The sequence below is a fragment of the Nyctibius grandis genome, chromosome 8, assembly GCF_013368605.1.
Source record: "Nyctibius grandis isolate bNycGra1 chromosome 8, bNycGra1.pri, whole genome shotgun sequence".
Classification (NCBI taxonomy): domain Eukaryota; kingdom Metazoa; phylum Chordata; class Aves; order Nyctibiiformes; family Nyctibiidae; genus Nyctibius; species Nyctibius grandis.
The window spans coordinates 37,351,359-37,595,965 of record NC_090665.1 but is presented as its reverse complement, the minus strand read 5'-3'; the positions used below and the strand labels follow the sequence as shown (position 1 = coordinate 37,595,965).

The window sequence follows — 244,607 nt, the reverse complement described above, 5'->3', positions numbered from 1 at the left end:
TCAATAACCTTAATTGAGTTGAGACTCTTTAATGGATAGCTCTGCCACTGCTTTCCCCTTTGCTGGCGCTGCCCTCACCTCCCACCAAAAACTTCTCGCTGTGGCTGGTCTCCGCCGAGGCGGTGCTGCCACTGGGCTCTCCCAAACTGCTGGGAATTGCTGGGGCTTGCAGCGGGCCACGGGGCTGCGGAGGGCTTCTGCCACGGTCACAGAGGAGCCGGAGCACACAGGGCTCCCCAGGTGCGGGCAGGTAGGTGACAGCCCCCAGAAACAGGCTGAGCACAAGGGGCTGCAAAATGTCCACGGCTCATGGGGCCACCTCTGCCAGCCACGGCCCAGCCCCGGGGCAGCCATGGGCTAGACAGGACACACACCCCGTGCAGCCTGCGAGCCGTGCCCAGCGGTGCAGAGAGCGCAGGGGACAGGGACCGGTGACACGGGGCTGGTCAGGGGCACCGCAGAGGTCAGACTCCCACACACGGGAGCCACAGCTCTGCAGAAGTGGAGATGAGCATTTTATGGTAAAATATGCAGAGCGTGGGACAAAAGAGAAAGCGTTCCTTGCATAATGAGACACTGCCAGAGACGAGCTCCCCGGGAAACCAATTAACGCGGCGCTTTGTGTGTGTCAGGCCAACACCTGGCACAACACCTTTCCCAGGAAGGACGCCAGCTGCCCCGTACGACGGCCCCTGTCCCACTGCCCCTGGGACGAGGACAGCAACCCCTCCTGTGTCACAGGCAGCGTGGGGCCGGCTCTGCCTGCTGGGGCGCGGTGTGGGGCCGCTGACCCACGTGGCCCCCGTGGCCCCACGCACGGGCACAGCTGTGGGAGTGCACTGGGGCCATCACCCTGCCGCATGTCCCAGGGCACGGTGCTGGGGAGCCGGAGCCGGGAGCTGCCGGGGGGAGGCTGTGCTCCTGCACTGCCCCGGCTCATGGGGGCCCGCTCACACCCGGGCCCCCCCGACAGCACACCACGGCGGGGGCGGTGCTGCCCGCAGCCCCCGCTGCCCACGCGGGACGCGGCAGCCGGGCTCCCTCGGCACCTCCCGCACCGCCTCGGCCCCGCCCCTGCCCCGCGTGGCCCCGCCCCCCGCCCGCCATGTCGCTGCGGTTCTCCGCCAACCTCTCCTGGCTCTTCCCGCAGCTCCCGGCGCTGCCGCCGCGGCTGGAGGCGGCGGCGGCCGCCGGGTTCCGGGCGGCGGAGGCGGCCTGGCCGGCGGGCTGCCCGGCCCAGGCGCTGCGGGCCGCGGCGGAGCGGGCGGGGGTGCAGATCGTCCTCCTCAACACCCCTCCCGGTACTGCCGCGTCCCCCGGGGTGTGTGGGTGGGGGGCGCGGGGGTGCCCGGTGCCGCTGACCGCCCTGCCGCTCTCTCCTAGGGGACCAGGAGGCGGGCGAGATGGGGCTGGCGGCCGTGCCCGGGCGCCAGGCTACCTTCCGCCAGGGCCTGGCGGCGGCGGTGCAGTACGCCAAGGCCGTGGGCTGCCCCAGGTAGGTGCGAGGCCGGACCCCCGCCCCTGCGGCGCCTCGGCTGCCCCCGGCCCCAGCGCGCTCCTCCTCCGCAGCCCTCCCGCCGCGCAGGGCTCGCCCTACCCCTGGGCCTCCCTCCCGCTGGGTCTCTCCCTGCTTGGCTGTGTTGGGCGGGAGCCAGTTGGTTGCAGCCCCCTGCGTGCAGGGCCGCGGCCTTAACGTGCTCGCTGGGAGCTGACCCGGAGCTGGCGGGCGCTCTCATCCAACCCTGCTGTTATCTGTGCCAGCTCTTGTCCTCACCTCCGCACAACAATCCCCGTGATAATCCTCCCTTTTTCCTCCCCAGTTACACCAGTAGTTTCCCTCGGGACACCACAACAGTTGCTTAATTGAAGGCCACACTGATGACAGCGCAGCAGAGATGCTGTAAGGGAGGCAATGAGCCTGGCAAAACCCCCTTCAGAAAAACAACATGGCCCTTTCATTCCAGTTACTTTGCATCATTGTTTCCCTTAGAAACACAGTCCCAAGCCCTGTGGAGGGCATAGGCCAGGGGCTGCCCAGACCCATTTGCGCTCTCTGCTAACAGGCAGATGGAAAAGGTTTTCGTTTCCACTGTACGCCTTCCCCAAACGGTCGCTGAAGAGCCTTGCTCTCGCCTGGCCATTGAGCTCTGCACACAACCTGGTGTCGCCCAGCACTGGCCCCCATCCCCTCCCTGCTCTAAGCCTGCTGTGCCTTCTGCATGGGAGATGCCTCCTCTTACCTCCTTCTGTGTCTGCTCCCCCAGCCTGGTCCCATTTTCCATAGCAGAGGAAGGTGTAGTAGATGCAACCAGCTGCTTGGAGACTGGAGCTGCTGCCTGTGGCTGATCTCTCTTGTCTGTAGGATCCACCTGATGGCTGGGCGGGTGCCCCTGGGTGCAGACCGGGTAGCAGTGGCAGGTGAGATGGAAACAACCTTCACTGAGAATCTTAGATACGCCGCTGACCTCCTGGCCCAGGTAAGTGGAGAACAGGTTCGGCTCCGTGGGTGCAGCTTTTCGGTACAGAGGACGGAGAATCCCCCACCAGCCTGGCAGAGGGAGGGAGTGCTCGTGGCTGCAGAAGTGACAGGATGCTCCTCAGGGTGACAATACTGTGTTACAGGAAGACATGATCGGACTGGTGGAGCCTATTAACAACCGCATCACTGACCCTCGCTACTTTCTGAACACCCCGCACCAAGGTAAGGCAGACACCTCTCCCCAAAGTCTCCTTCAAGGGTGGAGATGGATCCCCAGAGTCCAAAAGGCAGGAGGTTGCCTCACCTGCAGGGAGATGCTGAGGGAGCACAGCTGATGAACGGGAGTCTCAGAGTTTCACCATGAAGTTTCCAGCCTCGGGGTGATGCTCTCTCATTTCTTGCACCCTTAGCTGTTGCCATCCTGGAGAAGGTGGGACGGCCCAACCTGAAGCTGCAGCTGGTGAGTCAGCACTGAAGATCTCTAGAGTCCTCCCTCCACCAGGGAACCTTGCACAGGCCCACAGGGGAGTCCCAGGGGCTGTGGGCTTGTTATCCCCTCCTGGGGACGTGGGGAGGGACAGGGACTGTAGCACAGCTGTCCTCGGCCACTCACTGCTGAACAGCTGCACCATCTGCCTCCTCTCTCTCCCACAGGACCTCTTTCACTGCCAGATCATGGATGGGAATTTGTCACGCAACCTGGAGACATACTTCCCACTCATCGGTAACGCCCTGCACCCAGACCAGCTGCTCTGTGGCTATAGGGCAGGAGTGGCTTTGAGATGGGGCCCTACTGCCGAGCATCTCCCATTCCCTTCCTAGGTCATATCCAGATTGCACAGGTGCCAGGGCGGCACGAGCCTGACAGCCCTGGGGAGTTGAACTTCCCCTACATCTTCGAGCTCCTGGAGTCCCTTGGCTACACTGGCTATGTGGGGTGTGAGTATGCTCCAAAAGGTGAGTGGGCCTGTGGGCCATGGGTGGTTCGAGCCCCACTGGCAGGTCCCAGCATGGACCAGTTGGCTGGGGATGGTGCAAAGGCAGGCATGTCCTGGGGGGTGGCAGGCAGTAGGGATCAGGGTCCCTACCTGGGGATGAGAGCCCTGCCCAGACAGCAGCTCCTCCAGCTTGCCTGGGGGTGCCAGCAGGAGACGTCTGTCGCTGCAGGAGACACTCTCGAAGGTCTGGGCTGGCTGCGCTCGTACTGGGAGAGCCGAGGCCTGCAGCATGGTGGGACCAGCAAGGCAGCAGAATAAAACAAGGAAAACACTGGAATAAAAGTCAAAGCAATGGCTTAAAAGAGGAGCATGTCTGTCTTCTCTGTGACTTGGGGCAAAGTTAGGAGAATCTATGTCCTATCGCCCTTCTCCAGGCCCTGCTGGGCCAGCCCAAGAAGTTGGACCCTCATTTACTCAAGCACCATCTGCAGCATGTCATATTTGGGGATGACTTAGGCATCACCATAGGTGACTTGAGGTACACAGGAGCACCTTCACCTCCAGTCGTCAGGGGTGTCCACGGAGAGGTTTCCAGACCCCTGCTGAGGGGAGCATTGGGAAGGGCATGAGTTTTCCCAGTCCAGCCCCAGCTGGTGCCTGGAGGTGTGGGAAGAGGGCTCTGGGCTTCCGCATCCTGCAGTTCTCGAGGCTGCTGCCAGTGCCCAGCACTGAGCCTGCAGCAGGTGGGGAAAGTGAAGCAAGCAGCGCCCTCGCAGGCTGCCCGAACCAAGGTGACAGGCTGGGGGCTCCCTGCCCATGGACACTCAGGGCTGCCTGCCCTGCTGCCCCTGCTCCAGAGCCAGTACGCGACTCCAGTGCAAACCCAGCCAGCCCCACAGGCAGGGTTGCCTCTGCGTCCCCTGTGGGAGGCTTTCCATGTCCTAGCCTGTGGCATGTGAGTGGGGATCTGGTTCAGTTTATTTCACAGATATATCAATGGCTTTAATGTACATCTCCATAAAACCTTCCCCTGGTCCAGTTCACCCTTCCTGTCCCATTCTGTGCTCTCCTGATGAAAGCAAAGGGCCAGAAGCAGGCAGCCTCACTGCCCAGAGCCCTGAAGTCCAGGAGTCTTTCTACCTAAAGCCAGAGCGCTGTGCAGTGGTGCCCTGCGCAGAAGACGTGCTGTGTGTGCTCCTCGTGCCTTCCCGGCAGGCAGAACTCACCTGCAGATGCCAAAGCTGTGTCCCTGAGAGCTGCTCTGCTTCAGCAAAACCACAGCAGGCAAGCTCCTGCCCTTGCAGTTCGGTTCAAGGCCATTCAGTATCAAAGCCACTGACAACAGCGCACCGAGGACCGCACCAGCCAGCCAGCAAATGACGGAGGTGCCCATCCCCAGGCTCCTCAGTTCGGTCGCCATGGGTGCCATTAGCAGCGCTGTCTGCAGTGCCAGAGCACAGGTCTCCCTCAGAGGCCTGTTCTTCCCCATCGTCAGCCATGGCACAGCCGTGCCGAGAGGTCCGGTACGTGTATCGCTCCAGGACGTGGGTGCCAGTGCTAGAGCAGGCCTGTCCAGAGATTGAAGCAGGCAGTGTTGATAACCGACTCCAGGTGGTGGTACGTGGACACAAGCTGTGGCAAAGGGCTCTCGCTGTTCTGGGGCTGCACTGGGAACGGCTCCCGGAAAACCACGGTGAGGCTCTGCTGAGAAGAAGGAGCAGGTCAGGGGACAGGACTCAGACAAGCACTATGCAGTCCTTAGCCCAGGTGCACGGGCACTTGCTTGGCCATGTCAGGCAGATACTGGGAGAAGTCCCAAAATGCCACCAGCACTAAGCTAGGCACTCCTGTGACAGAGCTTGTTTGAGCCTCCTCCTAATTTTCCTGGTGGAAATCAGGTGCAAGGGCTTGCCCACTCTCTCTGTCCCAGCCCCCACTCATCTGCAGATATACCAACCCCAGCAGCAGCCTCAGGAGAGGAGGGGATCCTACTGCCTCCACAGTAATAGGGGCTTCCAGGGAAATTAGAGGGAAATTTCTTCTTCTAAGGCAAAGAGTAGGAGTGCAACAAATGGGAAGGGGAGGAGATTAAATGTAATAACTGCAATCCTAAAAATAAATGCTGGCTGCTCCATTCTTATTAGTGACTGTACCGACAAGGCAGGGCAAGGGCAGAGGGGAGCAGAGAACAAGGTTCAGAAGAGAAGGTTGCAGGAATTGGAGCAGAAGAAAAATATGAGCGACTCAGTGCACCGAGATCAGCGTCATGGAGGCAAGACACGGGGACTGCGTGTTCTCCAGAGCTGAAACACAGCACATCTAGTAGCCAGGGTCTCCTCACAAACTTGTAACGCCAAGAGAAGAGCTGTGTAACTGCAAAACAGCAAATGCACCATCATTTAAGAGGGCAGAGAAAGTGATTTGTGAGCATAACTCCGGCAGTGGGCAAGGCTTTAGAGCAGGCTTGGAGAGGAAGAACCATGAGGAAAATGCAGCTCTGTGTTACCAAAGTGATGTGCTAACGCTAGAGTTCTCTTTGATAAGGTAACATTTATAGACAAAGGAATCATGGTATATCTTATCTGAGCTTCAGGAAGGATTTTATGTAGTGCCACATGGGAAATTTAGGTAAGCTGAAAAGATAGGAATTAATGCAAAAATTATAAGGTGAAGATGGTAGTGCTGAAAGGGGAAGTAGGCTGGAGAGAGGTTACAAATGGAGTTCCTCCAGGACAGGTTTTGGGACTCATGTTGCCTAGTACTTTAATGAGTCTGGCACAAAGATGAGGAGCACGCTGATAAAATTTCAGGCACTAATATTAAAGAGGATTGGGATAATGCAAAAAAAGCCCTAGAGAATTTTGAGAGGCCACAGAAATGGGATGAACGCTAAGCATGAAATACAAGGCGAGGAACACAAAGGATTTCTGTTATAAGATGGGAATCAGTGGGAGAGGTGGTGGAGAGTCTGGCTGTATCATATCAATGACCACAAGGTGACACTATGACCAGTAAGACATGACCACGAAAAGCCAAATACCACCCTAGGCTGTACCAAAAGCATGAGGCAGGGATGGAAAAGCCTTAGTGCAACTGCAGAAGGCTCTGCTGAGACTCCTCAGGAATACTGGGTGTAGTGCTGGACATGCCCTGAAGGGCTCTGAATGACACTGAAGCCATTGCAGAAGGGAAGGCACACTTAAGGGCTCAGCTTGCTTAACACAGCAACACGGAATTAGCAAAAATTCCACCTTCAGATGTGAAGGTGAATCTGGGGGACTGGGGAGGAAGCGGATACCTGCACAATGAAGAGCAGTTTCAGCTCTGAGCTACCACTGGCATGAAGAGGATAGAAGTGGCCACAAAAGCTCCAGCACAAAATGGGAAGGGCTCTTCACTATCAGGGGGCAGGAGGCACTGAGCAGCCTTCCAGCAGGCACCACCTCTTCTGTCTCCCCTACCTGCTTTTAAGATGGAGTGTGATTTATTTACAAAGGGATCAGTTATGCTGCAGCCTCTGCAGAAGCCTCACTGTGGACCGAAGCAGCTTGTACATCCCCTGCTCTCACACGGAGCTTCATTCCCCGTGACCCATCCTGCACCCTGCCTGGAAGCACAGCTGAAAGCAGAGTATATTCGCCCTCAAGTCTGATGAAGGCCAAGGCCCCCGCGGATTTGCTGGAACCCTCACAGTGCAGGTCCCCTTCCTTTCTGCCCAAGTAGGAGCAGCCCGCAGCACTGGTGACCCCTCCCAGCGTGCTCTGGCTTTGGACTGAATACAGAAGGGCTCTAGCCTGGACAGAGAGACAGCTGAGAGCGTGATCCAAAAGCAACCCTGCGAAGGAAAAGGGGATCAAGTGCTCACTGTTTTCCAATACAAGAACAAAGAAGCATCACATGAAAAGAGCAGAAGGAGGTTCAAAAACAAGCCAAGGAACGTAGCTCTTCACCTACATTGCAACTGCATCATGGAGCAGCAAGTCAGTGGAAAACAGGGATGCCACGAATTAACCAAAGGAAATAAAGCTGCAGAGTGCTATTAAGGAAATGCAAAGGCCACCTCTAGCTCAGGATCGGCCTGGGCCACAGTTTATCAGTCATTGGGACAGTAATTGGGCAAGGTGTTAACAAGCTTCTTGACTTGCTCTTATTCTCCCCATGGGCACCTGCCCTTGGCAACTCCTGGATCAATCTAGACAGACTCCCTGACTGAGCCAATATAGCTGCTCTGGTGTTCCCAAGTTCTTACCGTCTTTCCTGAATGGGAATCGAGAAACACAAGAACAAAGCAATCCGTGAACTTCTGGTTGAGCACAACCTGTCAAGAGAGCCACAGCACACATTGCAAAGGAGACAGCACAAACCCCAGGACAGGGGTACGAACACCACCCACCCAGGGATGTGCAGACATGCAGGACAGGTGGCATGATAGAGCTGTGAAGGTGCAAGTCTGCCTGGCTCACGGGTGACACTGCCAACCATGGGGTTATAGACGGCATGAGGCTCTTCTGTGCGTGAAAGGTGTCCTGCCTGCCTGGGGGCAGACAGACACTGCTGTACCACAGGAGCACGTGCCTCACGCTGCACCAGTAGCAGAGTGGAGAGCAACATCATGACAGTGCCCACATTGTCCTGACAGCACATGCCAGGCTCACACTGTGAGAAGCCACAGCAGGCAGGGGCCCTGGACAAGGGAGAGAGGCTGCAGGTGGGCGACAGGCTGTGTCTTACCAGATACTGGGTGCCGGTTTCAGCATTGTGGAAGTGCCGACAGCTCTGGGGAAAGCGGCTCAACAGCACTTTGATGAGGCTCTGGTACCAGGAGACTGTCATGGTGAGGAAACATCCCTGTGGGCAAGGAAAAGGGCTGATTTTCAGTCTCCCTCTAGCCATGGCACTAACAACCATAAAGCTACAGTAGCCTTCAGACCCCAGATCATTTGCATCTATCACAGCCCACTGAGGCACACTGATCCAGAGCTATCCACTCTCCATAAATGGGTCCATGCAGCCTCCCCCTTCCCCTGCCAGCTAGGAGCTATGTTCCTGCCTCTGTCTTCCCACCAAGCAGGAAGAGATGTGCCCTGCAGGCCCTTCACCCACTCCCCCACTCCCTCCCCAGAGCAGAACAGTGGCTGCTGTGCACCATCACTCCATCCCTGCTGCTCACCAGCTGGGGGTCGACATCAGCAATGGATTTCCCATGCACGGCATCGAGCAGCTCCTCCAGCTCCACCAGCGAGAGCTTGCCCAGCTTCAGCTTGTCAGAAGCCAAAGGCTCCAGGAGGAAGAGGCGCTTCCAGAGGTTGTCCCTGCGGCAGTGGCACTTGGCCAGCTGCACCATGCTGCTGAGCTGCTTCTGGGCTGAGGCCACCTCAGATGCCAGCAAGGGGAAGAGCGGCGAGGTGTAGAAGAGCCCAGGCCCCAGTTTGACTTGCGTGCCCCCTGCGTAGAACTCGCTGCCATCCTCCACGTCCTGCCACAGCTCCCGCTCTGCCGGCTGCTGCCGCCCCAGGCTTGTCTCCGGCTCCGCTGCCTCCCACGCCGCCCGGCCCACCACAGGCTCCAGCACTTCCCGCTGCAAGCGCGGCAGCTTCTTGAAGCGTCGCATATCTGCCGTGAGCCGGGGGAAGAGCTCCCGCTGGCTAGTCATGATGACGTAGAAACGCAAGCTGAAAGCAAGGAGACACTTGTAACCCGGGGAAGGGCTGCTCCCTTCTCAGCTGGGCTGCAAATGAATCATGGGCCTCTCTGTCCCTGCCAGTAAGGGTGCTCCTCTGCCCAGACAAGGACAGACACCACATTGCCCAGTTCCCTGCGAGTATCCTACCCAGACAGCACCAAACCTGCCTGTGGTGTCCCAGAGAGAATCAGTCCCTCCCAGAGCCCTCCTCCCCAGCCAGAAAGCATTGGTGTCACGTCTCTGGGTCCCCAGTGCTCACCGGAGCATGCGTCTCTCTGCCTCACTCTGCTCCTCAAACGGTGCTGCACTGTGACACACCAGGAGGGACACATCGAAGTCATCATGATGACGCAGACCTTCAGAGTCCTTGTAGGAGCCCGAGCTGGGAGCAAAAGCGCATCAGTATGAAGGGGACCTCACTTTGTTCCCCCAGAGCTCTTGGTCACAACAGAACTATTGGGCATGGGGAACTGACACAGCAGGACTCCTCAGAAGTGCTCTGGGAAATGTCAAATGCACATGCACACATGCACAGCACCCCCCTTGGCCGTCTCAGAAAAGCTGGGCAGAACTGCCACCTGGCACCGTGTAGAACAGTCAGCTTTGCTGGCACCTCGGGGCAGTGTCCCCAGGACTGGGGGTGCCCACCAATCTCTGGCAGCTCCAGGAACTTGCAGCAGATGCACTCACCTGTTCCAAATAGAGACCAGTGCATATTCGTTCTGCTCTGTGCCTGGTGTCCCCTTCTTGTTGTCACTGCCTGTGGCTGGGCGGGCCATGCGCAAGGGTTTCATGTGGTAGGTGTTGGCGTGGTCAGCGATGTAGTTGTACAGCTGGTGCGCAGTGATCATGTTGGTGGGCAGGGCCAGCACACCTAGTGGAGAAGGATGCATTGCTATCACAGGAGCCACTCAGGGCCTCTTACCTCGTGTCCTACAAACTACTCTGGGGGAGAGAGCTCTAGAGCAACCCGCCTCCCTTCCACCACAGGGCAGCAAGGACCTCCTCTGAGCTGGGCCCCTCATGTCACCCTCTCCCTGTCATCTCCCTGGATACTCCCAGGGTCAGGTTCATTTGTAAAGCACTTGGGAAACTTTTGGCAAGTCACGGCCTGGTGATCGACCCCAGGCTGCTCACATGTTGAGCCACTCACCTTGGAAAACATGGTTGCGGCCAAATTTGGGGATGTCAGGGTGGTGGGCAATGAAATCCTCCAGGAAGCTGGTGAGATGGTAGCCCTGGCGGAGGGTCATGTGGGAACCCAGCAGATACTGGTGAACTATACGCAAGTGGAAGTCGTAGCTGAATGAATGCACGTGCATGAGGTCCCGCACCTTGTCACACTCCTCCGTGAAGAGCATAGAGAGCTGCAGAGGGACAGGGAGTCAAGGCAGGAATATCACCAGGCACATCACACCCTATTGCAAGGCCCTGCTGATAGCAAGGCATGGCAGAGCCAGTGCAGCCACCCCTGCCCCGACACTAGAGCAGGATGGAGCTGAGAAGCCATGTGCACAGTGCAAATAGCAGACCTGCAGGCCTGGCCCCAAGTGATCCAGCTTGGCGACTCCTTCCACACTTGACCCCACTCCTGGTCTCCAGTAGCAGCACGGACTGATCAGCACTGCTTTTGGCATAATGTGCATCCCCTCCTTGAGCTGAAAGCCACGTGGCTGTGAAGGACACAGCCTCCTTCCCACTGAGTGCTGCTCTGCACTGCCTAGTCCCTGAGCAGGTACAAGACACACCAGGGCTAGAGCCCCAGAAGTTCTCGATCTACAGGCAAAGACTGACTCCCTGAATGTCCCTTGGGAGCAGGATGCAGCGCAGGGGCCTGTGGGGAGCAGCTGGACCCAGAGATGGGCAACACCAGAGCTGCTAACGCCCTGTGCTCAGTAACTAACAGGGACCCAGGCTGGCTGCTGGGAAGCCAGATCCAGGGGTGGCTGGTGTGTCACAGCTGTGCCCAAAGGGAGGGCCCCTCCAGCATATGGCCATCACCTCTGCCCAGCATGCCAGTCCTTCACCAGGGCAGCACCAGCCTTCACACACACACCCCTGACCATGCCCCCAGCACAACTGCAGCTACTGTGCCACAGGATCGCGTTGGTGAAGGCACCAGCATTGCCCTCACGCCAGAAGCCCACAGTTTTAATGTCTTTTGGCTCTCTGACCCCTTTGGGCAGTTGACCTACACCATAATCCCTTGGTTTAAGAAGGGGCAAAGAGGGAAAACCAGCAGGCAGGAGGCATTGCCACGAGAACAGGCTGCCCTCACTCTCTGCACCACCCGCATTGCTGCTGCCATGAGCCAGAGGGCAACCCACACAGCCAGGACCAGCCCGGAGAGGAGCCTATAGCTCTGCCCCAGGAAAGGCACGGCAAAGAGCAAGAAGCACAAGGCGCTGCCCCCGTGCCAGCACCCGGGGCCCACCCTATCCTCCTCCCAAGCTGGGCTGCCCACTGTGGTACGTACTGCTACAGAAGGCACTGGCAGAGGAGGCAAGAGGCAGCTCCCACTGCTGGGCGCTGGGGCAAGAAGGGTGGAAGCAAAGCCAGTGGGAGGTTCAGCCCTGCACTGGCAGGTCCTGCCATGCCCAGCATGGCAGTGGGAGGAGAGGACGTACCGCAGACTCAGAGACGGAGCTGGGTCCCATGCAGCTCTTGCTGCGAGCTCTGGCTGTAAGAGTGCCCTGATGGAGAGAGATGCACAGCCAGTGGGAAGAGGGACAAGGCACTGCCCAGCCCCGTTCCTGCATCCAGCCTGTCCTGCACAGGCCCAGGGTGGGACAAAGGGAGAGAAGGGGCAGAGGAGCCCAACTGCCCCACCTGGAGGAACTCTGGGCTAGTTCCAGCATGTGGGAAGGCTGGCCAGGCCCCTGCAGCAAGCCCAATGCCTCCAGCCCACTGCTCCCAGGACCATCCCCTCCCACTGCAAAACCAGGCAGAGTCTTTTCCCAGGTCAGCCTGGATGTTCCCTGCAATGCCAGCTGCAGCCTGGTAACCCTGCCCTGTGCACATGCAGGCTTCCCAGGAAAGGCTCAGCAAACCCTCAGGCGAGGCCCTGGCTGCTCTAAGCTTAGGAGAACCACTCAGCATATATAAGACACAGCCTTGCTACAGAGCCACCTTGGAAAGGACAGTATGGTCATGCATGCCTCCTGCCTCAGACAAGCTGGGGCTGGCCAGCCTCTAGACAGCCACCCTGAGGACAGGCAGGAGACACCCTGACACACCAAAAGAGAGGGGAGCAGGCAACCCCATGGTGCTGTAGAGCAAGGCGCAAAAGTATTAAGAACCAGGGTTTATGGTGCAGAAAGTGATCTCCTCTGGCAACAGGTGGCCATCCACGTTCACAGATCCCTGTTCCCATTCCACTTCCCTTTTGTTCCAAGGGAAGGAGAGAGCTTCTGGCTTTCCTGTTCCTCCCCAGCCTGCTCCATCTTGCTCCCCAAGCTAGGACAAGAGTCATCCTCTTGCCAAACCCCCCCCCCTCCTTTCTCTGTACTCCAGATCTGCTCAAGCAGCAGGCTGTGGAGGGCACGTGGCTGCAAAAGGCTCTGTGCGGTTCTGCTTTCCCAGGAGGAGAGAGCAGAGCTCTCCAGAACTTGCTGCATCTGAAATGCCCCGTCCCAGAGATCGCTGCCTCCCCTGAAGCAGCCCCTGACCCTGAGGAGCACTGGCTGTGCCTGCAAAGCCGTTACCTGGGAGTTCACAGACTGGCCCATGGGGATCCGTGAGCACTCCAACGCGTACTGCTTCACACAGAAGTAATAGCCCTGGAGGAGAGAGCACATGAGCACAGCACAGGCCTTGAGCCTCTCCAGGGAAGGAGAACAGCCCCCATGCTTCACCCTCTGGGCTGGGACTCATACTCTCTTGCTCCATGTTTTGTCTCCCCTCCTGTCTGAACCAAGCTGGCCCAGCCAACACATAGCTGAGCACAGAGTACCCTACCTGGTGCTGAGCCCTTGCATCTGTTATTAGCCCCCCCTTCAGGCAACTCGTATTGCTCTGAGCCCTGCAGAACCATCCCCAGCTGACTGACAGTCCTGCAGGACCACGGAAGAGGCAGGACAAGAAGGAAGAAACACATCCTTGCTGCACTCCTCCTCATCACTCACTTTATCACCTCTGAAGACTGTCCCCGAGCCCCCAGAGATCATACTTTGTTTCTTGTTCTTTCTTACCTGGAAGGCCAACTCCATTAGCACAATCCCACCCGGAAGAGCTCTCTGGAGATGATAGGTGGCAACAGCAGGGGTTATGCTCTGGGAAGGCAAGGACAAAGTTGGAGAGGCTCTCTGGCACAGGAGAGCAGCCCACACACCAGAGTGCAAGGCTGCCATGAGGCCCTGTGGCAGAGCTGGAAATAGAGGAACCTCATCAATGAAGTACCCTCACTGGAGGGAGGAGAGCAGACATGCCAGAGCTGACTGATAAGAATTCTAACAAACGTAATAAAGAGCCTTCAAGAGAGCACACCAGGCACACCACTTCCTTCACCTCCTGCTTACTCAGGACAGGGTGTCTCTAGAGTTCGAGGACACTATGAGCTGAGGGGTGATGCTGCTCACAAAACCTCGCTCCCACCTCTCCCTGATGAGCACTCTCCAGACCATCACATCTGCTTGACACAGCAGCTATCAGAGGCATCCACTTTGGACTCAGAGCTTAGCTGCCAGCAAATTCACTTGCCCCCTGTTAGGTTGCTCCAGTGGACTGCTCTCTTCTCGTTTTAACTGCAAGGTGTTGTCTTGCCCACAATCCTGTAGCAACGTCACCCAAAGGTAGGTGCCAGGAAAGTGTCAGAAAAGGGTGAGCAAATGCTATGTGCTTCCACCAGCCCTGAGTGATTTCATGAGCCACAGACAGTTTCTGCCTATCCAGCAACTCAGATGGATTCCTCTTCCAGGTACTTACCTATTCTCTCTTGTAAGCTCTTGTGGTCACAAAACGCATGTCAGCTCTTAGTGTTCACAAAACCTTTTGATAAAGACCACTGTTACCTGCCACACAAAGAAACACTCCCTTTTGCTTTGAAACTGGGTCCCAGTACTTTCATTCGATGGTGTCTAGGTGTTGTATCAAATAAGACAGCAAGGAGTCAATCCCTTTCCAGGCTACCTGAGGTTTGGTAGAGCTCTGTCCTGTCCCTCTCTAGTTGCCACTTCTTTAGAAATGAAGAGCCTCACCCTGCTCAGCCTGCTCTTGCAGTACAGCCTTCCGGGTTTATCTTCTCTGATCTCTTCAACTTCAGCATTCATCTCACTTTAAATAAAGATCCTTCTGCCCCATAACTGCCCTTCACCATAGATGCTGAGGCTTCTCTGACAGGTAAACCTCCAGAATCACACCCAAAGGCAACTGTCCTGGCCCCAGGTCACCCTGTTCCTCTCCTAAGCCCCCTCCAAGTTGTTGCTGTCCTTTTGAGACTTGCCCTGGTTTCACCCAGTCCCAGGAAGGGGCTACAGGAAGACATGCAAGAGGGCAAGGAGGTCTCAACTGACCCAACATCCCAAAGATGGTGCTGGTCTAGACAGACTCTTTTTTTGGCATCGGTGCTTTCTCTGCCCTCTCACATCTTTTCTGTCCAAAATCGATTCAAAAGCCAACCAGAACTGCCCCACTGCCTGACTTCCATCCCAGTTCCACCCCTCTAACAGACATGCACTCACCTTTGGACTCCCCTCTGCTTTTGGCTTTGTGTAGGAAAAGGACCCTCTCCCCTCCACACCCATTGCTGCCAGAGCTCGGATCCGGCTTGCGCTACTGGAAATGACAGCAGAGAGTGCCTTGAGCAGAGGAGCCAACATCTCCTGTTGTGTCAAACGAGGGCATAGCTCAGTGTGCCGGCCCTCCTCCAACAACAGGGTTCCTAGAACGTCACTGACCTGCGAGTGGTGGGTGAGGGTGGCCGCACCTGGACCAGAATGAAGCCCATGCTCTGCAGGTACTGGATGTATTGCTGCAAGAAGGCATTGCACATATCCTGCAGCCAGGGCTCCTCCTTCACCTTGCAGGGCAGCGCTTCCGCCGAGTCACAGCTCTGGCTGCGGTCCCTCCCTGAAGCTGTAGAGTCATTTGAGCGGTGGCGCTTCTAGAAGAGAAAATAATTTCCTAAGGAGACCTGCTGTGTCTGGCCCCAGCAGGTGACACTCGCTGGGACACCACCAGCTGCTCTGGTTGAGGGGAAGGCAGATCTACCTCTGCCAGAGAGTACTAACAGCTGGCTCCTCAAATACTGTCCTAGTGCATGTGCCGAAACACAAGATCCAAATTTTACCCAGCCATGGACTGACCTAACAGCACTTCAACAGACTGCAGGAAAAGGTGCCCTGGCAGAAGGGACTAACTCACATCTCCCCCCACAGAACGGCTTCCACAAAGTTTTAGTGGCTCACAACTGGTTCGTGCAAGGCTCAACAGAGCTTCAGCTCCTACTGCCACGTTAAGAGTCCAATCCCCTTACGAACCCTGCTGACTTCTCAGGATTTACTAGTAGTTCAGCAGCACTGAACAGGAACAGTGTTTCGTTTTAACCATTTTCAGTTCTTCTTTTGGTGTCTTGAATACTCCTTGTCTTTGTGCTGTGAGAGACTGAGGTTTCTTTTCCTGATCTCTCTGCTTCAAGCCTGCAGCTCTTTTACATATTTCTATCTGCCCTTTCATTCACCTACCCAGGGGCAGTTTCTTTACCTGGGGTCTCTCTGGCTACTCTCTGACCTTCTTCTAAGTCTCTCTAGTTCAGTGCCTTTGCCACAACATGCTTGGTCTCACACTTACTGTCCAGATGAAGATATTAATACACTAGTATTTTAGAAATGTATTGGAATATTACCCATAATACTAACACACCTTTCTGATGTACTCTTAAACAGTTTGCCTTTTGTATGCAACTGTTCACGAATTGAAGAAATCCACTGAGCTGCCTGCTCCATACAGGCTTTGCAGTTACTGTACAATACAGGAGGGGTTCAAATTTCTCTCCACACTGTGCTCTGTTTTACTGGGAACCAGGTCGCAGCTCCCACAATACCTCTTATTTCACAGGCTGCTCAGGTCCCTCTTGAGTTCCTCGCAGTCTCGTTCTGTTCTGACCAATCTGAACAGCCACACAGCATTGCAAAGCTTGGCACCTCATGTACTGCGATAAATGATCTGGAGCTACAGAACCCAATACACAACCTTGAAACCCCTGCTGCCAGGCTCTTCAAATTGAATAACCAATTTTCATTTTGCTCTGTTCCAAAACCAAAGTGAAGTTTTCATTCTGTGATGATACTTTTCCTTTCTCTTGTGAGTGCTCAATTTCTGTAGCAACGTCTGTTTAAAGACCCTGTCAGAATCCCTTTGACATTTAGATAAATTACAACAGCCTGTTCTTCCCTTCTGACACACATACAGAACGTGAACAGCCGGTGCAGGATCTGCACTGGTTAGAGTCTGTCAGGTTGCAGCCTGCTCAGGATTCAGCTGGTTTGCTTGCCATTGTTCCAGCTATTTTCTGGGTCCAGGCAAGGTTTACCAGGTCTGGCTGCTGAATGAATGAAGTTTTGCTTCCTCAAGAGATCAGTACCAGACAGCACTCTCTGATGGCTTTGCTAGACTCAGCTCTGAATTCCCTGGGTAGAAAACAGAAATCAGTCTTCCCCAGGGATGGTGTGGCTGCAGGAGAAAGGCTTTGAGGACCCAAGGATTTTCTCAGTCTCCATCTCACAGGGTGCAAATTCATGCCGTAATGCAGGGGTGAGCTCAGAGCAGCCCTGCCTTGGGAAAAGACTGCAAAGCCATCCTTTGCCTCGGTGCACAAAGCCCAACCCCACTGGCGCTTGCTGACACTCACCTTCCCCTCTACCTTGCCCTGCTGGTCAGTCTGGATCTGCTGTCGGAAGGCCGGGTCAAAGAGCAAGGGGGTAGCACAGTAGTGAACCAGGCGTGAGGACTGCTTCAGGGTCTCCAGGTCTGCCAGCTACACAGCACAAGAGGAACACGGTTACAGCACACAACCCTCGTCAAGCCTGGGAACAAGCTGTCGCAACACTGTGCTGCTGCTCAAGTGAGGATCAAAGCCTAGAGGGAACCCCCCATCTTGACGACCGTTCTAGTGCCGGGCAGCGAGGCCCCATTCCCAAGTCTGGTGCTAGAGCCCAGCAACCCCAGAAGTTCAAGCGGAGAGCACTGCTCCACTGCCAAACACCATCCCCAACATACACCCTGCCCTGAGTTCCAGTGCTCCCCTTTGCCATAGGCAAGCTGGTGCTCCCAGTGCGCTGTCAGAAGGCCCAGCCTGCCGCCCGCCTGGGCTGCACTCACACTGATAGGCATGTTGGACTGCGCCGACCTCTGCTGCCAGGTAACAAAGAGATTCTCAATCTTCATCTGCTTCTCCAGTTCTGGAGGAAAGACAGCAGCCACATGAGTACCAAGCCACAGCCCCAAGTATTGCCACTACCCTTTACTCCCACCCTACTCAGGCCATAACCCATCCCCTCACACCACCCCAGCAGGAGCAGCTGAAAACTGTCCCCTCTGCCAGAACACTTGTTCTGCTCTTTCTGAGCTCCTTTTCCAGGGGCGAGATGATTAGGCAGGCTCCTGTGACATCAAGCCCCTTCTTTACCTTTCCTCTCCATGCTCTTGATTTCCAGGAACTGGGCCCCGTGCCGAGACACAGGGTCAAAAGGTCCCAACTCAGGCCCATGGGGTATGCGCTTGATGGTGGTAACATCCCGCAGAGCTTCATCAAAGGGCACCACATCAGGATGGAAGTGCAGAGACGGTAGGCTGCGGGCAGAGCTGCTCAGCCGGCCTTGTTCCTTGCTAGCTGGGGGGCTGGAGCTCCGGATCAGTGCATCCACCTCCAAAGTGGAGTTCAGGAAAGGATTTGGCTCCTAAGCAAGCAGACACAGACATGAAAGCCCCCTTACTGCCAGCCTTGGAGAAAGGACCCACAAGAACAGAGTAAACCCAATTTTGTCCATCTGCAGACATATCTGTTAGCCTTTTCCATCACCAGTCCTGAGCAGTGCAGGCGTTGGCCCAGCATGGCCCTAATGTGCAGTGGGAAGCCCATTCCCCAGCCTCCTCCACCCTAAATAATCTAGTCACAGATAAGTGCTGCCAACAGCAGAACCTGCTTCCCTTTCCACTTCTGGCTGTCTCCAAGAGCAGACAGCAACAGCCTGGCTGGACACGGCCACAGCTGGATATGTGAGCACCTGGGGATGCCTTGCCAACTGGCACACAAAAGCACAGAAGTGTCTGCAACCTTTGTCAGACCCTCGAGGCACCAAGGCTCCACCTGAAGGGAAAAGGACTGCCCTGCCTGGCAGGGTGCCCTACCTGCTTGCTGTCCTCGTGCCATGGTGTGTCCATGAAGCAGTGGTGGTGGAAGAGTCCCAGCTTCTGGCTGAGCAGGCAGTGCACAATGTGGGACCGGGCATTCTGCCACTGCAGCAGGCGAATCAGCGAGCAGTTCAGGTTGGCTCCCAGGTCTGGGGACCAGTTGTAGGTGTAGAGCGTCAGCTGGAGAGAGAGGAGGAGGAAGAAGGCTGAGGGCCCTGTTCAGAGAGGGCCTGCATGGTGACACACGCTGCCCCAGGTGCTCTGGGGGGGTACTTGCTGCAGCTCCAGCCAGTTTCAAATGGCAGGGTTGGGACAGGGAGAGTGGCAACAGCTCATTCACAGCCCCCCGGGTTAACAGCCACAGCAGTGGTGGTGGTACTTGCACTGGCAGCACAAGTGCCCAGCCTGATGTGGACCTTGTTGTGGGGAGGGAAAGGGCAATTATAGACCACAGTGGGGCAGCTGAAGTCAGAGACAGCAAGGGCGGCTGCCCGCCAGTGCTCCCCACATTGCTGCAGGGAACACCCAGCTCTGCTTGCGGTACGAGCAGAGGTGCCCTGCACAGCTGCCTTGGAGGGCCCCTGCCTAGGGAAGGTTGGTGGCCTGCAGAGGCACTCTTCCTAGCCTCTTTCTAGCCCTCGCCAGCTTGACTTTCAGAACACAACATCACACAGGCATCATTGCTACCTTTTTGTCAATGATCTCCATGAAGAGGAACCTTTGCCGAGGTGCCAGGTCTCGTCTGACAAGGTTTGGGTCAGAGCCTCTCTCTGCCGAGCTGAATTCCATAGCCTCGAAGCGCTGGAGCCCTTTGTGAGCTGGGAGAAACCAGAGTTATGACCCTCAGACCAGTTCATCCCACTCTTACATCCCACACACCATTAAGGTGGCACAACAGGATGTTGTGCCACAGTACTGCTCAGCTCGTCTTGAAATAAGCAGTTGTAAGCAAATTTGAGAATAAGGCCTCAGGAGCTGAAAACAGACAATCCACTGGCCACCTCTGGGCACAAGCAGTCTGTCACAGCAAAGAGAGGAACCCTGCTCATACATGTCCCACCCCAAGAGCCCCCAGCTCACAGCCCTGCAGACCCTGGCCGGGCACTCACCCTGTTCTGTGCTGCAACGCCACTGCTGGAAGTTACGGCCCAGCAGGATGAAGTGTCTGACGGCTGCAGGGCGAGTGCTGGCACTCTGGCCAGGCTTATAGGGCAGGAAGGCGGTGCCCCGATGGTAGCTGCAAAGAAGAGCACCAGAGGTGGCTGACAAGCAGAGCCAAGGGAGTAGAAGCTGGTACAGCTGATCAGCATTTGCTGGTGCCAAACAGCTCCCTACAAATTGCCTAACTCACCAGATCTGCTCAAACACCTTGACAGTGGTATCACTTGCCAGGGCAGTGACCAGGCTCACCACTTCCACCAGGATGGAGGACAGGAGGAAACGGGACACAATCTCCGCTGAGCACTGCTGCACTGATGGGCACCCTGCATGGAAGAAGTACTGTAGGACAAGGTACCAAGCTGCCCCAGAGCCAAGCATTGCCCACCTGGGCAGCAGAGAGGGCTAAGGGAGCCTGGTTGCAGGTCTGCTGCCCAGAGCAGGCCAAGGTCCTGCCTTGCCAGGGACTGAGGCAGGCAGAGCTGGGGAACCTTATATGGAGGAGGAGAAGACAAATGCTGAAATAACCCCTGCTTTCAGGCTCTGGCCTAAAGCGGGACCTGGACCAAACTCCCTGCATGCCCTGAGCACGGCACTTTATTCCCCCACTTATTCCTTGTTCGCTGGCTTACTCCTCGTCAGAGGAGGAGGACAGCTCCTCCTTGCCAGCAAGAGGTGTGAGAGGATGTACACTGAAGTGAGAGGTATCCAGAAAGCAGCAACAGGGCAGCCCAATCCCACCATATGAAGGGCATCCCTCCTCCTCTCCCTCGCTGCAAGAATGGGCATCTCCCATGCAGCTTCGCAGCCCCAAAGCATGTTGCAGAGGCTCAGATCCTCCCTCCCTGCTACATCTGGGACCTCCTTCACTATCACAAGCCCTGGATTTGGGAGCATGGTAGACACAACCACAGGCCTTAGCCGGTTTGTTCAGGTGCACAGAGATACATGACCAGTCCTGCCACAGCTTTGTATTGCTGATGCTAGCCCTGAGATCAACGGGACCCTGGTGAGGTCTGGGGAGAGACAGGGTGTGTTACTAGGTAGAGACCAGCAAGGAATGAAGATGGACAGCTTAGTGCCATATAATGACTTGTCCTCGGAGCTCTGGGGAGAAAGGCCCATCCCCACCCCATCTGGAGGAGCTGGGACCTCAGATACATACCCAGGTGGTTCATGAATGCCATCCACTGCTGGCAGGTTTGATTGAACAGTGGGTTCATGGTACCTACATCCCCTTCTTCCAACTGGCAGGCTCGGCGCCTGGGAAGAGGAAAGGGAAGCACAGTTATACCATATCAAAGTGAACAGCAATGAAGGGACAAAGGTGCAATGGTCTCTCCCTACCCAGCTTCAGAGCAGAGCCCAGGGAGCCCCCTTTTTGGGTTGTTACAGCCCTTGAGCTTGGTCCCTCTAGGTCAGTAGCCATAGGGGTGTCAGGTGTTGTGCAAAGCCCCACAATGCAGGGAAGGGATCTCTGGCAGGGGGAGCCAGCAGTGCTCCCAGCAGCACTCCAGCAATAAGGATCGAGGCTTTGTGTGTGGAAGGCAGCTCCCCTAACTGGCTGCGTAAGGGAGAAACTGCAAGGAAAGGGGATGTGGTCCAGAGTGTTAAGATACAGACAGGGCCAGCAGAGTGGCAGGCTGCGGAGCACTGTACAGCCGATGGAGGAGAACAACACCCCGGCTGCCTGGCCTGTAGGCTGTGCTTGCCTCTGTGCCTGTTCCAGTTCAGCTGTGGCTGTGGCCCGATCCTGGCTCAGATGCTGCTTGACGCTCTCAGTCTTGTGCCGCCGTCTTGTACGAGCCTCTTCTGGTCTCTCCAGCACAATGTCGTCAGTAGTCTTGGGGCTGCCCAGCTCTGAGGACTCTGCCTTGCTCTAGGGAGAAGGGGGTGAGTTAAGGCTGTGCACATGCATAGCCCAGCTAGCACCCTGATCTCAAAGCCCCTGCTACCAGCCCGGCCTCCTGGACCCCAGCCAGATCCCTTCTCTCCATTCCTCCTGGCCTGACACACCATGAGGACTTACAGGCCCTGCTCCCCACTGGTCCCTCACAACATTACCAGCATGTCCCAGAAGCTGCGGCGTCCCAGCTTGCTCGTGGGTGTCACTGGCTCCCCAGAGCTCGATGAAGGGGCAGAAGTGAAGTGCAAGGGTGGAGGACAGCTCCTGACAGCCCCACCAGTGGCCAGGGCCAAGCCCTTGGTCTCCGACATGGTCCTCCTTAGGCCTCCTGTAGAGACAGAGCACATCAGACTCTCCAGAGCCTCTCGCTGAGACACTGCTGGTGTCCCCACTGTGGCTGGCCAGAGCCTGGCTAGAGAGAAGGGAGAGAGCCCTCAGCAACATCCAGCAAAGTAGATTCCATCTTGGGGAGCAGACAGACCTTTAAATATATCTTCCAACCCCAATTTCTATAATGCTTCTTCCCTAAGACATCACACAGCACAACTTGCAGAGGGGAGAGCAGCTTCCTTCCTCCCTCCCAGCCCCCTCAGCCCCAGTTCCCCCGGCACAGCCAAGCTCCCACAGGCCAGGCAGACGGAGCGAGGCTGGCTGGGGCCTCGGGGTGGCCGTCCCGGCCAGGCTCTCACCCGTAGAGCTCAGCTCCTCCAGGTCTGCAGCACCCAGCAGGCCAGCGGCTTCCACGCAGAGCGGGGCCGGCAGCACGAGGAACTCCATGACGGCATCGCAGAGAGCGTGGCGCAGGGCCCCGCGCAGCTTCTCCGACAGCTGCAGCAGGCTGATGTTGCCCTTCTCCCAGATATCCAGGCGCACCAGCACGCGGGGCTCTGCGGGGAACGGGCAGTCCTGCACGGCTCTGCAGCCCCACGTTCGCCAGCCCTCCTGGGTGACTCAGGGTATGCGGAGGCAGCAGGGAATTGGCAGCCTGCGGCCTGTTTCACTCCCTACCTGAAGGCAGGGTGCCGGCCTCCGGCTCGTGCCTGCTGACCGCAGTGAGGCTTTCGAAGTCGGTGTCCTGCAGCAGGCCCACGACAGGTGAGGAGGAAGGCAGCTTCAGAGGGTCAGGCCTCTCTCCGTGGGGCAGCGAGGTGGGGCTGCCGTGCTCATCCACGAACGTCAGTGCAATGCATGCGATTCCTGCAGGGGAGAGCCCGAGACAGCCTCCGTCAGCCCAGCACTGGGTGCACCCCTACAAGCCCTGCCTACAGCCTGCCGCCCCGCAGCTGCGACCGTCGTGTCACCACTTGTGCTGCACAGTGCCATGGGGCAGGCAGGGCCACAGGAGGGGATGCAGCCAGGGGAGCAGAGGCTAGCTGTGCCTGTGGGGAGCCAGGGTAAGCAGCATGGTGTTTGGCACAAGGTGTCACCAGCACCCCAAGAATCTCTCTCCTGCAGCGTCACAGCAGCTTTTGCCTTGTCCTGCAGGAGCTCCCTGGGTTGTCCAGCCCCATATGCAAGGGGAAAGTATCTCCATTTGCCCCAGGAGGGCCTTTATGCAGAGAGATCCAGGATGGGGCTAACCATCCCCATCCTCTTAAGGGACAGAGTACAGAGCCCAGATACTCTCCAGCATCCCTCCCCATGCTATGAAGGACCTCGAGTCCCTGCAGAGGAAGGCTTATATGTAACACCTTGTTGCAGATTACACTCACGGCCCCCTCCCCACTGTGCAAGAGCTGATCTTGAGGCCTTCTCCACACACTCCTACCAGCAAGGTGGGGGACAAAGCAGGCTGACATGTAGTATTAGCCTGGAGTTGCTGCACAGTAAAATTCAGGCCCTGCCTGTAGCCTTCCTACACTGAGCCCTACGCACGCACAACAGGACAGTTCAGAGACGCAGAGCAGCAGTGTGGTGCTTGCTCCACAGCCCACGTGGTGCATGCCCGGAGCCACGCAGAAGGAGAAGCCCTGATACAGGCCAGTGGAAACAGGAGCTCACTGGCCATGGCCCAGCTTGCTGGCCAGGGCACCAGGGAAGCAGCAGCAGGGATGCAGCTGTGAGGTCCAAACCCCATGCTGTAACTCCAGATGCTCCCACCTCCTTTCAAAGCTCCCTGCCCAACTAAGCCAGCACTCAGGGACTGGATGGCAAAGCTGCCCCAACGCTGCCAGAGGGTGATGTGTCCAGATGCAAACCACCTCAGCCCTACAGCATTGCTGAGCCGATACTCTGTCCTTCTCCATCCCAGCAAGGATGGGAGTGACACCAGACTCCGCTGCCACAGAGCAACCACACTGCACCCGAGTGGATCCACAGCACTGCGTGGAGGATGGCTGCCCTCCGTGTACTGAGACAAATACAGCCCCAGCAGACTGTGCCCAGGTCTAAGAAGCAGCACAACCACCTGGTCTCTATCATTCCTAATGAAGCATAAGCTCTGCAGCAACCTTTCCTCCAAGACATGCCAGATGGAAGGGAGAGGGCACTGGATGGACAGAGCTGCTTCCGAAGGAGAGAGGTGGGCATTGAAGTCAGAAGGCAGCTCACTTGCCCTCACACGGAGGAAAGGAAACTTTACACTTATGAGCATCCCTCAACTCGAAGAAAAGTACAGGAGCTGCCTTATCTCAGACGTGTTCTGCAGCAGGCTCTGACATGTCTTTTCCCCAGACAGGCACAGGAACAACCCTTCATCTAGCAAACAATGAAGTTTGTAATTTCCTAAATATCAAAGGCAGAGGGGACCAGGACTTCACCCAGAACAGCAAATCTGCCCCATATGACAGTGAGTATGAGCTCTCCCAAGCAGACTTTCTCTCTTTAAACAGTAAAGGGCACAAACTCCTTATCTGTCTGGCTTGACAGTCAGCCCCGGACCCACCAGAATGACAGCAGATGTTAATGCAGGTAATTGCAAACTAAGATGTAGTTATTCCCCTCTTCTCCTGGATAAACTCCCACACCAAGCCCCTTCAGCCTCCCCCTCTCTGGCAGGTTTCCCCATCACATCCATTTCTGTAGCTCCACTCTGCTTCAGTCCGTCTCAGGTGAGGACGTGAGAACTACCAAGCACAATGTCCCACATCCTCCTTGTGCTGGGACACGTGCTCTAGAGAGGGAGCACTCACAGCAGTGCTTTCAAGCAGGCCAGGTCAGTGGCTGCAGGAGTAGACTCCTTGTTTGCACATGCTCCCCAAGACAGAGCTGTTTTGCCAAGCAAGTGCCAAGCACCCTGCAGATGGATCAGTCCCTCAGGGTGGAGATGATGGCTGCCCCTGCCCCACCAGCAGAAAGGCTAGCCTCCCCGCCACAGGAAACACGGCTTCCAGTCTTGTTACAGGAGCATAGAGAAGCTGAAATGTAACCACTAAATCACATGTAAGAAACAGGTAAGAAACTCAAGACCTGAGCTCTGGGTCTATCAGAAGAGGTAAGTTAGCAAGAGCTGCCAAGGACCTTACTGCCTGGTGCACTGGAGTTTGGGTACATACTCATCCATCACATCCCATGGAGAGGTGGGGTGCTAGGGAGCTGTTACATCCCATCCGCGAGGGACTCTGAGCCCCTTCTCTGACTCAGGCTCACTGAAATACAAAGCACATGCCTAGTGATGCCTGGCCACTCTGGCCCCTCGGTATGCAAGGGCACAGCCACTGGGACAGTGATGATGCCACACCCTGGCGTATGAAACCACGGCTGAAACATCATGACCCATCTTCCTCAGGGAGGAGATGCCTGTTTAGACCTGTGGGGAGAAAAGGGTGAAGGATTTTTGGAGTTCACTGCTTGCATGCTAAGAGGGCAGCACACGGACCCTCAGCAGCTGGGGACTGCACAGCTGGCCATCCTCAGGGCAGCAGCTTCCGTTTGCTCATTTATCCAGCCAGCAAGGAAGAGGAGGCTCAGCTAAATGGACACACATACACAAACACACAGAGGAGTCAGAGCTGAAGCCACAACACGAGGAAAACATGAACAGCAGGGACCAGAGGGGCCAGGGAGCTGCACAGGAAAGGGAACCAGAGTAATACTTGGAGCCACAGGTGCTACCTTGGAAGTGGGATAGCGGAAAGAGGTGCTGCACAAGGTCCGACATGGTACCTACATAACAGAAGAACATTCAGACGGTGCACGAGGGGCGCAAGATACATGATGGCCAGGTAACAGACCACATGGCCTGGACAAAACATATGACAGCCTGCTGCACGATGGACCCTATCCAATCCCTCCTCCAGCAGCCCAGAGAAAAGAGCAAGGATGTTGCCCCCCAAAGCCCGTGCTCAGTTACACGCAGCATTCAGCCACCCCTTCATGGCAAGGCTCCAGCAACAGTTGTCTCTGCTCCCCGCTCCAGCCCCACTGAGCCTCTGCACCCCACACTTACTGAGGTCTCGCTGTGTCTTGCCCCCGCAGCTACTGCAACCTAGAGCTGCTTCCTACAGCAACAGACCAAGCTTAGCAAGTTGCTCTGTGGGAGGCCTTGGCTTGCTCCACCACACATGCAAGGGTGTGCAGTCCCCCAAGCACACATCCTGCCCACCTCCCAGCCATCAGAGGAACATGCTGCCCCGACACTGGCCCTCCTCAGTCACTCAGAGCTCTGCCATGTGGGAAACGGCTCTCCAACACGCAGTCCTGTACCCTGTTTCAGAAATGAGTTGAGCACGGTACCTTTTCCACCAGTGCCTTGGCCGCCTGGCTTGTTGTACAGATAGAGGTCCTGGTCAGGGGTGCTCCCACTGTGATTGAAGTAGTGCTAAGGAGAGCAAGGAAGAACAGTGACAGAGACTAGAGAACTTGCCATAACTGGAAGCAGAGGCCCATGTGTGTGCAGAGCTCATCTCCAGACTTGTAGCAAGCAATCCAGACCTACTTAAAATACTTGCCAGCACAGCCTTGGCCACTGTTGGGCAGAAGAACCCTCCTACAGCTCTGTGCAGGGTTATATGGCACTACACATCTGGCCTCACCTATCCTTGCTAGGGCCATGCTGAGGGGGTGGGTAGCTGCTCCCAAACTTTTACTAACCCTGATGTTTCGGTCCTTACATCTGAAGGAGCCATGCAAGAAGCCAAGCTCAGCTTTGCAAGGGGGTGTTTTCCCATGCTCCTGGGAGCAGACTGTGGGCATAAGCTTTACGGCTGCTGCTTTTCGCACAGCAAGTGACCACTCCTATCAAAGCAAGGCCTGTCCAAGTTTATACCGGGCCAAACAGGAACTGCTCATAGTCCTGTGAAACTCCTCCAGGCTTCAGCATTCAGTGTCAGCTCCTCTCTGACACTACATGAGCTGGGAACATAACGGCTGAGCTGCCCCAACAAACGCACTCAGCAGCAGGTAGAAGCTGGGCAGACTGCTGTCCCAACTCACAGCCCTCCTCACCTTGAAGTGGTGCTCCACGTTGCTGTCTGTGTACTTTGGGGTGTGCAGGAAGATGAGCAGGTTCTGGCGCAGATAGTAGGCCACCGCATGCAGCCAAGGCAGGGCTGAGGGTGGCAGTGCAAACTGCAGGACCTCTGTGGGTGGCGTCCCAGGGGGCTGGATAAACTGCAGAGAGAAGGCTTTAAAACTCAGCTGAGACTAACAGGATGCCCTGGGGCTCTGATACTGATCCAAATTATGCCAGCTGGCTATGTGAAGGGAGAGTATGGTGGGCAGAACCCAGGTCCATAGACACCACCCTGAGACAGATGTGGGCAGATGTTCCAGGGGTATTCACAGGGAGGCCCTGCAATGCTGCAAACCCCAGCAAAGGGGATCTCCCACCTACCCTGGCATGCACACAGGGATGCAGCAAACTGCCCTGGCCTTCCAAGCCCTGAGGTAGGAGAGGCTGAGACAGTTCAAAAAGTACGAAAGTGTTATGGGGTCTGGGACGAGCAGAGCAGATATCCAGTGAGGTACCTCCACATCTGCTGGGGTCAGCTTGCAGTTCCGCACCAGCATCACAGTGATGATATCCAGGGTGGCCTCATCCAGGCGTCTGCGCAGCACTTTCACCAGCTCATCTGTGATCTCAGGCCCTGACAAGTAAGCAGAGGAACAAGCAGCTTTTTCACCCCAACCAGTAAGAATGACCACAGGCATCCCTCCCTGTCTGTTCAGGATGTACCACCCTCAGAGTCACTCCCCACAGGGAACATGTCTTTCTCCACCATCAATTTCTTCAGGCATCTTTTTCTACCCATTCGTGATCACAAGAGACTGCTGGTACAGCAGGCAAAGACAAATACACTCCTGCATAGGGAAAGTTGGCATAAGCCACCTGGTCTGCAGGAGGTTTCATTGTGGACCATGGATTCTTTCCTCACATTCCCATCCAGACAGAATGGAGAGCAGCTCTGGGCTAAGGAAAAGCAGCTTGCTCAGGAGGGAGATATCTTCTCTGCTCTTCAAGCAAAGAGGGCAGGGACTGCAGCTCTATTGCTCTGCTTTGCATCAGCACAGTCCATCTGCTGCCAGGTGCTGAAACACTTACCTGCTGGGGCAACACCATGGACCATCAGCTGGATGTGCCTGTCTACCTGTCCCACAGGGCGGGCAGAGTCCACGCTACGGCATGAGGCTGCGTCCAGAGAGGAACGAGAACCCTAGAGAAGCAAAAATAGCCACACAGAAACAGTTTCTATGTGATCTAGATCCATCATTGTCTCAGCTGTCAGCAAGGTCAGGCAGAACCCACTCACTGCTGCCCCACTCCACACATCTACAACATAAGTTTTATCCTGCATAAAATCCAGGTTGCTGGAACTACTGAGCTCTCTCCACTCCCGTGACCAAGAGCACCAACATCCACTCTCAGAGTGCGGCACTCACCGTTAGATCCTCAGTGTAAATGGGCTCCTGGCTGCGTGTCAGTGCCAGTGAGCGAGACGCTGCACTAAGGATGCTCTCTGCTTCCCACACCTTCCCACTGTAGGTGGTTTCAGTCAGTCTGCATACAGAAGAAAGACATGTCAGCCTCCGTTCCCAAGGACAACTGCATCATACCTCCAAAGAAGATCCACATCTTCCTTGCTCTCCCCCGTGCACTTTCTGGCCATTAGTCCTTACAATATGGAGCTTGTGGAAAAATTGCTCTCTGTCTCCCTCAAAAAAATCATCCTTTTCCCTCCCATGTGAAGGCTCAGCACAGGGAGAGCAGGAGGGGCCTGGCTTGATGTGACTCTGACTCATCAGAAATCGGGTATTTGCTGCTTGGGTCACAATAGGGTCCCTGAGGCTGGGCAGACAGTTTCTGCTCCAAGGAGCTCTCAGTCTGGTGTAATGCATGTAGCAGGGCAGGGTCAGGCCAAAAAGTCACGCTGGCTTCTTACCGGAGATAGAAAACAGATTTAGTGGCACGTTCCTGGTAGACAAACATATTCTTCCTGTTCACCACAGAGAAGGCGTTGAGCACCGAGCGAAGCGCCTGGATAGCTGTGGGCAACGTGGGATGTTAGCTATCCCACACACCCTCCTCTGGTGTGCCAATCCAGCCAGAAGCCAGATTCTTGACACGCAAAATGAGGGGGAACCTGGGCTGTACAAACCTCGTGAGACTCCCATGTTGGGGCCCATCTTGAGGCGCGAATGCACATGGATGAGTGTGCTCCACACAACATCACAAGCAAAGTGCCCTGGCATGAACTGCATGGTGGCAGCCAGGTAGTCCCGGGGCTGGTAGCTCTCCTCTACAGAGTAATCTACAAAGAACATAGGACATAGCAGGGGCCATAATGTGGAACTCGCCATCTTTTTAGTCACCCATGGGCAGGCAGTGGCACTGTCACTGAGGCATGGCCAAGGGCATATTCATACCATCTGTGGGCACGACACGCTGCCTGTATGAGGTATAGGGCGTTTCACTCTTCCAGATGTCCTCCTCACTTTCTGCCACCAGTAATGAGTTGCATATGTGGCTGTCATGCAGGTCCTGCAGCAGCAAGCGCTGCAAAGGATGAGAAAAGATTGGTTCTGTTGCTTGCACAGCCCATAGAGGAAAGCATGGAGAAGGGCTTAGGGCCAGACTGAGTCCCTTTTCCTTTGACTCCCAAGCTGAGACTCCACCAGCTGAAGTGGCTCCCCAGGCCCTCCTCTGAGCTAGGCCCAGCTCATCTAAGTCATCTCATGACTTGCAGCTCTGCCCCCATCCTCTGCAGATTTGTTACCTGATTGACAACCCTGCAGATTTCACTGATCTTCTTCACCACCACCTGGTTGAGACTCTGGCACTCCCCTGGCTGCTCCTCTTCTGTCTCTGCTGATGCTGCCTTCTCCACGCTCAGGCTGCTTTACAGGGAAGGGGAGAGAGGGGTCAGCAGAGCACCTGAACAGTGCCTGTCCCTGTGTGCTGGGAGCAGGAACACAGCAGTGGGGAAGGGTGGCTGCTTTCCCCTTATGGAGCACCCATCCAGTCCTGCAGCTCCCCACCCACATGGCGCAGGAAGGAGATCCTGTCCAGAGATGAGGGAGTGGCAATAAGGTCCTGGTACAGAGAAGCCATGGCCAGACAGCAGGACCCTCCTTACCGTGTGTGGTAATAGACCTCCACTCGATCCTGCTGGATTTTTATGATGAGCCAGAAATCCGGCATGAGGGGACACCTGGGTTCCTGGTCGCTCATTAGTGCCTCCTCATACTCCGAGTCACTGCTTCCGCCATCATAACCTGCAACGTATCCTTGCTTCAGTCCCAGGCTACCTGCCAAGCCAGCCTCCTCCCCGGGCACAGCAGGCTCTAGGAGATCAGAACCATTCACAAGCCCTGTGTCCTCAGAGCTCACCCCAGCCCAGGCTCACAGTCCCCCATACCCTCACACTACCGTGTCACTGCCAGCGTCTGCCTGCACACTGTCAGTCACCCCTGCCCCAGCAGACTCACCCAGGTGGTCAGAGTCCATGCTGCCCTGGCTCGACACGAGGCTCTGCACGCGGCTGGGACGCTGCTTGCTGGAGCCTGCAAAGAGAAGAAGGGTTTGATGAGTAGAGCACTTGCTAAGCCCCTTCACACGACCTGTCTGCTGAAGAAACATTACACCACTAGACAATCAGGCAGTGTTAGCCACGGGGAGGCAGTGCTGGGGAACGGGATTCTTGCAGCCATTACTGAAGTCACCAGGAACTTCATGTCATTAGGGATATTAGTGTGGCAGCACAGCCTAGTACCCTGAGTACCGTTAAGCAGTGAATTGCCAGCACCCTGGCAAGGAAGAGACCAACAGTGCAACACCACCAGTTCTGGTGTTTAGGGACTGGAACAGGAGTAGCAGTCATGTTTCACACACTACCGCCAAAATAGGGCCCTTCCCTTAAAAGTCCCTGAGGCTGAGGTACATCCTGCCCACATTCACAGCCCCTACCTTCCCTGCCCTGTGTTAGGGAGTCAGCCAGGCTTGCTGCAGATGGTGTCACCAACGGTGATTTCTCACTGTTGCCCTTTTCAGAGGATGAGGATGGCAGTGACTGTATGGTTGTCTCTAGAGCTGCCTCCTCCAGGGAGTCATGGCCAGGTGCTCTGCTCTGCTCAGGGCTCAGCGCTTCTCCTGGGACCTGCACGCAAGCCAAGGTTGCAAAAATGACCAGAAAAACAGGTGCTGAAAAAAGTCCGGTCATACTTCTGCATCCTTCTACCTTCTGTTACCAGGGTGTCCCACACCTTCCCACCAACAGACCACCCCAGTATCTCTCACCTCATCCTGTGCGTGGCTGTCTCCACGTACGGAGTTTCCTGTGTCTGGTACAACGCGTGTCTCACTCTCTGGCCACCCCCAGAGACCCTGGGCTTCTTCCAGGAGGACACAGCTTGCACGGTGTAGCTCAGAGCCCTCTGCCTCTGCTTCACTGCTCCCCTCCCGGCCTGCCTGGCCAAGGGCTGTCCTGGTGCTCCCTCCAGCTGGCTGCTGCAAGCAGGGTGTCCCCAAAGGGTTTGGAGCTGCCCGTCTGGAGTGCAGGCGGCTGATGGAGATGTAGTGGTAGTCACTGCCTTCTGCATTGAGCACGTAGCCTGGCAGAGACATTCTTCTGAACTCCTGCAATGCAGAGAAGAATAAGCATCCCGCTAGCTAAGTGTATGATGCTGCCTCAGGGCTTTCTGTTTACCTCCTTGAACTTCTCCAGAGAGTGCTCAGGTCCAAAGACAAACTGGAGCAGCACCACCTCGCTGTGGCAGCTGGGCCGTCCCTTGGAGTTATAGATGTGGGTGGCCACTCGGTGCAGGATGGAGGTGCTGATGACCTGCGAGTGGCGCAGCGCAGACACAATCTCATCATCCAGGAGCCAGCGAATCTGAGCAGAGCAAGGACACAGAGCAAGACCTAGGTGACCAGCACTTGCACAGCTGCCCCAATTCTGATCCAAATCCCAACAGGATGAGGGCAGCCCCTCTTATCACCTACATCCCCTCATCTCCTTCTGAATGTACCTAAGAAAAGGTCTTTGGAAGAGAGGTCTGTCTGTCCCACCTGAATTGCAGCAAGAATTTTGTCAGGGTAATCCCACACTTACCACAGAATCACAGAATGTTAGGGATTGGAAGGGACCTCGAAAGATCATCTAGTCCAATCCCCCTGCCGGAGCAGGATTACCTAGACCATATCACACAGGAACGCGTCCAGGCGGGTTTTGAATGTCTCCAGAGAAGGAGACTCCACAACCTCTCTGGGCAGCCTGTTCCAGTGTTCAGTTACCCTCACTGTAAAGAAGTTTTTCCTCATATTTATGTGGAACCTCCTGTGTTCCAGCTTGCACCCATTGCCCCTTGTCCTGTCAAGGGATGTCACTGAGAAGAGCCTGGCTCCATCCTCATGACACTTGCCCTTCACATATTTATAAACATTAATGAGGTCACCCCTCAGTCTCCTCTTCTCCAAGCTAAAGAGACCCAGCTCCCTCAGCCTCTCCTCAGAAGGGAGATGTTTCACTTAGTGGCTCTGCGCTGGACTCTCTCTAGCAGTTTCCTCTCCTTCTTGAACTGAGGGGCCCAGAACTGGACACAATATTCCAGATGCAGCCTCACCAGGGCAGAGTAGAGGGGGAGGAGAACCTCTCTCGACCTGCTAACCACACCCCTTCTAATACACCCCAGGATGCCATTGGCCTTCTTGGCCACAAGGGCACACTGCTGGCTCATGGTCATCCTGCTGTCCACTAGGACCCCCAGGTCCCTTTCCCCTACGCTGCTCTCCAACAGCTCTGCCCCCAACTTGTACTCATACGTGGGGTTGTTCTTGCCCAGATGCAGGACTCTACACTTGCCCTTGTTATATTTCATTAAATTTCTCCCCGCCCAACTCTCCAGCCTGTCCAGGTCCCTCTGAATGGCTGCGCAGCCTTCCGGTGCGTCAGCCACTCCTCCCAGTTTTGTGTCATCAGCGAACTTGCTGACAGTGCACTCTATTCCCTCATCCAAGTCATTAATGAATATATGGAATAGTACTGGTCCCAGTACCGACCCTTGAGGGCCTCCACTAGATACAGGCCTCCAACTGTACTCTGTCCCATTGACCACCACTCTCTGGCTTCTTTCCTTCAGCCAGTTCACAATCCACCTCACTACCCGATCATCCAGACCACACTTCCTCAGTTTAGCTGCAAGGATGCTGTGGGAGACTGCGTCAAACGCTTTACTGAAATCGAGATAGACCACATCCACAGCTTTACCATCATCTATCCACCGGGTTATGTCCTCATAAAAGGCTATCAAATTGGTTAAGCATGACTTCCCCTTGGTGAAGCCATGTTGACTGCCCCTAATGATCCTCCTATCCTCGATGTGCCTAGAGACAGCACCAAAGACAAGTTGCTCCATTTTGGGGAGCACAAGGGATTGTGCTTTTGGGGAGCACAAGGCCTGCGTGATACCAGCAAGGCCTGAAAGTCACTTCAGTTGACAGAGGCTGCAGCTTGGAGCAGGCTAGGAAGCACAGTTGTGCGCTGTGGCCACTTTGCTCCAGCTGGAAGCAAGAGGAGGCAAGGCTGGCTCACCTCATTCATTGTGGCTTCAATAGCCTGCCTGTGCACTCCAGGGAGGTTGGAAAGTGCAGGGTGCCTAGGAGAGATGAGAAGAAGAATCAACCAGTCATTCTCATTCATGCAGCCACCACAGTGTGGCTCCTAGGCAGCAAAAGAAGCCCATGAGGGGCTTGCTACATCTGCAGCGCCGTACCTCTCATCTCCTGTGGACGGAAGCCGTTCCAAGTTGTGCATGATATCTTCATCTGAGCGGAAAGAGGATGGCTGCCCTGGAGAGCGTGTGAAGGACACGCTGCTCTCTGAGGTGCATCTGCCACAAGAGAGAGAGCAGGCTGAGCATCAGCTTTTGAGCCAGAGAGGATAAACAGATATAGGTGCCAGAAAGGGAAAAGGGATCTCTAGAGAAGATGAGCCCATCTTGGGAAAAATCTTAGTTTTCTTAGGGCTGTGGGAGGCTCTGTGAGAAGGAGAATCCTGAGTCTCGGCACATGGAGAGGAGCTGAGACTGGCTGGCTGGGAAGGGCAGGCAGAGGGTGGGTGAGTGACTGGGCCTCTTTCCACCTACCTGTTGTGGAGAATATCTGCGTTCGCAACTTCTATCTCCAGGGGCAACGTCAGCACAAAGATGTCCAGGGTCACACAGAGGTCCCCCAAATCAATGGTGTTCACGCCCTGGCAGCTTTCCAGGCAGCCCAAAACTTCCCCTGAGGAGAGATCACAGATGAAGGAAACCAAGCAAGAAACAGCTCTGCTTACACACATACACAGCCTCGTGGCAAGTACAGAGACTGCAAAAGGCGACTGTCCCACATGCCTGGACAGGCTCAAGAAGGCCACCATCCTCCATGATCCTTTCATCCTTCCATGACCAATCCCACAGCAAGTGGGAGACCTGATAAAAAAGCCCTTGTCTGATGCTGGGAGACCCCTGGGGGCTCTGTACAGGGAGGGCTGGTCCAGAGGGACTATTGTTTAGGATACAGCATGTTTGTTTCAGGGGCTGCTCTCCCAGCAGGGACCTGACAGAAGCCCTACTGCCCGCTGACTTCACAACAAGGCTTGCTCTTACCTAGACAAGTCGGCAGGGACTGCACGGGCATGGAGCTGTGCTGGCTACGCAGCTTCACTGAGCAGGTGAGGTGTACAAAGAGCGGGGGCATCTCTTGCTCCAGGAACTCCTGTTCATTGAGTGAGTCCCCTCCCAGCACACTGAAGGAGTCATCATCCTGGTTCACCGTGTTGGAGTCAGAGAGGGAGTCTGTATCTAGGAACTCATGCTCCAGCTTCTCACGGTACTCCACCTCCAGCTCCGGGTCGCTCTCTGTGGCAATGCAGCACCCAGACACAGTTCCTGTTGACACAGGTTCCCTGTTATCAAACCAGGCCCACATCCCCAGAGACCCCACCAGACAGAGTCAAGCTCTGAAAGGCATCACCACAGTGAGACTAAAGATACTTTCTTCTCCAGGACAGAGCAAGCAAATGTTACCTTCTTCAGCTGCCAGTTCTGCCTCTGATCCCTCCATGTCCTCACTGCCTTTCCTGTCTGCCTGATCCCGAGATGCCTCTTCCTGAGATGGAGAGAGGAAGGGCAGCTACTAGAACCATGCCAGGCAGTGAAGCAGGCCATTGATGGGCCCCCCAGGGGCTCAGTCTACCCATAGGTCTGCCAGCCCCAAATCCAGATCTGACACTAAGCAAAGCTACTTCCCTCCTCAAGGACTAGGTGCCTGCCAGGGCAGCACCATGCCTACCTCTTTCTTGGCTGATGGTGGACAATAGAAGAAATAGTGAGGATTTGATGGCACCGGCTTGAAATGTAAACTTCCAATTTCCAGGAATTTTTCCTAAAAGAGAAATCCCAAATGTGAAGCAAACATTCCACTCTACCCTCCTGCAGGAGCCAAGCCGAGCTCCCACACTCCTCACCTGGATAATTTTATGCAAGTCAGGGTGCGCCTGGCAGGGCTGTCCGATGTCCAGCAGCGAAAGGGGAAACTCTGAACAGCAGCTCGTGCCCATACTGCTCTTTGGCTCCTCTGCGGGGCTAGCAATGTTATGGGAGTCCTGCTCGCTGTAGTCCTCCATTTCCGCACTGACAAGATTGTGCACAGGTCAGACAGGCAAATCGAGAAACAGGAATAGTTGTATGTATTACCTACCCTGCAAGCTCCCCACACCTCATCTGTGTAAACAGGACATGACTTGCACAGCCCTCACCCCTACAGCCCCAGAAACCCTCCTGCCACCCACTAACCCAGATAAGCGCTCAGGCTGTCTGAAGCCAGGGCAGAGACAGTTTAACCATGCTGATCCCGTGGCCAGGTACTCTACACCACGCTACACACCCTCCCTGGGAAATAGAGACACGTGGCTGAGTACAGGGACAGGCACCTCATAGCAAATACCACCATGCCAGCACCCCTTGAGTCTTAGCACCACAGAGCACAGCGCAAAGCTCAGGCCCATGCTTACTCAGCAGCTCCATGACAGAATCAGTTCCTAAAACTCAGAAAAAGCAATCTGGGGAGTGGGATATCATTTGGTCAAAGTACTCCCCAGGTATTCGAATTAGTAATACAGATGGCAGATCTGAGTGCAGTGTGTCACAAGCTGTACATCCTTTAGTAATGTTTATACAATCTGCATTGGGATAGGTGATTTGTAAAATCTTATAAACAAAAAAAAAGTTCCCACAGTTTTTCTCTGGGAAAGTGGCACTTGAAGAAGTCATCTGACTTCCCAAACGCTGAGTGTTCTTCAAAACCACAGCCTCATCTCGATGACTTACAATATAGAAGAAATAAGATTGGGGATTCTCAATAAATGTTAGTGAATTCACATAAAGGAACTAAGGATAGTCAAGTGCAAACAGAAGACAAAGGACCTAAAGAGAGTGTTTCTTCAATAGACACTACGGCACAGTAGAGTGCTTTTTCCCCTCCTTAAGTTTCCAGAGGCAATACAAACCTCTAAGGCAATACAACACCCTAAGGAATAGCAGGACAGAAGTTTAGCATCAAGCATATTCCAATTCTGCCTTGATATTTCTCTTGTGAATTTTTTTCCAGAGTTTTAATTAAAAAAAAATGATGTTATATTCATTAGAAAAAGATAACAAACCTGTCATTTTCACCAGAGTCAACAGAAAACTCAAGTGAGTCAAGCAGCAGGAGATGCATAATTTCTCCAGAAACAACAAGTCTGAGAGTTACTTGCAGACAAACTGCCCTCCAGCTCAGGCCAGATGGGACAGTGATGAGCTAAGACTACAAGAAAAAGCAAAAGGATGGATGTCACCAGAGATTATAAAAAGAGAAGGTCCTGGTGGACACCATACCAGGTAAGTATCCCACTGGAAATACCTGTCCTTACATGTGGCTCTGTTCGACCCTGCCCTACAACATCCCTTCTAGCAGGCAGTAGAAGATGCTTGAAGAAAGATCTGTCCTGGCCCAATGCTAAGAAAAGAAGCAAGACCAAGGTGGGCCCATACCTTGATTCAGAGACCAAAACACCCCGTTCCCTAGAGCTCTGCTCCTCTTCCTGCTCTATGCTGCCCACTTGGAAGCTGGCTGTCTTGGAGTGCATACGGAAATGTTGGTGGCTCTCTCGGAATGAGCGGACATGACTGCACACTGTCAGCAGGAAGTTGGTGATATCAATCTCTTGGAGCAGCTCCTCACAGTAGTCCATGGCTGTAAGAAGATCCTGGGAGCTGATGTTGTGTGACTGCTGAAGGCTCTTGAACAGCCCTACAGATCAAACACAGTGCTTGAGTGCCCCACTGCAAGGATGCAAGGCCCCAGAGTCAGGCAATAGCCACATACAGATTTTCACCAAGTCCCAACAGAGTTGCAGTCAGCACAGGTGCTCGGAGACAAGGCTCAGCCAGGATGCCTAATGCTACATGTCAGCCTGGGCTTGTGTCATGCCAGAGTGGCCTAGGGACCTCTCCACCCTGAAGGTGAGAAGGAAGAGTCAAAGAAGGGATCACCCTCCACAGCACTGCACAGGTCCCAGAACAGCCTATGCAAGGCCCTAGGGAACGCACAGAGGCATCTTCAAATCCCTCCTGGTGGGAAATCAGTCCCACAGCTCCTCCCTTTCCTCAGTGTAAAATCACAAGAAAAATGAGACATTGCTTTCTTAAAATAAGATGCAGGGTCCAGCCCCAACCCTGTCTCAGCTCCCATCATGCCGCTCCTCACCTTTCACATAGCACTGGTGGGAATGCTCCTGCAGCAGCGTGCAGTAACTCACCAACTCCTTATGCTTGTGGTCTAGCCAAGCAGCAGTAGGAGGACGTTCCAGAGACTGGGACCTGCAAAAGAGGAGCCACAGCCTTCAGCACCAGTGAAGCACGTTTTAGACTACAAATAGCTCTGGCACCAGTAAGGCAAGGCCCCAGGGCATGCCCAGGCCATGGCTGCTATAAGGTAGAGAGGTCAAGCCAAGAGAATAAGGCAGGGCTAGAGCCAGCCTCTTGTCAAGGAAGCTCCTCTGTTTCCTGTCTAGGAATCAAGTATGGTTGGTATTACCTGAAAAAGATGTCCCGGGGAGGACGGTGTGCCCGTGGGCTGACAAGCTGCTCTCTTAACAGCTCCAAAGAGCAGCTGTAGACGTAAATGGGGCAGCGAAATCGGCGGCACTCGCCTAGCTCAGATTGTGAGTTCTGGCGACAGAAGGAGATATGTACATCTCTCCGCGAGGGGCCACCCTGTTCCCCAGGGTCACGGCTCACTTCTGCAAAAGAAACAGTCTTGAGATAAAGGCCTTATATGGGTTCTTTGTTCCTGGTCTGAGAGGTCACAGCCCTCACAGCAGCACCCACAGGTTTTATAAGCTTCTCACCGCTCAAACCTCAGGGACATTCTCCTCACCCAGCACCCAACCACTCAGCCCAGTGCTTTGGCCACACTGATCCCCTTCTTGGGCAGCCATGACTGTTCACCACCACTACCACCACCACCTTCTGCAGCAGCACAACCCTCCATCCTGCAGGCCTGGCTGACTGCATCAGGGGCTGCGCAATCAAATTCCATATACCTCTAGACCTGTGCCCTTCTCCCTAAGACAATGTGCTGCTGGTAGTGCCAGTCTGGATCACGACACAACAGTCACTGACTTTCTGGTGCAGCCCAGTACTGCCATTCCTAGCTTCTATCTACCTGCAACCTCCTTGCCCACATGGAGCCAGCCTTGGGCCATGGGCACTCGGCTCACATGACACTCCTTCACCTGCTCCTGGACATCATGAAAGCTGGCAGAGGCTTCACTGTGCCCCTTGTCCTGACTCTGACTCTGCTGACTGCCAGGAAGGAGCTCCCAGGCTGTAGCAGCCTGCTATTTCTCCTACCTCAATCTGCTCAACAGTGTGCTTGGGAATAGCAAGGATACTAATACTTCAGCAAGGGGCTGTCCCAAGGGAGGTACCGTGGGCTGGTGTTATGCTGAGGGTAGGTAATGGCACCGCAGCATCCCCTTCTTCAGCCTCAGCCCTGACTCGCTCTGCACAGACAGGTCCCAGGGTACTCTCTCCAGATCGACTCTCATCTTTTGGAGGTTTGTCCAACCCACAGACCATCAGCTTCTGTACATCTGGAAGAAAACAAAATAAAATCACCCTCTGTCCAGTGAGAACAGTTTAACCCCTCCATCTACACTCCCAAGAGGGCAGATGTCCCTGCTACCTCTTTGTGTGTGGGAGCAGCTCCACAGAGTCCTTCCAGTTGAGCCTAGCAGCCTTCACGAGCAGCTCAGTGGAAGCCAGACCAGTGCCAATGCCCAGAAGCAGGGACTCTCCCAGACCATCCCATTAGCAGTCTCCTTACTCCATTCATTAACAACCCTACTGGGAAAATGGTTCAATGGTTGCAGCCAGCAAATGACTCAAAGCCACATCCCTTGCCTGAAAACACTATGTGGGCAGCACCATGTCCAAGGCGAGAAGAGCAAGACATTCAGCACTTTGCACTACTCTATTCCTGGCCATTTGGTGCAAAAAGACTGGGTCTAGACTCCGCTGTTCAATTTTCTCTCCATCCTACCAGAGCTGATTCTGCTTTTGCTGTATTCCTGAGGAGGCACTCGGGACTGCTGCCTCCTCTTGCTCCTCACAACAGGCAGCCTCACCTGAGAAGGTGGCTGGCAGGAAGGTCAGGAACACATGCTGCGGGTTGACCAGCTTGGCATAACATCGCCATTGTGGGGGAAAGGGCCCCGTTGGGTCACTCTGGGTCACGTCATCCTCAGGTAGTTCTGTGTTGCCGACGCTCTGATGAAAGAGCAGAAGCTGGATAAGCTCATAACACATGGCACAGGCCTACCTTGAGGCAGGCAGCAACCACACAGAGCAAGTTCCTCCATGACTGCTGCTCAGCACAGCACTGAAATCACCCTGGCTGGCCCCCGCACCATTCTCAGAGCAGCCTGGCTCCAGGAAACACAGCACACACAGTCAGGAGATGCTCAGCCAGCTTTGCTGGGGCCGGCTCTGACCTCCAGGCAGTGATTGCCTGTGGTTTCTGAGCAATCTGCCACACAGCATCAGGGCTGCTCTAACAGCCTAGGCCCATGGTCACTGCAACTATTCACACACCTACCAGATTCCTGCTTGACTTCAGCCACAGGCTACAGCTTAAACTGCTGCCAAGCGTGGGGAAAACACCAGCTTTTCAACCTGTTCTCAACCTTCTACTAACTCTCCTGCTCTTCAACAGCTGCTGCTTTGCCTTCAGAGGGGGCTCAGGAGAAGGACAGCAGCATGGCAGTACCTGCAGAGTACTTGTGGAGCCAGTCGTATCCCTGGTGCCACTGCTGCCAACAAGATGACAGGATGCAGAAGCATCCTGCTGCTCCAGGGTCGCAGAGGCTTTCAGGGTTTCTTCTGAAATGGAGCACAGAGAAACCAACCTGAGAAACACCAGCCGAGGAAAATATCTGAAAACAAGGCTCCTGAAACACTCCAGCTCCTGCTGTCACTGCTGCCACACTCCTGGCCCTTACCTCTGATCACAGGGAGTGTGAAGGGGGGTTGATGGCCATCACGATCCCGTTGCAGAACCTGCTCCATGAAAGCCATGTGATCAGCATCAGCCATGGGGATCTCCCGATCACTGAGGTCATGCTGCAGGCAGCCATGGAAGAGGTTTAGTAGCATTTCATTGGGCACAAACGAAGAGTCCTTGGTCACCTCCTCATTCTCTGCTCCAAAACAGAACCATGGCAGCTTCAGAGACAGCATCTCCACAGCCACCACCTGCCCAGGCCCCCAGGAGACAGTCCTTTGCAAAGTGACACTTCCACACAGCCAGGAGTTTTCCCCAGCACCTCTTCAAGGCTGACTTGGAGGGTGTTGAGGAAGCCCTGAAGTTCCAGTATCATTAGCTACCCTGCACTGACTCATTCTGCTACTGTAACTGTTCTGGAGATGTTTGGGGCTAAAGACAAGAAACCACCACCACAGAGCAAGAGCCTAGGTTTAATGTTTTCAAAAGCAACTCTTCTGAAACAACCATCCCAAGAAAGACAGCAATATATCTGGACAGCCCTGGGGCTGCTGAGATGTGAAGAACAGCACTGAGCTCCTGAAAGAGGCATGGCAGCTCTCACATGCCTGCTGCCCAGGGAGACAAGTACACAGAGCAGGGTGCCCATAGCCATGGAGGAAGGACAAGAGGAGGCAGGTGGTGAAGAGGCACCTACCTTTTGTCAGCATTAGGAAGAACATTTCAACCTGCTGGCATCTGGGCAACAGCTTCATGAGGTTGAACTGGAATGGGATCTCATGCACTTGAAAACCAGCGCCCATGTCTGGATCTGCAACAAGAATTGGGACTGTAATATACCTGTGGGCACCACATAGCCCTGCCTCCCAGGCCACCTCTGCATGCATGGTGCCAGCCCTAAACACAGTGCAGGTAGCACAAGTGAAAGTACACAGCAACACTGCCCCAAGTCCCTCTGCTTTGGAGGGCAGAGGGAAACAAAGAACGAACATGGGGAAAGGACAAAGCCTGCTGGAGGTTGCAGCAGGTTGTGAGCTACCTACAGAGAGGTACCTTGCTGTAAGAGTCCCCCAGGCTTATTGCCACCTTCATAACAAGGAGGGATGGGGAGCCACCACGAGGCCTTACACAGCTCAGGCCTAGAGCTACTAGGGGACAAAAATCGAACATCAGTGTTGCAGGTAACACTGCTGGAGAGCAGTAACCACACTGGGAGCCAGAGGCAGCCTGAATTACCAGTGTAGTCAGGGACAAGGACCCCTCCTGCTCTTGGAAGAGATCTCCCATCTGGCAGGCTCTGCACATCCCTGCAGGCATGTCCTGTCCTATTCCTCAGGAAGAAGTCTCTGCCCTCCAGGCCTTGAGCTTTCCTGGTCCTCTCCCCCTCCCAGAGGGCCAGTGATTTGATCCAGTAGGGTTCCCTCAGGTCCTGCCCTCAGCCTCTGGGATGATCCTGGCTCCCTCAAACCCACCCAATATCTGCTGTGTTATTCACTGTAAGGCAAGCAAAGAGAAGATCTAGGATGGGGTGAACTAGTGACAAGAAAGCAAAAATAGTGAGGTTCTGGAACAGACTGCCTGACAAGGGTGAAGCCCCCACATACTCCTGGAGTTCTCAAAGAACTATTAATCACATCAGATCAGTTACACAACCCTATCCTGAAGGAAGAGGGCAGACCAGACCTCCTAAGGTCCCCTTTCCTATCTTTGTGGGCTAATGGAGCATTCACAGAGTGCCCAGAGATGAACAGGACCACCAGAAAGCAAGTGTCCCATAAACTGCTCTGGAAACTGTGTCTTGCAACTGAGAACAGAGGAGCTCTTCCTTCACATCATTCACAACTTCTGTACAACCATCTGTCCAGGCATACTCTGCCCATCGCTGTATAGGTGAGCTCATCTTCCATCTGCTCCAGAAGTCAGCCCCTCTCACAGAATTACAGAGTGGTTGAGGTTGGAAAAGACCTCTACAAGTCCAACCCCCCTGCTCAAGCAGGGTCACCTAGTCACCTCTCCAGTCTGGGCAGAAAGCTTCAATGCTTGTTTGGCCTTCCGAGGATGAAGCCATTTCTCTGGCAGCTTAGCACAAGCGCAACAACATGACCTACAGCTGTCAAAGTCTAGAAAGTCATTGTCAAAATACCTGTTCCACCTTCCAGAAACTTCTAACGCGCCCTGAGACATTCAGGGCCTAGCTGCTTCTTGCTCCATCAAACCTGCTAAGACATATATGTCAGACTCACCTTCAGTGGCTTTGGTGTCTGAAGGAGGGCAGATCCACTCCTTGTTCTGGCACAACTGGCTGATGTACTCGAAGGTCACCATGGTGGCAATGCATGCAAGGTCCCTGGGATAGAGCTGTAACAAGCAGTCAAGGCTCAGCTGTATGCAGCAGAATTATTACCCCCAAACACAGGAGAAAACAGTCTAAAAGCAAGGAGAGGAAGCACCCATAATCCTGTCCCCTTGACTTGCCACGTTCTCACTCATTGCTCCCTCCTTCTCCACCAGCCCTTTAGCCTCTTTTTGCCTTCTTCAGCAGGTGCACTGGCAGTACTGCCTGCGATCCCTGCTCTGGTCCAGCTTCCTCCCCTCCAACGGAATGGCTCTTGACAAAGTAATTTGTATTTTCCCACCTATCCCAGAGCAGCATTACATCCACTGCCTTGCAATCCAGAAACCTTTTCTGTCCAGCAGCCCAGTTCCTCTTTTAGAAATCTCAGGCCCTTTTGTTAACAGCATTCCCATCTCTTCTGGCCCTCAATAATTCACCTGCAGTGTTGCAGTGCACTTGCAATAAACCCTTCTCCCTCCACAAAAGAGCCCATGCCCTTAACCCTTCAGGGACTCACCGCTTTAGGTATTTTCTGGTAGGGCAAGCCACGAAGGTGCTTCCAATTCTCCGCAGTACTGTGGACATGGCCGCTCTGTGGCTCTACCCAGCACTCAGTGACCAGGTTCAGTTCTGTGTCCACCTCAATGGCCTCCACCTCCGTATCATTGTCATCATCTGTGGAAAAGCTGGAGGAAAGACATATGGCAAAGTCTGTGAGATAGCACAGAGCCAGCAGCCCACTGCAGCTTCTCTCAGAGTTGTGAGAGCAGCCACACAAACCCCAGCTCTGCAGGCAAAGCCCCAGCTAACTGGTGATCAATCCATGACAGCTAGTTGTCTCTACTAGATGACGGACTCCCATCTTCCCACACTGCCCACAAAGGGCAAGTCTGGAGCCATGACTCTGCTGCCAGCCCTCCCTGGGAGCAGGGCAACAGCCTCACCTGTCCTTGGTGGAGGTGGAGTGGGGCGGGAAGAGGATGTATTGGACAACACAGGTGTGCTTCTCCCTGCCGCTGCTGCTCTCACTTGAGCCGTCAATCTGGAGGGAAGACACTGTGTGAGCCTGGCCAGCAGCAACAGCCCACACCTACTCAGTGCCCCCCTGCACAACACAGCCCCATTTCCCAGCTACACTAGCAGTGGTGGAGAGAGGGAACATGTTCCCAGCCCCAAGAACTCCTCCAGCACAGCATGCCCCTACCAGCAAAGCATCTCTCTAACTGCAGATGAAGACAGAAAAATGCCCAACCCACAAGCTGCTTTACTTCAGGGGAGGAGGTACGTCTCCCTGTACATGCCAAGGGTGTGCGCTAGAAGCGGATGGGAAATCCCTTCACAGGAAGGTGAATCCACCTGAGAAGAAGCAACGAAGGATTGTATCCACACTGCAGCACCCAGGCTCACCTGTATGGGCAGCTCCAGCACCATGTTGATAATTCCATCCCCACTGGATGCAAAGTGGAAACCCTCTGACAGACGAACCCTGGCAACAAAGAAGCAGTCAGACATGGAGGACTTCTCTAGCCATGCTGCAAGTCTTAAATACAAGAATGACTGTACCCTTCACCTTTCACCTTTACCCATAACACCTTTCTTTCCCAAGACAGTGAGCTACACACAGAGAATGGAGAGATGTGACACTTTGCACAGGACAGCCTGTGTGAAGATCAGCATACTCCAGACACAATAACACCTCTTGCCCTTTTGTATATTTTCCAGGACTCTCCTTTTCCTCAACTGCAGCTGCAGAACTGGGTAAAGCACTGGCACAAGTAGGTCTAGAAGCTGTGTACAGGACCAAAACCCTCTGCACAGCAGGTTCAACTGTTACCTATAACAAGGCCTCAGATCTACCCTGCTTCTCTGCATCTCCAGGACTAGCTGGAGAAAGCACCCCTATTCAGGTGGGCAACTTACTCTGTGAGTGTGGAAAGGAGCTGGGCTACAGCAGTGATGGGCACAGACGGTGCCAGCCCCGACTGGACACTCCAGATCCAGCGCTGGTGATAGAAGTAGCGGGATAGCGAGGCCAGGGTGGAAGAGGCAGTACGATTGGCCACCATAGTGAGGGGGCCAGACACCGGGGGATGCTCCAGGTTGAGAATGAAGGGGGCTCGATAGTCAGAAGGCAGCTTCTCATACCTAGGAGAGGGCAGAAGTGAGGCTCATTGAGGTGCTCAGGGCCAGAACTGTCTGGATTCACAGCCGCCTTGCTGGGCTCAGGACAGAGCCCTCCAGCAGCAGAACATGGCTAGCCCAGCACAGGATCCTGCTGAGACAGCAGTAACTAAATTTACTTCTGCATATTAGTAAGGAGTAACAAATCTGCCTGTCCAGCAAGGCCCCTGCTGCAAGTCACAGCCCTCCCAGACTACAGCTGCCATTGCCAGCCATGCAACTCAAACCCATCCCAACAAGCACCAGCTTCCCAGCATTCTCATCCTGCAACTGGCAGAATCATCCACAGACCCTCCTCTCTCCTACTTCCCAAGGCAAGGAGGCTGTGCTGATGGCCTGGATCTCCATCACTACCTGATAAGTAGCTTCTCCAATGGTTTGTGCAGCACGACGAGGCAGGGTCTGTCTGAGAGGGCTGACTGGGCCCCAGCCACAGGTGGAGACTTGGAGGGAGAACTACTGCCAAACATTTTCCTCTTTGCTTTTGGAGTTGCCTCCTTGCTCTGGACCCTGTGGGGAAAGCGCAGCTGCAAGATTCGGTCCCGTAACTCCTCCACTATCTGTCATGGCAAAAGTAAAAGGCAAACGTGACCACCTTTGTCTGGAGACATAAGCTACTCAAAATAAGCTTCCAGTACAAGAGCCTGACTAAATTGAATAGAACATGCCTCGCGTATACAGATGAGCAGGAGTTAAAGGCCATTTTACTTCTGAGGCGCCAGCAAGACCAAGATCAAGATGACACAAGGCTCTTAGGTCCACATTTTAACAACTACAAATATTTTTGAAAGCAAAAGAAAGGTCCAAAAAAACCCAAAGACGATTGCAAGGCTGAAGAAATTGCCTTCCATAACTCCGATAAAAAACTAATTAATTGCATGCCAGCACCTCCACAGAAGCAGTCTGAGTACCCACCCTCATTTCTCCCCTCCTCATCTCCTCAGCAGCCTACAGTAAATGTAAACTAGTACATATAAGACAGAGCTAGACTGTTCCCACAGCTGATGTATTCCCTCACTATCACGTTCATGTGTCAGACTTTTATGGTAAAAGGTGTCAAGAGCTTAGTTATTTTTTAGGTTAATTTTTCCAAGGTACTTTCAAAACGACTTCCTGATTACTCTTTTTATCTTTTAGCAGTTCTGAATGTGCTTCTACCCACACCAGCATCTGATCCTCACACTGCCCCAGTATTTTCTTTGAAATTTCCATGGTTAAGTTTCTTTTCATGATCTTTGTTCAACTTGTTTTAATTTCCACTACCATTGTAGGCAAATAGGAGAACAGCAGCTCTCCATCTCCCTCCTCACACTAATTATTTCAGGAACATTCCCCATCATTATTATGTCTTTTTCAAGGAAAGGAGTGTCCCCAAACCCAAATGTTAAGCAGAGCTCTTTTCTGCACTACGATGACTCTTAGGTCCCCTTTGTGGATTCATCCTGGTAACAGAATCACTGATGGTGTTTAAGCTCCCAGATCCACGGTGCACTATTTTGCAGCTATCAATACTGGCTTCCAGACACCGTTGTGCTGCTTAGGTGTCCACAAAGCACATACGTTGAAAGGGCAAAGAAAACCAAATAGCACTGTGCCACCTGCAGATTTTCCCAGCTCACTGCCTGCTCCCTGTGTGCAGAGGAGATCCCTACCCTTTGACTAGTAAAAACCACAAATAGTTTCTGCTTTGATGAGAACAAAGCACTTTTTCAATTTCCTTGCCCTCTTCCCTAAGAGAGTTTCTGTTTTATGACACCCCATTCCTACTCCAGTTCTAGAGTTATGCCCTATATGGAGTCTCACCAAAAGCCTTCTGAAAGCCAGACTGTACCAGGTGCTTTCCTTCCCTTAAACACTGGAAATTTGAATAGTTCAACACAAAAAACCCTTCCCCTTAAATGTCAGGCTAAGCTCTACTGCCACCCCCCACACTGAGTAGCTAATTAGCCCTATGTCAGGGGGGAAAAAAAAGAAAAAGATTATGCATGACACAATTTATGATCTACATACAGCTCCTGCTGCAATGATCTGGAACTTGCCCAGAGCTGCAGGGTACGGTGCCTGTCTCACATCTTCATCAGACACGTATTAAGTTACACCCGGCAGAGGAAACTCCTTCATAAAACCTGCCACTTGGCATTACCAGCCCATGTGTTGGCCCAGCAACCAGTGCCCAAAGCTTGGATCCCCTAAAGAAATGAAAGGGCAGATCCTCCAGAGTGCCAGAGCATTTAGTATTATCTGGGTTTATTATCTCAGGAAGAGATGGTCCTTCCCATGTTTCTCAGCTTCTACTCAGGCTAATCTAACACTAAAGCTACGTGACACAAATGATCAAGGTTTAATGATAAACCTCTTGTTTACAACAAAAGGTTCACACAGCTCAGTAGCAGGACATCTTTCTCATATATACTGTTTTACCTAGGAACACTTAGACTTGCCTCAACCATTAGAGCTGGAGAAACAGTCCACACAGTAACCCCACTTTCTGCATCTGACTAGGGCAGCCCATTTTTTTTGATACAAAGAGGTTATTAAAAGTCTGTCTGGCAGACTCGCATCTCTTTAAAACATTTTCTAGGTATTACATTTTTTTCTCTCCCTGTACTGCTCATGTGGGGCATCATTCGCATTTTAACTCTAACTCCTCCTTGCCCAACTGATACAATATACATATGCAATTCACCACCTACTGAAGCAGATAGCCTAGGGAACATGCAGTACATCCATCACCAAGGTCTCCACAGATGAGTCAGACAAGTATCTGCTGTTCCTGACAGACAGTATCGACTGTGTTTTGGCCACAAGGATAGACTAGATAACCTTGGAGTCATTTCAAGCCCCACAGTTGAATTACGCAGTAGGAAAAACATTCATGTGGCCAGCTGTTCTATTGATCTTCTAGTCTTTGGGTTTAGACCTTTCATACACTTAACACAGAAAGCTTTGTCCAAACTGTCCCTTTCTGTTACAGTAAATTCACACCCATCTAAGCCTTAACATAGTAGTTAGTTATTAGATACCTGCCCACAGTGTCACCTGTGATCTACCCACCGCTTCCACATCCAGAACCTCTTGCTCTGCTCCCACCCCAGGAAGCAGCCAGCCAGCTCTCACCTTGTTCCTGGCCTGTGCAGGCGTGCCAATGGGGAACCCCAGCCGGAGAACCATGCAGGGAGCTTTGGAGATAATCCGCACCACATAAAACGAGGAAGGCGTGGGATCCTCAGCGCTAGGGAAGAGGGATTAAGACAGGGCTGAAATAGCACAGATCTTGCTGCTCTGTCACATCAGACCAAGTGGAGTCTTGCTCCACAGAGCTCAACAGCCCACACAACTTGGCAGCAACATACGTTAGTTCTAGTGTGCAAAGACCCCCCCAGCTGGCTTCCCTCTCCCTCTGGGCTGCGCCTGGAATGCAGCTGCAGCAGTTCAGAATATGCAGGGTTTCATACCCTGTTGTCTTGCTCTTATCCTCTCCTCTAGACATCTGCTTCTGGCCCATCACAGTGTACTAGTCTAACTGGATCTTTGGTCTGGCCATATGCCTGATTCCCCACACAGGACTGCTTCAGAGCCACTCACCTGTGTATCAGTTTGACATAGGAGTAGCCCTCCACCAGCACAAAGCTGCTCCAGTCCCGCAACAAGGAGGTGAGCGCCGAGTGGGAGATGCGGCATTGGATGGTGCTGTAGCGGCCATTGTTGCCCGGCGTGTGCAGGTGCTTGGGCACAGGCCTGCAGGGTGTGGCAGAAAGTTGTTTTAGAACTGCAGTTTCTCATCTTCCTCCAATGCCCAGAGAGACTTTGCTACATCCATTCCAACCCATCCTCTGACTGGTACATCACCCTTATTCCTCCACAGCAGCCAATGCCAAAGTACCTCCCCTACCTGTGCCTGTTGGCAAAAGCCACACTCCCTGAGCACACAGGAGCCTGCTCTCCACCATGCAGAGAGCACACTCTTGTATCGTTTCTATTTCCCTCCATGCAATATATGGCTATTATTCACACAACTCTGCAACTAGGACCAGCCTCAGGAAAGCAATGCTTTTGGGGAAGATGTTTTTCAGCAGCAAACACGTGGGATAGCTCCAACTGGATGGTCCACACCCCCTGCAATCAGGAAATCCAAACCCAAAAGGGACTTGAGAAACAATTTATGCTCCTGAGAACAGCCCTCCTCTTGACAAACACGACTTCCAAACCCACAGTCCCTCTCAGATAAATGAACTTTCACCATCCACCAGGTCATACTAGCCAGGTCCCTCCCTTGGCCACAGGCACCCACAAGACAGCTGCAACTCTGCAACTGGACTGAACTGGACGCCCTGCTTTCCCAGGTTGGCTCACTGTGCATGTAAGCTCAGCCCTGCCAGTTACGTACGTGTCATGCTCCAGAAGGAGGACTATACGATGCATGTGCAGCCACCTCTGCCAGAAGTTGGCATCCATGGAAAGGATAGGCTTCCAGTAGGAGGCAAACTGGGAATGGCTCGAGTCAGACCCACTGTGCTGCAGGGATAGCACCTGAGAAAACAACACGGCAATACTCAGCAAGAAACTGCCTAGTTCCCCCCAGACAGAGCAGGAATTTCTCCAGCGGCTGAGCTGTGTGGGCCTAGAAGGCTAGCCACATCCCTGGCTTTCAGTAACTGCCTCTCAGAAGCATAACTAAGAGTGTTCACACTGAAACAGGCAGTACAACGTAAGCAGAAATAAACTGGGTTCCTGAAATGTCAAGTTAATTAGGAATTTAACTACTTAGCAGGAAAAGATGGCATATGTAATAGTGTGCTTTCTGATTGAGAGGGGGATATATGGCTTGTGTCAGCAGAGCAATTAAACACTGAGATAACTCATCTGAGAGTGCTCATGCAAATAGGGTATCAGCAATGGGTGGCATTGGGCAACTCTAACATGTTTGTATGGTAACACTGCGATTGCACCAACTATAGCAACCCTGCTGACACAGAGAAAGTGGTGGCTAGGCATACGATGGGATGCTTCAGATATACTGTGGGATACACAACCCTGCATAGTGAAAATCTACTAGGCAAACCTAAAGAAGCAAAGGGCTTAAGCAATAAAATCAAAGGGATAGTTCTCTTAAATTAAAGCTCCCCTAGCTTTGATACCTGCTAGTCATCTTCCATCAATGCCAAGGACACTGCTAGCAGGGAACAGATAATATGCTAGCACTTCTGCTCGGTGAGCTTCAATGGGTTTGAATTTTGCACTGGAAACTATTAGCTCATATTTTGTTTAGCTTCTGCTGTGCAGGTGACAACTACCTCTCTTGTACCTTCCACATGAGTGCTCAGAACAATGAGCCTATTAAACAACTACTACTCAGCACATCCTGTATCTTCACCTGACGGTTCTGAGCTGCATCCCCAGGGCGCAAGACTGCCAGCAGCAGCTCCACACATATGAGGTATCCACTGAAAAAGCATGGCAAAAATAAGTGTGTCAGCCTCCTCATTGGTCTCACACATCACATCACTACAGGAGAAGGCTCCACAGCACACTTAGGAGCCTTGCTGTGGGGCTTAGAGGTGTAGCTGCAGCAATAAAGACATAGGATGATCTCTCAGAGGGGAAAAAGTATGGGGTGGGATGTTCACAGGCACTGCATTGCACCTGAACTCTTTTACTGAGCAGGACAAAGAGCAAGATATGAAGCTTGAGAGTTACAGAAGATCTTGATTGCCTGTTGGGACTCAGCATATCCTGGTGCAAGACAGAACAGGCAGCAGGGACAACCTATCCCACGTTAAACGGGAGAGAGAGGGAACGTACCGGAGTGGTGGAGCCTGGGGGGATGTAGAAGAGGGGCACCCCGTTCTTGGTGCTCTCAGGAATGGTGAAGTGTTCTGGGACTGTGTCAAAAGACTGCAGATGAACCAACATCTGATCTGTCTGGTTGATGCTGAAAGAGAAGGGAAGTTAGAGAAGAGGCAGTTAGCCACAAAAGCCCACACTCTCTCCCTTGCTGTGCCAGTCAGCCCAGTGCCTGCACATACAGCACTCCCTACGTATTGGGAACCCATCTACACCAACATAGCTTTCTAGGGCAACACTGGGATTCAATGCCTGATTGCAGACAGCATGTTAAGGGAGTTCAAGGGTAACAGCCTAATGTATAAGGAGGATGACCAGAGTTGGGAATGAGGTGCTAAAAAAGGAACCTGCTGAATAGCAGGGAGTAATGGTCACCCTGGCCATGAAATGGTTATAATCCACAGGCCCTTCAGGCCTAGAGACATGAGGTGTTGCTCCTAGTGTGACCATGCAGCAGAGCTGCAAGGCTGTGCTGTAAGAACACACCACCTCCATGGGATGGCAGTCAGTTAAAGTCTGCATCACAGGATCAGGACTCAGGGGCAGCAATGCCATCGCTATGAAGCAGTGTTACAGAACAGGTAACAGGCCAGTTCGAGTCTTTTCCTTGGCTAGATGGCAAGCTTGTCGCCAGTCATGCCTCTCCCTCAGAGCACATTCCTTTGGGACCCTGGGTTGGGATGGGACCCTGGGTTGGGATGGCCACCTGCATAACCCATGCCCCAGCATGCCAAGGAAGGAATTTCTTGGTTATATCGGACACTGGGAACTGCTGGGCATGGTCCAGCTCACCTCTGCAAGGTGTTCCAGAAGCGCCGGATGACTGTAGTGCGGTACAGACTGGTGATAGGCTTCCTCATGGTGCAACTGATGTCATGCAAGATGTCATAGCTTCCCTCCATCGTCACCTCTACCCATGTGCTGCGCTTTGATGGGTCCAGGGGCCAGGGTGTCACAGCTAAGTACTCTATCCTCATGTTATGCTTCCAAAGCAGCACTAGTTTCACCTCTAGCTGAGACCCACCTGCATGACAGCAGAGGAAAAAGTTCAAGTGATTGTTTGGTACACATCTGAGCTTTATCTCTGACCAGGGACTCCCGAGTACTATGAGATTGTTTGATCGCTATGAAGAGGACCAAGTAATCTAACTGTTTGCTCTAGCTGAAGTCATTCTCTCTCCTCCCCAATAGAGGGAGGCTTTGCTTACACAGTAGCATTTGGTGAATAGTTCTTTAAATGTATGTATAGTATCTATGCTAGACAAGGCAACTGAAACTCGGAGGAGGTGCTGACATTTACAATGGGCTCTCCTCTTCATGGCCTCATCTTTGTTTCCAAGAAAACTGCTGCTTTGTGAAGACGAGCAGAGCCTTTAAGCTATAAAGTTTTCTCATCTGCACTCTGCAGAGTTAATCTATCCCATTGCAGACACATGGACATTTGGACATTGGCCCAGATCATAAACAACCTGGAAGGTGAGACTCAATTCTTGAATTAAAACTCCATGTTCTTCTGGCACAGACACTATTTCATGCAATCTAGAACTTCAAGCATCAAAAGCTTCTCACCATGTTTACGCTCTTCTCCTCCCAAAGTTAAGAAGTTAAGAATGAATATTCACCCATTCTTCAAACTGTACATTTTTACCTTTTTCTTTGAGCGGGCCATTGCATCTCCAGCAAGATTAACACAAACACCTGAGAGCAAGCCCCACCGAGCCAGAAGAGCAGAAAGCTGTCACACTCCTGCTGACTGTGCATGTGTATTTGTACCGAAACAACCCAGGGAAACACATGATGTTCTGTAACAGTGCCACGCTGCTGTTTCAACTGCTCAATCATCTCTTCTGATGTCCAGCCTGCTCTATAGTTTGCCGGACTTGCAGCATTTGTGAGACAAGTGATTGGATGTGCTGGAAACCGTCCGAACAGGTCACCAGCCTGGATCCTATGTTTCCTGCAGAGTTGCATTTGCTGCTGTCACAGGCACATCATGCCATCCCCTTCACAGGCTGATTACACTCCTATTTAAAGCCATCTTGCTTTTTGCTCCCATGGTCCCTGCTAGGAAGCTCCCTCAGAGTACTCTTCCCCTGTCAATGTGTCAAAGAAACCTTCCAGAGTACATGCCACATTCATGCTCAGTTGTTCTTTTGATTAAATTATTTTTATTCTGAGCAGCTTCATTTCCATAACATTGACAAGGAATTAGCACTAGGGGAAGGAATCCTTACCCAGTTTCAGCTGTTACTCTGCAGGTCAAACCAAGTCATGATCATCAGCCTACAGCAGAATATCCATTCCCCTGAACAGTCCCAGACCTTCCTGCACCTCAAGAATTCACCTTTCCTGAAAAAAGACCATCAAAGGTGTATACTATATTTCACCTGTATTTCATCTGAGAGATTACTAGGATTTTATTTAAGGTCACTAATATTTTCCGCAATGGGTGCTTCACGTTACTATAAATGTATTTGCCAGGGTTGTACCATCTCTTGTTTCTTTATGAAGATTGTCTACTTTATCAGAGAGGCTAAACAAGAATTTATAAATTTGTCTCTTTCCATTTCATACTGTCACCTCACTCTTAATGCTTTAGTGCTCATCCACTGCTTTCTGCACACTATTTTGGTTCTCATAACAAAACCTTTCTACTTCATCAACAGCAAACATGATAAGTAAATTCCTACATTTTTTGCCTAGATCATTAATGAAAATATTTCCTACTTCCACCTGTGTTTCCATTAGTCACCCTGGCTTCACTCCTATGATCCAACACAAGCAAAACTAGAAACACAGGCAAAATATTTGCTTAGTTTGAAGTCATACCTAGATGAATCTTTAGCTTGTTCTTACTGCAAAGCAATCTATTTCTGGTTCTTGACTTTATAGCTAATGAAAGTTTTTGCTGCTTTAATTTCTTTCATGAAGTTCAGCTCTGGTTTTTAGAAAACTCGCTTTGTCTTCCCAGTTCCTGACACTGAGAACAGCCATTCTCACTGGCCAGCTCATGCCCAGCCGTTTTTTGGTGCTGGACTGATTCACAGAGGAAGATGAGATTTTTGAAAAATGTCCTCCAGACTCTCCTCTACACACAGCAACACAAAATGGTCAGTGAGAATTTTTTTTTGTTACAGAGGGCAATCCTCTGACACTGTCGCAGAAAGAAACAGGAGAGGAGCTGAGCTCCATTACACACTGTGGCCCCACAGCTTCTCAGACACAGCTTCTCTCCCTTCTGTGCCTTCCAATCCTCCTCCTTTTGCAAGCACTTCTGCATTCCTAACTAACCATAGTAGCCTTCTAAATACCTAAAATCAAACAGTGAGGGTAACCAGAGCACTTATAAATATCACAAACAACCTCTCCAGGCAACTCTGAGCACAAAGCTAGCTATTTATTGTATTTTGCCTTTGGCACAGTGAAGCAGAAAAGTGACAGTGTCAAAGTACACAACTGCACTCTTTCCTCTTGCTTCACAGCCAGCTGGCTCCTTAACAGCCTTTAGTTTGCAAGTTTTGGCAAAAGCTTTTGGCAATCCAGGTTAATTAACTGTTCTCTGTTATACACTTCTCTATAGAATAGCCCAGAGAGCCCTGATTAGCCAAACATGCTTCTCCTTAGCAGATGCAGTGCTGAATGTCTAAATGTCTTTATCTTTTGTAAATTCTACTTTAAGATGCTAGTTCAACAATTTTTCTGATCACAGCCAGCAACTCCCCAGAGCATTTAGCCTTTCCAAAGTATAAGTAACATTATCTGCTACTATTCTGAATGCTGGCATAGAAATACACACTGTAATTTTGTTAGCTCAGACATTTTATTTTTAAATTCCTTCTAAAAAAAACTTCATCAAAATACACAGAAAGTATTTCTGGCTCAGGGAGCCCCTGAGCTGCAAAGAGCTAGAGAGTGCTCAAAGGGAAGAAAAAAGGAAAGGAGAATGGAGATATTGTGTAGGTTCACCCTATTACTCTCCCTGTGCACCTGCCCATAGCTATTCACCACAGAAGTTAACTCTGATCCAGTGTAGCTGCTCTTCTGCTCTTGTAAAAATGGAAGACCAATCCATTTAGCATTCCAAGGGCTAAAAGGCAGCAGGAAGATACCTAGAGGAAAGTGCAGGGAGCACGGTGAACATGTGGTGATATTTCTGATACATTCCTCTGGAGTCCAGGAATTTGTCGCTTTACGATATACTGAGCCAGAGGTTGTAGCTACACCTTTGTGCAAAAAGGTACAATGTGAACTTGTCTGATTGCTTTTTGAATGATGCACACCTGCTACCTCTTCCAGCATTTCTATATAGGACTTGAGAGTCACAAAGCGCACTTCTCCATTGCTGCCAGATTAAAGAAAGGCTCTTTCTCCAGCACTGCCCAAGCTATAAGTGAACTGGTGCACAGAAGGATAAAAGACACAATACTGAGCGCAGCTTGGACAAGAACTGACTTGTCAGACTGCTTCATAGACATTCCTAGACAAGAAGAGTGCAATGGACCTAATCTGCCTGGATTTAAGGGAAGTCTCATGCCACACCTACAGAGGGTTAGTGAAAGCAATCTGCAGATATTACTAGGAGAGCTGTCTCAATGGGAAACCTTAGCAGATTCTTACTTTTAATAGAAAACTCCTGAAACAAGAAATTAGGGATATTCCTGGAAGACCAACTTTAGAAATTATCCCACCTAATATGATTGTTAGCAACCCTCCCTGTCACAGCTTAAAGCTGGCTGATTTAGATCCATTCAGTTTGTAAGAAGCATCAAGCCAAAAGAACTGCAATTCCCAGTCAACACACAGGACCAGTGAGCTGAACTGAGTGAGATGAACTCAAGAGTACTATTATGTGAAGAATAGCACATTTAGGGACTACTAAACAAACACACATGAATAAAACACCCCTAAGGACTCATCAGCTGGAAGCAAAGGTGCGTGAAAGTCGCAGGGATTTCTGTGCTAACAATGCAATGCAATCATGGAGAAAGCTCATGTGATTCCTGGTCTATCAGATATGGTATTGCACTTCAGAAGCACGGAAGTATTAGTGTTACTGAACAAGGCACCGATAAAACCACATTTACAACACTCTTATCAACTGCTTCAAGAAATATGAGACCAAACTGTGGAAAGCGAACAACTGAGGGGAAAAAAAAAAAAAGTGCTATTAAGGTGAACAAACAGAACAGAAAGCCTGCCCTTACAAAAGGAGGCTGAAACACTGGATTGCTTAACCTGCCAAAAGGAAGGTTACAAGGAGAAAGGCATTGTACTTAAACACGTTTGTGCAATGCCAGAGAGGAGGATAAACTTAATTAAGGATAATAGAGTCACACAAGTCTAATTTGGTCTGAGTGAGTTTAGAAAGGAAGCTAGAGAAACAGCAATGAAGCTCTGGGACAATCTTCCAAGCAGAGCAGTGACATAAGATATTTACATGGTTTTAAGGAATACACAGTAAATTCCTACAAAACATCATATGGCAAGTTCAGAATGATTTGGGAGTTATATCACAGGCTTTGATTTTCTGATATAAAACATATTCTGTGTATTAATATCCCCGAAAGAATAGTGAAGACACTGGATCACCACGTGTTGTACACGTTTACGCTGTGTTTTAAGAATCCCATCCTCCAGGCTTTCTGCCGGTCATTGCAACGGTCAAGAATAACATTTTTCTCTTGCTTGCAATTCATAACTTGCATTTGGATTTTTTCATCTCCCCTTCAGTTAAAGCACTACCACTAGTCAGAGCTGGAGATGGAAAGTTAGGTAGGGTTTACTGGCAGTCCTTGGGATACTCAAACCCCTCAAGGTCCCTACTCAGCAGCTAGTTCTCACACTCCAGGTGCCATAATCTCTAGCGAGTCAGATGAGAGAACAGGACCACTGGACGGTTTTATGTTCTTCTAGTATTGGTCATGGTCCTGACTGATCTGGCATTTTCACCTAACAATATCCTTCTTTCCCCCAATTTCTTCCTTTGGAAGACTGCAGTTTGGAGGCATTAAATCTGTTGCACCAAAGGGCTCAACTTTGTTTTAGTATTTTGGAGTGCATCTAGCAAATGACTAGAAAGGGATTAAAAAAGGAAAAATATAAAGGAAATCCCAGAAAACTCTGCAAAACCTTAAGTTCTGTCACTACTTTCCCTGCAATTGTGGGGACTCACAGTCTGTCTGTCCCTCCCCAGGCACATACAGCCACAGAGGATGAGGCTGGCAAGTGCACAACAATACTGGACAGTCCCGCATCAGGCGACTATTAACGAAAACAAACTTAGAGTTTGGAGAAAATAGCTCCTTCCTCCATAATACCAGCCACTCTGGTGAGATGGCAGACCCTGCACTTTCCTCTAAACAGTTGAGAAGAGAGTCCTATCTGAGTCTCCATCTCCCAACGCAGCCCAGTCACCTTTCGTGATGTTGACCTCACGGATGCTGTAGCCCTCGCGCAGCCGGACTGAGACAATGCTCACGAGGTCAGCATGCACCTCCTTCTCAGTGTGCTTCTTCCTTCTCATCGCCAGAGCAGGGTTGCTGCTTGCGGACACCAGGTGCTCATTGAACAGTCTGTGCTGGGACACTGCAAATGGCAGAAATGGTGTTTGTGAGGGAGCAACTCTCCTGCTCCTCATCCTACAGCAACAGCCCTCCCAAAGTGCTTTGCAAAAGCCGGCAGGAACACTCACTGGCCTGAAGAACAGTACATCCTTCAGGCACCACTTACACCCACTCCTGATTCTGCAACGCAGCAAACAGGTCTGCTAGCGTGGCCAAGAGGCCTAGGAGAGGTGCAGCGTAGGGTGCCAGGCCCTGCTTCCTCTGGGGCAGCCTCTGTGACAAGGCACACATTGGAGTTACACATTTAGCCTAGAGAGGCAGAAACTGCACAGCTGTTGCAGCAGTCGCACAGCAAGCTTTTGGGCTTTACCCCCTTCCCTGGAAAACCTTGAATTCCCAGGTGCTTTCTAAAAGGTATCAGAATGTGGAAGCCTTCAGTTTGAACCACTAACACCTGATCTTTTTAAGATTCAACATTTCCAAGCCCCAGGCCAGCTCTTTTCAAACTTGTCACTGTATGCAGCTTCTGCTGCCAAGTTACAGAAAGCACAGATGGCACTAGCATATCACCAGGGCATGAAAGGGTGTTTCCATGTTTTACTGGTAACTAACCTCTCCTGGCATACTCTGTCACTAACATTCACAAAATAAGAACAACCAAGAGCAGCATTTGGGATGGTTCTCAAGGGTCTAGTTTTTCAATCCAAACTGCCATCTGCAAGCCCGATTAGAGCAAGCTCTCCAGAATATTGCCATCTGCAAGCTAGCCAGTGTGCAGGGAAGGTCAGACAAGGGCTTCTCACCCCCTCCAAGTTCCCACACAGTGGGCCTATCTGCAGTTTGCTGTGTGAAGCCCACAGAAAGGGGAATGGTGCAAAATGGGACATTAGTTTTCCCCAATCCAGCCAACTCCTGGAACCAGGAGAGGAGTCACAGATGAGGCGGCAGGCCCAATAGTGCCCAGAACCTACAGGAGGCATGGACCAGAGGGGACAAGGCAGAGTATCAGCATAACCAAGCCTGGGGGAGTCACCCCAAGAGAGGTGCTGTAAGACATCCATCTGCTGGAAGGAGGACATGCACGCTCCTCACCGCAGTAGTATTCTGGATTCAGGGACTCCCCAGTACGAAGAAAGGAGTAGAGCAGAAATGCCTTGTGATACACATTCAGATCCAGGCTCAGGGGATCCAGCTCTGGGCATGTGGAGAGGTAAGCACCAAAAGTGGCCATGGCGATGAATTTCATCAGTTCCACATTGGGAACGTGGCCAAAGCTGCAATCGTAGGAGTAGACACCGCCCACCTATGGGATGGATAAAGAAGATACCTGAGGCAATCCACCTTCCTCCCTCTGGCAGGCAGCAGCCCCCACACTCCCTGCTAATGGCAGACATACCTGTACAAAGGAGCAGGCCACTGTGCCACTGCGGAGCTGGTTGAGTAAAGTCTCGCACACAGCCACATCAGGGACACTAGTCACGCCATCCGTAATTATTATTATACCTGTAAACAAGGCAGTATCTTAGTGCATCTTCCATCTCAACCAGCTACCACTCCCCCAGCATATCCAGCAGAGATAAAATTTAGGCAGGGCAAAAGTAGAAAGGAAAATCCTGAGGTTGGTTTAGAGCTTCCAAGGTGTTCTGAAGCTGGCAAACTTCCCAACTAGGCACAGCGAAGCACTCAGGCAGGGCACAGCTGTGCACACCCTGGCTTGTCCAGAGCAACAGTCACAGCTGTGTGTCCTCACAAACTCCCTAACACTGACAAGTGGCACGGTGTTGTTCTCCCCATTCCCACCACCACAATTTGCCCACGGAGTGCAGAGTAAAAGCTGCTGTTGAAATTTCATCCCTAACAGAAGGGTCCACACACCAGCCCTTACAAAATTAATCTTAGCCTAAGGCAGGAGGAACACAACCCTTTGCAAACAACTGGGCAAACCTTAACCCAGAAAATGAAGCCAACCTGCACTGGAGTTGGAGGGCAGCAGCTGCAGAGCCAGGATCCCCTGCCGGACCATGCTGACGAGGCCAACATCGGCAGTGACAACAGACACGCTGGGCTTCCTCCCAGATGACTCCTGCACGTCACCAGGGCTCTCTTGGCTCAGGGGTGACAAATCCACCTGGAAAAGTAAAAAAAAAACCCACAAGGCCCCATGGGGCAGACTTCAGCCTAGCTGTAGTGCTCACTCTCCCAAACAGCCTTCAGTCTAGCAGCCGCATGGTACCACAGCCCCGGAGCACGTCAGCAGACTCCACTTCTAGCTTTAATTTCCAGGTGCTCTCAAAGTCCTGGTCACTTGGGCCCCTTAGAACAGCTAGGGAAGGCTGATCGGGGGTGCACGAAGGGGACAAAATGCTCAGAACTTTATTAGAAGCCAATTTCTCATAGAAGTGGAAAGATGAGACACTTTGGGGTCACTAAAGCTTCTCTGCAGGGCAAACTAGCACCCAGTTAAAGAGAGAGTAAATACCTCTTTTTTCCTTGCCATTTAGTAGAAGCTGCAGCTATTCAGCATCTACTCCAGTAAAGTCCAGATATGCTGGAGAGGCAGAGACAGCTATGTCTCACTTCTGAAGCATTGCAGCAGAGGGGGTAAGGAGCCTCATAAGGACAAAGTCTAGTGTCTATACATTTAACTCTGCTCAAACAGCACTCGTTATGCAGCGCTGATATAAGCAAATGCAGGTAAGCTTCTCCTGCATCTTCTATGAAAAATATCCCCCAGGCAAAGCCTGAAATTTGTATAATTACGCTGGTGAGGATCCTACTGCGTTCATAGTCCCCTCATCTCCAGAAGGCTCTGGCAGTTCAACCCTGTAATAAACTATTGCTTCATTTTTACTGCTAATACAGAGAATGGGCGAGACCCTCCCCTGCAAAGCTACAGATGATTGGAGCTGGGAAAAGAAAATTAGAACTAACTAAACTTCTGTTCTGCACAAATGGGAGCAGTCTGTCGCTGTGAGCAAAAAACCTGACTATCCATCACTTTAATTTGCCAGATGCCTTAAATTCAGACACTTGTTGACAATGACACAGCTAACACAACTTCAAAAGTAAAAAATGTTTCAGCCCCTGCCCTTCCCCAGGGGCCTCTCACCTCCACCCCACAGCCTGGGGCAGGACTCGCCAGTCCCTCTGGCCTGCAAGCGCGTCTCTTTCCCCTATTTGCATGAAATAAGTTATAGGGTAGTTTACCACGATAGAAATACTTCAGCAAGCAGGAATGCATACAAAGCACTGCAAAAACACCAGCTGGACACACTGGTAAAGGTATTTACTTCATGCAATCTTCTTTTGGTTCAAGGACTGACAATCTTAGCATTCAAAGATATAAATTTCAGCTAGAATATGAGATTCAAAGCACTTCAGATATGCAACTGCAACAGGTCACCAGTAGCTTCTTCCTCATCTGATTTTGAGGCTTTTTTTCTTTTTTTGCCCAAACTCTAATAACTAACGCTAAATAAGGACTAAATAACCTCAGCCAGGCCAATAATGCCTTTGACTGCAAGAAGGGTGTCTGTTGATATGACTGTGACTGCCACGCGAACATGGCAGTATCACAATGTCACCTTCACATTCTTCATTTCCAAGATCAGGAGAAATGATCTTAACGAGAAATCCATAGACATTCTGAATCCCTACAGAGTCTCACTTTTAATTTCATCCTAAGCTGTATTTCATAGTGCTATCATTAACTTGCTGATACCTATATCTGCGGCTACTAAACAGCATCTGCCACAGATTTCAAGGAGTGTTAGAAATAGCACTTGCTGTTCATTCAGTTTCATGGTCAGTTTTCATGGTGACGAGATAGTATTTTCATCCAAGAAATGTAACGAGGGTCACGGGCATATTCACAGCTATTTATAGATTAATGAGACGAGCATAATCACCTCTCCCACCATCTTCTTCAGAGAGAAACCACGTCCTACGCTTTGTCCCATGATGTACAAGAAGTCAGGCTGCTTTATTGCACAATAATCTTGGGGAAGGTAACCATTCTCATCAGCCCTTCTAAACTGGTTCTGCTTTCCTCAGTGTTCACATCTCATTACTGGATCCCACAAAGTTATCTTACAAACTCCTTAGCCATTCCTTCTCCAGACCTACGCTGCTTTTTCTCTTGCCACCCCACCCCATAGGTGCCTCAGAGTGCAAATCTCCAGGGAGCCAACAGACCCCAACCACCTCTGCCCTCCTTACCTGCGGTTTGGGTTCATACTGTTGCTGGAGCATCTCTGCCACTTTGTTCTCAAAGGCACATAGCTGTGTGTAAACTTGGTGCAGAAAGGCCTCTCGCTTCGTCTCATCCAGCTGACAGCCCTGGAATAGTACCTGGCCCAAGGACACATATGTCAGTCATCAAGTTAAGGTTTTATAGTACCAGCCCCCAAAATGGTACACAGGAACACAGTTCTGCACGTTGAAGTTCAGATATGTCCCTGACAAAGTAGAGGTACAGTACAGGCCTCTTCTCACTAGTCCTGCTCAGAGACAACTGCCTGGGAGCAGCAGTGTCTTGTGGCATCTGCAGTGCGCTCTGCAGCAGACAGTCACATCACTCTTTGGGAAATCATAGAATCATAGAATGGTTTGGGTTGGAACGGACCTTAAAGATCTCCTTCTTGGGCAAGAAATTTCTACTTCATTTGCCTTCTTCCAGGATAGGTAGTTGTCAGGAGAAAGCAATGTGGGATCCTTGTTAGAAGCCATTAACTCTGGTCTGATGTTTCTACGGAAGACCTGTTTGTTCTAATCTAACTCACCTATAGACTGATCCGATTATCTTCCAGTAAGTAGCTGGATAAAGGAAGAGCAAATTGAAATAAAGAAAAGAAAAAAATTAGACTGGACATTACAGAAGAGGCTGAGTGATGTGACTGAGCACGCCTGTCACCACAGAAACTCCCCAAGCTGACAGGCATGACACTTGTGTTTACAGATGCCACCACTGTACAGGCAATCGCTGCCCACAACCAGGAGGCAAAAAAGATACAACTTGTAGACAAAGAGCTCAACAGACGGCTGGGCGCTGCATGTTATCCACATTCTCTCAACCTCAGATGGGCAAGACCTCATAATGATGCAGGAAAAGTAAATTATTACAATATAGACAGGCTTTCCTGGATGAGCGATACACATATATGCCTTTTCCTCTATGAAAGGAACATAAAGCTTATCCAGTTGTACCCAGAGATTACAGTTCCTGGCCTCATACAATAAACAAGTCTTTAGAGAGATCCAAAGAAGAAAAATGTAGCAACTTCAGAGTGCTCAGTTTAGTGAAAATAGGGGAGATACTGAGGCAAAGCATGATGGTGTCTGCAGGATAGCTGGACAAGATGACACACAAACCATCACTGGTAAATGAAGAAAGTCCTGCTATGCTTACTTTGGTAGGACCTAAGAATGGACCAAAGCAAAGGCCACACTCTTCAAGCACTGTGCAGATCGTTAAAGGCTGTAGCCTCACAGAAGGCTTGGGCAGAGGTGGGCCGGGGAGAGAGAGGGAGGGAACAAGCACACACTAACAGGCTCCTCCTGTTACCACCCTCTTTCCCTGGTATTAGCAAAGGGATGAAATACACCACCAGAAATATGAAAATAATGTGAAAATACTGTGAGGTGGAAGGGATCAGGGATAATCTTCAAAACCACACAGGCACCATAAACCCGACTCCAATTTATTAAACAGACCTGTCCTGGCTCAAGTAAAATCTCATTGATAATCTCAATACCGGGGCCGGCTGCTCTCTCCAGCAAGGAGAAACATATTCATACCAGCGCAAAAAGAGAGCAATGTTTGTAGCAAGAGGCAATTATCTTTGAATAAATCACTGCTACACAGTTGGAGCACGCAGACAAGCTTTTGGGCACACCAGCTCTTCCTGAATGCTTCAAGCTAATTATAACGGGCCAAAAAGAATTAGTCAACAGAAATGTAAAAAAACACAACAAAACAACAACAAGCAGCACACATTTGACATGAGGGAAATATTCCCTGTGGCCCAATTCTTGAGACTGTGCCTGTGGGCGGCATGCTCTGCTGGGCCCTGTTCCCCAGGAGAAACCTCTGCTTCCTGCCCAGAAAGGAGAAGTGGCTCACATACACTTCCCCACCGCACCAGGCAGCACATGTTAATGAGGCAAGTCTGCAGCATCACAGATAACACAGCCCAGCTACCACATGCCACTGCTTTCCTCTGTGTTCACAGGAAGCCCAGACAGCGAGCTGCTCACGCGCTGAGCTGTGCCAAGGGAGAGGCTGAACTTTACCTGATGGGACTGCAGGCCAATGATGGAGGAATATGCCTGGATGGTGACAAAGATCTCTGGCTGGTAGATAATATCCGAACCAGGGATACGAAAGGGTTTTAACAATCCCACCAAGCATCGGGAAAGGGCGTGAAACACTTCATCAAAAATTATCTCCCCTGTTGAGTCATCCTACAGAAACAGAGAAAGGAACAGCTTTTTCATCTTCTAGGACTTTTAATCTCATTGCTGGTGGCCCCACCACACAGAGCCAACATCAAACATGGCAGCTTGATTAAAATGACAGCTTCCCAAAAATGAAAGTCACACATTGAGCGTTCAGCAGAGAAACAGCATCTGCCATTAAGCTGCCTAGCAAGCACTGCATGCCTCCCTCCTGGGAAAAACAAGACTTCTGCAAAAGTTAAGACTAACACAGAGGAATAAGCCCAGAACACCCCAAGTGCAGAACACCCCAAAGAGGCAGTTTCTGCACTTACCACAATCCCCGTGGAAGGGCTCAGATCGAGTTCAATCACAAATCGGTACTGGCGGGCCAGGAAGGTGACCCGCGTAGAGGGCACGAGGAGATATGGCCTGGGCTGGACAGGCTCGTCGGGCTGCCACCCGTTAGGCAAGATGCTGAGAACGTCAAGTTCGTTTTCTGACTTTACCTACAAGAACAAGTAAATAGTACCTGAGAGAACGCCAAGCCAAAAGAAGAATCAGAGAAAGGAACGGGGTTAAAATCTTCTGCAGGGTCAAGATGCTCACGAGTGGCACAGAGCCAGCTTGCCACATCAGGCCGTGGTGACACCATCCAGCCCGCAGCCCCGGGCACCAACTCACCAGCTCCGGCTCGGGCACAGCCCAGATGACCTGATGGAGTCGGCTGAGGACCCAGGCAAGGCGCACGTTGCGGGAGATGCGATAGTCTTTCTTCATCAGGAGGAAGACGTGCCCTGCCTCCTCCAGCTGCGGCGGGAGCACAGCGGCCCGGGTCACCCCACGGCTCGGGGGGCACCCCGGGAAGGCACCTCGGGAGGGCAGCCCAGGAGAACACCCCACGAGGACACCCCGGGAGAGTCGCCCTGCCAGCAACCCCGTCGCCGCTCACCCCCGGCCGCTTCAGCCCCGCACCCCTCGCCTCCCCTCACAGGCCAGGCCAGCCCCGCTGCTCCCCACCGCGACCCTGTCCCCCGCTCTGCGGCGGCCCCTCACCTCGCTCCTGGCCCCGGCTCGCCGACTCCCCCCTCCCCAGCCCAGCCCTACCTCACCCCCGCCCCGCTCCCACCTCCGAGTCGGGCCTCTCGGCGGCCGCCATGTCCGGCGCGGCCCCGCCCCGCGCCCTCTGACCTCCGCCCCTCGCGGCTGACCCGGAAGCGCCGCTCTCCCGTGGCAACGGAGCGGTGCCGCCATGCAGGTGAGGGGCGCCGGGCCGCGCTGGGCCGGGGCTGAGCGCGGCTGCGGCCCGTCCGAGGCCCGTCCGAGGGCAGCGGGGCGCGGGCCGGATCGGGGACGGGGCGGGGCGGGGCGGGGCGAGGAGGCGCGGAGCTGCAGGCCCGCCCGGGCCGCTGCCGGGGCCTTGCTGCGGGCGGGCGGCCAGCGCGGCCTGCGGGAACCACGGGGCTCGGCCTGAGGCGGCGCCCAGCGTTGCCGCCGCCTTCGGCCCGGCCCTGGCGGGGGCTGTGGCCGCCGAGCGGCGATTCCCCCGCCGGCTGCGGCGGTGATTGCTGCCCGTCCTCGGCCCCTCTGCTCCCCAAGGGCCAAACCCACCCTGGGCTGAAGCAGCCTGGGTGGGAGACCGAGCTGGCCATCGGGCCGCTGGTGCGATGCTTTCCTGGGCAACAGCCTCCTCTTGCTACACGGCTGCAGGGTGAGTGCGTGGGGAGCTCTGAGTGCACCTTTCCCACTCGGCCCTTGCTGCAGCCAGAGTCGTAAGACCGAAGGTCCACCGGCCCAGCAGCCTGGCTTTGCCACTAGCCAAGAAGCCAATGCCCAAAAGAAGTTGTGAGAGCAAAATAAGCTGCTGGTGTCATTCTGTGTAAACTATTGCTAGTGCATCCTTTGTGTTTAATAGCCTTGAATGAATTTTCATTGATAGAAGGAGGATCTAGTTACTTTTTGAAGCGCTGTGAATTTTTGGCATCTGTAATGTCCAATGGAAAAGAGTTGCAGAGGTTAATGACAGGTTAACGAGCTGTAAAGATCCACCTCTTTTGGCTTGTTTGAAACCGCTACCTGGTGGCTTCATGCAAGTCTCCTGGTTGTCCTCCCAGAAAAGAAAGTGAAAATGGCTTGTCCTGTAATTCCTCCTCTGTTGGGTTTGTTATATTGTCTCCTCATTTCAGCCACTTTCACATGCTGGTCTCTTTTCTGTTTTTAACTGCTGCATCTATGGAACTGATCAATATTCTTGATCATCCTTGTTGCCTTTATTTGTACAAATTCCTACTATATCCCTTTTCAGTTGGCGAGACAAGATTGACACATAATATTCGAGATGCATTTATACAATGACATAATGATGCTTAGTTTTCTGTTGCTTTCCTAATAAATCCTATTATTGCTTTTACTTCCTTGGCTTCTTCTTGAACCTTGGGCAGATGTTTTCATGGTTTACCCTCAGATAATCCCAAGATCTTGTTTCTGACTGATAATGTTATTGGCTCAGAGAATGTCATTGTGTACGGAAAGTCAGGATTGTTGGGGGGTTTTTTCCCTTTGTTTTGCCATGTGCGTTGCTTTACATTTACCTGCTCTGCGTTTCACCTTTACCCCTCAGTTTCTCCGTATCAGGCGGTCCTTCAGCAACCCCTCCCATAAGCCCTACCTTTACTATCTCAGGGCAATTTAGCATAGCTAACAAACTCCTTAAAGCACCGCTTGAATATAGCACGTGCCTGCGAAAGGCACAGCATTCCTTGGGAACACTGGTCAGTCTTATTGCATGCGTGCTTTGCAGTGCTCACGTCTGCTTCCACCTCTTAATGGCTTTGGAGAGAGCCTGCGAAAGGAGGCTTGGAGTATGCTGCTGCCACAAGGGCAATGCATGTGCAATAGGATTTCATTCACCGTCTTGAGGGCTGCTTGGATAAGCACAGGCAACAGGCCAGGTGAAATGTGAGTGCATATGCCTGGCCCCCCTGCAGTAAAACACTGGCTACCAGCCCAACTTGTAATACAGGCATTAGTTCTTCTTGCACAAACACAGTGCACATGAACAGTTGTAGGCTCATTTCTTAATTGCACAGGAACTGACTAGTCCCATCACAAGATGGAGGAGAATGGGTTTATCTCGACGTGGAACACCCAGCAATCTGCTCCGTGAATCCTCTCCGTGGACTGGGGATCAAATTTTAACAAAGATGACTCAGCTGTTTCTTCTAAGGTGGTCAAGTGAGGTGAAGTCTGAAAAAAAAGCCTTTATAGTCTTGTCAGACTTGTCAGACTATAAATAAAATAGAATAATTTTGTGTTCTCATGAACATGGAAGATACCTGATAATCTCGCCAGTGAAGGTCACACTGGTCCAGTGTATTTAAGCAGAACAACAACAAACCCAATAGCAAGCATGCCAACAGCCTGAGTCACTCTGTCTGCTTTCCCAGTCGGCATTCCCTCTCTATTATTTTATTGCTTTGTCCCACCCTCCTCATCGTTTATTATTGTACGGTTCTCGACTTACATGAGCAGTTCATTAGGGCTGACACTTTAATTACATTTTGCACAATACTATAGTATGAATAAGTTAGAATAGATAAGATTCTAGAGGGTTTTTGCAAGAGGCAAGAATATGCCTTGGTGTCTTTGGGAACAGATCCCCTGTCCTGACACTTTGTCACCATCCTCCCTCACCCAGGGATCTCAATGGAAAAGATTATTTAAACAACATAATCCAGAGCAAAAGGCAGGAAGGGATGTGTGCGTGTGTCGGTGTGTGCGGTCTCTGTCATGGCAGGGCCTCCTGCAGCCGACAAGGCACAAGTAGAATAGGAGCTGCCAGTTTCTTTAGCAGCTGGAAGCAGCACTTGGGCAGGAAGAAAGTAAAGAGTGAGGTGAAGGGCAGAAACTGGAGTCTTTAGGCCATGAATGTGATACTCATTGTGCAAAGGGCTGTTTTGGATGAAGACATCACTGTGCCCACGTCTGCTGTCAGAAGAGGTTAAGGGAATGCTAGTCTACTTTGAGTTGGGTTAGCTTAAATGGCTCACAAAGATGGCGTGAGCTAACTTTGATGACTTTGCCTGATGTGGTAAAAAGCAGATGTAAGTGATAATGTCTTCACTACACTCCTCCAGATCTTAAAGAGGACAGCTAGCCAAGGGTTTGTCTCAGGCACAAGTCTCTTGTCTAAGTGTTCTGACCCAAGGGGAAGAGGTCAGTGTGAAACTATAGGATATTTATCTCCAGAGTCTCTGCTTCCCCTGAAAAGGAGGCTCTCTGTAGGAGCGATTGGACTATGGATGCATGTGTGTGGAAGGTGTTAAGCTTTGTCCTCATCCCATGTCTTTCCTGCCTTTTCTTAGAGAGAGGAGAAGCAGCTGGAGCTGACCCTGGAGGCACTCATCAGTCAGGTGGCTGACCTGAAGAACTCCTTGGTCAGTTTTATCTACAAGCTGGAGAACGAGTATGACCGACTCACATGGTAAGGTGTCTCACAGAGCTGGGGACACTGTCAATCGCTGCTGAAGCTGTTCCAGGCTCGGCTCAAAGGACCACAAAGTATAATTAAAAACCATTAGCCTATTGTTGGTACGTTTAAATTTGCTTATCACATTTCTGCTGGAGGAACCACTACGCATCTTCCACCAGAAAACCAGTTGAAATCCATTGGTTTCATGCTTTATAGTAATGGGGTCATGCTAATACCTTTTAATCTAGATGCTTTATGGGAACTTGTGTAGTTACTTGCATCTGCAGTGACTGGAAGCTTCTCAGACAAAATATCTTAGAGACCCACATACATGATGGTTCTATCTGTATTTCTTGAGCTTTCTGGCTTTTTCTGGCTCTGGTATAAACTGAGCTCTTGTGTTTTGCTGGTTCTGCATGTTTTACCAGATAGTTTGAGAGACTTGCAAGGTGGCATTCTCTTCCTGATGGAGCATAAAGATGTTATATCTACAGCTTAATAAACTATGTAGTATCTTAGACAGTGTCTACCACTGCAGCAAAGCTTCATGGGCAGTTAGTGTTTATAGTTAATGTTGCAGAAGGCAGGAGAGGTGATGAATCGCCCAGAGAGAGCAAGCTGCAGGGGACCTCCTTGACAAGATTAACAGTTATTTTGCTTCATTATTCCTTAGTCTGGATGCTGAGCTATAAATATTGTCTCTCCTGGCTGCACTGCTTAGGAGTGGAATTTTTTCTCAGACCTTGCTCTAGAATTGCACTGGGAGAGTTAGTGATAAGGCAGGCATTGCTTCTGTGTATGTTACTGAAATCCCAAACAACTGCCACTTCCAATAGTACTGCGTGTAATGTCCCTGAGCTATTTGCAGCATTGTGTGTAGGGACTGGAATTTGTCCACGCCTGCACATTCAGCCCTAGGTTTTACTGCTTACTGTCTGGAGTAGATGATTGGTTTGAGGAGTAATGGTGTTATTTCCTCCCTTCCCAGCCATTTGAGTGAAGAAGAGATAAAGGCCATCTGTGGCATTCGTTTCCATGTTCTGTCCTCTTTATTTGCTTTCCCAGGCCTTCAGTTCTGGACAGCTTTGCATTGCTCTCAGGGCAGCTGAACACCCTGAATAAAGTGTTAAAGCATGAGAAGACCCCACTATTGCGAAACCAGGTTATCATACCCCTAGTGCTGTCTCCAGACCGCGATGAGGAGATCATGGTAAGAAACTTCCCTCTGAGTGTTGGCCCTGGCGTATCAGAAAGTGGTTGTGTATCTGCTCCAGCTTGCCATTCCTTTGTGCTTGGCATTCCTCAGCTCTGAGTGTAGAGAAAGAAGAGGTGATGAGTAGTTCTTCCTGGGAGCTGCTTTGCTGGGAGGCTTTCACTACAAACACTTCCACTGGATACACTTTACAGGAGTGTTCTTGTTCATAAAAATGTTATTTTCATGATGTTGGGGCTGAAAGAGATAGTATCTTGTTGTGTAACTGGGGGGTCTCCTTGCAAGCTCCTGTTTTTCTCTGCTGTAGCTGTACTGTTTCTGTCAGACATCTGCATCTAGACATCTGCATCTAGACTTGCACTGTCATCTGACCAACATGGGGTGTGTTACAGAACCTCTGGCGTGTGCTGGCAATGTTTATTCTCTGTTTGAGTGAGAAAACATTTCAGCTGATCATGGCCATGCTGGTGGCATTGCACTGCAGACCCCGGTGGGTTGCTCTGACTAAACAGAGGGACTAAACCGGCACAGTGCAAATCCCTAGACAAATTGTTGAAACTTCCTAATGCTCCCTAGATCGAGGTTCCCCTACAGCATGCTACTACCCTTGTTCCAGCACCATCATCTGTGCTCTGGTCTTGAGCTGTCTGAGTGCTGGGCTGGAGGAGGAGGCTCTGAGTGTGTCTTGTCCAACTGTTGCAGCGGCAAACAGAGGGGCGTGTGCCGGTTTTCAGCCATGAGGTAGTGCCTGACCATCTTCGAACTAAGCCTGACCCTGAAGTGGAGGAGCAGGAGAAGCAGCTGATCACAGATGCAGCTCGAATTAGCCCTGATGTGGCACAGGTAGGTGAAGAAGTTTGATACTTCTGTCTCTTAGTCCTCGGGCACAAGATGCCTTTTAACTCTTGCTTCCTTCACCCGTCCACCTGACAGTTTTCTTTTGTGCTGTGTCCTTTTCTGCCTGAGATTTCTCCCACTGACTCTAGCTGAGGTTTGGGTTCCTCCACAGTTTCACAAAGCAAGGGTATCCATCCCACTGGCTGTTCACAGGAGGTGCCATCAGACCAGTCAGAGAAAGGCGAAGGCTATGCCATCCCCATAACCCCCTCCTGCATGCCTTAGCACTGAGCCCTCTAAGCTCTGCTACCAAAGTGCTTATGTTTGGTTACGCAGACCCTGGGAAGAAAAAGCTTGTTCATTTACTTTGCTGACTTGTACTGAGTTGGAGGTATCCTGGAATTTTCTGATGGTTTTCATTTTTCAGAAACAGATCCAAAGTCTGAACAAAATGTGCTCAAATCTGCTGGAGAAAATCAGTAAGGAGGAGCGTGAATCTGAAAGTGGAGGTATGTCACTGAGGTGGAAGTGGGGTACAGGGTCCAAGCAGCAGGCTTGAGAGAGTAGTGGCAAAATAGGTAAATCACAGAGCCTGAAGCATGGGAAATGCAGATCAGCATAGACGAAAACATTCCAGAAGATGCAAGATTGGCTCTCCTGGAGCCTCCTAATTTGAAACGAGGTCCTGTGGGTGTGATGTGTCCTGCTTGTGTGACCTGTGCATGGCTGGAGGGTCATTCCGACCCTTTGCCATACCCCCTGTGAGGAGGTGGTAAGTATTTACCAAGAAAACATCCCAATCAACTTGGATTAATAAAAATGGCTGTGAAAATGCAGTGGCAATGAATGGGAAATCCCTTAGCTATGTTCTGAATGAGTCCACAGCATGTTTGTTGTCAGGCTCTTGTGTAATGTCCTCTAGATGATGGCTGCTTCAGACTCATGGTCAGCCTGTTCCGGTTCTGACTCTGATGCTGGACATCCTTATTTTATCAGTCTTTGCTATCAGCTGTCCACTATTCCTGGGAGTGCTAGGCACAACTCTCAAAGGTAGTAGTGTTTTTTTTTTTCCTCAGCTTTTGACACACATATAATGTAAGCAAGGACCCAAGCACAGGTTCTGGCTGGTTTCTGGGATTAATAGTATAACTGGGCAGGTGTATGGTAGAAAAACTTGCAGACACCATGCTGCTCATGAGCCTCCAAAAGAGGATGTTGCCATTGTTTATCTAAAACACAGTACTTGTTACGTGCAGGACAGGAGGATTCAGCATGGAAGAGCCTTTAGTGGGAACATTCTTATGGGCATGGAGGAGTTGGCTCCATCTGTTCTCCTTCCCTGAGCAGCGTATGCCCTGCTCTCAGTGGAGAACCTCTTGGATCACGACTGTCTCTGGATTTTGCAGCTTCTTTGACCCTGCTGAGGCTCTTAGGTCAGCTTTCTAGAAGCTGATCTCTGCTACATGCACCAAAATATCAGACAAGTAAACTCAGGATCAGCTATGCTACTTTTTAGACTTGATTGCTAAAATGCTTCGAAATCACTTCTTTTTCTACAGGTTTACGACAGAACAAGCAGACTTTCAACCCTGCAGATACCAATGCGCTGGTAGCAGCTGTGGCCTTTGGCAAAGGATTGTCAAATCGGCGACCCCCTGGCTCTGGAGGATCTGTCCAGTCAGGCCAACCAGGAGCTGGTGCCATCATTGCAGGTGCTTCAGGCATGCAGCAGGTCCCAATGTCAGGTGCACCAGCTCAGCAGCAGCCAATGCTAGCAGGAGTGCAGATGGCACAGGCAGGACAGCCAGGTAAATAAGTTGCATATCTGAGAGTGATTGAAGTGCAGAGAGCAAGAAAGACAGATGCAGACGTAGAGATCCTTCCCCAGTCACCTTTTAGACACAACTGAGTAAGAGGTTCCTTTCTGGCTTTAATAACACGAATCGGGTTGTAACAGTGGAGTAATACCTGTTCAGAGGTTGAAACGGATCCCAGCCACCCAGCTTCAGCTTCTTAACTCACACTGCAATACCATTTTAATAACAGACTTAGTGAACATAGGAATCCATATGGAGGGAGGTCACAACGTAGTTTTGCAGGGATCTGTGCTGGGGGTTTTGCTGTCAAATTTAAGTTGTGGCCAGGCAATAAAGTGGAAAAGTTTGATGATAATGAGTTATTTAAGATAAGAAAAAAACAAAGGCTGTCTGTAAAGAGTCACAGAAAGATTTCACATACCAATCTAATCTAATCTAATATTATTATTCACTTAATAATAGTAGATTACATTTGTATTAATTAGAAAGTGAAACACACAGGCATAGCAATTTGACTTTACATGTGTAGCACCTGGACTCTAATCTAGTTACTTGTATTTGGGAAGTAGATATATGATATAATAGTTCTGCAAAGACATTAATTGGATGTTCAGTTCGGGCAAAAATGCAAACCAAATGTAGGAATTACTAGAAAGGGAACAGAGAAACAAGGATATCAGTAGGCCGTTCTATAAATCAATTGGGCACCCACACCTTCAATATTATATGCAGTTCAGATCTCTTCCCTGCTACTGCGGATAGCTTTGGGGTAGAGAGAAGACAGTATAGAAGCCTATAAAATCCCAAATTGTACACAGCAGGTGAATGGGGAATGATTGTTCACTGTTTCCCATGATACAGAAAGATCAGTGAAAGTGCACCAATGAAAAATATCAGCTTGTAGATTCAAAACAAAAGGGAGATACTTTTCTGAATACTAAATAATTACACTGTAGAGCACATTGACAAGTGTGTGATAGGTACATAAAGTTAATGTGAGATGGAAAAGTAAGTAAATAGGCAAATTTCTGGATGAAAAATCAGTCAACAGCTAACCCTGAAGACACCATCTCTGACTCCCAGGTCCCTGAGCCACACTGTGTTGGAAGCTGAGGGGGTATTCTGCAGAGGTATCACTGCAGGCTTGCCCTGTATTCCTCCTTAAATGTCCTCTGCTGTCAGAAATGGGTTTGGCCTGGGGGACCTGCAGGCCTAACCCTGTACTGTATTTCTTATGTTCACATTAATTGAGATTTTGGATGTCAGATATGCTAATTGGTGTTTTCTTGCCTGTATAATGACTGTTGTTCAGAAATGAACTTGAGCAACAATATTAATCCTAAGTTAATTATCTGTTTATGTAAGAGTGAGAAAGTAATTTCCACTGTGATTTGGAAACAAAGGCAGCCCCTGTGATTTCTGGTGGCATACCCACAAACACTGTCTGCAGGGTGGGAAGACAGTTGCTGCTGTACATCAAGCAGAGTGCGCTGGTGACAAGAGCACTTGTCCAGCCTGTGTCACCAGGAAGTTCCCTTTTGATAAAAGCAGCTATACTGGGTTTCACCAAAGGTCAGTCACGCTATCCTGCTTTTGATAGTGCCTATAGCCAAGGCTGAAAGAATACAAGAACACAGATATATCCTGAGAGCAGTTGTTGTTTAGGGATTTTAAGCCAGAGTTTGGTTTGAGACCAGTGGGTATAACAGCTATCAATTTCCACAGTTCCTTTTTGAATTACAATTTAGACTTCTACAACACCTATGGCAATATGTCCCACAGCTTTATCACAGTTTGCTTAACAAAATTCCTTTTTATGTTTAAGTCTTTTGCCTGATAATTTTATCGCATGTTTCCTTTTTACCTGTCTTGTGAGAAACTGAATTCCTCAGTTACTTTCTACTTACTAGTTTTCATTTTTTGGAAGTCTGTCATGCTCTCTTCCCTTTGTCCGTCTTTTTTTTTTTCCCCAGCTAATGAGTCCTATTCTGTTTATCTGTCCTTGTGTGAAAATTATAATGTATCTTGGACTATCCTTGTCACTCTTACCTGCACCTTTTCTGTTTGTTTTCAAGACTGGAAACACCAGAACCACTCACAGTATTCCAGATGTGGGTGAACCATACAGTCCTGTTCACTCTTCCTTTTGCAGTAATGTCTAACAGTATTTGTCTGCCAGTTGTTAGCACTGAAGTGGTATCAGATTGCCTGCCAATTCATTGCAGGCAGTTACCTGCTGTGGATATGTTTGAGCAAATTTAATAATCTTTATTCTTTTAGCCATTTGCTTGTCAAATCTTTTCTTGTCCTGCTGCACTACAGTTTTAATTTTCAGAAGCTGTCCTTTTTTTCTGTTCTAATTTGAACACACATTCCACTTTCTGAAGGAGTGTTCTTTCATTATCCATCTGTGCTGCTCTTTAATCACTGTCCTTTTGTTTATTTTTCTGATCATCTTAGTTTTGTCTAGCACTGTACACTTATTGTGAGCTGCTAGTACGATGTCTTTGAACACACTCCCATGCGTGATTGGTATCAGCAAAGAGTAATAATGCCTGAGGTGGATGTGGTTAAGAGAAATTAAGAGATCTGCGAGAGGCTTTAAATGTATGCTGTGACTATAAATAATGCTGCATGGAAGGGAATACAGGCTCTTGTGTTTGCCTCTGAAATGGAAGTGGAGATCAGTCTGGGTACTTCTGTGAGTGCTGCTGCCAGCAACTTCTATGCAGCTGAAGAGGTCCCACACGCCTGTAGGAGCCTTCTGACAAAGAGAAAGACTTGTTTAAAATGGAACAAGAATAGAATTTGAGGGGATAGCAGGGGGACACAGGAATTGTCAAGGAGATTACTCAACAGAGAAAGATTGAGTGTGCTAGGTCAGAAGCTGGAAGATGCTGTAGCAGATAAGCCTAGTGTGGTACCTGGAGTGGAACAGGAAAAGCCCAGACAAGGTTGTTGTGAGTCTTGCATCCTCCTGAGCAAATGTCCTCTCATACAACTGATTTTACACTGCTTTTTCTTTTTTCTCTCTCCAGGAAAAATGCCAAGTGGCATAAAAACAAATATCAAATCTGCCTCAATGCATCCATACCAGAGATGAGCTGAGATGAATCAGACCCAGGGAACAGCAGTTTCCAGCATTGCTCCTGCTGCAACCACCACATATGGATTCCTTCTAGGACTGCCAAGTCCCTTCAGATACCCACACACCATATCCAGGGAGCTAGGGGTTATGAGGCCCTTCCCTGGGTTTTATTTAGTGCTGGGTGGCTTGTTTGGAGCTGCTAGTGGCCATGTCTCCTGGACAGAAGTACTTCTCTGTTCAGTCAGAGCAGAGGACTTTGCTTCTGATATTAATCCCATCTCCTTTAGGTCTGTCCTGGAAGACACCTACTCTTTCCTAATAGAGTACCTGAAGAGCTGCATGGAGCACTCTGCTCCTTGTTTCTGCTTGTTCGCTCGGGATGTTCTTTCTTTACTCCCTCAATAAAGACATTGTTCTGCACACTGTGAGACACTGGTGTCCATCTCTCAGGCCATAAGGACTCATTTCCCTTTGGGTAAGGCTACAGAGCAGCTCCCATCTAAAATAAACATGAAATGTTAGAGGCTGAGTGCTGGAGCTGCAGGCTTATGCGTAAAGAGCTGTTAAAAAGTGAGTCAGCAGGGTACAAACATAAGCGGTAAACATCTTGCTCATTGTAAACGCATTATGATTATTCCCCAGAAAGCAACACACTGGGAAAGACTATTACAAGGCCCACAGCAAGAAGGCAGCAGTTCAGGAACAGAGGCACAGAGCTTTTGTATTCTGATGCTGCTGCAAATCCCAGCTGGATCCGATTTCCCTTCCATAGTTCTCTGCTTCTGTGTTTCCTACAAAGTTTCTTAGCTACTTCTGGATTAATACATCACTTCAGAGAGATATTTCAATCTGCTTAGGACCATGGCACCTCTGAATTGGCCAGGGTCTGAGATCCGGCCCATTTCTCTTTGGAGCTGGGCATTGTGAAGCCATCGCTGTTCTACTTTCTGCCCTTGAGCTGTAACATGCAATCTGCCTAATGAAAGATTCCTCTGAGAATAAAGGATTGGGGAACGCATGCCCACAGACCACATCAGTACATATAGCACTATGCTAAAGACAACCGTCGTGCCTCTTGCTGCTCTTGCCTGGACTTCCCTTTGACTTGTGGTGAAAGCCAGCAGTGTATGTTACTCAATAGTATCTGTCAGCAATCTTATGGGTGAGGAAATCCCCACTCAGCAGATAGAGCCTGCAGCTGCTCCTGTGCTGCTTGCCTCTGAGCTAATCGGATCCAGCTTAATTGTGGAGGCTGTGGGCCATTCTCCCAAAACAAAACCTTCCACAAAGCTGGGACTAGGGCAGTTATTGACCCACTTTGATGTGCGGGCCCTTGAAAAGCACTGAGCTGGGAAGTAGAAAGTTGAGATAGAAGCACAAGCAGCTTATATGAGAAGCAAAGCCGCTCCACTATGAGTGAGCCCAGTGATGTGTCTGCAATGGCACCAGCCCAGCCGGACTGATGGGATTGCTTTTTGCTCCTAATGAACATGGAGCTCTCGGCTCTCTTGGGAGCCGCTGACTGTGGTGGGGAGCTGGTGTGAAGGCAGGGGCACGCTGCTGGCTCCAGCGTGAGCGTTTTGTGCGATGCCTGGAGCCTGATGGCAGGGGAGTGGGAGCCTGCAGGGCTATACCCTGTGATGGGCTGAGTACTGCCAGGATTGCTGTTCCCTGCTCTATCTCGTGTCTCTGCTTTGGTCGGGAAGGAAGGCAAAAAACTGTCAGAGGAATGTGTGTCAGATCCCTGGCACTCGTCATCCATGGAGCCTCAGCTCTAGGACACTGCTTCTCTTCGTGCTCCCAGACTGGCTTCCTTACAAAGCTAAAATGTCTCAGCACAGGAGTGCCAGGGCCAGCAGCTCGCCGGGGCAACTCGGGCAGCCTGGGACATGGGCAGAGCATGGCTGCCTGCTACTCACGCTAACCTGGCTTTCCCGAACATGCCTCTGGTGGGGCAGGCCAGACCTTTCACACACTTGGACGGGAGGAAGGGAAATACAGGCAGGGTTTTTTTCCGTAGATTATAGCACCAGGGAGGCTGACTAGGCTCGCCAGCGTAACTTCCTGCATGACACAGGCTGCTCTGAATTAGCTCTTGTGTAAATTAGAGCACTGTTAGGAAAACAGTTGATCTTCAACTGACACATCTCTGCTACGGTGGCTGGTAGGTTGTTTTAAAGGTTAATTTTCTTATTGCACCTTATATTGAGGCTGCATTTCTTTAATTCCCTTCAAGTCGCTGGATCTCTTCAGCCAGGGAGTGTGCCCCTGAGCTTTGAGTCCCAGAGAGAGGAGACGGATATTATGATCAAGCTTTCCTGATCCTTTTTTACGATAAACTGAACTGATGAAAGTCCCTTTTGCTTTAAGGCATATTTTCCATTTTCCACTTCTTGGCTCATGTCCAAATCTTCTTATGCATCCGCGTCCTTTGGGACACTGGACTAGGACACGCTATTCTAATTGTGGGAATGGGAATTTCAAATGCAGAGTGACTTTAACCTCTTATCCAGTCGCTGCTAGTGCTTGAATGTTTAAACAGGGAACTGGAACAGGCCTTTTACCCGTAAAGTCACAGTGGAAATTCACGGTCCACTGCTTGTCACCATGGCCTGCAAGTCCAACAGGGATTCACCATTCCTGCTGCACTGTGTCAGAATAAAAGCACAGCCCTGCTGGGTCAGGGCAAAGGCTTGGTCTGTGCCCTGCTGCGGCAGGGGCCCAGCAGCCGCTCAGGGAAGAGCGCTCTCCCCGCAAGCACAGGATGTGCTGCCACGCTGAGCCCTCAGGGTTTTTTCCCCTACCTTGTCCAATCACTTTTTGAACTCGTCTCTTCCTAGTAGGACAATTTCGGCAAGGAGGAGGCTCAGCCCTGGGGTGGCAGGTGCTGCCAGGCTGTCTGGGCCCCAGCTAGGGCACAGGATTGTGATGGAGAGCACAGGCACTGGTTTGTTCCGGCCCCCCAAGGTCCTCCTCGGTACCAGTTGGGCTCTAGTGCAGAGGATGGACACCTTTCGTTGCATGGCACCACTGCCCCAGGGATCCCAAGGGCTCCAGATCGCTGACGTGCCCCCGGCTCCCGGGACAGCACGCGTTACCCATCATGACTTCGGTTCCTTCAAGGTCATTGGCTTTACACTATTGAACACTCCTGCTAGAAACACATCCTCGGTGCCAATTCCCTGGGGAGCATCTCCTCTGCTGCCTCGCACTTGGCCAGGTCGCCGGCACTTTCATTCCTTGATCGCACACACCGCTGTACCGGCCAGCTCGCTCTCTGATAGTTAATAATATAGAGTGCTGCAGGAATTATCATGTTAGTTTGACAGGTTTACTGTCTGTAATCCCTGGTAATTGGTATTTGTATTTCCCTGCTTTAAGTCTTTACCAATACAATTACATAGATGCAGTCATTATTTTACATGGGGTGGCTGTTGAATAGACACACCTGTTTACAAGGCCATCCTGTTTACTTTTTTAAAATGCTGGCATAACATCACCTTGCTTGTTCTCTGGAGATTCTCCAGGCTTCCTTGTCTTACTGAATGTCAGCATTAATCGTTTGGATTTTTAAAAACAGATTTTTTTTTTTTTTTAATTTTGAGATGCAGGATACCTGGACTGCTGAGTTTTTAACATTTGCCTTATGCAACTGTTGTTTAACATCTTCCTGAGTTACTTTTAGAGTGGAAAGCGTTTCACTCTCGTGACACGAATGCTTCATCTGGCTTCCTCCCAAACGCGGGAGCGAGATATTTATTGCCTTTCCTTCCTGCCCAGCTATCCACAGTCCCACCGTTCCCAGCCCGTATCGCACATCCATTTGTGCTGGGTGGTACCCACAGCCTGTCCTGCTGCTGCCCTGGGCCAGCTCGCCTCTGGAAGCTCGGCATGGTGCCACCACTTCCCTGTATCTCTCTGCATCCACTGATCAGCACAACTAACATCTGCTGTGTGTGTGTTCTCTTGTCCTGTCCCCAAGCAGAGATGTACACACAGGTGTCTTCTTTTCTTTAAAAAAGAAAACATAACACTTTGTTTGTTTTTTTAACCTACAGATCTTTTCAGTAGGTGTCATTAAGCCTTTATGGTGGAAGTAAAGTACATAAGGTATGAGGGGAGGTGTGACCAAAAAGATCAGTGGCATAGCTGAGGGAGGGGAACCTCTGCAGTTCTCCACTCTCTGTACCACAGCTAAGGCTGGAAGGCAGGGTCTCAGCGTGGGCTGGGGGGCTGGTTTCCATCCTGCTGCTAGGATGGAACCTTTCTGACAGAAACATCTGGGACCAAAGGAGAAGTCTTCCGGTGGTTGGGCTGAGGGAGCCTGAGCATTTTTTTATGCTAAGAAGCAACATAATGGGGTGTGTGCTGCCAAAATGTGCAAAGCCAAGTTTTGCATCTGCATTGCTCCCAAGGCAGCTTCACCTGCATCTCACAGAGGAGGGTCAAACACATGGAAGCAGCAGCAAAATGTGCATCTGAACCGGCCACTGAAAAGCTCGGAAACTGCCTGAAAGTCAAAAGCACAAACAGAGGGAAAATGGCCGAGTGGTGGAAGCAGCAACCCCAAGCTGGCTCTTGGCTTTCCCCTGGGCTCCCCCCACGAGCTTGGTGGTCCCAGGAGAGCCAGATGATGTCTACATGACAGCTGGTGCCCACAAATGAATATACAGGCACTTTGGAAAAATCCCATGGAGCTCCTCCTTTCAAACAAGTGCAATAAATCTTCATCTGCCTTTGAAGTAAAATGTCACCACTTTGTACCTCACATAGATGCTGTGGTAGGACATGCTTGAGAGAGGGGATGTTTGGATGTATTGTAATATATGCCATAAAAGTAGTTCAGGCTGATGTGACTCCACAGTTTGTTTATTGTCCTTATGATACTGTAGCTCCCGGTCCATGAACATTGCCTTGGTGGAAACCTGCACTTAGAAATTAATGTCAACCCGCAATTTGCTCAGGGGTAACTCTGTACATGAAGGAGTGCGTAAGAGTAATGCAAAGTGTGCTGGCTGGCCCCTCTGAAGGAGAAGCTTTTGTCTTTTTTTTTTGGTGTGTGTTTTTTAAAGAAAGGAAATTACTGCATGTATTTTTCTGACTGAGATGCATATTTTCCAAAGTCAGACGATCAAGAGCTGTGGTTCCTGCAGCAGCTATCTTGTCACTGCTGCTCAGATTCTGTCACTGATTTACTGGCTTGCTGCAAAGCTTCTCCCTTTGCTACCGTCATGTCCAAGCAGTTTCTGCACCGAATTAGCAGTGGTGCTAAGGCCCCACGGTGCTTCATGGTGTGGCAGCTCCTTTCGTCTGAGTGAAGAGTATACCCCAGGGTACTTTTGCATTTTTTTTTCACTGAGTGTTTGCTGGCCATGCTTGGGGCCAAAGGGGCATCGTTGCTGTCTGTGGGTGTTATTTTGAAGCTGCAGCATTTCCCAGGACGTTTCTTCTGAACCCAGACCTCCCCCTGCTATGCCTATTGCTAGGAGGCCTTGGTGGGATGTGTCTGTTGCCCACCCTGGCACGCAGCACGGAGGTGTTCTGTTCCTGTGGAAACTGGGCTTTGAAGCCTGCGGTGGATATTTATGTGAGTTTATTTTCAGTACTGATGTGCTACCGAAGTCAGGGTCCTGCTGTGTGGGATGGGAGAGATGGCTCTTGTCTCCTGCTCTGCTGCAGCAGCGTGGCGTAACTTCAAAGCACTGCCTAAAGAGCTAATGGCAGTAGGTAATACAGGACCAGCTTGTATCCCCCATGAGAAATGCATTCTGCGTAAGTGGGGCTGAGAAGACATAATTTTGGCTGTCTTGTTTTTGTGTATTTAGGTTCCCATGGGCATCACAGTGATAGACTCAGCCACAGTCATCACCATCATCGTAGCGCAGCCTGTTTTGCTCCAGCCAGCTGAACAACGCACCAGGTTATGACTCAGTTGTGTGGGGCTCCTGGGCAACATACATCATGTGCAGCCCCACGCTGCAGAGCTCCGGGTTGGGCAGGGAGTGGGGCAGGGGGAGCGAGGCAGCAGACCTGCAGCCCGTGCTTCTTCGGAAGCCCCAGCGCAGCTGCCAGGCCAGGAATGACTCACGAACTGGCTCTGTGGGTGCGCCCACCGTCACGCTTAACTGTTTGTGTTCACTCACACAGGGAATGAAAAAAAATAGGAATTAACAGGAATGCTCCAACCCATGATTTAAGCACACAGCTCTCTCTGCTTTGCCTCTTCGTGCCCTGTGCTTCCTGCTGTGTCTTCCCGGAGCTCGAGTGCAAGGTGCTCGTCCCCATACAGTGCAGGCACAAGGGCATCCAAGGAGGCTTGTGATATTCACCATCAACACTTTTTTGGAGAAGTGAGTATTTGCAGAAAGGAGGCCACTATGTTCTCTGCCCACTATCTCGGAGCAGTTTACTGCATATCTCCATTTCCCTCCTGGTTATATCTGTTCTTTCAAGGAAGGACGGTTGCTCCACTGCTGCTCGTCCGTGCCCCTCGGACCTGCCAGGCAGGCATGGGAGCCCACAGGTTCTCTTACCCCTCAATTTCCTTTTCCTGCCTACCCACCATGGGTTCTGGGATGCACTGTGCTGCTGACTGCACCAGTGGAGAACCTCGGAAGCACAGAAGATGCCAGACGGGCCAGGGAGGACAGCAGGCGCTGGGGAGCAGGCAGCGTCCCCCACCAGCCTGCAGCTCGGACAGGCAGGCAAAGCCCAGCCCTGGCTGGAGCTAAAACACCGCCTCATTTCACAGCAAAACAATCCCTCTTTGTGTGGCCTGTTCTCCCAGAACAATCCTCCACTCTGACAATGTCCTTTCTGTGGCTTAGTCCCCGCGACGAGCAGCGTGCTCCGCCTGATGCCTGGCAGCTTGCACCAGCGCCTGCCCACAGCCCTGCCACCCCACAGCTGAGACGCAGCACCTGGGACCCCCAGCCTGGGCAGCCTCTGCTTGGGACTCTGTGGTCTCTTCAGGTCCAGGCAAAGTCTTCTCAGGAATGTCTCCAGCAAACCCTGAGGCATGTAGGAGGTGTTTTTCTTCTGGCTTTGTTTGCCACAAGAAGATGCACAGCGTCGCTGCACCACACGTTAAGAGGGCAGCCCTGGGACGAAGTTGTGGAGCGTGGCATGTAGGAGTCACCAAATCTGACTGTAATCCCAACTGCCTGCTGGGAGTGGAGAAGTCACCCGGCTTTGCCAAGCTGCTCTCTCAGGCTCCAAGGAGTCTGGGGCAGGTTGCTGGAGCCAATCCTCTCCTGTGGGCTCTAAATCACAGAGATAAAATGAAATGGCTTCAGATGGAAAGGGAGATTCTGGGGATGAGCAGCATCAGGGCTTTCCTATCACCTGCAGTTTCTCTCTTCAGGAGCATGTGCCCATGAGACAGCCTTGAAAGCTCCCTGAGAAGGGGCAGTTTTCAGGTTCCTACCGTAGACAGAGCTCACAGAGCTGTCATAGTCTTCTGCCACGGTCTTCTGCCACGGCACGCTGCATGTGGATAGTCACAAATGCTTGCACTGGTGACCAAGGACTCCTGTTGTGCTGTATGTGTTGAAGCCCCCAAACCTCCTGACCCTTTCCAGCCTCCCACCAGCCCATTCTGGGCCTTGAGTTGGTCCTGCTGTGCCTGCTGCCATGCAGAGGCACTGAAAAAGGGGCTTCATCAGGCTTTTAGTCTCCTTGGGCGCCTTGCTCTGGCCATTGCTTTGCTGCCTGTTCCCCACCCAGGATTTGTGCGGATTTGGAACACTGTTATTCCGTAAGGTTATCCTGTAGGCCAGAGGAAAAAATGGGGATGCTTTAGCAGGTCCAGAGTGGGCTGTGAGACTTCTGACATGTCTGTGGAGGACCTTGGGGTGTCAGGCATTACTGGGGTGATGTTCCCAGCCTGCGGAGGTGAGTGTCAGGGCTCACACCAGAGAGGCTGCTGGCTTTTATGCAGCTGACAAAGAATTCTCGTCCCAGCAGGAAACCGCAGTCACGCGTGCTGCCCACCCCAGCTGGCAGGCAAAGTCCAGAAATCAAACACACCAGGGTGAAAGTCTGCCATCAGAGCATCTGTGCTCCAGCGCACCACCACTGCGCCTGCAAGCTTCTGCCTTCCCTTTTATCTCATGGTATGCCTTTTTCCAGGTGATGTTTTAAAGTAAAACTACAGCATCATGTTACAGCAGGGATTTCAGCTGGGTCATTTCGTGCCTGCTGGCTACAGAAATGTTGTGAGTTGTTTCCTGGTAGCTTGAGGGGCTTCTAGGGACTTTGGAGTCCAGGATTGAAGGTATTTCCTTGTCTTCTGGCTGAAGGAGAAGACGGCAACACTGACAGTGATGGGGTAACTGGCCTTTACTGCCAGGATGATTTAATCAGCATAAATAACAGACAAAAGTTTGCACAAGATGAGTCACTTGATGTTGATATCAGCCGTGGAAGGAGGAAGCACATCAGCCTGAGCTTAGCAAAGCATGCGCGCTCGAGCATGGTCTATCTGCCCATCTCCATTTGTTGAAATCCTGAGCCAACATTATGGAATTTAGTGGTCCTTCTGGCTCTGAGTAGTGTCATACATCTCCACTTTTAGTGGACATGAAAGCCTTGCTTTATTCTCTCAGTATAGACAGATGTGGTGTAGGCACATTTCTTGGAAGTTTTGGGGCTGCCAGCATAATCAGCTTGTCATTTTTTGTCATGGAGTCACAGAGAACGTGTGCAGCAATGACGTGTGGTTGACAGTGCTTTAGTGTCCCACCTCAGGCGAAAGGGAGAAGGGTTAAACAACATTAGAGAGCCAATTTACATTCAGTGTTTTTATCTGTCTCATCACATGCAAAATTGCTGGCTTTTCAGGATTGGAAAGAAAAGGATGGGAGGATCTGGACATCATCTTTTCACTCCCCAAGTGTAATAAGGTAGGTGAATTTGTTAACTCTGTATGTCAAAGACATTACTGAAAAATTACAGGGCCAAGTGTGCATGTGTTTAATTTCACTAAATTCATTTGGTCTTCTTATCTTTTAGATTTTTCAGGTTGGATAATGTCAATGTTTTTTGCCACATAAAAACCTCACGATGCAAGTTTTGAGTGTTTAAAAAAAAAAAAATCATATCCCTGCCCAGCTGCCTGGTGGCTCTAAGCCACTCTTCAAGACTGGCAGGAGCAGAAGGGTGCAACACTGAGAAAATGCACCAGCATCTCTCATCACATGCAGAAGAAATTATCGTTACTAATCCCTAAGGTCATAACCTTTCATTGAACTTCATTCCTTTTACATTGCTTAGTTCCTCCAGACCTTCTCATCTGATAGTCTGATAATGCTCTGCACTGATGATGGCTTCCATCTTTGTGCCTTCAGCAAGTTATACTAGTGCATGCCTGCTTTTTGCACCAAGATAGAGCAACAAAGAGAAAGGTGCACCTGGCTCTGCAAGAAGCAAGGAGAAAGCAAAAGACAAGGACTGGTGGAGGGAACAATGGAAAGGAGGAGTGCAGAGACACACCCACCTCCATCAGGTCCGTCTCCATGTTGACAAGGATCAGCAGGACACTCACTAAAGCTAGAGTGGAAATGGTGTGTTGTTCTCCAGGACAAGCAATGGAGGACGGAGCTTAAGTTTTCCCAAACCGGAGCCTGGTGCAGCTCAGGCTGCTGCGACCAAGAGGCTGCTGCTGAAACCCAGATCCACAACACGCAGCAGATTAGTCAAGTCCTTGCTGGAGGCTTGTCCCCAAGGGTTAGGAGGGGACTCTGCATCACCCCTGTGGCCAGCACAACTGGGTCAGCACTGCACTGGATCCACTCGCCCACAGCCAGGGTGCTCCAGCAGACCAGGGTCCTTGCACCAGCTGGAGCTCCTGCCCAGGCTGCTGCAGCTCCCGGGACGTGGCAGGAAGGGGAAACAGTGAGGAACTGCAGACACCTGCTGAGCATAAGCAGTAAAAAAAGGCAGACATGCAGACAAGGGTAACCCATCAAAGCAAGTGAGTGTCAAAAGAAAAACCGACTAATAGAGGAGAAATAAAATGGAAAAATATATTTGATGTGTTGGAGAACTAAGGAGGGAAACAGAAGATGCAATAGCAAGGGAAAACCAAAGAGCAAATACCCCACAAGAAAAGTGGTGGAGACACCAGATGCAACAGGGAATGAGAGTGTGGGATGGAGAGAGAGGAGAAAGAAATTGCATTCAGAGCAGAAGAAAAAGAGAGTGACCTGGAAATTTATTCCAACAGCAGGAAGAGGCTGGGCTGTGCAATTTGGAGCTCATTGTTAGAGCCTGACCAACCTGCCAGCGAGGGTGGATCCAGAGGAGAGAAGGAATGCTTGGAGAAAGCTATGAGATGTGGGATACGAGGTGGAAATTTTCTAGTACGGAGTGGGAAGAAATCCACTGGTGATCTCTTATTTCATGACGAACAAAATAGTAAGATTTCCTCTGAAATTTAGATCACGAATGAACTAAAAATAGATTAATGGTGCAAAATAAAAGGAGAACAAAAAAGAAGTGAAGGATAGCAAACAGGACTGATGCCTATACTTAATAAGGGAGAAAGAGTGATCCAGACACTGGAACTGGCACACCTGACAGTCTGATGTTAATAGTATTCAATTAAAGAGTAACGCAGCACATGTACAGGAAATGGAAAGTGGGATAAAATATAGTCTATTATGTCTGACTAACCTGATAGTTAAAAAAAGCTTTCTATAAAGCATTAGGACCTGTGTGGACTCCAGGGAAGGAGCTGGGAACCTTGGGACCAACTGGGAACCTTGGTAGATGTTGGGGCAGAAACTATCACAGGAATTTCATGTGGGAAGGAGTGGTTAAGGTCAAGATGAAAGCAGAGCCTGGTGAAAGGGAGCATATCAGGACATGCAGAAGGTTACTACCGAGGTACTTTGTGGATGTTCTTATAAGTTGATTTCCTTATGGACTGGCACAAATATTAAGAGTACTGTAACAAAATCTGCTGGAGTCCAATGTTGTGGTGCATTGGCACAGTAAGAGAGTAGAGGAATGCTGCACCATAACAAAGGTGTGAAAGTCACCAGGAGTGTAGTTCTTTACTTCATTTGGGGGACTTTGTGAGCTGCAAGCACCTGAAGAAGAGTTATAGGAGTAATCAGCCACAGAGTAACTCTGAGCTGTCACTGCAAAGCAGGACTGAGAAGGGCGAATGCAACCCTGGCTGTATCCAGACGGGGAATTCTCATTGGGTGAGCACAATCTGTCTGGTCACCCATCTTCAGAAAGGGAACTTGAACAGCAGCATGGCCAGATGAGTTACCATGGCAGTAGATGCAGGGACAGGCTGGCTAGTAAGAAAATGCTGGAAAAACTTGTTTAAACTTAAATGTAATGGCTGAGAGGGAGATGATTGCTGTCTATGAATACATTGGAGCATAAATACCAGGGCAAGGACCTATGTGAGATAAAAGACAATGTTGGCACAGGAACAAATGGATATTAACTGGCTGTGCATCAATTTAAGCTGGAAATGAGAAGATGATTCCTGACAATTAGAATAGTCAATTCTGAAACTCTCTTCAGATCAGATGAGCACAAGCCAAAGCCCAGCCACTTTTTAAGATGAAGCTTGATAAGTCTGTGAAGATAACACATGATGAAGTGGTGCTGGAGACAGCATGCAGTCAGACTTAACGTGCTTCTGTCCTGTGTTACCAATGGTCGCAGTAGGTGTTGCAGTGTCACTGGGAAAAAAATGCGCATATGTGCCACTTGTTTATTGATCTGTAGTTGGTTGTTTCCTAAACATGTAAGACTGGAAGAGTCCACCTAAACCATCCAAGTTAAGGGCCTCCTGTTGACACTGAGCTCTTGTGAAGGCATATGCACCACTGCCTATGAGTGACCAGGAGGTTGTGCCTTGGCTACAGATGATGACACAGGCTTTGCTTGGCCTCTCTGCCCACCATGCTGCTGCTTTGCCTGCTAGGGTGGACCACAGCCACCTGGGGGATGCAAGAGGACTGGGAATCCCATTTGAAATAGATGTCAAGATGGCACTGGACTAGGACAGGATTGGCTCCACCTCATGAGCACCACAGAATCACAGAATCCCAGGATGGTTAGGGTGGGAAGGGACCTCTGGAGATCATCTAGTCCAACCCCCTGCCAAAGCAGGTTCCCCTAGAGCAGGTTGCACAGAGTCGTGTCCAGGTGGGTTTTGAGTATCTCCAGAGAAGGAGACTCCACAACCTCCCTGGGCAGCCTGTTCCAGTGCTGTCACCCTCAAAGTAAAGAAGTTTTTTTCTCATATTGAGATGGTGCCTCCAGTGTTTCAGTTTGTGCCCGTAAAGAAAGTAGAGGTCGGTGTGAGAGCAATGCCAGGGCCCTCTTCCCGCCACTTCCCTCAGGCCCTCACCACCACCCTCAAGCCAACCTTCCACAGCCCACCCAGACCCTGCCCAAACCCGCAGCCTTTTCCCAGCCATTTTCCACTTTTTCCCCCTCCTTTTGCTGCCCCTCCACCCCCTCGGCCTCCCCAGACAGCTGCCTCTTCCCTAAAAATCAGCCAAAACCGCCCCAAAACCCACCACCCCCCCACACCAAAATGTCAGGGCGCCGCGCAGCCCTGGCCCGTGAGGCGCTGCCCGCGTGGGCGTGGCTACGGAACGGGCGGGCCGCAGCGCCGCCGCCGATTGGGCTCGAGGGGGCGGAGGGCGGAGCTCTCCCCCCCGAGTCCAATCGGCAGCGGCGAGGGGGGAGGGCAGCCTTATTTAAGGGCGGGGGCGACCGTGGTGGCGGGCAGAGCGGGTGCGGCCGGTGGTGAGTGTGTGCGGCTGCGGGGGTGTTGCGTAGGCGTGCGGGGGGGGGGGGGGGGGGGGGGGGGGGGCGGCGAGCGAGCGAATCCACCCAGGGGGAGGTGGGTGCTGGACCCAGCACAGCCTGGTGGGGCTGCCTGGTCTTTCCTAGGGGTCCTCCCGGGTTATGGGGGGTTTTGGGAGGAGGTGTCTGAGCTTGGTGGTGGTTGGGGTTTGCTGTTGGTGTGTGCTGGAAGGGCTTTTGGGGTGGTTTGCTGAAGGTTGTTGCAGAGTAGGAGAATAGTGAGGTCTTTGTGGGGTTTAGCTGCTTTAGGACTGAAGCTTTGCCTGCCATGGATGGTGGGCCCTGCCCCGGTGAGGCCATGTGCTGGCTTGGCACCTGCTAAACAGCCTGCATGAGTGGAAGAGGATGGAGGAGGCTCCTGTGTGTGCCTGTGTCCCCATCACCTGGGATGCTCCAGGGTGTGGGAGGATGTGGGTGGTGTCCCCTTCACCAAAACTGCAGAGCGATGAGCCTGGGGAAGCTGTGGGTGGGATGGGTGTTGCGACATGTCCTTGGCAGGTGGTGAGGCTGGGTGTGGCTGCCACCAGGCAGGAAGGTGCTAGTGGGGGCTGTCACCCCACTGGAGGGGGGATAACTGTAATGGCAGTGTGGATCCTTGTGACAGGCCAGTGGTGTGCAAACCTGCCTGTGTCAGGAGGAGGAAGATAAGTGGAGTCTGGGCTGGGTTGTTGAAGTGACTTTTAAGAGCAGCAGAGCCCTGGTGGTGCAAGGAGCTGCGGTGCTCCCCAGAGCCCCTGGCCTGGTGCTGCTGCCCCAGAGCACCCTCCGGGGTACCCGGGGAAGGGTGCAGTTCCCTTCCCGCAGCTGGGCTGCTGTCCTTCAGGGCAGTCCTATGGCAGAGCCATCCCCTCTGCACTGTCTTGGTGCGGTGCTCGGGATGCTGTCCCGGCCTGCCAGGAGGGAGGACTGGCTCTCCTCACCGGCGGCGCGCCAGGGCACAGACACCCTGGCCTCTGTCACCCCCAGCCGTGCTGGGGCTGCCTCCCTGCTGCAGGCAGAGATGGGCCCTGAGCCAGGGGTTCGCTTCCTCTCCGGGTCAGATCTGGTGGCTGCACGACTTCAGGGAAGGGATCGGCATCGCTGTGTCCGTGCTGCTGGCCGGGCTGGGGGCAGCTCTGCGGCCGGTGCTGGCCTGTGCCTCAGGCAGGCCAGGGCTGGGGCTCGCTGGGAGGTGGCTTAACCCACCCACCCACCCCGCCAGTGACCTCGGCGGCGGCGCGGGGCCTCCTTGGGGCCAGCAGCGGCCCTTTCCCGTAGTCCCAGCCGGGCGGCCGCCCCGGGCCCGGCGGTGCAGGCCCCGCTGGCGGCAAGGCCGGCGCTCGGCCGGGCCGCGGCACCGCGCTTCCGGGGCCCGCAGCGGCGGTAGGCCCCGGCGGCGCCGCTCCCCGAGGCCGAGCTGGGACCCGCCCGCGCTTCCCGCGGGAGGGGCGACGGGAGGGGGGGGTCCCCGCGGGGCTCAGCGGGCCTGTGCGGGGGCCGCCTCGCAGCGGGTGGGAGGAAGGCCCGTGCGGGGCGCTGCCCGGGGCCCTGCCTGTGCTGGGCTGCCCGACCCGCTCCGCGCTGGCGCGGCCGCGGGGCGCGGCCCTGGCTGGGCGCTGCGGCGGTGCTGCACAGCTGAGGGGAGCCGTGGTGTGCCGGGGCTGCACCGCAGCAGGTCGAGAGCAGCCTCCGACAGCGGCGCTGGCCGCTCGTGGCCGGGGAGCTTTCTCCTACACGGCTCTCGGCATCAATGTACCATTGAGATGGCTCTGCCCTCCTCCTCCGGGCAGGGTGGCAGTACCAGGCCTCCCCCGCTGCTGCGACACAATGTTAGCTTTGAGTGCCGGCTCGTGTAGGTGCTCGGCCTCCCTCTGGCCCTTGCTCTGGAACGCGAGGAGGAGGAGGAGGTCCCTGTCACCCTCCTGGTGGCAGCAGTAGCCTGACTGCAAGCTCGCCTCAGACTGGTGTGTGGTCATGCACAGGGGTCTGCAGTTGTTGGGCAACTGCAGATTTAATAACCACGGCCAAAGGCTCATCTGATCTTCCACAGGCAGTACTGGACGTGGTCTGTAGGCCTCTTATGTAGCCCTGGTTCTCTCTTGTAATGAAGAGGCAGTTGGGAAAGATGCTGCTTTTTGATCTCTGCAACAGGCTAAATGAGACAGCATAAACACACAGGCATTGCGACAGGAGGGGAGGCTTTAGGAAGTGGCAGTCTTGGTGCCTGGCTGCTTCTTGCAGGGGGACTGTCAGGTGCTTTCCCTGTGACTGACCACCTGGGTTCTGAAGTCCTAAGGGCAAGAAGAAGTGAGGTGAATACCCCTTCCTACGCTTCGTGGGCAGTGTGGGATAACACTGGGCACTTTCCCTGCTAGTGCATTCCCTCAGAGCACGTTCCACTCTTGGAGGCCAGGATTGCCTGTGCAGCAGTGTGTCCATCCTGCTGTGCCACCCCAAATTGACCACCTTCTCTTTTGCCAGAATGCAGCCAGGGCAGATTCCTATCTGGATGGAGCTGACCTTCCCACCAGACCTGCTGGGCAGCTTCTTGAGGATGGTTTAGAGAGTCAAGCAGTTGGATGAGCCCTTGGGGCTTGGCTGAAACTGCTGTGTCGTATCCCTTTCCTAAGAAGCCCCTCTAGCTCATCGGTATGAGCTGCTACTGACAGCCTGTTCCTTTGAGAAGCAGCCTGATGCTAGCTGTTGCAGCATCTTCTTGCAGTGGGGATTAAGCCATACCACCCACACAGCCTGGGCCTCTGCAGTCCTGCCCTGTGTCATATTCTCACCTCTACTTCCTGAAAGTCTCGTAGATAGGGGATTGTATGGTCCTTCAGGGCAGAAATGTAATAGAGAAAGTACTGTTAAAACTGAGGTTAGGGGAGTAAAAACTCACTCTGACCTAGAGGTGTCTTTCACCATGTTTTGGAGGTGAAAATAAGTGAGTTTATTCAAGGTGCACAGTGTTTCCTTTCTCTCCTGGTGGAGAAAAGCTTTGCATCCCCAGGAAGTTCCGAAGCTGGTGTCAGAAGCTGTATTGCTGCATGCTTGGCTTGGCACTGTCCTTGAAGGTTACAGGTGAACGCTTTCCCCTCTTCTGTTGGGGGTACAGCACAGTGAATGCTCAGGCTGAGATGCTTCCTATAGGAAGCAGCTTACAGGAGATATTGGGAGTGGTGCCTGTGATGGCCCAAGAGAACTTTTGTGTTCCTGTACTTTTGATTGGATTTGTGCTAGCGTGTGCCCTACTGGCTGTCAGATGGTGGGAGTACTTGGGCTGGAAAGTCTGGTTCTTGCCAGTTGAACAGGTGAGACGGCCTGGGCTCCTGTAGGGAGGAGCTGGTCCCCAGGAGCCAGGGCTCTTCCTTGCAGGAGTTGTGGGGCTGCTGTTGCTCAGAGATGACAGGTTGTAGCTGCCACAGCCAGCTCCCCACCAGCAGGCCTGTGTCTGGATGCTCTCTGAGACTTTAGTGGCTTGGGGCTGGTGGAGGTGTTAACTGGTTCTTGATTTGCCTTAGCATCTCACAGGGTATTTAATTTCTGGTTGATTCTTTCCTGTGGGATGGATCAGGGTGGTAAGCTGTTGCTGTGGCAGCAAGTTCTCCAGCCTTGCTGCAAGGAATGCTCTTACCCTGTGGGTCAGATCAGCTAGCTTGCTTTCATGGTTTGTTAATAGATTTGCTCTGTATACATACAGAGTTATATCTTGTGTTGCTTCTATTTAACCCTAAGAGGGCTTCCCTGTCTTTACAGGACCAGCAGTAGGAGTAACAGCCCTGGCTTTGAGTGGTCCATCTACACCTGTGTGGAGATAATCAGGCCTAATGCTTATTTTTTTTGTGTGTGGAGGGCTGTGAACCCTGTTGAAGGTGGTATCAATTGAGTGTTAGGCCTGTTGGGATCTGTGGTGCTTCTACTGTGCTGCTGGCATCTGGCACCTCTAGCATTGCCAGTGAAAGTCCCTTTCCTTTTTAGAAGGTAGTTGTGTGACTGCACTGTTGCCTTGGCGCAGAGGGTAGTGGGGTCCAAAGCAGATGTCATGGTGAGTTCCAGGCAGTGACCCCTTGTCTCAATGAGAAGTGGCTCTGGGTTCACACCTGGGCTTCTTGACTGATCCAGTCAGAGCTATTCGAGGGATTTCAGGAGTCTCTTCCTTTCTGCATCTTGCTTTGTAGACTTGTAATGTCTGTCTTGTCTTGGTGTGCCTGTCCAGTTAATGCACAGCCCTGGATGGGACAGAACACAGTAATCATTACTGTGTCATAATTACAGACACTGCTGTGGGCACAGAGGTGAAGCCTTGTAGTGAGACACTTGCATAATGATTAAAACAGCAGAGATGAATGCTCTGGTACTGTCTGCCCCACCTCCAGATAGGAGTGCTCTGTAGCCCTCTGCTAGAGGGCTTTGGAAGGGTTGACCTATATCTAGAAGCAGGAGTCAGAAGCCAGCCCTGCTTGGACTAACCCTGCCTAGTTCTGTCCTTCCTGAGTGCTCTCCTGTGCACCCTGGGGGACTGCTGGGTGCCATCATTTCAGAGAGGGAGCCCAGCCACCTCCAGGTCTTTCTCCCCTCACCTAGTGCTGTGTGAGGGAGTGGACACAGCTCAGTGTGATTAGCTTGGAAAGGAAATACATTATTTTCCACTTCTGGAGGTATCTCGCCCTCTGTTTCTTTTCTTCCTTTTCACTTCTTTACTCCTTTGTTCCTTGCAATGTCAGACTTTCTGCCTAATGTTGCCTCTTCCCTGCCTTTTCCCTGACTGCTCTCATCTGTACTGATACCAGTGCCCTGAATATGCAGCCACCAGTGCTGAATGTGATAAGGAGTAAGACTACTGTAACAGCTTGCCTGATCAGCTTGGGGTGGTGCTGTCCCTGGAAAAAAAACCAGTGTGTGCTGTGCATATAGACCTTTTACTGCAAGTTATGCTCTTGTGGGACCTTGAAGTCTGATTACCTGCTTGATTTTTTTGTGCAAGGTCACCAGTACCTTATTGCAATGGGTGTGCTCCTTCACCTGAAAGCTTGCAGGGTGCCACACTGACTACACAGGCTCTGTAGAGCTTGCCTGCTAATCTGGGAGTCTCTTCTTGCTCTCCCTGCTTCCAGTGAGCATGGGAAGGGGACAGCTTCATCTCTTTATAGGATGCTATCCAAAGGCCTCAGGGCTTTGCAGCTATTGCATGAGGTAGTGGTAGGGTATTAACACACTTGGTGAAGATGGGGGAACTCCTCAACTTCAGACAGGTCACTGCCTGCCACTTGGAGCCAGTGTGCTGGGGCAGCACCCAGCCAGTGTGACTCCCACACCAGCTGCAACAGCAGCTCTTACAAGAGCTGTTACGTGTCAAGGGTTTCAGAGTTTGCATCCCTTCTCTGTGAACAGAGTCCTCCTATACTGACTTCAGAGTATGTGGATGCAGAGCATATGCTACCAGGCTGTTAGCCATGTCCTTTAATAGTCAGCATGAAGTAGCTGTGCCACAGGAAGTGTCAAATAGATGTGATTCAAGTAGGAAAACTTATCTGGCGGTGTTAGCATGCAATTTCCCTGTAGACTTTGTAGCTATGTCATGAGCTGAGAGTTCTGGGACTAGTTGTCCTCAAACTCTGATCAGTCTGTCCAGAGTCCTCAGCCAAGATGCCAGGCCAGGAGAGCTCTACTTTCCTGCTCTGTCCTCATCTGCTGGTATGGCTTTCCACACTTGAAACATAGTGGCTTGTGCTCTGCTGCCAGACTGGTCTCATGTGCCCTGTAAGCTAGTGCGCAGGCATCTCTTTAGGCTGTGATTTTTCTCCTGAGGGGAAAAACATGACTTCACTAGCATGTGGACTATAGTGTCTTAACTGAATCTTCAGTGAGGTGGCCGAAATTGTTACCAGTAATGCAGGTGTACTTGAATACAGCTCTCCTGTTGAGTGCTTTCTGCTGCATGTGCTTGAGCTGGTGTCCCAAGCTGCTGTGTGTGAAGTGAGAGTGCACTGGCTGGTTACAGGCCCCTCTCCCTTTCACCTGGGCACAGAGCAGCAGAAGGAGGGAATCCAAATCCAGTTCTCTCTGCTTCATGGTAAACTCCAGTCTTGGAGCGATTCTACTGCAGAGTTCATAAAGAACAGGATGCTGCTGCTGCTTGGGGCTGGCCAGGCTCCTTTTCCCCTTGCCTTGCTGCTCCTGTGTTGTTCAGGGCAGACATGGTTTTGTGCTCCTTGTCTTGCTGGATTCACTTGTGTGTAAGCACAGGAAAGCTGCTGGAGCTGTGACTGACAGCTCTTGGTGATGGTTTGAGATTCCAGCATCAGTGTGTGCTGTGTGCAGCCCTGTCTGTGCCTGGTCTGGGGCCACCAGGCCCTGGGTTAGTCAGTCCCAGTCTTCCACAGTGATGGCTACTGCTGGCAGATGTTTCTGAACAACAGGTCCCCATAGCTCTGCTGGGAAATATGCTCCCTGGGTGCACAGAGCTGTGTGCAGGCCTTGCTGGACCCTGCAATGACTTTCTGGAGCTCCAGGAAGCTGGGCAGGTGCTGTGGTGAGGAGCTGGGGGAGGAAGATGCCTCTTCCTGAGAGGCTGTGGAGCTCAGAGGTGCATCAGGCAGCAAGCCTTACTGCCAGCTTGTAAGTCAGAGATGAGGGTTGGTTTGGTCTCTGGCCAGCTGGGTATCTCCTGACCTTTGAGGGTTGGTACTCCCTTGGGAGCCCCAGAGGGACCAGACCTGCTTTAGCTGGTTCAGCAAGGGCCCTGTGCCAGCTCTGCTTGGAGTGGCAGCTCTGTGGCCACCTACCAGACTGTTATGGTGCTGCCTGTAATTAAACTCGAGGGGAGATTAGGGTGGCTTGCTTTCTCGCTTATTACAGGACTGATTTCTGACTCAGATGCTGATGGGGTAGGAGTGTTGGGTGTTGGATGGCTGGGGCTGAGTCTTGCTTGCAGATGGCTGCTATGTGGGGAGAGATATGCACCCTGCGAAGCTGTTAACAAAACTAACTGGGTTGAGCTCTGGTATGTCAGCATCATGGTTCACAATGCTGTGATCTGACTGCTCTTGGGCTGCTGGGGCTGGTTATAAAGGGCCTTGCTGTTCTTGCTGAAGTTGCACTAATTAGCTGTAGAGCTTGTTGGAAATACGCAGTCTACACATTGCTTGGTGTAAGCAAGTATCTAATCCTTGATGTTGGTTACTGGGGCAGAATGTGGCCTGGTACTCTGGCTTGCAGATGATGGGAACTTTCTCCCTGAGATGGGGAGGTGATACTGTTGGTAAGAGGTGGAAGGAGAGGTGTCGTGAGGTCTCTAGGTATTGTGCGGAGTGTCTTTGGGCCCCAAGGGTTACTGGTGCTTTGGGATGCTTGGACCTGTTTGCTTGACTTCAGCTGTTCAAAGCTCAGCTTTGAGCTCCTCCCAGGTCCTTGCCCAAGAGGATCAGGATCCAGGAGGAATCAGAGTATCTCCCCTGCGCAGAGCAGACAGGTACCAACTGAGCTGTATGTGCCTGTAGTGTGTGATGTGTGGTGTAGCATGGAGGGCAGCAAGAGCAGATGCCTGGCTGCGTGGTGAACCTCTCTCAGTGCAGGGGGCCATCAAGTACTGGTGTTGTGCACAGAGGAGATAGCAGGAGAGAGAGTTCAGGTTCCCAGACACCTACTGCTCTGCACTGGAAAACCTCTGCTTGCAGCAGAAAGACTGGCATGGAGCCACCATGGCTCAGGCAGGCCAGTGCACTTTGCATCCTCCTGCTTAGTGAAGGTAATGCTTGGGCCTGCTCTACAATTCCTCCTTTGCAGCTCAGCTGCCAACACCCCAAGGCCAGTGGCTGGGCCTTGGGAGACAGAGGAGGGTGAGACATACCTGCATGCGCTCTCTGAGCAAGGCACACTTCAGCTTGTCTAATGCAGGACCATGTAGTGTGCCAGTGTGGATACCAGGTCTTGCAAAGACATGAAGACCTCAAGGGTTCTCTAGAGATGCAGTTGCTCTGTTAGCTGAATACAGCAGGATGTTGTTCTGCTTAGGGAAGCTGTGGAAAAAACAAAGGTCCTCTTCATAAGTGCCTGTGGTATAATCCTGCCCTGGTAGAAGTCCTGGTGCTTGCCCAGAGCTCATGTTCAGGACAAGTCCAATGCCTCCCCTTGCCCTGTGGCTTGTATATGGCTGTAGGAGTGCTGGAGGTGCTTCATCACAAGACGCAGCAGTAGGAGGGACTTGTTGCTGTTCACAGTAGTGGGGACTTCTGTGCTAGTGCTGGGTTGAAGTGGGCTTCTCCCACTGTTTGGGGGGATAGTTGTCTGGGTTCAGGGCTACTGCCAGGACAACCATGTCTGCTGTGTGCTCTGTGCGGCCTTCAGCAGGTCTGTCAGGGCAAAGCTGCAGTGTGAGTCTTCTCACCTGAGTCCCCAGTGTCCTGGGACCCCACATTGTTTTGAGCTGGGGTCCTAGTTGACCAGTGGTGCTGGAGCCTTGCTGGCGTTGGGGTCAGCAAAGTAATCTGTAGTGCCTGAGCTCAAGTGTTTCCCTGCAGTGTGAGATGTAGCTCTGAGTGGGTGACTGATACTATCTTCTCATCCTAGTCTGCCCACAATAGGCAAGCGTTCCGCAGGAGTTCTGTCTGTGCCCTGGACCTGTAGTAAGGCTGACTCATTCAGCTTGATTAGGTAAACACAGAGCTTGAATAGTCGGGTACCTGTGCTGGGAACTAACTCTTGAGGGCTCCTCAATCTAGCAAATAAAGGTGTAGCTGGATGTAGTGGCTGAAAGCTGAAACTAGACAGACAAGTTTGGAGCTCGCTCTTAGCTATTAAAGCAACATAAAGCTCAGCAGCTTTCAGGACTTGTACTTACTGCATTCCCCCCAGCTGGAGCCTTCAGTGGCTCTCAAGGATGCTGTAGTTCCTGCTACGCTTTTCTGGCCTCTGCTGCATGTGAAGAGTGGATAATCTTGACAGTGTCCAGGACCTTAAATATTACTTGTATCACGGTGATACTAGAAGTGAGTGTTACTTGCTATTAAACCCCTTAAGCTTGGGTTGGGAAGGTGAGCATCTGTTCTGCTGCTTGTGCCTCTGAGGTGTGGGGATCAGTCCTGAGTGGGCTTTGCCCTGTTGCAGCAGCTGCCTCCCAGGTGGTGTGAGGAACCACCTTCTGTGCTTTCTGAAGCACAGCAAAATTTCTCGGGCTCTGTCCCTGGAGTGTGTGCTGTATAGGTCGCTCTGGAGCCTTGCTTGGAGGAGTGGGTACTTTGGGGGGTGGGGGTGAAGGGGGAGACCTGTTCCACCCCAGTGCTCTTGCAGAGAGGTTGGGTGGTGCTCCCTGGTTTGGGGGAGCACAGAGGGTATGTTCGGGCAGGCACAGAGCCAGCACTGTTGCTGCACTAAAGTGATTTGCAGAGAATGGTGAGCCAGAACCGTGTGTGCCAGGCCCCTGTGAAGATTGCTGCCAGTGAAGTGTCATCTATGTGCTTGGTAGCACGGCACGGGTGGTGTCTGCTGCTGTCCTGCCTGGGTCCCAGCTAGAGCAAAGAGCACTTCGCTGAGCTCTTCCTCTTGCAGCAAAGCTGAAGGAGAAATGCTGGTGCTGGCTGGTGAGGGCTTGAGGTGGCAGTGGCTGCTGGATACTCCCAGCTGGGACTTTAGTGGGAAGAAGGTTACTCTGGTTTCAGCCTCTGGGCTGCTGGTCTGGGAGAGGCTGTGTGCTTCCTGGTGGTGGCAGCAATAAAACTCCTGGGGAGACTGGGCTGGGGACCCATTTCCCCAGGCCTGTGTGTGGGTAGTGATTCCTGTGCACCTCCCTGGAGGAAGGGGTAGGTGGAGAGTCTGGTAGCAGCTGTGGGGAATGCATCCCTCGCAGGTGGGTGAGTCAAGTGCAGCTGGGCCTGTGCTCTGCCTCCCTTCCTGCTGCGTTGGTGTCCTGTAGGCTGGGGAGAGGTTGGGAAGCACAGGGAGCTGGGTGAGGGTGTTTCAAACTTGCCTGCAGCAGCAAGAGCCTGAGCCCTTTCTGGTCTTCTGGAGAGCATCTGTCTGGTTTGCTGCCTGGTGTATGCTCATAGTGAGGCTGAGTGAGTGTGGGGAGTGCCAGTCCTCTCCTGCATCTTTCTCCCCTAACTGGGGATACTGTCCCTTCTTTGGAAGAGTAGTGGAAATGTCATTGCCAAGCAGGATGCACCAAGCCTATGAGGTGCTGGGTTGTGGGGTGGTAGCTCTTGTCAAGGAGGGTTTTGTGCAAGGATGTGAAACCAGGAACCCTGAGATCAGAAACTGGTGTCTGTTTCTGAACTGATGGCTTTCTTTCCTCATGCAGTGGGTCTGCCAGTGATGCTGTGTTGCTTCTCTGGTGGGGATCAGTGGGCAGGAGCCCAAAGCTGATCATAAAGGCACTGCTCTGTGGAGAGTGTGGGTGAGCTCTGCATCTCTCTTGAAGACCTTGCACCATGGTCAGGCAGACCAGTGTGCTGGGTGGGTATGGCTGGCAAGGTCGATGGCAACATCATGGTGGTTGTGGGTGATAATCATAGAATTGTTTTGGTTGGACAAGACCTCTAAGGTCATCAAGTCCAACCATTCATCTAGCACTGTCAAGTCTGCTGCTAAACCACTACTAAAATAATGTTGGAGCCTGTACAGCAGGAGCAAGACTAAGGGGCTGGACATATGGTGCAGAGGTTGGAAGCTTTCCTAGCTGGCTTGAAATGTTAGGATCCTGCCTTGGAAGGACTGCTGGTGGTGGATGGTGGGGTTCTCAGCAGAGCTGGGGGGACAGGGACAGGCTTAGTGAGAAGTGAGCAGTGTATGGCTCAACTGGAGTTGTGGATGATGGTGTGTGATCAGCTGAGAGCAATGCTGGCCAGATACATGTGACTGTACCTCTGAAGCTGTGCCTGAAATCTGCTGATCTGCAGGGCTGTGCTCTGCAGGCTGCCCTCCTGTGAAAACAGCTGCCTGATCTGCCCTTCCTCTCCACAGAGATACTGCCACCACCATGGAGGGGATTGTGACCATATATCAGGACTTCATGAAGAAAGCAGGTGAGTGTTTGGCTCTGCCCAGCTGTAGGGCAGGTGGCACTACCTGCCTCTGCCACAGGCACAGCAGGGTGGTCTGTCATCCCTGAAGCAGTCTGGATCTAGCTGCATCCTGCCTCTGCCCTGATGTAGATGCAGCTCTGGGGTTTTTTTGGGGGCTGCCTGTTATGAGGTTGGTTGCCTCAGTGCCTGTGCAGGCCCCTTTGGGGCACTTGTGCCCTCCTGGGCAGAGGGTCTCCAGGCTGCCCTGCAGTGGGGCTTCAGGCTGTACCTTACTGAGTTTGCCTGGCTTCACCAGCCTCTGCTCCCAGACTGCCCCCCGACCTGCACTCCTGTCCTAGGAGAACAGGATTGCTATGTCCTTGCCTGCACTCTGGCAGTAGCATTGCTGGCAGCAGACTGGGGTGAGGATGCTAACTGCCCTGCACCGTGGCTCTCTCTGCAGACCCCCGCATCGCTGATTATCCACTGATGCAGTCCCCGTTTCTTGTAATGGGCATCCTTCTGGCATATGTCTACTTTGTACTATCCTTGGGTCCCCGGCTAATGGCCAACAGGAAGCCTTTAAACCTGAAGAAGTTCATGGTGCTATACAACTTCTTTCTGGTGGGACTCTCACTTTACATAGTCTATGAGGTGAGTTGTTGGCAGTAGGCTTTGTGTGGCATGTATAAAGCAGTCCCTGCAGGCTGTGTGCGTGATTGGGAGCCCTTTTTCAAGGTATTCCCTGCCCTTCTGTGCAGGGCTTGGGAAGTGCAGTGGGTGATGTGTTGGGTCTCACCCTGGTGATGCTCTTGTTCCAGTTCCTGATGGCAGGGTGGCTTACTGGGTACACCTGGCGATGTGACCCTGTGGACTTCTCGCAGGACCCCAAGGCCCTCAGGGTGAGTTCTCGTCCCTCTCAATAAGTAAGGATGGCCTTTAGCAGTTGTGTTTGGACAGCAAGGTCAGAGCTACCTGCCTCTCTTGAGGCAGAGGACTTAACAGTCCCTGGTTCTTGGTTTCACCCCAGGGTTACTGTATGGAGACCTTGGTCACTGGGCATGTTCAGGCTGAGGTGGGTCTCTAATGTTAACCTGTTCTGTTACAGATGGTCAGTGTTGCTTGGCTCTTTGTCTTCTCCAAGTTCATTGAACTGACGGACACGGTGAGTGAGTTACTGAGGAGGCCTTGTCACTACTTGCTGGGCAGGGAGCTGGGGCCCAGTGTACTTGGGGTAGGTGCTTTCTTCAGCTCTTCCAGCCTGACCTGGCAGTGATTCTGTCTGACATCACTGCCAAGGAGGCCACTCTTGGCATGTTATAGCTCTGGAAGCTGTGGGGTGACCTAATGTGTGGTGGCAGTGAGCTTGGAGACAGGGGGAAGCGTCACTGAGATCAGACACTGTGAATTAGTGGCCCAGCCTGTTCCAGCTGCTCCTAGGGCTGCAGGTCCTTGATGCTGTTGGGCTCTCATTGCAGGTGATCTTTGTTCTGCGGAAGAAGAATGAACAGGTCACATTCCTGCACCTCTTCCACCACTCTGTTCTGCCTTGGAGCTGGTGGTGGGGAGCAAGGTTTGGTCCAGGTAAGATGGAAACTGTCTGGGTGCACAGCTTGGGGAAAGGGTGGGGTTAGCCCCAGCATGCTGAGAAGGTTTTTTTTTTTTTTGGCCCTGCTGGGCTCCTAGGAGCTCCTTGTAGCACTAACTGCTGTGGAGGATTGACTTATGCTAATGAAAATATGTCTTAACAGGGGGAATGGGCTCATTCCATGCCATGATCAATTCCATGGTGCATGTTGTCATGTACTTCTACTATGGGCTCTCAGCAGCGGGACCTGCCTTTCAGAAGTACCTGTGGTGGAAGAAGCACATCACGGCCATCCAGCTTGTGAGTCTGTGCTGTGGAGCAGAGTGTGTGCCCTCAGCCTCTGATGTGAGGGGCAGGCCAGCCCTTTTACCTGTGAAAGGTGCAGCCAGCAGCTGTAGCTGTCTCTTCTGCAGACTCTCACTCAGTTTCTAGCAGCTCTGGCCCACTGTGTGCCTCTGATAGCCCTAACAGCCTGGTTAGGGCATGAGTGCTGCTCAGCCTGCTGCCCCTGGGCTGCAGCCATGTTGGGAGGGTGAGAGGCACACGCTGCCTTGAGGCTTGTGCCTGCCTCTTCCAGCTGCTGCTGACTGCACATCACCATAAGGACCTCCACTTCAGAGTGGGAAAGGAGCCTATTAGTTTCATTTAGAAAGAAGGTCTTCAGTGGGATCCCTGACTCTGCTCCTGTGAATAACTTGTCCCTGCTCTGACTTGCTTGCAGGCACAGTTTGTGATTGTTTCCGTCCACATCTCCCAGTATTACTTCATGCCCAGCTGCCAGTACCAGTTCCCCATCTTTATCCACCTCATCTGGATTTATGGGACCATCTTCTTCATCCTCTTCTCCAACTTTTGGTACCAGTCCTACACCAAGGGCAAACGGTTGCCCAGGGTGGCTCAGCAAGCAGCCCAGCACAACGGTAGCAGCATCCATGAGAATGGCACTGTCACCAACAGCAAGGTCAAAGCCAACTAGAGGGCAAGGCCCTCCCAGAGCCAATGAGAGCCCCAGGGCAGAGGCAGCTGGGACCTGTTCCCCTGCTCCTGGGTGCCACTAGCCAAGTCAAGTGCCTACAGACTGTTGTACCCCTGTGCCCAGCCCTGCTGTCCTCTGTCTGCATGCCCGGCCCCTCTGCTCTGAGCAGCCATGGGCAACTTCTCCTGCTCCTGGGAGGGCTTGTGCTGTTTCTCAGTGTTGCTGAGCAGAGAGGCAGCTGCCTGCATCACAGCTGTGGGGCTGCAGTCCCATTCCAGTGTTTCCAAAGGAACTTCCCCCAAGTGCCTACATCTGGCCCTTCAGCCTGGGGGCCACTTCCTTCTGAGTAGGACCAAAAGAAGAGACCGGTCCCTATCCTGGTGCCCTCTCCTCTTCCCTGTCTCATCAGAGCCTGTGTGGATGAGCAGACTTGTCCCTGGTTGCTTGCTGCTGCCAGCTCAAGCGTGAGTGCTCCTGATCTACCATGCCTTATGCCACCTTGTTCCGTGCCACAGTGCTGCATGTCTCTTCTGGTCCCTATGTGCCCAGGTGGGGGGTCCTGCCCTGCTGTATACGTGCTCAGGTGTGGCTGTGGAGAATGTAGGGGCAGTGCGGATGGGACTCGAGGGCCCAGACCTGCCAGTCTGCCCAGTACAGTACATATGCCCTGTGCCTAGTACATAGCCGGGGTTGTGACAGCCTGAAATGCCTCCCCCTCACAATAAGCCCAGGTTGCCTTGCCTTTCTGTGCCTGGGCTGGGTGCTCAGAGTGTGCTTTAGCCACACTTACCTGGTCCTCTGTGGCAGCTGGTGGCTTGCTCCAGAGTGAGGGAGGCCAAGCTCAGCCTTGCCTTGGACCACTTCCATTCCTGCAAACTCAAGACTTGAGCAATAATTGCCCCTAGAATCAGCTCCTGGGCTCTCCTGCTTGGGACCAGCCCTGCTCTGGCCCAGCATGAGCACAGCAGAGGATGGTTGTATTGTGCCCTGCTGTGGTGTAACAGTGAGCACCTCTTGCCTCTGTGGGTCTGGCTGGGCTTGGGTGAAGGTGTACTCTGCCCTACAGCAGGGCAATGCAGCAGCTCTCCTGGGCCTGGTGCCCATCACCTGCTCTGGCTGTAACCAAAACCATGCTGGTGGCCTTGAGGATGAGGTGAAGGAGCCTGGCCCTGTCAGATTGGGCTGCTCTTCTATCACAAATAAACAAACAGAAGGAGAGATGTCTCTGCCCTCTTGTTTTTCCTGGCTTACTGTGCTCAGAAGCTGTTCCAGGTGTGTGGTCCTGCCCAGTGTGGGTGGAGGCAGGGCTGGGAGAAGCAGCTGGTGTAGCAGATCTGTGCATTAGGGGGAGAGGGCGATAGCAGTGTGCTGATGGAGCAGATGGTAGATTGTTTCCAAGTGCTTTGGTAGAGCAGTGTTCAGGGCAGGAAATGTGTCAAGGCCCCTCTTGTGAAAGTGGTTCTGCCCTGTGAAAGAATGTCTGGGGTGGAGCATGGGTGTGGGCTGGGACCTGGGCCAGCTGACCAGGAGGAGCTGCTGCTGCTTTTCAGAAATCCTGGGGAGCTGAGGCGTGGCAGAGCAGGGACTAGAGATGCTGGAAACCCAGGTGATGGGGAAACAGCAGTCTGTTGCATCTGGCATGTACTGAAGCCGAAGCTGCTGCCATGTGTGAGTGCCCCTGCAGCGTGGGTCTGTGCAGAACACAGATGCAGCTGGTCAGAGGGAGGCTTATGTTGCTGCTGCCTTGCTCTTGCTTCAGCAGTGCATCCTCCTGGCTGGGCTCTGCCCTCTCTCCCACCTGAGGCAGTCTGGCCTCCCTTCAGTGCTGTTGTGGTGCAGTGCTGCCTTCCCCAGCACCTTGTGACCGGGGCCCTCCTGAGCAGCGAGGCTGGCCTAGGTGCTGACTCAAGCCTGGGAAGAGGGGTGGGTTGCTGGCTGGGCTGTGAGCGCATTAGACCAGCTGGCCTCCAGAAGCTGAGTTTCACTGTAGGCTTGGTTGGGGTGTGGGATGGCTTTAGTGCATGTCCAGCCAAAGCCCTAGAGCAGGGCTTGGTGTGAGGGAAAGCTCTGCTGATCCTACCTGAGCTGCTGTACACCTCAAGACCATGCTCTGAAAAGCGGGAAAACCTCCTGAAGTGAGTGAGCTGAACTGGAGTGATCAATATGTGGGCATCACCCTGTTTTACAAGGCTCAGTGCACTTGTATGTATGAAGCCTTAAAACGGGATCTGGCTGCTGCACTGTGTAGTGTTCTCCCAGTTCTTGCTGCTTCTCTGTGGGCAAGGACTGGCAGGAGAGCTTGCGCTGGTTCCTGCTGCAGTGTATAACATTAATTCAGTGCTCAGAAGTCACCACTTCAGGAGCTGCAGGTGACAGACCAGCTGAGATGGAGCTTTTCCCATCTAGCCTCCTTCTTCTCCCCCCCGCTGGCTCTTGGTAAAGGCAGGACTGTCTTTGCTTTTGCCCAAAATAGTAACAATACTTTAAACTACTTACGCTTGGTATTTTAAAATGGCCTGTTCCCTACGTGTGCTGTGCTCTCCCTTCCTCCAATTGTTCCTGTTAGCTGTCATCTTTCCAGGGGCTGGTAATTTATACCCTGTCATGGTCAGTCCAGGCTTCTGCTCCAAGCTGAATTCACACCTTATATGGCAGTGTTTCCTGGGCCTGCTGGGTCAGCGCCCAGCTCCTTCCTTTGCTCCTCCTCTTTCCAGGGGTGTAGGACCAGTATAGGGCCAAAGGAAGATGCTGCAATATCATCACCTTCCAGTAATGCTCAGAGGACTTTCAAGGGGTGTATAATGCACAGGCTAGGGGGGGGGTGTGTGCAGGAGAGAGGCAAGACAGGCTCTGTCTGAGAAAGATAAAGTGCTATTACATGGGAATGAAGAAACTACACCAGCTTTCAGGCATGTAAAGCCTTCCTTCCAGGGTCAGGAACCACTGGAAGCCTTAATCTGCTGTGGGGCTGCAGAGCAAGTCTGTGCTAAGTCCTAGCATTAAGCTGCAGGGGTGTGGGGCGGGGCTTCTACCACCACAGCCAAACCTTGTGTGTGGGTTCCTGCCCCCTTCCCCATTAGATCCAGCTGCTGCCCTAGGATTTGCTTCTGAAGAGGAAGGAGAGCAGCCTCTTCTTCCCTGGACCTCCCCTGCTCTTCCCCAGGTGGCTAAAGGGGGGTGCACCAACTGCCCCCCGGGGAGGGTGCTGGGCTCAGCTGCTGCAAGCTGCTTTTTTGAGACTGTGCCCCCCCATCTCAGCAGTAGGTGTGGGGCTGCTGTGGTGGCTGCGGGGTGCACACTGGCTGGCCTTGGCCCAGCACAAGTTGGTGCCAACACTGCCCACCTCTGAAGGCTCCAGCTGGCTTAAAGCTCAGGAGGCAGAGCAGGAGCCTGGTACCAGGTATAGCGTGGTACTGTGCTAAGAGGAAGGTGAAAACTGTTAATAATAATAATCCACCCTGAGCTAATCACAGGCTGATGGGAGGCACAGGCTTTGTTGAGCTGCTTTGCACAGGCCAAGGTGCTAATCAGCTGTGCAGTGTCCCCGGCAGCCCCTGGCTGCGCTGGTGCAGCTGAAGGACAGGCTGGATGGGTCTGGTGCAGCCCTACAACCTCAGACACCATGGCTCCAGCATGCAGAACAGCGTGGCAGCTGTGGCCCTGCTGGCTCTTGCTTGGGTAAAGGCTCAGATATATTCCCCACAAGTTGAACCAGCACAACTCAGCCTGGAAAAAAAAATGCATTGTCTTAAGTGCTGGGGAATGGAGTTCTAGCAAATGTCAGCTGTGCCCTGCTGCCTGCTTCTGAGTGCAGCCTCAGCTTGGCGCCAGGGCTTCCCCTCAGCAGGAGGGGGGACAGGGATCAGGGCTGCGGGAGGAATATATGACTAAGGGCTGTGCACCGTTGATGGTGCTTTGGGAGTCTCCTGCATGTCTCTAAGCTGGCTGTGGCAATGTAAACTAACCTTTTGTTTTGTGTCAGGCTTCGTGCCATTGCCAGCCCCTTTCTGGCCGTTGGGGTGATTACAGCTGTTGCTCTATGTTTCCAGCCCCTGCCCCCCCTTTTTTTTCCCGTAGCTTTTGGCTCCTAAATTCAGTACTAAACTCACTGCAAAAATAGCTCTTCTACCCTAGCAGCGTAAGAGCAGGCAGTGTTGGCTGCAGCACAGAGGCTGCGTGTAGCAGAACAAGACTGACTGCTGTGTGCAGGTGACACCACAGCTCAGACTGCAAGGACAAGCCCCCAGACTGCTCTGGCATGGGTGGTCACTGCTGGTAGTTGCCTGCAGAGGCACAGTAAGGGCCACCTGGCCAGAGGCAGGACACAGCTGAAGCTGGGGCCACAGACATACTGTGCTTTCAATTGAGCCTTGCTCCTCCCCACCCCAGCTGGCACCAAAACAGGCAGCAGCTGGGCAGTTTAGAGCGGGTTCACAGCACTGTAGAAACTGATGCAAGTCAGGGATACTTCCTCCTAGCCCCACTGCAGGGATGGAGCCCCGGGAAGGGTCAGTTTTGACACGCTCTGATCAGGGATAGAGGGCTAGGAAGGCACCCAGGCTCTAAGCCTTTATTCTAAAAGAAACCCAAGAGCACAGACATTGCTATAGAGGCCCTCTGTGTCCCCCAACGCTTTCCTTTCTCTTACCAGAGCCAGGACACCAGAACCACGATCCTGATTTGTGTTTGAGAAAGTTAAGAGGTACAAAGAAGGCAGGGTTTTCCTAGTAGAGCTTTGCTGGAGGAGGGGCCACGTGGGGACTTCTCCAGACACAGGCTCAACAGCTGCTTTCTTAGTGTTGCAAGCAGTAGGGTCTTTCAGTGCTACAGCTTGCCCCAAGGGAGCTGCACTTGTGGTCAGCATTAAGATGTGGCAGGTGACACCCCTGCCTTAGCTGGGACAGAAGCAGCAGTAGAGCCCTTGCACACCATCCTCCTCCTCCCAGGAGTTCAGGGCTGTGCTAGGCTCAGGCTGCCTGCAAACTGGCCCTAAAGAACAAGAGCTCCACCCCTTGCCCAGATCCCACACCTCAGGGAGTAGTGGCTTAGTTCTGTAAGCCAGGGCCTTGCCTTCCATCAAACTCCATACAACAGTCAAACAAAAGCAATTTATTAACATTTAAAATACTGTACAGTGCATAAGCCAGATTCCCCCCCTCCCCACAACAGCCCTGGGCACTCAGCGGATGCCCTGGAGAACGATGCTGCTTTTGGCACTGTTTGCCTTCTCTTTCTCCTTCTTCTTTATGGGGTCCATCTCAAAACAGCGCCAGAGCCGCAGCGTTTCATCAGCAGCTGCTGAGGCCACAGTTGCACCATCAGGGCTCATCGTCAGGTTCAAGACTCTGGCAGTGTGACCTGAGGAGGTGTGCAGTGAGGGCTGGGCTGATCACCCTGCAATGGTCAAGTTTCTCCCATATGCCCCATGAGCCCCACGAGCTTGCATAGCTGTTTCCACACCATGCTGTGGCAGCATGCATTTCTTCAGCAGCGCACAGGAGTGCCTCCCTCAGTAGCATGTCCCTAGACACCATTCTACATCAGTGATGCTCCAGGCTAGGCCACCAGTTTGCTCAAACCAAGGATTAAATCTGCCTTCAGCTTCCAGCAGGCCCTCCCTTCCCAAGGCAAAGGACCCAGCCTACCTCGCAGCTCAGTGACCTTGGCCATTGTTGGATACTTCCATATAACCAGCTGATTCTGTGCGAAGCCATGGCCTGAAATGAACTCCTTGTAGTTTGTTGACCACAGGATAGAACAGACCTGGGAAGAGGTAGTAATGCAGGTAAGACAAACTGCTTGTGCTGATGCTCACCACCCAGATATGAACATGGTTCCCTCCTTTCCCAGGCCTCTGGGCCTCAGGAGCCAGCAGCTCTGTAGAGGTGTCCTGCCAAAAGGTGGTGTCACCAAGCCAATGTTCTTTTCTCACCTGGGAATGGGTATCAAGAGTACTAAGGCAGGCGCCAGAACACACATTCCAGATGCGGATATGTCTGTCACTAGTCCCACCTCCAGTGGCTAGAATATTTGACTGCCACGGACACCACGCCACAGCCTGAAATAAAAGGGTTAATTCTAAGACACATGAAGCAACCTGTGCACAGCCAGGGCTGCATGGCTGCCTTGCAGAGACATGTGCCCACACCTCACCCACAGCAGGCCTCTGCTCACCTTGACAGCACCCTGGTGCTGAGTGAAGGTCTGTAGAGGAGCAAAGTCTCCACTGTCACCCTGGGTGCATGGCCAGATGTTCACCAGGTTGTCATTGCCACCACTGGCGAGGTAGCGGCCATCAAGAGACCACTTGAGTCCACACACCTCCTGCGTGTGGCCAGCCAGTGTGGCCACGTGATGCTCAGCCACTCTGACATCATGGTGGTGGATGTGGCCAGTCCGTGCCCCACTGCAGAGAGAAGGCTTGCAGGGTCAGGCTGGCACATATTTTCACCAAAATCCATTTTTGTGCTGTTGCAAGACTGCCATACCTGCCACTGGGTTTCAACCAGCGTTACCAGCATCGCTGGCCTGTGCGTGAGCAGAGCAGCCCCAGCAGTGCTTCACAACTTCAGCACAAAGGGCGAGAGAGGAGAGGCCTTCTGCCCACAGCCCCAACAGAACAGGCTGAGTAAGAATCCCAAGCCAGGACAGAAACCCCTCTCTGCCATCCCTGACCTGTAGTGCTCACAGATCTAGGATAGGAATCTGCAACAGCTGGACACTGCCCTTTGCCCACCCCCACCCACTGCTTTACCTGGAGAGGATGTAGCTGTTCCAGCTGAGGGACCCCACACGGGAAGAATGGCTGGTCATATTCCGGAGACGTTTCTGCTGCTGTATGTCCCATAGCTAGAGAGGCAGAGCAATAAGTTCTCCAGAGGATGAGGAAACCCAGCCCTGTGTCTTTGCCCTGGGAACCTCGCTGCACAGGCTCTGGCATTCAACCTTGTCAGTGTGAGAGCAGAGATCAACTTGTATCTCAGGCCTACAGAACAGAAGGTAACTCCAGGTGCCAGAAAACCCCAAAACTAAACTCTCCCTTGCTGCTGTAGTTGGTCACTGGCCGTTGCTGGATGTGGACATTTCCACCCCACACCAGTCAAGACAAGTCAGAGTGCATTGCATCCTTTTTGTGCTAGCCAAGCCTTTGTCCCAAGGCCCCACAGCTCCAGCAATCCCTAGACAACACCTCTAGTTTTACTCCTGCACTCACCTGGACCTCAGCATTACTTGTGCCAACAGCAAGGTAGTTGCCTTCTTTAATCCATGACACAGAGGAAACGTAATCATCTGGATGCTCCATCTGCAGCAGCTGGATAATCTCTCCAGAGGTGTGATTCCACAGATAGACAGAGTTGTCCAGAGCCACTGCCAGGAAGTTCTGAGTGCTCCAGTCAATGAGATTCAGATCTACAATTTGGAAGAGCAATGCAGGTCACCGCTGCACTTACTCAGAAAGCCCTGCCCTTCACCAGTGCTGATACCAGATCTTCCGCCTGCACCAGGTGTGTGTGTGCACACACACACATACAGGTAAGGGGCAGACTTCTGGGTGTCACCATGCCCAGCTGGTGGGGTCAGGTAGGTCTGATCCAAGTCACCTACAACACAGCACTCTGGACCGCTGTTCCTGTAAGGCTACACAGGGACACTCCAGAGGTAGTCTGTGCCAGCCTGGGTGCATAAGATACTGGAACAGCCCAGTTAGAGCTCCAGTTCCTCAGACAACACCATCCTAGGAACTGCACTGCAGTGCATAATGATCTCAATGCTCAACACTCAACATTGCAGCCTACTTACAATAGTCATTGCGGATCTCTGGCGCATCCAGGATCCGGTCTGGCATTGAGGGAATGTATCTGCCATTCTTCTTGCTGGATCCAGGTGTCACTTTCTGACTGTAGAGCACTTTCAGGTTATTCTGATAGCCTGTGTGCAGAAGAACAGGTTTGTTAACCTGAGTTACTGTTTCTCCCCAGCTGAGTGCTGCTCACCCAACTAGAAATCCTTTCCAGTGAAAATGAAGTCCTGAGAGAAGAGAGAGGCTCAGAACAGCGCAGTGTGCTAACATCACTGACAGTATGAACTGCTGAACCAGGGTGGGCTCCGATTCCCTCATTCACAGGAACAAGTCTAACTGACAAGCCCTTGGTTTTCTGTATCCCGTTATGTTTAGTGACAGTTCAGCTACAAAGTGCACAGCAGAGAGTCTGAAGCTTTTGCAGGCCTCAGGAAGGTTTGCCACCTGCAGTACAAGAGAACAACCGGCAGTCATTTCAACTTTTGTAAATAAATGCGCTGTAGCGGTTATGCAGCCCCTCAGCCTCGAGTAATGTAAGGAGGGAGACTCCAGTATGCATAGGAGCTCTGAGAAGAAGCCAGTTGATCTCTGCCATGTCCACACACAGGGCCTCTATGTTGCTGTTCCCCTGCCCAGATCTCTCCAGCCCAGTCGACTCACACAGACCCTCTATCATACCTTCTGGAGCGTTCTGTGGCTTTCCACTGAGGCGGAGGATCTTTGCCTCTTCTATATCAAAGCCATTCAGATTCACTGCCCAGGCTTTCTGTTGCTCCTACAGAGACAAACCACCCTCAGTGAGATGCATTTGAAACACAAAGCCCATGCAGAGCATACACCTAAGCCCCCTTTCTCCTAGAATCAGGAGGTGTACAGCTATGCTGTGGGAGTCAGCTACAGACAGGCAGCTCAAAGCAGTTTTTCCTCAGACACTGGCACACTGTCCTGATCACATTTTCATACATAAGAGTGGCAAATTCAGTGTCTCATTGCCAGTGGGGAAAGCCACAGCCACAAGGGACCAAATGCTTCATAAACAAATTTCAGAACACAGCATACACATTCCAGAATAGCTCCCCACGTACATATTGTCCTAGAATAGCTACCACCAGCAGTTTTCACTGCACAGGCTCACAGCTTTGTGACTCTGTAGCCTGCTGTATTTTAAAGCCTCATTGGCCTGAAGTTGAATTTTGCTATCAGAAGCGGCACAGGCTAGAGTGAGTGGAAGCAGAGGTGTAAGGCTCTATGCTCTTCCCTGTGCCTAGGGAAACATCCCTACAGAGCAGCTATGCTCAGGCTCCTGTGTACCCATTCTGTTCGTAGGCTCTAGAGCTTCCATCTCATCCCAGGCTCCTGAAGCCCAGAGCTGGAAGCAGTGATGGCTGGGGCTGTCAGCCCCCTGTGCCCACTTGATAGAACTTACAGTTTGCTTCTCTGTAAAAGAGCAGGAAGGATTAGGTGTTTGGTAGTGATCACTGTAGTAATTGCAACCTAGCAACATGCTCACCTTCTTGGTAGGGGATACTTCAGCAGGGTCATTCTCTTTGGTTAGGAGGAAATTGGCCATCTCCATCTGCATAGCGCTTCGGTTGGGAATGTAGCGATCCCCCCCGGCCTTTGTTGGGGTGCTCTGGATTTTGGATCCAGATTTACCTGCATTCACATGCATAAATATTGTTTTACAGCTATTGAACAGCCTATATTTGAGCTTTCAAGAGACAGCAAACCCAGCACTCTTCCATATCACACCTACCACCATCACACCTTCCAGACAAGCAGGACTCATGACATCCAGTCACAACTAACTCACATTTCTGCCCTGCCTGTATAATGGCACTAAGCTCTGGTTAGGGACTGCCAGGAGACAACTCCTTGGGTCTTGGGCAACAATTCCAGAGCTCACAGATAAGGGGAGGATGCAAAAATACTGTCACAGCATGTAAAGCTGCCAGCAGACAGTCCTACCCACACTTGTCCCAACACCCAGCTGTGTCAGCAAGGCTCAGCCGGGGGGTCAGCAGTTCACCCAGCCCCAGTGCACAGAGCTCTGCCCAACCTCATGCTGGGGAGGAGAAGGTGGGTGACTCCCAACCGTGTAACCCACCTCCCACTGCCTGACCCGCAGGCGGGCGAGGGCAACCCGGCACAGAGCCCCGGGCCCCGCGGCTGCAGGCAGACAGCCCGGGCAGCTCTCCCCCCACCCGACCTACGCCGCCGCTCACCGGGTGTCCTGGACGGCGTCTTGCTGCAGCTGTGCGAGCGATTGGCCGGCTTCATGGGCGACATGCCGGCGGGGCTGCGCCCGGGGCCGCCGCTCTCCTTGGCCTTGCGCTGCCACCGCGCGGGCGGCGCGTTAGGGATCGGCGTGTCCAGCTTGAGCAGCCCGTGCAGGTCCGCCTCGAACACGAACTGCGCCATGCCTCTGCGGGGGGACGGCGTCAGCCGAGCCTCGCGCAGGAGGCGCCGGCCGGGCTGCAGCCCTTCTCCGCCGGGCACCCCCCAGGCCGCGCCTCAGAGCCCTCTCCACCACCGGGCACCCCCCAGGCCGCGCCTCAGCGCCCTCTCCACCACCGGGCAGCCCCCAGGCCGCGCCTCAGCGCCCTCTCCACCACCGGGCACCCCCCCATCCCCGACCGCTCCCCAGGGGCCGCTTCACCACAACCTCCCCCCCGCCCAAAGCCGCGCCTCGAGGTCCCCCTCACCACCAGTGTCTCTCTCATGTTCCCCAAGCTCCTCCCGGCCCACCCGGCCGCCCCTCACCTCCGCCTTGCGGCCGACGCCCGCATCGCCCAGCGCCGCGGCATCATTTAAACCCCTCACGGCCGCTCCTCCCGTTGGCCGTTTCAAACCCAACCGCCGCGCGCTGCCCTGGCGACCAGCGTGCGCCGCGCCGTGATTGGCTGGGTACTGGGCGGGGCGGGGCTGTCCCCGCCGGGCGGCTGCGCGTGCCGCTAGCGGGTGGCGGGGAGCGGGCAGGGAGGGGCGCGCGCCGCTCCGCTCCGCTTCCCCGCGGCGCCGGGCCCGGGGAGCCGGGAGGGGGGGAAGGAGAGAGGCGGCCGGGTGGGTGTGAGTCTCGTTTATGTCGGGGCGGGGGGCGCGGCGCAGGGCGGCCCGCGCGGCTCCCAGCCGCTCATGAGCAGGTAGGACTGGTTGGCGATGTCGGTGCTGGGCAGGCGGCCGGCGGCGTGCTCCGGCGGCGGGGCCGGTGCGCCCGCCTCCCCCCGCGGGCCGGGCAGCACCTCCAGCAGGCAGGGCAGGACGGCCTCCTCCGGCGGCTGCTTGTAGAAGGCGTTGGCCTGGGGAGACAGAGGGGGCGCGGTGGGGGCGGCCCTTGGAGCTGCCCCGTGGGGGCTCGGGCGCGGTGGGCCCGGCCCCGGCCGCTCACCTGGCCGTGCTTGCCGCTGTCGCGGAGGAAGCTGCCCAGCGCGCGGTGCAGGTCGGGGACGGGGGGCCAGAGCTTCTGCTTCACGTTGCTGGGAGAGGGGAAGGGGGCGTCGAAGGCAAAGCCCAGTCCCGGGGTGCCCTGGCGCTCCTGGGCAGGGTGCCCAGGCCTGGTGCTGGAGCCCCCCGCCTGCCCCAGGCGCAGCCCTTACCTGTAGAGGGAGGGGAAGGTGCACCGCAGCCCCAGGAGCACCGCTGTGAAGAGCAGCGGCACCACCGTAATGCTTGGGATGATCCAGCCTGTGTCGAAGGAGAGGCGCTGGGACCTGAGCCCTCCCCAGACCTGCCACCACGGAGCCCTTCACAGCCCCGTCACCCTCTGCTCCCCATCGCATTTCCAGCACCCTGGGTCTCCTGCTCTCGACCGTGTGGCTCCTCTAGACATAGTCACTTCTCCTGCCCCGACCCTTACCCGCATCGGCCATGGCATCAACCACGACAGGTTTGGACCAGGCGCTCCAGCTGCCCTGGTACCACGGCCCGCTGGGCTGGGCCCGCACCTGGGCACGGTAGCGGGCGCCTGGCCGTAGGTCCAGGACTTCTCTCCTGGCTGCCCGTGGGACCTGCAGGACCTGCAGGGCAGAGGCGAGCTGGAGATGATGGCTGCTGCGGGGCGGCTGAGGAGCAGCGCTGGGGTGTGGGTCTGTCCTGCCTGACCCCACCTGGGCCATGTGCTGGCCGCGGAGGTGGGCAGGGCTGCTCTTGGGAGCCCCGGCCATGCCTCACCTTCCAGTCATGGCTGTTTTCCACAGCGTAGCGGACCTGGTAGTCCAGCTGCTCCGTCAGCACCTCCAGGGGCGGCAGCCACTGCAGGCTCAGCCGGCCCTGCGACACCGTTGCCTGCACGAGCTGCGGCGCATCTGTGAGCACTGTTGGGGACAGGGACGTGTCACTGTCATGGAACATGACATGGGACACTGCGTCCCCTGCCAGCCGGGAATGGGTAAGGGCAGGGGCCGTGGTGGTGCTGGGACTCACCGGCCTGGTGCAGCCAGAAGGGCTCCTTGAAGTAGCTAAGCATGGGCAGTGCGTGGGGCCGGGTGACGTTCACCAGGACGGAGATGGCGCTGCCAGCCCTGGGCTGGAAGGTGCAGGCGTGGGTGCCCTGTGCCCCCACACTCGCCTCCTCGCACTGCTGCCATGCATCTTCCCTGCGCGAGGAGCGGGGAGCCAGTCAGCCCTGCTGTGGTGGCCCCACTTCCCTCGCCCACTGCCAGCCCTGCTCTGGGGCCACCCCGTCCCCGCGGCCAATGCTGCCTGGCTCCTCCGGCACCTGCCCAGGAAAGCCAGTGCTGCCCCTGGTCAGAGGGGCAGCATGGCCAGGAGCAGTGGTGGGGAGGTGTGAGGTCGGTGGTGGTAGGTCAGGGCACAGAGCCAGGTGGCACAGCGTGGGATGTGGGACACAGAGCAGGGCTGGCGGTCCCTGGGATGTGCTGCCCCTCCGCCTGGGCGCCACATCCCGGCCATGCCCCTTACCTTGTGCCGGCCCCACTCGGGGGTGCCCGGTAGAAGAGCTGGTGGGAGCTGAGGGGCTCTATAGGGTCCCAGCTCCACTCGCAGCGCACGTGCCGCAGGTCAGGGGTGCTGCAGCGCAGCCCGATGTCTCCTGGGCAGGCAAGAGCCAGGGCAGGGAGGGGGCTGCTTACCTCCAGCCCCCCAAAACCGAGGTGCTGCACCTCGCCTACACCAGGACCCCCCACCCCTCGCAGCCCCAGATGTAGGTGCCTCCCCGCCATGCCAGCCAGCACCCTGGCGGTGGGGATGGCTGCTCACCGGAGGAGCGGGGTGTCTCCGCAGCCACTGCCTGCGACCAGGGCCCCCAGACGCCATCCATGGAGGTGCCATCAGGCTTGCTGCGCACCTGGATGTGGTACCTCACCCCTGGCCGCAGGTCCCGGAGGACCACCCAGGTGTTGGCCTGGACCAGCCCCTGCAGGAGAGGGGCCAGGCTGGGGAGCAGCTGCGGCCCCCGAATCCCCCTGCCCATCCCTGGCCCCTCTGTGTACCTGCCCTGCTGCTGGGGAAGCTGCGGCTGCCCCGGCCGTGGGTGCGTGGGTGCTGGTGGCTGGCTGGATGGAGGGGTCCCCAGGGCGCTGCCCGCTGGGGTCCAGCACGGTGCTGCAGGGCGTCTCTGGGGAGCTGGCAGGGCAGCACCGCACCTCGTAGAGGAAGAAGTTCAGGTAGTCGGCGAGTGGCGGCTGCCACGACACACAGAGCTGCCCCGCAGCCCCGGCCCAGCGGGCCGTGATGTTCACAGGAGGGGCAATGAGACCTGTGGGGAATGTGCCGGGTGTTTGCCCTCCTGCAGCAGCCCTTGTGTGGGATCCTCTGGTCCTGCCAGGGGACACCCGGCAGTCCCCCTGGGGCCGCCTTCATGCCCAGTGTGCAGGGCGCAGGGTGCTGCCAGCCCCCGCGGCAGGCAGAAGGGCAGGGGACCCAGGTCCGGGGACTGTGCCGGTGTTGCACGGGTGTTGCCTGGCGGGAGGGACTCACCCACCGCGTCCACGCTGAGCTCCCGCCAGTACTTGGTCTGGTTGGTGGTGGCGTCCAGGACGCGGAGGTGGAGCTGGGTGAAGAGCCGCACGTCCTGGCCAGGGAAGACACAGACGTGCCGTGTCCTGCCGGCCCCGTGGCGCCACATGGAAATGTTGCACGCTGTGGGCATGTCCCTGAGGAACGGAGAGCGGGGTCCTGCAGCACCCCATGCCTCCTGCCTGGGGCCAGGCTGGAGGAGAGGGGACCTGGAGCACAGCACCGAGACCAGACCTCAGTGTCACCAGCTCCTTCCCTGTGCCCCCATCCACTGCAGGGCACCATCCCCATGTCACTGAGGGGCAGCCACGGTCCCAGCCCTGCCACAGGGTGTGTGGCGGCTGCTACCTAGCTCCCGTGGGCTCTCCACCATCTCTCCTTGCAGCAGGGAGCCACTGGAATGGCACAGAGAGCTGCGGCACCCTGACCCTGCTGCTCTCTATGCGGGCAAAGGGGAGGCTGGGCTGTGTCCCCACCACCTCCTACCTGCTGTACCAGTAGTAGAAGTGGCATGTCCCGTTCGCTGCCTCCTCCTCATCCCAGAAGCAGGTGAGGTCCTCGAAGGAGCGGGAGAAGCAGAGGATGTCCTCGGGCACCCCTGCCAGCAGCGCAGCGTCTGGGAGGAGTGCGGGCATGAAGGAGCCCCTGGATACAAGCCTATCCCTACCCCACCTGCGTGCCCCCGCCGCATGCCCGCGGGTCGGCTCACCCCCGAGGCCAGTCTGCGTGGGCACCCGGGGCAGCATGGATGTGGATGTGGCGCAGATGCCCTTGGCCAGCTTGGCTTGGCCGGCGGGATGCAGCACAGGTGCCAGCTGCTGGCTCGCACTGGGTCCTGGCTGGCAGCTCGGCTCCCCACCGGCCAGCCCCACTGCTCCCCCCTCCCCAGCACGCAGGGTCCTTTGGGACAAACAAACATCCCAAAATAGCCCTGCGGTCAGAGTGGGGCTCGGGGCCTGGCCCTGGCGATCGGGGGGAGCACCCCTGCCTTGCTCACGCCGGAAGGCGCACGGAAGCAAGATAAGGAGCAGCAGCGCCCCGGGGAGAGGGAAGGCCTCGGGGCTGGCGTGGGGGCGTGTGGTCCTGAGCAGGGGGGGATGCTCCCACCCCAGCCGGGCGACTGCTTGGGGGGCGGTGGGTTTCTCTGCCCCACTTAGCAAGCTACCCTCCTTGTCATTGCAGGTGTGAACTGGGATGAACTGGAGCATCACACCCTGCAAGATCTCCATCCCAAGCACCAGTGGCTTTGTTGGCGTGTGGACGCCTGTCCTCGTTGTCAGGGAAAAGGGGACAGCCCCAAGATGCAGATGTGTGAAGCACAGGGGTGGCCTCGCTGCCCCCAGCATTGCTCCAGCACTCCCTTCTCCCTCACTGCCTCTGCCCGGGGACCTGCTCCAGCCCTCCTCCTCCTCCTCTTCCTCCTGGGATGTGCATCCTTCCCCAGGGGCTGCCCCCAGCTGCAGGACTCCACAACAAGCCTCCCGCCAGTGCCTGGCCCTGCTCCATGTGCTGAGTGCATCCGTTCTCTGCTACACACCCTCTGCACTGCCAGCTGAGCCCTCTGCTCTCCCTGTCCCTTCCCTTGCCCTGACCCTCCAGCCCCCTTCCTCCTTTCCCACCCCTGTGTTGCCTTCCTCCCCCAGCCCACGTCCCCTCTCTGCAGACCATAGCCCCCCCACCTGCTCTTCCCTTTTTGCACCCCATTGCCCCCACCCCAGACCTCATCCCAGCTATGTGACCCTCCCCAGCTCCCAGCAGCAGGGGATGGAGTGGCCAGGTCCCAGCAGCCCGGTGGCACGGAGACCCATGGCATCGGTGGGAGGCCACGCTGGCCCTTTGGGTTACCAGAGCATCTTTGCTGGGTGCAGGCTGTTTCCTAGGCAGAGCGGCTGCACAGCTCTGCAGCTGCATCAGCTGCACTTGAGCAGCGGCTTTGGGGCACGACAATGCCGCAGAGGCTGTGGGCAGAGGGAGGACGAGCCCAGCCCCATCCTTCCTCCCACTGCCCCTACGGGGGTGACTCAAAACGCGCTTCTGAGCCTGCCATGGCCGGAGACCTGGGGCGGGGCTGGAGAGACGAGCAGGAGATCAACAGGATTTTGTTCAGTTAATGCTTTTTATGGCATTATAGAAAAAAGGACTAAGGAGGGGCCTAAAGAAAGCATGGACAGGCCTGAAACGGGGCAAAGCTGGGAAGCGGCTCTGCCAGGCACAGCGAGCCAGGCTGGGGCCAGCTACTGGCTGAGCCAAGGATGCTCGGTGGGGCAGTAAGATCATGGCGAGGCCGGCACGGGAGCACTGGGATCAGCCTGGCAGTGCCACAGCGTTACCCACTGTGCAGAGCCCTGCCATCAGATGTTAGCTTGAATTTTGGTCTGACCCTCATCACTGTAACTCTGAGAGCTTTTGATGAGCAGGGAGCCCCTCTGCCACCTGCGTGGGGCTGGGAGCCACAGGCTGCCATCCCAAAGGGGTGCCTGGGGGCAGCCAGGCCCTACCCGCAGAGAGCGGGGATGTCCCTTTTCTCCAGGCACCCCAGGGTGTCCCACGAGTGAGAAGGGGGCTCCATTGCCCACCTTGAACACCCCCTGCCCACTCTCCTGGGATGCCCCCTCCCCAGCCCTGTGGATTCTGGCTGCTGTACGTGCTCGCTGCCCGTGCCTGGCATGCCAGCTCCTCTCTGGCCCATCCTTTGGGGGAGAAAATGGCCCCAAGGACCTACCTTGGGATGTCACCGGCTCGCGGGCCAACCGTGGGCTGTGGAGGCTGAGGAGGACGGCAGGGAGCAGCGAGAACAGCCAGCCCCGGCACAGGCAGGCTGCCATCCTGCACCCCGTGTGCCGGGGCCGCGCGTGCCGTGCTCGACCCTTCCCAGCGCCCCGGGAACTCCTGCGGCTCCTCCAGGCGATACCTTTATCTGGGAAGTGGCGGCTGTGCAGCTCAGGAAGCCTGGCTGGAGGCTCCCCCCGCCCCATCACCGGCACTTCCCCGTGCCCAAAACCACGATGCCGCGGCCCCTCCGCCGCCAGCCGCAGTGCCAAGAGAGACTGCTCCTATCAGATAGGCAGCACGTCCTGCCCTTGTGGCTACCGGCACGCTGGGAGGCTGGAGGAGGAAGAAAAACAACCCCTGAGAAACCGGGGAGCCCCCCACATAGGGCAGGCAGGGTGGGCAGGGCAGGCTGTTGGGGCTGCAGGAGCATGGGGGAGCGTGGGGCATGGGGCGGCTGCTCTGGCTCCATCCCACCCTGTGCTGCCTGGCACCGGTGTGCACCGGGTCTGCTCTGCGTGGCCCAGTGGCACTGTCCCCGTGGCTGTGCCGGGAGGAGGGCTGCAGTCACGGGGGGCATTGGCAGGACCCTCACAGGTGGTGGTGGTGCCCGTGCAGGAGCAGGGCGCCATGGTGGGGTCCCACAGGCATGCTCAGCCTCGTGCCAATCCACCACGGCCGCTCGGTGCAGGTGGCCAGAGGGGTGTCCCACCCTGCCAGGGCACAGCACTGGGGAACACCAGCCAGGATGCGAGAGGCTGCTCGCACATGTGTCCCCACCGCACCAAGGGCGGGTTGGCGTCTCCTCACCCTGCAGCAGCTGGGGACAGCACCGGGGGCACCGAGGGGAGACGGGAACAGCCAGCACCAATTTGTCACAGTCAAATTTTGTCAAACCAGTCCCACTTCCTTCTCCACCCGGCTACTGGGCTTTGTCATCAGGGAGGCAAAAAGCAGAAAGCCCTTGGTTTGAGCAGGGCTGGTGACACTCCTCAGGTGCCGTTCCCGGCTGGCAGCAGAGGAGGTGCAGGGGCAGTGGCACATGCCTGGCTGCCTGCGAGGGCCGGTCCCCATCACTGTTTCACTGGGGACCTCGGTGATGGGGCAGAGAGGCTGCTTACTAACGGCTGCGGTTTGACACCAAAGAGCACTGAAGGCCAGAATGGGAAATCAAAATGGTATTGACAGGGTTGAAACACCTTCTGGGGAAAAAGAACTCTTGCCCAGAAGAGCAAATGCCAAACACATCTACCCTGGGATGGGATAATGGGCTCTGGCTTCCCACGGACTGCAGAAGACAACTAGACGGGCAGCTGGCTGGCATGCCTAGGGCATTAGCAAGCTGAAGACAGCGAAGATGAAGCCCACCAGCTGTCAGTACAACAAACCGCAGCAGTGCAGGATGAGGGACCACAGCCTGGGGCAGGAGCTCCCACGGGAGGGTCAGTGCAGAGCCCAGGCGATCCTCGAGGGACCGGCACGTGAGAGAGACTCGCCCCAGTGGCACGCATTCGAGCAGGCTGGTCGAACACAACGGTCCCTTCGCAAGAGGTGGGAAGTTACCCGACAGCCTGGCCCAGCGCTGGGCAGGTGCCAGCTGGCCGGGGTGGGAAGGGTGCGGAGCCACACAGCCCTGTGGGCACTGGCCGGAGGAAGGGGCCGTCCCCGTGAAGAGCAGCCAGTGGAGGGGAAGCTGCAGGAACAGTTTTCAAGCATGTGAGAGGTGGCTGCGCAGAGGAAGGACATGGTCTGTTCTCCATATCCCTTGGGGACAGGACAAAGTCTTCAATTGCAGGGGGGGAGATCCCAGTTGGATACTAAGAAAACCCATCCCTATGGCATGATGAGACCTGGGGCTTGTGTGGGGGTGCTGGGGCATCCCTGGGTCAGAGGACCCCAATGGGGACAGGATCCCGAGGAGTGCCCACCGCGGCAGCAGACCATCGGGACCCCACATCCTGTTCCCCAGTGCTGTCAGTGGGGCAGAGTTGGGACCTGTCCTCTCCTCCTCTGGACCCAGCTGCCCATTGCACTATGTTTATTGTCCGTAAGGCAGAGCTGGCACCTCCAAAGGGTTACTGCAGAGCTGGAGGCTGTGCACAGCCAACGCTGTCCCTTGTCCCTTTGCACCACTGGAGTGGCCCTGTCCCATGCCAGCAGTGATGCTCACAGCCCTGCTGGCACCACTTCAGGCTCAGAGGACGTCGAGAGCTGCAGGGCAGGCAGCTGCCAGGTTGCTGCTTCCCCTCTCGCCCCACAGCTTGGGCATTTGTGTCCGTGGGCTCAAGCAGCAGCACCCTGGCTCCTGAGAGAGCCCCTCTCCTGCCTGCTCTGCTCAAACACCCGGCTGCTGCTTGTGCTTGGGGGCCATCCCAGCATGTCCCCCAGCAGTGTGGAGCTGTGTCAACAGCCGTCGGCGTGCCAGTGCAGCCAGCACACGCTGGGTGGGCAGGGAGGGGATCACACAGTCCTGCTGCAGGGAAGGCACTGTTGGGAAGGGGCACCGGTGTTTGGCTGCTCGGCCCTGAGGCAGGGAACAGGCAGCCCCTCGTCCCCACAGAACTGTCCCAGCAGGCTGGGGCCAGCATTGCCCCTCTGCGCGGTGCCAGCGCAGCCTCACGCCTCCTCGGCGGTGGCATCAATCCCCGCGTAGGTGAAGTTCTCGAACAGGGCCATGTTCACGTACGCCTGCGGGGGAACCCCAGTCAGGAGCTGGTTGTGACGGTGTCCCCATTTACCTCCCATCCCCGCTGGCACACTTGCAGGCGCTGTGCCCTGGGGGGAGGTGATGGGGCTTCCCACACCCAAAAAGTGATGCTGGGGTTACCCCCATGCGTGGTGGGGTCACCCAGGTTCTGCTGCTGGATGCCTCCCTGCTGAGCCCAAGGGATGCTCCAGCATTCGGAAAAGCTCCACACAGGGCAGGCATCCCTCCCACCGAGCCGGGGTGACATGGGTGCCCTGCACCCAGCCCTGCCACCACTGCCACTCACCTTCCTGGCCTCCAGCATGCGGATGAGCTGCATGGAGATCTGGGCGAAGGGCGGGCGCTCGTAGGGGCGGTCGCGCCAGCACTGCCGCATCAGCTCGTACCTGGGGGCAGAGAGCCGGCAGCGGCTGAGCGAGCACGAGGGGAGAGAGGGCAGAAAAGCTGTTTGTGGGAGATGGGGGGAAGCAAGGAGGAAACTAAACCTCTGGAAGGGTGTTTGGTGTGTAGGACCCCAGCTCACCCCCCAGACACGGTGCAGAGGGGAACCAGGCAGGAGCTACCGCAAGCTGGTAGGAGCCCGGTGGGGCAGTGGGACAGGGGGACACGGGTGCTGCCATCAGCCAGGGCTCTCTGCCCACTTACACCTCGTCGTCGCAGTTGCGCGGCTTCTCCATGCGGTAGCCCTGGGGCAGCTTCTCGTAGAGCTCGGCACATGTCATCCCGCAGTACGGCGTCCCCCCTGCAGCCAGAGACACACAGCTGGCTGTGGCGGGATCGGTCCCTGGGTGTCCCCTCTGGAGCTGCAGGAGGACCAACCCTGCAGGGACCTTAGTGGAGTCAAGGGACACGGAAGAGCCTTACCCAAGCTGACGATCTCCCAGAGCAGGACGCCGAACGACCACCTGAAAGGGCAGGAGCTGAGGCTGTGATGGAGCCTGCCCCCAGCTGTGCCCTGTTGACAGGCATGGGGCAAAGCCCCGGGTGGAGCAGGCAGCTGGGGCTTGGGCTGAGCCGGCAGCTCCCCAGGAAGATGCATCAGCATCACCTCCTGCCCTTGCCGCACCCAGAGCAAAGGCATAGCCGCACTGACCACCCCGGAGAGGGATGGAGGTGGCCGCAGCTTTTCCCCAGCCCTAGTGCCCCTGCCTGCAGGACTTACACATCGCTCTTGGTGGTGTACACGCTGTAGTTCAGGGACTCGATGGCCATCCAGCGAACCGGCAAGCGGCCCTGGGGAAACAGAGAGTAACGGTCAGAGGAGGGGGAATGCCCCACGGATGGAAGGCAGCCGTGACCCAGCCAATCCTGGCATGGTGGGTCATTCCTGCTGACAGCGAGGGTCCTGCCCACTGCATTGGTGCAGGCCCCATGGAGATGCTTTGCTCCTGCCTCACCATCGTCTTCTTCACGTAGACCTCCTCCCCTCTGGAGAGGCCGAAGTCGGCGATCTTGGAGGCCAGGTTTTCTCCCACCAGGATATTCCTGGCTGCCAGGTCCCTGTGAATGAACTGAAAGGGGCCAGCAGTCAGCAGGAGTCACACACTCCCTCCTGCTGGCCCCAGGGGTCTCGCGCCCTGATGGGGAGTCCCCAGGCCCCAGGGGAAGGATGCTCTGGGGGGCTTGCTGGGGATGTACCTGCTTCTCACTCAGGTACTGCATCCCCTTGGCCACGTCTGAAGCAAACTGGAGGAGCTGCTGGGAGGTGAGGGTGGAGGCGGTGCCGTGCTCCTTGGCAAAGGCTGGGTCCGTCTCCAGGACTCGGCTTTTGCGGAGGAAGTCAAGGAGGTTTCCGTAGGGAGCATACTCAATGGCGATGTACAGGTAGCCTGGGGGACAGGAGGAGGCTGGGCTCGTAGGGCTTTCCCCAGTAAAGAGGAATACACAGCTGGGCAGGGACTTTGGTGCTGGGGAGAGGGGAGAGGGGGACAGCCCTTACCCTTGTTCTCGCAGGCACCCAGTAAGTTGATGATGTTGGGGTGATGGCCCAGTTTGCACAGCACCTCCAGCTCCCCGGCAAAGTCCCGATGGTCATTCTCCGAAGCAAACTCTGGAAGAAAGAAGGGATGGATGCCTCAGTCCTACAACAAGGGCCGTTCCTCTGCTGATGGCTCCTGCCCCTTCTCAGCCCTGAGCATGGCCCAGGATGCAGCCACATCCCTCAGCCCACCCTGCCCACCTCCCCACACCGCTCACCTTTCAGCATCTTGATGGCCGCGTTCATTTTCAGGCCGTCCTTTTTGATCATGGCCCTGATGACCTGCCCGAAGTTTCCCTCCCCGATCATGTCCTCAAACTTGATGTCTTCCCACTCCAGGATGGGGTAGCTGAGGGGCTCGGGCTGTGGCTTGGGCCGGCGCGTCAGGGTCAGGGTCCCTGAGTTGAACTGCAGGATGGTTTCTTCCCCCTGGCAGATGGGAGCAGGTGAGGTTAGAGGCACCGGGCACCCCTCTGCCCGCGCGGCAGTCCCGGCAGGGCAGGCGTCGTGGGCAAGGGTGGGCTCCGCACCCTCTCTGCATGGAAGTGAGGTCTGGCTGCATCCGGACTGGAGGCTACGGAGCGTGACCTGGATCGGGCTGGGATGTGGGGAGCTGGGGACACAGTCCTGGCGGGGCAGGCTGCACTCACCGAGCCAGACTGGTATGTAAAGGTGCGGCGCCGGTGGAAAAAATTCTTCTTGATGAGGAAAAGTGCCAGGAGGGCAAAGAGGATGGTGAGGCAGGTGACAGACACGGAGCCGACTATGGCCAAGAGCAGCTGCTGGTCTATTCCTGCCTGCTCGGTGCTCTGGCTGCCCAGGCTGGGTGGCACACTCAGTGCTCCTGCCAAAAGAAGAGATGAAGGGTCGTGGTCCACGGCCGAGCCCTGCCCAGGCTGCATGGGTGGCCGAGCACTGAGACTGTGGCCCTCTCCTAGCACCCCGGAACGCCATGAAGACACCACAGATGCATCCTGATCTCCCAAGGCCATGGTAGCACAGGGATGAGGGTGTCACTGCCTGGGCCCTGCCACCAAACCTTCCAGTTTCTAGACCTCCAGCCAGCTCTGGGTCCAGCCATCAGCTCCTCCTGTGCCGGCTCTGCCCTGCTCCTCTAACCCCTCATGCACCGTGTCACCTTCTGGCCAAGGCAGAGCCACTCTGTGGGTGCGGTACTGTCACCATGCCACCCCTGCCCCATCAGGACTAGGAGGGGCAGGATTTCTGAACACTCTCACAAGTGTTTTGGGTTTGGGCTACAGCTTCAGAGCTGCTCTGGTCACTCTTTGCTGACCCAGATGCTCCAGCAGAGCCATGAGCCTCCTGCCTGCTGGGACACCCCACTCACCATCCCCCAGAGTCTTGGCTTTCACAGGCTGGCTCCACTCCCCTGGGACATGGGAGTTCGCCCGAACGCGAAACTGGTAGCTGGTGCTGGCGTTGAGGCCCCCGATGATCTTGGTGGTCTCAGCGCCACTGTCGGTGTCGATCCACTGGGGCTCGCTGGTGGCCCCCACCTGCTGCAGCTCCACGATGTACTTGGTGATGCCCCCGTTGGGGTACTCAGGGACCTGCCAGGAGAGCCTGATGGCGGTGTCAGACACAGATTCTGCCGAAAGTGACCGCGGGGAGGAAGGCCCTGGGACAAGGAGAGGAGAGTGTCATCCCCAGGACAGGGCTCCTGGCACTGCAGAGGCTGAGCGCTGGCTCGAGGACCAGACCCCATGGATTGCAATGGCAACCAAAGCCATGCCAGGTTTGAGGGACCTCCAGGGACCCCTGTCGCATGCTTAGGTGGAGGCAGGAGGAGGTGGACATGGACCCCGGGCTGGGAGCAGCTCTCTGGGTACAACAATGGGACAGGACTGCACCTGCAAACACTCCCTGAGGCTATACGTCTCTGTATTGACTAGCTCTTGGGATATTTTCTTTCTTCAGCTCTCCCTCACACGCAGCAGGTTTTGAGTATCTTATCATTCCCACCACCTCCTCTGAGCCTTCTCCATCCTGCCCACATCCCTAAACCCAAATCTCCAAATCACACAAAGCTCTTACAAGCAGAAAGTGGAGAAGCCCTCACATCCTCCAAGCCTGATGCCCATGAGCCTTCCCAACATGTAGTGGCCAGCACTGAGCCTCACTCACTCCTTCCCCCTTGGTTGGTCAGGCTGATGCTGCATCTCCCCATGGTTTCCCACCTATGTGGGGGTCTGCATGTGTGCGTGCCCCCAAGAGGGGCTGCAGATCTCCCCAAGCCCTAGTGACTGTCCAGCAAAATTACCAGGCAGTGAGGTTAAAGTGAACCAAAGGGATATACATTTTTCATACAATGTATAATTATATTGAGGAGCTTGTTGCTACAGGGTGTTGTAAAGGCCACAAGCATAGACAGGCCCATCAAGGCTTGGGCAAGGGCGTGGAGGACAGATCTGTTTGTAAGCGTCACTTGTGATGGCCTGAACATCATGTTCAGCTTAGGATGTTTCTCAGTTGCTTGGTACTGGAGGCTGAGCAATTTAGCAAGGAAAGGAGGACCCATTTTCCCCCAAGCAGCTGTTCATGCACTATCAGAGGTGGGATACAGAGCAGCCAGACCTGGGGAGAGTTACTGTTACATTTAAAACTGATTTATCATTGTAATTCCCCGTAATAATTCCCTGTGTGCTGCCAGACCCACCTTTGCTGTTGATCATGACCTTGTAGAGGTCAGAGGGGGGCCCCAGGCTGGCGCAGTGGTAGACCAGCACCTCCAGCCCGTACTCCTTGTTGAACTCCAGGTCCCCAATGCGGGCGGAGTGCACGGAGATGGATGTGATGTTTTTCTCACAGACCAGCCGCCTCGCAGAGTCAAAGAGGTGGACGATGAACCCATGTGCTGGCTCATGGTTACTTGGCAATTTCCAGTTGACATGAAGTGTGTTTTTCTCCTCTATGGACCAGCCTTCGATCACAGGCTTGACTGTGGGCTCTGCGAACAAAAAGGAAGCAAAACCTCATGCGCAATGTTAGGGGTAGGGTCAGTGTTAGGGTCAGGGTCAGTGTTAGGGTCAGGGTGTGGGTGAGGGACATGGGGGCTCACCAAGGCACTCGGTCACCATGATGGCCTCGGGCCCCTTGCTGCCCTCCCCACCATCCCCTGGCCGGCTCAGCTGCACCTTGACAATGTAGGCGGTCACTGGACGGAGGTTCATGAGGGTGATGTTCTCACTGTTGTCCACTGTTGGCCAAGAGGACGTGTCAAAGCCATGCCCATGACCGACACTCTGGCTTACCACTGCTGTCCATCTTGGCATCACTGCAGGGGTCCAAGGATGGAGACCTCTGCCCACCCCAGACCCCCACTGGCTGGGGCAGCCATACCCTTCTGCCTGGGTCCTACCTGTGTCCCTCTTCCCCCAGCAAACACGTACCCACAATGGATGACCATGCTGAGGTGTCGTCCTTGGGCTTGTAGAGCAGCTTGATGGAGACAATGGGTCCATCGCCAGAGAAGCAATCCACAGGTGACACCACGAGCTGGCGGCTCTGCTTGGCCAGCAGCCGGGGGGGGTTCAGAGGTGCTGGTGGCACTGGGAGTGAAGGAGGGAATGACACTAGTGGGACCGGGAGCAATGAGGAACAGGGTGTGGGGACATCCACCACCTCTTGGCTCCTTCCAGCTTTGTCAGGGAAGACTTCTATCACCACTCAAAACTATCTGCTGACACTGCCGCACACGACAGGTGCCACCCAGTCTTGGGGGGGGGCAGGTTGGCATTACCACCCTGTGCCATCAGCCTCCTCCAGCAGCCCTGGCTCGTCCCACTCGTGCTGCCGCCCTTTTCTCACCTCGGATGTTGACCTTGACTTTCCGGCTGTCCTGGCCCCCAGTTGTGGAGACCCGGCACTCCCAGAGCCCTGTGTCCGCCTTTGTCAGGTGCCGCACCTGAAACTCGCAGGTGATCTGCCCTGGCTCGATGATGGCTTTGATGAGCTGTGGGCACACAGTGTGTCATCAGCTGCCCAGCTGCTGGCCTGGAGCTGCCCAGCAAGCTGAAGGGGAAATGGGTGCTTTCGGGGGAGCTGGCAATGTGGGTGGGGGCCAATGTGGCGGTGGGGCGAGGACACGGGGCAGTGGGGAGCGGGTGCCAGGCAAGCAGTGGTACCTTGAGCACGGTGCCATCAGCCTTGCGCAGCTCCACGCTGTCACTGGCAGGCAGCGGGTTGCCGGTGGCCACGCAGCTGACGACAGGCTCCGAGCCCAGGTTGAACTCCAGCTCTGAGGCCAGTTGGATGATCTGGGGGAACCGGTCTGGCACAGAGAAATGGGTGTTAGGGCTGGCCTCGCTCCTCCCCAGGCGTGAGAGAGGCTCGCACATTTCCCCAGTCCCAGCTGCAGCTGGACCCCACTGCCGGGGGGGCCGGCGCCGGGTGCTGCGATCCAGCCCCGATCCCTACCCCATGTGACAGGCTTGGCAGCGCTCTCGGCACAGGTAATTCCGGGGGGACACACTAGACTCTCCCCTTGCAGCACCCTGTTTTCCATAGGGTTGGGGGTTATTTCTGCAGGCAAGGGGGCCAGCTGAGCTGTCTGGCAAGACCAGTAGCCAATGGCCCTCCCAGTCACTGGTGAGGGAGGAGCCAGAACCCACCCGAGGGTGGGGAACAGAAACCCTCCGTGGCCCCACACCAGTCTCACCTGACTTCTCGCAGTGCTGCCCGTGCCAGCCTGCGGGGCAGACGCAGCCGCTGAAGCGGTTACAGCTGCCTCCGTTTCGGCAGGCACATTCCAGGGCACAGTCGGGGCCGTAGTATCCTGGGGGACAGGCTGTGGGAAGAGGAGAGCTCGCTGCTACCCCCAGCCATGGCGTGGGGCTCCACAGCACAGGACCGTGGAGGCAGAGTCCATGGGCAGCTGGTGCAGGCAGCAGCACTGCTCAGCCCACGCTGCCTCTCAGGCCGGGAGAGGTTTGCATGGGCCCTGGAGGAAGCCCAGGCTGGATGGGTGATGCGATGGACGCCCACATCCCCATACCTTGGCTGCAGCGGGAGCCGCTCCAGCCCGAGGCGCAGGAGCAGCCGTAGGGGTCCGGCAGGCAGAAGCTCAGTCCCCTGCAGCCCTGGGCTCTCTGGCACGTCTCCTGGCAGTTGCGGCCAAACTGGCCTTCCTGGCAGGCTGGAAAAACAAGTGTGGTCTGCCCTCACCCGCTGGTCACCCCTGCACTGCTTGTGCACAGCACGGCACCAGCTCAGGAACCTTGAGCCCCGTATTGCCACCCCAAGCTGGCACGGGAGCCACGTGTGCGGAGAAGGTGGATGGTCCTGCCCCGCTCCAGAAACAGGGGCACGGTGGGTGGGGAGGTGCTGGGGATGCATGCGGAGTTTCTGGCCATGGTACCCATGTCTGGGGGTGCAGTGGGGCCCTCGTGCATGCCCTGGGCATGGCTCCTGCTGCCAGGCAGCCCGGCACCTACCTCGCTCGCAGCGGGTGCCCATGAACCCGGGAGGGCAGACGCATTCGCCAACGTGGTCATGGCAGACGCCGCCGTTCAGACAGTCGGGACAGTCCTTCTGGCATGATGGTCCCCATTTATTCGCGGGGCAGGCTGCGGAGAGAGTGGAGGGGGCACAGGGTGGCACCGGGCCCAGGGCCAGGGTACGGCCGCCTGTCCCCACGTCCCGGGGAGCCAGGGCCCCGCTCACCCCTCACGATCAGGCGGTAGAAGGCACTCCACAGCGGGCTGTCCCCCATGAATGTGGCGCTGTAAACCCCGTTTTCGCTCACGCTGACATTGGGGAGTGTCAGGGTGACGAGGTCGCCCCTCACCTCGCCCCGGTCTGTGGTCTGGTAGTAGGTGCCTGCAAAGGGGCAGAGGGTGACCCAGGGCCCCCCCATGCCCCCAGGGCCGGCGCCAGGCATCGGCTGGGAGCAGCCCCGGCCCCACGCCTGTTCTCAGGGCCACTTGCCATTTCTTTTCCACATAACGTCTGTCTCCTTCCTCTTGAGGACCCTGGCAGAGAAGGTGGCTGTCTCAGCGACGTTCACGGACTGCGTGGCCTTCACCGGGAAGAGGTGGGCTGCAGAGGAGGAGGAGCAGGCTGAGCAGCAATCAGCCCCCAGAGCACTCGCACCCAAGGGCAGTGCTGGCACCCCAGACCAGCCAACCCAAAACACGGCCCTGGCACAGCCCAGCACCCACCACGCGTTTCTGATGGGATGTCACGACACACCTCCCTGTCCACCCTGCGTGGGAGCTGGGACCCCCTCGAGCCTCCGCAGGGACAGGCGCTGCCTTCCCGGCCCCTCCAGCCCCCGTGGGCAGAAACCAAGGAGTGGGACGGGGCACCCTGCCCTCTTGCCAGCCCCAGCCCAGTGCGGGATGCTGGTGACAGCAGCCTGGGGAGGTGACAGCTGGGACAAATATGCATGGTGCACCCTGCTTGCTGCCAGCCCAGGGAGGTGCGGAGCGGGACGGCACGGGCAGGTGAGGGGTGGCGAGGGGAAGCAGGCGTGCGGAGGGCTGCACGCCAGCCCACGGGACCAGTGGCCCTGTCATGGCTGTTTTCCTGATTTCCCAGGTGTTGGGGCGTGCAGCAGCAACGAGCTCTCAGAGTGTTAACGTGAGTCAGCCAGAGCCTGGCTTCGAGCACAAACGGGGCTATAAATACGTTAAGGTCTGGGAAACCAAGCCCTGGGTGTGCCGGGACAGACACAAAAGAGGGCACAGGCGGGCGCTGGCTCTCGCAGCCTGCCAGTGTGCCAGCTCGCACACACTAAAAGCAGCCCTGCCAGGTCGGAGCTGAGGCACATCCAGCCCCACGTCCTGCCCCGGCAAGGCCGGGGGCCAGGAGGAAGCGGCACATGTAGTGGGCGCCTGGGGAAGGGCACCGCAGGTCACACGTCCCGGTAATTCCCCCGATTCGCCCCCCTGCCTTCAGCTGTTTGCAGCCCAGGAGCTTCCCGACTCAGGTATTATCCCTCTAGTTGAGATCTTTCTACCACGGACTTTGCAGTCCCCTGTAAAGGGCACACAGACGTGGCCCCTGTCCTGTCTCGCTCTGTCTCACTCGCTGGAGTGAGCGCCCGACATGACCCCACGCGCAGCACTTTGCGTTTACCTGTGCTGAACTGCATCGGCCACCCACCATGGCTCGGCAGCGTCTGCAGCCCCCACAGAGCGCATCCGCCCCTGGGCAGCTCGGGGACAGCAGCTGGCACAGACGCTTGTTCAGTTGTTTGTGACCACAATGAGTGGCACAGGTCCCTGCAGAGACCCCTGTGCCACGCTGGTGGGGACTTCCCCATGTGACAAGAACGACAAATTAACTCCTATTTGTGCTCCCTTTCTTTTAGACAGTTATTTACCCAGGCAGAGACCACCCCTCCCAGCCCCTGGGTGCAGAGTTGCTCCCAAAGAGCCTTTGAAAGGGAATTTTCTTAATTTTCTCTGGAAACCTGAGCAGACGCATCAGCCAGGTCACCCACAGCATCCTCACTGCTGCTGCCCACGAGACCTTCCCACCGCAAACTCACTCTGCCTCTTCCTCAGGTACCACATAACCACAAATTCTGTTCTTTGTTACAGTTTCTACTAATTTGCCTGGTTCCAGTATGGATTTACAGGCCTGTAACTCCCACCCCAGAAAGCTTTTAGGAAAGGCTGGTGTCCCCCAAGCAGCCTTGCTGCCTGCCCTCTGCTCATGCCCCACAGGCAGCGGCACAGCCCGGCTCACGGGAAGAGCCCGGCCTGGCAACGCTAAGCCGCTCCGTTCGGCTATCTCCGTATCGCCCATCTCCTGCTGTCAGTGCTGGCATTTTAGACAGATCCCCCAAGAAGTTTCACCAGCTTCTCTAACATGCACGTGGGTGCAAAAATAAAAGAATTGCGTTATTTTCTGCAATGGCCTCTCTGGATATTTTGAAAAATAGGTTGTTGCCAGGTTTAAGCCCTTCCAAAATTGTTCTTCATGACCTTTTTGGTCTGTTTGACTGTGTTTTTACAGAAAAATTTGCAAAGTTTATCATCCTTCCTGTGTTCTTCTTTGTGCGTGACCTTTTAGGAGATGCCAGCTTTCCTCTAGCAGCATTCCCCACACGCTGCTTCATCACCCTGGCCTGCTTTGGTGCCTTCTTGGGCTTAACAGGAGAGACGATATATGCTGAGCCTCCCCTGTGAGTTCTGCACACAGCCCTCCCTCCCCCTGCAAAGATGTAGGTTTTTTGGGTACTTTTTCCTTTGATCCATCTTCCTCTTTTTTTTTTTAACTTCTCTAAACTAAACAGAGCAACAGCAGCTTGTTGGGCACTTGGAAAAAAGCCGCTTTTTTGGCACTTGTAACTCCCGCAGGGGCTTGGACACCGGCCAGCTCCTCCCCAGCAGTATTTTGGCCTGGCTATGGAGACCCAGGAGCAGAGGGCTGGCCAGGACCCCCCACCATGGGACACCTCATCATCCCAGCAGGACCCCAGAGCTGTCACCTCCCCTAGGAATTATACAGAGGGACACCTGGGGGTGCAGAGCTCCCTGTGGCACTCCTCACCCCCTGCCTCCAGCCGTGCCCCCCACGCTGTCTTCCGGTGCCTCTGCCTTCCTCCCTCGGTGCCTCTTTGCTGCTCAGCTTGCCCGGACTGGCTGGCTCTGTTTCCGACAGGAAAGCTGCCATTTTTGGGTCCAGCCTCTGGCCGAGGACACAGGCTGGTCCCTGCTCCTTGGGGGATGCTTGGACCCCACCAGCAGCCCCTGTTCACCAGCTTGGAGATACTAGAGCTGCTTAAAATGATATGCTAAAGCTGTGTTTTAACATGGGCAGGGAAACTTGTATCCCCTTGTCTCATTCTCAGCAAAAGGTCAAATGTTCTAGCCAAAACTTTATAAATAAAAGCTAGACAGCATCCTGAGGCAAACAGCTATTGCAGAACATTTCAGTCCTAATAGTTTTGCAAAGTCTCAAGCACAGGGGGAGAGGAGGTCAGGGGACAGTGCAGGACACTGCTGCCCTGGGCAGTATCCCCACCGCTGGCCAGCCTGCAGAGGCCCTTTTGGTTTATATGGCCCAAAATGGGAGTGGAGAACAAGAGCCCAGGCCTGGCAGTGCCTCTCATGGAGACCCTGTCACCTGAGCAGCGACATGCTGCTGCGGCATGGTGCTCCCCAAGTGCCCAGGGAGGCTGCTGGAGATGCTCCCCAGTGCTACCTCCTCCCTGGGAACCCATGGTGGGGGCACGAGGCTGGCACAGCTCCCATGGGCTGCCCCCCGCCCTGGTTAATGATTTCCAGACCCCATCGCCTCCTCCAAGGGCACCCAGCTTCCTCTTGGACCTTGCCCTGCTGCCGGGCACCGTTCCCAGCCCAGTCGGCTGCCCACTCTGCCACTTGTCCCTGCACAATTCCCTGGGGCTTGGTCATGCTCCTCTAGCTGAACATCGCTCCCCTCTCCATCCCACCCGTGCCTGCAGACCCCAAACTTATCCCGTGGGTCACCACTGTCCCCCTGCCATGCCAGCTGGCTCTGGGATTGCAAAGCACAGGGCAGGTAGCTGCCATGTGGACCTGGCTGGCAGGTGGGGGGCTGCCCGTCGCCCCCCCCAGCCACTCACCGTTGTGGCTGTTGTGCACATAGACCACCTGGGCTTGCTTGGTCGGGGTGCGCCCCAGGCAGTAGAGGATCCCCACCAGGTCGGCCATGGAGAAGCCCCTGGCCTGGACGTGGTTGCTGCGGTTGCGGTAGTTTTGGAAGCCCGTCTTGGGGTGTGTCATCACGATCTTGTTCTCCCGCTCGATCTGCAGGTAGCTCACGTCACGCTCCCCCATGACACAGGAGAGGAAGAAGTCGGAGTGGGACAGGCTCTGCACGTTGGCAATCAGAGTGATATCCAGGATGGCCCCTGGGGTGGGGGGGAGCATGAGGGTGTGTCATGGCCGGACAAGACCACAGTTGTCCCAGCCCTGCCTCAGGACCAGGGCCCCTCAGCCAGGTGTCGCCCCCTTCCCAGGGCATTTTCCAGGACCCTCACCCCAGCCCAGCAGCCGTGCCAGGGCACAGCCAGGTTGGGTGCAGACCCATCGGGATGGCACAGTGGGCATTTCCACTCTCCTTTTGGAGATCCCCATGGGTTCAGCCCCCTGCCATGAGCCAAGCGTGCAGCAGGATGGGGGTTCGAGGGCCTCTCTTCTCCCACAAGCTGTCTGCGCCCCAGCCCCATGCTGGGGAGAGGCAGGCAGGGGAGGGCACTGCCGGCCTCCGAGATGGCTGATCACAAAGGGGTGTTTCCTCCCTCCGAACCCTGCTCTGATGGCACCACTGAGCTCCCACCGCTGCCTTGTCCCACCAAGCCTCCCCGGGGCAGGGGCTGCACCCTGGGGCAGAGGGAAAGGGGCGATTTACCTGCCAGCCATGGGAGAAGAAGCAGAAGATAAACCTGGAGTCCCATGTCTTTGGAGCGTGTCCCGAATCTGGCAGAGGTCAGAAAATCCCCAGCATGTCCCAGCCACGGGGGTTGGAGCCGGAGGCAGTGGCTGCTTAGGGGCTCTGTGTGAGCAGCGTCTCAGGACCCCTGCTCCCTGCCCGCGCCTCCCATCTCGCCTCCGCCCTGCTGCTCGGTGTCCGGGGCAGCCGGGACCACCTCCTCTGGTGCATAGCCTGGGCACGGCGAGGAAGATTCCCTCGTCCCTGCTTGCTTGGTGGCCACCCAGCTGTTCAGGAGTGGGGCTTGGTGGCAAAGAGGCCACTGAGGTCCTCTGCCTGGTGGCAGTTCTGCCGGGGAGCAGGCGCCCACCCCTCCAGGGCTAGCGCTGCATGCTCAGGGCTCCCCGAGCCATGCTGAACCCCCAGCCCAGCTGGGAGGTGTCCTGACCCCCCTCCTCTCCTGCTGTGCAGAGGGTCTCACGCCCCAGCCCGCCTGGGCAGCAGCATCCCTGTCCCCTCAGCGCAGCCCCGCAGCCGATGGCTGTGGGAAGGGCTCTCTGGAGCAGGGAAAGGAAAGGGGCCAAGGGGCCGTGGCTGGCGGCGGCGGCGGAGCCAAATCCTGTTTCCCATGCGGCGTTTCCTGCTCTCCACCCATTGTTCGGAGATGGCCCTGACTCCAGGAGCCGTTGGGAGCTGCTCCACACAGGCTGTCCCCCAGCAAGCAGCGTGTGGCAATGCTGAGGCCATACACACCTCGTGACACCTTGGCCTCCCACCACCACGAGCCAGGGCACCAAGGCACGGCCCCACCTGGGCTCCATGTTGTGCCGGGCCTGACTCACGCCTGCAGTGACCCATCGCGGGGCCACTGTCCGGATTGAAAGGGGCTGAGCAGGAGCACAGGCAGGGTGACAAAAAGCTGGCCAGACTGCACAGCAGGATAGAAAAACCCTCCACAGAGGGTAGAAAACCCTCCATGTTGCATAAACACGTCTAGGAGGAAGCTGAAAGCAGCAGAAAGCCTGGCTTTCCCTGAGCACTTTCCCATGCACAGCACCAGCAGGGGCACCAGCACGGGCACGGCACAGCATGGCCCCACTGCCCCCCCAGGCCCAGGGTCCCGCACCCAGCCCTCCTGCAAGGCTGCCCCAGTCTCCGGTGGGCTCCGGGCTCTTTGCCTGGCAAACGAAAGGCATTCCCCAGGAAATCACCATAACTTCACCCACCAAACCTGACGCTGCCTCACGAACTGAGCTGTTCCCACGTGAAAGCCAGGGCTGCCAGGGAGCGAGCCTCATGTTTTGGTCTGTCCCGAGCCCATGCCGTATCCGGCCAAAAATCTAAAGCACACATGGAGAGGAAGGGGAAATCCATTCATCGCTTCCGACTATTTACAGCGCGCTCCAGGGCCGCGCAGTACCCACGGCGTGCCGAGGGAGGGATGGCAGCGGGCAGGGGCTCCCCCAGCGCAGCCATGCAGCCACCCAGCCACCCCACAACAGGAGGGATGGAGAGGTGCCAAAAAAGATGGACACCAGATGCAGCTACCCCCATTTGCCTGGAAGACTAAGCACAGTGCTTTGCCATGGGCTGTGCGTAGGCGAGGGGCTCTGCTTCTGGGAGACCCCCGTGGCACTTGAGGCACAACCGTAATGTCAATGTGGAGCATGAGGCCATCCCGCAGCGTGATGTGCAGGGGCTGGGCAGCCAAGGCTGGTCCCTCCTGCCGTCAGTGCCCTCCTGGGGAACCCCACATCCCCATCTGCCTGGCCAACCCCAAGCTCATTTGCAAGTGTGTTGGGTCAGGGACTCATCCCGGCGCTCCGTACAGCTGCAGGAAGGAGACAGATCCACGAATAGATAAATAAAAGGCTTCTTCCCCTGGTTACTGGCTGTAGAGGCCAGTCACGCTCAGAACTAATTGCCATCGTGCCACCACATGCTTACACGTGCTGTGCATGGGGAAGCAACTCGTTCTGTGGTCCCCCTGCAGCACCCAGAGCTGTGAGTTATGATGCACTCTGTGAAATGTCCTCTGACACGAGGATCTGTTTGAGGGCAGGATTATTTACCCAGAACAAACATGCTTTATGGGAAGGCTTTACAACTGCGTGCCCCACAGCGTGCTCCTCCAGGGAGCACAGCATGGCTCTTCTTACTGCCCGAGGGGAACTGGCGCATTGCTTTGCTCTTTTGGGGAATGGGAGCCATATGGGGTCAGCTCTCCACACCAGGTGATGCCCGGGAGATCTCAGGGATCCATTGAGGGATCTGACCCAAGCTGATTTGTCCCTTGCATTTTTTCTAGCAACACCTGGATAAGAGCTGTCTGTCTCTGCAGATCCCTTGGGTTGGAGGTGGGGTAGGAAACCTCTCTGGGAGGTTTTGTGGGGAGACCCAACCAGGACCCTACAGCTCCAGTTTAACCTTATGTATCTCCAGAGGAGGAACCAGGGAGCGGGGCACAGCCAAGCCCAGCCAAAGCAGCTTGCCACACTTGCTCTCCTGTAACATGGAAACTTCCAGCTGCCCAACCCACAGCACACTGAAAGCACCTGAATTTCTGCTGAATTCACAGACCTCAACTTTTTTGCTGAATCACAACAGGCTAAAAAAAAAAAAAGAGTGACAAAAATACCCCGTTTTGTTATCATTTGCACATTCTAATGCACGGCACTGCATGCCAGAAACCATAACGCATCGATACATTTCCTGATAGGAAACACAAACGCCCTGCGAATCCACCGATGGGCTGGGCTGCCGCAGCATTTTCTAGCCCTGCTTTTCTGGCCATTTGTTTTGTTTTATGTGCACAGTGGGTCCCGGGGATGGCCTGCAAGGCCAGGTGAAGGGCTGCCACTGCCAGGCATAAGAGCAGTCCAGGAGCAGGGTGGATGAGCATCCCCAGCCTGCCTGGTCGCATGGGCAGGGCAGCTGGGAAGCAGGCAGCTGTCTGGCTGCATTGGCATCCACCACACGCTCACAGGATGAAGGACAGGCTGCTGGGAAGCCCTTTCCCTGAGGAAAGGGTGGGACGCGTGGCCATTGAGGAGCCCCTTGGCAGCTGGGGGAAGCTGGGAGCGGGTGCTGCCAGCACCTCTCCTGCCCGGGCTGTGGCTCTGCCAGCCCTCGCCTGTTCACCCCCCCCAGCACCCATGGACACAGGAGCACGTCCCACCCAACCATGTGCCACCAAACACTCACAAGATGCTGCTTTGACATAATTTCCCAGATTTTCACTGACTCCATGGCAGGGCTGGCAGGGAGCGTGACTGATGAGCAGCGGGTCTGAGCAGGGGCTGCTGGAGGCATTGGGGCATGTACATCCTCTAGGACCTTCAGAGGAGCCCTGGGGGCTGCTCAGGGAAGTCACATTTCTATTAGTGACTCCCCGATGCTGGAAAGCCAACACCACTGAGTGGCTGCTGGGCCCAGGAACTGCCTGTTTGCTGCACGTTTTAAACACCTTTCCACCTGAATCCCAACGAGACTTTTATTGTCTTGTAGGACACTTTCCTGTTGCCTCAGCCGCAGCTGCTTCAGCTGAGGCTTGCTGTGTGCCCCTGCCCTGGGTGCGTGGAGCCAGGGCACGGGGCTGGCACAGCACCGGGGCTGGGCTCAGGCTGCTCGCCTTGAGCACGGCCATATCGGGGAGGATGCCACAGAGATGCCCCCCTCCTCCTCTGGCCCCCCAGCACCTCCCAGTGCTCTGCTACCACCAAGGCAGCCCCCAAGGCCCCCTACGGCCCACCAGGCAGGTGCTGGCAGGCCCCCGGTCACCGTCACGGGAGGCAGTGAGCGGGTGGGAGGTGGCGGGGCACGGTGGTTAATGTGTAACCGGTGCCGCCACCTTTCACCCGTGCGCAGCCAGGAGGGAGCTGGGCCGCGGCGGCAGCCGGGCTGGCTCCCCAGTGCTGGTGGTCTGCGGGGCCGCGGGGCCGTGGGGCCAGGGCTCGCTGGGCCCCGGGCTGTGTGGCCGTGGCCACACCTCGCCCGGCACGGCCGGCTCCGCTGGCTTCCCAGCTTTCCCTGAGAGTTGTTTTTCTGCCCGGCAGTTTCCTGGAGCCAAATGGCTCCTGCCTGCATGCTCGGGCTCTGCAGCCTCCTCTGCGCCTGGCCAGTGGTGATGGGACACCCCTGCAGCCTTGATCACCAGGTAGGGGGGCTGAGGGGGCTCTGGTGTGGGCAGCGGTGGGGGGCGGGCAGGGGCACCCCACTCCTGTCCTGCCAGCACATCTGGGGTGGCGGCACCGTGTGCCCGTGGGGCAGCGGGCCCCAGCGGGCAGCTCCCGCTCTGCACGGCTCGAGACACGATCAGCCATGGCTTTTCTGACTCTGGTGGGTGTCTTGGCTGTGGCTATGACGCAGCTGCCCCTAAGGGTGCTGCATGGCGAGCAGCAGCGAGGCACATCCCCGAGGGGCTCCCAACCCCTCGCTCCCTTCCCCCGTGCACAGGGATGCAGTGACCGAGCCAGGTCAGGCCGACCGTGTGGTCAGGATCCCGGAGCACCTGGTGAGGAGCAGGAAACATAACTAACCTGTCCCATGGGGACAAGCGTCGCAGCCAGCAGCTTGGCTGTGCCGGGCAGGAGCTGGAGGAGGCAGGAAAAGCGGCTGTGACAGGCAGATGGCACAGGGCAGCGCTGCCCACCGAGCTCTCAGATACTCCCCCAAAACATTTGCACTCTTTTCCCCAGCTTCCCCAAGCCCAGCCCTGTCTGAGCTTGGGACAGGACCTGTGCAGTGCCCCCGTGGCTTGGCCCCATTATAACCCAGTCCTCAGCAGCCCAGGTTTATAAGGGCACAGCCGTTTCTCTAGTGAGCAGGGACAGCAGGGCCTGACAGATTTGGGGGAACAGAAGGACGAAAGGAGAGGTGATCACACAAGAGACAAAGCAATGGAAAGGGCAGCTAGCTGGAAAGCAGCCAGACCTGGAAACCCAGGACTATGGACTGCAGCAAACTTGCAGCACAGCATCCTGACATGGGTGCCTGGTGCAGGTGCCCATTGCTTTGCAGCCCAAGCCGGTTGCCGCTGCCTGCCTGCCCTCACAGCGGGCAGGGGTCTCGCCTGCTCCCCTGCCCCAGCTGGGAGGATGCCCTTGTGTCACGCAAGAGCTCCCGGAGGCTGGAGGTGGGGATCTGGGGGAAGAAGAGGAAGGTGTTCTGCAAGCTGAATCCAGATGGCAACTGCCCTGGAAGGAGGGTGACATCCCGATCCCTTCACACCCACCCCCTCTGTCTGGGTTTCCTCCCCCTTACTTCTTCAGTTAGCTGCTCTCAGTTCTGGGCTGTCCTGGACTGTCCTGCTCATCTTTCTCCATTTACTCCGGCACATGACAAACTGGCAGCTCATGAGTTTTTTACAGCTGTGTGTCTTTGCTTTTTTTAAACTCTACGAAGGTAATTAATTAAGACATTTGAACTTCTGGGGAATCTCGGTCTAGAGATCCTCCCCAGCACGGAGAGCCCATCTCAGACAGCAGCTCTTTTCTCAGGGATGGGCCAACTGCAATGGGAAGAGCCTCCTGCATGCTCCAAGTTCCCTTCCAAGCAACATCACTGGTTTGGACCTTTCCTTCAACTCCTTGGTTGTGCCTCATCACGGGACTCTCTTGATACATTTCCCTTCCCTGCATTTCCTCAACCTCTCCAGCAATGCCCTGCTGGCGCTGAGCCCAGCAGTCTTCTCCAACCTCGGGGCACTGCGTCTGCTGGACCTGAGCAGCTGCAGCATCGCCTACCTCCACACAGATGCTTTCAAGGGCTTGGGAAACTTGCACACACTGCTCCTAAGAAATAACAATTTACAAGAGCTTGAGGTCCCTTTCCTCCTGCCACTGAAGGGTCTTTTCCACCTGGACCTACAGCACAATGCACTAGTCTCCGTGGACACTTGGAGCCTGCAGCTGATGGAGGCAGTCCCGCAGGTCCGTCTGGAAGGGAACCCCTGGGTCTGTGACTGCACTGCGCACCCTCTGCAGCAGTGGCTACAGCGCAGGCAAGGTGAGCAGACTGGGGTGGGTGGCAGGAGTGGTGTTGGGCAGGAGGAACCCTTGGTGCAGGGGTCCCACTTGACCCTTTTGCTCCAACCCCTGGGCAGGCTCTGAGATGGATCTCCAGGGACGTCTCCCACCCTGTTGAGGGACACGGAACCGAAATGTGTCAGTTCCTTGCTTGCAGTTACACATGATACCAAAGATTTCCAGGAACAACAGCCAGGATAATTCAGCCACTCTTCTGGGAAAGGGGCTGCATGTACAGTTCAGCCCCTAAATCCACCTTTATGTATCTACATGGAGTGACCACATTTTCAAGAGCTGCTGAGCACTCAGCAGCTCCTCATGTGGAGCAGGATCAGGCTCCAAGCCTCTGAGCTTGGCTCCCAGGCGAGAGCAGCCCTGCAACAGTAGAGTTTCTATCAGTATCTGTGCATTTGTCATTATCCAGTTAAATGGAGCCTCCTAATCATGGTCAAACACTTGCACAGTTCCTTGGCCAGGGAATTTTTTCTTTTATTGTGCTTTTCAATGTGCTGAGGGCTGGTGAGGCTGGAGGGCAGACCCAGGACCACCTTGTGATGTGTCCCATCAACCCAGGAGCAAGCAGGCAGCACCTTCACTAAACTGTGGAGGGGATGGGTGAAAAGCCCCGTCCCACCTTAGCCTGTGTGTCTCCCAGCTGTGCAGGTGACCTGCGCATCACCCCTGGAGCTGCGGGGCCAGGAGGTGGCAGCTCTGGATTCTCAGGACCTGGGCTGCCAGATGAAGCAGCGGTTTCCTCGAGAGGTCAGCACGGCACAGCAGATCACAGTGACCCACAGCAACAGTAAGTTGTGCAGCTACAGGGGCATCCATAAGGTCTAGCTCCCTCCTGCCTTTTGTCACCCCAGAGGGGACTGCAGGTGGAGACCCCCTGCTCTGTCCTGCAGCCCCAGGGGCTCAGGCTGCCCAGCCACCACTGGTGCAGCAGCTGGGTGGGAAGGGTGGCCTTCAGCAGTGCCTTGGTGGGGAGGATGGACACCACTTGGAGGTGTTTGCTGGCTCTGCAACAGAAAAGTTAGCAGACGCCACAGAGCCACAGAGAACACAGACTCCACGGTGATGGGCACCAGTATCAGACAGCTGTCCGGCAGTTTTCCCTGCAGTGTTCACACACCCTTGGTAGCTAGCCCTTGGTGAAGAGCATTTGTATTGCTCCTAATGAAAGCAATCCAGTGCTGGCTCACGCCACTGGCATGCACAGGGCTGGCTGCTGAGGAGCACTGGGTATGCCGCAGGCTGACCCATTGTGCCCTGACGTACCTTTCCTGCACGCAGCCACCATGCTGCCCTCCGGGAAGGGGGGAAGGAGCTGGCCGTACCTGGTGGGCTTCCTGGTGGCAGCAATTGGCATCTCCATCCTGATCGCGCTGGCTGCCAAGTGCAAGCTCTTCCACAAGAACTTCGCCAGCTACCGCCACCGGCCGCTGCCCGAAACCAGCTCGATCGGAGGCAGCCCCATGGAGGATGGCAGTGGCGAGAGCCACCCCATGCCTGGTGCTGCCGACCTGCAAGCTGAGGATGATGACGGTTTCATCGAGGACAACTACATCCAGCCAAGTGAGCAGCTGCCGGAGGAAGAGGAGCAGGAGTCGCACCTCTCCATCTGAGCCTGCAGTCCAGCCACCATGGCTGTGGCCTCTCGCTGTCCCCCCACCTCCATCCCCTTCCTGCCCATTCCCACCTGCCCTCAGCTTTTGGGCACACGTGCCTGGGGGCAGGAGGAAAGGAGCAGAGAGGAGGGGGTAGAAGGGGTGGGCTGGGAATGGTGATGGAGGCTGAAGGCAGCTGTCCCCAGCGTGATGCGAGCGGGGCTGCACCAGCACATGGACACTGGACCCACTGCTGCTCTCCTGGCCCTGATCGGATGCTGAGGATGAAGGAGATGGTGCCTGTTGTGCCCAGGCAGCCTGTTGGGGTGGGAAGAGGAGCCTGCCCTGGTGCTCCCTGTGGGGTCTCAGAGACTGGCCCCACTGCCCGTCAGTGCCAGACCCAGCCCTGCTTTGTCCCCCAATGTACTGTCACTCCAGGGTGTGATTAAAGCATGATTTAACCCTGCCTCCACCTGCGATGGTTTGTTGGGGCTCTCCCAGTGGCGGTGCTGGAAGGAGACCCCCAGCCCCGCAGCTGGGGTGCGGCTTTTTTGCATGGGCTTTCAAGGACCGTAAGTATGTTCCTCGTTAACTGCGCCGGTGAGAGAACAGGTCTGCGGCACAACGAGTGCTCTTGTGCAAACCGGTCTGTTACCTGAACCGGCACAGGCGGCCCTGGTGCGTCATCACAGGGTCTCTGTTCACATCTCTCCAGCATTGCTTCCCGCTGTGCTCCTTCAGAGTTTTCTCTCTTCCCTCTCCAGTAAGACATGCTGGAAAGGCATGTACATTCCCCATGTCAGCTCTGCAAGGATGAGCAAACTTGTTGGCGGCACCGGTTGCGGCGTCAGGCAGGCACGTGCGCTGGGGTGAGACAGCCCTGTCCCCCGGCACCCATTATGGAGTCCTGGCTGTATCTAACCGTGCAGTTACACAAACGTTATAATTTTTGCATTCCTGTCATCTTTGTGGTATGGTAAACAGCACGTGAGACATAGGTAACTCTACGTTGTTTCTGCTGTAGCCGGTCGTGCCTGCGTGGGTCACGCTGGAGTTAAAAGCAGGGAGCAGCAGCGGCATTCACCCTTAGTAAGTGATTCACAAGGCTGGTACTGTCCGGCTGGGAAGATTTCCCAGGGCACAGCCCAGTCATTACTTCCCTGATAGCCCAGGAATCTCTCCATCATGCTCCGGAGCATGAAGCAACATCACGGCATTTCTTGCAGCCTTGCCACATGGCTAATTCCCCCATCTCCTTCAAACCTCCACTTCACTGTAAACTGCCTTTTTATTTCTCTACTTATCATGGTATTTATAGAGCACACTGTACACAAAAGTAAATAATACACGTCAGAGAATATAAACCAAAGGGGACGACTGGCCTAGGCGTTGGATGGGCGATACAGGCCAGTGACTTAAAGCACCTTCAGAGCAGGAACATGCTGTTTGAAGCCATGAGGAGGAGGAAAACCTGCTGGCTTGTTTCAGTCATCATCCAGTTTTCACTCTTAAATGCCGTATTTTCTAAACCAAGCTTTACTTTTGCAGTCACTGCCTCATGTTTTGCCTTCCGGGCTCATCTTAACAGCTACCTGTGACAATACAATATATGCTGTCATTTTTGGAAATTTCTAACATCTTTCAGGTAAGATAGATTTAAATCTGAGAGCTGGGAAAATGCATTTCAGTTATCTTTTGGAAGGTATTTTCTGGGCTTTTCAATATGCTTTTCAATCCCAGGAACTCGTGCTAGATGCAGTATTCTACTTTTGGTTTCAGCGATGCCTTAAAAGAGATTAAAAATACAACTGCTTCCCAGGCTTGTTTATCCAGGATCTCGCTCACTCTCGTCCCTCAGTACCTAGTGGTGGGTTGCTTGTCTATTTTGACCCTGCTGGGAGGCCCACCCTTTTATTCTTTTACCAACAAGACGCAGCTGTTTCGGGGTGTGCAGGGAGCCCCAGTGCTGTGGCAGCTCCAGTGCAAGCAGGCAGGAGCCCAGCAGCTCCTGCCAGGGGGCGGCAGGGGGAAATGCATCTGTCATGCAGAGCTGGGAATACAAGGGGGTCAGAGCAGGAAAGGAGGAGCCTTCTCAAGGGGGATTCCCCCAGGAAGCTGCCGAAAGGACCGAGGTTGAGGCTGGCGGAGGGCAGCAGTGCAGGTATGCAGGCAGACTGGTTCCAGGCCCTACCGCAGGGCAGAACAGCTTCTCTGTAAACAAACCAGCCGGCACTGACATAACTCTGGAGGCTTTGTGTGCATCCCGTGAGCATCTCTCAGGAGCACGGCAAGATCTTGGGTTCACAGAGCGGTGGTAAGGGGGAGCAGCTATGTCTAGGTCCTCAAGCAGAAGGAGACGCACATGCACCTGGAGGTGAGAGTTTTGTACCAGGAAATAAGCTCATGCATCTGGGGGGCTGTGGTGGTGTTGCCACGCTGGCTGATGAGCCGAAACCACAGCCACAGGAGGGACCCTGGGCTGTCACGATTCCTGCCCTGAGCTCAGCCTGAGCAGAGGCCAGCTCTGCACAGCCACCTCCCGCTCCACAGAGGGGCCGGCACTCAAGCATCAGCCTTCAACACGGTCGACTTCTGCAATGCTTTCTTATGTATTTCCACACACAGCACAGGAACAGAGAAAGGAACAACCCAGCACCGCTGCTGCAGGAGGGGAGGCAGTGCCTGGGGCAGTGCAGGCTGTCCATCTGGGCAGCCGGACACCCAAGCTCCCATCTTCAGGGACAGCCTGTGTGTAGCCGTTATTTCCTTGGGATGCTGACACGGCCCCCGAGCATCCTTTTCTGGCACAGTTCATGGGCACTTGAGGCGCATTTTGAAGGGGCTGTGGAGGGGAGGATTCACAGTGACATGCAGGCAGCACAGAGCTGCGAGCTGGGCATGGTCACGCATCTCCACAGAAATGCCCAGATGTGCAAAACAGCTGGTGTGCAGGCAGCTGGGGCCTGTGCACATGTGCAGGTTGGGGGAGCTGGCAGTAACACTAAAGCACTGATGTAGGCAGAGGCGATGCAGCTGGGCATAACTGCACATCCACCGACATGACGTGCAGAGCAGCAGCAATGGTGATGGTGCAAAACTGTCCAGCTCCCAGCTGTCCCTCCCTGGATATGCATAGGGGTCCCTGCAGGCCCTGAGGTCAAACAGCCCGGAGGGGAAGGACGGCTCTTTGCTTTGCAGAGGATTTAGCACGCAAAGACCTGAGCTCAGTAACACCCTCTGAACTCTTGGGCAGATTAAGGGAAGTGATGCAGAGAGAGGAGGAAACAGCAGTTTAATAAAATCTATGGAAAATGTGAAAGTAGCAGAGGAAAATGTAGAAATAACAGACATCCAGAAAAGCCCAAATGATGTTGCCATACTTTGGGAAAATAATCCAAGGCTTCAGGGGGAAGGAAAGCCAGGAGGAGCAGGGCAAGAGCGGATGAATACAGAAGTGCCCTCATGTGATCTGAGTGCACTGGGGCAGTGTCATCTGGAGCTACAAAGGGATGAAGTCTTCATTGTCCAGCATATACCTGGTGGGGCTCACTGATGCTGAACTCTGACACTGCCTCCAGGCGCACATGGACAGTGATTCGTGCTGTTACTAAGGGAATGAGCTACCATTCCCTTCCAAACAAATTTGCTACCAGGCACCAAAAAATAATAGCTCAGTCTTGTTCCATTACAGAAGGAACTTAGGAAATAATGAGCAAAAGTAACGTCTGGGGCAGAGCAGCTCAGGTGAGAAGAAGACAGGAGCAGACAGAAAGATGAAGAGGAAGAGAAGGTTGCACGGGAGCAGCTTCGCTAGGAGGTTAGGATCTCTGTCTATGGAAAGGGCAGGGAAATGGTTTGTGGGTCTATGGAGGAAATGAGAATTTTGACAGGTAAATTAGCCTCAAGTCACAGGAAAAGCTCCCGGGGGTGAGTTGTTAGTCTGCCTCTGGGAAAGGCACCTCAGTGATAGACACCTTGTAGAGATAAAACACCAAAACAGCTCCACGTGAGGCCCAAGTGACAGCAGAACTTTTCTGCCCTGCAGCAGCTGCAGCACTTTTGAGACAGAAACAGTGCGGGAACATGCAGGGACTGGGATGAGCCGCAGTGCTCCCGCGGCAGCAGAGGTGCAACAGTGCTCCCCCCTCACACCGCCCTTGCCAGGCAGCAGCCCCAGCCCTGGGGTTCGGGCATCCCACCACCATCCCGCAGCGACTGCACCTTGCTGTTTGCAGCTCGCGTGGCTGGAGCACGCTGGTGTGGTAACAGAGCCCCGACACACAGCCCAGCAGTGATAACCCGTCAGGGCCCTGACACCAACACCCTTTGATCACCCCTTTGATAAACCACAGAAGATGTTGGGTTGCAGAAAGGTAATATTGGAACACAACTTGGCATTGCAAATACAAACGGCATTTCATGTGAGGTCCAGCTGTGCCAGGGGCTCTGGCACACAGAATCCCACGCAAATCCCATGCTCCCTCCCGCAGACACACAGGTGCTTTCTCGGGAGCAGCCCTGCAGCCGTACCTCCCTCTGAGCTCCCCTCCCTTGCGCTGCACTCCTGCTGACACGCAGAATATTTCCTGCCATTTATCAGCTGCTACAGGCTCTACCTTGCTCAGGGGTCCTGCAGGCTGGGAGAGGGGGACACAAGGAGGCTCTGTGGAGACAGAGCACCAACCAGGCCAGCGCTGCGCTCCTAACGCGCCAGGACACAGAGCCATCCAGGCACCCCGAGTCCCTGGAGTCCCTGCCGCACCGTCAGCCTGGGGCAAAGCAAACGCCAGTCATCTCCGAAAGAAGCACAAGGCACACCGCAACGCTCGCCCTTCCCTGGGGAAAGGCTGGCACAAGCCCTGCTGACAGGTCGCATCCAGTGAGGCTCCTCACGCAGGGGTGTCCTGGGTCAGACCAGGTTGGCCATGCTGGAGGTGGGAGGAAGCCGCCTGTTTGCAGTGAGGCGGCCGGAGATGGTGAAAACACGGATCTCACCGGTCTCCAGGCTCCGAGGAGCAGCCTGGCAGCAGGAGGTGCAGAGCAGGTAGAGCAGCAGGCAGAGGAGGATGGCGCTGCCGGCAGTCAGGAGGACAACCCCGCTGGTGAACATGATGGCCAGTGGCCGTGCAGGGCTGAGCGGCATCGTCGTGGTGGAGAGGATGGTGAGCACGACCCCGCAGACCACCAGCACCAGGGCGCTGAGCAGCAGCACCAGGCAGTCCGAGAAGCCCCCACTCCTCAGGAGCTCGATCTGATCCCGGCTGCGGATGCAGTTCATGTCCTGGATTGCAGAGCTCAGCAGCTGCTTCAGCAGCACGAGCACGGCCAGGAAGCAGAGCGTGATGCCCACGGCCAGCCGCCACTCCCCAGACCGGCTGCTAGTGCTATACAGCAGGATGATGCCCCCGATCCCGCAGGCCAGGGTCAGCACCACAGCCATCCCGTAGCACAGGATGGACTTCTTGGGGTCCTGGAACCACCAGAGCTCCACATGCTCCTCCAAGATACTCCTCTGGATGCGGTCCCTGTCCGCAAGGGTGCGGGGGCTGCTCAGCTCTGCCAGCTCCGGCATGGTGGGTGGGTGGGTGGGGAGGGCACGATGGGGTGATTGCACAGATGAATCTACACCCTTACAGCGAAGTGGAGGGTCAAGGCAGCCGCGGTTGCCAAGGCAGCTGCATTTCTCATTCAGGGACGTCTCTGTCTCATTCTTTGGAGGCTGGTGGAGCTCCCTTCTGCAGCAGTGCCACCTGAAGAGCTACAGTCCATGTGCTGGGGCTGAGCCCACTCCCCAGGCAGGGCTGCAGGACATGGTGGAGCACCCTCAGAGCAGCACCATAAGGGGACAACCAGGGCTGTGTCCTTCCTTTCTTGCGCTTTTCATCTGAAAGAGTCAAGAAGAGAAGATATCATTAAACAGACCTTTCTACCCTGTACCAAACCATCCTCTGCCAAACCCTGGGCCTTGGTTGCTCCAGGCTGGCCTGCAGACCTTCCCCTGCCTCCCTCACAAAAGCCCCATGCGTTGGAGCACAGATCAGCCACGCACATCATCCCAGGAGACCTCCATGTGCTGGAGGGGGACCTCAGCCTGCCCCAAGGGTGTCTCCTGCCTCCCCAGCCCCATGTGCCCTGCTCAGAGGCTACTGGCACATCGCTGCCCACAGGGCTCTGCCTGCAGCTGGTGCTGGCAGCAGGGCAGGAACGGAGCAGAGGCAGGTCCCTCCCAGGATAAAGCCCCATTCACAGCTCCAGCTTCACATGCTCCCTCATCAACATCAGCCTCTTGTCACCAACTGGCTCTGCTGCCCAGCACGACAGCGGGAGGTGGGGGTCAGGACCGGGGCTTAACCCTTCCAGTCCAGTTGCTGGAGGAGCGAGAGCTGCACTTGCTGCATGTCCTCAGCCCTGTCCCTACCCCTGCACCGCTGGCAGTCCCTCCTTCCAAGTTCCCTACAGAAATGTGACGGTTACATCTCCAGTGGTCTCACCACTTCCCTGGAAAGAGCCCCCCAAACAGCTGAGACCTAGCACCCCAAAATTTTCCTTTCCCCTGTGTTCCTCCTGGTCCCTGAAGGACAGCATCACCGGAGGGGAGCAGGGGAAGGGCACCGGCAGCTGCAGGGTGGAGGTAGGCTCCACGGTGCTGTGCTTAGCTGGGCTCCCCTTGGCACAGCGCCTTGTCTCAACCTGCAGCCTGGCTTCCCAGGCTCATCAACTCCCCAGCATCCTGGGCCCCCCTTTAACGCTTCTCCCAGTACAGTTTTACACCAGGAGTAGAAACCAGTTGCATTTCTCTCACATAACGTCCTGCCCCAGCATGTGAGTGCTCTGGCTGGTCCCATAGCACCAGAGGGACCCTCCAGCACAGCCGGTACCCAAAGCAAGGAGAGGTGCTGGGGAGGATGGAACAGGAGCACCTCAGTTATGGCTGAGCCCTTGAGACATGGGGCAGGCCATGTAGACCCCCAAACTGCCTCCCCAGTCACCTCCCAGACAGATCAATGGTCCCTCAGTCACACTCACTCACAAACTGCTCAGTGTGCCGCAGGAGCCCATGGCGGGGCCAGGAACTGACGCAGATCCCCCGTGTCAGAGCTGTGTCACTTCTCCTGGGTGGACAGCCATGCAGCACCCTGCCTGCTAGAAATGGCTCTCCAGGAGACCATCAGCCTGCGCAAAACACACTCCACTTGTCTTTGTGCCCTGGGACTCTGGGCTCATTAGAGATGGGTGGGGACAATTTGTGACACATGGCAGCTCTGCACACACCAGGGACCTTTCCTCCCACAGCTCTCCCTGTCCTCAGATGGTCTTCACAGACTGCATCCCCTTATGGCACTGCCTTTGCTATCTGCGAATGCCTCAAAGTCCCCCTCCACCACGGACAAGCCAACTGGGGGTGGGGGAAGAGGGAGGACAATAGTGTGGGGGTGCTCGAACCAGACACCGCCTGACAGTGTCAGGCCAGGCTCCTCCTGAGTCACTCCCTGGCTGTGATGGAGCATGAGGTCACGTCTTCGTTTAGCCTGCACCCGGGGCTAAACAATAGCAGGTTTTTCTCTCACCCAATGTCCCTTCCCCAAACGAGGAAGGGAATTGGGAAAAAGAGAGGGAGACTCATGGGATGAAGTTAACCAGATTTAATGAAATGAAGAAAATCAATATAAATAACAACACAAAACAGCCAAAATATACTCATCCACAAATCACTGGCAAGTTGCTCCAGAAATCACAACAACAAACAGAGAGAAGGAAGGAGAGACAAGGAGAGCAGGAAAAGCACCCCCTCTTCCCAGCAAACCTTCTCTTTTATAGTGAGCTTGATGTCAATGATATAGAATACACCTGTGGGCCAGCCAGGGTCAGCTGCCCCAGATTTAACTGCTGAGGGCCTTGATCACCATGGCTGGCCACAAACTGAAACCAAATCCCAGTGAAACCAGGACAGGTCACTTTGGACGTGGCTCAGGGCACGCTGCCAGCTGGCAGCACATGTCCAGGAAATCTCTAACCACCGCGGGTTTGCAGGCCTGGGACCGATCGCACCGTGTTTGATGCTGTTCTGCAGCACGGCTGCTGGTGCTTGCACTGCCTGGGCAGGGGTGGGCTGGGACACAGAAACCCAGGCTCCAGAAGGTACGCTTGCCTGAAGGCCCGTGGGAGATCTGCAGCTCCTGGCTAGAGCCAGAACTATCAGGAAGCATCATTTAGAGATGAAAAAAAGCTGTGGTTGAGTACGCTGATTTGTGCCTGCTGGGACCCACTTTGATTTTGCATGAGACAGCAGAGACCTTGCGCTGTCCTCACGTGCCCAGGACACAGGTCCCTGAGAAAGTGAGAATGTCACTGGGCACTTTGAAAGTAGAGGGGTGAGAAGACGTTGAGCCTGGAGACATTACCCCAGCCTATGCAAACCAGCTCGGTGCTAAGCAATACTTCTTCCTGCCTTTCCTTCTCCAGGCACAGAGGTGCCTTATCTCCTCATTACCAGCAAATGGGTGAGTCTAGTAGATAGCAGGTTTATAGATTAGATTGAGATTTTGGACTAAGAAAACATAAAGCTTGGAGAAGTGCAAAGTCTGCGGCCTTCTGCTGCTCGACCGAAGTTGCACACACAAGTTGTGAGTCAAACAGTAAGCAAAAAAATCACAACATCACAAACCAATGAGGGAAAATGCGATCAAAAATCAAGCTACGGCACTGCACTCTCACGCTACTTTTTAAAATTTAACTATTTTAATTTTTATTTATCTCAGAAGAAGGTCAGGGAGCAAGATAAAACTGTTAGAGCATCTGGCTGCAAAACAAAGTAAGGTGTGACCTCGACGAGCACGTATTGCCCAATGTTATATTAACCTCTACTAAACAAATGATTTGTAGAGGCAAAGGCTTCCACTGAAGTGTGCCTCCATGTTTCCTTGTGTCTGTTTGAAAACGTTCTGGGAATATAATCTTTTGATCTATAAGCACTCCCACTTGCTTGGGCTTCTGTAGGCTGTGAGGGTTTGTGCTGCCAGTGACGGTACTCTTACTCTTAGAATCACAGAATAATTCTGTGACCTTGTGAAGTCACCTGGTCCATCCACCTGCTTAAAGCAGAGTTAACCTCAAAGTCAGACTGAGGAGTGCAGGGTCCCATCCACTCAGGTGCTGGATACTGCCAAGGATGGAGGATCCATAGCCTCTCTGGGATCATTCCAGTGTTTAACCGTCCTCACCAGGAATAAATTTTTCCTTAAATCTAGCTACAGTTTGCCATTCCTCAGCATGTGTGCATTGCCTCCCATCCTCTTAAGAAAAATCTGACTGTCTTTATGTTAAACCAAAGCAGCCCTACCCTGGGCTGTCACCCACCACTCCTTGGAGAAGGGATGAAACTAGATCTCACAGCAGCTTTGCTGATCTGGGTTTTTTTCGCATTATGCAGCACATCAGTCTGCCCAGATCAGATTGAGAGAAAGGAAGGGATGTGGATCCCTGCTCTGCCATGAGGGAGAAGGACAGCCTTTCCACAGCAGTTGCCCCTTCTGTAGCTCTTCTTTGGGCTACCTGGTCTCACTGGTCTGGGACAGACCATAACACAGACCCTTTGGGAACTTAAGCCAGTTAGCCCATGAGATTAGCCAGTCTGATAATGTGTATCACAGGTTATTGATCTCTACCATTTATTTACTACTGAACCCAGTACCTTCAGTGCTCCCATCTTTGTATGCAAGAGAAAAAGGAGGAGAGGACCAGCCCAGCCACACAATGCTTTCTGCTGAAGGTCGCATTTCAGGAAAAAATTGACAGGCTGTCCTTCCCCACGGCTGGCTGGCAGCTGGGGAGGAAGAGCAGGAAAGCACTGTGAATGCAGGAAAACAAAAATGTTCATGTTTTTCCTTTTTTGTTGTTTTTTTTTTTCCTTTCCTACTCTGACAACATTTAACTGGGAATTGAGGGTCATTATCAACTGGTTTCTGGCCACTCCTGGCTGCAGGTGTGGGAGATGCACGCCTGCTGACCTCCCGAGAATGGTGTGCGCGTTTATTTTCGTTTACTTATAGACTTTTTGTGTCTGACTGTCTGATATCTGACAGATGGCCATGGACTGTATGTTAATTAACACTTTCATTTCAGAGCCACATACAACTCAGCTGTTGAAATACTCCTCACTTCCCTCCTCTCCCCAAACCCAGGGTACACCATGAGACATTGCTTACCCACAGTGTTCAGGAGGGGAAGCCTGGGGTTGGGACAGGCTCCTGCAGCGCTTCCAGCCTTGGAAGGGTTCTATGCAGCTATGTGGACTTTGTGAACATCATGGAGACTGGGAGAGTCTGGCGAGGTTTGCTGTGAAATAACAATATATAAAATGATTTGCATGAGCAATCTAGATGAGAGCCAACAGAACCTCACAATCTCAAAGAGATGCAAGCCACCTCCTTCCTCTGCTTCTCCAGTCCATCACAGCTTATTTGCTTCTTGGCCAGGTCTGGCCATAGACTGTTTGGTATGGACTTGCCACCACTCTGTGCCTCACAGGAACCTCTAGTCCAGAGTAGGCATAAATATTTTCCCATCCTTTCATGTAATTTTTCTAACTTCCAGTGCTTTAGGATGCATTTCTTTACCAAGAGGGTGGTCAAATTGTTGTAGGTCCCTTCCAACTGAAATAGTCTCTTCTGTTCTATTTGGTCTATTCTATTCTATTTCAGTTGGAAGGGCCCTACAACAATCATCTAGTCCAAGTCAGGGCTGACCAAATCAAAGCACGTTATTAAGGGCATTGTCCAAATGCCTTTAAACACTAACAGGCTTGGGGCATTGACCACTTCCCTAGGAAGCCTCTTCCAGTGTTTGACCACCCTCTTGGTAAAGAAATGTTTCCTAAGCATATTCTATTCTATTCTATTCTATTCTATTCTATTCTATTCTATTCTATTCTATTCTATTCTAACTCCCTAGTAGGCTCAAAGAGAATGAAGCTCATACATCTTGTTTCATGCTTGAATTACTGCCAATATACAAATCAGAAGCTCTGAATGTCATAGTGCTCAGGGCCTGTCTGTGTCCCCGGGAGCAGGGATGCTGCTGCCCTGGGACATGTGGGAAGGTCCCCTTTCTTCTCCTGAGAACTCAGGAGTGGGGATAGAGGAACCTGTGGGGAATGGGAGTAATGGGGCTTTTACGTGGCATCTGTCTGTCTCACCCAAAATCAACCACCAATTCCCAATGCTCCTCCTTTCCAGGGCTGCTCAAAATCCAGGCAAACCTATGCTCTCTAATCTGTGTCTCTGGGGAGAGCCCACCCTCTTTACCCTGCCAGAGGGATAATGCTTTCCCAGAAGCGAGCATCTGTCCCACCAGCGCTCCTGCCATCAGACATCATTCAGGAAGCCTCGGGGAAGCCCTGGGTGATGGTGGACTGTCTCTTCCTTTCACCAAGCCTAGGGCCTCTGGGGTAAGGATGGTGGAGGGCTTGTTGTAACAGGGTCAGCATACAGCTACTTTTTACAGGAATCTAGATAGCTTTGGCTTGCTCCATTACAGAGTTTTGTGTTCCCCTTCCTCTCTGCATGTATAACAGGCATCCATCATCCAGAGCCCACAGAGCCTGTCCTGATGCACCTCTGCTGAGGGATGCCTGGGAGTCCCAGAGGAAGAAGAAACTCCCAAGCCTTACGTGCTGAGAGGAAACACGGTGGTGCAAGGAAGGAACGATGTGGAGGTAAGAGGCAGAATCTCTTAAGAAATATGTCTGAAGCAGCCCCCAAACCTGCCAGCAGCCACTGATGAAGTACGGCCCTTCCTGTGCACGGACTTGTTCCAGGGAGGAGGGCTCACTCACCTGCGTTAGACGCTGCCCGCACACAGCAGCCCAGCACAGTTCCCTGCTCCTGGCTGGCAGCAATGGTTTTTCCTGGCTTTCCTTCCACTGGATCGAGCTACCAAGGGAGCTCACGGGGAAAATCTCTTCCATTCCTCCGGCAACCGCCTGCCAAAAAACAGGTGCTCCTGCTGGCTCCCCTTCCTGGTGTGGCGCGGGCAGCACCCACAACAGGCTGCAAGCCCTCACCTCTCGCCCGGGCAGGTGCATTCCCCAGCAGGGTGGCGTCTCAGCAAACCTGCTGCTTGCCTTGGAGAGGCTCCAGCGCCACGCTGGTGTGCAGGCGCTACCCCTCCCTCCCTCCCCGGGCAGGATCTGGCCACGCACCTATCCTGGAAGATGGCTCATTTCCTCCCAGCCAGAGGTGAAGGGGTGCCAGAGCCAGGGAGCAGCTCGCAGGCAGCCGGCAAGAGGAAGCCTGCAGCCAGGTTGGCAGTGTGAGGGAAGATTTGACACATTCAGCAACTATTTGGTATTAGGTGGTATTAAATAAAATAGCCCCTGCACTACTGTATAGGCCAGGGCCACCTGGTCGCATCGGGGCTGGATCTGCCATTGTGCTTTTTCAAACTGTGGTGCCATCTCCCCATCGCCAGGCAGCCACAGTACCCCCGCCCTGGGAGACAGCGGCATCCGCAGATCCCACCATGCTGCCGAAGAGCCGACTTCCTGGTGGTCCAGGGGCAGGAAAAGGGTGACCAGTTTGAGAGGGATTAGGGAAACAGAAAGGGACTCACTTGAGAGAGGAAGTGAAAAAAAGGGAGTAGCAGGAACATTGAAGCCAGCAAGGGAATGGGACTCCTGGACTGAATGCATGCTACCTCCTTTGTGGCTGGGCTTAATGACAGCAGAAAGGATCACTACTGTGAGTCTGAGCAGCTGGAAAATCTCTTGGAAGATGTAGGAAGAATAGAACGGGGCTGAACAGCTCTTGCCTGACTAATGGAAAGGGAGGCTCAGTTATTAAGTCGCATGCTAGTTTTTTAGCAGGCTATGAGAAGGGAAGCTTAGGATACGCTAATACAATGGACACCAATTAGCATGACAGCTTGAGGAATTTGAGTAAAATCTGACAGATCTTTTGAAACTTGTGAAATATCATCTGTCCAGTGGTTGTTGTCCTAAACCTAAAACAACAAATGTGATGTGGTGGATTTCCCTATACAAACACCCTTGAACAATGAGCTTGCCCCTACCAAGAAAAACCTGTCCTTTACTCGGGCCAGTTAACAAACATGTCATCCAAGGGGAAACCTTATTCAGCTTTAAAGGTAGCCAAGTATTCACTTTAAAAAGTGGGTTGTAACTTTGTAAGAGTATGAGATGCTTCCCAGTTCCTTTAGAGAGGTACCAGGAGGAGAAACAGACAATGCAGATAAAGAGAGGATGAAAGCAGAAAGTGCCTTCGCACCCTGAGAGAATTCAGAAGACCATGAGCATACAAAACCATAATCCAGTTACAATTTAATTCTGAAAACATTTCTACAGCACGTGTGTGGGAGATTGACCTTGGTCTAGTTTTCCCAGTATAGAAGGGGCCTGAACATCTGTTTTGCTTCCAGCAGGTCTCTGATAAACCTCAGTTGTAACACTCTGCTATGCCTGACTTTTAATATTCTCCCTCATAATGTTTTAGCTGCCTCTTTGCCACTAAGATCAAGTTCAAAATCCCCTTGAACCTAGTTTGCCAGCTGTCTACCTAGGCTCCATCCGACAGGCCTTGGATTGCCTTTAAAATCTTTCCCATGAGGGTGACACACAGGCATACTTTTAAGCATATTAATCACCACTTAGAAATCACTCTTCACCTGTATATGCTTCTTGCCTTTATTAGGACAAGGTTGTTCTTTTTCAGAAAGATTGATTCCATTTCTTTAAACCACATCTACTAAAGCAGTGGCTTCTACCACTCAATACAGAGAGGGGAAAATTATACCACATGGGAGTCTAGCAAATTAAAATGGGTGTGTTCTGAAAATTTAAGAGGGAACTAGTTTCTAAAATATTTGCTAATTACATTAATTACATCCTCTTTCTGTACAGGAAGTATCAAGATGATTATATGGAGAGGGGGGGAGGAAGAAAGGGTGTTAAGATAGCACATTAACAGACCAATTCCATCCTAACGTCTTCCTTTTGTTCCTGTGAGACCTGTGCTTCATACAGGTTAAAGCTGCAAAATGAAAAAAAGAGGAAAGAAACTTAATTCCACGTTCATGGAGACAGCACTCAACTGAAGTCTCCCAGGTCATAGGAGCTCATGGAACCATCTGTTTTGCTATGCTGTTAGCCTGGAAATGAGTCTAGTATCCCAATGGTAACATAGCTTACACGTTATCCAGCCTTGGCACCACCATCTTCTGTGTGATATTATTATCAGAATGTAGAAAGCACTCGTCACTTCTCTACAATTCAGGATAGGAAATGGAAACAGTAACATACTGGCTGTTATAATATCATATAGTTCCATGCTCCATCAGTAGCTTAAACTTCTGATGTATGTGAAGCATTCCCCAGTGAGACAGTGTGTTGTGCACTGACAACAAAGGATGAAAAATTTACTTTTTCTCCCTTCATTATTAAAGAAATTACTCCCTGCCTCTTCCCATACACGAGTACTTTGCAGAGTGACGTTTTAGAAGAATTTCACTGAAAAACTGAAGTAAAGGGATTGCAGATGTTGGAAAAAAGACAAGCAAAGATCAATTTATCAAAGTTATAGGAGCGTTGTAACATAAGGTTTGGACTTTATTCCAGATTTTGGAGTTTGAAACTGGGCTGCCTTTTTGTCCTGCTGAAATGATTATAACAGATGAGACAACACATCTCTAGCCAGGAGGCAGAGGCTTGAGCAAGGGCCTAGCTCAGGTGTGCTTGACCACTAGTTAAAGGTTGCCCTCACAGAGTAATTGATTTTTAGTCTGTGACTGGATATCTGCTTGGAATAACACTGACATCTGTCTTGAGTACAGGCAGTCCTTTGTATGGATATAGGCACTTCAATACTCGAAAATAAAAGGCTGATGTTGATTTTCGCAGCACAATGACACCAAATTAGAATTCTAGCAGAAAAGGCTTACAGAATTTGACCAGCTCTTCTGAACTAGGACACGTTATTTTTCAAGAGAAAGGTGTGTACCTGCACTAGCATGAAGGCACAAAGATCAGTCTTGCACTAACACAAATTTATTTATTGTCTCTTGGCTCCTAGGCCTCATGGAAAGCACAGATTCCAGGAAAGTAGAAGGGAGTGAAGGTTGGAGACTTGCATTAAGAGCAGTGAGTGCTGCACAAATGCTTCTAGTGGAAGAGTATAGGATCGTGGAAGTTTAATCTATGCTGTTGCATTTCTGATCTTGCCAAGAGAACATACTAATGTAAGGCATCCCTGAACCAGGTCACTGTTGATGCGTCTTGTGGCTTCTTTACAGATTCAGCTTCGGAAGATTTCCATCTAAGAGAGGTTGAACTGCAAGGACTTGCTCCTTCTCCTGGATTTGGTCTCGCAGGTACTGAATTTCTAGCTGCTGCATTTCTATGATTTTCTCACTTTCCTTCTCTGCATTCAACCTCAGGTCAGCTGGGCTGGACACCAGTTCACTGGAGGGAGCTAGAAGACAAAATTAGAGAGGATGGAGCAGAGTAACAAAGGTCCAGCTCGCAGAGCATGAGCTAGGAAAGACATCTTTCAGGACTGAAAGAGTAGAGCTAAGTACTAACATTCTGCAGTATTTAGCAGCTTCTACAGCTAACATTACAATGTAACAGGTACCACCAGGCAGACAAGCTGGAACAATACGGAGACAGTAACAGAACTGTTCACAAAGGACAAGAAGGGCTTCTGAAATGAGTACTAACAATACAGAAAACATACAAGAAGCACTATTCACCTGTGTCTTGAATTGCTTTCCTTTTCTTAGTTAATCTTAGTGCTGACTGGAAGTCATGTACCTGGGTGTGGGCCACCTTCAGTTCTTGCCGCAAGTCATTAATTTCCTTAATCAGACTCACATTTTCCTGCAAAAACAATATGCCCTATGAGGAAAAGCACAGGTACTATCTGGCTCAGCAATATGTATCTTCGTATCCTTGGGAAGGACACTGGACAGTATAGAATCAGTATCACAAGCAGAAGATACTGTATACTGTTTAAGCTAGGGCAATCAGTACAGTACACAACATTTCAGATAAGGCCACAGTAGATTTGACACAAAACATGACAGTATTCAAACCATATTAGCTCAATAAGCTAACATTTGGTTTGCTTTTCTGAGTGCAGCTGCACTCTGAGGTATCATCTTCCTTGCCAGTTCCACAGGGAAGCTCAGGTCCGTTCCTTGATCCAATTAATTCAGAATTAATGTGAAAAATTCCCACTTCTCCCTCCAGTATGTGTTATTTTGCTTTTCACTTGCCACCATGTGTCTGTTCACTTAAATAATCTGTACCTCCTTACAATTCTTAAAAGTCCTCTTCATTAGTTCTGACAGACATCACTTTCCAACACTCCTTCCAAATTATTAATAAATATATAAAGCATATGGAGACTTGAGATACCTACTGCTAACATGCTGTTTGGAGGGAAAGTTGGCCATGTATTCATCTTTTGTTCTTTTCTTAGTCAGTTTTCAACCCACAAAAGTTCAATCCTCTGATTTTTCTGAACAGCCTACCACAAAGCATCTTGCTGAAGGAGTTGTGAAAGTATCAGTGAATGTACTTCACCCATTGTTTCAACAGATTCAAAGACTTCAGCAAAAACAGTATGGGTTCATACTAGTGATGGATGATGAAATTGTTGCTCACGATTCAGAAACAGGAGCACCAATAACTAAATATTTCTTTTCTGAATTCAAGAGAACTGGAATTGTGTATTTGCCTCTTAAAAAGACAACGAAATACCTTATCACATCAACAGCTAGTGCAAATGTTAAACAGCTGCCATCGTATTTGAACCAAGAATAGCAGTGATTTAGGCTACCTGTGGTGGTTTTTTAAAAGTTTTGGAACACAGCACCATTCCAATCCCTGGAACTTCATCACAAATGGCAATATTTTAAAAAGATAAATGGCCAAAAAGCATGCTTTGGGTACCTCACATAACACCAGTCTCAAACAATAGGGAACAGGTAAAACAAGAGAAGATAAGGACAAAAATTAATGACATTTTCCTACAAAAAAGGTGTCTTCAAATCTTGATATTTTTTTTAATGATAATTTTGGTTGATAAAGATAATTATGTTGCTGTAAGAGATTTATGTAAGGCCTATGATTTGGTTCCTTACAGTATATTTATAAAGTACCACACAAGAGTCAATATAGTAGAAACAGACAACTGAAAACTGGTTAGTAACAAAGTACAACGCTTACCACAACTATCTATATATAGGTGCACTCAAGGAGTTCAAGTTTGCAGCGACAACCAAAGGTGCATATATGTGGCAAGATTCCTAGTGCTTCACACTAGGACAAGCACACCAACTGTGCTTTAGTTTCCCCTCAGCTGAAAGTCACTGACTGGAGGCAGATTGTGGAATGTGTTAAAGTTTGAACTTGTTGGGCAAGACAGTTGTTCTTGCAGTGGTTGCATTGGACTCTAAATGCAGCATGAGTTGGTGAGCTTATGCAGCCTACTCCGAAACCATCTTTTGTTGACTCAGAATTGTTTAATTCAAGTCTTTAAACACAAATGAAATTTGACTACTATGCATTTACCTCAGAGCTTGATCGTGAATAGAACACATGAAGAGGATGATTTCCAAGAATCAGTTAAGGAGATTTGCATTTGACCAGCCTTCAGGGTTATGTGACACCATTTCTGTTAGGTGTACTTTAGTCATGAACATCTTCATAAGTTCACTGCAAGTGGCTGAATGCTGATACCAACTGAAGATCCTGCTTTTGGTCTATTGGATGGCATAATACATAGTATCCTGTACAAAGCAATACGTAGAAAGGTCTTGTTTGGTTTGCTGGTTGACACTGATAATATTTTCCTGCAGAAGCATGCTATCCAGAGAGATTAGCCTTTAATTCAACCTTTGCATTCTGACAGAAACCTTGTGCTGCAATGAAATGATCATGTAAAGAATTAAAATAAATGTTCATTGTAAAACTCATTGTCACAGGATGTTGTGGCAAAGTACCAATAGTTTCAGAAAAGAGACTGATCAAATGCGTGGAGGATGAGGCCATCAGGTACAACTGCATATGATGTCTGGATGCAATCCACAGCCTAGGACGTCCCTACAATGCTGACTGTCAGAGACAGGTTGGACATACAGAAAAGATGATCCTATACATGCTTCAGTTCAAGCAGCATTACTTCAAGATTATTCAGTGTGTCTGTTCTTATATATCCAAGTGACCAAAGAAGCCGTTACAAATACAGAAGGCTGGAGGGAAAACTAATAGTCTAACAAGAAGCAACTTGCCAATTGGTAAGTATCTTGACTGTTCTAATCACCTGTTGCAGCAGTCACTAGTGGAATGTACCTATGAATAGTCACTCAGAGGAATGCACAGCTCTGAAAATGTAAGCACAATCAAGGAATAATAGAAATACAGAGCTAGAGGGCCGTCAAGATGTCATTTACTTTTTCAAAGCAAGTCCTGACAGAAGTTTGTCTAAGCAAGTCTTAAAAGCCCCCTGTGAAGGACTGGAAGACCATGATAATTCCTCCTGGATGTAAAGTCTCATTAATCTACTAGACTTCAGAGAACTGCTTTTTCTTTGAAGAAACGAGGCTGGTTAGAAACTTTGATATCTTCATCTTCCAGATGTTTTATTAATTTAGTTTTAATCATCATTTCGTGTTAGGCTTACTGATCCAAGACATCAAGAATTATCATTATAAGCACCATCTGTCATCCTATTCCAGCAAGGAAATTCTTCAGGTTATTTTCTGAAGCCATCTCCTTTTGTGCCAAAGGAAACATCTAACTCACAGAAGGAGCAAAAAAATTAAAATAGGGACAGGGAAGAAAACCGCTGCTGCCTGGGCCTGAAGGAACACTATGAATAAATAGCAGAGAGCAGATGACTTAGGAGGGGACTGAGGTCTAACGATCTTGAGGAAGCATAATAAAGTAACAATGAAGAAAGGGCTTGTGAGAGGAAAAGGAAATGCTGACTGAGCAGAAGGAGATAATGGTAAGAAGAGACTGTAAAAGAGCTGTCCTCCCAGGATGTTTGCTGTGGGACTTTAGATCCTCTTACTCCATATGAGAACTTTGGCCCCAGCAGTCACAAATTTACCTTGCCTTTAAGGAACAAAGATTCTGACCAGTAGATCTTGGTACAAATAGGCATATTGATCATGTGTTTCTGAACTTCCTCAAAAACCTGGATGTGAAAAGCAGAAAGTTCTTCTGAATTCAGGCCAGTAGGCATGGCACTATGTGTTCAAAGAAAGCAATTTTTTTTTCTATTTTCTTCCTCCAAAACTACTTCCTAAACACCACCACACAGCAAATACAGGTTGGCACTCAGACAGCTGCAAATTGATTATGATGGCAATCATAAATACTGTTTGAAATAAAAAATAAGTACATTAATTGCTTAAAAAATATCCAGGCAACAGAGATTCCCTATCTCCTTTTACATTAGGGAGTGGGAGACAAACAAAAGTATCCACAAAACAGCAGCAATTTCTGACTTCAGAGATCTTGCACTTTTTGTCCAGAAAATTACAGAACTTCAGTAGCTCAATGAATATTATCCTTCCTGAATGGAACCACTTGAAAAACCTAGGAATTTCTGGCAAGGAAGCAAACCAAAACTGTTTCAAAGTCCTAAGAAACCATCGTGGTAAGGCTACTAAAGTCTCTTGTGCAGCTGTTTCCTTCTTCCCTCCCCATACCACACGGAAAAGGCTTATTACCTGCACGATGCGCATGTAAGCAGCTTGGTGGATTTCCTGGTCCTTCATCACTTTCTTTTTTAAAGCTGCCAAATTCCTCTCAAGATACTCTCGCTGTCTCATGTACTCCTGCTGCAAATCTGTGTCTACCGCTTCAGTCTCCACCTGAGGGGGCACAGCATGTTGCCTCAGTAATTACACTGCCAGAGAAATTCATCTGCAAGGATAAGACAGAGGCCCTGACTCACCATGTCTGATTGCTGCACATACTTGGTGTAGAGCTCACGGATCCCATCCTTCATTTTTTTTGAATCCTGAATGAAGCCCACACAGTTATGAAGATCTGCTTTAAATCGTGTGATGAGAGTTTCCATATTTTGCTTCTGCAAGAATGATGTAGGTACGTTCTTATTTGGCTCATCAGAGCACTCTATCATGTGCAATTTTCTAGAAAATCTAGTAGAACTGGTGAAAGCTCCCATATACTTTACTCCCACTTAATTTTTTAAAAATATGTCATTTAAAAAACTGTTGGAGATGTCAGCACTGAATGTCGAATAGCAGTGATAAGTTTTAGCAGTAATATTAATCCAAATACTTGCATTAGGTAATGTAAGTGCCAGCATCCAGAGGTCTCATCTGAAAACAAGTGGCTTATTATCATGAATGCTATCCCCCACTGTCCTTTCCCAAACAACCTATATTCTGGTTTAGAAACAACATGCAAACAGTTGAGAGAAGGCAAGAGAAAAAAACCACATCAAACACATGCACAACTTGATGATTTCACATCAAGATTGCCTTCTCATTCTCACTTGGTTTCTACCAGGCCCCTCTACCTGCTTCCTCAGTCCTACACTGCCTGCTAAGCTGCTTCACCTTCACTTGCAGTCCCTTTTCCTCCCTCGTGTCTGAAGTGCTTGTTGTCAAACACAAACGGTCCTTGTCTCCTCCATTAATAAGCCCACCCTTCATTTCATCCCACTAATGCCTACGTATCATTGTAGGTGGTAGCCTACATGCTGCTCCTGTTTGGGTCAAGTGTCCCCAGATTTCAAGCTTGGGCGGGAAAGGGTAGTCAGTTAAGCATTTGCCTCACTGCTGTGTTAAACCCAGGAGAATATGTGTTGTTTGAACAAACTGACACATAAATAGCTGGATTATTTTAATATCAACTCTCTAACCTGGTTATAGGCTTGGAAGTTTTCTGCCTTTGTCCCCACCGACCAGAGACTCTCCTGGTCCTTGGACAGGAAGTACTTCTTTGCTCAGATTAATGCTTTTGCAATGTTCTGTCCCCACAAACTTCATTATGTAGGACCTGCACAGTGGTTGTACCCCATACCTTCTGCCTCTCTCTGTGCATCTCGCCATAAGTTGCCTTTAGTTTCTGTTGCAGTTGTGTGGTGTTCAGCTTCAACTGTGTGCTCTCCTTGTGGAATCGTTCCAGCTCCCCCTCCATCTGAAAGGAAGCAAGAGGAGGAAATCAGGAATAAAAGGAGACATGAAAAAACAACACATAACAGGAAAACTAGAGTGGAAATACAGACTCGAGGGAGTAGATCCCCCTTCAGGTTGAATTACAACACGAAAAAAGTCAATTGTGGAACAACACTGCCCTCTGTCAGAATATACAGCAAACACAAAAATGGATATTCCACTCCCTTTTGAGTTACTGGTACGAAAGTGATGTGATGCCCCTTCATTTCCTTGAGCTGAACTGAAGCTTTATTGTCCCATCTGAATAAAAACGGGTGAGATGGAAATTAACTGTCAATACTGGAACGAGTAAGTGCAACAATAAGAACAACCTGATACGGAAAAGAAACAAATGCATTGAAAAGCTGTGGCTACATATATAGAACACAGGGGAAAAAAGCAGTAAGGGTACTACAGCATTTACTGGCATAAGATGGTGACCATAAGAGAGAACAGGGCTTTTATCATGTTAGTCTGACATACATGCAAATTGTTCATTAGTTCGCATTTTATTTAAAAAACTTTTGTTCTGAATAAGCAGACTTTTGAAAACTAATAGGTCACTGATTAGCTATGTCACCATAGTCCTAATTTGGCTGAGCTAAAGGTACATATATAGACAGATCACAGTAAGTTTCTATCATAAGTTGCCTCAAATTAATTTGCTGCAAGCTAAGTATGAATACATGGAAATTTTCCACAGGTCAGCTGATGAACAGTAATTTGTCCACGTACCTAACCCCTAAACAGACTTGTGTTTGCATAAATCTGCAACTTTTCTGAGATAAGTAGTTCACTTTCTCTTCCTCCAGATCGGTAAAGGCAGCGTCTTGCAAACTCTACAGGGTATGTGGAGGGCAACCACATAAGGACAAGATATATTTTTAAGCAAAACTGATATTACTTAGAGTCTAGAATTAAATACTGAAATAGGAGCTTAAATCTCTGTTGATCACTGGTAGCATGTGATAGAAAATTAAATAGCAGCTATTGTGTGCAATATTTTTATGAGCTGTAAAGATATTGAATCAGTGCTGTGTATATCTGAAAGAATTCAAGGAACAAACAGGGTGGAGTCTTCCATGGGGCTTGCTGGATCATCTTTGTATTCAAACAAAGGGCTTAGTGGCAGAGGCCAAATGAGAGTGTTACTCACCTCACGGATCTGCTCCTTCATTGTTTTGATAACATTTTCACGTGACTCTATTTCCTTCTTAAACTCCTCTATTCTGTAATCCAGTACAAACTTCAACTTTTCCAGTTCCTGATTTCTCTTTTTTAGGTCATATATGTGTTTCTCCTGGGGGAAGTAGGTACAGAGATCTGAATCAGACAAAGCACTCTCAAACAGATCCCTAGGACAAGGCACAAATATGGGTGAGGTAAAACCATCAGTCACAGATCTAGTGGAAGACTGGACTTCAGTTGCACATCTACACAGATTGGGTGGGAAGGGAGGGGGCAAATAATGCAGAGGGCCTTCTGCAGATCCCAGAACATGGGACGAGAAACTCAACACCCTGAACTTGAGCTCCCCAAGAAAAGCTTAGAATGTCAGGAAAAAAGTAAAATCCCAAACTAAAGATCGCAAATTCTTTAAGTTAAAACTGAGTTTCCAGTCATGTGATACTATCACAACACAATACTATTAAAATAAATATCTGTATTAAATTAAGGGAGGGTGACTTTGATCTCAGCCAATTGTCCAGTTTCTCACCTTGTCTTGAATAGTGTCGGCTCCCTGTTGAATCTCTGTTTTCAGTGCCAAGATGTCCTTCTCCAGTAACTTAATGATACCTTGCAGCTTCTGGTGTTCCTGTCTCATTTCCTCAATGTTCTTGTTTCGCTCCTTGAGCTCTTTCTGCAGGCTGTTCAGCTAGAGAGGCAAACAAGTAAGAACTTAAGAGTCTCCAAAAGCTGTGCACAACTTAGCCATCCTACTCTGTAAGACACATTGTAGACAGTGTGGGACAAAGGATATCAAATTAAGGTGATGAGGGAGCATCACATCACTTAAACACTTGTAACTCAAAAGGGGGTTGAATATCCATTTTTGCATTTTCTGTATATTCTGACAGAATACTCACTGTACTACAATGAATCAAGGAATTTGCATCCAGAAGCAAGAAAGTTATGGATACTATACCCAAGCATCAGCTCCAAATAACACTCAAGCCATGGAAAATCATTTTAAGGTGATCACTTGTCATACATCTCTAAAGATGTCAAAAGTAGACTGGAAGGGTCCTTAGTTCATAGCTCTTGGGTGCCCTCAAAATCCCCACCTGAGTACTAAGATCTGTGAATCCAAGAAGTTCAGAACCAAGGAATGGCACTAGTCAAACTGTGAGGACCCATGAAGGAATTCCTGATGTCTAAAAGACAATGGAACTGAAAACAGTACCATGATAATAAAGGGCATGAAGGAAGAGAAACTCTCTGTCTCTAGATAGATACTGAAGAAAAAATGTCCCTCTAACATCCTTAGGCAAATGTAATACCCAGCCAGTAAAAGAGCTAAAAGTTTTTATACCTCCTTAAAAATCCTAGGAGTAAAACCAGTAAAAAATTATGATGCACACAAACCAAAAAGTGTTTATTGCATTGAACGAAGTAGTAGAATTATTTTTCTAACAAAGCAATGCATTAGATCTTGGAAAAATGAAAAAGTTCATTTCTTTCCCATCATAGGAAGAACAATGTTGTTTATAGTTTAAAACTATGTAAGATAAAAGAAAGTGTACTAATAAAAACACCTCCTCTATCATCTATCTCTAATCATATCAGCAATACAATCAGCACACAGCTGCTTCTTCTGCCCAAATATTCTAAAACACTCAAATCGATATAAGAAAGGGCTACTGTTCTCATATGAAATGCCATGTATTTACAGACTAAATTAGCAGACTAAACTGACATGCCATTAATCACATTCAGTCCTTGGCTATACGTCTCCATGTGCAGGTCTGATCCTATCACAGAACAAGAGATACCCTTTTATTCATGACTCCTATTTCTCCTTTCAGTTGCAAGTTTGATTCCTTTTCTTCCACGAGCCATCTCTCATACTTGATTTTGATTTCCAGGATTTCTTGGTCTTCATCTTCTTCAATTTGTTTCTTAATTTCTTCATGTGCTTTAAGCTGCTGCCTCATATCTTCCTCTGCCTGCAGTTCAGGAAAGCAAACATTAGAGAAGACAACAGTAAGAGACCAATAAAGAAGAGAAGAATTCTTTATTTGTAACTGTGTTTCTCCTGGGAGGATCTATATTTAGTGGACTCTTCAATTGCAGCAATATCATTTAAGATAACTTAACTTCTTAGGGGATTAAAGTAAACTTTAAAAACTGTTAAGACAAACATTGAAAATTCTTCTTAAAAAAATTATTCTTAAGGCTTGGATGCTTCAAGTTAGGAACCTGGCCCAAATACTAACATCAGCAAACTTGTTCCGGCAGCAGAAAATGCAAACCTGAGTAACACTTGAGATGATGCTTTAAAATTGCTGTTTCTGATGCATTAGGACCAATAACCACTCAGATTTGCATCAGTCTCCATATGCCTCTCTTCTCACATTCATTCCTCACATTCTTTCCAAATTGGTATTGCAACATAGGGCTGCAAACAGTAATGTTGATAGAATTTATTGACTTTAGATATATAATCATCAGTTATCTGGCTGCCCTCTGTCAAGCGAAGTCTTTGACCTCAATGTGCAGGAGTTTTTGAAGTACTCAGGGTATTTCTCTTTGTCCCCCAAATTACGCAGGCAGGAACCTGGGGGACTCAGGAATGGAATTCACCATTTTAGAAATGTTATCTCTTCACTAGAACAAGGTGATTAAATCTTTCTTTCTTCAATTACAGTAAATGTATCAGCTAACCCACATTAATAAACAGGAATTCTTGGATCTAGGAGAAAGAGAGGTGAAGCTGAGAATGCCCAAGGATATTAATCTTAGCAAGTTACTTACTCAAGGTGTGAAGCCTGGAAAAGTTGGTAACTCAGCTGGGTTTTCCTCATTACTATTCTACCTGTCAACATATCTCCCCAAGGTTACAGGCAGATTAGGATTTGCATGGAAAGAGCCAACCTCTCCTCTCCTAGGGAACATTTTTTCACAGTTGGAGATAAACTTAGTCAATAATTCAAACTGCAAATCAAGTTTCCTACCTCTTCCAGCAGAACAGATTTCTCATTAAGTTTTTCCTCATAATATTCTGTTAGCTCCTTCACAGCCCTGCTTTTGCTTTCTTCCAAATTGTGCAATTGTTTCTCATACTCCTCCTGCATCATCTGGGATTTCACTTGCAGCTCCTGGTATTTCTCATTTTCCATTAAGAGTTTCTGATTACTGTCAGATTCTGTTAACACGAAACATATGGAATGGATAAAACTAATAGAAAAAGAGAGGTGTATCCTATCCTTCTACAGTCATCAATGTCTTATTCTCTACTGTCTTTTTGGCAGCTGGTAGCAATAAGTTACGCTAGAAGCAGTTCATCGCTTTCTTCATCAGGGGTTTTAGACTCTGTGGCCATACAAAATTTTATATCAGAAAACCATCTCTTGAGTTTCCTGCTCTTCCTTTTACTTACCACTTCACTAATAATGCCTGTTCCAAAGCTGTCATTCACCTTTCTCAGAGGTGTCTCTGAATAGTCTGTTATATCCCTGCTTGCTGCATTGAGACAGAATGTTGTTCTGTTCCAGCTTGAACAAGTCTAAAACGTACACCAAAATTTCCTACTCTGCCATTATAACAGCTAATTTAGGCATTCCCTTGAGATGACAACCTTGACAGAACTGTATAAGTACAACTGTTACAGAATACGAGTAGGCAATGGACTTATTTATGGGTGGATTTGCTTTTTGGTCCTAATTTGCATTATTTCTGCTTTATCTTGATTACGAATCTGGGGTCCAGGTACTTCCATGTTGTATGCATTGTACATTAGCCTCTTCGCTGAACTGTAAGACTTCACTATTCTTGCACAGTGAGCTATAATATAAATGAAGAAATCACTAATCTCAAAAACCAAACATCTAAGACACAGTGCCCATGTGTCTGTTCTCATCATGGTCATGTGTGTGGTGCAGTTTAGACAAACGTTTAGTCTGCAATACCTATATGACATACATGCATTTTTCCTTGTACTTGTACTCTAGTAATCCCTCCCTGTCACATTACTTGCTATGAATCTAATGCACTCCCTCCAGATTCTAGTTACAAACATTTGTCGTAGTCTAACCTAGCTGTTGCACCTCCCTGGCCTGTTTATTCATCAGCTCAGACAGTTGAAACTGGTGTTGTAGCTCCTGTTTTTCTCTCTCTGCCTGTAAAATCTGGGGAAAAAAATAAGAAAAGTACATTTTAATTTGAAACTAGGCAAAGCAGTATCCAAATTGTTTGTGCTCTTGCTCATGTCAGGGAACACACACACAAAAGAATTTACGTTTGAAGTCTCTCACCAAAATTCAGATGCCATGTGTCACAAAGCCAAGTTTTCCCAGAGATTTGTTTGTTACGACAAGTTACAAAACTATGGAAAGCTAAGGGAAAGTAGTAAATGGAGTTCATATAATACAGGGTACTGTATAATCCTAATCTAACAAGAAAAGTCTGTGAGCTACAAAAGCCTCCACTTTTTTGTGTGTGCCTGCTTGAGGAGAATTTGCAGTTCCACAAATTGTTGTCTAGATATTAAAGTTCAAGCTGCTTCCCGTCTCACTTGAAGCAACCTTGAGGTCCTAAAACACTGACATTTCCATAGAACGACATAAATGTAAGCAAAAGCAAGGTTTTAATGCCATTTGCTTGGAATGTCTGACTACCCCTACAAATGACCTAATCTTCTGAAAAAGCACAAAGAACTGGAACAAGAAAATGGGTGAGAAATTTGCCAGAAAAGTTGGGAATTGTCCCATAGGTACAGTTTTTTCACTTTCTTCTCATAACAACTGTATGGGTCTTGCATAAGCAGAAATACTCCATTTGCCTGCTGGACACAACTAGAAAGGTTAGCCCCAAGCTTGTCCAAATCTGTTGTTCAGCTTAATCTTAACACATACTGATACTCAGACAGGAAGTACAACTTGCCTGCCTAGAAAGCTTTTATTCACCTTCAAAGGCATTTCCTTGCAAGCCTATAATCAACAAGACTAAAGAAGCTTCAGTGTGTCTGAGATTATTATAAATCTATAGCCAAGCGCTACCTATGAAAAGAACTGAAGAACTGCAAAAGAAAACCAGCACAGGTAAAACACAAGTAGAGGAATCTATAAGAAGTGAAATGGCCTTCTTGTAAAAGGTCAAGCTGTACAAAAATGAGTAAAAATAGAAAGGTTAAAAGTCAGGTTACTTAAATGGAAAAACCACAATGAGAAAAGCCAAAGAGCCTGAGGAACTCCTTGAAGAAAACATTAAAACGAATAATTAAACTTCCTCAAAAAAAATCAAAATCAGAAACCTGCCAGAACATTTGTTGGGCCAAAAGACAAGAAAGATATAAAAGGAGCACTTGAAAATGGCAAGACCATAAAATAATAAAACTAGTAAGTAACTTGGCAAGCTTTCATACTGGAACCCTTCTTTATGTGGAGTCAAACTGAAATACTGCTTGAAGGGACTATGTACAACTCAACAAAATAAGCAGTAACAAATCACCAGGACAGGATAATATTCATCCAAAAGCTCAAAAAGAACATGAGGTTGACAGAATTGAATCATCTGTTATGTAATCTCTCACTTCAAGACATCCTACTGACAGAGAAATTGCTATTGCATCACCTGCCTTCTAACTCTAAAATGTGTCCAGAAATACAGCAAATCACAGGTCAGAAATCTGGTGTGTGCACCAGACAGATGGACAGAATAGAATTAACAGACACAGATAAATAAGACACTGGGAGAATTATCGTGGCTTTTGCCTTTCAGGGAAATCCTGCTTCATGACCACAGAGAAATCAATAAACACATGAACACAAGAAATCCAGGGAATATATTTTACTTCTATTTTCAAAAAGCATACAAGACACCTCAGCAGATGTTCTTAAAGCTAAGCAGCCAGGGCATAACGAAGGTGGCATTAAGAAGAATAATTGTTGCATCCTGCAACAGCTGCAACCTTATATGCAAGGGAGCTTTTAAGGTATGGCCCCATTTCTACGCAAGGGTGATATAGCTTACTGATCCTTGCTCTCAGGCAGCATTTATTGCTGGAACTGTTTTTATGTGAAGATACTTCACATAAAAATAGCAGATAGCAGAAGTTTTGCATCCCCTCGTACTTACAAGAGACTTGACTCGAAGTGAAGCTTCATGCTTTACAAATATCAAGAACACCTTTATTGGAAAGGAATGCTTCGTTTTTCAGATGCTTTATGGAATTCATATTTATATAATGCAAGCTTGAATTCAACTTTTCAGTGGAAGATTTCTTGGTATTTGGTTCTGCAATATGAATCATACCTGGTGTTTAGTTTTAAGGGAGCTTATTTCCTGAGTGAAATTCTCTTCTATTTCCTTTATTTTTTCATTACAGTACATGTCCTTGAGACGTAGCTGGTAATCATTTTCTGCCTGTAGCTCTTTCACACGAATCTGCAGGTCTAGCATTTCCTGACTCTGTTAGGACATGGATGAGAAGATAGTGTTATTTAGATAGATAGATTATTTACCATTAGCAACAGGTTGTTAAGGATGTTTTATTTACATGCACATATTTATGAAAGGCAGCCTTTGCAGAGAATTTTCAGACAGACAGACCAAGAAGAAGTTCCAGAAGTAATGTTCCTTTGTTATCTTACAAGATGGTTTATAGAAATGCAGCTTCTGACTTCTGTTTCATTAAAACTGCTTTCAAGAGACTGAGGAAAGTATTAGAGGAAAGTCTAAACTTTTCTCCACACTCACTGTTCATACAATGCAGTTTGCATATTTACAAGCAGCTGCAGCTACTTGCTGTAACCTTTTTTTATGACAAAAGCCATGCAAGCCCTCTTAAACAGAAGGCCACATAGGAACAGCTAGTCACAAACATCATGAAAATATAATTCATAAGCTGTACACTAGGAATCCTACGGTTCATATTCACAAGTTGCTCCTCCTACCTTCTCTTCTATATCTGATCTCATGATCAGCACTTCCTCAGCATACTCAGCTTTCTTTTCCCATTTCAGTACCCCACCTCCTTTATCACACACTTTCCAGATAAATATAGAGCCATCCTCTGAGGCAGTCAGCAGAAATCGGTCATCGTTTGTTACAGACATCTTAGAAGGAAGAGACAACAAAATAATAGAGACAAGGAAGAACAGAGACACAGTTTGATTTTATACCAAATTTTTCTCCCCACCCACATACTCCCTGTCATTTCTACCATATCAAGTCAAAAGTGGAAATATTTATATAGCCCCACTACCAACATTTTGATTACGTTCTCTACTGCTGCTCCACCCTGGTCCAGACAACAGAGGAAGGGAAAGAAAAGAAGAACACATGAAGACACTGGATCAGCTTCTGCTCTCAAAGCTGTAGGAAGATTTTTAAAAACCTGGAACAGAAAAGACCTTCTAGACAGTTCTAGCACAGACAGGCAATTTATATGACAATGCCAAAGGCCTCTAGCTTTTTCCTTTGAGAAGCTGTTTGAGCAACAGATGGCTAAACGTTTTCTTTTGAATCTGCAAATAAGCCCACCAAGAACTATCTAGTAATAACTGCTGTCACCTCTTCCAGACCTCCTGTGACTGTGTGGCCTGGCATAGAGTACCTAGGAGCTGACACAGGTTATGAGCAAGGTGAAAGTAGAGTTCCAATAACTGAAGTTCACAGTCTAATGTTGGACTGTGTAGCTCTAAGTCAAGGTGCTGTATTTGACAGTGATACTTAAAGTGCCAAAATTACGAACAGTTTTAACAAGACAGAACATGTGGCTTCCTGGAGAAAGTACACGGAAATGACACCAAACTGGGAGGAGTGGCTGACACACGGGAAGGCTGCGCAGCCATTCAGAGAGACCTAGACAGGCTGGAGAGTTGGGCGGGGAGAAATTTAATGAAATATAACAAGGGCAAGTGTAGAGTCCTGCATCTGGGCAAGAATAACCCCATGTACCAGTACAAGTTGGGGACAGACCTGTTGGAGAGCAGCGTAGGGGAAAGGGACCTGGGGGTCCTAGTGGACAGCAGGATGACCATGAGCCAGCAATGTGCCCTTGTGGCCAAGAAGGCCAATGGCATCCTGGGGTGTATTAGAAGGGGTGTGGTTAGCAGGTCAAGAGACGTTCTCCTCCCCCTCTACTCTGCCCTGGTGAGGCCGTATCTGGAATATTGTGTCCAGTTCTGGGCCCCTCAGTTCAAGAAGGACAGGGAACTGCTAGAGAGAGTCCAGCGCAGAGCCACGAAGTGGAACATCTCCCTTATGAGGAGAAGCTGAGGGAGCTGGGTCTCTTTAGCTTGGAGAAGAGGAGACTGAGGGGTGACCTCATTAATGTTTATAAATATGTAAAGGGCAAGTGTCATGAGGATGGAGCCAGGCTCTTCTCAGTGACATCCCTTGACAGGACAAGGGGCAATGGGTGCAAGCTGGAACACAGGAGGTTCCACATAAATATGAGGAAAAACTTCTTTACAGTGAGGGTAACTGAACACTGGAACAGGCTGCCCAGAGAGGTTGTGGAGTCTCCTTCTCTGGAGACATTCAAAACCCGCCTGGACGCGTTCCTGTGTGATATGGTCTAGGTAATCCTGCTCCGGCAGGGGGATTGGACTAGATGATCTTTCGAGGTCCCTTCCAATCCCTAACATTCTGTGATTCTGTGAAATGTTCCATGGTTGTAGGCTCTACTCACCATATCCCCACCTTTCAGATGCTGTTCATTAGCCTTCTAGAAATACACTCTGGTTAGCAGACTAGCACTGCAATCTCTTCTGCTCTTTAGCCTGACAGCAAGTTGCTTAATACATTTATCTCATTCCTCCTTACATTCTCACAAGATGTTTTCAAGCCTGCATAACTTTATCTTCCTCTTTCCAGAAAAAGCTCTATCAAAGTTCTCCATCAGAGATATGCCATGTTACATACCCTGGTGCAAGCCACTTTTTAGCCAACAACAGCTTATCCAGTGACATCTATTTCTAGAGACAGGACTTCTATGAATGCTGTAATATTGATTCTCGACGTGCAGGCTCAACCTTAGTTTTAACATATTATGCTATAAAATGGGAAGGAGAATCAGCGCTAAAGGAGATGTGTGCAGATGGTATTGCAGGGAAAAGAAAGTACTCTATGTTACCTTTGTAACAGCACCTGCATGGGCCTGATACTCGTTGAAATCCTTTGTCAAAGGTAACGGGTATTTCATAGCTCGAATTGTCCCCAGAGATGTACCAACAAATACCATGTGCCCGGAACGAGAAACAGCTACTGCAGTATAAACAACACCAAAAGCAGGCACTTCATGCTGGATCTAAAAAAAAAAAGCAAAAAAAACCACCAAACCACACAAAACCCTCACATCACTCACATTACATTAAGTTCCCCAATACTACTTGATTGCTTATTGCATGAGCAATTGTCGTATCTCTGCCTGCACCAAATAATGCAGTTAAAAGAATCTACATGCCTATAAGAGTAAAGCCATGAACAATAATTAGTATTAAGCTTTATAGATATGCACTCTTAAAATTTCAAGCCAAGTTCCACAAGTTGATCACTTCTGAAAGATGTAATGGTTATCATACACAATTTACTACTTTTCTGGACAAAAAAAATTGCATGTAGCCTACAGTGGTAGATGCAATACACTTGTAATTCAGCAAAACAGTTGATACAATATTGCTAAGTTACTTTGTTATCTGTATTGGAAGATTTCTAGGTAAAGCCGAGTTATAAAAATACAAAACTACAAAAAAATCTCAGGTTTCATGGTAAAGGACATAAGAACACAAGAAAAGTGTCAGTAAATATAGCAGCTATCAAAACCAGACTGATTCCTACTTATCAAATGGATGATAAGGAAACCAAAGCACTAGTACCCTCCCCAGAGAACGTAGCAAAATCCCAGAGTGCCTGTTAGCTCACCGAAGCCTCTGAAATTTCTTTGAGAGTTTGGTCAGATCCAACAGCAAAGACGATTTTGGCATCAGAAGACAGGGCAATGCTGCTGTAGATGCAGGACTTGAGCACACACTCTGACTCCCTTTTATCTATCAACAAGTTCCACTCATATACAGCACCACGTGTGTCACAGGAGACAAATTTAGCATCATCTGTGCTCCATTTAACTGCATGTATCTGGCAAAAACAAAACACACCAAGGAGCTTGATGTGTAAGCTACAGACATACAGCATGAAGTCATTTTACTGGTAAATCCATGATAACTTTGGAATAGTACTTCTAAGTCTTACTGAAAAACCCCTAGATGTTTCTCAACTAATTCCATTTTAGCATTAAAAAAAAAAATCAGTAAGAACTACTTTATGAACACATTGTCAGGAAAAAGCTCATTTCAATAGTGAGCAGTACATTTTATTTTCATAATTTATTACCGGGATATTTTTCCTGGTTCAGCTACCTGCCAATCATTCACCTTCAATTCAAGGACAGACTCCTTAGATGTATCTAGTGCATGCATACATTGACTTCTTACCAAGGAAAACTGACTTTTGTATTTCTGTTTTTAATTTTTGGGCCCACTTCTGATCCAAAATTGTACTCTACCTTTTCAAAATGCATCTTACCAACTACTTCATACTTTAATGAGTTGTATTGTATAGGATTTGTTTACTAACCTCCCCACTATGTCCTTTCAGATTATTAATATTCTCAAAGGTGATGCTGGAATAAATTTGAATCACATTTCCATTAACTGCAGCAAAAAGATGGCCTCTGTTACTGAATGAGCACTACAAAAAGAACAAAACGACCCATTACTGTAGATGCAGTGGATAAAAAAATTCAGGCATTGAATTCCAATGACATTGTCTATTATCAGAATGTTACACAAAAAGAAAACTCCATGACATAATTAGCCGCTTACTGCTTTCTTAATTGGTGCTTTCCCCTGTAAAATTCAGTCCCGAGTATTTCTAAGCAAACTACCCCTTCTGTTGCTTCCCAGGTCCACAGTTATGCATCAGCCTTCAGGCTCATTTTCTAATAGTGAGAATCCTTGTTTCTACGCTTTGATATCCTAAATCCTACTAGGAGCTATTTGAGAGGTTTCTATCTTCTGTCATGTTCTTCAGCACTTTGCTCCCTGTAACTCCCCAATTTCATTTTTGCATCACTCATTACCTCTCTACACTTTCTCACAGCAAACTCCTTGAAAACATGCATGTCCTCATACAGCAGACTTATAAATCGTAGTTTGTCAGAAAACCCAACCAAGCAGAAAAGGCCATTTGGATGAAGTGATACGGTGTATGCTTCCTCCCGATATTCCTTATACAGCTCCAAAGTGCTGAAAGAGAAAACCATTGCTCAGTATGGAATAGTACAAACTCCCTACGCACGCTTGACAGGACATTATCCGGCCCAGCAAGGACACCTGCAGCTGCAATCTGACTCTGCCTTATCCTTGAGGAAATGTGTTGTCATTCAGTTACATAACGATCACACAGATGTTACAGGAAACAAAAGCAAATCTGAACTTTCTAGTTCACAGAGGTGTGGAAGGTGCAAGAGCAAATCCTAGTTTACTGTAATATAATGAAGAAGGTAAATGAACTGCTCATTGCAAACCTACACAAACATCTGTTCTGAGACTTGTTTTTCTTCCCTTCTCCCTCCATAGAACCTTAAAAGCTGGAGTCATTTTGCTTAAGAACTATAACTACAAAGCAGGAGATGGGACAGCAGTATCTTAAGACAAAGCTGAACTAAACATTCCTGAAGATTTTTTTTTTCCAAAACACATGAGAAGTCTGACACAAAAATGGCTTAACAGAAAAGGCTCTGGATTCTTTTGGCACTGGTTTTAAAGGCACTGCATATTTACACCCCCTAAATCATGTCAGTAAGACCATTTACATCTCACACCACACAAGAATTTTACGAGAACAACACTCTCACTCATATGAAATTGCTGCTGTTGCCTGCTGAATACAATACACAAAAAAGCAAGAGGTAATAACAAACACAAACAACTCTTTACTTCGTCTTGTAATTCCAGATGCGGACAGATCTATCCAGGGAACAAGTAGCAAAAATGGGTTTCCAAATACAGATGTCCAGACCAGTGATCGAAGCAGAATGCAATGGGAAATTCAGATACGCAAAATAAGCTATCTTCTCCTGAGAAGCAATAGGAACATAAAAAAAAAATCAAATATTTCACTGCAGGCAGTAAGTCAGGTAAGAAATCTATCATAGCTCTTTGCATACACTAATCAAATAGATTGGAGGAAATCACTTAATCCTTTCACTGCACCAGTCTGAACATAACAATGTTAAAAACATAATAATGTTAGAATCAGTTTTAACTTTATAATTAATAATCAAGAAAAGTGATGCAGGGAAGATGTAGGCTCCATAGTTCTCATACACTAGTGAAAGCAGAACATAATTGTAGGTGTCCAAAGAAATGCACATTAGATAAATAAATAAAACTGGATGTGAAAGAATTCAGTTAAGACCTTCTGGTCAGACAGATATTTAAAAATAATCAAGTGCTGAGTGATAAGCAACTTAACCAGGATGTTTAGCTATTACACGCTGGAAGTGAAGCACCAATAAAATGTTAGGCTGTATGCAGAAAAAGGACCTGTAACTACAAAACCCCTTCCTGTAAAGATCTTTCCATACACCTGTACACAGGCTAGGTATTTCACACAGAATCACAGAATAGTTTGGGTTGGAAAGGACCTTTAAAGGTCATCTAGTCCAACGCCCCTGCAGTAAGCAGGGGCATCTTCAACTAGACCAGGTTGCTCAAAGCCCCATCCAACCTGACCTTGAGTATTTCCAGGGATGGGGCATCTACCACCTCTCTGGGCAACCTGTTCTAGTGTTTTACCACCCTCATTGTAAAAAATTTCTTCCTTCTCTCTAGTCTGTATCTATGGTCTTTTACTTTAAAACCATTACTCCTTGTCTTGTCACAACAGGCCCTACTAAAATGTCTGTTTCCATCTTTCCTATAGGCTCCCTATAAGTACTGAAAGGCTGCTATAAGGTCTCCCTGGAGCCTTCTCTTCTCCAGGCTGAACAACCCTGACTCAGCCTTTCCTCATAGCAGAGGTGTTCCAGCCCTCTGATCATTTTTGTAGCCCTCCTCTGGACTTGCTCCAACAGGTCCATTTAACTCCATGCAAGTCTATTTCATGATAATACATTTACCTCTTGTCTTTGTATTATTTAATTCCTTCAGAGTAGGGAATGTTTTTCATTATGTTTGTCCTTCACAAAGCGGTTTCACTTCTAAGCAGGACTTCAACAACTATTATTTTAGAGTAACATGAAATTCCCATGGCTGTTCCAGCTTTATTGTTGCATTAAAGTTTCCGCTTACTACAGTGGAGCATAAACTACCACAGTTAAGTTACAAATCTCTCTGTTAAAGCCTTACTTAAGTGGTCCAACAGTGACAGGCACCCTTAAACGGTTTTAACAGTGTTCTCTACCATTCTGCTGAATAATGTCAGGTATTCATATGGAGGGATGCTTGAGCAAGGAGCTACTGAAATACATGTCTCAGAGAAGCATGCAGAGCACTTCATATCATGAGCTTTAAGGGTTCAGATGTTATTTGATGGATTTTATGAAAATGCATCACAGAAAGCAACACTGAATAGCCTGTTCCATTACAACACACCCCTTACTGAACACGCTAGCTGTGGAATGTGATAAGATTGCACTCACCTTCATAAGATCAGTGGAGAGCATAGCAAACATGTAAAGCTGATTTTTATTTGTGTTAACAACTATCGTTTCCTCAGAGGGGCTGAAGCATATACATATAATGTCCTGTCTGCCTGACTGTTTTGGCTCACTGCTGAACAGGTCCTGCGGAAGCTGCACAAGAAATGCATCCCATGGGATATTCCAGGTCTCCATGTTTTAGTAGTAGGCGTGCACACACACACACACACACTTTTGCTGTAAAACTACTCTAATAAGTATATACACAATATCAGTAAGAAAACTTGGATATTTAATAGTACATAACTACTGCAAGGCAGGGAACAGAGTACAAGATAACCTAACCAACTATAGCATTACAACTGAAAAAAAAGTATGAGAGGATATTTCAGCAGGAATCTTAAGTACTGCATTAAACAAAAACGAAAATGGTAGCAGAAAAACATCGAGGAAAAAAACCTAGCAAGTGTCAGAATGAAAACTGCCTGAAAACTGTGATCTCAGAATAACATTTCTTTGCAGTGTATCATTCAGGTTGATAACAGTCTTATTACAAGGTCTCATGCATAGGGAAGATCTGACCTTTTAGGCCCAGAGTATGAAGGCTTGACCAGGTCATCAGAGTTAAATGTTCTAATCCAGAGACTGCAGTAAGTCAATGCATACAGCTCACTATAGAACAGTTAGAAATCTTACTGGATTACTTAAGAGTGCACAAGTCTCATGATAGCTACAATAAATATCTGAGGAGAGCCTTGGTAAAAACAAGCAGCCTAGTTTTTCAAAACTGATGTAGACTACTTCTTAGCTCCAAAGGTCTCTGTAAATACAAGTTTCTTACAGGTTTCCTGAAGTTTAGCATCCTCAAAGCACATTTTACATGTGAGAACTTGCAGAGCTACCTTGCAAAAGGACATCTGTCACTGACTTTCAGTGTGACCTCTGGCAACTCCCTTCCTTTTGACATCACCAGGACAGTTAGCTAATGCTTACAATGTAATTTAGAGATGTGCTAAAAATTATTAATAACTGAATCAGAAGCATCCCCATCCCCTCCAAACAGGCCTCTGCTACATAAGTGCTTGGAAAAGCTTTTTTCTCCCTACCCAGATTTCTTGACTCTCTTTGTAGACTTCCTTGTCCTTGGTCTTCTCAAACAGAAGAACAACTCCTGGGCTAGATGAACACGCAAAGCCTTTGGAATAAGCTGCAACTGCAGATATTTGAGGCATAGAATCTTGTTGTGAACGATTATCTTCAGATGCCAGTCCACAAGAGACACCAAAAGAACTGCAAGCAGGAAATGCATAAAGACTTAAGAAGTACAAACCAAAAAATGTTTATCAGCAGCAATCAAAATATTATAACCCATTTGTAAACCGGACAAGAAGGAAATAAGTGAATGGCCTGCAACTAATCTGCATGCACAAGCACGAAACTATTAGTATTTAACAAAGATTTACCTCTCATATTCTTTTGTTGTTGCATCTTCTTCTAGTTCCCTGGGTGCTTTTTTGTGCTCTAAACTTGTCTCCCAATGCAGCTCTCCAGTTTCAAACAAGGTAAGTTTGCCTGTGTCAGTGCCACATATAACTTCCTTCTCAGACAGCCAGGCATGGCACAAGTAGTTTTGCGGCTCTCCCTTTTGTAAATTTATCTGCTTCAAAGTTCCTTCACTGTACTTAAAGAGTTTAAAAAAGCCATTTCCAGTGATACAAACCTGTGCATTGTCTTGAGGACTAAAGCTCACCTATGGAACAAAAGAGAGAGAAATTATTTTATATAACTATGTTCACAAATAAGCAAATATTATACCTGTTCTGAAGACTTTCAATACCAGATACAGGAAAACAAACAAGGCAAGAAGGTTCATAGAAACATATAAGAATACAGAAGAGACTGAGACATAACCATAATAACGACATATTATAGTTTTCCCCCTTTCAAAACTGTGCATATCAATTTTACACAATGCTACAGATACATTAACTCTGGTAAGCTAAGATGCTATCTGAATCACAATGCAATACCGAAGAGGAAGTTGTCTCTGCCCTTCAGGACTAAATGACAAAAATAAGGCAAGAGTACATCTTTACTGTGGATAGCAAGTTTTTCAGGTAGCAAGCTTCCTGAAAAGTGGGACAGGAATAAAATACGTATTTCTGTATTTCAGGCAAGCCTTGTTCATTATGCATATTAATTCACATAATTAGGTGTTTATTGGTGAAAACAGTGGAACAGCCATCTCAATACCCAACATGAAGGATAGCAGGGGTAGTTACACCTCATTTTTCATGCTTAATGGGACTTTAGACAGCAGTTGTCTTTACAGTCACTCTCCTCTCTTTAGGAACTGAGCTTGTCAAGTCAGTAGTTCACCCAACCTCTGCTTGTAGCTGTACCCCAGAAAAAATGGCAGCTAGGGTCCAACCAATCCATGTACTGAAAGCCTCTTACTTCCCTGCAAGAAACATACTAAAAAAGGGCACCCAAAGTAGGATGCAGGAATTGTCTGACTGCCATCAGCCTGCTCCTAGCTACTTTTCCTGGGCTACTCCTCTGATCTGCATGTAGAACGTACTGCAGGAAGGAAAAGGTGCACGAGCATGCTGAGAGCTTCCAGGATGTGTGTTACACCTACTGAGCACAGCCAACATATTTAATGAGTGTTTCTGCAGGGACACAACAGACACGTTGCATACTCACTGGCCAGTTGTACCGGCCCCATACCATAGATCTCACGTGATTAAGAGATACAGACATGAGAATGTTCGTTATGGGTCAAGGCAAAAATTCATTTAGCCCAGTGTCGTATTGCTGAGGAAGGCCAACAGCAGATGCCAAGACAGACCGCAGAATGATATAAAATCTACAGTGTGGAGCCCTTGCCTCCCTCTCTGCCCTGGATAGAAGCCATGTGGCCACAGGAAAATGTACCTGTGCCCATACCCTGCAGACTGAACTTACGTTCAGCCTGGCACCCAGTACTTGCTGAACTAAAGTTTGATCCTTTTATCCACCTTTTTGAAATCATACAATAGGCTCCCAAAGAACCAATTTATGAATCAAAATGTTAAAAAAGAGCCACAGAGGTGCTCGCTCAGCTCAGTTTTGGAGGCAGGCGTGTGCACCCCCGTACCCTGGCAAGGCCGTAGGAGCTGAATGGGCCCGGGGCTGGCATGGTGGATGTGGAGCCCGCGAGGGCCACGGCCACTACCTGGCAGACGCTGCTTCCCGGGGCCTCGACGCGGACCGTCGCCATCAGCCGTTGCTTCTCCCAGAGCCAGTAGGTGAGGTGCCCCTTGGGGGGGGCCGTGGCGGCCGCCAGGTACCGGCAGTCTGGGGAGAAGGCCAGGGACGCCGCCTCCCGCGCTGGCAGCTCGGCGGCGGTCAGCGTCCTCCGCCGCCGCGCCGGCTCCGACGACAGCTCGTAGACCGTCAGGACGGGCTGCTCTGCCACCGTCTCTGAGACGGCCAGGTACCGCCGGTTGGGGCTGACGGCCAGCGCCCGCACGCCCCGGCTCTTCTCGGTGCCTGCGGGGAGAAGAAGGGTCAGGGCCGGAGCCGGAGCCGGGGCCGGGGTCAGGGCCGGGGCCGGGGTCAGGGCCGGGGCCGGGGCCGGGGCCGGGACCGGAGCCACCTGGGACGAACTTGTGCCATTTCTGCTCGAGGTGGAGCCGGAGGCAGCCCGCCCCCGCCGCGTGCAGCACGACCTGATCCTCCAAGAAGCAGACGCCGCCGGCGACCCGCGGCCGGCAGCCGAAGACGGCCACGGGCTCCGCCGCCGGCGGCGACATGCTGTTGCTGCCGTCGCCGCGGCAACCGCGGCCCCGGCAACCCCGGAAGTGGCGGCGGCGCGCGCGCACGCGGCCGGAAGCGGCGGCACCGGCGGCAGCATGGCGCGGCGAGGGTCCCTCTCCGACTCCTCGGAGTCCGACTCGGAGGACTCCTCTCTCTCGGACTCAGAGGTGAGCCCGTGGCCGCGGTGGCGGGGCCGGGGCGCGGGCCCGGCGGTGAGGCCTCCCCCGGCAGCCGTGGGGCGGGGCCGCCCGCTGCCCTGGCCGGCGACGCGGCCTGAGCGTGGCGTCCCCGCAGCTCCAGGAGGCCTTCTCCAGGGGCGCGCTGAAGCCGGGGCTCAACGTGGTGCTGGAGGCGCGGCCGAAGCGGCTCAACGACGTGGTGAGTGGGGCTTTCTTGGGGCAGGGCAGAAACCTCGGGCCGGGGCCCGCGTCCCCGTGCGCCTGCGGGGTTCCTGCACTGCTGTGCCGGCTTGGGGCGTCCCTTGGAGGAGCCTTGGAGGGGCAGCCCGTGGTGTGACCTGGGTGTTGAGCCGGGCCAGGCCGGGGGGCTGGTGCCGTGTGGTGTTGCGCAGAGCTGTGCTTCTTTCGCAGGACGGCCTGAAGCAGTGCCTGTCCGAATTCAGGCAGCAGCTAGCTTGGGTGGAACGGCTGGATGTGACTTCGGGCCAGGTCGTGGACCCTGTTTCACAGACTGCTTCTAGCAAAGATGCTGTTGACCCTGAGAATGATTTCCAGAGAGAGATGAGCTTGTAAGTGTCAAAAAGAGAGATTTCTTGTAGGGTCTCAGCATACTGCTGCGTGCTTGGAGACTGGACTGGCTGTCACTGGTACCTTGTCGCTCTTGGGCCACATATTTTACATTTGATCGCTCTAAATGTTTTCCAAAATAACTACAAGTTAATGCAAGTACATTTAACTTGTCTTGTGACTAGAAAGAATTTCCCTCCTTGCAGCAGACTTCCATCCTTTGCTAAAAAGTTTATTTTAAAAGTTCCTTGGTTGCAGTACTACGGCTTTAACACAGGATATGGATTATTCTTTGTGGATTTGTTTTGGTGTTATTGCAGTTCTCTTGTGTTGCCTTGCCTTTTATAATCCAACATATAAAACTGTAACTGGAAACTAGATAAATGTGTATGTGCAAGATATAAGTGTTACCAGCATGTAATTGCTTCTAGTAGCACTGCATGCTGTAGGGCGCAGCATGTTGATACAATTCTAGATCAATGCTCGTTAGATCCCAGTATCAGCTAGTTTATGTGAGCAGAGTTTCTGTCAGCACCATGGGATGCCTGATACCCAGTGACAGAGCTGGTGCTGTGCGGTCTCCCTAGTTACCGTCAGGCTCAGACAGCGGTCCTGGAAGCCCTGCCCCGGTTGCGTAAGCTCCAAGTTCCTACTCGAAGGCCAGATGATTACTTTGCAGAGATGGCCAAATCAGACCAACAGATGCAGAAGGTATGTGCAGTGAACGATGGCTTGCTTTCCTGTGTTATGTGTTGGTTTTAGCCTGTGTTAGGGATTAACTTTGAGGTGTGATTTGTGAATACTTACCTTCATCTCTTTGACAAATGCCCATGACAGTGTGTGTGTTTGAAATTTTGTTTGTGGCAGGAAATTTCTTCCTGTTTAGGTATTTCAGTGTAATGTGGGGATTTCCATAAGAGGTTAGAACGTAAAGTAGAAAAGCATGATTTATATTCTGTCCTAAATGTATTTAATACTAAAAATGGAGACTCTTTCTCCCATATATGTGACACTGGTTGTAAAGCTGACTGTGTTTATGCTCATTGTCCTACAACTTGCAGTCAACTGTGATGTTACCGTGATCCTTTTTCCCTGTTGAAGTATCACCCTTTGTTTATACTTAGTGTGTTTTGGTTCTCTGTGATTTTAAACTGTGTGTTATTGAATTAATCTGTCACGGGTAGTAAGTCAGATTTGTGTGGGAAATAAGAATTTCACGAATTTGCTTCTTGATTGTGGTCTTTGTTCAAAACGGAACCCTAATTTTTGTTTTAGTTTTGGAAAAAAAGACTACATTGTCTAAGTTAAACATGGGCTGGAGTCTAATTCGGAGGTTCATGTATGACTTGGTCACTGTTTTGATGGCTGATAGAATCTTCCTAGAGAAGATGAAGATTAGTAATTAGCTTGTGCTGAGGCTTAAGTCAGTTCTGCACATGACTGTTACCTTATTTTGCTGGCTTTAAAGAACAGAGTTTTTATCTCCCAGTGCAGTCACAGACTGAATCCAGGAGATCTGTGTTGAAATCTTTGTCATCCCTTGTAATGCAACATCCTTATAGAAATGTTTGTGAACAAGGAGGGAACAAAAAAGATGTTTTCTATGGGATGGAAGGGTTGTTGACTCTTCTTCAGTGCTTTACTTTTAATAATGACAAGAAAGAAACTATCAAGTCTTCTACATACACCTGAGTAGAATGACAAGATGTGACAAGATACTCTTGTGTAGCGGTTCCATTAGAGCCCATTATAAGGCTTTGTCTTGACTCTGTGTGAGTTTTGTCTTTTTCACCAGATTTTGGTTACAGATCAGTTCAGGAGTTTCTGTAAGAACTGTTCCAGCCTTGAGTTGAAAGAACGTTGTGCCTTATAAAGCATTATCTGATTCAGAGATGTTTTCTTTTTTACACTCATTGATAGTTCACATAATTATTGATTTCAGGACTGCACAGCAATTATAAAATTCCTGTATTTTCTTTTGTGTTACTGATAAATTTTGTTTTTTCTGTCCCCTAATAAGATTCGACAGAAGCTTAAGAGTAAACAGGAAGCAATGGAGAGGTCTGAGAAAGCGAAACAGCTCCGCGCAATGAGAAAATATGGCAAGAAGGTGAGGAGGAGCTACTAAAGGGACCTATCTATGACAAGAATCTAGAGCCTGAGTGAGGAGTTTAGAAAGGGAGACTACAGGAGACTGGCTAAAATAATATGGAATCTGTCTAGTCTTCTGTCTAGCTGCTTTGAAGAAGACAGAGCAAAAAACGGGATAGCTTAAAAAAAAAAAGTGTGGGACACTACAAAGAACAGCACTAATGTTCTGCTTCTAATCTCAGGTGCAAACTGAGATTCTGCAGAGGAGACAAAAGGAGAAAAAAAATATGTTGAATGCAGTCAAGAAATATCAAAAAGGTAAAGTTAACTTGCTTAAGAGAGCAAATGTGTAATGGGAATAGTGATGTGTGAGCAGTGTAAGGCAGTGTGATGTGTGGTGTCAACCTGTAGCGCTGGGCAGTGAGCTTGAAAGGCTGCTGTGGTGCAGAATCATATGTCAGTGGCAGTGACAATCCTCCTGAGTAGCTGTTCTTCAGTGAGGGTGACTTGTTGCTATTACTTGCTTAGACTGAAAATTTGTATTTTCTGTGGTGGTAGCTGAGCAACTGTTATGTCTTTGCTCTTGCAGGTCTCTCTGACAAGCTGGATTTTCTAGATGAAGAGCAAACGTCGTCTCAGGGGAATAAAAAAGGCAGTGCAACTCAACGGATGAAGAAGGGGTGAGACCAGAAAAGAAAGATATTTCAACGCAGAATCTCTGATTTTTTTCAGTCTTTTAGGGGATCATTTTGTGGAACGAGAAAGCTGTTCTGATTAATGTTCGTTAAAATAATTCGAAGGTGGCTTTCTGTCTCCAGAGAGGAGGAAAACTGTGGCCAGAATGGAATGGAGACTGAAATGTGCTTATTTCTGCCTCGTCAATAAAGGGGCATCAGCTTATGATGGCTGATGGGGGTCCATCAGCAGATACATGTGAGAGCTTCCTGAGGAAAGGAATATAGGGAACGATGCTGTTTGGTTGTTTTTCAGACCAAATGCCAAAAGACGATACAAGAATCAGAAGTTTGGTTTTGGTGGGAAGAAGAAGGGCTCGAAGTGGAACACAAAGGAGAGTTTTAATGACGTATCCAGCTTCCGGTCAAAAGTGGCTCACAACAAAGGCCCAGGAAAAGGAGGGAAAAAAGCTCTCAATGTAAGTAAAATGTTGCATGCAAATGATGCTGGCTGGCTAGGAAACTAGCCCTGGTCTGATGGGTGCCTGCAGTGTCTGGAAGTGATAATGGCTGTCTTTGGGAGCTGAGCATAATTGCAGACAGACTTGAGGATGGTGGTTTGGTGTCTGAGCAGGGAAATGAGTAGGGGAGTTAGCAAATACTGTTTGTTGCTACCTGTGTCCCAAAACCTCCCTCTCCAGGAGTACTGACAAATAGCCTCTCCTTGTTATCCTCCCCAAGTTATAGAGCGAGAACAAAGATTAAGGATGTGAAAATAAAGATCTGAATGCGTCCTTTTTTTGCAGAAGAGACCTGGAAAGAGAGCAAGGCAGAAAATGAAGAGCCGAGCACGCTAAGAGGACTGTGCTCCCCAGTGGGGCTCCTGTCTGTGTGTGTTGCAAGATGTGTTTCTCCTGTCATCAAGCAGCTAACTGTGAAGCAAGCTGGATGCTTCCAAGTGGCAAGAAAAAAAAGGCAGTGGAAACTAGTGGCTTGCTAACTTATTACCGTCTGTTTTGTTGAAGGATTGTTTTCTACTTAAACCTTTGGTGTGTGAACGCATTAAATGGTTTGCATAGAACTATGTCTAATTCATGTTGAGTTGTGTTATGAATGGTGGCTGAAGCCTGACCTTTGTTCCCTTCATTCTGACAGCTTTTTTGACAGCTGTTGACGTGTACTTGGTGAACTTGAGTTCTGGGTCATGTTGCTGATGTCAAAATAAGAAGCCTGAAGCTTGTCAAGATGTTAGTGTTCTTCAGACTATTTGTATAGATGGGTTTGGAAACAGCACTGAGACAAATGCAGCAGTCTTATAAAGAGGTTTATTTCTGTAACTATTGTCAGGTTGCAAATCTGGACAGACTGAGGTTCTATCTTCCTTTTTCTCGTTACCTTCTCTTGCTAGAAATCTACCAGACTCACCTAACAACAAGCAGGGCCTAATACATTAGATGCCATTAACTGCTTCTAAGTTGTGTGGCTTTGCCACTCCACTGCTGCAGGTTCTCAGACTGCTCCTCCCCGTGCCACGTGGTAGCCATACTTAGTGATCTCCGTTCTCCGGCGTGGGAAGTAGAGCCTGCAATCAGTACGGTCCACGTGAATCTGGGAAAGAAAAATGATGAATAGTCGTGTGCTTTTACTAGAGTTAGTAGTAGTAGTCCCTCCTGAGAAGTGATGCACGTTGGTTTTCGCTGCTGAGAAATGCCCGCATGACAAACAAGTAGGGTACCACTTATTTGAAAATATACTGTTTGCTGCTTCATTACATAGAACCTGGTGAAAAAGGAAAACTTAGTGTATGAAACGGCATCGTGAGTCCTGACTATAAATAATTTAACTTGCTTTGTTACATGCAAATTGAGTTGCCTCTTCCCTGCCAGCCTAATCCTACCAGCAGTATCTAACAGCGTAAAGCACTGCTGGGATGTCTTGTCTCTAGCCTTGCTATGAGTAACTAATTTACCTGAAGTGTAATATGAGAAGTTGCAGAAGACTGTCTTATTTTCTTATTCATCTTAGTTTTCTTTGTAACAGGCCAAAATTAATCAAGCCCTCATTTGCCTTTCTCAAAACACTCATCTACAAAGTCAGTCATCATCACAACTACTCGTTTATTAGATATGATTGATGTCTCAGCTTGTTAATAAGATTTCTTTTCCTCCTGTTTATTCACGCTTCCCCAAATGAATCCTCACTGGTGTATTCTGCCTCAGGTTTACTTAGGTGATTATTAATTTTATGGTTCTGCTTGCAAATTGTTTGAAAGATAATGTATAGCAGCACATTTCTTTTCACAGTACTTAATGTATGTCACTTCACGTTGCTCACTACGCCATTTCTCATGGCTGAATGCTTTAATAAACAGCCGTGACTACATGTGTGGCATTTGGCAATATGCTTGGTATTGACTGTCACTAGATATTTTGCATGCAAGTTTCTCAGGGGAAGTCTACTGTTTCTGTGTTCACAAGCCTGTGCCAGTGTGAAGAGTCCTCTGAGGTGTAAATTTTAAAAACTTGTTGTCCATGAACAGCTCTGCTTATTCCTAGTCATTCCTGTTTTCCATGTTTGTCACAGATTATCTTGCACGAATATCTTTCAGTGTGGTGGGCTGGACCTCTCTGAACCCTGCAAAGAGCTGAGTCCTTAAGCACCCTACTCACCAAAGGTGTTGTGTTCCAGCCAATTTCTTGGCTTTCAGTTTGTGGCTCAGAATATTTCTTTGTTGGCTCCAGTGCTGCGTGGTGAATAAGATTCAGAAACTTGGCTGTTGGTTTAAGAGATACAAATACAAATGAAAGAAAGTATGTTTAAAAAACAGTCACCTGTATGTTAGAATGGGACATCCTAACGCAGTCCAAGCAATAGCAAGAAAGCCAAGGTTGGAGGCAACCTCTGTGCTTCTGCAAATGATCTTGCAAGAGAATGCAGGGTGACATTTCTACTCAAATTTATCCTGATGAAGTTTCAAGATTTGCTGTCCTGTTAATTCTGTCATCCCTGTCTACTGTATTGCAGCATCTTACTTTTCTTATACCACATCTAGTATCAACCAGCACCCCATGGTAGCTGTCATCTTTCTCAGTTGCCTGAGACCCGCTGTCTTTCCCTGTTTTTTTTCCCCCCCCGCCCCAATCCATTACTAGAGCAGGCCAACCTTAACCAACCATTAAGGTTTTCAGACAAAATCGGCCTGTTGGAAATAATGGAGCACTTGCTATGAGGGTTCCCATTACTAGTGCTCTAAAGCAAGACTCAGAAGCCATTTCAGCAGTTTACCATATGCAGTGGCTAGGTAGAATCTGCCATGAGAGGCAACATGTATGTATAAAACATGTTTCTAGATTTTTTTGTTTTCCCCTGAAAGAGGTTTAGATTCTCAAGCAGAATTTTATAGTCTGATAACTAAAAACAAAAATAAAAGCATAATTGCATGAATGCAAGCTTGTACTGATGATGAAAAGTAATAGGAAAGGGCCTTAAAGTGGAAAAAACCCTGCCTTACATTTAACAAAAATAATGAATGAGTTTAACTTTCTTATATTGTCACAGGGGTGTTTCCACGTATGTCATCTTTTAGACTAATTGGAATTTTAAAATCTTCTTTATTAGTTATTTTCTTATGTAACTATCACAAGCTGTTCAGAGATTTCTTACCATCTGCTGGCTCTTCTATATTATCATGCCAAGACATAGGCTTCTTGGTGACGGTGTGAACTGGAAAGAAATGATGCAGGTGAATTACTTCAATGTGAATTTAGCATCCCAGCCAGGTATCAGAGATCCATCATTGCAAACGTTCTCTTTCGTTATCCCCCTGTCTGGGCCCAGCCACTTCACTGCAGTTGTAACGGAAGAACAGCATGTGAACAGAACAAAACGAGTTAAGAGTGCTGACTAATAGCAAGCTCCTAGAAAGGGAAGGGTGTCAGGCATGCTAAAGGTCCTTCTACTGGCTGCTGCCCGCACAAAGCACAGCAGAGTTCCCAGCAGGCCCCGCCAGCCTCCCCTCCGCCCCGCGCCTCGGTGCAGTGCTTGTCTTGCCCTCGGCAGTTCACGCCAGTTCTCCGTGACGGCGGGGCCGCTCACCGCGGTGGAGCGGGTTCACGCTGTACTGCGTGTGCAGCCTCTGGCACTGCAGCTCCTTCCGCACCCGCTCGCACAGGAGCCGGTTCTGCTGCACCGCGTCCGGCCGCTCCTTCTCCCTGCTGCGGGCGGCCATGGCCCCGCCGGCCCACGCGGCGTCCCGTAGGTTGGCAACCTCTCACGTGGTCCCTGACAAGGCTGCTGATTGGCCCGGCTGGTGCTCCGCCCCCTCCTCGGACCGATTTCCTTCTGGCCTCCTATTGGCAGCCGACTTAAAGCCCCTGGCGGTGATTGGCGGCGGCTGCACGCGGCGGGTTTGAACGGCCGGTGGTGCCGCGGTGGCGGCGGTAGGATGGAGGATGCGGAGCTGCGCTGCACGGTAGCGGTGGAGCAGCCGCTGCCGGGGGCACAGGCCCCGCGGCGCCGCGTGATGCGGGGCGCGCTGGTGCTGCTGGGCCGCAACGAGCTGCGGCAGCCGGTGCTGCGGGTGGTTGGCGGCAGCAGTGGGGCGGCGGCGGCGCTGAGCTTCGCGCTGACCGGTGACGCCGTGAGGCTCTTCACGCGGTTCGCGGGCGACGGGCGGGCGGCGGTGCGGGTGGGGCCGGGCGGCGCCCAGGTCTTGCTCTCTGACTGCCCCCCGGACGCGCTACGCCGCTTCCTCCGCCTCCTGCAGCTCAAGGTCGCCGCTGGGCCGCGGGGCGCGCCGCGAGGCCCCCGCCTGCTGGACAGGCCGCCGCCGGCCTTCGCCGTCATCAGCCCGCTGCAGGAGCGCGACCTGCTGCGCGCCCCCGGCCGCCTCCGCGGCGGCGAGGCACGGGGGGAGCGCCCGGCGGAGGTCAGTCCCGGGGCGATGGGGGGCGGTCTCGGTTACTGGCCCTGCCCTCACGGCACCCCACCACCCGTCCCACAGGTGCCCCGCGCGGAGAGGCGGCCCCCGGCGAGGCTCTCGGCGGAGCAGGAGGCGGTGCTGGGCGCCGTGCGGAGCGGCAAGAGCGTCTTCTTCACCGGCTGTGCGGGTGAGGGACCGGGGCAGCTGTCACCGGCTGAAATCCCCTGGCCTGGCCGCTAACATGCTGCTTCTCCCTCCCCCAAGGGACCGGGAAGTCGTTCCTGCTGAAGAAGATCGTGGGCTCCCTCCCTCCAAAGAGCACCTATGCCACAGCCAGCACGGGAGTGGCAGCTTGCCACATCGGTGGCACTACTCTCCATACCTTTGCAGGTAACAGTCTGCCTGATAGCAAGGGGTTGGGAGCTCTCCCTCCCTAAGGAGTCAGGAGTTTCCCAAAGCTGTGCTTGCTTCTCCTCTGCCAGGGATCGGCTCTGGGAAGGCACCGCTGGAACAGTGTATTCAGCTGGCAGAGAGGTCTGGGGTGCGCCAGCACTGGCTGGCCTGCCAGCACTTAATTATCGATGAGATCTCAATGGTGGACGGCAAGTTCTTTGACAGGCTGGAGGCAGTGGCAAGGTGAGTGATTGTCAGGTCAAACAACTAACAGAAATGAGTTTCCATAAATTTCCAGGTTGCTCCTTGCTCTGGCAGTATGAATGGATATACGGCAACCACTGGCACAGGACTGGAAGGAAACCTGCAATCGCAGTCAGCATCTGGGCAGACCTTTACCTTGAGATAGGTTTTGATCATGTCCCTGTTCCCTAGCTGTGGCTGTTCTGGTTGCTGTTTCTATCTCCAAAGCCAAGTGTTGTCTATAGAGCTCAGTCCAGAATACAGCTGTCTGTGCTGTGCCCAGCAGTTCTCTCTTGCAAAGAGAAGCAGCTATAGTATAACAGCTACTAAGGCTCATAATGACATCTGGGGTGGGTAGGCAAAGAAAAATGAATGCATTGTAATAGTATTGTTTAATTATTTGAGATCTTTTGATGCAGATGAGGATAATCATCTTTTACTGCGGGTGTTGTATGTTTGAACATACTGACAGACTAAGAAGTACCTTCTGAGACCTGACTACGTCCAGGTCCTGTAGGGTAGTCAAAGATTCTCATCTCTTTTCCTCCTTCCTTTTCAGGGCAGTCAGAAAACGGGATGAGCCTTTTGGAGGAATTCAACTAATCATCTGTGGGGACTTCTTGCAACTACCCCCAGTCTGCAAGGGTAATGAAGAAACCAAGTTTTGCTTCCAGGTACAAAACTGTCCCTAAACTGATTCTCGTACTTCAAGTCTGCCTCTTTCTTAACAAGAGAATGATTTTCCAGGCAAAAAGCTGGAGGAAATGCATCCACATCAACATGGAGCTCACTGAAGTGCGGAGGCAGACCGACAAGACCTTTGTCTCACTCCTGAGTGCAGTCCGTTTAGGCAGGTGAGGAGAAACTCTGCTGTCTTTGTAATCCCTGCTGCCTACTGATGGAGCAGAGGAAAGAGCAGTTTGTCACTTCTTCCCTGTGCTCTATCAGGAATGTGTGGGTGGGGGCAATAGCTATAAATACTTTAGTTAATGTAAGCAGGTTTTATATATGCTCCTCTGGTAAGCAAGGACCCTTTCTAGGGTCACTCTTTGCAATTTCTGCTAAGGAATTCAATGGATCCCGAGCTCGCAGTGGCTGAGGCAGACACTTGCACTGCTCTCCATCTTTGAGTAGTTATCTTTCTCTGCCCTTCTCTCTAGAGGCCTGGGGCTTGCACAGCCTGATCCAGCTGTGTGGAGGTTACTGCTGCTCAAGGCCTGTTCCTGATCACTTTAAATAATAATCCCCTTTTCCTGGTTACCAGGTGCACAGAGGAGGTTACCAGACTGCTGATGCAGACTGCTACTAACAGGTCTGAGTGTGATGGCATCCTGGCTACGCGGCTCTGCACCCATAAAGATGATGTAGAAATAACTAATGAGAGACGCTTGCAACAGCTATCAGGTGAACTCCTTGGAGGGAGCTGCTGGATTTGAGGCTGAGCTTTGAGGGGATGCAATGGGGATGCTGGTGTCAGGAGGAGCTGGTGTTCTGTCATGTGCAACAGCACCAGTCCAAGCTGTGCATGTTGGAGCTGAGCTGCCTGGGGAAAAACTTCACAACTTTTTGTTTAAAAATCCACACTGTTACTTTCTGTTGTGTAAATAGATCACAAGTTTTTTGCTTGCTGTGGGGTAGGGTGGGTCACTATTGCCTCTACACCCCTGCTGCTTCTTTCTATAGCATCTCAGAAAGGCTGTGCACTATCCAGCCACAACTTGAATTAAGGGCTATTTCATTTCTGCCTCCCTGTCTGGCCCTAGGATTTTTCCTTAGTCCTCTTTGGAGATCTGGTGTTGACAGCAAGTCAGACTGGTCATATGCTCAGAATGGTGACTGCTCAGTGCCTGTTCACTGCTGGGCTTTGATTCCTGAGCCATCTAATGCTCCGGGACGTATGTTGGGAAGAAAGGCAACAGTGAATTTTCTGCTGTTAGATGTGACAAGGTTTGTGAGAAGATGTCCTACCAGCAGAGCAGAATGGATACTAAAAGAGGAATTGCTGTTAGAAATAAATGCTGAGTCTCCTGCAATGCTGTGTGGAATATGTTCAATGTTTGCCATTTGTCACATCTTTCTTTCCTTAATAGGAGAAGTGCACACTTTTGAGGCTTTGGACAGTGACCCAATGCTAGTGAGGTTAATTGATGCTCAGTGTCCTGTGGGTGGTAGAGTTGAGCTAAAGCTTGGAGCTCAGGTGAGTGTGCGTGCATGCATTTGTGAAAGACCAGCTGATCAAATGGCATTAAAAAAAAAGAAACAGCAGAAAAATGTATAGAGTAAATTAATATATAGAATGCAGATTCTGTATAGAACAGCTATGCCAGGCCAACAGAAGACTCTAGCCTAATCTTAGTGTCCTTTCTGCTTGGAAACTTATCCAGACAGAGAGCTGATTAGATTTGAGTGCAGGTCCATGCCTTGTGGACAGTGGTGACCACTATGACTTTGACACACACTTCCAATCAGGTTTAGAAGCTTCCAGGTAGCAGAGACCACAGGCAGTCCTTCTCTGCAGTCTCAGCTCCAGGTACAGCAGCCTTCCTGACCTGTAAGAGTACGGCACAGATTGCCAGATTTGCAGGACTGGACTCCTTGCTGTGAACTAGGGCTGTCAGAGTGGAATGGATGCACGATTGTGCTTAGCAGCAGCACTGTTTTCCTTGGGAAGCTGTTCCTTGGGTGTTCCCAGAATCTATGTATGTCTAGGCTTGTTGGCGTTTGGGGAAGGGGAATCTGCTCCCTGGATCTGAGCTCACAGCTATGGACAGAAGCAGCTGAAGTGTTTAGTGCTGCAGAATAACGTAGCTGGGAATCCTGAGAAGGAAAGGCTGTGAGAGTTTCAATCAAATTGGAGATGGTGCTGTATCCTGCAATTGGGTGATGTGACTGTGGCCACATGAGACTGCTGTGCTTAAGCTTCCTGGCTAGAAGCTGAGCTTCAGGACCGACTGTAAAGCCAGTGCACTAAGGCATTTTTCTTTTTCTCTGTAGGTGATGCTAGCTAAGAATCTGGATGTGTCTCAAGGGCTGGTGAATGGAGCGCGAGGAGTTGTTGTAGGATTTGAAAGTGAACAGAAGGGTAAGTAAGCTTTTTGATCTCTTATTGAGGGAGGGGAAAGAAAACAAAGCAATTTATCATTGACTGCTGATGACTTGTTAATTTTGTCTGCTGCCTGGTAAGAATAATTTGAGGGAAAGCAGGAATGAGGTCTTCTCTGCAAGGAGAGACTTGGAGTTCTTAGGAGCTGTGATGTCATGCACTGCATCAGCTGTTTTCTTGTGTGTTTTTTCTCACTTTTCTCAGATAATAATGTTCTGCAAGCTGCAATGTGTATTTTTCTCTGCATCTCAACTAAGAAATTATCTGACTTTAATTCTCCTGCTTAGTAGGTCCCAAATGTCATTTCAGGACATCCTATTTACTGTGGGAGAGTTTAGTTTTTTTTGGTGTGAGTCTTTTTTTCAATGGAGCCCTAAAATTCATGAAAGACTGGCCTGGGGAAGAAGGGGGTGGGGGAGGAAGTGTTCTTAGGCTGCTGGCTTCCTAGCTGTTGAGGGTCATTACATCCATTTTTCTCTCCTGCTCCCATTCCTACAGGGCTGCCCAAGGTTAGATTTCTCTGCGGGGTCACACAGGTCATAAAAATGGAGAAATGGGTCTTCAAAGGACCATCAGGAGTTCATCTGAGTCGTCAACAGTTGCCTTTAAAATTGGCATGGGCCATTTCCATTCACAAGAGTCAGGTGAGTGTTCTTGCACAGCTGCCTATAGACTTTTACACCATCATAAGCCCTATTTTCTGAATGAGCTTGCATTGCTGGTAAAATGGGAAAGAAAACTGAAAGGCCCTTGTGGGGGAGCTCTAGGGTATGTGTGTCTAGTTGCAGAGAAGGCAGCACCTCTTCTCCTGTTTGTGATGCTTCTCTACAGCAATATTGCTAGTCTATCTTTGACCCTAGAGTTTCCATAAGGGTCATGCAAACTGCATACTTGGTGTTGGAGGATAAAGTATCATTATTTACTGCTGTGGGCTGATCAGGGTAGTGTTTCCCTGATAGCCATCACCATTAGTTGACCCTAAGGTTTGCAGTGTGCCTGAAGAAGGTGCAGGAGTCACAGGTGTGCTCTTTGGGCTGGACTTTCCCTTCAGAGGTGTGTTGAGTTTTTTCAGTTCAAGTAATATGGTTCCTACCTTTCCAGAAGACTTCATATGCTTTGATAAATACATCTCTCGGTAAAAGACCTGTGAGTTTGTTTCCATGCCACTGTTTAAACAACTCCATGTTGTAAATTCTGCTGCCTCCTGGCACATCTGTTGGTGCAGACAGAGCTGGCCAGTCCTAACCCAAACTGTCTCAGATGGTCTGCCTGAGGACTGCTTGAGGCTGGCTGCTCCTCCAGTTAATTACTAGGAGTAAAAACAGCAGGATTTCTTTCCCTGCTGTGTTGGGTATATGGGATTTATGGAGTTTCACAGGAGGCTCATCAGAGTTAGTGAACCCTACTGTCTGCTAGCAATTTCCTGACAGTGCAAAACTGCCCTTTTCTTTTTTCCCCATCTTTTAATCAGTTACATAGTCAAACAAGGGACTTCCTCTTTTTTCTTATCAAGCCTGTACACTGAGGATGGTACATTTGACAGACTGACAGGACAGGTTAGTGTTGGTACAACACGGTATTCTTGTTTGTTTTGTAACAAGCTTCTCTGTGTCTTTGATAGGGCATGTCTTTAGATTATGTGGAAATCTCCCTGTCTCGTGTCTTTGAAAGTGGGCAGGCTTACGTAGCCCTTTCCCGAGCTCGTAGCCTTGCAGGTCTCCGTGTTCTGGATTTTGACCCAAAAGTAGTGAGAGCTGATCCTTCTGTGTTGCAATTCTATAGGCAGCTGAGACATCATCAACTACTAACCCAGGTAAAGAAAAATCCCATGCTAGCAAAGACTGCTTTGTGCAACCAGGATGAGATGTGTGTGCTGAGATGCTGCTTTTTCTTCCTAAGCAAGATCATTCAAATTAAAAGTTGTAGTGGCAGGAGAGATGAAACTGCAGAGAGGGAATATGGTGGGGCAGCTCTTGGTGGCAAAACGCCTGCTGTAATGTTTGGATGGTGTAACACGACCTGGGCCCTGTGGGTGAAAGGGAGGGCTGAGTTTCTTTGATCCTCCACTAGCAGTAAGGACTGAAGGGGAAGTGGGAATCTTATATTTGAGTGGTTTGGGTTTGGTTTGTTTTTCCCCTGCCAGGATTCACTACACACCCATTCAGGTACTGATGAGAAGGAGAACTGGAAATGCATCTGAGTGCTCTTCTGGCCACCAAGGCATCAGCACAGACTGAGTTGCAGCAACCTTGCTATTGAGTATATTTCATAAGTCAATGATGAAGCCAAAGGAACTTTTTGTTTAATGTTTGCTTCATTCAACTGACTCTGGATGTGTAGAAGTCTTCCCGTCTTGTACGTCTGAAACTTGGAAGGCTTCTGTAGCCTCTTTCTGGGCCTACAGTCTTGAGTACTTCTGTGTCACAAGTGCAACTCTAGCAAACAAAATGGCTGAACAAGGACATGCCTGCGGGACCTTCCTACTGTTCTGTCCTGTCTGGCTGGTTGCATTGTATTCTCCACATACGTAGACTGAAACTTGTGTGCTTTTCTTGAAGTATACCATGGCTGAGATGTGGAAGGTGTGTGTCCTCTTTGCCTGGATGGATTGGAGTGGTTCACAAGAGCTACTGACACAAGGGAAAGCAGTGCTAAGTACCTGGAATACACACTTGATTCCTATGCAAGCAATGAGCTGCCAGGAGCTGGGCTGTCACTTTACAGCACGCTGGGGTGTTCTTGCCTTCCAGATGTTTAACACCAGGAGGCTTTGCATAACTTCATCCACAAACAGAACTAAGAGTTATACACTGCCTGTTATGCTGATATGTAGCCTTTTTATTAGTCTGTTGCATACAGTAAGATGTGATTTTATTTATTTTAACCTTCTGAAATGAGCTGGAGCTGCTAAAAATAGGAACAAGTCCTACATCTTATATCCGTAATCATGGAACTACAAGAATCATGAAGATCCCTTACCCCATTAGCAAGAAGGGAGTGAGAGGAGATGGGTGCTGGTGGGATCCTCTCTTATTCAAACATGAGGCTTGCTTAAATGGGAGGGATGTTCTGCTGGAAACAACATGTCTGACTAATGAGGTGGAAGTTGAATGTGCATAGGGAATAATGGCCAAGGACATGTGAAGTGACATGTAACTTCACCTGTTTCAGCAAAAGCAGGGGTGAGCAGAACTAATATGCTGTCTTTTTGAAGTCTTAATAAAGGAGAAGCTTTGGTCTTTGTATTTTAGCACATCACTTAAAGCTTAAGTAACTTGTCTATTTTTAAGTATTTAACATGTGGGAATAATGTGAAATATCAACATCCAGCTGGAATTTGTCTCTTGCAGGGTAGTGTCTCTGTAATAAAGCCTCTGCAGTTTGAGTGGGTTGAAGGACACTTGGTGGCTCTTCTCCTTAAAGCCGGGGAAGGATGTGACTAGCCAGTGGTTAACATAACAGAAAGCAGACTTTTGGTAGGATTTCAAAATGTATTTTTTTAAGTGGGGTTTGTTTTTTTTCCTGGCTATCTGTTGGCATTGTGTCCACCTTCCTCTCGTGCCCCTTGTGCAGTTGGTCAGAGGCTGTGGGTGCACTAATCATCAGGGACAGAACTGTCTGTGCAGGCAGGGAAGCCCAACAGATAACCTAAAAGCCTGTATGCTTGACCAGTGGGCTGTGCTCGGGCCAGTTTGCACTCTTGTGGGTTTTTAAAGATGGGATGCTGTGTTATGAGGGGTTTGTGTTACATCAGAGGTCAAGATGTGGGGCCTGAAATGCTTAGGAATGTTAAAATGAGTTTTAGTGTTGGTGTAGACAGTTAAGAAGACTATGCCAGGCACTTCCAGTCATACACAATACATTGATTTATTGACAGATTGCATAAGAAGAATGAGATAATGCAGGTTCAAATCCTTTAACATCTCTTAAAAAGTTCCTATACCACTGTAACAACAAGGTAATTTAGAGTGTAAGAAGGTTGACTGTGTACAATGCAAATAAACTCTTAATTGTGTGATCTTGTGAAGTTACTTGCTTCAGATTTCATGGGTTTAGGGACTGAAATCTTTCCAGTTGTATGGGAGACTTTTTGTGCCAATTTGAGGTTTGGGATAAAACACTAAACAACTTAAAGCTGGACAGGGTAATAGATATTTCATGTTAGTATTAAATGTACAGGAAATATCATGGTTGCCTTCTCAGAGGTGGAGCAGTGGGAACAGAAGAGCAGTGGTGTTTGAAGGCTTGGCAGCTGTCCTGAAGCCAAAAGGGGTCCATCTGTGTAAATTCTGCATGTTCTTGCTCACTTCCAGCTAAAGCAGATGTAGGGATGGGGGCTGAGGCTGAAGATTGCTATTTAAATCCTTAAAGAAGTAGTCAAGACAAACCTGAGCTCCAGGCTCTGTCATGGCTCTCCTGCAGTCACGATTCTGATAAAGCCTTTTTAACAGAATAATGTTTACATATAAGATTTTTTTTTTACCTCATATATAATACAATCAAAACCCATTCTTCCAGATACTCCTTAAAATGTTAATTTTGCTTTCAGAGGGATATTAATTAGTCTGTTAGACTAATTAGTTAGAACTCAGTCCACCAACACAGAGCCTCTTATTTTAAATTATTTTTTTTTTTATTGTAGTGACTATAGTGGAAGGACAGAGCTGCTTATCCTCTCTTCATTAGCAAGTAAAATGAAGAAAAATCTGAAGAGTAAGCAACTTTTTACATGAGGCCACCAGAAGGCTTTTTCAAAATGTCTGGTGGTGCTGTTGCTTTCACCTGCTGAGGCAAGGTGGTCTTGACAGGTTGGATTTTTTCAAGGACACTTCACGTGGCTTGTGACAGAGCAAGAAAATGTGCTATTCTCAGTTTACGCAACCTAGAGCTCATGCTTTTCCCCTGCCCCGGTGGGGATCCTCTCCACAAGCTACAGTCCTTCAGGAAAATATCTGCTCCACCGTGGTTTTCTGCAGGGGATGTCTCTGCTTGGGGCACCCTGAGCTGCTCCTCCCTCTCTGACCTGGTGTGCTCACAGGGCTCATTTCTCATGCTTTTTCCCTCACTCCTCACAGCTGTGCAGTGTTTTTTCCCTTCTTAAATCTGTTACCACAGAGGTGCCAGCAGCCTGGTGACAGGCTCAGCTGTGCCCAGTGGGGGTCTGCTGTGGAACTGGCTGGAACCAGCTGTGTCAGGCGTGGGGCAGCCCTGCCCTCCCCTCACGGAGTTTCCCGCCAACACCTGCACACGGCACCTGACACACCAAGTACCCAGTGCATTGGTGTCCTTCAAAACGATGTCCTCTGCCCTCTCCTGTAGATGCTCATAAGACTTGCATGTCTGGATGTCCCAGGATACAGAGGTAAGGCTGGAGGCACTGTGGTAGGTAAAAAGGTGAGTGGCAGTGGCGGAGGAACCGCCATTTCATGTGTGGCAGAGGGCAGGAGGCAGAGGTCAGACGTGGCCGACTGGAGTCCGGCTAAAATGAAGAGGCAGGCCAAGAAATTGCGTGGCACTGCAGCAAATGGCTGGGGTTTCTTTACTGTACTCCAATAAATATGAGGAAACGAATATTGTCTCTCCGCTTTCACGAACTGAAAAGTATTTAAGCATGGCTTTTGCCTTAACTGCAGTTATAATTAAGTGAATTAAGCTACGAGTTTGATTCATAATTGGTATTTCTGTTACCACAAAGTACAGCCATTGTCTTTTCAAATACATTAAGCAGTAGAAACTGCTTTATACCAGCTAAATCATAATACATCTATGTGTTATTGGAAGCATAATTCACATGCAGAGTGTTATTAAACCTTACCAGCTTCCAGTTTAAATCTTTGTACAGTGATTTAACTCCCTTCTCATTCTTTATGTGACATTTTCATAATAATTAAACATGAATGTGTCCTTACAGTCTGTACCCAGAAGTCCTGTGGTGAGCAGGAAAGGCAGCAATACTCCTGTTGGTCTCAGATGCTATATTAAGATTGTGTCCATGAATTAGATCTTCCTATCCAGAATTGCTCTGAATAGATCAAACAAATTCTACTCTTAAGTAATGGAAATGTGATATGTTATAGGCTATGCTATGAATGCTAATAATGTTGTTTTTCTCACAGATATTGTTTCTCATTTTGTACTATACTACTCCATGACATGCAATTGTCTTCTGCTGCTAAATCTAAGGAGTTCTAGTATTAGCACAAGGAAAAACCTGAATTACTAGAGATTGCGTTTAGATGTGTAAAATCTTTATCTCTCTATGTCCTGTATGATTATTTTATGCTTGTTTCTATTACAGATTATAAGGATGTTGGATAGAATTTTTTAGCTAAGCTACTGACTAGTGTATAATTTATGAAATCTGATTATACAAGCAAAATAAGTTGATAACAAGTCTAAGAATAAACTTCACTTATAATTATTGAATACTGTAGTATCTGATTTTTTTTTTTTTTTTTTAAATCTGTTGTAGTGTTGACACAGAGGGGCTGTTAGATGTGACACAGAACCTATAAGATGCCTTCTAGGATGGCAGTTGGAGGCTAGGTAGGCACCAAGAACATCTGAAATGGTACCACGTGCCTATGTGCGGGCAACTGAATTAAGCCCATAATATTCCAAATGTAACTAACACATGTTTTTACTAAATTGTTTATTACAATCTTTTTGCAAGAATGTAGAGCTATGATAAAGATGCCTCTGACAGAAATTTGATTAAGATTTTATTATTTTTTTTTTTGTCATACGAAGTTTGTTATTTCAGGGTTTTTCCTCTAACTTCACAGAATTGTTTGGCTTGGAAGGGACCTCTGGAGATCACCTAGTCCAATCCCCCTGCTAAAGCAGGTTAATCTGCCCCTCTATGCCACTCTGGTGAGACCCCACCTGGAGCAACCTGACCTAGTTGAAGATGTCCCTGCTTATTTCAGGGGGGTTGGACTAGATGACCTTTAAAGGTCCCTTCCAACCCAAACTATTCTATGATTCTAAATATCAGCTTAGAGAGGGTATAATACGTTTTGCAGATGATGCTAGACTTTAAGTAACAACATAAGTAAAGCTTAAGATTATTCCAATAGCTAACGATTCACAAAAGTGAGACAGCACACAACTTTTATTATCTCCAGGTGAAGGCTGGACAGACTTATTGACTATAATAAATCAAATATGAAAAACACTTAATGTGGATTAATAAAAGAATAACTTGGTTTAAAAAGTAGCTTTTAAAATTTGTAATTTATCTTGGAAGTTGTACATAATGATCATCTTGATCTTTAAGTTGTTCTGTGGAAAACATTCCAGATAAGCTACCTTCCTGTTGCGTTGGATTAGTGGGACACCTTGTAATAAATATTTGACCATAATAACACCAGGTACTTTCAACTGACACTTTGCAGTACAAAGTAAACTTAAAAAATATGATCTTGAATCTTGAGCAATGAGCTAGAATTTAATTGCCAGAATTTCAATGCATAATGCATTAGGCAGAAGGATGTTACCAGAATGAATTTAATAATAAAGAAAGAAGTTTTGAAATAGTTGGGTTTTACATGTCTTTACAGATGAAAGAGACCTTGCAATAGCCTTAACCGTTTTACTTGTTATAGTAACAAGCTATGGCTATTTTAACATAAAGTCTACACTGAAAATAGAACACTTCAGATGACTCAGTCAGGGTCAAAATGACAAACTTCATTAGTCATAATTATTGCTGTCAGCTAAAGTTTGGACAAATGTTATACATCTTCCTTTTGTTTTAAAAATAAAGGATAAACATTACTCGCTGTACAAACAATTTCAAGTTCATGTTAGAGACAGAATATTTATTTTGACAGATTGCTGTGTAGTCTTGTGCAATCTCATATCTCAAAAAAGGTCAAAAATACTGTTTCTGATGACCTATCTATTTTACTAGAAATATTGCCAAAAGAAACAATAATCAGATTTTGACACTTGTCCTGGGAGTGTCATCCAGGGCCTCCATAACATATACCACATCAGAATCATCAGTTAAAGTCATAAGTGTAATACTCATTCAATAATTCTGTACAGTATAGATCATCGTACAGTGTGAAGTTTTGGGATCAGGACACTAATATGAAAAAGGAGTATCAGCCCTTGATGACCTTTGCTATGGGTTTTGAGAGATGTTCTTAAAAAAAAAAAAAAAAAAAAAGGCAAACAAAAAACCCCAACAAAAAAACCCACCAAACAACAAAAGCATTTCTGGCCATCAGAGTGACTCATTTCACTGTCAATGGAAACCAGGGCTAGAGGGAACCTCAAGCACAAAGGCTGCTTTTGATATTGCTTTTCCTCCAGCACAAGGAGGCCTCAATGAAAAAGGAATTCAGCACTGTACCAATTGTAACAACTCCAAGTAGGGTGCTGGGAGCAGGATATCGAGCTAAAGATGAAACCTATGTCAAAAACTGAAGACCAAGAGAGCACGTGACATCTGAAGGACTGTCTAGAACCAGAGAAACTGAATCATTAGGAATACATCCAGCTCAAAGCATGCAGAGGAATAAATTTAGAGTAGTTACCAAGTATGTTTCCAGATTGGATAAACCTATGGACCTTTGTGATAGGTAGGAGATCTGGTATGGTCAAAAAGTACCTGAAAGAGCAGGGGAAGTCACAAGACCAGTACCATCCTTTAGCACCTTCAGTCTTACTGTGGAATGGCTAGGTGTATAACAATAGAGGTAATGATGCTGGAGGAAGAAGGGCTAGGAGCAGCACTGAGGCAAAGCCAGTTCAGTAGAGGTTGCAGTGCTGTGATGGGCATAGAAGGGAGATAAGCTCAAATTAAAAGGAGCTGCTGGCTGTGTTTTCTGCCACAGAATGAGGTTTTGTCAGTTCACCTTGGGGCACCAGGTGGACATGCAGCCTGTTCAGAAGCCTTAGGAAGCATTATGGTGAAGCTAGTGCTGAAGGCAGCCAGACCCTTGTTAGATGTGTACCAGTCCAATGAGGTGGATAATGTACTCCCCAAAAAAGTCATGACTGGGGACGGATACATTGCCACATGCTGTCCAGACTACAGTGTGCACAACTTTTGGAAAAGAAGCAAATCTACCAATGTGCTTCAGCATATCTTTTTTGGCAGTCATGAAGTATGTTTTGCTATGGAGGACTCTTTGAAGGGGGAAATAAAAAAAGTATTTCCAGGACATTTAAGAGGCGGCAAAAGATAGGTGCTACATGTAGGTATATAGAATATGTTATATGATTATTGTATGTCCATAGGCTGATTATGTATTAATAGATTTCAGCCCAAACAAGTGGAAAAAGACACAAAACTTACCAAAAGGGAAGAGATAGCAATTAGTAGGGAGCCTAAATGGTGGGAGGATATTGCAAAGGAAATGAGTTTAGATTCTGCAATGCTACCCTTTTTTTCAAAAGGATCTTATTTACTTTCACAAGTATGGAGCCCTTTCATTTTATTTCCAGAGCACAGTTGATGGAGCATATTTCGTCTTTACCTCTCAGTTCATAAAGACCTCATCTTGTTCTTGCTGAAATATTTGCTGGAAATCAAGGGTGAATTCTTTGCTTAGCATGCTGACAGGGGAGATAACTGCTTTACATCTGCTTTTTTTCCTTTCTCTAGGGTTTGGCTGGAGGTTCCTTGTTTATTTTGGAATTCCAGTCAGAGACATCTCCATATTTCAAAGAGAATTTAGTTGTGCTAAAACCCCAAATCAGTATGCCCTCTACAGTGAAAAGAAAGCTACATTTTTTTCAAAATTTGTTTTGCATATTTTCTAACAACTGAGGGGAAAAAATGCTACCTAACAAGTATTTTGATAGAAAATGCTTCTCAGGGAATAGACTTTAAAACTCAGCTTTTCTTTTAGAGTGAAGTTGATTTGATGTTATTGAACACTCCAAAATAAACAGATGCTGTTCTGTTCACTTTTTTAGGAGAGTAGGATTGTTTTCTGTCTCTAAAATGTGCAGTTTCATTAAAGAGAAGATAATTGATGATAAAAGCAGGGGAAGAGTGCACATTTTAATCTTAAATGCTATGTAAGTGACATACTATTGGAATAAAACTGCATTGCCTTCTTTAGCTGCATAAACTTTGATAGCAGGCTGGAAGCTGCTGTTATTTTCTATCAAATAAGATTTTAAAAAAACAGTTCTACAGCTTATAAGCAGTAGGGATGCTTAATTGCTTCCTTATGCTCCATTCCACAAATACACTAAACGTTAACAATCAATTAGCTACCAGTGTGCCAGATTGTTCTTTAATATGGAATGTCTGCTGTGTCTTAATTTTTGCCTTGAACAGGTATTTTCACAGAGCTAACTCATAATATCTTACAGTCTCAGTGCATTCCCAACTAATCATTTTGATACTTAGAGTCTTGACTGCCTCTTGGAGCTCCTTTGCCAAGGGGTTCCTTCATAACCTCTCAGGGAATATGACACGCACCTGGACCAGTACAGACGCCGGTGTGAGACAAGTCACTGGAATGCCTGAAGGATGTAATAAATATTCTGTTGACAGAGATACCTGAGGGAAAGTGGAATTCATATCTAGCTATTTGAAGGACTTTGTATGGAAATGAACTAGTAGTGCTGTAGGAATTGCCATATTGCATCAGACCATCAAGTTTGATTTCTTGCCCTTAGCAATGCTTACTGTTTTATAATCTGGTTATTCAGAGAATGAAGGATTACCCTTCTATGAATATGGCCATCTAAGTCACTCAGAGAGAAGGGATACTTGTTCAAGGAAGAGGGGTAGATTCCTTGTTGATTTTTTTTGCAAGCTGTAACCTCCTTCCCTGAAAGATAACAGCATCCTTGAAAAACATGCATCGACATAGCTACAACAGGTCTAATTATTGCAATTAAGAAGAAAAAAAAAACCTGTGCAAATATTTTGTGTCCAGTTTCTTTAACTACAGTTGGAAGGACTTTTTACCTGATCCGTCTTAAATTTACTTATCTTTAGTTTATCAGATATTTTCCCTGTACACTAACTGAAGAAGAGTATAATGTTCTTACCACATTTCATTTTCAAATGCATCAGTAAAAATCCTTTCTTTAAGTTGTTTAATGTAACTAGTGTTTAGAAAGACGTGCATTCTCTTGAGTTTGGCTGGCCTTCTCTTGAGTTTCAGTTGGGGCTCTAGCTACTGGGCAAGGTGGATCAGACTCATATGGGCTGCAACTGGGAGCCTGAATGCACAGAACAAGCTGCGCTATGCTCAGTCTGGTCAGACATAACCAGTGTTTAGACATTTACTTCTTATATTTTACACTAAGCAAGTGTAGTCTCAATGTAGTTTATCAATTTACCAATTAACTCGTCTGCAAAGTGTGAATGTTATGACTAAATGACAGTTTTGCACAAGGGTTTGCATGAAGTTTTATGATCCACAGTAACCATTAATCACATGCAAACTTTAACAGCATCACTATTAAATTCCCTTTTGTCCTAGAGAAAGCTGTTCATTTTAAGTATCTTTACTTATGTTTATTTTCTAGTTATTCCTTTTGCTTCAATTTCTTCCAAGGAACATTCAGGACATGTAGGACATATAGTCAATTTCATCCAAATTTATGTCAAAGCATGTGAGAAGCTATATATATAAGAATTCGACTATCAGAACACAGTTTTCTCTTGCAGTTTTCACCAACAGCTGTTTGAAAACAGTAATAGCCAGTGAAAACAAGTAGAGATGTGGAATTTAGGGCCCACTAAATACAACATTGATTAAATTCATAACAAGATCAATTCCAGTTCAGGAAAGGTTGCTCAGCCAGCCACAGAAAAGAGGAAAAGACATAGATATCCACCCTGGCTTTATTTTCAGTACTCAAATCTTGTGCGTTTCATCCTCAAGGTTCAGCAGTGTGTTTACACTAAAGCTTTATTGGGATCTGTATTATTGAAAGGCTGTCCTGGAAAGAAGCTTACAACACATTACTGCAGAAATCACCCCGGGCAGTGGAAACTTAAATGCAGCTTAATTGCATGAATATAGGCAAAACTCAAAGGCATCTACATGCTGCAGCAGGGCTAGCTTAAAATAACATATTCACAAACTGCTCAGTTGTGGTAACAACTGATAACTAGCGTTAATGCACAACACAGCAAAGCAATTCTATACATTTATATCCATCCCCTCTCTACAAGGAACCAAAAATGGTGTTCTTTCAAAATGTTCTGCTGCAGTACATGAGACTTGACTAGACATTGGTGTGATGAGATAAACTATTTAACTGGGGCTTTAGCACGCTAGCAACTTATCACAGTATTTGGGATTCGGTGACTAGGGAGCCATTAAAGATTATCCTTCCTGAAGAACTTGAAAATGGCATGTCCTTTCCACTTGCTTTCCTCTAAGACTCTTCTTCTGAATATCCTATTCACCTTTTGGCATCTCCTTGTATTTCTCCGTGTCCAGTCTCCAAGGGGAAGCTTATCTTGGAGTTGCTCTCCCAGGTTAAATACATTGCCTCCATCTATTTCTTTAGCCAGAAGAAAGCCTCTACTTATCTAAAGGGGTTTGATAAAGGGGCTGTATTCGCTTGTGCTTTTTCTCCCTGTACAATACACTGCCTGCAATTCAGAAGGCAGACACAGTCAAGGAAGCCTTGGAGTTTACTGCTTGAAAGGTCTACAGTGTGGGTCATGCTGCAAAAAAAAAAAAGGGGAGTTTCATGTGGATGTCCAGTGATTCTCTCAGGTTCTGGGAGCATCCCACTTTCAGATCTGTACGTTTCAAATTTTCTTATTAAGTGATAGGAAAGGGGGGAAACACTCTTATTTTAAAAAAATCAGAAGACCTACAAACTAGATCTCTCTCCAGTTTTATGTCCTGCATCTGATAGAACAGGGCACTTTATTACTGCTGCATGCTGTTATAGTCCAGTTCACTCAGACTGTCTCTGCATTCCAGAAGTGGAAAAAATGATTACAAGAGAGAAACAGCAGCAGGACACAGCTGAGGGCAATGCCTGCTGTTATATGGTCTTGAGGATGAGAAAGGGCAAAGGAAAGGTGGAAAAAGAGCTAAGCATTGAATTTCTCCAGTCTGACAAAACAGTTTGAAATATACTGCTTCATTTTCATATGTTTGTGGAGATTGTTGGTCCAGTCCTGAGCCTGCAGTTTGACTCAACTGGGAATGTGCTTATTTACAAACTGAAACGGCTTGTGATTTTTTGCTGGTGTGTAATATACATGTATTCAATTTCTCCTTCATGGTTACCAAAAATACCAAGCTTTATTCACATTTCCTTTTCGCTTAGTAAGGGGAAAGAGTAGAGGGTGAACAGGCTGCCCAGGGAAGTGGTAGAGTCACCATCCCTGGAGGTATTTAAAAGACATGTAGATGTGGTGCTTAGGGACATGGTTTAATGGTGGGCTTGGCAGTGCTAGGTTAATAGTCGGACTTGATGATCTTAAAGGTCCTTTCCAATCACTATGATTCTATGGTTTTAGTGTTTAGTAAGCTTTCCGTATTTTAATACTGTATACTCTGCATAATGAATATTACTAGGATCATCTTGATAGAGCTGTAGCTCTCAGTGAGTGAGGTAATTACTAAGTGAGGGCATAGAATTACTCTTGAATTGACTGTGCAATAAGCTGTCATATTTATAGGTACTAAAGAGAATATATTTCATAGTAAAATATAATTTATATATTATATTTATGCAGATTTGGAAATTGCTGAACAGCTGGGCAGTCAAGTTACAGGGCTGTATATGTGGGTATCTGCTTGTGCTTTATCTTCTGCAGGAGTAGAAGGATTCCTATGCCATCCATTTGCAGAGACGGGTTCTACCAGCTGGAGAACATAATAGCCTTCCCTTAGGTCCCATCAAGCATCTGTTCAGCAGTCACCCTAAAAACCCAGCTCTGAAAGAAATGTTACTGCACAACTTATAACTTTTTTCCTCTCCACAAATATTTCTCACTCCTAGATTCCTAAAGTGCTGAGTCTTGTGCCTTCCTGAGGAGTGGGACACGAAGGAGGTTATTTTGTTGGCTTCAACTTGTTTTCCCAGAATGCCTGACTACTGACAGTCATTGTCTTCCATTCTTTCATCCCACTGCTAGGCTTTCTGTGCCTCAGGATAGTCCTTTAAATCAAGAGCCTGATCTTCTGATGTGCTGATCTCCCACCATTCCACTTGGCTTCAGTTGGCATTGTGAGCGCTCAGGCACTACTGAAAATGAGCCTCCAAGTGTGTAACTGGTAGCATGGTGTTCCTTGTTAGCACTGGCTCTGGCTCACTTGTGCTGCTTTGCTGCTTTAGTAGCTTTGAACTTTCTTAGGTCACTGAATCACAACTCAGTTCCTATTGGAGTTCATGATTGTGTGAGGAAAGTTTTGTTGTGTGAGAGAAAAAGGGAAAGGATATACTGGGTTTGAGTTCCTATTTATTTTACCCTTCTCTTCCCGTTACCCTCTAAGTGATCAGAAGGGTGAGGATAAACTGTTGTACAGAAGAAGCAAAATATTTTATTTTAAACCTGTTTCCATGAGTTGCTCACCACTAGTATTTGTATAGGCTTATTGAATTTGAATTCAGAGGACTAATTGGGGTTGAAATTTTCATCCTGTGTTTTCCTAACATAATTTTTCCTAACCTGTGTCCAGTTAACCAGATCACCACCACATATGACCTGTAACTTAAGGCTGACCAGGATACTTTCTAAATCATATTGGCTTTACTGTGTAACTCCTTATATGAACAAAGATCAATGACATTCTGCAGTGAACAGGCCTAACATGTCAAGACCATCTCTGCAGTTCTGTGGTCACATAGTGAGGTTAAATAAGCTGAAAACTACCTCTAGGTCTAAGCTTCCTGAGCCAGATATGCAAGATTCACAGGAAAGCTACCAGCTTGTTTTGAGAAATCTCTTCTTTGCCATTTAAGACACTGAACTTCTGCCTCTAATCAGGCTGGTAACTGGAGGTAGCCAAGGGTGATGGCTGCCGCTATCGGTGCTTGTTCCTAGAGGCCAGCATATCTCAGAAAGCTGGAAATTCAATGCAATGACAAATGCTAAGGGATAAAAAGGAATCCTACCAAATGTCCACAGATGATGCTGATGAGAGCAGAAGGGCACTCAGGCATTATCATTTTATGAGGATTTTTGGAACGCTGCAAATTCAGTACAAGGAGGAGTATTAATGGATACAGCTTACCACAGCATCCTTCTTGGGACACATGAGAGATGCCCCTGAATTGACCCAGGATAAAACAACTTGCTGGTCTCCAAATAGATCTTTTTAATACAGCACCAAACGAGTTGTCCAGCAGATTACTTCACAGAATCACAGAATCACAGAATCACAGAATGTTAGGGATTGGAAGAGACCTCGAAAGATCATCTACTCCAATCCCCCTGCCGGGGCAGGATTGCCTAGACCATATCACACAGGAACGCGTCCAGGCGGGTTTTGAATGTCTCCAGAGAAGGAGACTCCACAACCTCTCTGGGCAGCCTGTTCCAGTGTTCAGTCACCCTTACAGTAAAGAAGTTTTTCCTCAAATTTAAGTGGAACCTCCTGTGCTCCAGCTTGCACCCATTGCCCCTTGTCCTGTCAAGGGATGTCACTGAGAAGAGCCTGGCTCCATCCTCCTGACACTTGCCCTTTACATATTTATAAACATTAATGAGGTCACCCCTCAGTCTCCTCTTCTCTAAGCTAAAGAGACCCAGCTCCCTCCGCCTCTCCTCATAAGGGAGATGTTCCACTCCCTTAATCATCTTCGTGGCTCTGCGCTGGACTCTCTCTAGCAGTTCCCTGTCCTTCTTGAACTGAGGGGCCCAGAACTGGACACAATACTCCAGATGCGGCCTCACCAGGGCAGAGTAGAGGGGGAGGAGAACCTCTCTCGACCTGCTAACCACACCCCTTCTAATACACCCCAGGATGCCATTGGCCTTCTTGGCCACAAGGGCACACTGCTGGCTCATGGTCATCCTGTATTTCCTTTGGAGCAAGCTGTACACCCAATGGTAGAAGTGGCATGGTAAAAATTCTCCCTCATCTGTGCTTTCACTAAGTTGACAGTTAAGAACACAAAAGGCAATGATATAGCAGTGTGTTACTAGCCTTCCTAAGGTTCTTGTGAGCAAAGGCTGCTCACGAGGTACGCCAGCTACGCATGTTTGTTTGCCTGTCTCAGCTATATTGCCTTGTAATCCAGCACCATTGTTTCTGCAGGAGTTAAGTTGTTTTGGCATGCTACGTAACTGCAATATTTGAATCACACAGCACAGAGGATGTAAACTAATGGGATTTTACATTCTTTCTATAATGTGTTACTGAAACCGCAAGACCAGAATGAAATGGCAGTGAGGCTACTGTCTGTAGCTATATAAAAGAGACAGTGGGATGCACAATAGCTGTAATGATTGCCTGCTTAGCATACACTAATATAATTAATCCTCACAATAATTTTGTCATATGACGAAGGTAGGTTAAATGATGTTGCAAACATTGCTCAGAAAGAGAGATGGCACTGTAGTCCTCTAGCTGTGAATGCCAGTAAGGACAAACTGTGTGTGTAGAAGCTGGGGAAAAAAAGCAACCTTTAACTGCTCTCTTATCCTTTGTATTTATCTGTTTCAGCTGAGAGCAGTGCCTTCTAACTGAACCAAGATAATTTCAGAATGGAATAAAACCAGCATGGGCTCAAGTGAATACATAAAAGGTGAGTTGAGGTTCCTACACCATAGAAACACACTAGGAAAAAAATGCTCCATTTCTGTCACCTCTTAATCCCCCAAAACATCCTTTATTTGCACTAGAAGGGCTTTCTATTTTAGTATCATGTGGTCTGTGATTACCTATTGAAAGAAAAACTACAGAATAGTTAAGCTGCAATCTAAAATCAATGCATCAAGTACAGTGGTTGGAGTATATCTTGTCCTCCATGACTTTGTGGTGGTAATGATAAAAAAACTTGGCACTTCCAAAGCAATTAATGTCATTAATGTGCTATAAAAACAATTAATTAAGCTTCCCCAGGAAAAACATCTCTGTGTCTTTTGCCTCCCACGTCTTTCCCTTTTGCTGTCAAGTTTTCAGCCCTGCAGATCTGGGAGACAGTTTGTACAAAAGAATTTGTGAGATATTCTCTTATGTAGCAGGTACAACTGGCAGGGAGGGCGAAAAAAAGTCTTTATGTTAATCTTTCCACTTACATTTTGGCTATTGAACAAAGCAAAATAAGGTAAGTTAGGGGCTAGTTTGGTGTATGGCTGACTCCACGGTGATTTTCTGTGGGTGGCTTTGTGGTTAAGAGCAACATTCAGCACTGCAAGTGCAGCCCCAGCTGTGCCAGCCCTGACTAGTACCTGGCCCTTCCTCTCTGTGGCAGGCTTGTTTAATCTGTGCTGAATGACTCGTTTACAGAGGACGTTTTCCTACTGTGTGGTTGAAGCTCCTCTAACATCCTGTTATCTTTCCAGAGTGGCATGTCAGGGAGTGAGTTGGTCTTGCTACGTACAGCTTAGCAAAGTTGTCTTTGCTAAAGTTGGGCAGTTTCTGAACTTGAATTTGAAATAAGAGTTTCTCACGGTATCTATAGGAAAGTGGTCAGCTGATGGCATCGTCAGCATAATTTGATTACCTAAATTAGATTCCAGTTGTCAACCGTGGTTTTCTAGCATCTACTTTAAAATTAAATTAAAAGTGAAATGAGATACCAAATGGAGTCCCAGTAGTAAGCAATAAATGGGGAGGGATTTGAACTATGTAAATCTAACATAATGGAAAGAAGAAGCCAATACATATACAGAGAGAGCCAGGGAAGAAAAAGAGATCCTGATTTGAGGAAGTGACACAAATGAGCTGTTTGTGCCAAATCCTCAGATTAACTCTAACTGGAATTGGGCAATGACAGATTGCACAGAATTAAGGCCTAGAGCCACAGAGGTAGTTAGATGTCTGACTCTGGTTGCAGTAAATGAGTTATATGCCTAAATACCTTCGAAAACCTGGTCCTTAAAATGCTTAAGTACAGCTGTTGTAGAATTTGTAAACCTCCCATAGTTACTAAACAGGTAGGACACGATTAGTACATTGGCTTTGGCAAAATAGCTGCTGAAAAGAAGCTCCGGCCAAGCTAGTCACAGCTGCCTTCTGATTACCCAGGAAAGGGTGGGGTGGTTTCTTTACTACTAAATGCTTAACAAGCAGGTTGACCTCCACGGCTGATATAGCTTTAACCCAGGTAAGAAAACTGCTTTCTAAATGGGCAGCTTTTCACTCAGGGGTTGCACTAAGAAGAGCAAGTTGAGAGTTTGTCTGATGTCGGGAACTGGATAAGGATTTGGATGTGCTCATTAAGGTTAGTTCACAACTGAAGCTGTGTTGATGAGGTGTTAGTGTTTCTGTTCTCATGGTGTGTGCAGTGCTGGCTTTCTAATACTAACACATTTCAGAATATCTTCACTTGTGTGGGCTTTGCTGTCTCTAAAGCAGGCCTAGTGCTTTATGATACCTGCATATTCAGGATAGTGAATTCATGTGAATGTACATTTGTTTCCTTTTTTTTGGAATGATTTTTTTCTTCATACTCAGTAGAAATTCTTTCTCTTTGTTTTAAATTATTGAACTAATGTGGACCTTGAAGCATTATGTGGATTAGTTTAAATATTTGTATGGTGCTTTCTTTGAAGATGTAGAATACTATTTAAGTGCTAAGATTTAAATATGAAGAAAGTGCTGCTGATGGAATTTTCAGAGGCAGCATGTTAGATAACACTGAGTTTGTTATTTAAAGGTAAAATGAAAGCCATGGAAAACTCTTCCCAAGTACAAACAGTAGGGAAAACTTCTTAATGACTTTGTAGAAAATAACATGCCTCTGTTTTATGGATGCCACGAATAATTCACACATCATAGTTTTTTGTTGGTTTTAATTTTGATCCATGTATGCAAAACAAGAGGAACAAAGAAAAAAAACCTTTCCTATGCGCACTACAGCCTAGAGGACAAGGAAATACAGATGGCAGGCCTTAGATCGAAAGGCTATAATTTTTCCTCTTAATGAAATACTGTTCTGTAGAACTCTGTAGCGTATATATGAATGGGTTAAGGCATTTTGCTAAACATATTGTCAAAGCTTCAGGAAAACATTGTAATTTAATTCAAATTTTCTTCAGGGGTGAATGCAAGTATATAGATTTTGGTGGTGTATTCTATGCAGCAGGCATAAAACCCATCCTGCAAATTTCCTTTCATTAATAAATAATTATAATAGAAACTTAATAGTATATGTGCATACGGATTGACGTGTTTCTAGTTTTTCCTCTTTAAACAGTGACCATTTCAAAGTCTGCCTGAAAAATAGCGTTGTTGACTCTTTTACAGAATGTGCAATAAACACTTAAAATGTTTCCTCCTTTAGGAAACATGCAGACACGCTTCAGAAAGTTAAAAACTTTAAGTATGAAATGCCTTCTTTTGACTTGGGTGGCATTTGTTTGTTTTCTCTCCCAAGAACTGAGAATATTTCAGACTAATCTGAAATGTTGTTTTTGTGTTCCCCAAACAAACTGCAAAATCAATTATTTGCATAGCCCTAGTCTTAGTGTGTATCATCTGCTATTGTGTATTCTCAGGAAGACAGTGCCCCTCTGATGTGCTGGCATGTTTTCAAACAATCTAAGTGATAGCTTATATTAGTTTGATTGTGTGATTTACTATTTCAGCTTAAAGATGGAAGCAAATCTATTTTATATTTGTTTCAGCAAGAAGCTTTGTTTCACATAACAGTATTTACTGCATTTCATCTGACATAGAATAATCATTGTAACATGTTCTGAGTAGAATGCTGTAAGCATGTTTTAAAAGAATGGGAAAAATATGTTCTCAAAGGGGCCAGCACTTCTAAAGAGAACGAAAGGCCAATGAATAGTTAGTTAGGATTTCTGTCTCCTTTTCCTTTACCTTTCCCAAGAGATTTTACAAACGTGTTTTGATGGAATATATATTTATCAGCACTGTGAATCTCAGAATGCCCATACCCTCGCCAAAAATGTGATGTCATAGTGCAGAATCTGTCAATAACAGGATGTATTTTCTATTCTGGAGGACTCCTTAAATCACGAAATGGAGTGAAAATTTAAATATTTGATTCAATACAGGCCTAGGCATAATTTAAGCACTATTTTTGCTGATTAGCTAGAGAAACAGATGCATCATGTGAGAGTGTGCTGGATTTGGAGAACTTGTAACTGAGCTAAGAGTGTTGCTGCATGAAAACACTGGGGATGGCTAGCATTGGGTAGAAATCATTATATTGTCTAGCAAAGCCAGGTATCAAAATAAGGAGAACTATACACAGCATGTGTATATTTTTGTACCTGGTAAGCTAATCTTTGACCTTTATATGACAGTTTATTTTTCCTACAATCAGGATTTCAGAATACCCCTTTTTTTACTGCAAGCTTTCGGTTTAAAGTTATGAGTCAACATAGAAGATCTAACTTGCTGTGCTTTGCATCTGGTAGGTAGGTGCCACCCTTTATGAGGCTTTGGCAAGGGATATCTGGAAAAGGCAATCAGCGTTAGAAGTCCATTTGTGTACTGCCAAGAAACTCATTCAGAAACTGCTGAAACAGGCTGCTCCATGGCCTGCAGCAATGACAGGAGAGTACCATTGTGGTAGGATGGGCAACAGTGCAATTGGATTTTTTTTTCCCGTGTCTTGCTTGGCATTGATTACCTTAGTATTGAGCGCTTCCTAAACATTAAGTGACTTGTATGCAACATGTGTTGCTTTGCCAGCTGGAGCCAACAATGAAAACTCCTATTGGAAGCACTTGCAGGAGGAGGAGAACACTGTCCAAGCTTCACTGATGCATGTGGGTGACTTTTACACACATCCTACTTTAGCTTTTCAGAGTAAAGCAGGTGGGCTTCAAACTCACTTGATAATTCAAAAAAGTCTGCAGAAAGACTTAACCACCTTAATATGGTACAAAGAAGTACAGTAGATATGAAGAGGGTGTAAATTTTGATTTCTCCTGTTCATTTGCTTATTCCAGTGCAAGCCATTGTTATGTAATTTCCAGCACTGTGTAGTATGATGACTTGTAGACAACACTGCACCACTGAATCGGTGCACATGAATTTTAGCTGTCTGTATTCACATTAATATGTTTGGGTAGTTACTTAGCCCTGTATGCCATCACATCACAGTTTGTAGACTCACTTGTACAAATATTTGTTCTGGTACATGTCAGAAAAATAATGCATCAAGATTGTATAGTGAAGACCCTTGAGAGTTAAGTGTATATAACAGAAGAGATGTTGTTTAATGGCAAGACTGAGAAAAGATTTAACAATAAATCATGCTATTTCCTAGGCTCTACAGGGAAAAGGGAACTGATGAATAGTGACAATCAAGAGCCAGCCTTGGTTTGATTTGAAACTGAGAGACTTCAGTATAAAGGAGAATGTTACAGGTGTACACCCATATAGAATGCAGTGCAATCGTTTGTAATTGTGGGTATGAAGTACTCTATAAATTACTTTAGTGATGGATGGCCCTAAGTTAAAAAGAAGGTATTAAGGTTAAAGTCGTATCAAGCTGGTAATAGCTTGCACAGACTACAGAGGTGATCAGCCCTCAACTCCAGATGTTTAGCAGAAAGTGCTGGTACAGAGTCATGGGGAGCTTGAGGGTACGCTGAGTGGCTGTCAGCCCATGCAGATAGGCTGTACGCTAGGCAGTATGCAGGTCAGGCTGTACGCTAGGCAGTTCATGTAACTGACAACACTGTAGCTGCAGTAGTGAAAACTAGCTGCCTTCGGTGTTCTGGTGGCTAGTGTATAGCTAGGCTAGAGGACTTTTTTGACCTGCACTGTTCTTGAGACATGAAAATTGTTTCACATTTGTATTCCTGTTACCTGTGGCTCCAGCCAATGTGAGCAGGGACTCCTTACTGACAGATGGCCACCTTCATTGGTCTACACTGATAATCCTTGCCACACAGTGGCCAAGTTCAGCATGTGAGATGAAGGATGCCCCCACTGAAGAATACCTTAAAGCAAGGGTTGCTTGTATGTCCTCTTTGAAGGTTTGAATAACCTCTGGCTGAGGAGGAAATTGAACAAAGGTCTCCTATTCCCTAGCAGATGTTCTGTAGCTGGCTGTTATGTAGGAAGTAGGCAGCAGTACCTCTCCTTCTCATGTTTTCAATGAAACAGATTTTTACAGAAAAAGTTGTAAGTTCCTACTCTTGGCAGAGGGATGTTGGATTTGGAGTGGTAGAGAGATGTTCTGTGACTACAGAAAGTGCTTGTATAAGATCTTCAAAGACATGGCTTATGAAGTTTTGTAGCAGGTTAAAGACATTATTTTAGCTAGGAGGAGGGGAGACACATTTAGGAAGTGCAACAGAAGCACATTGATTCCTGCAATAATCATTGTCCCCGTTCCACCTTCATTCTGGAGACTAACATCAGTCAATTTAAGGCTGCTTGAACTCTCAAAATAGCAGGAAAACATATAACTGATATAAAATATTATCATGACATTCAGTAGTAGGAGAAGAGAAAGTGCTAGGATTCAGTCTGAGGCTTTGCTTTCACACAAAGGTCACTTGATCACTTAGGAGCATAAGAGCGGTAATAGGTGAAGGCAGCCATCTTTCCAAAGAAATAAATTCTGTCAAATACTTCCCTGTGAGGTTATGAGTGTTAAGCTGAGGGAAAGGAATTCTGGAAGTAATTCAATTAGTTATATAAACATATGTGACTATTTATTCTTTTCCTACAGAGAGTATGCTGTAAATGGGGCTTATCTAGCATGGCTCAAAGGCTTGCTTGTTTGGTTGTCTTTTTTTGCTTTCATCAGCTTGTAACGATCACTTGTGCTGCATAGGAACTCAGAGCTTCGGAGAGCAATCACATGGAGGGTCTCTGGCAAGCAATGAGAAAACACAGGTCACAAATCTGAAAATACTGATCAATGATAGTCTGTTTCTGATCTGTTCCTTGAGAGGACAGAAATCTTTAACTGATTTCAAGTTTCACTCACCAGGGTGTGTTAGGGACAGCAATGGGGGAAACAAAGAGTCAGTATTCTTCTCAAAAAGCCTTCCCAGAAAAGATAACAAAAAGATAATTAGTTCCAAAGTACAATTCCAGTGAAGTAATTTACTCTCTTCTCCAAGGGATTACCTGTATGTACATTATGACTTGCTGCCACACCAGGACTGCGGGTGATGGTAGGTATAAAGTCCAAATGATGAATAGATCCAACTTAAGGGAATTTTTAAAAATTAAATGGAAAACATATGGAGGACAATATGAAAGTCTCCTTAGTGTGAGAAACCAGATTAGAGCATTACAAAGGGGGTGGTACCTCATTCCTGCTCATCTTGCTTCATATTTGGCTAGTCACAGGCAATAGTACTGCCATGTTTTGTATCCCTTCAACTCCGCAAAAAGGCAGTCATCCTTCAGAAACTGGAGGATCCAATTTGAAGCACGACTCTGACCATTGAAGGGGTATTTATTTATTTTAAACACATCCATTTTTCTGTGGTTTATCTTCTAATAATTCTGAATGCTCTAGTGGACAATATCACCTGTTTCCAACTGTTAGAACAGAAGTGGGAAATTCAGGTAGACAAGCCCATTCCATTATTTCATTCCAACAAGAAATAGTAGACTGGCTCTTGGTCCGTGTTCAATGTGCTACTGGTATTTGCTCTGGGATGCCTGATATCATAGAATATCTATCTTTCCTTTATTCCTTCTCCTCTTGAGGCTGACTTCAAAGCAAGACAAGACAGGCCTAGGTGATTCTGCTCACCCCAGTGTGTCCCAGTTTTTGTTTTATGATCTTCTAGCTATATAACATAGCCTGGTCCATACCATTGAATGCTTATATATATTTTTTTTTAAATAATAATAAATTGATTGGGCCACAGATAATATAGGCATACAAATGCAATGTGTGATTTAATTATCATCATTCTCTAGATTTGTGGAAGTATTTGAAAATATAAAAATACATAACATTTGGATAAATTGGGCTGAGTTCACATCTTCTGTGCTATCAGAATGCTGAACTTGAGACTAGTAGAAAGAAAGGAGAGCAGCAAGGTTACAAAGGGCAAGTTAGAAAGCTCTGACTCGGAAAAGTAATTCAATCTTCTCACCTGGAGTGTCTCTGTTAAGTACAAGCTATGAATTGCACTGTTGTAGTTCTGAATGGTATTTAAGAACTGCAGTGAGCTGTTGTATTCGACCAAATACCATGAAGGGGAAGGGAGGTCAGTGTATGTGCTTGGTGCCTCTTGAATTTGTCACTTTAAAAGTGTACATTGTCTGATTACTGCCGCATGCATGCTCCTAAGCAAAAGTCCTCAGTGGGAACTGGAGGGCTTGATGCTAACAAATTTATTTTCCAATGTTATTTCATGTTTCATTGCCCTTTGCTGAAATCTTGACTAAAATGTACTACTTTTCTTCTGTGGCAGTGGTTTGCCTTTGAACCCACAAGAGAAAGGCCATGGCTATAGGAATTTGGGTTAGAGCACTCTGTCTAAAAGCACAGCATAACCCCGTAGTAATCAATCTGCTTTGGAGGCCATTAATGCCAGACTCTAGTATTGTTCTTATGCTCTGTTATTGCTAGAGTGCTGGTTGACTACAAATTCTCTTTATTATGCTTTCAGGAAGGTTTCTTCTTTCATACTTCTCAGCACAAATCTAAGTCTTCGCTATTTAAGTTCTTACTTCATTAGATAACTAAGCCATTGAAGTCTGTGAGACAAACACTGTAAAATAATTTTGAAGGCTAATGTGAGGAGATTGAAACATGTTCACAGCCACAGAAAAGAAGTTAATGATATGAGGACTTTATACACATACACTGACAGATGCACATGTATGTACACACACAGACACATATATATGTACCCACACTGGTGGCTAATTATATTGTAGATCATTTAATAAGCTTGACTCTTTTGGATCCTGCTCTACTTCTGGGTTGCAATGTCCATTTAGGAATATCTGATGTGAAATTTACCAATCCAAGGTGAAGAAAGAAACCCTTCTAACTTGTCATGACATGCACCTAGTAATATTTCTATTATGTGATTGTCTCATCTGTATTTCAAATTTCAAGATATTTTTCATTTAAAAAAATAAAAGGTTTATAGCATCGTTTCTCCCATTATTCTCTTACTGTTTGCAGAACAACACTGGTTGCAGTGTTGTGTAAATGCAGATGTCAATCTTACACTAAACAAAGCCCTGAATCTGCCATGTACTCTGTTGCACCACACAGCCATAGCAGCCTGTTCAGCCTCTGCTAAGGAGGCTTGTGCCCCAAGTATTTCATAGCAGATCAAAAACCTATTATAATGCCACTTCATTTTTATTTCACAATTATTTCCTGGCTCTTTCCAGATGACAGATGGGGATTTTAACTGTGGTCATGTTACAGTTTCTTTCTGTTCTCTTAAATCTATACACCAACATTTTATTTTGCATGATGCTGAGTCTTGTGAGGCAGATCACCATCTTGGTCATGTTGCCGTGATCCCACTAAAGGTTTAATAGTAAAATGTGTTCTGATTGTTTTCGAAAGTGGACAAGGAGACACCAATGTTACCCAGCAGTGCTGGCTGATGGTGGTCTACTAGAACTGAGAATTACTGACATTTAGGCCAGTATAATTTTTTTTTCTTTGTAATTTACACTGTCCCAGTGGTTTAACAACTGTGCCAGCATTTATCTTGTTTGGAGTACTTTGCTTCTTTCTCTTGCACGATGCTTGGAAGGTCTTTGTAGTTATTATATCACGTTCCCTGGTGCCTTCATGTCTGTTTTACATCCGATTTTCTATCTGTCTGCCCAGGTCATGTCTTGGCCCTAATCTGAGCATTAAATATATTTTGCTGGCTTGCACTGTGTGCTTTTCTCTTACACACAGAATGTCATCTATTGAGTTATTGTGCTCCTCCTTTATATTGCACTCCTGCTCCCCTTATCACCTGTAGCTCAGATGACCTTGTACTGAGAACACTTTCCATTATCACAATTCTCTCCATAATTCCCACGAGTGCTACCCTGCATTTATGTTTCCCTCCTATTCTACATTATATTTGCTATCTATTTTTTTCTTCTTCATTTCCTCCTCAGAGAAGCCCTGAGGAGAAGCACTTGGGGGTGATGGTTGACAAGAAGCTCAACATGATCTGGCAATGTGCGCTTGCAGAAGGCCAACTGCATCCTGGGCTGCATTTAAAAGCAGTGTGGCCAGCAGGTCGAGGGAGGTAATTCTGCCCCTCTCCCCCGGCTCTCATGAGACCCCACCTGGAGTATTGCGTCCAGCTCTGGGGCTCCCAACATAAGAAGGACATGGCGCTGTTGGAACGAGTCCAGAGGAGGCCACGAAGATGTCCAGAGGGCTGGAGCACCTCTCCTATGAAGACAGGCTGAGTTGGGGCTCTTCAGCCTGGACAAGAGAAGGCTCCGGGGAGACCTGTATAGCAGCCTTCCAGTACCTGAAGCCTTTACTCTATGTTCCTGCCTTCCCTTTACGTGCTTGTACTCACTCAGTCACTTACTCTCTCTTAGTTTTTCCTTCACTAGCAGTAGCAGTCATGCAACCTGTGGCCTGCTCCTGGAGCTGACCTTGCTGAAAATTAATCCTGGGGTGGGTGACATGACCACATGGTGGGGCTTATTTTTTCAACATATAGATAACTCATGCCTTTGGAATCAAATGTTCCAATACTGACACTACAGCCTGAAAGAACTGAAAACCCAAGGTAAACCTGAGCTCTGAGAGATCTTTTTTTTTTATGATTTCATCACATGCAGTTATAATCGGTCACTAAATTTAGTGTTCCTATGTTCCTAAACTGCTCCAGAGCAGATCCTGACTTCTGTGAGTAGTCACATCACTTTATAGCATGTTTAGCAACTTCCTGAGCAGTTCTTGGTGTTTGCTTTCTCAGTGGAATTAAACATGATAGTGTTTGCTTGCATTTCAGCCACAATTAGGAAACTTTCTGACTAATCTTGGAATAGATGGATTTAGACTGTTTCAGTGATTATCACGTATTATTGAAAATTCTTGCATGGTTTTAGAAACAAACTGCATACGTATGCTAAACACTTGAGCAAATGCCTCTTGCAAACAGAAAATAAAAGAATATAGAAACTATTTAAAGCTTTAAATTTCCATCTGTGTCATGGTGAGATCTGGCTGTTAACAACCTTGTCTCTCGGTCTTCTCTCTCATTCTTCCTCTCAGACTTGCAGAGTCCCGATCTAGTCTTGTTTTGCCTCTTGAAAGTTTCTTCACTGTTTTTGTGAAGTGTAGCATGTAAACAGTAAAGCAGAAATGTTGGCTTTTGCAGATTGTTGGTTGCTTTCCAGCTGAAATAATTTCCTCTGACAAGCCATCTCCCCTTGCTGTACCAAAATTACTATTTTCCAGCACTTATTTACTGAGTACATTAATGTGATACTATGTGGGGCAATCTCCAATGCTATTCTAGCTTGGCTGTGGTCAGTCATCCTTGCTACTGCTTTGAGCTGGTTTGGAGAGAGGAAGTGTGAGCAAAGGAGAGCAAGAGTGGGGGGAAGAATCCCACATCTCTCTCTGCATCTGTTCTCAAGGAGAGACAGAAATAGCATGATAAAACTCCAAAAGCTATGTTCAAAGCAAAGCAGATCTACTGTCTGATATGTATTCAAAGCTAAATTCTCCTGCCCCTCCACCAGACTTATTTGTGTAACAGTGTTTGTTTTGACTGTGCATAAGAAAAGCTTCAAGCAATGTAAATAATGGCTGTCTTCTGAAACCCAGATAGAAGTAAACTGGACGGCACTGTAGAAATGTAAATGTCACTGTGGGTTTAACCCAAGTGTGTTTAAGATACTGCTTTGAAATTCACAAATTTGCTCTCACTTACCTAGGGCTTATGTTTGGGAGGCTATGTTAAAGAAAGAGAATTCCACTTTAGAAAACACAGTTTCCATTTCTGTTTGTGAAACAGAATTATAATTTGTCAGCTCTTTACCCACACCTGATGCCAGTCTATTTAACTATGCCAGTCAGGGGCAATGTGCCCTTACCTTTCTAATACACAGCTGCTGTCCCCTTAGAGGAATTGCTGATGCTTTGTGGGGTTTAAAAATAGTAACCAGGGGAAGGAAGGAAGGAAGGAAATGCTCTCAGAGTTGCAATAGGGCTAATTTCCTGTCTGACCTCCATTTTTCTGTATTCCCCCATTTTTCTGTATTCTGCATTACAAACATATTTAATTTAGACATTATCAAATGTTTTTGGCACCAAGTTGTGATTCCATTGCTACTGGGACATAAGCTGTGACTATAGAGCAATATTAATAAATATGTACTGAAAACACTGAGAATATTTTTACAGAAGTCTTTAAGTTGTGGTGGGGGAGGAATGATAGTTAGGAAGGTTTGTAAATGATTGTGTGATTGAAGACACACTTCCAGTGAAAACTGCAAATTGAATTATCTTTGCAAAACCTTTTATTTTACACCAAAGGCCACTAAGTCAATGAAGTCCCTTACTGGCTTAGAGCCATGTATGGCAGGATTAAATTGCTCAAAAAATTGGCTTTTAAAAAACAGTTAGACCACAAAATCTTTGTGTTTTACCACTATAATGGATGTATGCATCTTCCACTTCCAGTCTGGGGAAACTTAGGGGACTTAGCGCCTTTTTGAAAACTCTAAAATGACTTTTAACAAAATATTGGGATCACCAGAAGTCATAAATCATCAAAATTAACAAACATACCACTTTCCTAATTGTCCAGGGACCGTTGCATGATTTTATTTGGACCATTAAATGAACCCACTCTGAGACTTCTTGTTTCTTAAGTTACTGGGACTCTTAAAAATACTGTGGGGATTTTAGGTTATTTTTTCTTCTCAAAGTTAGCATAACAATGACATACATTCTTTCTGTAGCTTCTAATTGAGAAAGGATACATTGATAGTGATGTCTTAAGTTGTAGCCTATTAAATGGCAGAGTTAGTGGATGGCAGCAGTCAGTGTTAACTAGACTGAGGTTTGTCACAGGGCAGGATCTTGCCTTTCTTTGTTGCTACCACATATCAGGGAAAGGTTGTGTCTTGTACTCTAGGTCTAGGCAGTGACTGCTTTTGTGCGAGTTGTTGGTTTTGGAGGAGTGCTGTCTCGGATGGTACTGGAAGTTAGAAAACTTTACTGGCAAGCCTGTTGAGTGCCACTGTAATGGCAGGAGATGGAATCTGTGCCTATGATTTCTGGGATAGTAAAATAAAAATAGTATTAAATAATAAACGTAGGTATTCAAAAGTTTAAGATGCCAAGCTGATTACCTCTGCAGTCTTAATTTGGTCAAATTATCTCCTAAACATTGCACATAGTTTTAAATAACTCTATCAATAACATGGTTTTTGTTCTAATGGTCCTGGCTTGTTTACATGCACAGGTTGGCCAGATGCAGGTTGAGAGCAGCTATTTAATATTCTGTTTGCTCCCCCTTGCCCACACGTGGCCCTGTGCCACATGTTACTTCATGGCGGTAAAAGCATTTGCTAAAGACAGGATGCCTAATTTCCTAATGGACACTTTTATGCCACTCACTATAATACGATGTATCTGCATCAAAAATTATTACTGTTTTATAAGAAAGAGAGTGAGTCACAGAAAAAACAGTTAGTGTCCATTTATGCTGCTGTGTTAGGGTGCCTAAGATTTCTTTTTTCTTAGAGTACTTAGTATTATGTATCAATTAATATGCTCAAAATATAACTCCTATTACCTTCAATTGCCGCTGCAAGTACCCAGTGCATTGGTGAATAAGCCCTTATGGTTTCAAATTGGGAGCCCAGAAAATGAGGGAAAATAATACTAGTGCCTAGCTATTAATTCAGAGAGCATTGCAGAGGACTTCTGTTAGAGACAAGTTCAGAATCCACCCCTTCACAGCTGCTTTCAATGATTTAAATCATCAGACTACTTCTGCAGTTTTTCCTCAAAACCATTTCTCATTCACTATATAATTTTAAATTTTTTCCAGTAAGTGAAGCACTGATCATGTAGGAAACAGCATATTCATGTAATGCTGATTCACTCTCATCTTTTGCAAGTTCCATCCTTTGAACTAAAAGGGAAGGGAAGAAAAAAAAAACCAAACAAAAACCCTAAAACTTCCTTTGGGGATAGAATTTTGTGATCATGTCACTTAAAAATTGAGATCTGTATACCCAGGCTGAATTCCTTTATTTCTTTATTCTTGTGTTCAATCCTACAACTTTAGTTGCATGTTTTCATTTAGTATCATTTGTGTGCCATTCAGTTTTTGTTTGGAACACCAAACCTTTAAAGTCAGGTTCGCTGATTGTTCAAATAAAGGCTATATCCAAAAGTTCTATAACTCAATAAGCACCTTAAATCCCCTTATAACTGTATCTTTTTATCTTCTAGTTCAGTATCACACAGCAGTGTAGAGAACTGTCAGAGTCAAGCTTGTCAATTATAAACTTGTAACGTTGTCTCTGTTAATTAACAGTATTGCATGGAATATATCTTGTTAAAAGTCTGGTATGATACCTGTCCGTTGTTTCAGAAGATACAAAGGCCTCTGTCTTGAGAATATATGTTCATAGTTTGCTGTACTTTGAAGAGTCCATCTCAAAGTTTTGCTACCGTCAGTTTTTGTGAGTATAGTAGCTTTAACAACAAGGTAGGTATTTTCTTCTGTTTAGATCCAGTGGAACAAAGTCTGTTGATGTTAGGACACAGCGTGATGGCTGGCTAGTGTTCCTAAAAGCTTCAAGAAGAGCGTGGATTTAATAGGGAAGTAGGGTATCAGTTTATTTGGATTCAGAGGAGTAAAGCTCATGATTCAAGATCTGTAAGCAGCTTTTACTGTTTCTGTAGCTGTGGCTAGGTAAAACTTTAAATATGCCAAGAAGGGAATTGCATTGAGAGAATTTTAATGGAAGGAGTAGAGTTGGATTTCAGTATGATAGTGTGATTGGTTTCATAACTAAGGAATCAAGTACAGAATGAGGTTTAAAAACAGGAATATCTGGGTTCTAGTGACTTTCTGATCATCTCTGCAAATCTCTCCATACGACACCTACGTTAACAAGCAAACGTTGCTTAGTTTTCTGATATATAAATCATATTTTTTGCTGCATGTCTAAACACCAGGCCATAACTGAGTAAAATATATCCAAGGCAGAAAACATCTGTGAAACACTTTTTTTGTTCTTAAAATGTCATCATCTTGCAGATCCATTTATAGCAGGCTAAAATAATGCGAACTCATAATGTTAAAAGACCACAAGTTACACTTGGTGCTAGTCTATATACTGTGCCTGCTGCTACCTTTGGTAGAGCTGGTGCAGGTTATAAATTGTTGCAGAACTGGACCCATTTCCAATTACATTTGTCTGTATTTCTGTTGAAAGCCTGTAACTACAAAGAACTCTAAAACCTGAGACTAAGATTAGAAAAAATCCTTTGACTGCTTTTGTCTTGCTGTTGTGCTGGTTTGAAATAGAAATAGAAAGTTCTGGACCATAGGCCAAATCTGCCTTTGGATCTTATTTTTCTAGACCCCAGCCAAATGCAGCCTCTGTCCTGGACTCTATCCTGGTTGTCATGCTACTTCCTCTGTCTCTTAAGAAGATGTGGGGCAGACAATCTGTTGTCCCTGGTGGCATGGCATGTTCCTCTGGCTTTCTATTCATGGTAGAACAGAGCCTGTTGAGCAGTGGCTGCTGCTGTCCCAACTCGGAGCTCTGTTGCTGCCAGCCAGAGCAGGGGAAAACCTCAAAGAAACCTCAGTGGATGCTGACAGTGATGGGGTCTCCACAGTGCCTAAAAGGATTGTGTATGGGATACTGGGTAGGCAAGGTGAGTGCAAGGGGCTGTCTTTCCCCTATTTCCCAGCCTGTGAAGTAGAGATGAGTTCCTGTTCTTCACAACATCCCCCCTCTCTGGCAAAAATAGGATTCTCAAGTTCCCGTCTCATTCCCAGAATATACATGGATTGATTTATTTACTTATTTTCCCTGGAGGATAATTCTTCATTCAAGACCAAGATAGGGCTTTGGGATTCGGAGTTTTGTGGTGATATGATGTGTAGCAGGATGTTGTTGAGCAAGGTGGCCCAGATCTGGGCCAGTGCTGGGGCTGAGTTCCTCTGGATATGTTACATGAGAGTGGTCAAAAAACCCTCACACTTCCTCTCTCCTTCCCGCCCCGCCCCCTCCCCCCCCCCCCCCCCCCCCCCCCCCAATTAATTCACTCCTGCATTAAACAATTTTATCTTTACTGCTGTTTTTAAGGTTTTCCTTTCAAGTGCAAAGAAACATTAGATAAGCCTCAGGAAGGGATAGGGACAGGTTTTTTTCAAAAGACAGGCAGTTTGGATAATAACAGAGCTTAGCCCAGTAGCTGACTGGATCTTTGGAGGAAGCATGGCAGACGACAGCCTCTGCTTCTGCAGTTCGGGAGAAGGTATTCTCCTAAGTTGAAATGCTGGATTTAAATTTTCTGTTCCAATTTAGAGCCTTCAATACTGTGATTGAAGTTCCTTTTCCTAAGCTCCTTTTATGTGAACAGCTGTATTCTGCAAGATAAAATCTCGTTAGAGGGCGAACTGACACGGACATACCTAAATGGTTTTGTTTTTGTGATGTTAGAATTATATGTTATAGAAGCAGTGGGAATGTAAGGCATTGATAATAGAGGCAAAGAATGAAAAAAGTTAATAATGGAAAAACCAAGTATGTCCTTTGCTGAAGAACTTGAAACAAATGCCTATCAACCAACCACATGCTCTAGACAGCGACACATCACCTTTAAATGACAGTGCATTTTCAAATGCATCATTTAGCTTTTGAATGCCCTTCAGAATATTATTGGTGGTTTTTCTTCTCCTGGAAATTGCAGTAAGTTATACGTTTCTTTATCTTGCTATTTTTATACAGGCAAAACAGCTGGTGACATAAGCAGATATAGCAGTCCGAGTTGCTTTGGTCTGTTTCAATTAGAGGAAGATGGACAGTGTTCTTCTCTGAGCATGGGTTTTTTTGCTGCATTTCAAATTCCATTCTGTTAAAACAAATTCACAAATAAGATATGACATACACTTTTTCATTAATATAAAATAGAACAATCTGTAGTTCAGTGTAAAATGATTACTCTTTAGTAAGCAACTTTGAAAGCAGAAAACCCGAAGTTTTCAGATAAGTTTGGATTGAAAATAAAATTATAACTTTCTGAAAAGATTACTGATTTGTAGGGTTTGCTTTGTTCTGCTTCCAGGAACTTCCACAGACCTTTGTGTTTTAATCTCCTGAATAGTCATGCATTTAAAATATTGTGGTTTTTTATTTTCTTTTAAATAGTAAATATTTATTGACAACATTGTGTGCTTTGTATAAAAGCCATATACTACAGATATAGGATAGACTATATCCTTTATATCCTATAGATATAAAATAGTGTAGCATTTACCTTATTCAAAGATTTGTCTTGTGTTAGAGAATAAAAGGAAATTTTTTTTCCTGAATCTGTTAGGTCTGGCCGACACTTGACTTTTTTTTTTTTTAATTTTATTTTTTTTTTTAAAGAGTTTTTGGTGAAAGTAAGTTGGGAGGCATGGATTTGAGTGTGTTTTGTATGCATGTATTAGAAAGGGGCTGGGAGGAGGAGGGGAACTCAAGAACATGCAAGGTCTGAAAGTGCTGTGGCAATGCTAAATTGTTACCATGACACTGAATAATAGTGAGGGGGTGAGCTGAATTTCTAATAGCATTAATGGTGCCGAGCAATCCTCCTCCCCTGCCAGTAAAACATGCAGACGTATTCCATAACTAAACTTTTTTTTTTTAAACACAGCATGGTTGTCTTGCAGCTGAGTAAGGTACAGAAGAATTGTGCTGAGAAGGAAGCTGGGCAGGGCAATTATATACTTCTGATTGAGCTCTTTCACTAATGTGTATATGGCATGCTTGTTTTAAGCTACAAGGATTTTCTGAAAAGTAAAGGTCAAATTCAGGCTCTATCAAGCCCCATGTGTTCTCCTTAGCTTCTGGACTCTAGACAGAGTGTAGCAGTTGTTCACCTCTGAAACAAAGTGCGCTAGCTTGATTTAGCTTTTTTTTTTTCCTTACCTGAAAAGTTGGGCTCATGAAAAGGTTTAAATTAAAATTTCATGTAACATTTGGATAACCTACTAATATTTCCTGTTTAAATCATAGCCTGTTGTCTTTCTATTGCTTGCCTCTAACAGTGAGTTACATGAGGTAAGGAAAAATTGATACAGAAGGCTGGGAAGATTAGTTGTCTGGATAACAGTAGAGCAGATCTGTTACTCTACCACTGGCTCGGGTTGCACCTGAAGGGTGAGAAATGCCATCTTGTGTCATCCCTGTCTGACAAAACTTTGTAGTGGCAGGAAGTGTAAAAATAGTTTCTTCCTTTTTGGCACGTTTTTGCTAGATGAGACAGTGTCAGATTTCAACACTTAGTGAGAAGATGGTAGTTTTCAGACTTTCTCTAAGCAGGCACTTTTAAAATACAGAGTATGGGACTGACAAATTAACTTAATGTTTAAGTCTGTTACCTCTTTGTGGGGTTTTGGCTTTAAAGTTCTTATAGGTGAAAGTACAGCTTCGTCAACTACGCAACGTCCATTCACCCAACAACCCAATTGAGCAATATTCACGGCACAGCCTAGCACAGCATAACTAGCTGTATTGGCAGTACAGAGAAACTCTTACTTGAATGCTGGTATTAAGTAGCTGTATTAATCTTTGCAAATTAAGGTTTAATCAGCCTTCTCCACAAAGGATTAATTTATTGTGACAGAATTAGTTTTTAAGACCTAGAATTGAAAAGCTTTGCTGCCTAATCAATGATATTTTCCCCAAAGTTGCCTCTCCATGGCAATGTGTCGGCAGGGTTTGAAGTAGATGGCAAATATGCAAGGTCTTTGTCCTCAGAACTAGAAGTAGTGACTCTGTGAGGCCTGTCACAATGATTCAGACTTGAAAGGCAGTTTCATACTGCCTTTGACATCCCTACCAGGCAACAACTGCGTTCATTTTGGATGGAAAGTTGCAAGCGCGACTGAAATTTGAGTGAGCCATGTTTGACCTAAAGCTGATTTCAGGAGCGTTTTAAGTTCAAGTAAAACACTTCATGTGGCTCATGGAAAAGATGTGCTTACAGTGTTTGTTTGCTTTTATCATTTGGTGGATACATTTCTTCATTTAGTTTCTCCAAGGTGAAATTAGCTCAGCCTAAGTCTGGGCTTTCTGCTGCTGTTTACAGTGATCTCAGCTAGAATCACACCTTCAGTTCTTGTCCCCATGAGCAAATAAAGTGGAATCTCATACCCTTCCTTAAAGAAAAGTGTGTATTTGTCTGAAAGACATGGGTTTAGGTTTTCTCCTCTCTAAATTAAGTTCTGGAAGAAAAAAATGCAAGCTTCGTCTGTATTTGCAGAGAGCAAACACAGAGTTTCACATGGCTCGCTTACAAGCACCAGCAGAGCATTGTCTAAAACAACAGCTGCTGCAGGGGTCCCTTGATGGCTGGGAATGACCCACAGGAGCTGTGGGACCCTCTGCACACTGTGAGCAACTCATGGGCACTTAGAGCACTTCTAGTATTACAGAAAATCTATTTGACTCTATTTCACTAAACTAAGAAAATCTAGAGGGGCTATAGCTGCCCCAGTGGGGGAGCTATGTCCAAGATTTCTTAGACAATCTAAGAAATGACTTTCACTATGCCCTTACAAAAGGTGCCATACAAGCATCCCAGCAGGCAGGTGAATATGAGGTGGTTGGATTATGGTGAGTCACAGAGGGAGGGAGGGAAGGATGGCTGTTGCTGGAGTGAAGTAATGATGAAGTATCTTTAAAATAAATTTCCATTTGCAAAACATCTAAAAGTTAAAGGTCACCATATTTTTTCTGATATGGTGTTTATAACCAAAGCGTGTCGGAGAAATGCTTAAAACAAGGCACCTACCCACATCTCTGCCTTCCCTTAAGGAGTATAATTCACTGGCAATCCCTCAGTGCTTTGGACATATTGAAATGGTTGACCTTTTCAGGAACAGTTTCTCTCCAAGTCTTATCCCTTTTGTTCTTTACAGAGTTGGTAAGGTGGGAGTGGGAAGTGGATGGAATATTTTTCGTTTGTCTCAGATGGAAACTTTTTCCATGCCTACCGCAGAGATGGAAGGAATAGTTTCAGTCCCAGAAAAACTAGATGTTTGACTACTGGAGAGAAAAATAGGCAATTATTTTTTTAATCGGGGGAAAAAAATAATGATTTTTGTACCTTATTAAAAAAAAAGAGCTTTGTTACAGAACTCCTTATAAATAACTAGTCCTTAGAGAGGCATAAACTGCAATCCAGAATGATGTAACACTGATGTGGTGGTAGCTTCTAATAAAAAAAGTCCATAGATCCCTCCCTCACAAATGTCTTCCACTGATTCGTTGTCTAGGTATTTCCTATGTTAGACAACTCATAGTTAAACTTCAATAAGTTTTTTTTTTTCATTACTCTCCCCAACAACACTACAATTTTCAGCTCAAGATCTTTGGCTTGTGGCTGTAGTTGAGCACAGAGGTGGATTTCCAGTGGCGAGCGGTGCTGAGGAGTTTGCAGGACGTGTGTAAAACTACGGCGTTATGGAGGGGTGGTGGAAAGGCCAAACACAAACTGGTATCTTCTCTGGAAGTGCACAGGAAGGCAGCCAAGGAGTTTGAGCTGGAGAAAGCCTCCACAGTCCCTTTCTGTTCTGCTCTTGGGGATGCATAGAAATGAGGACAGCTAATCCCTTTAGATTCAACCTACTTACTGTCTTGAGGGATTGCACCTGGATAGGAGAGGCTTGCCAGGCAAGGAACAGTATTGGTTATTAAATATGTGGCACAGTACTAACCCCTTCTGGATTCCACATATTAAGCAGCTCCATGGTAAGCAGTTTCATAACATTAGCTGGAGTGTGTTGGCTGCATGTAAACAGGTACCCTGAGTCACTGCAGAGAGGATGAAGATGTCCACCACAAGGAATTTTTTAAGGGAGAGCTTTGGTGTGTATTAAAGCAGCAGGAGTGAAGCAATGTAGCACACAAGGAATACAGGGAAGGTGCCAAGTACAGAAAATGCAGAGAGTTCCAAGATGTAGTAATGAGAAATACTGGAAAACTGTAAAAGGGGGAGAAAGAGACTGCACGAGAAGCGACAAATATGAAGTGAAACCTTTATAATGTATAGAGCAGATATGTAAGAGAAGAATTTAATGAGATAATGTAAAGTGAAAGATTTCTTCACCATATGAATGTATTAATCTGCAGTTAATCCCACTGCAGTGTAGGAAAGCCCAAAGAAAGTTCAGAGAGCCTTTATCAGACTTGCACAAATAAAAACCCCAAAACCAGCCCACACTTTCCATTCCCTGTGATGTATGCCAGCCCTTTACACAAAAAAGCAGGCGCAGCACAACACAGGCACCTCTGCTGGGATATTTGTGTTAGTTGCTGACAATGATTAGGTCACACAGAGAAGCAGTTACAGCCTTCAGACAAAGGGAAGCCTGCTGTACAATGAAAAGGGCTGAACATAAAATGATACTTCACACTAACAAGCAGTGTAAGGATTTTTAGAGCCCAAATAACAGAGAGATTTTGGAATTTTCTGACCAATTGGCAGAAACTGTCTCCTGAGAACATTTAGAGAGTTGCACAGGGATTAACTATAAACACACAGCTCGATTTCCAACCATTGCAAAACATCTGCAAGGTATAGATTGCTGTTTGTATGTATAGTATTGTGCATCCTGGAGCTTACAAAAATACATGCTGGAGCCATGAATCAAACTTGGTCACGTGGCAGAGGGGAGGTACCGGGCTGGCTCCCAGCCAGTGGTAGGAGCTGATGGGTGGAACAAACGGGGCATAAAAAGACTAATATGACTAACGGATCCTGGATGCGTGGTACCCTTATTTGGATCTACAGGAATGTAGGCTCTAGCAGTTCTGCAGCTCTACCAGCCTTTTGCCTGACACTGCAACTGCTGCTCACAAAGTAGAACCCTGCTGCTCTGTGGTAGGAAGGATAGAGAAAGAACATGGCCTGCATTTTGAAGGTAAATCTCTATCTGTTGCTTGAATGCGTTGTTAGAGAGCCCCTCGCTGCTCAGAGGCGTGGATTCGGTATGGTCCTATTGCATCTTCATTGTCTTTTTGAATACTGACTTTGTTTGGCAAATGAATATGGAGAGATTCTGCAATGTACAGCTGTGCTCTGCTTCCCTCTGCCATTCTTTTCCTCTTTCCCTGCATTGTCAGAACTGTGAGCTATCGGCTAGCGGGAAGGGAACTGTGTACTGAATAATGGAAGGGGGGTGAGGGGCTCTGGTTTGTCTCAGCTGACTTTGATCTGAATTCCTTCAGGAGCAATAGCATTCGGGCAACAGAAGTCCAGTACAAAGGACAAAACAGAGGAAGTTATTTTCTTTTTCTGACTGCAGCATTTACTGCTTTTAAAGCAAAGGTTGCAGATGGACACAGCTGTCCCAGTTACTCCTGAAGCACACACTCCTCTGCTGAATTTACCCAAGATCCACATGCTCCACACAATTATACTTAATATTTAATTACATTTGCTAATTAAGCGACCTATTTGATAGAAGGTTTTTCCCCTTCATGCCAGCAAATAAGTGTAAACTTACCGTGTGATCATATGCTTTCTCCAGCCTGCTTTCCTCACAGAGACAAAAGTATTTGCAATCAGCATGTCACGGAGGTGGAAGCATCATCACTAGCACTAAGTATTGAATGAAAGGGGAGGAGGCGGAAGTGCAGTCAGTTGAGAACAAACAGCGTTTGTTTCCTTACAGTGTTGTCATTTGCAGGGAGTCACTCTCCCGTGCCTGGCTTGAAACTGGTTTGTTTCACATTTATTTGCTATCTTCCTTGCTCCTTCCTGTGTATATTTTGAGTACATTTGCACTCTGCTCCTTTTAGTAAATAAAACTGATCTGTGAATGCTTTGTTGTTTTCAGTCTGACCTTCTAACAAAGGGTTGATTATCCCAAACTTTGGGATGGCCTCTCGCAGCAGTTGCCTTCAGCAAAATGGATAAATTACAAAGCTTCAAAACAGTCCTCAAATAATAACAGTTCCTGTGTCTCCTTGAATCCAATTATTATCACTTATTTTTGGTGTTCAACTTTAAAAACAACTTCTTATCTTGCTGCACTGTTTCCCCCGTTCATTCATTCCCTGCTAGGGCATCTACATGGATGTGTTTTGAGTTTTCTTTTGTGAGCATGTAGGTTGTGGCAGCTTATATTAATAAATATGGCAAGGTCTTCCTCAAGTGCAGAAACTTCCCTGAACTAGCAGGTTGTGCTTGCAGATAGATGGTAACAAACTCCTTTAAGCAGACAGCGCTGACACAATTGAGAGTTAAGTTGTGACTTGGGGTGAGGAAACACGAGCTCCATGAATGGAGCCTGTCTTCACAAAGGTAAGCACGTGCACTCCTTTTTAAACACTCCCTGAATGACTTAGCTTGGATCTGCAAGTGGTCCAGACCTCTTTACTTTTTTTTTTTTAACTATGTGGAGAGATCACATGCAAAATCTTCCCTCTGGCCTTAACAGTTAAATAAGAATATCCTTTTACAAGAAAACTCCAATGTCTCTTTTCCCCCTCCCAGCTGTTTCCTCTCCACAGTCTGGTGACACAGCCTGCCACAAGCATGACTTCTGCAGGGCCTTCCTTTTAGAGTTTGAATTATAACACAATAAACACCTTCCATTTGCCCTGGCCTGGAGCTCCATTTGATTGTGATTCTGATTATTAAATCAACAGATAAATTGGTATTCCTTGATAGACAGCCCTCTTCCCGCTTAATTCTTAATCTTGTTAACACAGGTAGGTGCAAGGATAAAAAGTGAAAGAGATATGTGAAGATTAGCTTTGCCATAAGGCAGGCTGGACTTTCTCAGACAGGCATCCCATAGGAGTAATTGCCTAGATCAAGATACTTAATGGTGTAGAAGTTTTTAATGTAGTGCCTACAGGTACTCCTCAAGCTTTTACCATAACAAGGAAATTCAGAATAATACGTATATTTTGATATGACACCAGGCTAATTCCTTACTGAAAATACAAGCCTGTTAGCTACACCCTCCTTCTTTCTCTCAGGTTTGTCCTGACTCTCTCATTTATTCACTTGGTAGCCTGTGTGGAAACATTAAAAAAAAATTCAGTCAGTAGCCTGTGTGGAAACATAAAAAAAAAAAATATAGGAATAGCACAACTGTGAGTCCTTGCCACTTCAGCCCTGAGCGCCTCTGTGGCACTGCCTTGTGGCTTGCCCTAGATTTTTAATTTTTTTTTTTTTTTTCCACCTTCTCACTCATTCCCATCTCTCTCTCACGAAGATATTGAGACCTGTTGAATGTTGGAGTTCTGTATGTGTGAGAGTTTAATATAAATGAGATCGGATAGAGATGTCTGTAAAGTGCAAAGAAGAGGTGGCTATTAATAATTAACTGGAGTTACTTACAGTGGTTAAGAGCATGTTAGAAAAAGTATATAACCTTTAGATACCAAGACTTCCTTTTACTATGATTCCTGCATAAAATAATCTCTATGTGTAGCCTGTGTAGAGATGCTTGGGAAGGTGATTTTTCCTAGGGTGCGTGCTGTCTCGGTGGTGTTCGTTGTGCACTCTCTCTAGGTAAGATTGGCGGGGCTGTCACCGATCATGGATCCAGAAACCTTGTCTCCCTATCAGCAGTGGGACATTCTTGTTAAAACCCGTGAAACTCTCTTCTGAGGAATTCTCTCTTCTGTTGAGGAAATGCAGAGGAAGAGGCAAGTTTCAAGACTTGGGGTGTGTTTTTATTTTTTCCATCACGTCTTTAAAAATCATGGTAGAATAGTTGAGTGAAGCGTAGGCATTTCTTGGAAGCAAACAGTTGATCTTATGCTTGTTACTATGGTAGCTACATGCCGCCTTGCTGATTACTAGATTAACACAGTGATTGCTATTTATATAGTCACTATTATCCCTAAAGATGTTGAACTCCCTAACTTCCACTGTATCAGCCACTGACCATTTAAAATGAGGACAGATGGTATTCAATGAATAACTTCAAAGAAATGCTAGTTTTTGCACAATTGAAAAATGTTACTTCAAAGAACCTGTTGTCTTACAATAAATGAATCATGAATGATGATGATACTCTGTAAAATGTTGATATCTCCCATTAAGGGATGGACCATGATATTTTAAAACAAATAGAACAGGTAACTTAGTTCACACATGCTGCACTTTGCAGAGGATTATGCCTTCCCCTATTTACCAACCCTTTTTTTTTTTAAATGGATGTTTTGAAGAAGATGATGGAGGTGGATTATGTTGTCATCATAGTACAATTTTAACAGTGTAGGCTTAATGTGTTAGAATTTAACAAAAAAGTCCATGTGTGACAGGTCCATGCAGTAAGGACTAAGTGTGAAATCTAGAAAGAGATTTCCTTCTGGTTTGTGTTCTGTGTAGTTACTGTGCCGTGAACAGAAGAGATCTCATGTGCCTATAGGCTGGATATGACCTTATGCCAACAGAGATCACAAGCAAGTTGAAACCTTCAGTGAAATTCTCTGGTCTAAATGGTATTTGTGTAATGTGAGACAATGCTCGTGTTACGACAGCTGATTATGAGTTCTCTCAAAGTAACCAGGTGGCCAGCTAAAATCCGTAGCTTAATACTTTTTTTTATCTAACCCAAAGATTGAAAGAACTGTTTTGCAAAGTAAGATTTACAGGTTTCAACCAAACAAAACGCTTCAACACATGCTTGTAACACTTTTCCGCAGGATGCGGTCAAAGCTAACCGTACCTCTGTGTTCACCTATGATTGTTTTGCATGTTTCCTCTCCGTGGTTATCTCGGCTGGTTTAGTTAAATCCACATGCTGCATTTTCCCCTTAGTTCACATGGTAAGCTGGTTTTGGCAAGAATATTCTTTGAGAATTTGCATCAGCCTGTTACAGTTGGAAAGTAACAGGCTGATGCAAGAAGGAGTTACAGAGAAGAATCAGGATTTCTGAGGCAGTAACCACGTTTCTTGTTGGGTTACTCCATCCTTATTTGCTACATCTGATTTCTCCCCCACGCCCCAAAACTAGCAAAACTCCATACTTAATTCTTCCTTATACTCCTTCTACACTGGATATTTCTATTTTAAATACATTTCTTAAATTATTCTGTTTCTAACTAAAAGACTTATTTTCTGTTGCTCTACATTGTTTACCTCTAAATTGCTCCAAAGCGAATGAAGCTGCATTAATGAATACGGCAACGTGCAGGGCTAGGATTTGCTGTATCATGGTCCAGTGGTGCTTAATTACCTTGTAAGATTTTATGGAGTGTAGTACATGCAATTTTGTAATGTGTTTTTTATTATGTTGGCTTCTTGAAAATTTAAGGAAAATTAAATTCTAAGAAGTATGAAACCACTTTCCGTTCTCTCTTGCAATTATCTTAAACTAATTATACTTTAAAGATAATATATTAGCCCCTTCTCAAGCAGAAGGAGATGGCAGTCTACTCCTACAAGAGGATTTGCTTTGATTGAATGAGTTTGATTTTGATGCCCATGTAGCTAAACCAAGACAATCTCCAGTGTAAGCATACTTCACTTGGTTTAGAAACTAGACTTTGCTGTCTGAATTCATTAGAAGTGTAAAAACTAAAACCGCAAAACCAGCATGAAATTAGGAGCTGTCTTAGAGTTTTATGTTTAAGTATTTATGTGATAAAGCAGTAATGGGGGAAAGGTTTTTGTTTTGCAGTTCATCTCGAAGGAATGAAGCATGTGTCATCCAGATGTTTTAGGCTTCTCCCCCATCCAGGATACACAATTTTTGTGTGCATTATCATAGGGATGGAATCGCATATTAAAGGTAGTCTTCTCAAAATTCAGCCTTCTTGTAGTCTTGTGTGTGAGCTTCAGGTGGTTTATGTCTTGTTCTTTTTTAAGTTTTCATTTTGACATGTCATGAATGCCAGACAACTTAGCATGTTATAGTATGACATAAAACATCATAGGAAGCAGCAAATTCTATACTTTGACGTAACATATCAAACCCCTTGAAATCTAGGACAGATATGCTCTTACTTATTTCTAGTGAGATGGTAGCCAAAAGGAAAGTGGACCTTGTTTTGTGACAGTAGCTAAACATTCATGAATAATTTAAGGAGGTCTGAAATAAAGCTTAAAATATCCATTTTTTTTATTTTATTTTTTTAGGTTTTAGTCACAACTATCACAACATCTGCTCAGTTAATTTTAAAAGGCAGAGCTTTCAGCATTTTTTCTCTTCCTTTGCCATATTTCATTCCAGCAGTGTCTGTGCACCTTCCAGAGGTGTAGTACTGGTCATGGTGCTCTGTCCAGGGCTTGTTCTTTCATCTTTTACCAAGGAAGCAGTATCTGTGCAGCAGGTTGACTTTTTTTAAGAGTGATTTTGTGTGTGTGGCTTAACGGGGGGGAGGTTTCTGTGTATTTGTTAGGAAAGGAAAGGTCAAATGCTCACACATGGAATGGAAGGTGAATTTCTTTATCTTCGTGGTGGTTATTGGATGAATATAGTTTTTGGACCAATCTCTTCCACAGAGTGGCTCTTACCATAAAATAAAGAGATATTTTGTGCAAGAAAAATGAAATTGATTGTAAATTTATTTCAGATACTATGGGCCTGGGGCATGCAGCCACTTGCAAATAAATGGCTGACACTGTGAATAGGATTGGAAATTCTGTGAGAAGCCCATGGGAAGAGTGGGAGGCCTTGGTTTAGCTACTGCTGTTCGGTCCCTTAGTTCCTGCAGATAGGTGCTGCTGTGTGGCAGCAAGAACACAGCCCTCAAGAACAAAGACAGCATATGAACCAAAATGATAATTTATTTTGTGGTTGCTATCCATGACACTTTGCCGGTACTTTCTTCTGCCTATCAGTTGCTCTCCATCCATGGTCTGATTCATAGCATAGAAGGTTAGAAGTGTGCACATATATAACAAAGAAGAGGTGGAAGTGTATTTTATCCCAGTAGTATTTGAGACCTCTCTCCAGGAGCTAGGAAGAATTGATCTTTGTGGGGATCTGTAAACAAGGAGGGTAAAGGCAGCTCTATTTATTGGATGCATTCCCAAGAAATAAGGCAAAACTCTGCCTTGGGCCCTGTCATCTCTGAAAGCTGAGGGAGCAGTTGCCTTACTGTTGTCAGCATCAAATACTCATGTGGGATGAATTTGCTATTCCTGTTGGAGAAAAAACTGCATCTACTGCATTTTGTGTGGTGGTTCTTGTAAATAACCCATGCACTGCTGAGATAAGAAAGACCAACACTTTTCCAGTGGGTTCATTGGTTTCTGCAGAATGGGAACTTGGACTAAAAAAAGGACAACATGTGATTGTAATGTATGTCGTGTTCCTGAGTCTGAGGACAGAATAAAACATGGGTGGATGAGGTGTGAATTGCTGTAAGTCATCTCAGAAAATGTTAAATATTAAACTGAATATTCTCTGCACTTCCCCTTCAACAACACCCAATGTTTATGCAAATATTACTTTTATGCTGTTACAAATATGATCTTGATAGTAGTGTCACAAGTTTTATCAAGTAAGATGTACTGGTGCATTCATAAGCTTTTCAGGACCTGTACAGGTGTACTGTTTTCCTTTATTATCAGATCAGTACAAAATTTATATAAATGGGGTTTGTATTTAAAATAATGACAGTTATTTTGCTTCTTGTCGTTTTATCAGAAGCACCTGGAAAGCATGAAAATTCTCAGTTTATATATTTGAAATTGGCTAAAATACCATGCTGGATGTTCTTTTTCATCTTTGCTATTGAGAAGAACAAAAATGAGGCAGGAACTGAAATGGAAGTGTTTGGGAGATGAAATCATATAAGTGATGCTGTTCAGGAGTAAGGGCTTGTGTTATCTAAAAGCAGTCTTGTTAAGCAGTCCCTGTATGTCTGTATAGCATGTGTGACATTTAAAAACTGACATGGGAGCACCACACTTGCTAATAATTAAATGAAACTGTAGCTTCTTATGGAAGGTACGTTTTGCAGCAATTTGCATTAACAATAGGCAGCAGAATGCTAGCCTAGGCAGGTAAGATGCAGGTGTGGAGCAGTTGGAAGTAATCAGAAAAACATGTTTATTTCATGGGAATAGCAATTTGTACAGAAGAAATGCAGAATGAATTATTTATAGATCCTGTCTTTTCTAATGATGCATTCCTTGTATGTTGGTTTGGTGTAGGTTTAGGTATCTTCTGTCTCTTTCTAAAATTCTTTTCCTTAAAATTATATATATCTCACTACTAGCAAAAGTTTGCCAGGTCTTTGGCAAAGGGAATGCCCTCCTGGGCACGTAACAACATGTGACATCATTCCATGAGATTTGTTGTTTTAATTTGAAATAGAAAAAGCCAGAAACCAAATACCTTTTTTTTTCTGCTTGCAAGTTTCACAACCTTTTGTTAATAATCAGTTTTTAGTTGCTTCCAAATCTATTGTTTACTCAGATGTGAACATAATTTTTTTCCTGGAATGGTGGGATGATATTACATTTAAGAAATAACAATGTGTATTTATTAGCTCTTTAATATACATATTGGTATTATTACAAACCCATTGAGGGCAGTAAAACACCACCTGGTGTACTTTGAATAATTATTATATTATTTTATTTATGAAATCATGTGCTTGTGGTTTATATATGTACTCTTCTAAATTCCTAAGATCTTTTTTTCCTTCACAAGTGGAAGTAACTTTATTTTTTGGTTTAATCGAAAAAGGCTAGAAGGCTTTCATGTTTTAATGTGTTGTATTCTGCTGTGGGATGCAGTTACATTAGAATAAAGACCCTGTATGATTTTGTTTGTTCTGATTTGGCAGAGCAATAAAGATTTGAATTCCAGTTTACATGTGTCCACACTGGGTCTTATGTAATTATTAAAATTCATTATAGTTTTACTAAACTTCTCTAGCTTAGTCCTCCATCCTGGTTTATACGGTGACACCCTCTCAGCCACGTGAATAAGTTATTTACAAGTTACTGTGCATCAGCTGATCTATTGTAATTTTCCTGTGTTTGCATTTGTCTGTGGCAAGCTAGTCAGGTAATAATTAACTGCTAACAGAGGAGAGCTTTCTATTAGTGCTTCTTATATGGAGACAAAAAAAAATCCTTTGCATTTTCAAAAAACAGAATGGAGAATGAGACTGACTCATTCTCCTGTGGGATTCTTAGGAGCTGTGGAATGTGTAATGTGGGGGGAAAAAAAATGGTCAAAGACAGATCTTTTGTAATTGGGATATGGAGGTTTTGCCAAAAGAAAAACTTCTGTAACTTTTTTTCTGTATGATTAATGAGAGAATTTCAGACAGCTGTCTCTGCATGTCTCTCTATCCCTTTTCTATCTTTTAATGCCCTGTGGAAGGAAATGAAAAAAATATTTTTACAGAAAAGTTAGTTTTAACCTACTAAATATTTTTCTTGAGTAGGGAAATGGGAAGCGAAAAGAGCCATTGAACATTCCAAACAAGATAAAAGAACTGGTACCTTTAGGAACACTTCTTGAACTGTATCCTTACTTCAGTGTGCATGTTCTCTTGGCCAGCACTCACTGCTCTGTACCTGTTATCGAGACCTGGCAGTCTGTCTCTGCAGTTTGCAGCTCTTATTATGAAATGCAGTTCATACCACGTTTTTCCTTCATGTTTGCTGCCACCTGCCCACTCATACATATTTCAGTAAACCTGTTAAGGTATCTTAGTGGTTTTACTGGGTCACTTCAGACGAAACCGGAGAACCGAGGACCTTGAAATGCCATAGGAACTTCCCCTACCTAACCACGCTTCCTCTTGAGAATACTAAATATAGAGACTCTGTCTCCTTGTCCATAACCACTGCCTTAACCACAAGAACAAACCTGGATCCCAGAGCCAAATGCATAATCCAAGAGCCAGATAGTCAACGTGTGGTTGCTGTCCCAGGGAGCAGTGCCTCTCACCGTTTCCTCAGCATAGCTCCGGCTTCAGAGACTGGCACCTCTGATGAGCCACCTACAGCTGCTTGCTTTCCTCACTGTTCTGCCAGTATAGCTGTATGTAGGGCTGTGGTAACATAAGTAGAAAATGGAACTGGATTAGAATAACTCTTTTTGCTTTCCAGAGGGTTGTTTCTAAGATTAATTAGTTTCCTGAGTATTGCAGAGGTTGCATTGAGCCCAGCTGAGGAGGTGGTGCAAGCACGACAGAGTGGTCTACAAGGGGTCAGGAAATCTTCATGTGGGTACTACTACCAAAAAACTTCCTGCAGCAGTAGTAGTCCATTCCGTTAATTGTCTGCCCATCAGTAGGAGTGCTTGCCAATGTATATGCAATAACCCTAGTCTGGATCTACCCACCGTTTAAATGGGAAGAGAAGCTATATAGGAAGTTTTGTAGCAGAAATGCAGCTCTATTAAGTGCATGCCCCACTGCCCTGAGTTAGAGAGGTGGCAAGTCCACTTGTCCAGTCTGATAAATTGGTGCCTTCTGAGCACTGGAATATGGTTTTAGTATGCCTAGAATGGAAAAAGGGAGTTGTTCCCTACTTCATCGAGTCCTGATGGAGATCATTGTTTGTCCTGGACTTGCAGATACCCCTATAACCTTTTCCAGCTATGATGAGCTGAGCTGGCTGCATGCTATCTAGCTTTGCTACCTTTGAACAATACTCCTGGGCCATTTCCCTCTCTGTATATGCCACCACCCCCTCACCTGCAATCCTGCACAAACTCCAGGCATCACAAAATATTTGCGTTGCTTAACTTCTACATTTGACTGTAGATGAGTCTGAATTATTTAGGAAGCAGTACTGTTCTAATAGCGCTAACGTTATAGTTTTAGATAGTAATCATACTCAAACAGCCTAACAGACAGTGACCATGTCTGTTAGATTTATGCTTTTAGGCCCTTTATTTCTCCAGCTGTGGTCTCTTATTCAGCATATGAGTGTATATATATCTATATCCCTAAAATGTTTTGGATTCTTTTCTGCTTCCTATTTCTGCAGCTCATAGATTTTATTTCTACCACTGTGTCCTACAGCTAAATTTTTTTAATTAAAAGAATGATTACCCATAATTGTATCAGTCAGAGATCTTGAAGAAGCCATTTGAAGTCCAGTCTACTTCAGTTTGTTGTATAATGTGGCCAAATAAAACTAGACAAAATTGTCCCTCGTTGTATCCTACGAGAGCAAGAGACAACAGTGACTGCACTGTCGTTGGCCTTTATTGAAAGAGTGATACTCAATGTCTGTCAAATAGAGAAAGAATATTAAAATTGCTTGTTGTCTTGCATCTTGCTGGCCTCTGAAGATATTTTGTTTCCTGTTGTTTTACTGAATGCCATTGGTATTCCAAGTTTGACCATGCATCTAGAAGGCAGCGTGTTAGTTCATCTGCCGTCTCCCAGCTTTACCTCTTGGTGTGTCTGGTATTGCAGGTGAGGGCTGGAAAATAAATGTTTCTAAAAATTCAGCTTTCAGTATTTGCTAAAACTAATGTTATGCTTGATGGCACTTATGAATTAGCCAGATTGACTGTGCTTTTTTCCTCACTGAGGTCTTGCATGACACCTTATTACTGCTTGCCATTCATTGATTCCAGTGGGAGAGGCTGACTTTGGTGTACTTGTTCTGAATGCAAACTGCAAGAGCTGTTAGAGCTACAGACTGCTATTTTACCTTTTACCTCTGATCATCAGTTTCAAATCTGCCTGAGGCCGTTGCAATGAGGAACAATTGTACAGAGAAAAGTGCATCCCCCAAAAGGCAGATATCATGCAGGTCACAGACATGTGGAAATGGATTGTAGCTGCTTTTTAGCTTCAAAATCTTCAGGAAAACATTATCAGTGACACTGAAAAGAAAATTGAATTCGACAGACTTGCTACTTTTTAGTTTTTTCCGTGTTTGCCCAATCTTGCTCTCAAAGGGAAGTCCTCAGTCCCTTGTGAATAAGGCCAGAGAGTTGAATTTCCTTCTGGGCCTCAAGGCAAGGTACCATGGCTTGTCATGATTTGCTAATGGCACCATTAAGCCACTATTGTATTTGTAAAGTGTCTTGTGAAGCATTGCATGAAAGTGCTCTAAAGCAGTTTATAGGGAAATGTAATCCATTTATGGAAATAAACAACCTTGTAAGAAGGAAAATGGAAAACTCATCAGTAGTTTAGATAAAACTGCGGGAAGTCTACTTGGGGGGTGTGTGTGTGGAACTAAAAATGTAATAAAAACCTGAACATCCAATTGATTTTAAAATTATTTACTGGGAGGAAACACGCTTATTTTCTTGTACCAAATGAAAATGTGTTTTGAAATTGTTGTTCAGTCTTCAAGGTCTATGGCTCTAGCAGCCTGAGATGTGTGATGACTAATCATGTGTTTCGTCACTCAGTAAAGAATTCCACAAACAGCTGTGTACTTTATTAATTGTTAGTTATATTGTTTATCAGTATTTTATTACTAACCACAAAAAAATTGCTGTTTTCATGGAATAGTTTGGGTTGGAAGGGACCTTTAAAGGTTATCTCATTGCTTGGACCATAAATGGTATGATAAGGTTGATCTAGTATTTCCCTTTAGTGGACATAGGATTGTTTTAACCTTGGTTCAAAATAGTCATTAGCAATTTTTATATAAATGAGTTATGCTTTTTTTTTCAAGTCAATACTTGAGACCTTCTCATCCAAATGAAATGGGAAGAACTGCTTTATTTACATAGCACTACCATTGCTTTACCTCATCTTTCCTACCATCTGTAGCTGGAAAAAGAGTGAGATTATAAGATCCGTATTGAATCATGAGTATGGTATTCCCGATGACTGGAAAGGATAGAGCTATTTTTCATGCTTCTGTAACTACTTGACAAGCAGGGTACAGAGGAATGTAATTGGTAACCGATTCGCTGCCTAGATGATGTTCTTTAATATACTCTTGAGTAAAAACTATAAACTATTTTTGTGCTTTAATAGGCTTGTTTCCTTTCAGGAATTTAAGACTATTTATAAATTAGGTAAGAAAGGTATTAACGACTTCAGAGAATGAGCCAGGTTTTGCTGATCTTGTATGAAAAGTTCCCTCTTAATATTCCATTTATGTGATTGCAGACTATGATCACAACTTAATTAGTGGGATACATGTACAGTATTGTTATGTCTATGTAGTGTACTTGCTTAGTAGTTTCTTTGTTTTTGTACTTTTATTAGTCATCTACTTGCCATGCAGTCCATGAGGAAAGGTGATGAAATATAAGGGCTCTATCCAAAGCTGTGGAAGGAAGTAATTAAACTTAATGGAAGTAATTTCTTTGAAGCATAATAGCAGATGCAAAGGACTAATTCAAAGCAGATTTAGGCAACGCACGCTTTGAAATGCTAGCCTGCAAAGAGAGAAGTATTACCATTATTTAAATAAAGCTATATGAAACTGTCTACTGAAACCTGAGTCTAGAGATCAGGTCTAATAATAGACACTTGGGTTAAGTTTTGATACGGGTTGTCACTTCTGTTTCCTAATTTATTACACTCTGCCAGTCAGAAATTAAATCCCAAAAGAGCTGTCCACATCTTATTGAACAACTGCAACATAACTGGGAATTAGCCAGGGCTGACCCTGAAGGTATTCTATGATGGCAACTTCATCATCAGCTGTGATAAGCCCTTAGTTGGAAATTATAGGAAAAACTACATTAATAATTCTGAAATCAAATTACATTGTATTTAGAAATGTTACTTGAGAAAGTATAAGATTTCTTTTATCTTTGTACTCTAATATTCTTATGGATTTGAAAGGTTCAGTTGGTTTTACATCAGGAGCTTAAATCAGGCTTATTTCTGCAATAAACAGGAAAACATATGGGTGGCTGTTGTGTAGGGGACTGAACATGAAATTTGCATAAAAAAACAGGTAAGATAAAAGTTTTTACAGCACACGTGCTCTATTTCTTTGCAGAACTGATGCAAACAGGAGAGCCTTAAAAATGAATCCAAAGTTTTGTTTTCTTACTCTTTCGTGCTTCAGAATTGTTAATTTCTTCCCACACGCACAGTGATTCTAATAAAAAAAAAAAAAAGTCAAATCTCAACTGACTAAGTGCTCTGTCAAACTCCGAAGTAGCTAGGTGTGAGTATATCCTTTCCTTCCCAGACCCACAATGGGGGAGTGTCATGGTTTAACCCCAGCTGGCAACTAAGCACCACACAGCTGCTCACTCACTGCCCTCATGGTGGGATGGGGGAGAGAACCAGAAGGGTAAAAGTGAGAACTCGTGGGCTGAGAGAAAGATATTTTAATAGGTAAAGCAAAAGCTGTGCACAAGCAAAGCAAAATAAGGAACTAGTTCACCACTTCTCATCAGTGGGCAGGTGTTCAGCCATCTCCAGGAAAGCAGGGCTCCATCACACGTAACAGTTACTGGGGAAGAAAAATTGTCATCGCTCTGAACATCCCTCCCTTTCCTTCTT

The 244,607-nt window shown here is 49.3% G+C and overlaps 13 protein-coding genes across 21 annotated transcripts; 6 read left to right on the top strand and 7 right to left on the bottom strand.

Moving 5' to 3' along the window:
* The first annotated feature begins 1,105 nt into the window (after positions 1-1,105).
* On the top strand, positions 1,106-3,779 carry HYI (hydroxypyruvate isomerase (putative)). Its single transcript, XM_068406512.1, has 8 exons — positions 1,106-1,301; positions 1,384-1,495; positions 2,363-2,477; positions 2,623-2,701; positions 2,890-2,939; positions 3,134-3,203; positions 3,302-3,436; positions 3,647-3,779. The coding sequence occupies exons 1-8, from the start codon at positions 1,106-1,108 to the stop codon at positions 3,733-3,735; spliced, it is 846 nt and encodes a 281-aa protein (XP_068262613.1). The 3' UTR covers positions 3,736-3,779.
* A 509-nt stretch (positions 3,780-4,288) lies between these two features.
* SZT2 (SZT2 subunit of KICSTOR complex) lies at positions 4,289-65,063 on the bottom strand. 4 transcript variants are annotated; one of them, XM_068405822.1, is made up of 73 exons: positions 64,964-65,063; positions 64,519-64,644; positions 64,170-64,343; positions 63,691-63,861; positions 61,618-61,749; positions 59,368-59,527; positions 58,796-58,902; positions 58,492-58,702; positions 57,251-57,421; positions 51,629-51,860; positions 50,795-50,924; positions 49,380-49,522; positions 48,578-48,730; positions 48,110-48,224; positions 45,347-45,552; positions 44,732-44,956; positions 44,219-44,297; positions 43,756-43,853; positions 43,329-43,497; positions 42,720-42,834; positions 41,174-41,287; positions 40,475-40,672; positions 40,243-40,355; positions 39,602-39,743; positions 38,903-39,067; positions 38,008-38,212; positions 37,678-37,790; positions 36,963-37,221; positions 35,396-35,561; positions 35,221-35,313; positions 34,956-35,037; positions 34,536-34,817; positions 34,032-34,170; positions 33,660-33,776; positions 33,479-33,542; positions 31,595-31,780; positions 31,186-31,524; positions 30,856-31,045; positions 30,378-30,452; positions 30,026-30,164; positions 29,666-29,786; positions 29,316-29,445; positions 29,048-29,200; positions 28,832-28,934; positions 28,332-28,449; positions 27,994-28,105; positions 27,420-27,538; positions 26,898-27,062; positions 26,187-26,271; positions 25,566-25,616; positions 22,521-22,709; positions 22,202-22,399; positions 21,671-21,840; positions 21,319-21,485; positions 20,772-20,869; positions 19,800-19,932; positions 19,558-19,685; positions 19,136-19,266; positions 18,446-18,628; positions 17,724-17,994; positions 17,417-17,496; positions 16,947-17,072; positions 14,995-15,200; positions 14,779-14,872; positions 13,291-13,371; positions 12,805-12,879; positions 10,254-10,467; positions 9,791-9,974; positions 9,360-9,482; positions 8,588-9,089; positions 8,149-8,265; positions 7,667-7,735; positions 4,289-5,118 (listed from the first exon to the last, which is right to left on the bottom strand). In XM_068405822.1, exons 1-73 carry the CDS (start codon positions 64,991-64,993, stop codon positions 4,975-4,977), a joined length of 10,968 nt encoding a protein of 3,655 aa, XP_068261923.1. In that variant the 5' UTR covers positions 64,994-65,063; the 3' UTR covers positions 4,289-4,974. The 4 variants fall into 4 exon arrangements, with proteins under 4 accessions (XP_068261923.1, XP_068261920.1, XP_068261921.1 ...); XM_068405819.1 differs by lacking the exon at positions 25,566-25,616; XM_068405820.1 differs by lacking the exon at positions 25,566-25,616 and having other exon boundaries at positions 29,666-29,783.
* MED8 (mediator complex subunit 8) lies at positions 65,054-75,688 on the top strand. Its single transcript, XM_068405824.1, has 7 exons — positions 65,054-65,092; positions 68,199-68,317; positions 69,371-69,515; positions 70,221-70,361; positions 70,783-70,864; positions 71,915-72,163; positions 75,211-75,688. Exons 1-7 carry the CDS (start codon positions 65,087-65,089, stop codon positions 75,273-75,275), a joined length of 807 nt encoding a protein of 268 aa, XP_068261925.1. The 5' UTR covers positions 65,054-65,086; the 3' UTR covers positions 75,276-75,688.
* Positions 75,689-99,002: 23,314 nt separating this feature from the next.
* On the top strand, positions 99,003-102,852 carry ELOVL1 (ELOVL fatty acid elongase 1). Its single transcript, XM_068406322.1, has 7 exons — positions 99,003-99,097; positions 99,540-99,730; positions 99,898-99,978; positions 100,185-100,241; positions 100,555-100,660; positions 100,828-100,964; positions 101,386-102,852. Exons 1-7 carry the CDS (start codon positions 99,052-99,054, stop codon positions 101,638-101,640), a joined length of 873 nt encoding a protein of 290 aa, XP_068262423.1. The 5' UTR covers positions 99,003-99,051; the 3' UTR covers positions 101,641-102,852.
* Positions 102,853-106,752: 3,900 nt separating this feature from the next.
* On the bottom strand, positions 106,753-112,367 carry CDC20 (cell division cycle 20). 2 transcript variants are annotated; one of them, XM_068406132.1, is made up of 11 exons: positions 112,147-112,367; positions 111,667-111,866; positions 110,952-111,097; positions 110,120-110,216; positions 109,441-109,569; positions 108,854-109,050; positions 108,395-108,489; positions 107,815-108,046; positions 107,573-107,698; positions 107,286-107,403; positions 106,753-106,998 (listed from the first exon to the last, which is right to left on the bottom strand). In XM_068406132.1, the coding sequence occupies exons 2-11, from the start codon at positions 111,860-111,862 to the stop codon at positions 106,820-106,822; spliced, it is 1,515 nt and encodes a 504-aa protein (XP_068262233.1). In that variant the 5' UTR covers positions 111,863-111,866; positions 112,147-112,367; the 3' UTR covers positions 106,753-106,819. The 2 variants fall into 2 exon arrangements, with proteins under 2 accessions (XP_068262233.1, XP_068262231.1); XM_068406130.1 differs by having other exon boundaries at positions 112,205-112,367.
* A 101-nt stretch (positions 112,368-112,468) lies between these two features.
* On the bottom strand, positions 112,469-118,490 carry MPL (MPL proto-oncogene, thrombopoietin receptor). 2 transcript variants are annotated; one of them, XM_068405684.1, is made up of 12 exons: positions 118,140-118,490; positions 115,904-116,033; positions 115,379-115,554; positions 114,892-115,157; positions 114,659-114,815; positions 114,362-114,491; positions 113,864-114,036; positions 113,612-113,754; positions 113,298-113,457; positions 113,038-113,125; positions 112,830-112,917; positions 112,469-112,740 (listed from the first exon to the last, which is right to left on the bottom strand). In XM_068405684.1, the coding sequence occupies exons 1-12, from the start codon at positions 118,390-118,392 to the stop codon at positions 112,522-112,524; spliced, it is 1,983 nt and encodes a 660-aa protein (XP_068261785.1). In that variant the 5' UTR covers positions 118,393-118,490; the 3' UTR covers positions 112,469-112,521. The 2 variants fall into 2 exon arrangements, with proteins under 2 accessions (XP_068261785.1, XP_068261786.1); XM_068405685.1 differs by having other exon boundaries at positions 115,904-116,015.
* Positions 118,491-120,209: 1,719 nt separating this feature from the next.
* On the bottom strand, positions 120,210-133,798 carry TIE1 (tyrosine kinase with immunoglobulin like and EGF like domains 1). Of its 4 annotated transcripts, none has more exons than XM_068405680.1 (24): positions 133,237-133,798; positions 132,449-132,736; positions 128,818-128,928; positions 128,554-128,709; positions 128,325-128,456; positions 127,886-128,026; positions 127,550-127,678; positions 127,309-127,413; positions 127,017-127,162; positions 126,700-126,844; positions 126,282-126,440; positions 125,951-126,088; positions 125,549-125,839; positions 124,220-124,510; positions 123,402-123,715; positions 123,090-123,300; positions 122,833-122,943; positions 122,532-122,722; positions 122,291-122,404; positions 122,056-122,126; positions 121,758-121,798; positions 121,539-121,635; positions 121,180-121,279; positions 120,210-120,874 (listed from the first exon to the last, which is right to left on the bottom strand). In XM_068405680.1, exons 1-24 carry the CDS (start codon positions 133,280-133,282, stop codon positions 120,803-120,805), a joined length of 3,600 nt encoding a protein of 1,199 aa, XP_068261781.1. In that variant the 5' UTR covers positions 133,283-133,798; the 3' UTR covers positions 120,210-120,802. The 4 variants fall into 4 exon arrangements, with proteins under 4 accessions (XP_068261781.1, XP_068261783.1, XP_068261782.1 ...); XM_068405682.1 differs by having other exon boundaries at positions 123,522-123,715; XM_068405681.1 differs by lacking the exon at positions 127,309-127,413.
* A 3,846-nt stretch (positions 133,799-137,644) lies between these two features.
* Positions 137,645-142,418, top strand: C8H1orf210 (chromosome 8 C1orf210 homolog). The gene is made up of 5 exons (XM_068407122.1): positions 137,645-137,770; positions 138,705-139,263; positions 139,939-140,085; positions 140,577-140,865; positions 142,343-142,418. Exons 1-5 carry the CDS (start codon positions 137,645-137,647, stop codon positions 142,416-142,418), a joined length of 1,197 nt encoding a protein of 398 aa, XP_068263223.1.
* A 3,381-nt stretch (positions 142,419-145,799) lies between these two features.
* On the bottom strand, positions 145,800-146,462 carry TMEM125 (transmembrane protein 125). Its single transcript, XM_068407115.1, has one exon. The coding sequence runs from the start codon at positions 146,460-146,462 to the stop codon at positions 145,800-145,802; it is 663 nt and encodes a 220-aa protein (XP_068263216.1).
* Positions 146,463-156,187: 9,725 nt separating this feature from the next.
* On the bottom strand, positions 156,188-180,769 carry CFAP57 (cilia and flagella associated protein 57). Its single transcript, XM_068406014.1, has 22 exons — positions 180,613-180,769; positions 180,190-180,506; positions 178,436-178,722; positions 178,079-178,262; positions 176,973-177,125; positions 175,267-175,406; positions 174,408-174,573; positions 173,903-174,016; positions 173,192-173,404; positions 172,404-172,577; positions 170,218-170,379; positions 169,577-169,732; positions 167,358-167,451; positions 166,279-166,469; positions 165,097-165,270; positions 163,821-163,979; positions 163,260-163,403; positions 161,970-162,086; positions 160,873-161,007; positions 160,646-160,789; positions 156,653-156,779; positions 156,188-156,372 (listed from the first exon to the last, which is right to left on the bottom strand). The coding sequence occupies exons 1-22, from the start codon at positions 180,767-180,769 to the stop codon at positions 156,188-156,190; spliced, it is 3,693 nt and encodes a 1,230-aa protein (XP_068262115.1).
* Positions 180,770-180,850: 81 nt separating this feature from the next.
* Positions 180,851-185,365, top strand: EBNA1BP2 (EBNA1 binding protein 2). Its single transcript, XM_068406015.1, has 9 exons — positions 180,851-180,940; positions 181,068-181,151; positions 181,364-181,521; positions 182,107-182,230; positions 183,540-183,629; positions 183,853-183,928; positions 184,200-184,290; positions 184,601-184,763; positions 185,091-185,365. Exons 1-9 carry the CDS (start codon positions 180,869-180,871, stop codon positions 185,139-185,141), a joined length of 909 nt encoding a protein of 302 aa, XP_068262116.1. The 5' UTR covers positions 180,851-180,868; the 3' UTR covers positions 185,142-185,365.
* A 227-nt stretch (positions 185,366-185,592) lies between these two features.
* CFAP144 (cilia and flagella associated protein 144) lies at positions 185,593-188,531 on the bottom strand. Its single transcript, XM_068406017.1, has 4 exons — positions 188,380-188,531; positions 187,948-188,007; positions 186,954-187,057; positions 185,593-185,892 (listed from the first exon to the last, which is right to left on the bottom strand). Exons 1-4 carry the CDS (start codon positions 188,510-188,512, stop codon positions 185,794-185,796), a joined length of 396 nt encoding a protein of 131 aa, XP_068262118.1. The 5' UTR covers positions 188,513-188,531; the 3' UTR covers positions 185,593-185,793.
* Positions 188,532-188,728: 197 nt separating this feature from the next.
* PIF1 (PIF1 5'-to-3' DNA helicase) lies at positions 188,729-195,144 on the top strand. The gene is made up of 12 exons (XM_068407121.1): positions 188,729-189,211; positions 189,287-189,392; positions 189,470-189,595; positions 189,688-189,841; positions 190,401-190,515; positions 190,589-190,695; positions 191,106-191,245; positions 191,932-192,038; positions 192,836-192,923; positions 193,443-193,588; positions 194,566-194,757; positions 195,088-195,144. The coding sequence occupies exons 1-12, from the start codon at positions 188,729-188,731 to the stop codon at positions 195,142-195,144; spliced, it is 1,821 nt and encodes a 606-aa protein (XP_068263222.1).
* Positions 195,145-244,607: the final 49,463 nt, after the last annotated feature.

Bases quoted from the DNA above. Each gene is read 5' to 3' on its own strand.
- TMEM125 (XM_068407115.1), bottom strand. From the start codon at position 146,462: ATGCCGGAGCTGGCAGAGCTGAGCAGCCCCCGCACCCTTGCGGACAGG.
- CFAP57 (XM_068406014.1), bottom strand. From the start codon at position 180,769: ATGTCGCCGCCGGCGGCGGAGCCCGTGGCCGTCTTCGGCTGCCGGCCG. The intron at 167,452-169,576 runs GTATGATTCATA...TTTTTTCCCCAG, and splicing joins CCCTTAAAACTAAACACCAG to ATTTTACAGGCAGAGAGAGA. The intron at 166,470-167,357 runs GTTAGACTACGA...TCGTGTTAACAG, and splicing joins CAGGGAGGTGCAACAGCTAG to AATCTGACAGTAATCAGAAA.
- SZT2 (XM_068405822.1), bottom strand. From the start codon at position 64,993: ATGGCGGCCGCCGAGAGGCCCGACTCGGAG. The intron at 51,861-57,250 runs GTGACTGGGCTG...GCTGTCATGCAG, and splicing joins TGAGGTCAACATCACGAAAG to GTGGGTCTCAGCTAGAGGTG. The intron at 43,498-43,755 runs GTGAGGCTGTTG...TCTTTCCTCCAG, and splicing joins TCCACCTCCACCAAGGACAG to CTTTTCCACAGATGATGACA.
- CDC20 (XM_068406130.1), bottom strand. From the start codon at position 112,251: ATGATGCCGCGGCGCTGGGCGATGCGGGCGTCGGCCGCAAGGCGGAG. The intron at 110,217-110,951 runs GTGAGCATGTTG...TTGTCTCTGTAG, and splicing joins AAGTATCCCCTACCAAGAAG to GAGCAACAGAAAGCCTGGGC. The intron at 108,490-108,853 runs GTGAGTGCAGGA...CTGCCTCTCTAG, and splicing joins CAAGTAATGCTGAGGTCCAG to CTATGGGACATACAGCAGCA.
- PIF1 (XM_068407121.1), top strand. From the start codon at position 188,729: ATGGAGGATGCGGAGCTGCGCTGCACGGTAGCGGTGGAGCAGCCGCTG. The intron at 190,696-191,105 runs GTGAGGAGAAAC...CCTGGTTACCAG, and splicing joins AGTGCAGTCCGTTTAGGCAG to GTGCACAGAGGAGGTTACCA. The intron at 194,758-195,087 runs GTAAAGAAAAAT...TTCCCCTGCCAG, and splicing joins ATCATCAACTACTAACCCAG to GATTCACTACACACCCATTC.
- CFAP144 (XM_068406017.1), bottom strand. From the start codon at position 188,512: ATGGCCGCCCGCAGCAGGGAGAAGGAGCGGCCGGACGCGGTGCAGCAG. The intron at 188,008-188,379 runs GTGAGCGGCCCC...ATTTCTTTCCAG, and splicing joins CGTGAACCCGCTCCACCGCG to TTCACACCGTCACCAAGAAG. The intron at 185,893-186,953 runs GTGAGTAGGGTG...TTTCTTTCCCAG, and splicing joins GCTGGAACACAACACCTTTG to ATTCACGTGGACCGTACTGA.
- EBNA1BP2 (XM_068406015.1), top strand. From the start codon at position 180,869: ATGGCGCGGCGAGGGTCCCTCTCCGACTCCTCGGAGTCCGACTCGGAG. The intron at 181,522-182,106 runs GTAAGTGTCAAA...CGGTCTCCCTAG, and splicing joins TTCCAGAGAGAGATGAGCTT to TTACCGTCAGGCTCAGACAG. The intron at 182,231-183,539 runs GTATGTGCAGTG...TCCCCTAATAAG, and splicing joins CAGACCAACAGATGCAGAAG to ATTCGACAGAAGCTTAAGAG.
- TIE1 (XM_068405680.1), bottom strand. From the start codon at position 133,282: ATGGGACTCCAGGTTTATCTTCTGCTTCTTCTCCCATGGCTGGCAG. The intron at 127,679-127,885 runs GTATGGGGATGT...CTCTTCCCACAG, and splicing joins CGGCTCCCGCTGCAGCCAAG to CCTGTCCCCCAGGATACTAC. The intron at 127,163-127,308 runs GTAGGGATCGGG...TCTCTGTGCCAG, and splicing joins TGCCAAGCCTGTCACATGGG to ACCGGTTCCCCCAGATCATC.
- ELOVL1 (XM_068406322.1), top strand. From the start codon at position 99,052: ATGGAGGGGATTGTGACCATATATCAGGACTTCATGAAGAAAGCAG. The intron at 99,098-99,539 runs GTGAGTGTTTGG...CTCTCTCTGCAG, and splicing joins GGACTTCATGAAGAAAGCAG to ACCCCCGCATCGCTGATTAT. The intron at 99,979-100,184 runs GTGAGTTCTCGT...GTTCTGTTACAG, and splicing joins AGGACCCCAAGGCCCTCAGG to ATGGTCAGTGTTGCTTGGCT.
- MPL (XM_068405684.1), bottom strand. From the start codon at position 118,392: ATGGGGCGGGGGGAGCCTCCAGCCAGGCTTCCTGAGCTGCACAGCCGC. The intron at 115,158-115,378 runs GTGAGTCCCTCC...CATTCCCCACAG, and splicing joins GCTCAGCGTGGACGCGGTGG to GTCTCATTGCCCCTCCTGTG. The intron at 114,492-114,658 runs GTGAGCAGCCAT...TTGCCTGCCCAG, and splicing joins GGAGACACCCCGCTCCTCCG to GAGACATCGGGCTGCGCTGC.
- HYI (XM_068406512.1), top strand. From the start codon at position 1,106: ATGTCGCTGCGGTTCTCCGCCAACCTCTCCTGGCTCTTCCCGCAGCTC. The intron at 2,702-2,889 runs GTAAGGCAGACA...TTGCACCCTTAG, and splicing joins TCTGAACACCCCGCACCAAG to CTGTTGCCATCCTGGAGAAG. The intron at 3,204-3,301 runs GTAACGCCCTGC...TTCCCTTCCTAG, and splicing joins GACATACTTCCCACTCATCG to GTCATATCCAGATTGCACAG.
- MED8 (XM_068405824.1), top strand. The intron at 70,865-71,914 runs GTATGTCACTGA...CTTTTTCTACAG, and splicing joins GCGTGAATCTGAAAGTGGAG to GTTTACGACAGAACAAGCAG. The intron at 72,164-75,210 runs GTAAATAAGTTG...TTCTCTCTCCAG, and splicing joins GGCACAGGCAGGACAGCCAG to GAAAAATGCCAAGTGGCATA.
- C8H1orf210 (XM_068407122.1), top strand. From the start codon at position 137,645: ATGGCGAGCAGCAGCGAGGCACATCCCCGAGGGGCTCCCAACCCCTCG. The intron at 140,086-140,576 runs GTAAGTTGTGCA...TCCTGCACGCAG, and splicing joins CACAGTGACCCACAGCAACA to CCACCATGCTGCCCTCCGGG. The intron at 140,866-142,342 runs GCTGCCGGAGGA...TGCTGTTTGAAG, and splicing joins TACATCCAGCCAAGTGAGCA to CCATGAGGAGGAGGAAAACC.